At 35.3% G+C, this 253,192-nt stretch overlaps 3 protein-coding genes across 6 annotated transcripts; 2 read left to right on the plus strand and 1 right to left on the minus strand.

Moving 5' to 3' along the window:
- The first annotated feature begins 13,013 nt into the window (after positions 1–13,013).
- Positions 13,014–122,378, plus strand: LOC128858914 (uncharacterized). Its single transcript, XM_054095491.1, has 10 exons — positions 13,014–13,694; positions 60,091–60,177; positions 68,833–68,848; positions 97,714–97,774; positions 116,656–117,793; positions 118,187–118,362; positions 119,259–119,532; positions 119,626–119,923; positions 120,009–120,127; positions 120,246–122,378. Exons 5-10 carry the CDS (start codon positions 116,656–116,658, stop codon positions 120,395–120,397), a joined length of 2,157 nt encoding a protein of 718 aa, XP_053951466.1. The 5' UTR covers positions 13,014–13,694; positions 60,091–60,177; positions 68,833–68,848; positions 97,714–97,774; the 3' UTR covers positions 120,398–122,378.
- A 31,525-nt stretch (positions 122,379–153,903) lies between these two features.
- LOC128858916 (serine-rich adhesin for platelets) lies at positions 153,904–177,490 on the minus strand. Of its 4 annotated transcripts, none has more exons than XM_054095495.1 (13): positions 177,387–177,490; positions 174,272–176,258; positions 162,835–163,560; positions 161,138–162,763; positions 160,818–161,047; positions 160,416–160,756; positions 160,106–160,344; positions 159,787–159,977; positions 157,817–157,978; positions 157,249–157,722; positions 157,047–157,185; positions 155,228–155,601; positions 153,904–155,148 (listed from the first exon to the last, which is right to left on the minus strand). In XM_054095495.1, exons 2-13 carry the CDS (start codon positions 175,484–175,486, stop codon positions 154,920–154,922), a joined length of 5,946 nt encoding a protein of 1,981 aa, XP_053951470.1. In that variant the 5' UTR covers positions 175,487–176,258; positions 177,387–177,490; the 3' UTR covers positions 153,904–154,919. The 4 variants fall into 4 exon arrangements, with proteins under 4 accessions (XP_053951470.1, XP_053951469.1, XP_053951468.1 ...); XM_054095494.1 differs by having other exon boundaries at positions 177,318–177,481; XM_054095493.1 differs by having other exon boundaries at positions 176,380–177,481.
- A 1,879-nt stretch (positions 177,491–179,369) lies between these two features.
- LOC128858917 (fasciculation and elongation protein zeta-2) lies at positions 179,370–252,465 on the plus strand. Its single transcript, XM_054095497.1, has 5 exons — positions 179,370–180,398; positions 242,218–242,615; positions 242,709–242,924; positions 246,008–246,097; positions 246,171–252,465. The coding sequence occupies exons 1-5, from the start codon at positions 179,866–179,868 to the stop codon at positions 246,251–246,253; spliced, it is 1,320 nt and encodes a 439-aa protein (XP_053951472.1). The 5' UTR covers positions 179,370–179,865; the 3' UTR covers positions 246,254–252,465.
- Positions 252,466–253,192: the final 727 nt, after the last annotated feature.

The raw sequence follows: 253,192 nt of genomic DNA on the forward strand, positions 1-253,192 counted from the left end.
GAAAAGAACGTTGCTATCATTTGGTGTTTCATGCCCAAAGTGGATTTCGAGACCGAGTCCTCGTCGCGGCTGCCTATTTTTTTTTGTGTTTTTAATTATCCTGCTAAATTTAATCAGAATATAAAAATTATCACACAATATGCATGACTTGTTGACAATTTGTCTTGCAGTATGGCAGCAATACTACTTTGAGGACTAACTGGTTTAGCCTAAAATAAAAGGAAAAACTCTTTTTGATAATATTTTTTCTATTACTTTCTTTAAGTCCTGAGGCTTAGTGTTCTTGGCCTAGTACTTTACTCTCGAGCTCGGTTCTGAGTCTCAAATCAAATTTTACTCGCTTTACGGTGTACAGAAACTTTTTCCAGGCATGAGGTGAGATTTGCACTTTCTGCTTTAAAATCTATTTGAAAATGAACTCTAAGATACTATACTTGTTTTTAATACCTACTTAAACACCGCTTTGTGGCTGACAATAGTTCTGACGCTTTAAATAAAAAAATTATTTTAATTGAAAAAAAAATTGAAAATTCTATGCGAGAGAGTACAACTTTCTGTTTCCCTAAAATTAAAAAGCCCAGTCAACTTTTTGATACCTAAGTTTTCTTTTGCAAAATATATCCAACATACCAACATGACTGCCAATTTCTCAAATCACGATTTTTCTTTTCCCCACTGGGCAGTTCGAACGTTTCTAATTTTTTCTTCCTCTCGCTTTTTTTTTAGCCAAATCACCGTCATACTTTATATAAACAAAAGCATGCAACAGCAGCAGCAGCAGGCACAGAGTCCACCACATCTCCCATGGCTGATCGAAATATAAATACCATCCTCTTCCACCTGACTACATTTCTTGCACCACCTGCCGCCAGTCATTTGCTCCCTTTCGGCAGCAACCAATACCAGTGTCGTTGCATTACTCCACGACACTCTGTCATTTCTCATCGAATCGGCGATTTGTGGCGCCACAGCAAGCCACTGCCTTCTTGCCAATGCCGTCGCTACCATTTCCACCAGCTTCTTCAGTAGATGATGCTACTCGTACAAACATTTGGATTCACATACTTACAGATGTGCATTTCTTGTAGCTGGCAATGGCTTCGGCCACAAATGTCATACCACATTTGGTTTGGTGTCAGTTGCCTTGAGTGTTGGTGGAAAATTAATCGTGAGGATTACAGCGTTTGGCAGCTACTTAAATGCCAGATAATTGCATGAAACTATGCAAAATTTTGTAGATATTGGCAGTGCTAATGCTATTGTAAGAGATAGCAGGCGGATTTCAGCCACTATCTAGAGGAAATTCATTTAGATACGGAAGTGTGTTGAATTTGCAGAAGGCGGTTGGTTTGATGAAGTTTCTTAAGCATAGTTGGAATGAAACTATGAAAGAAGGAAAATATGAAGGAGAGAAAAAATGAAAATATTAAGGGAGATGGTGCCCTTTTTCGTGGTCCACAAAGCAAGTTTTTCATGTTGCTTAGAAGCAGAAAAAGTAAAATAGCAGAATCAGTTAGCTAAGTATTTTTGCCATAGGCTACCTTTTGCCATATACTACCCCTCTTTGCTGCTACTTTTCCTAAAGAACAAGCATATAGTGTGACATGTCGAAGCACCCTGAATTAGCGGGCATGAATTAGGTATTTTATGCCATCTTTCTTAAATTAGTTTGAAAGTAAACTAAATTTCTCTATGTGGGAAACAAAAGAAAGGTAAATTTAAAGGTGTAATCCACAAATATTTTTGAATACAGTTTCCTCCAAATTTTGTAAATTATTATTTTTTTTATTAATTACCTAAAGATTTTTTTTTTAATTTAGTTAATTACTTAAGGATATTTAATTAATTATTTAAAGATCTTAAACGAACTTTTTTTTAAATAAGTTTGGCATCTTTTTTTAATTATTTTATTTAAAATTCAAATCAAATATAAATCGTTTCAGGGGACCGTCCAGATCATGCGCTAAAAAAAAAGCTATTTTTGAGAATTATTTTTGAGTATGTAATAAAAGATACAGATATAGATATTATTAGATATAATAAATAAAGTCTTAAATTGTGTAAAAGAAAATTTTTTTACTCATTTTATTGCATTTTAATGTACAAAATGGTGGCCGCGCGTAAACGCCTTAAAATCGAAGTGCAAAACGGTACCAAGCAGATCTCGGGAACGGCTAGTCTGAAACAAAAAAATCAAAATGGATTAGATTCAGTATAACAAATACTAGTTAATCCACCTATAAAAATCAATATTTATCGAAAAATATCAAAATGGCGGACAAAAATTGAAAAAAATGCACTTTTTTTTGCTGTTTTTTGTAAATAAACTATTAGTAAAAATGCAAAATTTTAATATTTTATAGGTGGACTACCTCGTTTAGTATGTGTAGATTATGTGGTTTAAATTTCAAAAGAATCGGTCTAACAGTTTTTGTAAACTCCTTGGTACCGTTTGTAAAACGTTGTTTTGAGGAAAACGCGTTTAAAGTTTTTTTAATATAAAAAGCGCTTCTAGGTAGTGATGTTCAGGTAAGAAAAAAATATATTTACACTGCCCCGAACTCTCTGAAATTTAAACACAATATTTCTACATACATATACTTTCGAAAAATGTGCTAAACTAGACGGTCTCCTTAAAGATAATAAGATGAGAAAAATAACAAAATGAGAGGTAAGAGGCTGTTTTTATTCATCACTACTTTTGTTAATATTAAAAAGCAAGGGAAATATCGCATACTAAATATGAGGTCTGTTACTGAAAAGATAGACTATGAGCCCACTCAATAAGTTATGGACAAGTGAACTAACTTGGAAGACCAGCAAGAAGCGATTAACACAGACGTACCTGATTACCATTCGATGAATTCACTCTAACAGTACCTAATAGTGCTTTCTTTTTTCGGCCTCTTTCCCTCCAATGAACAAATTCACGCTTCTAGTCGAAGTAAACAGGCTTATTCAGCATGAAGTCAAATGTATCTAAGACATAATTGAAAAACAAAGTAAAATATTATATATAAAATACAAAAGAACATTTTTAATAGAGTTGACACCTAATTTGAAGTATGAATTTTTCATTTCATTAATTATGCAAAATTGTAGGATAAAAGATGGTAGAAAACCTTAGTTTTGATAGAGATTGTCCCTGAAAATATTCGTTTGAGGTTGCCACTTATAATTTAATTATTCAAAATTACAATATTTTAAACTTTAATCCATAAAATCAGCAAGAATAGGGTTGCCACCTTATTTTAGTGCTTAAGTGAATAACATTTTCTTTAATTTAAAATCGAAGTAAAATATTCTAAATGATATATTTAAATTATTTTTCATACGAGTTGCCGCCTAACTGAAAATTTTAATTTTTGATTGAATTATTAATTTAAAAAGGTACCAACGAAAAATGTTAAAAAGCTTATTCTTCATTGGAATTATCCCTGAGAATATTCGCGTGAGGTTGCCACCTATTATTTAATTATTGAAAATTATTTAAAAATTAAATGAAATATTACGAGAGGCATTTTAAATAGCTTTAATCCATAAAAAAATGAGAATAGGGTTGCCACCTTATTTAAAACAGCTTTAGTGAATAACATTTTCTTTAAATTAAAAACGAAATATAATATTATAAACGAAATATAAAAGAACATTTTTATATAATTATTATTGCCACCTAATTTGCGTTATAAATTTTTAATTGAATTAATTATTTCAAAAAGTAACAGCGATAGATGTCAAAAAATCTGAATCTTGGTACAGATTAGCTGTGAGAATATTCATATGAGGTTGCCACCTATTACGTAACTCTTAAAAATTATTTAAAAACTGAATAAAATATTACGAGAGGTATTTTAGATAATTTTAACCCATAAAAATGTTAAAATAGGGTTGCCATCTAATTGAACTGTATATTTCACTAGTGCGAAATATGATTGACGTACTTTGCCATTTGCAAAAATTATGAACCTTCCAATGGGATGATTATTTTTGCTCCACTTTATACAGTACACCAGCCACCATAAAAAAATTGATACTGCTTTTTCAACGGAGTTATTATATTTTAAAACTTCATCCAAAATATTTCGGAAAAATATTGACTTTAAAATGAGCAGGAAAATAGCGACCTTTCTCCTAAAACTCAGCAGAAAGGACCTGAGAGTACTGGTGAGTGTAATCACAGGGCACAACGCCTGGGATCAGCATATGGTCGCCATGGGAGTCATCGACAGCCCGATATGCCTATCCTGTCCTGAGGATGACCATAGTGCAGAGTATTTTCTTTGTAGCTGTCCGGCGTTTTCCATAATCAGACTTAGGATATACTGAGTATGGATAAAGGTCATACGAATCCAAGAGATTTGTGTAAGAGTGACCTCAAACTTATTTATCCGTCTTACCATCCTTATTTTATCTTTCCTATCTCTATTCTTTCTACTGAAATCTATCAAGGTATAGTACAATGGCCTCCTGACTGAACGCTTGGGCTTGTTTAACTCCCCACAAATCTAATCTAATCGAATCTCCAAAAATCTGGTTATTCTGATTCCGTCGACAAAATTTGTAAACAGTTTTATGCACACGTTTTAAGCTTAAACACTTCTAACACTGAGGTAATCTTTTTGAAATTTTTTTTAACTAATTTCTTTTTTATAAAAAATTAAATTTTTCGAGAGACATACCTTCAAATCTATCCGGCTTATGTTAATTTTAATATTTTTCCAAAACACTTGACAGTTGTCTTAAATTATAATATATTTTGTAATTCCAGTGGAAAAGATGAAACTTTTTTAGGTAGCACACCCAAGTATGCATACTGAGACCCACTGGCTACTCAAAAACGGTTCTAACGATTTAGGTAAAATTTTTAATATAATTTTTTTATTGCAATATTTATAGTCAACCTGATACTATTCCTTAAATAAAAAAATAAATTACATTACTTTTCAAACGAAATAGCAGCGAGAACATAATCCATCTAGTCAACGAACAAAAGAAGAAAAGAACTAAAAGATTTCATTTGGTTCGAAAGATTGAATTAGTAACAAACAAAATTGTGCCCGATAAGTGGCCAAACAATAAATATCAATAAAATATTTATTTAGCAAAATGAGCGAGAACTTTTATCTGCTACGATATACATACATACATGTATACAATAGTTATAACGGCACTGCGACACAGAAGCGCAAAAGAGCTTTTCTTTGCTGCTCAAGTAGTGAAAATTACTCATTAGCTACAGTAAAAGCTGAAATGATGCTTAGCTCTTTAAATATTTAGGTAAACAACATATTCGGCGAACACAAAGAGCGTGAATGGCAATAGCAGCGACAACAAAAACACCAGCTGTAATAACAATAAAAGCGACAAACTATTGAACACTGAATGCCGCAAACTTGTTTGCAATGATGATGACTAAAATTATTTGCATAAATTTATGTGCAAAAGTCAGTGAAAATGCGGAGAGAGAACGAAAAAAAGAAATGGAATAAAAAAATCATCACCGGTGCTGGTGGGTGTTGAAGCAGAAAAAGTTGAAAAGAAAGTCGTCATAGACGAAGAATTTTAGTTTGCCACTAGTTGCAGAATTGGTACAAGTCAAATAAATAAATAAAAGGCTATTAAAATTCATTAGAAGTCGAATGATAATAAAGTAAGTGTTGCTGAAAACGATGCATGCGTGAATGGTGATGGTGCACTCGTACTCGTACATACATACACACATACATATATGGAGTGTAGTTGAGGAAAGGAGTTCTGTGGCTGCTCTAATGTAGTTTTAATGTATGTTAATGTAAACACAAAGTGACAGACAGACAGACAGACAGTCGAATTCCAAAGGAAAGGGTGGCAATGTATGCGAAATAAAGTTGACAGACAATTTTGTAAGGAGATACTTGGGCGCTTGTGTGGAAAGAAATTGAAAAATAGCGGAATGACGCCAAATGCTATACAGTCTAAGTGCGGCCAAGGAAGTTGAACAGTTTCAGTAATGGGTGGGAGAGTGAAATTTTAACTTAACGGAAACATTAAAATGAGCCCTAGCGCAGTACAATTTAACAGAAAATAGTATAAGTTTAAAATAACTTCAGCAGCGCAGCGTCAATACATTCAAGGCCACTGAAAATAATGAAGTACTGGGAAATAAAAAAAATACCCCAGAGTAAATTCAGCGTTAAATTGCCAATATCTTAGGCATCTCTTTTTAATGAGTACCCGATATTTTCTATGCCGAATTATTGAATTTTTATTGACGAACGTGGCATTTCGTGTTGGAAAGCTGTTCGGAAAGAATCGGAAAAAATCTTCTTGAAAATCATTGCAGCGGAAGTACAAAACTATTGAAAGAATATTGAAATAAAACGCTATTTCATACTAAACGAGCAGGAATAAAGTGATGCTCTGGAATTTGTTCATATTTTGAGTAATTGCATTTCCACTAAGCTTGAAAATGTGCACAAAATTTTTTCCTTTTTGTAATTATTAGCTATCGGCTTCTAAATAATATTTTTTTTAAATTGTATTTTTAATGTTTATTTAAACACTTTTCTCTAAATAACAAGTCTAGGCATATATGTATGTGGTACGTGGTAATATACGAGGTACGTCCAAAAATAAAATGAACGTTCATTTTTCTCCAAAAATATTTATTTATTCATCAATTTCTATTTTATCTCCTTCAAAGAAGTCCCCCTCAGATATAATACACTTCTGCCAGTGTTTTTTGCAATCCTCCAAGCAGTACTGATATTAACTTTTTGGTATGTTCCTGAGCTCTTTCAACAATTCGGTGCTTTCAAGAGTCTCTTCATTCTTGGGAGCAAGAAAAAGTCGCAGGGACTAAATCTGAATACGGTGGCTGAGGCATGATAACGGTTTTTTTTTGCCAAATAATCTCTCACAAGCACATCATTATCATGATGTAAAAGCCATGAATTTTTTTCCACAATTCCGGGCGTTTTCTTGGTTTTGCTTCTCGCAAACGGCGCATAACTCTTTATTTACTGCACGACCTTTTGGTAAGAACTTCGGATGCCCCACACAATGGTAATCGAAGAAAACAGTGAACAACATTTGAACATTTGATCGAGCTTGGCGTGTTTTTTTTTTTGTTTGTCTTGGCTTTCCTGGATTCTTCCATTGGAACGATTGGGCTTTGACTTCGATGTCATAACCATATACCCATGATTCGACACCAATTATAACCCTTTTTAAGCAAATCTGAATCAACGTTGACGTCATTCAATAATTCCTGAGCGATGGTCATGCGACGTTGTTAGCTAGTCAGCTCACAATCACGATAAATATAATGAACAAATACTCGATGTTACCAACCTGCGCAGGACTGGCTGCAATGTGATTACATTATTCAAACAGTAGTTAAAAGATTTTCTAATATTTGTCTACGTTTTTGTGGTTTTTCCCCTCACTTGGCATTCTCCAGTGATTTACTGACGCCTCTCTCTTATATACTTACCGAAAATGTGCCAATTCACTAATGACTACTTTCAGTGACAATTTTTTGCATGAATTGCTAAAATGTGGCAGTATCAACAATGCATATTTTTCCACTGCTTTTTTCTAGCATAACAATTTTTTTTCCAAAACTTTTGTATTCCGGTTTTTCATTCAACTTTTTTCTTTAAGTTTCTTAACCCAACTACCACTTTGTCACCTGCTCTCTCCTTCATTTGTCTGCCATGTGTGCAGATATATGACTTGGAATAGGAATTTTGTGCAAACGATTAGAAGAGCGTGTGAATTGTTGTAGTGGCAAAGAAATGAGATTTTTAGCACGCGCTTACTATGGAAAGTGGTCACCGAAAAGAAAACAGCTTAAATATAATATGTGAAAAAATTTAAAAAATAATAGAAAATTAATAAAATGCCAGGAAAAAAAAAATTATATTAAATATAAGAAGAGCGAAAAAGTGTTATAGCACGGGATTTTAGTATTAGCGTAGGCGAAATAGGTGCACATAAAGAGGCACATGTTATTATAAGGCAGGTCAAGTAGAATTTTCAGGCAAGATGGTCACAATCAGTCGCCAGATTCATTAAAGAACATTCATATAATACAATAATTCCACAATTTATCCATAGCTTAATCTGCCAGAAGGGCATAAATAATATTGTAGAACAGATTGGGTTCCTTAGGTTCAAGCTGTTACGACCTTAGCCAACCGACATATATTTCGTCTTTGTTTTTTCATATATGTATGTTAAATAAATCAATTTTTTTTTGTATGATAGAATATTTCTTTTGACTTTTAAGCGCTCTATTACTTGTCTGTTTGTATACTGCAGCTGTCTAGTTCACAAGTGTCAAATATGACTGAGGTTCGATGCTATTTGCAAAAGTTATAAATCTTCCGATAGGGTGATGAATTTTGCGCCACTTTATGTAAATGTATGTATGTTCATAAGAAAGGCCCAAAAAAGAAATTGTTTTCTTGTGTTAAGCTGTAAATTTGATCTATGTTCAGAAAAATTAGACACTTATTGATTTTTGCTTTCTTTGTTTTTTATATTTACTCGCGTCCCCAGCGCTTCCAAAATTATCACTGAGGTTTTGTGGCAAAATTCACTTTTCCGCACATTTGATATAAAATGCTTACAGATCGATTTATTTTAATTTCTGCCTTTAATTTCACTTCATAAATATCTGGAAAATTATTCCCAATGGTTTATATTCAAAAGAAAAGAGTTTAACTATTTTTATAGGGTCTCTAAAAACCACCTAAAACTCAAAAATGACATTTGTAAGTATTTTACCGGCTCAAGCTCACAGGCTTTTGAGGCAGCATTCTTTAATATTTGAGGCCCTTTGCTCCAGTGGAAAATAAAGGCAACGATGATGATGATGATACTTTATCAATTCCAGTTAAAATGGCAAAATATACAGTGAATTTCATAAATGTAGCACTGGGACTTATTGGCAAGTCTCGATAATTTATTTGTATCAGATTGAATTTTTAAATTTTTATATGAAAATAACGTTGATTTTTCTTCAAAAACCGTATAAATTCTAGTTTCAAACTTTTGCAAATTAAGAAAAAAATTCAATAAATTTTTATCAAAACTTCAAATTTTTATCATAATTTTAAATTTTTTATCAAAACTTAAAATTTTTATCAAAATTTATAATTTTTTATCATAATTTCAAATTTTTATCATAATTTCAAATTTTTATCATAATTTCCATTTTTTATCATAATTTCAAATTTTTATCAAAGTTTCAATTTTTTATCATAATTTCAAATTTTTATCATAATTTCAAATTTTTATCCTAATTCTAATTTTTTATCATAATTTAAAATTTTTATCAAAATTTTTAAATTTTTGTCAAAATTTCATATATGTATCAAAATTTCAAATTTTTATCAAAATTTCAAATTTTTAATATAATTTTAATTTTTTATCATAATTTAAAATTTTTATCAAAATTTAAAATTTTTATCAAAATTCAAATTTTTGTAAAATTTTTATCATAATTTAAAATTTTTATCAAAATTTCAAGTTTATATCATACTTTCAAATTCTTATCATAATTTTTTTAATCAGATTTTTTTTTTTCAATTTCTAGTATACAGGGGTATATTTAATTGAATTTTGTTATAATAAAGAGCAACCTTGAAGTGATTAAAAAATCGCATTCATTTTTAATAATTTTCCTCTAAATTTTTTCCTACATATGAAAAAATGTCAACCATTCGTGATATGAAAAAAAAGCATTAGACTTTCAGCAATTTGGCAAAAATTAACACTTCAAACCTACTTTTTACACAAAAATTCAATGAATTAAAACTCTGCATACTTAATTTTTTTTTTAATTCTGATTGAAATGCTTGGTTTTTTAGGAAAATTTTTGAAATTTTTTTATAAGTATACAAGTGGCACCAAAATTGTAGCAAGAAAACCTTAAAAAGTATAAAACTACGAGGGCGGGTCAATAAGTCCGTGACTTTTTGTATTTCTGACCTCTTTACTGAAAAAGAAATACTTCTCCTGTCAACAGGCATCTGTCAGTTGACTCCTGTCAAAATTTGAACGTGCTGCGTCGGTTAGTTTGTGTTTTACAGCTACCTTTATCAGACTACCCAGTAATTCACAGTCGACCACAAACGCAATCGTATAACAACTTCACAGGAAGGTTTGGCGTTGTTTAATCGCAATATAGAGGAGTTTTTGCGCCGTTTTGCAACCGTGGACGAAACATTGATCCATCACCACACACCAGAGGCCAAACAACAGTCGAAACAGTTGGTTTCTAAGGGTGAATCGGCTTAATAAGCACACGGAATTCAGATTTTTCCATTTTCTCCTCAAATTACTGGGTAGTCTGATAAAGGTAGCTGTAAAATACAAACTAACTGACGCAGCACGTTCAAATTTTGACAGGAGTCAACTGACAGATGCCTGGTTTTCAGTAAAGAGGTCAGAAATACAAAAAGTCACGGACTTATTGACCTTATTGCTTCCCCTAACATTTATAGTAAATATTTCCCACGAGAGGAACTGGCAAAAAAAGGCGTTCTCAAAAATTACAATAATTGCAGCGGGATCTGCATTTTACCCACAATTTCAAAAACAGTAACCAGAAGCATACTGAACCGTCTTAAAAATCACCTTGAACGAACTAGACAAGTTTTCATGTCGATTTTTCATGTGTATGACTGCGCATCATTATTGAGCATGCACTGAATTTTAAGTGAAAACTACACCTCTTGTTCAGAGACTTCGAAAAAGCCTTTGATGCGTCAAGCATGAATGCATATGGGCAGCTTTGCGGAGAAAAAGTGTCTCAGTAAAACTAGTAGCTCTTACTAAAGAAAACTACCACAGAGCAAACTGCCGAGTGCTCCACAAAGGTGAGAGTGGATTGCGTCACGGATGTATCCTATCACTAATTCTTTTTCTTCGGGTTATCTGTTGGAGATCCTCGTGGCACTCAAATGGAAGATTGGCAACACCCTGCTGAGATACCTGGCCTATGTCGATGACATCTGCTTATTGTTACCAAAACTTTCTGATCTTAAGACTATTACAACGACCGTGCATCAACAATTTCATTCAAACCGAATCCAAAATGGTGGCTCTCGGCTTATCATGGAGCGAATTAAGGGTTATAGCGCAAAACTGTATCTGATTGAGGTCTGACGCCCTATGCTTCACAAGGACTGTTGTTATAACAGCAACGGCCCTTAATTAATAACCCTCAAAAATAAAAGCCTATACAGCCATGTGTATGTATGTTAGGAATGAGGAGGTATAACAGACCACGTGTTGATCAGTGTAGTTATAATGGCCTAGTGTTAAAAATATTAATAATAATTTTAATTCTTAATAATAGTAATGGACAGAGTCGATGTAGTCGGAAAAGGACTTGAGTGCGACCAGTTTGGAAATGAATAAGCGGGCTCATATTAGTTTGCTCTTTTATTTCGCATAATAATTTACAAATAATTTTGCAAGAACTCACAAGAAATAAAATCTTTACACGCCCCTCACCTTGTTCAAAGAAGTTCGCCCCTTAAGTCGTTCGTTTGGGTGAACGACAATTGCACAGACGCGACCTTAGAAAATTGGCAGGCAGTTTAAGAAATAAATATTTATTAAAATAGAAATATAACACATACACACACCCATGTATGCGTGTATGTTTGCTTATGCGTTAACTGAGGCGAACCGCCAAATGCATGTGTTGCCAACAATAATCCCCAGCAACAAATGCCATCTGCAATGCCGCTGCCACAACATTTATAACTACCTGCATGCCATTACTATGAAAATTATTCGGCTCACAACAGCTAAAAATGCTGTTAACTCGCAACCGGTTCGCTTAGCAGTACTCTCCACTCGTTAGCTTTGCGCGCTGTTAAACCAATCGCAGCTATGCGGCATGCAACATTTTACGATTTAGTGGAGGACACATTGGAGTAACCTTGATCTTGTCAGCATAGCACATTGAAGGCTTTTGCATGCGAAGGTGAGACCAGTTGAGAAAAGTTCAGTGCTGCTCCTGGTTCAAGTTCAATGCTGTGAGTGCAACGGTGAGTTGTTGTGTGGAGAATTGGAGTAGAGTGAGCTTAGTTGAGCGCGAGAGAAGCAGCGCGAGTGTGCAAGTACTAGTTTTTGCGCTACTCATCGTGCTCAGCAGCGCCATACTCCAAGTCTACAAATCGTTAGGTGGCTTGTTTTTTCAACTGAGTAGCGCGCCTTTCTAATGCTGACAAGCATTTGCTGTGCAGTTGCGGTGGCGCATGCGTTTGAATTGCACGCGCTCAATGTGACTCTCTTACCGCTACTCTACTCTCATACGCTCCACTAACAGTTTCTACTCTATACAAACACGCTCTGCTCAAGCAGATCACGCGCGCTCTACTCTGCTTTTCTAACTTTTCATTGTAGGCACAAGCGCTGCTATTCTCGTCTGCTCAGCTTGCGCTAAACGCTTATTTCTTCCCATGGCTATGTGTAGATGCCTGCAAGTGGCTACAGCAGCGTCCGCAATTTCTTCAGCCTCAATCGTCTGCTAACTTTCTTGTGGCAATCAAATTGTTTCTCTCATCGTTGCCATTGGAGAGTTGGGCGCTCTGTTTGGGGCGGTATTGAGCGCTTTGTGTTTGGCTGCTTGCGGTTAGCCATTCTTAAGCTACCGCTTTTGCCAACTTCTCAACTGCTTTCTCCTTACTAAGCAAGAAGCGGCGTTACAAAAACAACATATCTTCTTCTTTGTTATCTTCAGCGTTGCTCTCTACTTGGCTTTTTTCGATTTGTGTATTTTTTGTTTTTGTTTTTTTGTTTCCTTGGCTACTTGGCTCAGTTACTATTTTGGGGCAACTCACTTGCTGCTGGCTGACTGGCTTCGTGTCGTCGTTGGAGACCTTTGAAGAAAGCATAAAAGAGGCAAATTTACAGGTTCAAAGTCATTGCCCATGATGCAATTGATGTGGTAACAACGCTCGAAACGTTCGCTGCAAGTCCACACATAGTTTTTTTTTGTATAAGAAAAACTCTTTAAAAAAAGTGTAAATTAAAAAATTTCAATATTTAACGCATATTTCAAAGAGCCGCCGCCGTTGTTTTGCTTTTGAAATAAAAAAAAAAAAAGTAATTACTAACTATTTCTTTTGTGTTGTGCATGCGCGCTTATGTGGCAAATCGTAACCAAATGCGAAATCTGGCGTGAAACATAAAATACTCTGGTACTCGTAGCTGTGTCTGCAATCCTTTGACGTGTTTTCGAAACTTATACATACCGATCCATATATATACGTGCTATGCAATAATATTTGCTTTGCAAATATAAATCTGTGCAATATAAAACGTGTCGAAAGCAAGTAAAAACAAAAAACAAATAAAAAACGGGCAGTCCCTACCATTTGGGAAAGAAATAAATAACTGAAAATAAGTGCTGCATCCTTGCAAAAGAAGCCATTACGAAGCAAATATTTAGCCAGAAAAATAACTAACTAAAATTCCTTGAATATTGTATTCAAACAACTAACAGTGCTTAAAAATATCAGAAAAAAGTGATTTGAAATTTTTTGAAAAAAATTTTCAACTTACTTCAAATTTGTGGAAGCTGTATAATTTCGAAAAATTTTGAATATTAAAAACCCCCATATTGCTGGATATTTATTATATTTGGATACAACTAGCGGTCGTGCATTTTGACAAAAAAGTGCGAAAAGGTATGTTAAGAATTTATAAAAATATAAATAAGCATTTGAGGAAATATGCAAGAAGGATATGGCGGAGCACATAGAGCGCGAGATTCTGTTAATAAGCCACAGGTGAAAAAACCTTAGTAAAAAAATTTCAAATTTTTGTTCTTAATACCAGCTTATCCCTCAGTGACTAAGTAGCGACTGTGTGCTATAAAAAAACATCCATTCGAGGTAGCTCCTTGCATCCAGTACAAAAAAATTACTAAGAAGCAGACTGGGATATTTGCAAGCCAGCAGATTTCTTTCTCAGAGCAATATCATAAATGGAAAAAGAACAAAAAAAAAAAACACATAAAATTAAAGGAAAAGCGAAATCCTATTGAAATTTTTTTTTAAACCAAACTAATGTCAAATTTAAAATGAATATTTTTTTTGGATTAACCAATTACTCAACTTTGAAACACAGACGGGAAAATCCACATAAAATATTTATAAAAAAATTTCAAATAACAAATTTTTTTTTTAAATAAAGACAAATTAAAAAAAACCATTTTAATGGAAATGTTTGTTAAACTGATGCCCAATTACAAAAATAAAAAAATTTTAAGATGAATGAAATATTGAACTTTTAACATAGATGAAGGAAAATCAAATATTTTATGAATAAAACGAAAATTTTCAATTTTTTTAATGAAAAATTTTTTTTTTAAACATGAATAATTTTTCTAATAAAAACTGAGTAAATAAAACATTGAGTTTTAAATCTTTATTAAAATAAAGTTGCATTTTAAACAAATAAAGTTCTGGTAAAACTGAATGAGTTACTCTGTTTTACAAAATGGAAAAAGTACCTACCAAATAGTATGGAAACTATAAATAAAAAAAATATATAAAATAAAGTCAAATTAAAAAAGTAAAGTATTATTATTAAAATGAATAACTGTTGAAAATAATATAAATTGGGAAATAATGAAAAAAAAATCAAATTCAAAGAAAAGAAAACTATGATATCAAAAATTTTAAAAATCAAAATAAAAACTTGAAAATAAAGATATATAAAGGTATTTGGTATATAAAGTTTGTTGCAATAAAAAAAAAGAAAAAAAAAATTTTTTATGAATTTTGTTTAGATAAAGCCACATTTTAAAGAAATAAAATGTTTTAAAAGCTTAATAAGCCATTCAGCTTTAAAATGGAAGAAAAACTCCATAACCTAGATTTTTAAAATAAAAATAAAAAACAACAAAAATATATTTAAAATAAAGACAACTTAAATATTTATTAAACTTAGTAAAATTAACAAATTTGAAACTTTTATTTGCTATTAAATGCTTCAAGAGCTCAGTGGTATTATTCTGTAGAAAGGAAGTTGAAATCAAATGTTTAGAATAAAAATAAAGATTTGAAAATAAAATATTACAATAAATACAGTATTTGTTAAAATGCTTCGAATTAAAATAAGAGCTTCTTTTAATTTTGCAAAATTTTTATTTTTTTATTTATTTATTTTTTGTTTTTGAATTAAAATAGAAACTTTCTTTAATTTCGTTAAAATTTTAATTTATTTTTTATTAACGATTCTTATTCATTTTATAGAAGCGTTGTCAAATTGCGCCTAGTATATATAAAATGATACTTATTAGTATAAGAAGCAACTTTCTCATGAAGCTACATTTTAAACAAATAAAATGGAAATAAAAAAAATCTATTTCAATTAAAACGAAATTAAATATTGTGTTTGTTACTATAAATAAAATTAAAAAATGTTCTTTAAATCTCAATACTGTTTGAACTTGTGACACTTTATATAAAAGTTTTATAGATCACTCAGCTTTAAAAAAAAAGTAAAAAATCACATCGAATATCAAGAAAATCATCAATCAGATAAATAAATATTATACAATATAATAATATAAAACCTAACAAAACATAAAATAAAATAAAACCATAAATAATAACAAGCAAGGGAAAGTTAATAATAAATATATAAATAATATCCAAATTTTATAAAATGTAATAAAGAAACGATATCAAATATTTTGAAAATCAAAAAATAAATAAATAAGCGAGAACTAAAAAACTTTAAAACAATAAATTTAATATATTCTGGAATCATAGCACCACTAGATTGGCCAGGGGTGTCCGATTTGCGAACTCGCCTGCTATATTATTATTTTTTTTTTTAATACTTTTGCTCCATAATTAAGCCCCACGAGTAGGAAGGGAAAGAGATATGCTATGCCAGAGCCCTCAGCAGCACAGTAAGTCTAACTGAAGAGGACAGATATCAGTGAGGTCCACTAGATTTAGCTACTCGAAGTACATGTGCTATCCCGCATTGGGTAATGGATATTAAGGGATGGCATCATGTACTCATATTAGTCTGTTATTTTCAGGCTGACTTCTTCAACATGAGTAGCTTTGATGTCATGCTTAAGCATACCGATGGTACAGCTCAGCCCTTCTTAGATGCACGCAAGACTAACCACCAATTGGCAAGGTTTAGGTATGAAGTAAGGGATATATTCTTTAAACTACAATAAAATCTGAAACAATTAAAATGCATATTGAAAAGTTAGGAAACCAAAAGATTCGAAAAAAATAAAATACCGACTCTTTTAACGCAAAACAAGTTGTTAAAAATTTCATATCTTTTCATTTTTATAAGTTTGTATGTGCAGACATTACGTCTAATTACAATAATATAGTACATGGTGCGAATTGCAATAAATAAATACATGGAGCATATAATCCCATCAAAATGAATAATTTTATTTGAAATACAATTTTTAATAAATTATAAAAAAATTAATAAATACAAATAATAAGAAAGTTGTAAGTTGTAAGTTACGAAAATATATTTCAATTAAATAAATAATACAATAACAAAAACAATATTTTCAATTAAAAAAAAATTTTTTGAATTTTATTTTAATGTATTGATAATAATTCTTCAAAAACATATTTAAAAATCAAAATTTTAAAAGTATATTTCGAAAATATCTTTTTAATTTTTTTTACATATGAAAATAACAGCAGATAATCGCATCAAAGTTAAAATTTTTGTTTGAAATATTAATTTAAAAAAAACGTGAGAATATTAAAAATACACTTAAGTTAAATAAAAATAATAAATATTTTTGAAAAATATTTTAAAATATATGCAACGAAAATTTTTTCAAAATGGGTTAATTCCAGCACATAATGTTATCAAAATTTAAAAATTTATGGAAAATATAGTTTAAAAAAAAAATTGTTAAAATTAAACACAAACATTTAAATTGAGTAAAGAATAATTACTAAAAAAGAAAAAATATTTGCCAAAAATATATTTAAAAAATACTTTTATTTTTGAGTATTTTCATTCACGTAATATTTCCAACAAAAGTTCCTTGAAATTAAATAAATAAAAAAACAATTTTTATTTAAAAAAAAATAGCACCAAATGGCAATGTGTATTTTAACGCATTCTAGCACATTCATAAAATAAATAATGTCCTTAAACCTATAGCCAAGTATATTGCCCATTAGGGCCAAACCGAAGTAGTTAACCGCATTCTTCCTATGCAAAATAGTGTGTTTGTGAGCTGTCTTATAACTGCCCTTTCCCCAGATTAAGCCTAAAAATCAGCCTTAGAACAGCTCTTTCGTGGACAACTGTGAACCAGTAAATCACAAATTATGAATAAATTAAAATATGTTAGATCTCTTCTTTCCCTAATTGCATTACAGTTCCGTTGAAGTTCTTCAGAAAAACTGTTGTAAATACTTTTGATTTTATACAAACCGTATCATGCCTGCTGTCAGCAATTATCTGCCAGTTTATCCAGCGCTTCCCCCATTTATGCGCATATTTTCATTTTTATATTTCTTTGGAAGCGCATGCACACTCATTGAGCTGGCTAATTTAATTATAATGCCTTCATTTAATTATATGTATGTGTATGTGTATGTAGATATAGATGTGTATGTATGTAAGTATGTAAGTACTAAAAACTTCATACAGGCAATTCGCTAGCGCAATGGGCAACAATTAGAAACGCTAGGCGCATAATTCCCTGGAAACTGCCACCAGAGGGCAAATGAAAAGAAAGAAAATCATTTGTAGTTGTAATTGATATTTGAACCAGAGGAAAATTAAATAAGAATAATTTAGAAACTTATATGTATATGCTTATATGACTCAACATGAAGATAGAAGAAATTGCATAGCTGTTGCCTATCTACCTTTTTTATGCTTCGTATGCTCCATAGTATGGAAAATGTAGCAAAAGTGATTTGAGGAGCCCAGCACTTTGATGACTTATATATAATTTTTTACTTGTTGGGGCCCTTTGCTCCTTAAAGAAACGAACCGATATGAACTTATACATATATATTAACAATTTTTTCTAATTTTTTATATTCGAAGCCTTAAGCACATTTATTATTCATTTTTAATTTACTGTTTATTTATTTTCAAATTCAAAACCCGAGATTTTTAATCAAAATTTGAGTACGAATTATATTCAAGTTTAAGAAATACCAAAACAAAAAAAAATAATTTTGATTCTAACTTATTTCTCTGTTTTCTAATGCTTAAATTTGAATTTTGTGATGCGTTTGGTTTCTTATTTTTTGCAAAGAATGCGTGTTAAGCACAATATTTAAAAGAAATTTAATTCTAGATATAAAAAAAAAATACTTCAAAATTTTTACCTAAAAATTTATTTTTTTTAATATTTTTTAGCTGCGTGTTAAGCACAATATTTAAAAGAAATTTAATTCTAGATATAAAAAAAAATACTTCAAAATTTTTACCTAAAAATTTATTTTTTTTAATATTTTTTAGCTGTCGAAAATGTGATCAAATATAGGTAGTTTAATTTGTTCTCTGAGTGAAATTTTGATGACTATAAAAGTTAAAAAACAAAAATATTTTAAACAAATTTTATTTTTATTATATGAAGTTTTCTCTTTCAGAAAATGTTTGGCTTTAGTTTTTGAAAATATTTTAACTTTTAGAAAAATGTTTAGTCTTTTAAAATATTTTTCTCATTTAGAAAATTTTTGATTTTAGGTTTAGAAAATATTTGAGCGTCATTTGAAAGGTCTGTGCAAAAATAAAAACCATTTAATTTTTTTGTGGTAAACCTTTTTTATTTATCGATACAGTCTTCTCTTACGCTTAACATTTCATCCAACACTGTTCTAGTCCGCTGATCCCTTCCAAATAGTAGGATTTGTCCAAATCTAAAAAGTAGCCATTCGTCACTGCAATCATCTCGTCGTTTGCATAAAATCTTTTTCCCGCCAGCCATTTCTTCAAATTTGGGAACAACTAATAGTCCGAGGGATCCAAAGAATCCAAGTCTGCTGAATAGTGGGGATGTGAGACGAGTTGTAGTCCTTGTTTCATTAATTTTTCGACCACAACTGCTGAGACGTGAGCTGGTTAAGGGAAAATCACTCGACTTCCTCGATTCAAATGAATGCCAATACAAATAAATCGACCGATCTGGCCGAAACTTGCTGTGTGTTATCGCAGGAGCTGCTACTAAACAAGCATAACTTTGCACGGACTTTTCAAACGTCTCGCGTATGAATACATAATACATTTTTTAAGATAAAGTTTTATCACCAAATAAATTAGAGAAATTTTCTTTGACATATATAAAAGGTTGGACTAGGGATTACTCCATTCTCATATGTAAACAAAAAGTGTATAGGCCAGGCTCCGTACTTCACTGAATTTCAGAGTGAATTTCATTGAAATTTTGTCGCAAATGCATTGAAATTCACTCAAAAGTGGATGGCGTAATCTGCCCGAATAATTAACTTCCTGCAAATATTTTGATTTTGGCTTGCAGAAAATATATAATATAAGAATTTAATTTATTGAGTAAAATTTTCCGCGACTCGAGGTCTTACATGTGGCGTGTTATTGTTTTTTCTTTTGTTTTATATTTTATACAATGAACATATTTTAATTAATATTTAATAAAATTAAATTAATTAATTAAAATAAAATTTTATAAATAATTTAATAAAATTTTTATTATCTTAAATACTTTAAAATTTTTCACAAATCAAATGGCAAGTACAAAACTGATCATTCGAAATTTTCTATTCGCTATATCTTCCAAATAGCTTCCTATTTCAGTTGTTATTATTTTTTTGCTGCCACTTCCCCTTTATTAAGACATTCATTGCCTTGCAGCAGTTATACTCCAGAAAAAAGGCGCATAATCGTCCATTAATAAACCCTTTTCATGCAACCGTCACAATTAACTCGATTTATTGTGCGTCACCTGAGAGGCAGCGGCCTCGCACTAGCAATCATAATATATGTGTACTACAAATAATGTTATAAGTAAATTATAAAGACAACAACAACAATGGTAACAATACTTTTTCTGTGTGCCACGCTACCCCTATTACGTGCTGCTGCACTTGCATGTATGTATTTACATGTAACAATTTGCCACGCATGCGGACAAGTTCGCTTCCGAAGTCGTTTGTTCTGCTTAGTTAATTTGTTGTTGCTACTTTGTTTGCGGTAATACTTATGCGCAGTTTGATTTTTTAAGTGCTTGCACAATTAATCGATGCAATGCAATGTGTCTGCGTGTGTGTGTGTGCGTGCATATGCGCGCGCTTTTATAGCTTGTAACTAAATTAGTGAAAGGTGAACGCTTACCCAATTTACTTCTACACTATTCTTGGATGTATAGTGCACTAATATTTTATACATACATTTGCACGTGTATACATACCCTTACAAGCGTATATAAGCTTATAAGCCTATACATATATATACACCTTCCCATTTATATGTACCACCAAATTCGTGTTTCTCATATCGATTACGTCAACCCCAAACACAGCTACAAAATGTCTGGCTTCTCAAATTATTGTCACTTAGTTAATTATGAAATTTAACAATAACTGGCCACTGTTAAGCTCCATAGAGTTTGTAGTTACAGCACAACGAAAAAACAAAACGGCGAGTGAAGTATAGAGGACGCACAGTGCATTGACTGGCAGTAAATGAAAAGTGACAGAAGTAGTAATATTTTTACGTACATACGTCTGTGTATATGGGTATATGTGTGTGTGCGACCATTTACCGCACATGCTTACGAAATGATAACTGTCTCACTGTTGCCGCACCAAACTGTTCATGGCAGCATTTTTTTTTTCTTGTTAATAACTATTACATGCACACACACGCACACACTTTTCCTCAACTACGAGTAATTTAATTAGTAGAAAGGAAAAAACGAAAACTGTTCATAAGAAAGAGTATAAAACTGGAAATCACTTGTTGCAGCACCGCAGTGCCAACGGTGCTTCAATGGCATTTTTATGACATTTTTTTGTGGCACTGGTTCTCTCTGAATTTTTCAGAGCTCAGCTGACAATGTGTAAGAGACAGCGCTGCATACTTTGAAACGCTTTGATTAGTGAATGAATTTTTCATGCCATTTTTAGGTTGGGGAATAACTGAACCTAACTTCTTAAAATTTTCAAATTGTATGATTTTCTTATTTGGAAATTAAATTTCTAGACTTTTAATGGAACTTTAAAAGTGTTTGCCTGTAATGCTTAAGATTATTTCCATCGCAAGCAATGTTTTCATTTAATTTTTTTTATTCTAAAGTTCAAACTTTTAAGTGTTTGCTTGAATTTCTTAATATTGATTATATTTCAAGCTAGGTTTAAATTATTTCTTGAACCTCAGGTAATTAAAAAAAACATTTCAGTAATAGTCACACTATTATATTTTCAAATTTCAATTTTATTTTAATTTTTTTAGCCCTATATTGGCAACAAACAATTTCACACCTTTTTCCGTTCTGTAATTTTTTCTTTATATTGCCAAAGTTCATATTGTCTTAAAAATTGCCTGCCATTGCCTGCCAAGGAGCAGCCGGTAGTAGAGAAAACTTTTAAACCATCTGGTAGCTTTAATAAACGAGGAGAGCTTCGTTAGTTTTAGATGCGCTATGTCCGCTACATCGGTTAAAAATGCCGTATCAAGAGTGCGCAGCCTCCTCATAGCTAAGTTTTCACACTAAAAGGTGTCTGACTGTTTCCTCTTCTTCTCTATTTAGACAGCTTCTACAGAAATCGAAGTACGGGAGTCCTAATCTTCTAGCGTGGGTGCCTACATTTTCTTATAGTTTCTCTGTTAAAACTTACCAAGCTTTTTGATCGACCGCTGTTCCATTTCGGCCATGTGTGCTTGCTTAGTTCGCATGTTGAGAGGTTTTGCCAACTTGCATTTACCTTATTGGTGGCTTCTCTATCTATCAGGCGCTTACAAGTGGCTAAAGGCATGGATATCAGCGTCTTATCCACTTGGAGGTCGAGCGTTTTACAGTAGACATAAATTTGAATAAATATTTTTGCAAAATTCAAATATTCGTACTAACAATTTTAATTTGAAAAATAAGGGAACTTCTTTAACAATTCGATTTTTCATTCTCTTTGTGCTTTGACTTTCGTATTTTATTAAAATTGCAGAATCTCATTAGATGAATTTTTAAATCGAGCTGAAGGAGTTGGCAGTTGTTGTTGTGTTGTTTCATTAATTCAAAAAATATTAAGAAAAAAAAAATTACAAAAAAAATGATTACTTATTTTATTACTTCAAAAAAATATTAAGAAATATGAAAAAAATATTATTTGTTTGTTTTTCAATTTGAAAAATGTAAGTCTTTTAGAAAAGTTCCTATAACATATTTTTTAATAAAATAATTTATATCGTTTTTTAGAAACATTATTTGTGTATTACAGCTTAACATTTTTGAATTACCTTGAAGTTTGTTTCAACTCGCAAATTGATAGGCATGTTTGAGGGGGGTCAAATTAAAACGGAAATACAATTTTTTGTATATATTAGTTTGAATAAGTTGAGCTCAAGGCCAATTTGACGGCGAAAAATAGATTAAATAATTCTTTAATACTATTATTTCTCAAATTTTCGAAAATATTTTTGTTTATTTTTGTAAAGAATGTAGTCGTCTTTGTTGATTTAACAGCTTTTTTCGGACTTTCTTAAAAGTAAAGTTTTTTTTTATTTCTGTAATCTCCGAAATAATCTTTGGAAATGTACAATATTTTCAATACAATTTGTTTTTTTTTTAACTATTCTTAGACATTCTTTAAGACCGTTGCATGATTGCAACTAAGAGTCTAGTATTAAGCAATTTTCATTTGTTCAAATTAATAAAATCTTCAATTATCTTCGAAAAAAGTGTTCCAGCCATTTCGCTTTATTTCTTACATTTCTCTACTTAAATGAAAATCTCAAAAAAAAAAAAATAAATCTGCCCTTTTATTTTCATATTAAACCGTAAGAAGTTTTCGATGCCCTCATTTTGACTTCAATCTGCCCGCAGCCTTCAGTAAGCAATAATCCCATTTTCTAAAATTTAATTGACTAATTTAATCTCAGCATAAGACTAATCACACATTTTATATAACGCTAGTTTTAAGTAAAGAACAAGACAACACAGAAATTTCTTAAATGAAAGCCATGCAACAGCTGCAAGCAACAACAATTTAAAGCCCCCTATTTCTTTTTCACTTCCAACTTTTTTGGAAATGTCACTCAGCGATCGCCGGTGTGGAGCAAATCAGCTACCAAGGCAACTAGCGAGCCAGCCAAACCGGCCAACTTCGCGAGCTCTTCAACCAGCTGGTCGACCGACCTGCTAAACGTAGCAACCCACCATTTCATTTGCGCATTTTCCAGCAGCATATCGTTCTAACCGTTGAGACAGTGCAGTTGATAGTCCAGTTTCTGTTAGCTTTGCTCAGCTTGTGGGCTTGTTAGCTGTTGTTTAATTTTGTATTTAAGATAGTAAAATTTTTTTTCTCACTTTGTGTCTGCTTTATAGTTGCTGCTGCCACATGAGCAGTTCACCAACAGCCGCAGCAGTAGCCGCGCCAGCAGCGCGCGCTCGCCTTAATCGCTTAATGAATTAGGTGACCATTTAGTGCTGCTAACGGTTGATTGCTTTAATGACTTTTGGGAAATGACAAAGTCAAGCCAACAGCCGGTAGCCAACGCGCCGCTCATTCGTTCGACAGCATTGTATGTGATGATAGCACCAACACATATTCAGTCAAAAAGCAAACAAAGCCACGCATATGCCATATATGCATACATATGCAGTTGTGTGCGTAGTGGAATGTAAGCCGGCACTAATTTTTTACTGCACCACGATTGGCTTTCTTGCCCGAACTGCAAGTTCTTATTCTACTACTTTTCCAACTCAATTTTTGTTTTTTTCGTCGGCTCTCTGGTTTATTGCAGCTCTTCGTAGTTTAAATTGTAGCAGTTTGCAGCTCATTTGTTTAGTGCCAGCTATGCAAAAAAAGAGGTAATCAATGTATGCAGATACGTATGTATATACGTTTGTGTGTTTATATGATTCTGTGCCAAAATTGTTAAAACTTTTAACGATTTTTCATTTTTTACGACTATGCAAATGTTTTTAAGTAGTTTAATAAAAATTTCAATAACTTCAAAAATCCCGCAAAATTTAACTGTTGTTTGATGGTGACAAAAGAAAGGCGTGCAAAAATGTTACAACTAATTCGAGTGCTTAAAATGTGTTGGCCGATGTTTGTAAATGCAAATTTTCGGGAAATAAGTCTCAAAAAGGATTTTAATGAATTTTTTCAAAACATTAAAAAAAATTGATTTAAAAATATTATAACAGACAGTTACTAGCAGCTATGCGTTTATTTGTTCACAATTACGACACGTTTAAAAAAAAAATAAACAACTAAGTTAAATTTGTGTTGTTTTACTAATTTAGAATAAAATAAATTTTACCTGAATTAAAAAACCGGATGCGTTTTTTAAGCAAGAAACGAAAAAAAGTTTTTTAATTAAAAATAATTGTTTAAACAGCCATTCCTTATTTTCATTCTTCAGACGAGTTTGAAGATTTTAGAAAAAAAAAAATTTTCTATGTAGTCTGATTATAAACATATTTAACAAAATTTTTTTTTCATAATAATAAAAAGTTTTTAGTTTATATCACACAAATGTAAAATAAAAAATAAAATGTGAACGAATAGGAAATCATAAAAAATTAATTATTTTATATGAAATTAGGAAATAAGCTGTTAAAGTAATAGGACTATGAATAAGTTCGTTACGTTTTTACAACAGATGGCGTAACTTGATTATTATTCCATCGATCCACATTTCCAAACATTCATTGGAGAGCTACTGTCGTAAGGCACAAACGTCAGTATAAGTTTTTTATTTGAAGCGTAAACAACAATATTTTTACCACACTTGAAAATGTCGAATTTCGTGCCAAATAATGTGTTTTTGCGGGGAATTCTTCTTCATTATTTTAATATGAAGAAAAAAGCAGCCGAAAGTCATCGTATCTTGGTGGAAGTTTATGGTGAGCATGCTCTATCTGAGCGAACGTGCCAGAAGTGGTTTGCACGCTTTAAAAGTGGTGATTTTGGCTTGGAAGACGAAGAACGCGAGGGTGCGCCGCCAAAGTTCATGGATACCGAATTGGAGGAATTGCTCGATCAAGATCCGGCTCAAACGCAAGAAGAGGTTGCAAAAACTTTGGGAGTTGATCAATCAACCATTTCCAAACGTTTAAAAGCCATGGGAATGATCCGAAAGGTAGGCCATTGGGTGCCGTATGAATTGAAGCCAAGAGACGTTGAACGCCGTTTTATGGCATGCGAACAACTGCTTCAACGGCACAAAAGAAAGGGTTTTTTGCATCGAATTGTGACTGGCGATGAAAAGTGGGTCCATTACGACAATCCAAAACGTCGGGCAACGTATGGATACCCTGGCCATGCTTCAACATCGACGTCGGCGCAGAATATTCATGGCCTGAAGGTTATGCTGTGTATCTGGTGGGACCAGCTGGGTGTTGTGTATTATGAGCTACTGAAACCGAATGAAACGATTACGGGGGATGTCTACCGACGACAATTGATGCGTTTGAGCCGAGCACTGCGAGAAAAACGGCCGCAATACGCCGATAGACACGACAAAGTTATTTTGCAACATGACAATGCTCGGCCACATGTTGCACAAGTGGTCAAAACATACTTAGAAACGCTCAAATGGGATGTCCTACCCCACCCGCCGTATAGTCCAGACCTTGCGCCATCCGATTACTATCTCTTCCGATCGATGCAACATGGCCTGGCTGACCAGCACTTCCGTAATTACGATGAAGTCAAAAAATGGATCGATTCGTGGATTGCGGCAAAACCGACCGAATTTTTCACAAAGGGAATCCGTGAATTGCCAGAAAGATGGGAAAAAGTAGTAGTAAGCGATGGACAATATTTTGAATATTAAATTTGTAACCATTTTACGTCAATAAAGTTTCAAATTTCGAAAAAAACCGCACGAACTTATTCATAGTCCTATATAACAAACTAAACAGTTTTTACTAAAAAACAATATACCTATATTTAATTAAAGACAATTTAATTAAAATTTTCCGAAAAAACAGTTTTCTATTGAAATGAGTTTCTCAGAATTTTGCAATAAATTTTCTTGGTTTAAAAAAGAAAATTGTTTTATTTTTTTAAGTTTAACAAAACAAACATTTTTTTTTTTTTAATATTTTTGTTCGGGAATTTTATATTTTATGAAAAAAAAGTTAAATAAATTCTGAACGTTGCAGGTTTTACATTAGAAAGTATATTATTTTTTCATTTCCTCAAATAATTGAACAAAAGTATGAAAAGATGTACACAAAGAATGGATAATTTTCGTTTTTAAGTCAAGAAATTTTATTGAAAAATTCTGAGAAACTCATGACCAAAAAAAATAATTTTTTCGGTAAATTTGGGGTTAACTAAAAAAATTTTAAATAAATTTTGAAGATTGTAAGTCTGATTTTAAAAATATACTATTTTTTCGTAAAAAAATGTTTGTTTGTTAAACTTAAAGAAATAAAACAATTTTCTTTTTTAAACCCAGAAAATTTATTGCAAAATTCTGAGAAAGTCATTTCAATAGAAAACTGTTTTTTTTCGGGAAATTTAAATTAAATTGTCTTTAATTAAATATAGGCATATTGTTTTTTAGTAAAAAACTTAAAATAAGTTTTCATGATTTTTTCAATAAAATATTTTTTATATAAATTTTTTTAATTTATTCTTGCTTCGAATCAAATGAAAAAGAATATATTTCAAGTATATTTGTTTAAGCAGTTATTTAAAATTTATTTAGGTGGTCGTAAAAATTCCGAAAATTTTTTAATTTAATGTTTTTTATATAAAAACATTTTTTATGTGATTTTCTTAATATGAAAAAAACATTTTTTAATATAAGACTGTAATCAAATAATTTATAAATATTCTTTTACATTTCTTTATTTTTACTTCAAGCTGGGCATCTAGCTTGTAAAGCAATTGTTTTATTTCTGCTTTCTTACATATTACGTACAAGCGTTTTTATAGGAATTTTAGTCAATGCAAATCAATAATAATTTTTCGGTGTTTACTTATGTAAAATTCCTGAAAAAAACTATTTATTAAACGAGCCTCACAGAATTTTTGCTTAAAATACTTTTTTAAATATTCTTTTATACTACCTAAAAAAACGAATATATTTTTTATCATAAAATTTGCAATGCTCAAACTTTATTTAGGAAATGTTTAGATGAGCATAAAAGCCCCCGAAAAGAGATATATTTGAGAAAATGTATTTTTCAGATTTTTCACTAAATTTTCTTTTAGAAATTTATCTTTTAACTTTTTTACATTTTTTACTTTTTTTATGACCAATGGAAAAATAAAATATATTTTCTAATATAATAATTACAAAGTTCAACATTTATTTATTTGTTTTTGTAAAATATATAATTCCCAAAAAAAATAATAGGACTATGAATAAGTTCGTGCGGTTTTTTTTCGAAATTTGAAACTTTATTGACGTAAAATGGTTACAAATTTAATATTCAAAATATTGTCCATCGCTTACTACTACTTTTTCCCATCTTTCTGGCAATTCACGGATTCCCTTTGTGAAAAATTCGGTCGGTTTTGCCGCAATCCACGAATCGATCCATTTTTTGACTTCATCGTAATTACGGAAGTGCTGGTCAGCCAGGCCATGTTGCATCGATCGGAAGAGATAGTAATCGGATGGCGCAAGGTCTGGACTATACGGCGGGTGGGGTAGGACATCCCATTTGAGCGTTTCTAAGTATGTTTTGACCACTTGTGCAACATGTGGCCGAGCATTGTCATGTTGCAAAATAACTTTGTCGTGTCTATCGGCGTATTGCGGCCGTTTTTCTCGCAGTGCTCGGCTCAAACGCATCAATTGTCGTCGGTAGACATCCCCCGTAATCGTTTCATTCGGTTTCAGTAGCTCATAATACACAACACCCAGCTGGTCCCACCAGATACACAGCATAACCTTCAGGCCATGAATATTCTGCGCCGACGTCGATGTTGAAGCATGGCCAGGGTATCCATACGTTGCCCGACGTTTTGGATTGTCGTAATGGACCCACTTTTCATCGCCAGTCACAATTCGATGCAAAAAACCCTTTCTTTTGTGCCGTTGAAGCAGTTGTTCGCATGCCATAAAACGGCGTTCAACGTCTCTTGGCTTCAATTCATACGGCACCCAATGGCCTACCTTTCGGATCATTCCCATGGCTTTTAAACGTTTGGAAATGGTTGATTGATCAACTCCCAAAGTTTTTGCAACCTCTTCTTGCGTTTGAGCCGGATCTTGATCGAGCAATTCCTCCAATTCGGTATCCATGAACTTTGGCGGCGCACCCTCGCGTTCTTCGTCTTCCAAGCCAAAATCACCACTTTTAAAGCGTGCAAACCACTTCTGGCACGTTCGCTCAGATAGAGCATGCTCACCATAAACTTCCACCAAGATACGATGACTTTCGGCTGCTTTTTTCTTCATATTAAAATAATGAAGAAGAATTCCCCGCAAAAACACATTATTTGGCACGAAATTCGACATTTTCAAGTGTGGTAAAAATATTGTTGTTTACGCTTCAAATAAAAAACTTATACTGACGTTTGTGCCTTACGACAGTAGCTCTCCAATGAATGTTTGGAAATGTGGATCGATGGAATAATAATCAAGTTACGCCATCTGTTGTAAAACCGCACGAACTTATAAATAGACCTATTATTTGTGGAATAAGCTTTCAGATTTTTGCAATAAAATATTTTTATTTATTATTATTAATAATTTATATTACTATTAATAAATACAGATAAATATTAAGCGAAATATTGAAAAATAGAAGAGTGAATATAAGAAGACTGTGATTCTCATATTTGGCTCACATATTTTTATTTTTAAGTAAACATAATTTAAGATTGAAAACTTTTCTGCTTTTTGTAAAAACGTTCCAACCTTCCTTATACTAAATTAGCAACTAACTCCTGCGCTATAAAAAGTTTTCTTAGCAAAAAAAATGTGTATTTCATTGTTGCAAATTTCTGCAAGTTTGCAAAATTGTCGTTCACTTAATAAAAAGCTTTTAGTGGCAATTAAAATATGAAAGTTTTCCAAACAAAGACAAGAGTTTTCCCATCTTTATTTTTCTGCCTTTGCAGTTTACACCTGTTGAACTCTTTTGCAGCTCATTTACGCTAACCACTGCCTACTGTCTTTGGCAAGAAACACCGATAAGCAGAATGCAATAAATCCTAAAATTGATACCAAAGACCTCATAAATCATAGCGTTGCAGAGGGAACAATAAGCATAAAAAACAAACAATATTTGCTGCACTTTTACTGAAATGAAATTTTAGAAATCATAAAAATGCAAGCATTAAAAATATAAACTTACGAAAGAAACAGCCAAAGAAGGCAAGAAAAAACGAAAACACAAAAAGATTCCTAAGTGAAAGAGAAGAGAAAATTCTGATAATCAAAAGCACAGCAACTAACAAAGGCAAATGACCATACTCGGACAGAGTAACACACATACACATGTGTGCATGTAGATGTATTCATACACAAAAAAATAAAATAAATAAATGCATACATAAGTACCAACATTCACCTGAAAGGAATTTCAAATAAAAAAGTGGAGAAAATTTTTTGAAAGACCAAAAATGTGGTTTGAAAGTGCAGTTGAAAAGTTGAAAGTGAAGGCAGTCTTACACTTCCACCAGCTTATTTACAACAAGTGTGCATTTGGATGTGTTTCTGTTCCACTCACATATGTTTACATATGCACGTACGTATGTATGTACTATATGCATGCATTTATATATCATTGTTGGCCACTCTGTGTTGTATATCACTGGCGGCACTACTGCATGCACTCGCCTCGATGACCTTAATTTGTTGATGTTGACGAAGCGATGAGCTGATGAGGCTGATAATGCGCTGCCTATACTTCAGCGCATGCCTGATTGTTGCTGCTTTTAGCTTTGGCTTACTTTAGTTAGTTGAAAAGCCATGACTTGTAATTTTGGTTATTTGGTGAAAATGGGTAATTTTGGTGCACTTTGGAGTGACAGCGAGAGAGCGAAGTAAAGAGGGCGTGGGTATGTAGAGTGCAGAGTCGTTGAAAATATCTACATCTCTGTGCTTGAGAAAATAAATTAGTTGTATTGTTTGTGAAAAGCCAATAAATGCAACTTTGTCAGTAAAAGAAAAAAAAACGAGAAAATAACTTTTATTGGGATTGATAGGTGAGGAGGGAAATGTTAAGTAAAATCGATAGAGATGAAATTAGTTTTATCACGCTAATGAACTGTAGGAAATTCATTATTTTATTGTTATTTTTATTATTTTTATTTATTATATTATATGATTGGGCGCTAAAATAAATTTTGATTCTGTATTTCCATACCCAAGAAACATCCCCATACAAATTTTATGCTTATAAAAATAGGAAACGTAAAACGTAGATTTCATTCTACTTTCTCATTGATGTTTTCGAAATTTTTTAGATAGTCAATTCTATACTGAATGATAGAGTACGAAGTTCGATGAAACTAAAATGTGGTGCAGGCTGTTAGACCCGCTGGGTATGATTAACTGCGTTGTAAGTGGTTAGTTCTATTAGTCACTCGACAGTCAATGAAAAATTAGCTAGTGAATTTTCTGGCAAAAAAAAATTCTGCAATTATTTCTCTAAAATAAGAAATAGATTCCTGGACCTTCTGAGAGTCTTATGTAAGTGTACCGCAAAGAAGCTATCCAATCTTCTGCGCCAAACAACGAAACCACAATCAGACTGATGGAACTGTTTCCATTATAAACACCAATTTCGGGATCCCACGATTTCGGTATCGCAGTGTGTTTCAAATATCGAAAATTCCCGGACTAACTGACATACATCCCGGGATAATTTAGTTTCCCTCAAAAATTAGGTTAAAAGATATTCTTTAACTTCTTGAAAGTGCCAGAATATATACAATAATGCCTCAGTGGTTTATCTAAAAACAAATTGTAATAATAATGAGACCAAAGTAGGCAGTTGTAGGCTTCCGATATATTATATATATATACAAGGTGGCGCAAAATGAATCAAACTATCCTTAAATATATTATATTTGACACTTGTAAAATAGAGTGCTGCAGTCTTCGAGCAGCTAATCAATAGAGCGCGTAAAAGTCGAAATAAATATTTCCGCTACACAAAATAATTTTTTTTTAACTATTGTAAATAAAATAATTTTTTTTACTACACAAAATATTTTTTTTTTATTTAGTAAAAAAGTGCATCAATGTTGATTATTTAACTTGAAAATGATTATAGTTTGACTGTTGCTAATATTTATTAAGTCAGTTGGTTGGCTTTGAAAGCTCATTAGTCCTTAACCTCTCTTAACTTTCTTAACCTTTCGCCAAACATTATTTTAACCCTTTGCCTTATGAATCGAGCGACGATTGTGTGTGTCACTTTCGATGAAAGCTTTTCTCTTGTGCAAAAACAATCTCGTAGTTGATACGAATTTCTCACTTTGGGCCAGAAAAAGTCATCATTCAGATACGAGATTATCATTTTACATAGGCATGGAAGTAGGATCACATCTCCCACACGTTGTTTTAAGACAAAGATTTAAGTACTTAAAAAATTGGTCGGCAATAACTGATAGTACCTACCGCCTTCCGTAATAAATTTGATCAAAAAATCACCACTTTCGTTTTCGAAGACTTCTGCTATAAAATTAAGCAAAAGTAGAATACTTTTTATCCTCAACCTTCTTCATCTATAGTAGAATATTTTCTAACCACAGTTTTCTTTTTTAATTTTTCTTCAAAAATACATACACAACATCTTGAATGTGTTTCTTCATTAAAATAAAGCAAACAGCGGCTAAAACCCTTTGCCTTCAATGAGATTTTGACACTCCATTTGCAGTTTCTCAGTTCCACAACTGCATCTTCCATATTTGAAGCTCTCACCAATATCAGGCTCCTTTACCTCTACAGCACAGACAGCTCACTTTGTGTGAAATTAATCTGCAATAATTCACATTGACAGTAAAAAAGCATACACGTTTCACTCAGCATTTCATTAACAAAAACCATAACTGAAAACAAGCAACACTGCTAAGACTGCCATGCTCACATAGCCACACTCACAAGCCATGCAATTCAGCTTTTTTAGCTTTTTTGCTTTTTTATACAAATTTATTTTATAGTTTTTATTTTCATAATGGCTTTCCTCTTCTGCGCTCATTTAATTACTGTTTTCGTTTCTGTAATACACACACTGCACATTCATTTATATGTAGTCACCATACAATTTTTTTTTTTTGTTTTCTAAATTTGGTTTTGGGCAATTTTGCCATTGAACTTCGGTCGTTTGCAGCGAAAGTGTTTGCCAAATTGGTTGGCAGTGATTTTGCGAATTTCAATGCTTTTTTACTGCGTTTGTTTTTATTTTTGTGCGGATAACGCTGCTTTACGAGTATTTTTTACTTTGCTTTGATGATTGGCGATTTTCTTGCTATTAATTTTACTTTTAATTTAGGCGGATTTGGACGGATTACTTATTTTAATTTCATAATAATTTCTTCAATTATCGGAAGCAAATTGAATTATTTTTTGCATATAAGGCTGAAATAGTGAAAGGATAGAAAGCAATAAGCTATGTATGTTGTGAGAATATAAATTTTAAAGGAAAATAAGAATACAGACTCCACTGTAACAAATTCCGTAGCAAAGACTTCTTGAAAGGTGGGGCAAAAATAATCACCCTATCTGTGGATTTTATTCATTTTACAAATGGCATCGCATGGCAATCGTATTTGATACTTGCGAACTAGACGTAAATATATATTTCCAAAATAACTTTTGAAAAAAATTTAAAAATATAATAAATTAAATGTAAAATAAAAAAGAATATGTTTTTCTAAAAAGGTATTTTAAATTTAATCTATAACGTAGAGCGTAATTTTGTTCAACGACCGCCCTAGCCAAATTGGTTAGTGGGTTCAGAATTCGGAGAGCACGTAGGTTCGAATCTCCATGAAAAATGTGAAAATGAAGAAAATGTTTTTCTAATAGCCGTCGCCCCTCGGCAGGTAATGGCAAAGCTCCGAGTGTATTTTTGGCATTAAAAAGCTCCTCATAAAAAATATCTGCCGCTCGAAATCGGTTTGAAACTGAGGGACCTGCACTTGTGGAACAACAACAAATAGGAGGAGGAGCTCGCGGAAATACCCAATAAGGGTATAAACGCCAACTATATATAAACATATATATACAATAATATTGTTCGATAAATAAAATTTAGAAATTTTTTCAAGCAACACAATTTTTAAATTTATCAAAGAAGTAAAATTTTTAAATTTTTTCAAAAAATACCATTATTAAATTTTTTAAATTGAACAAAATATATAAATTTAATAACGCAAATATAAAATTTTCAATAAATTAAAAAAACAATGTTTTCCGAAAATACATTTTTAATTAAATTTATAGAGCAAAAAACAAACATTTTTAATTGAATTGAAAAAATTAAAAATAAGTTATATATAAAATGTTCATCAAATTTTAAAAATAAAATTTTTTTCTAAATTAAATTTATAATGTTAAATACAATTTTTTTGATAAATAAAATTTAGAAAAGTCTAAAAATTCTTAAAATTGAACAAAATATAAAATGTTCATTAAGTTTAAGCAAATGAAATTTTTTTCTAAAAATGTTTTTTTTTAATTAAATTTGTAATGTACATAGAGTGTAACTTTTTTTTGATAAATAAAATTTTCAAACTTTTTTCAAAAAATAAAATTTTTTAATATTTAAAAACGGACAAAAAATATATTTCTAAAAAATTAAATACAAGTTTTGCATAATGAAGTTGTTTTCCAATTTTTGGTCAAAATTATATTAATTTAATTTTGAAATTAAATTTTTTAATTTTTTCAATCGAGCAAAATCGAACAAATATGTATATAAATCTAATAAGTTAAATATAATGTTTACATCAAGTTTTAATTAATGATTTTTTTTTTGCAAAAAACTTATGTTAAATTATATTTTTAATGTAAAATGTGACTTTTTTCGATAAATAAAATTTTAACATTTTTTTTCAAAATACATAATTTTTCCATAAATTGAACAAAAATTAATCAAATATAAAAGCTTTATTATATTTAAGCAAAATAATTTTTTTTAAAAACGCATTTTTAATTAAATTTATAATGTAAGGTAATTTTTTCGATAAATAAAATTCTAAATTTTTTTCAAAAAATGATGCTTTATTAAATTAAACAAAACAAGTTTGCGAGAATGCATTTTTAATTAAATTTTTACTGTAACATGTAATATATATGATATATAAAATAATTTTTTTTTTTCAATTATAATTTTTAATAAACTAAACACAAATGTGAATCTGAGAAGTTAAATATAAAATTTTCAATAAATTAAACAAAAAAACTTGTTTTCCTAAAATAAATAAAATTTTTTTCAAAAAATACAATTTTCAAATTTTTTCAAAATAACAAATTTTCAAATTTTTTTCAAAAAATACAATTTTCAAATTTTTTCAAAATAACAAATTTTAAAATTTTTTAAATACAAAATCTTCATAAAATAAAAAAAGTTAGTTTTGTTCCGAAAATTTACTTTTTATAAAAATTGTTTCCTAAAGTTTGTTCTTTCGATAAATAAAAGTTTTAATTTTTATCGAAAAATAAAATTTTTAAATTAAACAAAAAATATTCAAATGCAGCAAAACTTAACCCGAAATAGTATAGGAAAAATATGTTACATCTTGCATTCACTTATTTTCTGTATTAATAGGACTATGAATAAGTATAATAAATAAACAGATGGCGTAACTTGATTATTCTTCCATCGATCCACATTTCCAAACATTCATTGGAGAGCTACTGTCGTAAGGCACAAACGTCAGTATAAGTTTTTTATTTGAAGCGTAAACAACAATATTTTTACCACACTTGAAAATGTCGAATTTCGTGCCAAATAATGTGTTTTTGCGGGGAATTCTTCTTCATTATTTTAATATGAAGAAAAAAGCAGCCGAAAGTCATCGTATCTTGGTGGAAGTTTATGGTGAGCATGCTCTATCTGAGCGAACGTGCCAGAAGTGGTTTGCACGCTTTAAAAGTGGTGATTTTGACTTGGAAGACGAAGAACGCGAGGGTGCGCCGCCAAAGTTCATGGATACCGAATTGGAGGAATTGCTCGATCAAGATCCGGCTCAAACGCAAGAAGAGGTTGCAAAAACTTTGGGAGTTGATCAATCAACCATTTCCAAACGTTTAAAAGCCATGGGAATGATCCGAAAGGTACGCCATTGGGTGCCGTATGAATTGAAGCCAAGAGACGTTGAACGCCGTTTTATGGCATGCGAACAACTGCTTCAACGGCACAAAAGAAAGGGTTTTTTGCATCGAATTGTGACTGGCGATGAAAAGTGGGTCCATTACGACAATCCAAAACGTCGGGCAACGTATGGATACCCTGGCCATGCTTCAACATCGACGTCGGCGCAGAATATTCATGGCCTGAAGGTTATGCTGTGTATCTGGGGGGACCAGCTGGGTGTTGTGTATTATGAGCTACTGAAACCGAATGAAACGATTACGGGGGATGTCTACCGACGACAATTGATGCGTTTGAGCCGAGCACTGCGAGAAAAACGGCCGCAATACGCCGATAGACACGACAAAGTTATTTTGCAACATGACAATGCTCGGCCACATGTTGCACAAGTGGTCAAAACATACTTAGAAACGCTCAAATGGGATGTCCTACCCCACCCGCCGTATAGTCCAGACCTTGCGCCTTCCGATTACTATCTCTTCCGATCGATGCAACATGGCCTGGCTGACCAGCACTTCCGTAATTACGATGAAGTCAAAAAATGGATCGATTCGTGGATTGCGGCAAAACCGACCGAATTTTTCACAAAGGGAATCCGTGAATTGCCAGAAAGATGGGAAAAAGTATATTAGTAGTAAGCGATGGACAATATTTTGAATATTAAATTTGTAACCATTTTACGTCAATAAAGTTTCAAATTTCGAAAAAAAACCGCACGAACTTATTCATAGTCCTATTATTTTATCATAATTTTTTTTTTCATTTTTTTTAAATATTTTTTTAATTCCTTTTCCATCGTCCCCACAAATGCACAGTCCGTAGAAGCACTTAAATCACATAAATCGCTTTTGAAAACCACTTCACTCAAGCGGCTGCTTGAGTATCATATCTCAGCTCATCTGAATCTGGAGCAACACTTTGAAGTGTTGTTGATGATGCTTGGGAACTGAAACTATGTATGCATAAGCGCATATAAGTAAACATACATACATATACATATTTTTAAGTACCTAGAGTGCTTCATTTCCTGACGAATATTTTAATTTTTATCATTTTTATTTTTCGCATTCAGTTTTTTACGAATTTCTTAATTATTTGTAACAGAACAGACTGACCGCGAAATTTGCCAAATTTTTTCATTGCCACTTTTCTCTTGTTTTCTGTTGTACGAAATTGTTTACACTTTAAGATGTTTTACTTTTTTCATTATCTTCAATCAGCCGCCAGTCAATGCTTTCCGCCTGGGCTGTTTCCGCTGTTGATGCTTTTCAGTTTACGCTTTGTGTGTGCGTGTGTGCGCAATACATACTTTCACACTTCTTATGGTCTCTTCCGTTGTTGGGAAGTTTTTTTAATTTTTAATTTGCGTTTTTCTACATTTATCTGCTTGTCAAATTCTTGCGTGCGCAGACTTTTTTAGAATAAATTGATTGTAAATTGTTTTTTTTTTGTTCTTTTTGAAGAACGTTTGTTTTGCTAGTTTTTTTGGATCTTTTTGACAGATTTGGCTATTTTGAGAATTCTTTTTTCAATATTTTTTTTTTTTGTTTTTATTTTTTTATGCCTTGTGCTTACGTGCTTTTATGAGCTTCTAGAGCAATCATCAAAATATTTTCGTTAGGATAAAGAGTGGAATGCTTTGTTGTAGAATAAACAAAATTCTACACTTAGTTTTGATAGAAATATTTTTTGTAATTTGCTTTCACATAGTTCCACACCAATGTTTATGGCACCACAATTCTTTTCTGATTCTATTTATCAACTCCAACTTCATGCCGTGGATTCACTTGCCTCACGCCTTACTGCTTTTATTCACTAACACACGTACATACCCCTCCTTTCTCCTCTCAATGCCCTTTAGCACTACTCAACACTTGTCTGATTCACGCAGCTCAGCAATACATTTTTATTTCTATGTCAATCAGTATTGTTGTTCTATTAGTTGAATCCGCTTAGCCGCATTTATTACACTATGGAAGAATCCGATTACCCGCCAACTTCATAAAACATGGTATTTTTTTTTCTTGCCGCCGCTGTTTTCATTTCCATTTTTATTGAGTGCTGTGAAATTTTTTTTTATGAAATGTTTCTAAAATCACAAAAATCCGCATGAAATCAATTTTTGATGCTCGAAATTCATATCACACTTTACCGTTAATTTGCTTTATCCCCTCACTATCGTGCCTTACCATTCAATCATTGTTTGCTTGGCCATTATTGTGGTTGGCTTGTCTTTGTGGTGGCGCGTATTGATGGCATTGGAGCAGGCCAGTTGGCTAGTAAGCGACTGCGGCGGTAGCAGCAGCAACAGCAACAACACATTTGTGATGCGTCAAAATGTGTCAGCAATTGTTGGTTTATTTGCCAATGCTACCTGTCAGTAAGTCGTCTTCTTCAGTCAACCTTCTAACCCACTTTTTTCTATCAATTTTATTTAATTTTCCCATATTCGTGCGCCATTATTTGGCGCTTTTTATATTCATTCTAATTTGCACGGTGATTTTCTCGAAGCATTTTTTTCCACTGTAGCCTGAAATTATTGTTGTCATTTAACAAATTCACGCTTTTTTTTTTGTGGCGTCATTTAATTTAATTATATAGCTTTCGGTGAGAGTTGTGACTTGATCACAGTTTTCTAAATATTTAACTTTATTTATAGTTCTTGCTGAGGTGTAAAAGAAATGGTCTGACCAAATGAAATTTTTTCATTCATTTGTCAGACAAGAGAAATTGTCTGAAGTGCCACCCAAGTCGAAAATTTTCTGGGTAGCTATTTGAGTTACGGCCTCTGCAGATCTTTTTTTAAATTTGCTCAAGAAAGTCGACGTACAAAATAGGGTCGCCAGAGCCCGAACTACTTCCCAAGGATTCCAGATGCTATATGTTTCAGCGCTTTAGCCTGCTGAGTTAGCATATGTTTTAAGACTTTTTAAAACTTTTAGCACATTCTGGCGTTCATTCTTCCATATTTAATATGGAGGCACCACAACATCACCAATGTAGTCTCGCCGTTTTCTTCCTATTGCAGGGTATTTACAAGGAATGTGTTCTGACTTTTCAGTGTCCCTTTCACAGAATCGGCAGATGATGGCCTCGGGGTGCCGATTTTGTTTAAGTGGTAGCGCAGATTACAGGCTGCAGTGGCCTGTAAAGTAAGCAGTTACTATAAAAGTCTTAAGTCTACTCCGAATTCTGAGTGAAAGTATGATAGCTTATCAGAAATTCCTCTCTCCGCACAGTGGTCAAGTAGCCCAACGTTTTGGTCAGAAAACAATAAGTCAAAGAGAAATAGTACGATTTTGATGAAATTTTTACATATAGGGTTTTTTGTGTCGCTGATTCTGAAAATGAAATCAGAATTTCAAAATTCAAAATGGCGGACCCAAAATGGCGGACATTTTTCGCGAAAAGTGTTCAGATTTTACTAAAATGCACATTACCAAGGTTTTTGGGGTCGCTGATTGTGAATATGAGATCAGAATTTCAAAATTCAAAATGGCAGACCCAAAATGGCGGACAGTTTTTGCGAAAAGTTTTCAGTTTTTACTGAAGTTCACATTACCAAGGTTTTTGGAGTCTTTGATTTCGACAGTAGACGTACGATTTTCAAAAGAATATGCCACATTAAAAGGGGGGGAAATATGTCGTGAAAAATAATACACTTACACTGAAAGTGACGTATCATACATTTATTTATGAAATAAACTTAAATTTTAATAGGAAGAACATACATTTATTTATATCTCCTCGTCATTGTTCACATCAAGGATGCTGTCTGAAAACTTCATTAATGTATATAAATTAATATAAATATATATTATAAATATATTTATATTAATGTAAATTTATGTAAACTATTCACCGTTACGCTCGTTGAATCGTCCAACCAGCTTTTATTATTCTCCAGGAAACGATTTTTCGTACTGCGAGCATTTTTCCATTTCTTTTTCAAAACAGAAATAATTTTTATTAAGGCCATTTTTGATTTTTCTTCGATAACATATGAAGGTGTTGCGTCGTCCATTAGTTTATTACAGATAATTTGTATTAAATTATCAAATTTTTCTGACAAAAAAACATAATGGATGGCATCGAATATTTTCCTCCTTGTCCATGAAAAAATGTTTCTCTTGAATCCTATTAAAAAAAAAAAATTGCTTTAAAATAATAATTTAATTACCATTTAAAAATACTTATTATATTAATGTGGGAATGGTTGACAACAACCCTGGTTGACAACAACGGCGAACGAGGCACTTGTGTTTCAACTGGCGTAGAAGGCGGTTCCTCAATAAAATTTATGAATTCCTCAAATCAAATTTATAAACTCACATTGTAAAATTTCAATATATGGGCTCCAGACTTGGAGCTGAAGTGCTTTATAAAAGTTTTAAAGGAAAAAAATGCTTTATAGAAGTTTAGAGCCCATCCCACGCTTCCCATGTGGAGAGCAATATTGAAATATTCCAGTCAATTTGAGAACTGCAATTCAGATTTCTGGGAAACCATTCTTTTTGTAGCATCTGGGTAGTTTAGGCACAGTTTGTCTCGCTGAAAGGGCTACCAATTCACCAAAGGCATTAGAGGCATCTGTGGGAATTCTGTACATGAGAATAGACTGCTATGGCCGCCAAGTGAACTTATGTTGAGAGCAGCTCATCTAACCTAACCTAACCTCGTTTTTTTTTTTGCTATATATTTTCCTACTTCCATGCCCCCCTATTACTTTGGCGCCTACTTCTGACCTAGCAGAAGGCACTTTAAGCTCGGCTGTAATAAGTAGCAGACTCTTTAAGGTTTTAGAACAAAATTTATTTTCATAGATGCTTTGCTAACTCAATTGCGCTGAGCTCCACTAACCTAAATTGCAGTCAACACTTTACTACTTAGTGCAGCAAATAGCATGCGGTGAGCAAATTAGGCCATCAGCATGCAATCGTGTCTACACGCATACATATTTACACCCACAACATGCGAAAGAATGCAATTTGCAAATGTTGCAAGCACTTTGAAACATGTTGCATAGCATATTTATTGCAAAATATTTACAAGAGCAATGCCAGCTTTGAAAGCGCTACGTCTCTAGACTGCAGTAAGGCAAAAGAGAGTCTCAGCGAATGCGCGCACGCTTGACAGTCACGTCAATCACGGCGCCATCATTTGCATACAAAATACCAAAAACAGACATAAATTTAGATCTGCGTACATATACATACCTATAAATTGCAATAGAAACCGCAAATAGCATTCTTTAGCAAAAAAGCGATTAAAATAATTTGATTCGTTTTTTTCCACTTCTTTCTTACGTTTCTTCTTCAATAATAAATTAGTTTTACCGAAAGGTGAGTAAACAACAAAAAGTGAGCAGCAAAAAAAAATAAAAATAAAAATAAATATTGTCAATGAAAGTTGACAAGCGGCATTCAACCGCTACGGATCAGCAGTAATCGGTAGTCAGCAACCGTTGCTTTTATACACAGGCGAGAAAGTGTTCTCATTTCGCCAGCCAGCCAACGAGACTAGTTTCTATAATTTTCTGTAAAAACGGTGATTATAAGATATATTTTTCCTCCTTTACATGCCTGCTAGTAAGTGAAATGTCAACTACAGCTCTGGCATATTTTATGCGGCAATTAAATGTGTTTAAGACAATTTCATTTAATTGAAAAATTGACAAAAAGTATTAAACAAACGCAATGGCAGTCAACCTGAAAAGTATCAATTGTACACTCTTCTGCTCGCTTATTGCTGCTGCTTATTTTATTTTTGTATTTTGTGTGTATGTACGAGTATTAGTTAGTTTCCAGGTCAAATTTCGTCTCACTTTTGTGCGCATACGTCATTGTCTTTTCGTAGTTACTGGGTGTTTCATGCAGCCTAAGAAAATAAAGCAAAAGAAAATACACAAAAAGCATTATTCTTTAACAAATTTAGTGAGTTGAGAAGTGAAAAGGAGAAAAATCTAACAAAAAAGCAAGCGGAAACTTAAGCACACGAAATTACATTTGTAATGAGTGATAGCTGAGTAATTTGAGTACGTACTTATGTCTGCATTACTTATTTTAATTGGCTTGTAAAGTGTGTTTTTGGGCTATGAGAAAGTGATTTGAATGCGAGGTGCAAGATTTCGGGTGAGATTTGGTGCCAATTGATGATAGTTGTTCTCGTAAAGGTGCAAATACTACAATGGATGCCACGCTTGAAGAGAAACAAAATGAAAGAAAAATTTCCAAAATTACTAAGATAAGTCATATTAAACAAAAAAATTCAAAATGCAAAAATCAAATTTAAAAAATCTGATTAACTGATACAAAAAATAGAAAATTTAATTTCTAATTAAAAAAAAAGTGAACTAAAAAAAATTAAATTTAAATAAAATTTAGATAAGGTATTAAAATATATTTTGAAACTTATATTACTATTTACAAACAATACAAGGTGGCGCGAAATTAATCACCCTATCGGAAGATATATCATTTTTTGCGAACTAGACAGCTGACGCCCTCGCCTCCAATAGGAGCTAAAGTAGAAAAATAATAAAAAAATAAGACAGTTGCCGCATACAAACAGACAAGTAATGGAGTGCGCGAAGGTCAAAGTAAAGATTTCTATCACACAAAATAATTTTTGTTTTTATTTAGTAGAAAGGTTATTTAAAATATATTAAATTGGTTGAATAATTGGGAGCGCACAATTTTCTTGTAGCTTCTATTTAAGAAATTTATATCAAAGAAAATCTTTAATAAAATAAATAATAAAAAATAATAAATAAAAACTTCTTAAAAAATGTTAGGTGAAAATTAAAATTATATTTAAAAAATTAAATAAAATCAGATAAATAAATAAATATTTTTCAATACAAAAAATCAAATGATGTAAATTAAAGACCTCGCCTCGCCTTGAAAAAGTGTGTTTCTTTAAAGGCGTGTAAAATGAAAACGAAAAAAGATTTTTTACCAAAAATTTTTTTTTGGTCATACGGGGTTTGTTTAAAAAGTTGTCAGCATTCAAAACATGGTCTTCCAAAAACAGGCGTGTCCCTGGCAACACGGATTCCGGGACTCACAGGTGTCTGAAAATCAAAAAGCAAAAAGCTTCTTGTTCAGTATGAATGTCGTTATCTTGTGAACTACCATCTTAAAACAAAAAAAAAACAAAAAAAATATATATATAATTTAAAGTTTGAAGATTATTTCATGCAAATGTTGACCGCGGCTGCGCTTCAAATGGTCCATCCGCTTAGTCCAATTTTGGCATACTCTTTCCAATGTTTCGGCCGGTATCTCACATATAAATGCTTTAATGTTGTCTTCCAATGCGTTAATTGAAGCAGGCTTGTCTGAATAGACATGAGCTTTAACATAGTCCCACAAAAAATAATCTAAAGGCGTTATATCGCACGATCTGGGTGGTCAATTGACAGGTCCCGAACGTGAAATAAAATGTTTACCGAACTCGCCTCTCAACAAGTCCATTGTTATGCGTGCTGTGTGGCATGTGGCACCGTCTTGCTGAAACCGCATGTCATGCAAGTCAAGCTCTTACATTTTGGGCAAAAAAATGTCGGATATCATTTCACGGTAGCGCTCACCATTCACAGTTACGTTACGATTCGCAGCATCTTTGAAGAAGTACGGTCCTATGATACCTCCAGCCCATAAACCGCACCAAACTGTGAGCCTTTCTGGATACATTGGTTGCTCCCTCAATTCTTCTGGCTGATCTTCACCCCAAAATTGACAATTCTGCTTATTTACGTACCAATTGATCCAAAAATGAGCTTCGTCGCTGAACACAATTTTTCGATAAAAAAGTGGATCTTCGGCCAACTTTCCAAGAGCCCATTCACCAAAACCTCTGCGTTGCGGTAGGTCGTTCAGCTTCGATTCTTGCACCAGCTGTATTTTGAAAGGCTTCATACCTAAATCCTTTCGCAAAATTTTCCACGTTGTTGAGTAACAGAGGCCCAACCGCTGCGAACGGCGACGAATCGATAATTGATGGTCATCATTAACACTGGCCGACACAGCTGCGATATTTTCTTCAGTTCGCACTCTACGTAAGCGTGTTGATGGTTTGATGCTAATAATGTAAATTTGGTTCTAAATTTAGTCACAATAGCTCGAATAGCCGTTTCAGTGGGTCGATTAATCTGACTATAAAATGGAAGAAGCGCACGATAAACTTTCTTAACAGAACACGCATTTTTATAATAAAATTCAATGATTTGCAAGCGTTGTTCGTTTGTAAGACGATTCATGGTTAAATTATAGACGAAACGTGCGTCAGCTGTTTAAACCAACTGTTTAAAAAGATAATAGCTATACCCGTTATATAAAATAAATAAAATTAAAAAAAACCTTACCAAAGCATAACCAAACATAGCATAACATAGAAAAACATAACACAATCATATGTGCAACTAAATAAAATAAATAAAATTAAAAAAAACTTAACAAATCATAACAAAACAGAACATCGCATAAAAAGACATTACGAAATATAACAAAACATAGCACAGCATAACATAACGAAATCATATCTGTTCTTATATGAAACAAAAACTAAAATATAATCGGTTCCATATTTTTAAACAAAAACGATAAATAAAATCAAAAATAATATACTGGAAAATAAAATAAAACAAAGTAAGAGAATTCAACAAAGGATAACTAAACATAGCGCATAACAATCATATTCATATTTATTTATATAAACAAATAATTTCAAGTAAAATAAATCAAAATAAAATAAAATAAGCAAAGTAAAGTAAAATAAAATGAAAAAACTTAACAAAGCATAACAAAACATAGCATAGCATAGAAAGGCATAGCATAACATAACATAGCATAGCATAACATAACAAATTAATAAAAACAATTATGTAAAAACAAATTGAAATAAAATAGAATGCATGTTTTTAAGCGAAATAAATTAAAATAAAACCAAATAAAACAAAATAAAATAAGATAACAAAATATTAGTTTGGGATGGCTGTAGTAAGCGATATCTCGTTAAGTATCGATCAAATAATTAAAAGTCTATGCTCGTTGTGAAGGTGACATTTCACAGTAAAAAAATTCATTTGCTGTTCGTTTGTTCTATTCAGTTGCGGCTGCCGTAGCCGAATGACTTGGTGCGTGACTATCATTCGGAATTTAGAGAGAACGTGGGTTCAAATCTCCGGGAAACACCAAAATTAGAAAAAAGTTGTTTCTAGTAACCCCTCGGCAGGCAATGGCAAATTTTACGCAAAAATAATAGATTTCTTTTGCCCAAACTAACTTAGAAATTTACTAAAATTAAAGTTAAAAAAATTAAATTAATATAAAATTAAATTAAATTCAATTAATTAAATCAAAATAAAGAATATTTTTTTTTTGCTGTTAGTGAGCTTAAATTGTCTCAAGTGGCATTAATGTCCAAGGCCGCGGTTGCAGCAGTGGTACCTTTTGCCTGCTTAGACTAAAAAACCGTTCGGAACCATCGCCCACTTTGGAGCATCCTTCGATTGACTTCATGCTGGCATTTCATATTACTCATTGCATTTCTATCTTTACTTCTCCATCCAAATGCCATCTTTTTGTTCGCCTTCTGCAAATCTGCTGATGCTTTCCAACTGTAGAGCCAACTGCGTCCTCTAGTCTTTGTCTCCTGCAGGCAATATGCATTGTATGTATTAGGTTTTCATTATTCTGAAGAGGTATTTCTGGGCATACCATACTCAACCAGAAAGCATTTAAATTGTGTAATAATTTTTAATACTCTGTCAAAATTTCTGCTGCACTATACACCAATATTTTTTAAAAGCCTCACTGCCCATCTGCGATGAATTTTGCTTCTCGAGGGATCGCGTCGAAGTCTTAGCGCCTTTTTATTATAACTTGATCTGCTATTTTACTCTGTCCCAGAACTTTCTTTGACTTGAACCAGCTCCTTGCCTAAGCTCATCCTCCTATTTGTGGTGAGCGTCTTGGTGTTTTTCTACAAATGGAGGGACCTGCCGACTCCGAACTGCAGATTTTCTTTTATGAGAAGCTTCTTCATGGCAGAAATACACTCGGAGGTTTGTCATTGCATGCCGGAGGGTGACCGCTATTTTTTTTATAATTTGTTATGCCAGTTGGAGTCTCTTGCCTCGGTTTTGAACTCTTTAGAAAACTAATTAATAGATACAGCAGGGCCTGATATGGAGCCATAGGAGCTCTCGTTCTCTGTACGGTTACTAGGAGGTTTTCTTTAGTTATCATGATTAATATGCCACAGTAAAAATTTAAATAAATCGTTAAATTGTTTCATCAATCCTTGACTTGAGCTGAGCATTTCTTCATAAATTACAAAATGATGAAGCAAAATAATAATCATTGCAATTCATCTATTCTCACAGTTCCTTTAAAAATCATTCTCATTGCCTTGCCCTCTACCCAATTTACTCTTATCTGCAACATATTTATGTATGTGGCAAACAAAATTTATCAACACTTTTCATAGCTTTCTCATGTCATTTACCTTAATTCGCCGTGTTTAGACAATTTTATTGTTATTATTTCTTTTTATTCGCATTTCGCTTTAAATTTACATCACGTTATTTGTGGAAAAAAAGCAATTTTATGTTGCACGCCATGTAGCAAGAAAATCGTGCCTGCAATGACTGTGTGGCATGAATGTGAAAAGTAAACTCTTTGTTTGCGCTAAGCAACGTTTGACTTATATTTTATATATGTATATGTAAACATATGCATACATACAAATGTACATGTGGATGCATGTATTGGGTTATGTATTTTTTTGTTGCACATGCAACATACTCACATACATGCGCCAGCGGCGTTGACCTACTTCCAATTGCGCTTACACATCCAAGCATATGAGCTCCAAATAGCGTTGGTTGCGGTGAATGCATTTTAAGCGCGCAAAACTAAAGACATAAGCGAGCAACTTGTTTACAAGTTTCGAAGATTTTAGTTTCTTTTATTTTATTTATTTATTTTTGTGTGGTGCAATTTTTGGCTACACACAATTTCTGCACATACCTTTTTAGGATTTTAATAATACTGTGCAAAGCAGAAAAGCGACAATATTGTACCAAAAGAACACCTTAGGTGAACCACTTTTGTACAACAAAATTGCAGTCCAGCACGTCTCAGATTTTTTACAGTTTTGTTTTAAGTTTCCACGTTTGCGTCACAGAAATCTTAGTTTTACGTGCGAAAAGTGTTAGAAATTTAGATATTATTGTCAATATTGCATGATAGAATTTCAAGTGAGTCACTTTTGGAGACCATTTAAGCCCTCTAACGACCCTTTTTATAAGTCAATTTGACCATCTTTTTCAGAAAAGTGCAAAAACTTCCTTTAAATAGTACATTTTAATACTGAATTGCTCTGTGAAAATACTGGTTAGAAAATTTCGACACACCACAAAAGCCGTTGATATAAGGTTTTACATGTAATTGACAGAAATAATCAGCTACACATGAGAAATTCTATGTTAAGAAAAATGATGGTTATTATTTTTGTTTGTTTGTTTTTTCCTTGTTCACTCCTCTCGGGAGCATAGGGCTTCGACAAGACTTGTCTTGTGTGGTTTCATTAATCTAGTATTTCATTTCTGACAGAGTAGGTGAGTAGCCTGTCGCTATCAAGTAAAATCATACGGAAAGGAAATTATTGTAGAATTTAATTTTAGAGTTTTATGTTTATGTGTCTAATATGCCCAATAAAGCATCGAACTAAATATGCAAACTAAGGTGGAGTGAATTCTGCAACAGTCTAGGCAGTCTACTTATTTGTTGGCTTTCAATGCCAGAATTAGAGGTACAAAATATTAATTGCCTTATTTTAAAAACGAAACATCATTCCACTTGCCAAAATTATCGAACCATTTATGCAAAATGGCGCAAAATTAGTCACCCTTTCGGGAAAATTTATATAGTTCATACAAATGGCGTCCTACGTCAAGCATATTTTACACTTAATTTGACTTAATACAGTACAGTTAAAAAAAGATTAGAAACAACTTATAATCTTAATACATAAAAAATTTTCATCTATGAAAATTATCAATAGCTGTGTAAAACCTCGTTTATGTTCCAAAATTGATTAGGCTAGGGCACCTCAAAATGTAATCCGAAAAGGTAATATTTTTTGATTTTGCGCAACATTTGTTATGCCATGGCAAAAAAAGTTTAATTCCCATATGATAATGATGATCTATACCATACGGCCCAGTGGGTCGTGGAAAATAATACATAATGCGGTAAAGCAAGCCTGTCGTAAGAGACGATTAAAATCCAGCAGAAGAGGAAGGGACTCGGCTTAAAACGCCTCACATACCCCAAAAACCTCCAGCAGCAGGGCTGGTGAGCTCATCAGGATCGAGATCAGAAGATCCTGATTATGGTATACTGAAAAAATTATTCCTATTAAACAATCAAAGCGCTGATGAAAGCAGTATTCTATCACCTTAATACAGCAGAGTGACACCTCACCAAAATGCTGATAAGGTAATGCTACAATCGTCTTCGTCTCGTTAAAATTCTGACAGATCTTCAAGTACGTTCGATACAAAGTAACCATTAAATTGGTAGTCTGCTTCTGCCTCTGAACACAAGCTCCCTTAAGGCCTCGTGTCAATACTCGCGTGACCTCCGTGCACTTGCATAGACAACCACAGGAATCTTTTTTACGTTAACCGTACATCGTGCAAAGATACCGTCTTGAAGCGGAGGCCGAAGAAATAAAAGAGTCAATCTAAATAACAACAACAACTAAATGTTAACAAATAAAACTTAGACGAGAGAAACTTCTTCAAAGGGAGCCGCAGTGTACTGCGATACCCGATGCTGAACATGCCTCAATCGTCAAAAAAGGCAAAGGAGCAAACAACAGTAAAGACTTTAATCGATGCATCGGAACAGCCAACTCAATGCGTCACTCCTACACAAACCGGATTACTGTTGTACTCTTACAGTTCTCCAAAATAGGAGTTCATAGAAAAAATGAGAGTGTTCCAAACGAGGGAGAGCTTTTAGTCTCCGGTCGTACCATTGCTGCGGCGGCAAATTTGATGATGTATTAGGCATTTTAAGCCCATTACTCGCAAAAAAATTATGTATTATGATCTGAAAGTACCGGGAATGTTTAACTAAAACAAAACAGAGTTAAATTTCAGGCAAATTTATTTTATCTCCTTCAAAATATGACCCGTCTGAAGCAACACATATTTGCCAACGTTTAACCCAGTCCTCAATGCACCCCTGGTAGGCCGTCGAAGGGATGGCGCCTTCAGATCCTTCGCCGCATCCTCTTTGATCTCCTCTATCGACTGAAATCTCCTTCCACGAAGTGGTAACTTCAACTTGGGAAACAAAAAGAAGTCGCTCGGGGCCATATCAGGTGAATACGGTGCTTGCACGATGGTATTTACTTGGGGTTAGGTCAAATAATCCAGCACAATTTGAGCTAGGTGCGATGGCGCGCTATCATCATGAAAAATCCAAGAATTGTTTGCTCACATTTCCGGCCGGCCAAGCAGATATTTATGATCCCATGGCGCTAAAAAGTGACAGATGTGTGTCTTACAGTCCTATCAACATAACAAAAAAATATGGGCCGGCTCCCATGTGCGCGGTTTGTTGACATTAAACATTCCCTGTACTTTCTTATCATGCCCTATATATTTATTCAGATAATAAATATTTAAATAATTTTAGGTAGTATTTCATTTAAAATTATATTTTCTTTCATAATTTGATATTTGTGAATTGCATAATATTTTCTTTTATTATTATTACTGTTTTTTTTTTGTGGTTTTATCCTCTATTCTGTTTTTAATATTTTGGTGGTACAGATCTAATTTTTCTTAATTTTTCTAATTTTTTAGTTTTTTTGTTTTTAATTTCTCTAGCGAAAGATAAGCTTTATTCTTTATTCCTTATTTATTAAATTCATTTTTAACAGTCCCTCAACGGCTATTGAAAAGTTGCTCCACTTGCATAATTTGGTAAAATTACTAAATCTAATAATAATTTATTTATTTAACACTTTAATTTATACTATCAGTAAACTATTAAATTTTGATTTTTCAACATTTTTTCTTCAATTATTGTGCAGAACTTTATTTTTTTCTATGTTTTAGTTATCAATTTTTTGTAAAAATTTAATATTTTCCGCGCATAAGTCCATAATTTCATTTAAACTATTTTTCCTTATATTTCTTATTTTCTTTGTGTTTACTTTTTATTACTTTTTGGCTTAAATTTCCCTTTATTCCTTCTAACTTAACTATAAAGCAGCCAAAAAAAGCCAAGAATTCCGCATTGAAGCAATTATGCAAGAGAAACAAGGGCCGAGTTTACCCTAAACTATTAAGAGCGTAACTAAGTTCCCGTTGTATTTTTGATAAAAATACAATTGTATTCTGAAAAAATGGTTACAAGTGAATCATTGAAAGTATTGCCCATCGCTGGCTACTACTTTTCCCATTTTTCTGGTAGATCTCATATACCGTCGCCGTAAAAGTGTTCATCTTTTGAGGATATCCATGGATCAAGCCATTTTTTGATGTCTTCATATGAATGGAACTGTTGGTCAGCTAGACCATGTGCCATCGATGGGACCAGGTGATAATCGGACGGTATAATATCTGTAGAAAACGGAAGGTGGGGTGGGATTTCCCACTTCAGTGTTTCCAGGTAGGTTTTAACGGGCTTGGCAACGTGAGGCCAAGCGTTCTCTTGCTGTAGAATCACTTTTTTATGCCTCTCCGGGTATTGCGGCCGCTACTCGCGCAGTGCTCGCCTCATTCGCATCAATTGAAGTCGATACCGATCCCCAGTGATGGTTTCGCTTGGTTTTAACAGTTCATAATAAATAACACCAACTTGGTCCCACCAAAAACATAGCATAACTTTTGCAGCGTGAATATTCGGCCGAGGTGACGACGTAGAAGCATGACCGGGCAGTCCCCATGACTTTCTTTTCTTTGGATTGCTATAATGAATCCATTTTTCATCACCCGTCACGATGTGATCAAGAAAGCCCTTCCTTTTTTGCCGCTGAAGCAGTTGTTCACAGGCGAAAAAAACGACGTTCAACATCCCTTGGTTTTAACTCATAAGGAACCCAAGTCTCCTGTTTCTGAAACATTCCCAAAGCATGCAATCGCTTGGAAATGGATTGGCGGGTAACTCCTAATACTGAAGCAAGCTCTTCTTGCGTTTGACACGGACCCTCATTGAGCAATGCCTCTAATTCAACGTCTTCGAAGGTTTTTAGCCTTCCCTCACGCGGACGGTCGTCAGCATTAAAATCAGCGTCTATGAAGCGATGTAACCAATCTCGCCAAGTTGTTTCACTTAAAGCAGCATCTCCATAAACTTTTTGTAGCTCTCGATGCGCTTCAGTCGCCGTTGTTTTTTTTTTTGTTTTTTTGAATGAACGAGGAAAATCAACACTTCCCGCAAATGACGATTATTCGTCACAAAATCAGACATTTTCACAAAACCAAAAGTATGCTCGTATGATACCAAACCAAAATCTCTAATGAGTCGAAGCAGTTTGTTTACCATATGTCTAACCTTGGTTTATGACGTTTAGGTTATGTTAGCATTGACTAGCACACACTGCTGGCCACATCTATTGACAAACAGCGGGAACTTAGTTGCGCACCTAATAAGTTACATTGTTTTTTTTTCCTTTTGTGGAGTCCTTTTTGCATTTATCTGCCGTTTCAGTGCATTTTGCATTATTTTTTCTTTAATATCTATTCAATTTTCCTTTTTCTCCACTGGCATCAGAAATAGTTTCAAATCTAAATTTTTATTTACATATTAAAAAATAATATATAAACAGTTATAGCATGCTAGTGAGTATTAGGGTGAGCATATAAAAACTCCAGCGCTCTCCAACGAGCACCAGGCACCTCGCACAGGCGTTACTATTTCAAGCGTGCTGGCATTCTTGGGTCAAGTTCGTTACTTCACTCTTCCGTTTGCGTATTGACTTTGTCTCTTAGTTTATCGCTTTTCGTTTTTGTTCTTTTACTATGTTCTCCTCTCCACCGCCAATTGCATGTTGCATGCAGGAAGTGCATGCATCACAATAATTACCCATGTAAGCACTGCAGCTTTGCTACGCCTCGCACAGGTTGCTGCCCATAATTCGTTATGGTTTTTGTGTTTTGCTGCATGTTCTACTGGAAGAATATCTATCAGTTTGCTATTAAATATAATTGCTGTAAATTTTTCCGTGCTTTTCCAATGCGATTTGCCTGCTGCGATATGCAGTGTGCCATTATAACTACGAGAAAGGAAATAAAGACACACAGTTGTTTGTGTGTGTGTGTTCACCTGCCATAATATTTTTACTTTGATCACAAAGTGTCCCAGTGTCGTTGGAGTTTGCGCTACATACAAAGTAGACGTGGTGAACGCGCAGCGCGAGCGCTTTTAATGCTTTTTAATTAAGCGCTATTCTACTGATCAAGTGTGTGTGTCTGTGTGTGATTGCACGCTACCCGCTTTCTTTATGTGAGTGTGACTTTAATGAAAGAGTTGCTGCTGAAGCGGGGCGCAGACAAAAGCAAACAGGTCGAAAGCTGCCGGCAATTGCTGGAAATTCATGGCATCAACAGCTCATTACGGCTAACTTTGTGACGCGCATTCGGTATGTGTGTATTTGTGTGTGCGCTAGTGCCAAGAAAGTAGTGCCGTTATGTTCTGATTTTAATTCTCGATCAAGGCTTGCAACTTTCTTGAAATCAACAGCCGCAAGAACGAGTCGCGAGTCGCAAGTTGCCTGTGGCAAGTCACAGTAGCTGGCAGTGACGGCATAACCATCGCCACTGAGGCTATCATTACGCAGCAGGTTTTCACAACAATAACAAACACAACGGCAACGTGAAAAGTAGCCATTGATTGTTATGCACTTTTGTGGAAGTTGTTGTGCTGGTTGTGGTTGTTGTTGGTGTTGCATTTTCATTAAAGTGGCAACATGTGTCAGTTGCTTGCTGCCTCAATGCCAAATTAAGATGCAGCATCTCCAACGAAACGACGGCGAAGTGAATGGCTGCATTGCTGCTGCAACACAAGCCAGTTTCCAGCACAAGCCTCGTTCGTTGCGCCGCTCTTCACGCCAGTGGATTTTTCTATTAACCTCAGTTTGGTGCGCTGACATTGATTGCCTATAATTTTTTTTTTTATTTTTATTAAATTTTGTTCGTTTTTTTTTTTTTTGTTTGTTCCAAATAAGCCAGTTGGTTTCCTTTGAAAGTCATTGAAAGAATGAAAGACTTAAGCTACGAACTTGTCTGCATGAATTGGTGTGACTGGTGGGGATGCCTTTACTCTATGATTGGAGAACTCTTCATTTGATTTGAATAGTAGGGACAGATAAAGAATTAATAAATTTAATTAAAAACATAAAATAAAAAATTCAAAAGATTTCATGGACACAAAACGTAATAAAACCTTTGAAATTAAACGAAACTATTAAAAATATACTGAATTATTTAATTAAACGAAAATAATAAAAAACATTAAAAATAAATGAAAAATTAAAAATATATTTTGAAAAAAAAAAACATTATGAACGAAGTAAAAAAAATACGTATGAAAGTTAACCACTTAAATCTTTTCCCCCTTCTTCACTCCTCTCAGGAGCATAGGGCCTCGACAAGACTCAGTCTTGCGTTGGTTTTATTAACCTATTTTGATTTCTGACATGGTGGGTGATTAGCCTGCCACTATAAACTTTACTTTAATACAACTACGTAAGCATCTTCTTAATAAAATAAAAAAAAAGTAATTAAATTTTCTTATATTGATGCCTTAAAAGGGACTGTGTTTGAAAATAGTATTTTTCAGTATTTAATGATTTATTTGATTTTGAATTTAATTTTGTTTTAAGTAAAATGCTACTTTCATCTGTAGGAGAAGAAAGAAAGGAAAATTTCTTCATTCCAAAAAATGTTAAACCTTAAAAGTTGGCATTTATTTTTGAATTTTTACTTAAAATTATTTATTCTTTTTTTTCATAAAAAAAATATATTTCTTATTTTTATTTTTATATGTTTAAAAATTTTTTATTTTTATTTTTATATTCTTCAAATTTTTCAAAAAAAAACTTAATTGAAAAATTAAAAAAAAAAAAAATTTCACGTTGAAAAATTTGAAAATTTGGCACACCTGCAATTTACTAAATTTAAGACATTGTAAATTTTTCAAAAAAAAATTATTCACGTTGAAAAATTTGGCACACCTGCAGTTTACTAAATCTAAAACATTGTAAACCTTAAAAGTTGGTATAAATTTTTTGATGTTTTTCTCAAATTATTTCTTTTTATATTTTTCATAAAAAGATTTCAAAAAAATATTTTCTATCGTTATTACTTAAGCCAACTGTTGTTTTCAAAAATCGACACATTTTTTAAAATCTCGAATTGCTCCTTGTTTTTAAACTGTTTCACAAAAATTGTTTATTCTTATATTTTTCATAAAAAAATTAAAAAAAAAATATTTTTTCTATTGTTATTAATATTTTCTTTTTGTCCTTGTTCAATCCTCTCATGAGCATAGGGCCTCGACAAGACTCAGACTTGCGTTGGTTTTTTTAATCTGTTTTCTTTTTTTTATGTTTTTTTCTTGTTACCGGTTTTATTATTTTAAGCCACCTGTTTTTGTTTTTTAATCGAAGATTTTCTTTTAAATCTCGCATTGCTCCCTGATTTTAAAATATCTCATTTTTATATTTTTCACAAAAAAAATTTCCAAAAATATTTACTTTAAATTGTTCAAGCCATCAACCATTTTGCCATTTTTAGAAACCGTAAAACTTCAAACCTATTGAATTATTGTTCATTCAGAATTTTCCATAAATTTTTTTAGCTATTACCTCGAAAGAATTAAAATAAACATCTTTAAACTTAAAATTAAAAAACAAACAACTAAACATTTTTTTTTATTTCTTGATATTGTTTTTTTAACTCTTTTTTGTTTTATGTTATTAAAAAAAATTATTGTCTTTTTCATTACATGTACCTCAAAATTTTTTCATTAAGAAATAAATATTGGCCGTTTTAACAGATTCCCCGAAAATTTTCTCAAGCACATTTTTAAGCAAAATAATAGCAAATGAGCAACTTTAATGCTTTTATGCTTAAAATTGCAAACAAGTTTTTAATTTTAACATTTTTTTAGAGAAAGCGAGAAGAACAATTCCGATTTAATCCTCTGTAAATACAAAGTATTACAAATACATGAACAGAAGCAAATTTTACCATCATAAAAAACTCAAATAAGTTTCTGTTCTTGTATTTTTTTAACTCTCATTTGCATAATCATGTATTTCCTCTTTAATTTCTACCTCACACCATCATTAACTCATCAACCTTGCAACGCTCGAAACATTACAGAATGCAATGCAATAAAATTAAAAGCTCCCAGTTCCACATTCTACGGCATCGACTGTATGCAGAAGGTGCCAAGTGGCCAATGGAACTGCAGTTGGTGCCACAAGTATGCAACAGCATTGTGCAGCACAACATTCAGCATTGTCCAACATCGCGTGCAACAAGCATTTACTTAACAGTTTCGACGCGTGTAAACTTAATGGTGCAAAATTGCTGGCAATTTAGGTGTTCCAGCTAATGGAGTTGAAGAATAAGCTAACTTTTGTAGCAGAGCACAATAAATTGAGGCAAAAAGTGTATGTGAGCCATGCATATGAGAACCTATAAAAGACGTTCGTCATAAATATTTCCAGAACTTTAGGAAATCATAATTTTATATACTTTAATTTAAATTTGAAGGAAAGGGAATAGAAAGAGGCCACAACTTTAATTCCAACAGCAAGTTTGTTGCTTGAATCTCTTGTAATTAGGCGTACGTAGGTATAAGACGGGAAGTAAATTTTATTTGCTAAATTTTTATGAGTGCCGTTTAAAAATGATAGTCGTGTTGGCAACAATGTACGAAATTTTTAGTAGACAAGTCTACTATTTTTTATGAAAATTTGAAAATTCTTTTAAAAACTGGAAATTCTTGTGAGCAAAATTTTAATTAATATTAGTGGGTGTGGATGAGATGCTGGGATGAGTGAATGCACAAAAGAGCATAAGGACGAAGTGCAAACCTCCAATAAATCTCAAAAGTAAGGCGAGCATCAAACGAAAACTTGGAAAAAGTTTTGAGAAAAGTTGCCACTTAAAAGAGTTTTTAATTTTTTTAATAATTTTTTTTAAATAATTTTTTTAATTTAATGTTCTCTCAAAAATAATTTATTATCTTTTTAATTTTATTAATATGTTGTATAATTCCTTGTTTTTATTTTTTTAATTATTGTTCACATAAAAATAATGATAGAAAAATAAAAACAAAAAATAATAAAATATAATAATATACTTTTGGATTTCATAATATAAAATTTTTTTTTAATTGTTTTTTAAATTCATTATTCTCTTAAAAATAATTTTTTTTATGAATATTTCTTTATACTTTATTTTTCTTTATTATTTTTTAATTCCTTTTTCTCCTAAAAATAATGTGTTTTCTTCTTAATTTTATAATTCTTTTTATAGTTTTTTAAATTATTTTTTTAATAATTTTTTTATTTTAATCTTCTCTCGATTTTTTTAATATTTTTTAAACCCTTTTTAAATATTTTTTTTAGTTCAATGTTCTTTTAAAAATAATTTATTACCTTATTGATTGTATTAATATTTTTTATAAATTTTTTTACTTGAATATTCCTTTAAAAATAATTTACTTTTGTAGTCGATGGCCATTGTAGCTTGCACTCTTATATGCAATTAGGTTTAATATCTGTATATTTTTCCTAATATATAATAATTATAATAATTTATTACGTTTTTTAATTTCATTAATATTTTTTATATATTTTTTAAATTACGTTTTTACTTTAATGTTCTCTTATAAATTTATTACCTTTCTGGTTTTAATATTTTTATAGACTTTTTTTTTAATTAACCTTTACTTTGATGTTCCTGTGAAAATAATTTATTCCCTTTCCGATTTCATTAATATTTTTTTAATAATTTTTTTATTTAAATCTTCTCTTAAAAATAATTTATTTTAATAATAATAATAATTAATTTTTCTGGTTTCATTAATATTTTTTATAGTCTTTTTTCAAATAAATTTTTGCTTTGATGTTCTTGTGAAAATAATATATTCCCTTCCAATTTCACTAATATTTTTTTATAAAATGTTTTAATTACTTTTTTACTTAAATCTTCTCTTAAAAATAATTTATTATCTCTTTGATTTTATTAATATTTTTTATAAATTATTTTAATTATCTTTTCTTACTCTAATATTCTCTTAAAAATAATTTATTACTTTTCTGGTTTCATTAATATTTTTTATAGTTTTTTTTTTAAATACATTTCTAATTTGATGTTCTTGAGCAAGTAATTGCCCTCCGATTTCGTTAATATTTATTTTATAAAAAAATTAATTTTAAATCAATTTTAATTATTTTTTTACTTAAACCTTCTCTTAAAAATAATTTATTATCTCTTTGATTTTATTAATATTTTTTATAAATTATTTTAATTATCTTTTTTTACTCTAATATTCTCTTAAAAATAATTTATTACATTTCTGGTTTCATTAATAGTTTTTATAATTTTGTTTTTAATACATTTTTAATTTGATGGTCTTGTGAAAATAATTTATACTCTTCCGATTTCATTATTATTTTTTTATAAAATGTTTTAATTATTTTTTTACTTAAATTTTCTCTTAAAAAGAAATTTATTATCTCCTTGATTTTATTAATATTTTTTATTAATTATTTGAATAAGTTTTTTTTATTTTAATATTCTCTTAATAATAATTTATTGTCTTTCTGATTTGATTACAATTTTTTTTACTTTAACATTTTTTTATAAAATAATTTATTATCTCTTTGATTTTAGTAAAAAATTTTATAAATTATTTTAACTATTTTTTTACTTTAATATTCTCTTAAAAATAATTTATTATAGGACTATGAATAAGTTCGTGCGGTTTTTTTTCGAAATTTGAAACTTTATTGACGTAAAATGGTTACAAATTTAATATTCAAAATATTGTCCATCGCTTACTACTACTTTTTCCCATCTTTCTGGCAATTCACGGATTCCCTTTGTGAAAAATTCGGTCGGTTTTGCCGCAATCCACGAATCGATCCATTTTTTGACTTCATCGTAATTACGGAAGTGCTGGTCAGCCAGGCCATGTTGCATCGATCGGAAGAGATAGTAATCGGATGGCGCAAGGTCTGGACTATACGGCGGGTGGGGTAGGACATCCCATTTGAGCGTTTCTAAGTATGTTTTGACCACTTGTGCAACATGTGGCCGAGCATTGTCATGTTGCAAAATAACTTTGTCGTGTCTATCGGCGTATTGCGGCCGTTTTTCTCGCAGTGCTCGGCTCAAACGCATCAATTGTCGTCGGTAGACATCCCCCGTAATCGTTTCATTCGGTTTCAGTAGCTCATAATACACAACACCCAGCTGGTCCCACCAGATACACAGCATAACCTTCAGGCCATGAATATTCTGCGCCGACGTCGATGTTGAAGCATGGCCAGGGTATCCATACGTTGCCCGACGTTTTGGATTGTCGTAATGGACCCACTTTTCATCGCCAGTCACAATTCGATGCAAAAAACCCTTTCTTTTGTGCCGTTGAAGCAGTTGTTCGCATGCCATAAAACGGCGTTCAACGTCTCTTGGCTTCAATTCATACGGCACCCAATGGCCTACCTTTCGGATCATTCCCATGGCTTTTAAACGTTTGGAAATGGTTGATTGATCAACTCCCAAAGTTTTTGCAACCTCTTCTTGCATTTGAGCCGGATCTTGATCGAGCAATTCCTCCAATTCGGTATCCATGAACTTTGGCGGCGCACCCTCGCGTTCTTCGTCTTCCAAGCCAAAATCACCACTTTTAAAGCGTGCAAACCACTTCTGGCACGTTCGCTCAGATAGAGCATGCTCACCATAAACTTCCACCAAGATACGATGACTTTCGGCTGCTTTTTTCTTCATATTAAAATAATGAAGAAGAATTCCCCGCAAAAACACATTATTTGGCACGAAATTCGACATTTTCAAGTGTGGTAAAAATATTGTTGTTTACGCTTCAAATAAAAAACTTATACTGACGTTTGTGCCTTACGACAGTAGCTCTCCAATGAATGTTTGGAAATGTGGATCGATGGAATAATAATCAAGTTAAGCCATCTGTTGTAAAACCGCACGAACTTATAAATAGACCTATTACTTTTTTGGTTTATTAAACTTCTTTTTACTTTAACGTTCTTTTATAAAATAATTTATTGATATTTTTTTTAGTTTTTTTATTATTTTTGTACTTCAATATTCTCTCAAAAACAATTCCTACTTTTTGATTTTACTCATATATAAATTTTTTTAAATAATTTTTGCTAAAATATTTTGCAAAAAATAATTTATTACCGTTTTGATATTATTAATATTTAAATTTGTTTTTTTTTTATTTTATTTTAAATATTTTTTTTTACTTTAATGTTCTCTTAAAAATATTTATTACCTGTCTAATTTTATTAATATTTTTTATTAATTTGCTTTTTAAATAAATAAAAAAATGATTAAAGAAAAATTACAGAGTTGTGGCAACTTGACATTATTTTTAAAACCCCAAACTATCGTTTAAAACAAAAAATCGATTTCTTCAAAATACAAGAGTGGCGCTGCCCATTAAAAGCAATAAGAAAAACAATGAGTGGAGAACTTAAGCAGTTTTGTAAAGAAAATCTAATTATGCCATCAAAGTTGAGTTCTTCATGAACACTTTTTTACTTCCGTACCCGCCCACATTTATGTTCAAACAAAAAACCAAACACAAAAAACACTAAAAGAAGAGTATCTAAACGTATTGTATATAAGTATATATAGCTGTCACACATTCAAAGTGCCGCACGTAGCAACGATTATGACTTGCCACACATGCCTGGCCGGTGTGTTTATGCAACACGCACATTGATTGCAATTTGATTTGAGTGTTGGCAGCAAACAAGTTGTAAAATTTTAAAATGCAACAGAGCATATTTTGCTTTTATGACTTTAATGGGCACTTAAAGGCATGGAAGGAGTAGAAAAGGTGGAAGCAGAAAATGCCCTGCATAGATACAAGAGACCATAAATGAAAAATGTACAACATGTACAAATGTACGCACAACACAAATGAAAATAATAAAAATTTAAAAAATGTTAAAACATGCAAACAAATTAAAACGTCGCTTTGTCGCATGGCAGGCGCTTATTATGAAAGCCGCAAGTGGCGCCACAGTAGGCAATTAATAATTTTCTATTTTTAGTTGTTGTTAATATAATAGGTCTGTGATTTTTACTATTATTATAGCTTTTTCCCCTGTCGGAATTCTTTCAAACATTTCTCTGTCGCTACTTAGGTTTTAACTTGCTTTTAAATTATTTTTATACAATTTTTTCTTCAATTTGCAATTTTTTCAGTTATAAAAAATTAACTACACGCAATGTGAATTTATACAATTCTCTCATGACACCTCTTTCACACACCTCTGTTTTTCTTCTATTTCAGAGCTTTTACGTTGCAAGAGGACTGGATTAAAGTACTACCATCGTCGCTGATCAGCTGCACCAAATAAGGCTCATTGGCCGCACAAAGGTGAGTAGCATAGAATGAGGGGAAAAAATTAAAAATAATTAAACACAAATACAAACAAAGCAGGTATTGTGTAATTACGCGTATGCGTTCTTCCTGCTGCCTCAAGTGCATGCGAGCTAGCCAAGCAATGAGCCCGCATAAAAGGAGGAAAATCATAGAGAAGAATTATGCTGCAGCCTCCAGTGCCGCGCACAGCAGGTGTTGATGCCTCACACGTTCGATTGATAGAAATCTAATTATTTATTTTGTACAATCAATACCACTACAAATGTGAATACGTGCTTATGTGTGACGGGTGGGTAACTGCGTGCAAGCTAAGCTAAATGCTTGCATGTGTGTATGCTGCAATACACATTAAAGCATTGCAGCTGGCACACAATGGCCTAGCGTTGGGCAGGGCTGAGCTTGCAACAAAAAGCGTCTGGCATTGTGCTCACTACCACCAACCAGCCTCTACAGCCAACCTCCAAAATACATATGCACACATAAGCTTCTAAGCATACATGTATGTATGTATGTACAGCAACTGTCCAACGAATTGAGAGCGATAATAAAATATTTCAAGCCTTACATCAGCAATAAAAGCGAAAGTAATGGGAGCCTTAGGGCCACCAAGAGAAAATCAGTACCCGTTGACAAAAAAGTGTGTGCCAATTTCCAGAAGATCTTTATAATATTTTTTTATTTTATTTTATTCTATTTTTTTCGTCAAACCAATTTTTCACAATGTTAAGCATTGTTTCGATTATCGCCAGTACAAGTATCTCTTCCACGATCTCGGCAGAAGTTCCTCTGTTACATGAAGGATTAGGTCAGAGTTATTTAAATATCTGCATCCCTTAGGTTGATGCACAATAATATCTGTCGACCATTGCCTTTTAGAGGTCAGGTCCTTCACATTGAGATATGCTGATTTGAAGTTTTTAGATAGCGTTTACGAGCTGCCTGGTCAGTGAGTCAATTGTTATTGGCAGTTGTTGCTGTTTTATTTTTTGTTTTTTGTAGGGAGAGGTAGGGTCCAAACTGCATTCGCGGTTATAGCGACCGTCGTCTACTGCGTTGAGGGATGTGGCCACCAAAACAATCCGTCCTCCTCCTCTGAGGAGCTACTTTTCCCGGGAGGAGCTACCTTTCTGCATTACTTCGGGAAGACCCAGAGCGGTATCCATAAGGGATCAATTCTATTCACACATATAGGTTAGGGACTCGTCGTTTTGGATCTCTGTACTGTCTGCACTGTGTCGAGGTCTATCTTTTTTCCATAGTATGCCCTCGAAGTGTCTCTTTCCGCGAGCCATCTGTCACAACTAAAAAACGTGTGTTCAGCGTCGCTCGACACTTCGCAGTATATGCACTTGGATCGCTTACCTCAGTATAGGAATTTCTGGTAGTATCCGTTGGCCGAGAGAAACTGAGTTCAGAAGTAATTCACTTCCGCATAGTTTCTTTGGACCCATTTGCCAGTGTTCCATCGACTTTGCCACCGCAGCTTGATTTGGTATCTTCGTTCCAATGCTAGTGATGACGTGTTTCTGCTTGAAGTACCACGCGTGCATCCATGGGCTGCCACCCCACTGGCATATAGAAATTGAAATAGAATAAAAGAAGAACCGCACTTCAACCTTCCTATCCACTTCCCTCAGTAAGCCTAGTACTGAGCTGGGCTGAGCGGTGCATATATGGCTATTGGCGCTTTCTTTCTTTATCTAGTTTGTAGCGCCATACAGTCTGCAAATTGGCATTAAATTTAAAAAAAGGGATAAGTTCTTTCTTTTCTAAGCAAGGGTACATAAAAATATTTCCCAGCAATCTGATCTTGCTCCAGTAGCTTGGGCCCTGCTCCTTAAGTGATTTAGCTTACATGCTAGCCTTCAAAGATCTTCTCATAATCACTACCCCATTTTCTAAGCCACTCTTCGTGTTCTTAATTCATTGCACATACACTGTGCATACTAGTTGCCAGCTGTGCTTGCCACAACCGCGGCTCAAACTATTCTACTCTGCCTTGTATCACAACCAGCGTTCTTCTGCGCCCAGCGCGAGGCGGTCACTTTTCTTCTGATCTTGGCAGGTGGCAGTTGTTTGAGTTACTTGCAACAAAAGGCGGAAGTTGCACATTGCTTAGATGATTATTGCTGTAGCATGCAGCATGCAGCAGCAGCATGCGTGGTAGGCAACACACACGCACATAGAAGAAGCAAGAAATTCACAAGCGAATACTCTCAAGCGCTACAAAAAGCCACTTGCTTTGGCAGTCCATTTATTCAGCAACAGCTTTTAATTACAATTATTAAACTCACAGCAGTAATCCTACAAATACACATACACGAGGATCATTACATAAGCCAGCATTCTTCACTTATCGCCTTTCTATTGTGTAGCTTCTTTTGCTCAAATAACACTTAATTGCCGTTGTTTGTAATCTTGAAATCATTTTCATTTTTTTATTTTAGTTTTGTTAACATTTTCTTACATTCAATTAATTTATCTACACAAATACGTAAACATTTTCTCAAACACGCTCTCACTCACATGCACTACTACTACAGCCTTTTCGTTCATCAATCAGGGAAGTGTTCTGCTTAAGTGGCAATACAATTTTGTTATGTATATTCTAATTGATGGGAGCAGAAAAGAGGAAAATGGAACCAGATTGTGATAATTTGTCAAAAGAGAAGAATTGCGTGCATCGCCAAGGCCATAGCAAAGCATATTTTATATAAGTGGGTATACTTGGGTGTATTTATACATACATATATAATATAACAAAGTTCCAAAAGGCGGTGCTTCTGCAGAGGAGAAATTCATTCAAAAGAAATAGAATAGAATTTTTCGATGCAACTTTTAAAAGTTAAACTCTCGCTCAGTCCAAGCAACTTTCTCATATTTAAAATAGTTTTCTTTATTCATATAATTTCATAACTTCATTTGTTTTTAATTTGAGTGGAAAGCGAGATCGTTAATGAATAGCCAAGCACTCAGGATTGGGCGCGAAAGAGTTACAATATTACTAGCAATGTCAGGAAAATTTGCACTGCCAATCGATTTTCAGAGCAGAGTAAATACTGGCGTGCTTTGAGACACCTCATTCTTATTAACCTGTGAATATACTCTCCCTCCGATGGAACTTGCAGGTTCTGCTGGGGGGTATATGAAACCGCCAAACGTGGGCATCGTGCTCCGCACTGATATATAAGCGGGGCAAACACAGAGGAGCAAATACAACTCAATAAAATAGAACAAATACTACTATTTATGGTAGAAGTTGGATTCGGAGAAATACTGTGAATCCATGAAGGGGGCACAAAACGGCTATCAGTTCTCAAAACTAAGTGCCGTCGTAATAATAATAGAAAGAAACTTTAAGATTGCTCATTGTTTGACTAAACGCTCATAATCGACCGAGCACCCAACTACACTGGATAAGTCTGCATATTGAGGCAAAAGGCCGACTAGTAGTGTTTCTGGAGACAGATCACAAAATGGGCAGGAGTCGTTAGACCATATCCCAAGCCTGTGCAGATGGTTGCTCAGTCTACAATTACCAGTGGGAACGCCAGTAAGCACTCTCAGTTTATTGCTAAAGGGGCTTATGAGATGTTTAAGTCTCTTCTAATTATATTCTCCCAGTAAGGACTTTGCTTGTCACAGTTTGGGGCGCGTTTGCTTTTCGTAGCTTTAGCTCTTCACCTCTGAACTGTTCGTTAATGGTATGTTGTTTTGTGACTAAGAATTACGTATACCCTATTGGTTTCTAGGCCGCAGCCTCTATGGCCAGTGTATCCGCTATGTACCTTGTTCCGCGATGTGCCCTTATGCGCCGGAAGCCACATAGTCGATGCGGTTGTACATCCTTAAACAGTTTAATGTAATATATTTATGCAGTGAAACATAACTGGCGATTTAAACTCACAAGATGATAAGAGTGCAACTTGACTGTAATTCAATTTGATATTACGCTATATTGGGACTTTCTTTTTAGACTGATCTCTGCGCACAGATAGATGGCACACATTTCTGTCTGGGATATACTTGAAAAACTACCTGGCGTAAAGCCCTCGGTTATTTCGCTCCTTCTCTCAAATTGTGTGACCTTAGCGATACCATCTCTCGGGAGTTGGGCAAGTAGGAGTTGCAAGCTCAAATATTATATTATCTTTTTTAGATGCCACACATTTTCCTTTGCCGAAGTCTTCCCTAGCCTATGTCTTCGGGATACTCTTGGCTGAACGCTAAATAACTCTTTGTGGCGGCACCAACTCAGGCATCCTCTCCACTGAATCCATAATTCACACGCACGACTAAGATTTAGCGAGATATTTTGATATTGAATTGAGTCTTCATAAAGTTCTCGGTCAATGAATTATAATAGATGACGCCAGTCGACATAATTGACTATAAATCTCTATTGCTTCATTAGCAACTGAAAGCCGTCATTCGAAGTACCATACTAAAAGAATTCGGTATAAAAGAATCAAGAGCTGGCCAAGGCGCTAATCAAGGATGCCAAAAAAAGTACTAAAAGAAAATGCAAAAAATAATATTTGCGACATGAAACTATATATGTATTTATTTATATTTATACCAGCATATCGATCTAAAGGTGCTGCAGGGTAGTTATATGTAAAATACAGGGAAAGAAATACAAATAAAACGCAAACCAACTCAAAGCTATTAAAAAACAGATAATAGTCGTTATGAATGCAAAAAAAAGCAAGCAGTGAGCGCTCACTCCCTGTTAAACCACTGTTGTGCCATCAAAGCGACAGCTCCTCGAGCGAATAATAAATTTGCGCACATTTATTACAACATCTAACCTAAGCATTTGCAGTAAGGACATATTGGTCGTTATTTTATTTATTTTTTTTTTGGCAGGAGAACCGCTTATTACATGACCTGCCTATAAAGGGCGGTTAAGTTTCAAGGGCCGGTATCGATTTAGAATAATAATGTAAAATTTTTTTAAGAAATTATTGGCATTTCTCTTTATTATGATAATATTGGTATGGCTCAATTAGGTATGGAACAAAATATTGACCAAATGGCCGCCGCGGCCTCGGCGGCACACCCCCATCCAATGGTCCAAATTTTTCATAACGCTGAGGCATACTTGAGGTTCTATGCCGTTAATGTGCCGAATTATCTCATCCTTTAGCTCTTTAATTGTTGCTGGCTTATCGGCGTATACCTTTTCTTTCAAATAACCCCAAAGAAAGAAGTCCAACGGTGCCGTTGACGTTGGTTCACATTCAACATCGGCCCTTAAAATTTAACCACCCTTTATATACGCATGTATGTACGTGTTACAGAATTCGCAACTTTTTTTTGGAAAAATGTCATAACTCAAAAAAAACAGAAAACCAAAGGACTTGAAGAAAAAACAATAAGGAAATTTGTATGCCGTTTTAACTAAAAATGAAAATATTTTTTCTGCCATTGAAAAAGTGTTCATAAACACCAGTATGAATTGTTTGAATCACATAAAACGAGTTATCCGCATACTTAAATAAATATATTAAAAAAAATTTTTTTTGGCTTATGACGTTCTTTCAAATAAAAGCAGAAATATGCCTTGCGTCCCTTTTTATTATTTTTTTGTTTCTTGTTTGCATTTATTTATTGCTATTTTTAAATTACCAATGCCGCTTGCGACTTCTAGCTCTACCTTGAGCATCTTCATCTTCTTTTTCAAATAGTTATACTTCTTTTTAGTTTCACTGAGCCTAGCTGCCGCTACCATCAAAGTCAATTTGATTTAGTATTTCACCAAAGCCACTTTACTAAGCTACAGGCGGTCATAGCGTCAATGACAAGACGACAGCGGCTGCGGCTGCGACTGGGGCTAAGACTGCTGCGTTGCTTCGCAGGATAATTAAAGTGACAGAAGAATTGTATTGGCAGCGTGCGCAGTAGCTTTGACATTGCATGAAGACTTGGCTGCATAATACATCGACTGGAATGAGGCAGAATCAGATATAAATAGTTTTGTGTTGGTACTCAAAGCAATTTGGCATGGTCTGGGTTAAATTTATAGAAGACAAATTCGAAAGAGATAGTCGAGATATGCTTTGCTGACGAATTTTTCCACTTCAGTGCAATTGTTTTTTTTTTTGCATTAATTCCGGGTTTTAATTGTTATCCTTGTAATTTTTTTGTATTTTTTACTTTTCATAATTAAAAAAAACATTTTTAATTTTGTTTAAAAAATTTTTTATTGTTTTTTTCAATGGTTTTTAATTTTTTTTTCTTAGAATTAAATTTTTAAATTTTCTTATTATTTTACTACTTCGGGGCAATTAATATTTTCTTTTTTAATTTTTTTCTTGCATTTTTTAGTTTTCTTTTTTTTTGTGTAATTTTTCATGCTTTAAAATGCTTTTTTTTCAATTTTAAAAGAGTTAAGGAATTTACTGCTTCAGTGAAATTATTTCTGTATTTTTGGAACGCGTATTTAATTTTCTTAAAATTTATTTTACAATTTCCTAAACAAATTGACAGATTTTACTGCTTTGAGCAATGAAATTCTTTTTTTATTTTTTTTTTTTTAATTTTCTTAAAATTTTATTTTACAATTTTCTAAACAAGTTTACAGATCTTATTACTTCGGTGCAATTAAATTTTCTTATTGTAACCTTAAAATTTTTTTAACTTTTTTTGTTATATTTTTTTAAATTTTTACCTTTTTCATTTTTGTTATATTTTTTAATTTTCGTAAATTATCTTTTTTTGATTTTCTGAAAAATATATACATTTAAATTTTTTAAAAACGGTTACGGATTTTACTACTTTGGTGGAATTAAATATTTAAATTTTTTTAAACTAGATTTTGTAATTAAAAAATCTATTTTTTAAATTTTTTTAAATTTTTTTTAATTTTCGTAAAACTTTATTTAACAATACGCTTCTACAATATTTACGGATTTTACTACTTTGATTCAATTAAATGTGTGTACTTTTTGTATAGGTTTTAACGTTCTTAATATTTTATTTTACAATTTTCTTAAAAAATTAACAGATTTTACTACTTTGGTGCATTGACTTTTTTTTTTCTTTGCAAGTTGAATTTGTTTGAAGTTTCTGTAATGTTTTTTAATTTTTGCTTTAATTTTCTTAAAATTTTATTTTACAATTTTCCAAAAAAAAAATGACGGATTCTACTAATTCAGTGCAATTAAATTTTGTTTGTAATTCTTTCTAATTGTATTAAATATTTTTTTTACTTTTTTTTAGTAATTTTTCTAATAATTTTTTTACTTTAAATTTTACATAATTTTTATTATTTTTATTTTGGCGGCCGCCGTAATCGAATGGGTTGGTGCGTGACTACCATTCACAGAGAGAACGTCGGTTCGAATCTCGGTGAAACATCAAAATTAAGAAAAACATTTTTCTAATAGCGGTCGCTCCTCGGCAGGCAGTGGTAAGCCTCCGAGTGTATTTCTGCCATGGAAAAGCTCCTCATAAGAAATATCTGCCGCTCGGAATCGGCTTGAAACTGTAGGTCCCTCCATTTGTGGAACAACATCAAGACGCACACCAGAAAAAGGAGGAGGAGCTCGGCCAAACACTATACTATACATACAATATATAAACTTTTATTTTAAAATTTTCGGAAAAAATTGATGGATTTTACTTCTTCGGTGCAATTAAATTTTTTGTAATTGTTTTATTTTTTTAACTTTTTTCCTTCTAATTTTTTAAATGTTTTTTACTTTTGCGTTTTACATAAAATTGAATTTCTTTTAATTTCCTTAAATTTTATTTTTCAATTTTCGTAAAAAATTACGGATTTTACTATTTCGGTGCAACCAAATTTTTTTGTAATTTTTTAATTTAAATAACAATATAACTTTTTTTTTAGCATTTTCTTCTTGTGATTTTCTTTTACTTTTTGAAATTTTTTTAATTTAAAAAGTTTGTTTTTTTAATTTCTTAAAATTTTATTTCTCAATTTTTTAAAAACAATTTTTTTTAATTTTTTTCTACGTTCCTAATTAAATATTATTTGCACTCATCTGTTACTTCCTCAAAAGGTGTTAAATTCTGCTAATTAGATGCGATTTGACCTTAAGTTGCATAAATGCCGCCTTTGTTAAGATGAATCTAAAGCTTTTATTGTTTTTAAACATAAATGCAACAAATTTGTGTAAACATCACAGCATTGGAAGTAATTATAGTCTAATGCGAAGAGTTAACATAACTTAACCTATCGACGGCTGCTTTTTATGAGACGAATTTACTTTAGTAATAGGAAAGTCAGAAAATTTGTGTAAACAGCGCAGTTGTGGCTGTAAGTAGTGAACTAAACTCAAACTGAACAGATCAGCAATGATCGCACACATGAGTTTTGCTACATTTTTTATTTAATTTTTTTTTTTCAATTTCTTATAAGAAATTATGGATTATTTTACTACTCCTAATATTGTAAGAGGTCACCCTAAAACTAACAAAAAACATTTCGAATAGATTTCTGGGGATTTAATTCATTTTGTGCTTCTTTTTGTGTTCCGAATGATATACTATCTGTTTAAAGAAAATTCTGTTTGGAAAACAAAACCGTATTTTTTTTCAATTTGTTCGAAACTTTTTTTGACTTTTTTATGTTCTATTTTTATTCAAAATTATTTAATTTATATTTTTCCTTTTTCTTTTCAGGTGTTTTTTAAACAAAGTAAGTAATTTTCTTCCAAAACATTTATTAGCACCGGTCGTACTAAGGCAAATAAGGAGCAAATAATTTTGGTTTGCTTTCTCAGCATATTCACTTTTTTTTACAACCGAAGCGGAAAAAATTTACATCTTTCAACTCAACATGCTGCTAGTCACTTCCGTAGCTGGCACTCACGTTCGTGACTTATTTACAAGCTTCTCCAAAAGAATTGAATTCTGACACTCAGATCTATTGCTTCTGCTGTACTTGGCCACCAATCAAATGTCATTCGTGCACATTGCGACTACTTCACAATGAGTGCCACGAAGCCAGCGAAAAAGTCATACATATACACTCAAATCTACATGTGTATGTATACGAACACACACACACTTGTCATTTATTTATGTATGCTTGCCTGCCAGTAGTGACTGCCACTGATTGAATACAACTTCCGCGGTCATACATTAATCAGCATAGCCATCGACATACCAAACGATTGATAACTCAGGCGCACAATACTGTCCTTGTTGTTGTTGTTATTTTTGTAGTCTGCCACTGTTGGGTATGTAACGAACTACTGCAACTTCTAGCCGGGCTGCTTGTCCAGCCAGCTTTTTGCTCCAACAATTTTTCATGCCGCTTTGCACTCGCTTTGCATTGACTGACTGACAATCAGTTTGGCAAGCAACATGCCAAGCACATCAGTGCAGTAACAATTGATGATAGGCATGTTGCACGTTTTTTTGTTAGCTAATGTCAGTTTGCTGGTCTTTTGGAGTTCGTGGTTGTGCTTGCATTGGGACACACACTTCTTTGGATCCACTCATTTTGCTCACTTGAAGCGCTGAAGTATGTTGTAGTTGTGCACCGAGGGATTTCTTGAGGATCTGCATCTTCAAAACAGTTGTATGGTGGCTAACCGCGAACTTGCAACACTTGGCATGGCTTGCGAGTACTTTACAATCTTATGATTCTGCTATATTTAGGAATGGCGTTGTGTGCCAAAGGCTTTTGTGTGTCATTTTAACAATTTTCTTTTTTTGTTCGTCTCTCATGCCATTAAATCCTTAAAAAAATTATTACAAAACTTTCCAATGCTGCACTTCTAATGCAGACACATTGAAGTCCGAAATTTATGTCCTTCTTAAAACTTTATGAATAATATTTTATGAAACACTTTTGCCATTTTTATATACCTTTGGTATTTTCCTCGCGGTAAGCATTTACTCAGCAGGGGTTCGTCTGCATATTTTGCGTTTTTTGCTTTTTTTCAAATTTCTTTTTTAATGTTTTTCCAACTTCTTTTGAAATATATTAAATACTTCACCAGTTGACAATAGATGCGCATAAATTTTGAATTTTCTCCAGTCAATATCGCAGATTGATTTGCCTGCCTAGGGAATGCTCATTTAAGTGGCAGCACAACGGTAGCACAGCTAATGGTGCCTCAAACAACAACAATGCAGCCCAACAAAAGCAATGATTACAATAAACTGACGCACTGCTATATGCCAAAGCGGCAGCTACAACAGCAAGTGCAGCAATAATCTGCTCAGCTCCATTAAGCCTTAAGCAAATATGCTGTCTATGCAACGAAAGACTTAAGGAACGAACTTTTATGGAGAGCAGTGTTCAGTTAATGTTAAATGCGCTTGCAAAGTTTTAAATCAAGCAATAGTAAACTTTGTTGTCATATGATTTTTTATCATCGTATGATATTCACATTACTTATAACAATTCTCATGTTACACCACTAACACTATTAAAAATGCTTACTAATTCAACATCATATGACAATCATGAACATCACATGATGCTAGTAAATTTGAAATATTTTTTGAAATTAGCGTATGACATTAAGACACATCACACGATGCATTTGCATGATACTCATTATTACACTCGAATGCTTGAAAGCATTATGCAAACAAGAGAAATATCGATTTTTTCTTTCATTGACTTTTCAGCGCGTGATAATCACATGATTTGCGCTCAACTAAGTCATTTGATAAGAGTAGAGTAGAATGGGGTAAGATAGGTCATTTTTTTTTTGGAGAGCTCTTGCTACGGTGTTTTTGCATTGATTTTGAAAAATAAGCAAGATTTTGAAAGGTTATTTATCTGCTAACATTTTGGTTATACTGACTTATGTTTGGCTAAATATTTTTTGGAAGCTGCATTCAATAAGACAAAGGTACTTTTTTTCGATATTTTCAAAGTCGGGGGGCACGATAGGTCACTATGTGTGAGAGGAAAAGAACAATGTACATGGCTTGGAAATTAACGTTTTAACTTTTATTTATAGAGTATGAACACTGCACATGTTATAAAAGTTAGGAATTTTTCTTTAATTCATCACGCGAGCACGTTTGTTTAGAGGCTGATCGAACACTAGCGCCATCTCGGACTGCCGAAATTGCGTTTTTTACATCCTCTTCATTTCGTTTCGGCGTTTTTCGCACATAATTACGCACCATTTTGCTGCAAAAACAATTAAAATTTATTTTATTCAATTAAAAGTAGTGACCTATAATGCCCCCAGACGGCTGACCTATAGTGCCCCCAAGCACATGTTTTATGTTAGTGTCGATATTTTTTTTTAAAACAATAATATCAAAAAACTAACACATTATTCGTGTTCAGCATTATTTTCTACGTAAAATAAAACTCACCTGACAAATATTTGCATACATTAAATGCACTGCACCGTAGAATAAAAAAAATGCTATGTCGGAGAAAAGTTCACAAAAAACTAAACGACGCCAGAACTAGGATAACTAATGAATGGTGACAGCCGAAATGACAGTCGCAAACGTTGTTCCCCACCACGTATTCAATTCACATAAGACGAGTGACCTCTGCAAAAACAGTGCGACGAAAACCGCACCTACCTATTGTGCCCCCATACCTATCTTACCCCATTCTACTCTACATATATTTATAAAACTTTTAATTTCCCCTTTATACAACCGGAAAATGCGTTGCAAATGCTTATTACGCTTATTCTGCTTATCAGGTATTAGGTATATAACATAGGGGCACGATAATCACATGATTAGGGGTCCACTAAGTCATATGAAATCAGAGCATAAATTTATTTAGCTTTTAAATTTCCCCATTGTACAATCGCAAACTGCATTACAAATGCTTTTTATGCTTATTAGGTATTAGGTCTACATCATGTGACTTCTAGAAATGTCACATGATGCCAATAAACTTGGTTTGGTTTTGTGAAAATGTGATATTTTTTGTTTGCCATTTGATAAGTTTGAATGGTAATCATAAATTAGTTCGATTGTTTTTTTTTTCTTTTCATCATATAATAATCACATTACTTAGTTTCAACTACGTCACATGACTTCTTATAATTAAAATTATGATAAATCACATGAAGTATAATAATAGAATTGGCTAATTTTTTTTGGAAATGGTTATATTTTTTTGCACTTCGCCTGTAAGTTGCATAGCACTTTTTATTATGCTAAATCTGTTTTCATTTTTTAATTGACTTTTGATCGCATGATAGTCACATCACTTGCTCTTAACTATGTCACGTCACTTTTTATAACTTGCAGATTTATCTCTTGGTATATAAAATCAATATTTGGTATTTTTTTTGCGCATCTGGCGTCATCATTGTGTTAAGTCTACACTATAATGACGTCAAGAAAAATAACATAATGCTATAGCTTTGATTTTTGTAACTGTCATATGACATTTTAGCTTGTCATCGACTAACTGCATGTTTTCATATTTTTAATATTATCTAAGTACTTCACTGTTAACGAACGCTTATTCGGCTTGTTTTGCTCAAGTGACATTTTGTTTCATATTTTAATACTTCAACACCTTTAAAAGCATGGAAAATCAGAGCATTCGGGCATGAAAAAAATCATGCCTAAAATTTCATATAGCGCAGTTAGCTTATCAACTTCAACCATATCAGTTCTATAACATATCAACACCATATTATATCAATCACATCAATCACAGCATATCAGTAGCATTTGGCTTGAATTTAAAAATCACATGGTTCACTTTCTTTGACTTGTTAATATTTTATAGCCCTATTAAATTAATTTTCAAGATACTCATTTCTATTGCGTTGTCGTTGTGGTGACATGACATCACGCACATCATATGACTGCAGAGGCTCGCATTCACAACACATCTCATCATTTGCCCAAATGATGGTCAAACATTTTTGTAGTATATATATATACTTATTTCTGAATTTCAACACCTTTCTAACTATCCCAAATCACATCATACAAATTTTACGCGTAATTTTTTGTGCAGTAATCTCATCTACTCGCGCCACATCATACGATAATATATCACAGAACAATTTGGGCACCATTTAATAGTTCCATAGCACCTGTTTGCATCACAGAGTAGCTTATTTGAAGTGTTGCTACTCCTACTTCACATCAGAGTAGTGATAATTATGATTTAATGATTATTCTCCAAGCACATCATATGATCACTCTCATTGACTTTTAGGCGCTTAACATCAAGTGATGCTCGTACTACATCATATCTCAATTCATGGACTCATTTAATCTTTTTTTTGCTAGGTTTAAAGGATAACAAGCCTCAAGCGCAGATCTACTTAAACATATAATTCGGATTTGAGGTGCACTATACAATAACTCTATTTGACCCTATGCTATGGAATTATCTAAATTTTCACGCGATATAATAATTTGTTTCATATCGGTTGTTTCTTTTAAGAGCTTCAGAACTTAAAATGATACTAAAAACCAGTAATATTATATTCTTGGAATGATTTTTTTTATTATATTCTGGTAGATAATTTCATGGCATTTTTTTTTATTGAATATGATATCCGGCATATGTCCGCCGCGGCTATGTATTACATGGTCCTTTCGATCAGTTCAAATTTTTGACTACTTTTTCCAATAAATCTGGCCGTATGGCGTCGTTGGTGGCAATAAATCGATTGTTAAGCGCGCTGTATGGCAAGTTGCGCCCTCTTGTTGGAACTAAATGTCGTCCAGGTTTGACTTATGATTAATTTTTGAAAACAAAAATCCAGTCAGCATGTCTTCATAGCGATCGCCAATCACCGTAACGTTAGCTCCTTTCCCATTTCGAAAGAAATAAGGGCCGATGAAGCCGCCTGTGCCCTATGAACTTCGCGAACAGACTTATTTATTAATATTTTTTTTTTAATAAATTTCCACAATTTAGAAGCATTGTTCGTTTCTTGCCAAACTTTAAAAAAAAATAAATAAATAATTGGAACGTACACTTCCGTTAGGTGCTTGGCCGAGCTGCTCCTCCTATTTGTGGCGTGCATCTCGATGTTATACCACAAATGTTTTTGCCTTAACTTTGACCGATATTAACTTCTACATAGTCTTGTCACCTATTAATATCAGCTCTTCTTCCCAAAAAATGAGCTCTTTTACCACACTGTACCACAAATCAATGCCTGCGCAAAGTTGTGCGACGTAAACAAATTACTGACTATGCTGCGAGCTGCTATTGTTGTAGTTGGCAGCAATTTTTTTACTGTCAAGTTGATGCTACACTAAGCTTTTGTTGTTGCTGTTTGCTGTTTTGCTGTCTTACTGCCAGCTTGTTAATTTAGTAGAGGTTTTTTAGTTGTTGTTGGCGTTGATTTTTGTTGGTAATCATGTTTGAGTGTTTTTTTTTTTTGGTTTCGATTTTTATGTGTTGCACCAACACGCACAATTGCTGCTTTAACACCTCAATTTGCTACTAATGACAATGGTGCAGCAGCACACAGACCAAACCAGCAGACAAGAGACGCAGAAGACAGAAGACAGCAAAAGAAGAATTGGAAAATTAAAATAAACAGCAAATTGAAAAGTGAAAAAGGTGGAGGGAATACAGAAAATTTGCAGAAAAAATCACTACAAGCAGCACAGCTGCGCAAACAACGCCTTTACATATTTTGCCTCAAACACATGCATAGGTGCATATAGTGAGCATGACAACATCATGCATTTTGCTGTGGCATTTGCTGCACGCATGCTGCGGCAGGTAGCAAATATTTAAATAAGTACTGTTGCAAGGTAATGAATCATCTCTGTGGTAACAATATGTAGGAGTATGTTTGTATGTATGTATGTACATATATGTGGCAGTTGACATGTGTAGGCATGTTGCAGTTGCAGATAGCTACAACAGCAACATGCAGCAGCAGCTACTTAAAATTCAACAGCTAAATTGTAGTTGCAACTGTGCAGCATTCAAGGAGAGCCATGCACTCAGCAATCGTTGGAGGCACAGCTTATCGGAAACAGTGACAAGCAACCAGCAGCAATGTAATACATATGACAACAGCAGCAACAACAGCACGCTACATTAATGTTGCTTAGGCAGCTAGAACAATAATAGCAAAAACAATGCAAGTAGTCAGCAGCAGCAGACATCAGCAGAAGAATGTAAAATGTAAATGCGAATGCAAATGTAAATGTTCGTAAGCAAATATTTGCTGCCCAAGCCATTGGAATGTTGACGTTTGCTTAGTTGGCTGGGTTTGATTGGGTTGTACGAGTAGATGCGAGCGCTGATTTTTGTGATGCAGTCAGCGCGGTGAAATATTTTTCTATATTCCTAAGCAACACGTTTTGGTCGTCGGTGATCAGATGGGTCAGGTCCTGTAATTGCTTGAAGTCACCTGACCTTACTTGCTGCTTCTCTGAAATATCATATTCTGGGAATCGAAACAAACTAGCTGCTGTAGTGCGACATGAACAGCAAAACACGGAAGCCAATACGAAAGCGCAACTTAGAAAGTAATTGATAGAAAACACTTTAGAGGAGTCTCAGCCGAATATGCCGGGCAGGCGGAAATCAAGTTTTAACGATGAAGAAAGTGTGTGCGATTTTTGCCAGATTCCAATATTTTTCAATTTTCATAGTTATGCTTGGAAGGACCCAAGCAAAGTTTAGTAGGTAGGTAGGTGAAATGGTTGAAATACCAGTCTGGCACTCCTCAAGTAGCACTGAATCGCCGTTTTGATATAATTGTGAGACCACCAACAGGCCAAAGCTGTTGATATAATGGAGAAGATTGTTGGTATTTATTTGGGCGCACTGTCCCAGACTGTCGAAGAAAGGAGCACCCAGTGGCCTTAGTCGTCTACCTGTCAAACGCGGACATTTACAGAGAAACTGCTCAACAGTCTTCTTCTCTGAAAGGTCCCCACTACTTCTGCAATGGGGGTTAAATGGTAACCCTAGCTTTTCCGCGTGTATGCCGATCGTCCAGTAACGGGTAAACACAGCCCGAAGTTTGGAAATTGAATGGCGAGGCGCTCAAAGCACTTTCTGAGTCCTTCATATGTTATACTGCAACCAAAGGGTTTTCAAAATAGCACATGAAGAAATGGAGCTCCATCTTTTCTGCGCTTTCTTGAGAAATAATTTGTTTAGTTAAAAAAGTTTAGTTTAATTTGATAAAAAAAAATCGTAGAATTCAAGAAAACCATGATGATAACGCCATTAAAATATTAACGGATGATCAAAAAACCGAACGGAAGTATTTATAGACATTATAAATATTGGCTGAGCACCAAATATAGAATTATCTCCTTCCGAAATGGAGCACCTAAAGAAGTAAGCTGACAATAAGACAAAGTGGGATATATTTCGGTGATCGAAAGTCGGTGATATTTCGAGACCAAACATCTAAACAGACGAAAATAAAGCAAGGTGTACCGCAGGGCGGTGCCCTTTCAGCCTTGCTTTTCAACTTCTATATCTCGAAACTGTCCCAGCCACCAGAGGGAGTCTCCCTGGTTTCATACGCCGACGACTGCACGATAACGGCGTCGAGCAATGACATTAATGGCCTATGCTCCAAGGTAAACGACTACCTCGCCAGCCTTTCGCGAAGCGATTCTTCACTGCAAGGAATTTAAAACTCTCCCCCACTAAATCCACTGCGACCCTTTTCACGACCTGGACAAAGGAGGTCAAGCTACAACTCAAGGTAAAAGTCGATGATACACAAATTCCGACGGTTAACAACCCAAAATATTGGGAGTTACCTTTGACAGCTTGCTCTCCTTCTCAGCGCATACAACCGCTATTGCAACAAAAGTACAGAATCGCAACAAGGTTCTCAAGTCGCTCACCGGCAGCACTTGGGGCAAAGACAAGGAAATGTTGCTGTCGACTTTTAAAGCAATAGGCCGACCGGTTATCAACTATGCTGCACCTGTCTGGTCGCCTGGAACCAGTGATTCGCAGTGAACGAAGCGGCAGACCTGCCAAAACACTGCTTTAAGGGCCGTGATAGGATGTCTTCTGATTTCACCTATACAATACCTACATGACGAGGCCCTAATGCTGCCTATTAAGGAGCATAAGAAATTGCTCAGTAAGCAGTTTCTGCTAGGGTGTTACCGCAGGCCTCACCCATACAGACACCTGCTCGAGCCTGAGCCACCTCCCAGGCACATCAGGAGGCATTTCCTCAAGTACGCGGACGAGATCTCAGACAAAACAAACAGACAGCTACTGGATCGGACAGTGTACAGACGGCCATAAACGACATTCATCGGGAGACTCTCACCACCTTCTTAAGCTCTCGACCCCCGAATGCCGTTATCGGAGTCCAACCACCACCAATCGTAGACGAAGAGCTCCAACTTCCGCGAGAGTCCCGCGTAACGTTGGCACAATTACGTTCTGGATATTGTAGCAGGTTAAACTCCTACTTATCCAGAATCGGCCCCGACATACTAAACATATGTCCAGCATGTGAAGGCACCCGCACGACACTAACCACCTGGGCCTACCGTTAGATGAGCTAGACGAAGATGCCCGGTGATTAGGCTATACTGACAGGGCAAAGGTACTGCTACAACAACAACAAAGTGGGATTTTACCCATCAACCTTCGATCAGCAATGCGCTAGAACGCTCTCTCCTTTCGATATTGAGAGCCCTATTATAGTACTTCCTTATGCCGTAATTGAGTATCAAATGAGCTTTGCTGATGATAAGACAATGTGAGCTTGGCCGGGTTTATTTGCTCCGCAGGCAAATATATAGTACATTATAGTAGTGGCTCTCTCTGAAGTAAGTCACTTTTTGCTTTTCATTTATCATAGGACAAAGAGATTCTCGAATTGGTATTCCCATGGCCTTCCATTTACAACCCATCGTCAAGGATTTAATGAAGTTCTGTGACTAAACAGCAGAATATGGAATAAGTAATGGTTAGTATTATGCGGGGTACCTTTACATGCCGAACATATGTTGACTATTTATGGGTCAATTCTGGACAGGAAAGAGTTTAATTTAAAGCAATATCCTTAACGCAAATAGATAATAGGATTTCAAGAAACAGCTGATGTTCTTCGTTTGCGATGGGTGGGAACTGGACTCCAACGATGGCGTTTGAGAGGCCGTAGTTTAAGAAGGTGATAAGTGCCTCCCGATAAGTGCTGTTCATTGTTTGCCTATATACCGTCTAGTCAAATAGATGTATCCGGTCCTGTATCTCGTCAGTGTAATTAAAGAGATGCTTCCTAACTCGCCTGGAAGGTGATTCATGTATAGAATCCTCTAATCCATCCTGGCTGTTGGAAGCGGTACCATCACAGCGCTTGTTTGGCGATGTTATCTAAGCTCTTGCTCAGGGTGTGGCCAATCTAATGCCATATACTTCTGCGGATATCAGTTGCCATATCGTAAAGCAAAGTAGGTTCCTTTGGGAAGCACACACTCTCGGGCATAAAACCCACTAACAACGAATCTCACCATCAGAGTATTTTCTTACCGAAAATTACCCTTTATGTTGATCTACTACTACCTTTCTTCTAGCAGCAGCTACTCCTACCCACCAAACCATTTCGCTTGGTTGTAATTTTTTAGTTTCTTTATCTTTGCAATATCTCAGCTAGGTACTCCTTCATGGCTGTTTGCAGTGTCGATGCTATTCAGTGAGCCTTTAGCCTATAACTCATCTTCATTTCTGCATTTATATCTGCTGACTTTGGCGCTCACTGCATTTGTATTTATATCTGTCAGAAATTATATTTTGTTTTGGCTTGGCTGCAGCAACTCAAACGCCATAACCGATCGATTAGCTACACCATCGAATTGGCATGACAGATTTTGTCACGCATAACAACCGACAGTGATTGATACAGCAGTTTAAGTAACAAAAAAAATTAAATTTAAAAAATTGTAGGCAAGACTTTAAGAAGCTAAGAAAAAGCAAAAATATGCTGCAAAATGGCGAAAAAATTAATGAAGCGCAGAAGCGATGGCAAAAGTGAATGAGTTGCTACAAAAATAGTATGAAGGCATTTAAAAGCGAAACAGCGACGTAAATTGCATTATTTCCGCTGCAACTCACATTCAGCGCTTTGCAAAAGAGAAAAATTTTAAATAAATAAATAAATACACACACATTTTGCATAACATTCACTAATTACCAACAGCAACGCACCTTTACTGCCTGCCACAATCATTTAGCTTAATGACGCATTAGCCAACATTTATGGCACATTCAGCAAACGTTTGCTGTAGCCACACATACCTCAATAAAATGAGTACTTAAATAGCCTAATAGGAGCTTTCGAATTCACAAATGCATGTGCGGCTAGACTTAGATGCAAACACTCGCACACATACACATACACACACTGTGAACGCGGACACTCTACTTAGCGATAATAAAAAGGCGCCAGTGCACGATTACCCAGCACTTGGTGCGCCACTCTCAACTCATACACTCATATGGGTTTACCGCCCTTCACCACACATTTGCTTGCCAACACTGTTGCCCTTTACAATACTACACCTATGCTCATACAAATGTACACATCCAGCAACCAGTTGCTTGATATTTATGCGTTCAACGAGCGCGCTCGTTAAGAAACCCTTTTATTGTCCTAAACAACGCGAAACCTCCAGCCGTGGACCACAAGTTACGAGTACAAATAGTGGCAGCCTATTTGTTCGTGTTTAGCTGGCAGCAGTAGCAGCACCAACAACGAAGACTAACACCATAATTCAAAGAAGATGCAGCGCAACATTTTCTCGCAACACTTGTTTGGGTGCCTATGTAGAGCCATGTTTGTTGTTGTTGTTTTGTTCTTTGTACTTTGTGCTATGGCTTTTGTGACTGCTGATGTTGCCGCGGCTGTTGCTGTTGCTGCTGCTGCATTGTTGCTAATATGTCCAAATAGTTAATGTCCCACGAAAATAGGTATAATTAAATGCTGTGCGCTTATTTGATAAAAGTTGCCATATAAAAGTCACGAATTCGCTATAAAATTCATGCAGCGAGTCGCCATGTAGGTATTTGTAAATATAGCTGTACGTATAGGCGTGCAAGCTCTTCAGTGTAGGTGTATGTGTATGTATTGCTGATGCTCTGTTGGAGAAGACAATTAAGTTGGGCATTTGGTGGCGTACACTTTCAGACACTTTTATGGTGGTTAGGAGCGCGAGCACTGCCAAGAAATAAACTTGAAAAAAAAAAAATTATGAATAGAAATATTCGAAAGAAAAAAAAATTTGAATGCAATTGTAAAAAAAAATTTAATACACAAAACGCATGTAAAGCTAGAAATGCAAAAGGTAAAATATTAAACAAAAAAATAATGGAATGAAAGTTTCCGAAAAAAAGGAAATTTAAATAAAAATTAGAAAATATAAATAAAAAAAAAAAAAAAATTAAATTAAAATTTTAAGGAAAAAATGCAATATGTAAAAACAAAAAATTTCGAGCAATAAAGAAACTTTATGAAGATTAATAACAACAACAAAAACTAATAGGACTATGAATAAGTTCGTGCGGTTTTACAACAGATGGCGTAACTTGATTATTATTCCATCGATCCACATTTCCAAACATTCATTGGAGAGCTACTGTCGTAAGGCACAAACGTCAGTATAAGTTTTTTATTTGAAGCGTAAACAACAATATTTTTACCACACTTGAAAATGTCGAATTTCGTGCCAAATAATGTGTTTTTGCGGGGAATTCTTCTTCATTATTTTAATATGAAGAAAAAAGCAGCCGAAAGTCATCGTATCTTGGTGGAAGTTTATGGTGAGCATGCTCTATCTGAGCGAACGTGCCAGAAGTGGTTTGCACGCTTTAAAAGTGGTGATTTTGGCTTGGAAGACGAAGAACGCGAGGGTGCGCCGCCAAAGTTCATGGATACCGAATTGGAGGAATTGCTCGATCAAGATCCGGCTCAAACGCAAGAAGAGGTTGCAAAAACTTTGGGAGATGATCAATCAACCATTTCCAAACGTTTAAAAGCCATGGGAATGATCCGAAAGGTAGGCCATTGGGTGCCGTATGAATTGAAGCCAAGAGACGTTGAACGCCGTTTTATGGCATGCGAACAACTGCTTCAACGGCACAAAAGAAAGGGTTTTTTGCATCGAATTGTGACTGGCGATGAAAAGTGGGTCCATTACGACAATCCAAAACGTCGGGCAACGTATGGATACCCTGGCCATGCTTCAACATCGACGTCGGCGCAGAATATTCATGGCCTGAAGGTTATGATGTGTATCTGGTGGGACCAGCTGGGTGTTGTGTATTATGAGCTACTGAAACCGAATGAAACGATTACGGGGGATGTCTACCGACGACAATTGATGCGTTTGAGCCGAGCACTGCGAGAAAAACGGCCGCAATACGCCGATAGACACGACAAAGTTATTTTGCAACATGACAATGCTCGGCCACATGTTGCACAAGTGGTCAAAACATACTTAGAAACGCTCAAATGGGATGTCCTACCCCACCCGCCGTATAGTCCAGACCTTGCGCCATCCGATTACTATCTCTTCCGATCGATGCAACATGGCCTGGCTGACCAGCACTTCCGTAATTACGATGAAGTCAAAAAATGGATCGATTCGTGGATTGCGGCAAAACCGACCGAATTTTTCACAAAGGGAATCCGTGAATTGCCAGAAAGATGGGAAAAAGTAGTAGTAAGCGATGGACAATATTTTGAATATTAAATAAAATGTATATTTTCGGAAAAAAAGGAATTTTAAATAAAAGTTAGAAAATATAAATAAAGCAAACAAATAAAAACCAAATAATTTAATCAAAATTCAATGAAAAAATTGCAATATGTAAAAAACAAAAAATTATCGAAAATAAGTTTTCGAGAATTTTATAAAAATTAGAAACGAAAAGGCAATAGTCTAGGTACAGCCAGCAAAATGAATAAATTCATGTAATGAAAAAACAAAAAAAAACAAAAAACAGAAACTATAAATTTTTTAAATATATAAAAATTAAAAAGAATAAAAAAAATTTAAATATAAATTTTATAAAATCAAGAAATTTTACATAAACATTATAAAATATAAATGTTCGAAAGAAATATTAATATTTTTAATAAAAATTTAAAGAACTGCAATAATTTAAAAACAAAAAAGTTTTAAAACTAAAGAATTTTTAGATTAAATTTTCGAAAACAATGGATTTTTTTCATAAAAATTAGAATATACAAAATTTCGAAAGTAAGGAAAGAATTTTAACAAAAAACCACTAGTCTCATTTATAGCCAGTAGCATTAATAAAAACATAAAATGAAAATAAATAGCCACACCCTTTTCAAACACTTTCTAAAGAAGAACTCTCTCGTAGTCATTCCAGAAGAACTTCCTTGAAAGTAATTCCACACGATTTTGCCTTAAAATCGTTCCAGAAGCCAACCTTTCAGACACTTCACAGCTTCCTGGAATGTCATTTCAGAGGAAATTCTTTAGAAAATATTTCAGAATACTTAATTAAATGTTGGTAAGTCCTCCCTCGCGTTACTTGCTTATCAAGTCGCGTTGCCTCTTCTTTCTTGAATTGTGGCCATTCAATAATCTTCGTGATTTGGTCGACTTCAAAATTTCTTCTTTTCTCAGGTACACTGATATCAATAGAAGCCACCAAAAGAGGCTCTACTCTCTGCCATAGGGTTTCATTTCAAATACTTCCAGAGCCGTCAGAGAAGAGATTTTACTTGGTATAGACTCACTTAGCCTATTTGCACGGGGGGTTATCTTTTGGGTTTAGCTACTTAAAGCAGGTACTCAGGTAGATAAATTCTTCCACTAAATTCAAATCATAACTACCAACAATAGCATGCGAGCCATGATGCTGATACGTTGACTGGTATTGATTTGTTGTTGTACCATAAATTACATACCTGTAGATCTTCTTTGCTTCGCGCACTCATCGCACTTATTCATACTCCTCAGTAATTATAATAAGCGAAGGCGATTGAATTCTACAGTTGACATTAGATTGAAGAAAGCAAGCACTCGAGAGTCACCAGGTTTGAAACTTCAATTAAGAATTCAGCCTCCGCTCAATTGTGATGGCGTCAGAAAGTGAAAGGCTTTAATTCGAGTTGATCTTGGGCGTACATCAAAAACTGGTTTTTATTTTTTTTTTATTTTTAGTTTATATATATATATATTAATTTTTGTTTTTGTTTAATGAACCGCATTTCGGCTCGCCATACATGAATTGTGTGGACTCAATTACACCAAAACTTCATTTCGAACTGGTTAAATTAACATGCATATGCCTGCTTTGCTGTTTTGTGTCCTTTTTGCGAAATAAAGCAATTTTAAAAATAATAAGCTGATTTTAATTCTGATAATTATTTTTCTATTTTTTTATTTATTAATTTATTGAGAATAACCAAACAGCCGCTTTCACATCAACACTTTCTCATAATGCGTTAATCGGCTTTAGCACTTACATACCTTTGCGTGCCACAAAAACTATAGCAAATGACAATTGAAAGTAAAAGTTTTTCTATGGGTCTGCATATGCGTGTATGTAGTTCACTTGGTTGGCGGTACGTAACTGATCTTATTAGCTTCTCGAGAAAAAAATACCAAAAATCATTAGCAATGAAAAAAATTAAACCAAATCCGGTGAAAATTTGAAATACATTTATCAGCAAATAAATTGAGCAACGGTAAGGTCAGGTACCTATATAATACATATAAATAAAAGACGTCAACAGTAAAACGAAGCGCAAAATAATAAAAAGAAATTCAAATTGGAAGAAAGCAAGTAATAAGCAGTTATACAACAGCACTGCTTCTTTAGTGATGGTTAGCGATGGGTTGAGTTGATGAGTGACTGATTGTGTGATTGCATATGGCACGTAATAAAGTAATTAACGGTTCCACAGTACCATTAACTGTCATCCGACGCTTCCTCGTTTGTACTTATAAGTAGTAGAAGAAAGTTGAAAGTGCATAAGCGCTCTCGTTTATTATGATAACTTAAAAAAGCATACCTATAACAGTAATAAGTTTGCAGTTTCTTGTTAATAAAGATTTCCAAGATTTCACTCAAAATCATATATTTGTTCCTGTTTCGTTAAAAAGTCATTCAAAAATCACATTGGGTGATCAATTTTGCACTTGAAATATGGATATGGAACTTCAATTTGAACTATCAACTTCAATGCTAAAATAAAATATGTCAGAAATTCAGTTAGGTATCGTTTTTTGCTTGAACAAAGTAGCGAAATATATATTAAAATCGAATACGGAAAGCCAAAAATCCATAAAGCAGCCAAAATCGCCAAATGTGCCAAACAATCGGGCCACCTACAATCTGCGTTTGGATTCCATTTATATATTTGTGTAAGACGCCGTTAAAAATAAATGTCAAGTTAACCCTCCAGAGACGATTCAAGAGTTGAAGCATGAAATCGAAGTTGCTACTGATGAGATAAGTGCCGAAATTCGTAAAACTGTACTAAAATCCTACAATCCTATATGACGATTAGGAGTGGAAAGGAGTTTTGTTGAAAAATAGAAGCACAACAAATGGTAGAGTGTAATAAAATCTAAAAACTTAAAAAAATTGGCGTGGTGTCATGGGCTACTGTAAAATTTTGAACTTTTAAAATTTTCTAAAATTTTGAGAATTTTGAATAAGTTGGAATTTCAAAGCCGAAACGTTGTCAGTTTTTAAAGAAATATCGACCGAAATACCAACTAAACTTTTAAACATTTTTAAACCGAAACGATGCTAATTTTTAAAATAAATTTCGGTTTATTTATGATCTGAAGTTTAAAAATTTCGAAAATTATACAACTTGGAAACCAAAACAACCAAAATTTTTAAAAAGATGTTTTGAAAACTTTGAAGAATTTAGAATGTCGAAACCGAAGCTTTGCAAGTTTTTAACAGAAACTTCATCTGAAGTTATAAACAGTTAGCATTTTTAGAAAAATTTTAAAAGAGATTTCGATTGAAAGATCATCTAAGCTTTCAAAAATTTTTAACTTTTGAAAAATTTGGAGTTTTGAAACCTGAACGATGTTCATTTCAAAGAAATTACGCTCGGTGTGTGCTCTGAAGTTTTTCAAAATTTGGAAATTTAAAAAATTCTAAAACCTTGAAACTGCAACAGTGTAAAGTTTTTAAACGAATTTCGGTGATTTGACGTTAGAAATTAAAAAATTTGTAAAAATTTGTAGTTTCGAAAACGAAGCAGTGTGAGGTTTTAACAGAAACGTTGGTCTTTATGTCATCTGAAGTTTGAAAAAGTTGGAAAACTTTAAAAAACTTGGACTTCGAAATCATAACAACGACAATTTTTAAAAGAAATTTCGGACCATTCACCCCAATTGAAGTTTTAACATTTTTGAAAATTTACAAAATTGTTGAAGTTTTGAAACCGAAACGATGCTGATTAAACAAAGAAGCTCGGTCGATGCATAATCAAAAGTTTTAAAAAGTAATGGAGTCTCAAAAATTATAAAATTTCGAAACTGAGAAATGTAAATTTGTAAAAGAAGTTTCAGTGACTTTTCGTCAAAAGTTTTAAAAAATTGGAGTTTTGAAACCAAATCATTATGAGCTTTTAACATAAATGTTGGCCAATATGTATATCATCTAAAGTTTTAAAAATCTGAACTTTTTTGTAGAATTTGGACTTTAAAATCGGAGCGATGCTAATTTTTAGAAGAAGCTTCAAACTCAATGACCTCTGAAGTTATAATTTTTTTTATTTAACAAATGAAGAGTTTTGAAACGGAAGCGGCATCTTAATTTGTAATAATTTAAAAAAGTTTCAAATTAATTAAAAAATTTGTTTCTCTTTTTAATTAAAAAAAAAACTTTATTTAATATTTGAACTCAAATAATAATTTAAAAAACTTAATTAAACATTTTTTTTTTAATTTTGAAAACTTTTGAGTTTTAAAACCGCAATAGCGTAAATTTTTTAAACACACTTCGTCGGTATTTCACTCAAAGTTTTAAAAGATTGGAATGGCAGAAAATTATGTAGGTTTAAAACCGAAACGTGTAATTTTGGAAAGAAATTTTAGTGATGTAAATTCTGAAGCTTTGAAAATTTTAAATTGCCCAAAAATTTTAGCTTTTGAGGCGAAATTTCAGTCAAGATACCAGTTGTGTGATCTATTTAATTAAAACTTCTAATCTGGATTTTTTTAAGAATAAATTGCTATACTACGGTGATTTATATTGAAAGCAAAATTCCCGAGCTGAACTTTTTTTCTGGTATATCAAATTAATTTTACTCTTTTCGGAAAGAAAATATTACAATCGTTCATGTGGATTCCCGCTAAATCAGTCGGTTGATGTGTAGATACCAAGTGGTTCTGTTTCTAAGACACCATAGGTTGAAGCAGCGAGATGTAGTACAAAGTCTTTAACTATTTATTCTTGAAGCAATACGAAAGGCTTGAGAGTTCAAGCCAAATTATTATTTGTTCTCCTCAAGATCCATCCAGTACGTAACAATAACAGAACAGCGTTAAAGCTTGACTAATTAAGGTACACCAACTTTGCTATATGGGTCCAGTTGTCTTAGTAGGATTAAGAAGTCCGGCATTGTAAGTTTTGCATTAAGTTTTACACGATGAGAGAAGCTCTCCTCTTCGCTGCAAAAACGAAGTGGACACAAATTTAGTTACTTTTGGTATCCACTGGCGTTAGTTGTTCCATGGAAGAAGAAAAAATTAAAGATCCATTCAAGAATCCAGTATTCAAACTTATTATCAGTTTTTTGAATAAATCGGCATGTCACTATATATTTGGTCGTGCTACCCTTTTGTGATTGTGTGTACAAAAACTCATGAGCTCATTCGAGTTTCTAGATACCTGGGACTGTTCGTCAGCGCCAAATAAAATATTTATGTCGCCTACAAACAAATATTCAAATATTTGCAACATGCACTGCTTCTTGTAATTGATACACATTCTAATATGCATATTGCAACCCAATTCCAACATTTCTTTCAAGCATACCCGCCCCCATCACCCTCAATGTTGCCTGCCATACACCAACTCGTTTACATTAAACTTGCAACTTTCCAACATTTGCGGCATGCAGTCAGTAGCATAAACAAAGGAAATGTAGTCGAAGCTGAAATAGAAGTAGTTGGCTGTTCAAAGTGCTGTTGGTCAAAGCATTAGTATTGTTGTTACACTTTTTTGTTGGCTATCGACGTCCACTGTAACCAGTGAAGCGGCAAAGTGGTAAAACTAGTGGCCAACACCAACTCAACTAACCGCTTAGCTATTTTAGTTAGTAACCTCCTCAGTGCCAAATATGTATGAATGTTATTTTTTTTTTTTTTTTTTTTTGTTTTTGCTTCTCTTGCAGTTAACTCGTTTTTTATGTGATTGGCGGAGTAGATAAGTTGATGCCTGTGTTGCATTTCTATATATTTGAATATATGAGTGTAGGTGTATGTGATTGTTAGCGCAACGAGTTGTACTTCAAAAGAATGAGGAACCAAGCTTTAGTAATTTTTGAGTTCTTTACTGTGATGAAATATTTAGTTCTAGTACTAAATTATTTTTGATTTATAATAACGCAGACCTTCATGACTCTCTCACAATAAGCGAACGTTGAAGATGAATCTGGGCTCAAAAACAACCCATCATCCATCAGGTTAGATTTTTTATAATTTTTTAAACATTATTTTTTGAAATAAGAGGGCATAAAATCTAACCAATAAGCATTTTAGGAATCTTAAAATGGTATTTGAAACCCAAAAACTAGCGTTTTTATATTTTCTGAAGAAAAATAAATTTTTGAGAAACAACTAACTTTTTGGAGAAACAGGTTTTGGAAGAAATTCGCTTTTTGAACAAAAAAATAGTTATATGAAACGAGTAAATTTCTTGAAAGGAAACAATTAATTTCAGGAAATAAAATGCTTTATGAAAAGACATTTATGAAAAAAATTGGTTCTTAAACAAATATTTTTTATGAAAAAAAAGATTTTGGAAAAAAAAAGATTTTGGGAGAAAATTATTTTTTTGAAAAAAAAAAATTTTGTATGAAAAAACTTTAGTTTTCGAAAAAGTTTATATTTTTATAACTTAAAAAAAATTGGGAATTTTACAATGGTTTTTGAAACCCAAAAACTGGAGTTTTTATATTGAATATTGAAAAAACGTTGTTGAAGAAAAATAAGTTTAAACATAGATTTTGAAATAAAATGTTTTTAAAGAAAATTGTTTGAAAATAATAAGTTTATGGAAAAAATAGTTTTTCAAAACAAAACACAAATGTTTTATGAAAAAAAACTTAAAAAACAAAAAAGAACAAAAGGTTTTATGATAAAAAATGAGTTTTCTGAAGCAAATGAGTTTTTGAAAAAAAAATATTTTTGATAAAAAAAATTTTTTTAACTACTTTAAATAAAATTTTTAAGAAAAACAAGTATTTTGACATAACATACCATATGCAATTTTTCCAACAACACAATTACAATAAATACAATTAAAAAGAAAACATTACCAAAAAAACCCTTTTTGTGTAGCATCTTCGACCGCATTTATTTAAAAAAAAATATTATATTTATTTGAAAAATTATCAAAAATACACTTTTTCACTATTTCACCGCCTTTTTCGAGAATTCAAAAATATTTTTTGCAAAATGTTCAAATTTTTAATAAAACATTCCTTCTTATACAAAATTTTTAAGAATTTACACCGTCGAAGAACGAAGAAAGTCGATGCATGCATAAAAGAATCAAACGAAGTAAAATCAAAGGGAAAGTAAAAAAAACTAAGCTAAGTTCAATACAGTTGTTGTTGGTGCCATTGCTGCTCAGAACTTTCTTGAGCCTCTTTTGCTGCTACATTTTGCCCATTAATCTTCAACAATTCAACTTGTCATCCAATTTTGTATTTATTTCTTCCTCTTTCACTTTTTTGGTTGACTGATTTTTGTAACCCCATATGTTGGTTGCTTGTCGCCTTGTTGCTGGCTTGTCTTACTTGTTTATAATTTTCTTCGTTTTTTTGTGGCCCACCTGTTTCTTGCTGCTCATGTACCACTTGTCACTAGCCATCACTGAACCGGTCAGAATTAACCCACTTTTTGTAGCCGTTCTACTGGATTAGCAAAACTTTGGCGTCAAGTGCAAGAATAATTGCAGGAAAGTTTGAGGGGCTAATATTTTTGCAAGCTGCAAATGTTTTGTACTAGATACGGGATACGCTAGTGGTGGCCGAAGAAAGAGAGTCCATCCAGGGAGAAAAATCTGGCCTTAATAGCTGTTCCTAATTGCAAGCCGGTTTTTCTGCGGAAAAAATTGCTGGTCTGTACATTTTGAGAACAAACGACATCACCTAGGTCGCTTAAGCGTCATTTAAGAAGACTTAGAGTTATTTTCAGCCATCATATGCTAGTCTTATAAGCGTTCTTTCCAACCTTCAAATCAGGTCCTCCAGTGAGAGTGTGTCTAAACTTTCCAGATTCTGGATAAAGGGGTTCACTCGATACCTGAAATCATGGACGGGGCATTCGCATGGAAAGTTTCGAAAAATTTTACCTCCTACTCCTCTTTTGAGCTCCAAGAAACTTGGCGATCATAGGCACAACCAATAATTCAGTACCTTCTTAGTATTCCTATTAGAAATCGTGTTTTGAGTGAGTGAGTTGGGAGTTTGAAAGTTTTTAAGCTTCTTTTAACGAGAAGTGCTGAGAGATAAGACCGTATCTTCTTCATTTATCCATTTTTTCAAACAGGAAATCAAGAAAACCTTAGCTCACTAAAAGATGCTTTTAATTGAAGTAAAAATTTTAATTCTTCGTAAACCAAAACCTTTCTTGCTTTCATATTTAGTAGGCCAATATTATTTAGCAACAGACAAGCTTCACTTTCTCTGCCTCCTGGTTAAAATTAAAAACTATATAGTATATATTTATCCAAAAATACTACAAACACAAATACACTTTTAGTTTTTCTAGCTACAGCTTTCCCAGCTTCTGTGACTTTTTCTTTTCCACATATAAGCAAAAAAACAAAAACTTACCAAAACACAATCAATAGTGTGCGCTAAATTTACATTTCACGCCCGCGCACGTTAGTAACAGCACCACCAGAAACACCACAAAACAACAGCTAAAACAACAACAAATAATGTTGCTGGTATCTGCCCGACACAAGTGCTGTTGAACAATTTTTTTTTTTTTTTTCAAATAAATAAAAACAAAAAACGGAGCATTTTTAAAACAGCTCTTGGTAGCATTGTTGTTGTCTCACTACTAGCTATTCTTGTTATTGTTGTTCTCGCTTGCCCTTTTTTCGTGCAAGGCATGTTTTAACTCTTAGCGCTTTATTTGCATTTATTACCACTAGAAGGAGCTCAGCAGTACAGCTCTAGTGCTTACCATGTAATTTACATGGCGGCACACAGATATGAAAGACTTAAGCGACAAACTTCATAGGGTTTACTTGTTCGCATGAATATTTAAGCAGTGTCACAGTGTTGCGCAGCAGAAGTAGCGAAAAAGTAAGACGGGTAAAAGTGTTATAGTGCACGATGTGGTTGGGTGGTGGTGACAATTAGCAAGTGAAACATGGGGCCAGCCAAAACACAAAACACAACTTTAAGTGATAAGCAGCAGATATAATAGAAAAAAAATTAAACTCCAGCAGTGAAGTAAATCGAGTTACTTGTCCTGGCTACGAGTCTTGGATGTCTGGAAAACCTGGCAAGCATGTGGTGGAGAAAGAAATGGTACTCAAATAAAAACAAATAAGTAAACAAATGAAAGAAAAAATTAAAAATGAAAGGAAAAAAGGTATTAGAGAAAATATTACTAAAAATTGTATATTATATTAAATGAAATATTTTAAACTTAGGACAATAGTCCATTCGATGTCCATGGAATACAAATTCTAAGGATTTGAAAAAAGCCGAATCGAAAACATAAAAGCTAAAATAAGATTTTTGCGGATTTTTTTTCAGTAAAATTACAGTTATTATAAAAACTAATATTTTTTTGTTTTTAAATAAAGAGAAAAAAATTAAAATAAAATTGAAGATTAGAAAACAAAAAATTCTAAAAACAATTAAATAAAATTTGAACTACAAAGCGGTAAAATAAAAATGTTCAAAAAATATTTTAATTCAAACCAAAGGAAATATGAGGAAAGATTAAAAAATAACGAAATAGCTTCGAAGAGCTTTTAAGTGAAAAATATAGTACTTTTCAGAAGTTTATCGAATACAAACTCCAAAAAAATTTCAAAAGAATCTTCATATTAAATAATATTAAAAAAATTAAAACCAAAATTCAAATACTTTTATACAAATTAAAAAATATTACCAGACCGATATAAAATTTCAAATATACAATTAAAAATTAACAACATTTTTTTTAAATTTAAATTCAAAACTCATAAAAAAAATGTTTAGTTCAAAATAAGGTAAATAATAAATATAAAATGAATTAAGAGCTTTGTAGAAGTTTTTAGTCAAACACATAGAAATTTTCCAAAAGTACATCACTTCGAAATCCGAAAACGACTAATAAAATATATTTTTACATATACAAAAAAAAATTTAAAAGAGTCAAATTAAAAATGAATAAAAATATATAAATAAAATTTTAAAATATAAATAGGCAAAACCAAATAAAACAAAATTGTAATACAAAATATTATAGCTCAAAACATATAAAATATTGATTAACAAATTAAATAAAAGCTTTTTACAACTTTTTAGTGAGAAATATAGTAATTTTTCAAAACTTTCTCAATGAAATCAAAACAAATCGATATTTAAATCAAAGCCCTTTTACATAAATTTGACAGAGTCAAATTAAAAATTAGTAAAAACATATAAATAAAATTTTAAATTATACTACAAAACAAAATGAACATAACATAAAAATCGTCAATTAAATCCATAATAAAGTCAATAAAAAGCACAAGTAACAAAATGAATAATATTTTGCGTTATATTTAATTTTTTTTTCTTTTTAATATTATTTTTTATTTTCACTATTTATTTTTTTACAAACAATCAAAACCCACAAAATTCAATCAAATGAACTTGAATTGTTCTTATATACGCCGTTCTTAAAAATTCCAAACATTTCCATTTAAATTGTTTACTGCACCTTTCTTCCCAAAGCGGCTTTTCGTGAATGCCTTCACCTAAAGGGTAAAAAAGGAAAACAAATACAACACTGCTGCATCGCCATTAGCGCGCAAGTGCTAGAAATTTTGTTGCAAGTCTCTTCCTTAGTCCTATTGTTTTAAAAGTACGTACAAACTTGCAAATGCAACACCAGCAGCATGTGGCAGCATGCATTCAACCGAAAACAAAAAGCTAAAAAGAAACGAAAAGATAACCCCATCACAAAAATACGTGCACACACAGGAGAAACTGCAGAAAAAGAGAGTGAAAAAAAAGGAAACTCGCATTAGAGACAATGAACAATGGTCAACAACAGGGTTTTGCGCTATTCTATGGCAGCAATAACTAACCAACGAACCAACCAGCGCACCGCATGTGGTGTTGCAAAACGATAAATGAAGCCAACTTAATATGTATATCCCGGTAGATATACTTATATGTATGTATATGTGTGTCTGTATGCCGCCCGCAAGGAAATTCATGGCATAGAAGTAGAGAGACACCTATGAAAATGTGGAATGGGTAGATTTTATACACCGATGTGCTGGGACGTGTTAAAGGTCCAACTTTACAATTTTAATAATTTGAAACTAGTACTAAATGCGACAAAAGAAATCTAAAATGATTTTCAACCATTTTCGATTGTTCAGAATTAGTACTAAATTTGTACTAAATTCAATAGATGAGGTCTAATACGCTCTACATTGGTACGTTGACAGATTAGATCTAATACATTTCACATCCACAGATGCTATCAAAACTAAGCTAAGCTTTGCATCCGTTTCCAATTATTCCCAACTAGTACTAAATTTCTATGCTCTGCGCCCGCTTTTGATAGTTCACAGTTAGTACTAAATTTACGAAATGCAATCTTATACGCCTTGCACTCATTTTAGACAGTACGGAATTAGTACTAAATTCTACAGATGACCCCAAAAATTCTCTTCGTCATTTTTTCATAACTTATAATTAGTACAAAATTCAACATATCAGGTCTGGTAAACTTTGTATCCGTTTCCGATGATTTCCAAGTGGTACTAAACTCTACATAATGCTCTGCGCCCATTTTTCGATAATTCATAGTAGGTACTACATTTGACAAGTGAGGTGTAATACGCATTGCATTCATTTTAGGCAGTTCGGACCATGTACTAAATTCAACAAATTACGCCAACATTTTTTTAATAAACTTTCCACAATTTAGTACAGAATTCAACAGATGGGATCCAGTAAGCCCTGCATTCATTTCCAACGATTTCCAGCTAGTATTTATTTCCATTTATTTCCAATGATTCCCAGATAGTACTAAATTCAAAAGAGTGCTCTGCACCCGTTTTCGAATGTTCTCAGTTAGTACTAAATTCATCAAATGAGGTCTAGTAGACTTTGCATTTCTTTCCGCCGATTCCCAACAAGTACTAAATTCAACAAATAAAATCTATTATTTTCACAATCAGTGAAATGTTACTGAGCCTAAACCAAAAATTGTTTTCCCTACTTCAGATAATCCCTACAGGGAAAGCAGCTAATCTGACAGCCCAGCGCCTAGCGCATTTATGCAACGAATTTCTGTTGCATTCGCTATTGAGGTAAACATTTCACTGCGCATTGCTGATGTTATTGTTCCTGTTCGTATTGTCGTTGTTCTTGTTTCCGTTGTTGTTAGAAATATTTTAACAAGCCACAGCGTTGTTTATGACACCAATGAAGCATAAAGTAGTCAGGTCGACGAGCGCATAAATAAAAGTTATGGCTATTGCAATTGTAGCAGAAGTTGAACGACTGGAAGAATGCTGGCGGATGGGCGCAACTATTCAATTTTCTTTCGCTTTTTTACAGAGATAAAAATTTACGCAAAAAAATAGTTCGCCATGAATGTTCATTGGCAATTTTTATGTTATTTCGTATGGTTTTTCGGTTGTTTTTTTTTTTTTTTTTTTTTTTTTTTTTTTTTGAAAAAGGTAAAAAAAATACCAATCGAATTCTTAATAAAAGCATCAACTGTAGACCAGTAATAATGGAGCTAGCGTAGAAATATTTTTAAAATATACTATTCATCTCTTATTAATACTTTGTAAACAAACTGTCCAGTAGATGACGCTCGAATCGAGATATTTTGAAGAATCGTATTCCTAGTCAATTTTAGATCAAATTCCAAAAATATATTACTTAAATGAAAATTCGTATTCTTGCTAAAAAAAATTTCCCGTTAGAAAGTGCAAAAAGGTATATGAAAACGGCGGAAAAATAGTCGAGGTGAATGTGCCCTGAATCAAATTTTGTAACCCGTTTATTAACCCGCTAGGTAGCTCTGGTGCTGAGCTATTTTGATACTTTATTAGAAAAACATTGTTTATCATACAAGCAATATTTCAGAATGCATATGAACCAAATCGAACCACATAAGCGATTTTTTTAATATCTTGACCGCAGCGCCGCCTACAGAATCAGCTTGTAGCCTATAACGAGTGCTGATGTCTAAGGAATATAATTCAAATATTTCAGTGAAACTCACTTAGTAGTTTTTGAGCCATTTAAATACCGAAAAAGGAATTTATTTAAAAAAGTTTGAGGAATAAATTAAGTACAATAAACAATTTAATACATTTAAAAAAAGTGTAGTAGCGGCCGCCGTAGCCGAATGGGTTGGTGCGTGACTACGATTCGGAATTCACAGAGAGAATGTTGGTTCGAATCTCGGAGAAACATGCAATGGCAAGCCTCCGAGTGTATTTCTGCCATGAAAAAACTCCTCATAAAAATATCTGCCATTCGGAGTCGGCTTGAAACTGTAGGTCCCTCCGTTTGTGGAACAACATCAAGACGCAAGAGAAACCAACAGCAAAAACAGCCAAGAGCTCTCTTCATTTTGAAGCTCTTTAAATTCAAACGCCAGCTCTCTGATGCACAGCTGTCAGATACCTGTTGGACGAGGTTTACTATGCGGGCAAAACGAAATCAAATCCTTCATTCTCCAGATTTTTGGCGAGTAACCTTAGACTAGGTTTGGTTAGTTAGACAGGCTGTCCTTCAATCCAGAGCTCAATCACCAACTATGGAGGACAGATTTTGATGTCCAGAACCAAATTTCAATGATGTGTAAAATATTTGTCTTTATATTGCAAAGTAGCCAGTAACTACAGGCTGGTCCAGGCTGGTGTTTGGAATCTAATTTACCTGTATGTTTTAGAGCTAACGCTTACCAGCTGTCGCATATTTCAAAAATATTTAACGCAAAGAGATTTCTTTTATAATACTTTTAAAATTTACTCCGTTTCTTGCTGCTATTTACTGTTTTTTATTGCCTAAAAAAATCATACATAAAAAGGAACAACTGAAATGTTGCTAAAAAAGTGTTTCCGCTAACCCCAGGCTGATCTCTTAACAACTAAAGCAGCACAGCTACCATTTTAACCCCCAACTATACACATATACACACTCACACATATATATGCACGCAACTATGTTGGTTTTTGCGCCTTGCACATTTGCGTTGATTTGTGAGATTATTGGCAAAAACATTGCACCTATTTCGCCTGTGTGTGTGTGTGCTTACGCTGAAGTTTTTTTGCAGTTCATTGAACCACTGCTACTAAAAGGCACTAAATGTTGAAGGTGCCACTCGTATATACTTACATAAATATGTATGCATATATATAGAGTAGTTGCTTAGCCTGGTAGTTACTTGGTTACAAGAATCAAAAAACGAGAAGAAAAACAAAAATTACAGCAAAACAGCAGTCAAATGTATTTTACTCACTTTGCTTCTTCTACTTGCCTTGCAATTTTCTATACCTTTTTTCCAAGGAATTTCGTGCGCTTTTACTACATTAACAGCACACTTGGGTATGCGTATATATGTATATGTGTGTAAGTAGCATCAAGCGTGCCTCACCCACCAACACCACCACAAATGCAATCACAACTATCCAACAGCCACAGTCAGCATTGTTTTTGCATTCACTCCTCACCGGCTACTATTCACTACTTCACTCAGCTAGGCCACTAGCCGATTGTGAGGGTATTTGAATTGCAGCATTCTCCAGCCATCTGCCAACACTCCATCCCATCCACTACGTTGGGCCTTTGCCCGGCATTAGATGAAAATCTCGTAGTTGTGAAAGAAAAGCGTTAAGAATGGCAAAAACACGCCCTAACACTGCGAGGCACTGCACAAAAGGCATGTGCGCATGTGCGGGGGGCGTAAGCGAGCTGAAGAGGTAGCCTGAAAGAGGGAGAGTGTGATAGATAGAAAATGTGCTTATACCTAAATTGTAAAGTTGATGATGGTGGTTGTGGTGTTCTAGCTGGTGGCAGTAGATAAGATTGGCGCGCACAGGCCACGGGCAGTTTTAATGTGAAAATTTTCCACGGAAAAATAGCTAACAAAAGGCGCATTGAAACTATGTTATTTAGCTATGTACGAATATATACATTTGCAAGTATGTACGCACTCGAGTTGAGCAGTGCGATTTAGAACAGGTGAGTTTGAAAGTTTGCTGCTTAAGTTGTTGTTTTGTTGAAGTCGCAATATTTTGATCTACCGCATGCGGGAAAGAGTCATATCGGTAAACAATACTCAAGCCGATGGGCAACACCAGAATTGGTATTGTGTAAACAAATAGGATTTCTATAGCAGCAGACACTTTCTTTGTTTATTGCGCACGTCAATGGCGGCAATCCTAACCGGACGCTGTCCAATAGGAATCAATGCATTGAGACTTAATAGCAATGCAAGTCGCTATTGTGATTGCTGTATGGCGGAATTAACTCAGCACATTAATTTATTCTTCTCAGCTGCTGTGCAAACGTGGCGTAAAGATTCTAATCTCTTAGTTTGAACTCCATAAACACTACTGAGTTCCTCTTTAATAGCGTTGGTTATTATCCGTCTAAGGTATTTACTTTCAAGCAAGCAGTGCTACTTTAGTTGGACTTCTAATTCATGGCCATTCACATTCGCATTCACTTTCTCTTTGTTTTTATGTTTTTCCGCTTAGCTGTGTTTTCTAATAGGGATTAATATGGCGGCCATATTATTTTGGCGGCGTCTATCAAATGTATTGTTGCAGTTCTATGCAAATTAGCGTCATTCTACAGATGCCCTCAAACTTAACATAACCCAACTTAGTACTCAAATTCAGCCGGTTTTATGCAGTGGAGCTATTGAAAGTTGGCTGCCCCTGTCATTTTCCGTAGTGACACTAATGCGGATATCAAATAGAAAAGCAGAACTTTGTGAGACCTCACACACAGTTTATTGTATGCCCTTTCCACAATGAGCCGCTTTTACTGGAAACTCCTAAACTTCACACTTGCAATTTAGTTTCTATTTATTTAATCCAATTATTATTTTTTTAAATTTGAATTTAACAAAATTTATTAAGAATATAGGCTTGCTGACAAAACTATACTAAATTCGCTTTCTTCTCTTCCATTGCAGTTCCCCTACCAAAAGTCACAGCAGCATTGTGACAGTTTTCTTTTCAACAAATACAACAAAGGTAAGTCACAAAATTTATCAGCAACTATATCGGAAGGGCTAAAAGTAGGCTCCCATATTTGGTAACATTATTTTTAAGCACATAATAGCGGTTATCTGGAGGCAGTCTCTGGTGACCATTAGAAATTAAAGCGACTAACCGTTGTTGGCTGAGTGAATGCATCAATAATTTTCGTAGAAAAATAAGAATCGTTATTACAAAAAAACGAGCGGAATTTTCCACTGATTCGCTGCACGTATTTGAATATAACTCCCACTATGAAACTTGCAGTTATTACTGGACATAGACTAAGCTCTTATTAAGAGCAATAAGAAAAAAATATGAGTAGGCGTGTCTTTCCAAAAATGATAAAGAACTATTTTTTCATCAACAATTTTTAATAAAAAATAACTTTTTTTTTTAATTTTTTGTTTTAATTATTCCAAAAATGTTTTCCAAGAATGAAAAAAGGGTTTGCCCCAAAAATTTAGCAAGACATTTTTTTAATATTTTCCTTTTAAGTATATTTTATATTTTAATATAGCTCGAAAAGTTATGTGCATCCCATAAGGAAACTTGCAGGGACTACTGAGCATAGTCTGAGCTATTGTTGAAAAATAATAAGAAGGAAATCTGAGAAAACGCGTTTTTCCAAAAATTGTCAAAAATTATTTTTCCACTAAAAGTTTCTAACAAAAACAAATTTTTTTTAATGTTTTTTTTTAATAGTTAAAAAGTTCTCGTCTGAAAAATGTTTCACATAAATGAATTTTTTTTATATTTGTCTTTTAAGTATACATACTTTGTATTTGAATATAACATGCAAAGTTATCTATATCCCATTAAGAAATTTGCAGGGATTACAAGGCAAAATGTAAGCTATTATTAAGAGCAATAAGAAAAAAATGTGAGTAGGCGTGTCTCTCCAAAAATGATGAAGAATTATTTTTTCATCAACAATTTGTAATAAAAAATTTTTTTTTTTTTAATTTTTTGTTTTAAATAATCAAAAAGGGTTTTCCCAAAATTTAAACAAAAAAATGTTTGTTTTAATATTTTTCTTTTAAGTAAATTATGTTTTAATATAACTCGAAAAGTTATGTGCATCCCATTAGGAAGCTTGCAGGGACTACTAAGCATAGTCTAAGCTATTATTAAAAACAAACTAAGAAGAAAATCTGAGGAAACGCGTTTTTACAAAAATTATTAAAAATTATTTTTTCACTAAGAATTTCTAACAAAGAAATTTTTTTTTTTTAATTTTAATAATCAAAAAGTGTTAAAAAGAAATTATAGAAAATTAGATTTTCACCAAAACTTGTTAACAAAAAAGATTTTTTTTTTGTATATTTTTTTTAATACTCAGAAACGTTTTCTCCCAAAAATCGTTTAATCAAGACAGTAAATATGTTTTTTTTATTTTAAATATATTTTATTCTAAAAAATTAAAAAAAAAAATACATAAAAAAATTGAAAATAAAGGAAGATATTTCACTTCGAAAAACTGTATCCTATAATTTTTAATATAAAAAATGCGTGCAGTTAACTTCTTTTTGTACTCACGCCCACAAATGGACCATTTTTAAGATGAATTTCTAAAATACTTGGATCACTTGGCATGATCTTCTATGCATTTCTAGTAATTGGCGTTTTTTCGATAATAGAAAGTCAGTTTTTATGTTAGTAACTATTGAAATGATTTAACAACACTTAACAACAAAGTCATGCCCCTCAGTCTAACAATCTTTTCCTACCAGCCCTCTCAGAACTCCTAGTGAAAAATTGTAAATTACCTGACCGCATTACTTCAACAGCAACTCGCTTGTATTTCATTTAAAGAAGTACATCAAAAACACATGAACGAATGCGACAAAAATGCTTGGCTAACTCAGCGAAGCGCGTAAGTTAGTAGAAAATTGTTGTTGTCTGCACTACAAAGGCTGGTCTTAGAAAAATGGTATGGCAGGCAGAAGCACAACCGAAGCCAGAAGCAACGCAGCGACGCACCAAAAATGCGCACTAGGTCACTTGTACGCCTCAGGTTGCAGCTGGAGTTTGTTGTTGTGTAAAACCAACATATCAAGCGTCCATAGTTTGCAATTTAAGCCGAACTATTGCTGTCAGCATTGAGTGATAGCAGTGAGCTAAGACAATCAGGCGCAAACTGGCGATGGCAGTGGCAAAAGCAGTATTCGATTATGCACGGTGCACCATATTTACTGGCTGGCTTACTTGTCGCCTTGCTTGCTTGCTAGCTTTACTGTTCCAAAGCGCCCGTTGAGGCAATCAACTAATGTGGCCATATGTCAGTGGCGGCAAATCTGTGCAAGTTTGCTTACAATTTATTTACCCACTTATGATGCCGTACGTTTCTTTGTTATTTTTCATTTAGCTTAGAATACTAAAAGATTTGTTGTAGTTGTTGTTGCCATGCACGGTAATTGTGTTGCACACAAATGTCACAGGTGTCTGCTACGTCACTCGGCCACTACGGCCGGCACGCGCGTGTGCAGTTAAATATTGTGCGTACACCAAGGAGTTTATGCAAATGTATACAAGTATTTGTGCGTGTGTGCACGTGAGACGATGACCAACAGGTGGCTGCCACACAAAGCTGGCGACAGGCCATCAGAAACCAACCAAGCAAATAAGTGGGTCAAGAGGATGTAAAATGTGCAAAACAAATGGCATTGTTGCTATTGTGACGGCTTGTTGTGGCAAGTGAGTGGTCTATGGAGAAATTGTGATTACAATGTCAGTGTTTTTAACTAAAATTGCATGTAGTCCGTTGAAAATGTTTGTATTTGTTGAAAGTGCTTTCTTACTAAAGAATTGTGCTTGGTGGCAAAAAGATGGGGTGGAGGAGCGGTAGAGAGCTTAGAAGTAAATTCAGGGAATGGTAACGCAAAATAGTTGCTTTCGACATACTTAAACTGCATAAAAGCACCATTAACAGCTGGTGAAAATGTATGGCTTCTTGCAAGTTCGCTGCTTAAGTCTTTTATATTTTAGAACTTGAACAGGTCGATAAGACTTTTGAAAATGTAGTGAAGTACAAACGTTAGTAAGTGGCTATATTAGCAGGATGTGTATGAACGTGACTTATAAACGGCTAAAACGAGGACGGTGCTTCGAAATGCATTTCGATGCTGCAGCAAAATCAGATGAGAGAGTTTTTTTAATAGCGATTCAAACTTTGATGTTATTTTTTTTTTTTTTTTTTATTAGTAAACTAATAAATATGAATTCTAAATTTATTTCAAAGTATTGTGAAATATGATACGCAAATGTTTTCACATATTAGTCACGCATTGAATCTCTCAATTTCATCTATCAGTTGTTTTGCTCAGCCTTTTCAATTACATCAAAATATTCAAAATTGTTAGGCGAGTGACAAATAGTGAGAAATTTATGCTATTAATGGAAAATATTGGGCATCTATAATAGATTGAAATGTCTCGAAAAGCAACCAATTCCACCGTTTTACATAAAATCGATTTAGTTGCCTTTAAAGCCGGATATTTATATTTCTTTGTATAAAAAAAGTAGGCGCCTTCAAAGCCGATAAATGGTATCTCTTTACATAAAAAAGCACCACAAATCGATGAGTTAGGATGCCATCCATCGTCGGTGAGAAAACCCATCTGCCCAGGTGTGACTGATGTGTCTATGGCAAAAGGTAGGCAAGACAAGCTAAGGTGTTCAGAAAATCGTATAGCATTTTGGCCGACAAACAGGTATACTGTCTGTAGATTACCAATTATGTTTTCAAGCAAATTAGAGGAAAACTTATGTAGATATAGAACTTTGACTGAAATAATTTAGTAACTGCAACTTAGAACCAGTAAGACTTTAGAGCCCGCTTTGCCACTCCCCTCTGCGGCCATCACGGCCACGGTTAGCAAATGGGTAACTACTACCCACAAGCGAGCTTGGCAGGCTGAGAGAGGCTGCAGATGGACAAAACTGATGTTACCTGTCATGTCCGATCGACTGTCGCAAACCCTTCTGTCATTAAGCAGAGGGGAGTGCAGACGGCTGGTAGGACTGATGACGGGCCACTTTCTGTGGGCAAAGCACATGGAAAGGTTGAGCATCTCAGACAGTGTACTCTGCCCAGCTTGTGAAGAGGAGGATGAGACGGCGGACCACTTCCTGTGAGTCTGCCCCGCCTTCGCTCGAATCAGGTTTGAGGTCTTTGGCACTGATGTGTTAAGAAGCGACCATCTTGGCTCCTTGGCACCACAAGATCTACTCAGATTTCTTCGGAGATCGGGTAGATTTAAAGAAAATTAAAAGGGAATCCAAGTGTAGTACCATGGACTCAACTAATGTCTGAGTGCTGCACTTGCTAGTTGTCCCGACAAAAAAAAAAAAAAAAAAAAGACTTTAGAATCATTTGATTAGGTTTTTCGAAAAACCAATTTTTTTTTAATTTTTTATCATTGGTATAGCTGAGTGGTACCCAAACAAGTGCCAATTATATATAGTGCCAATAATATATTTTAGAGTGACACGAGATTGTTGTTCCATGTTCATAAAAAATTCAGTTATAATAAAATAAAATTAAAAAATTATAAAAATAAATGCAAGACTATCTTCGACATTAGTACGAAGCAAACTTTTTCGCTGAGCTGAGCTATTCACTTTGTTTTTATACAACAACACAATCAGGCGTCTCGAAGTAACCTCCCATTTTTGCTTGAATGGAAATGTCCCAAAAAATTAATCATTATATACTTTAAAGCGCTCGAAAAAACGAATTTTGTGTGATCAAATGTGATCTGTATATATTCTCTATTACCAGGCATTTATAATGTCACATATATGCACATAATAACAAAAAAAAAATAATTATCTAAAGCGTATCAGGATCGTACTTCAGTTACATTACTTGGAAGACTCTTTTTCTAAGCGCAATAGTGCACTCTGGCTTAACTCAATAGCCTAATTATGTAGCCCGAGTTGACTCACATTTTCGCGTGAACTTAAAAGTTCATCGAAATTAAGCAATGCATACTTTAAGGCACTTAGTAAATTTTAGAAAATTGTTGGAAAATGGTGCTAATAGGATTTACTGCTATTATCACTTCTTGAGTATGCAAAGTATAACGAAACTATTTGCAATATTTAAAAGTGACTATAATAAATTCTAAATAAAAAAAAAACAAAGCTAAAAAAATAAAAAGTAAAATAATTTTATTTTAGGCTACTTTAAGATAGCCGCTTCAGTTAAATGGGGTTTGTTCTTGATTAGTTTTTAGTGTGTCCGCGTTCATAGCCCACTGTTGGCATGAAACCTCAAATTATAGGGAACTGTTTTTAAGAGCAGTCGCCACAGGGCCAACAAAGGCTTCTGAGTGTATTTCTGAAGTAAAATAGCACTCATGAAGACCATCTGGCTTTTGGAGGAGGAAAAATATGTTCTATAATTTTTTACATTTTTTCAGATAACACAAAAGACACATTACAAATTCTGGTAAAAGCGTGGCCAAACATCTAATACAGGTTGTATGTGACTGTTAATTCCCTTTTCACTAATTTTAAGAGATTAAGAACTTAAACTTATGCTAAAACAAAACAAATATTGTTGGAATGATTTTTAATGTAATTTTATTAAAATCTGGTAGATACTTTCATTGCATTTATTTTTCGAATATGATATCCGGCTTATGTCCCCCCGGCTACGACGAACATGATCCATTCGGTCAGACCAATTTTTGCCTACTCTTTCCAAAAATTTGAATATAAAATCTGAATGATCCCTTTTGCGACGCAAAAGATGGTCATTTGACGTCAATTCTTGCGCGAGCTATATTTTATAGGCAAATAAGCTAAGATTCTTAGGTAAAATTTTCCACGTAGTCGGAGGACAAAGACTAACAAGTTAAGAACAACGACAAATGAACATTTACGCGTCTTCTTCAACAATTCGCTCTATGAAATTCGAGCAGATGTAGTTTTTTTTCAGAATAAACTCCTTAAACGCTCAGACTGAGCCTCGAAATGCATGATTATTCAGTAAAGCGGTTACTTATTCCAATCCAGCACCCGAAAGTATGCAATAAGTTACTAAAAAAATTAGATTAAATTTAACACTTCTTCTACCTTCTCGCGCTAAACTTTTTACAGTTTCTAATTTCATATAAGACAGAAATCTCAATAAAAAAATAGCAGTATTCGCAACACTCTTCTTAAATTACATTAAAGGCAAATCAATTTCCTCGAAAAGTAGCCAAGCTATTACATCTCCTCAGCATTCGAAACTCGCCAACTATGTTGCCGCAAACAGTAAAGATCAACACTTCAGCAGACTGACTATCGCTGGCATTCACAAAGCCATTTACGCATAATAAGGCCATATAACGGCTTGCAAATGCAGTTACATAGCGTATACCTACTTATACCGTGTACACGCATACCACTACAAACAATGTATGAGTGAGAGACGCTAAAAAGTTGCATCGCATCTCGGCGGCTAGGCGTAGTTGGAGAATGGCAGCTGTAGGCGAGTGGCAAAAAACGAAGCAACAAACACGTAAGTGGCTGCAGCAGCTTCTGCGCCCAGAGGTGCTACTTTTCGTTTCCTCACTGCTACTAAATCTATTTAATAGTTGTGCTAAAAGCTTTTCAATGCTAAAGTGTGACTGAACTGACTTTTGATAGATTGAAGCGAGTAGTGGGTAATAGCTGAGTGTAGGTAATTAATATGATTTGAGATGAAAAAAGGTAGGTACCAAAAACCTTTTCAAACACGTAGAAGGTCCAAAAAAGTAGAAAAAAAATTTTAAAGAAAAAAATTCTAAACTTTCCCACTCAGCTGCTAGTCTCAACCCATTACTCAAACTCCACCAACACACTATTAAAATTTAGACAAGCAATTAGATTGTATTTTGTCTAATATAAATAAATCATTTCATTTGCTCTACACCAACAATTAAACTTCAACTATTTTCTAATAACTCAAACAAATCTTCAAACAACGCAAATCTCAAACACTAAAAGCATCAATTAAGTAAATTTAGCCAAGTCGTTAAGCGCATCAGACCAAAGTTCCTTCCACATCATTTTGTATGTCACAATTAATCACTTTTGTTGCAAAGACTGAACAACTCCCAGTTGCTGCGCCGATGTATGTAGCTGCTCTGGGAGCCACTTGTACACTGTTGGTGGCATTCCAAAATGGCTTCCATGTTGCACTCAGTGCATCAACAGTTGGCTGATGTGATCAATCGATCATTATAGTTCTTCGATTTTGATTAATGAAGGCAGTAATATTTGAGAAAATTTTGAATGAAGTTCTCTAAATGAGCTTTTACGTAAATCAGAAATAAATTAAGCTGATTAAGATTTTTTTTTTGGGAATATTTCTTGAAAAATTTTCAAAATTAGTAAAACTAATTTGTGTGTACGGAAAAAAGAATAAATTATAATCGAAATTTACAAAAAAGAATTTAATTTTGATAAAATATACAAAAATTTAGAAACCACAAAAATTATGATATAATTAAATTAAAGCAAATTCCAAAATTTTTACTAAAGCTAAAAAATTTTTAAAAATATTCGCAATATATTCAATAGAAAACTTAAATTAAAATAAAGCAAATCTGAAGATTTCTACCAAGCCGGTGGTATGAAATAGAAAACAATAAAATTAAAATAAAAGCAAATTTTAAAATTTTTGCTGGACCGATGGTAAGGCAAATGTTTTCTAAAACTATTCAAAATATATTAAATAGAAAAATTAAAACTAAAATAAAGCAAATTTCAAGATGTTTGCTTTGCAAATTGTATAAAAAATTTTTATTTTAGAAATTTTTAATTCTTTTCTGAATTTTTAAAACTAAATTTTGTTTTGTATGAAAACTTTTCAAATGAATTTTTTTATTTATTTTTTTTTTTAATTTTTAGACCAATTTCAGTTTCGAATCAAAACTTTTCATATGAACTTTTCAATTTTTTGGGACATTTTACTAGATAATAATTGAAATATTTTTTTATTTCGAAAAAAAAAAATTTCAATAATTAAAATGTTGGAGAAAGTAAAAGCCAAGTAAAAATTTTGGATAGGATTGTTAATTTCAGAAATATATTTTAAAAATTGTCAAATAATTTTAGTTTTAATAAAAGTAAAAAAAACTCCACCTCCCCGAGATTTTTTTAAATTATTAATATCTTTGAAAATTCAAAAAATGTTCACAAATAGTCAAAATTACAAAAACAATATTCTGAATTCTAAAAAAATTATTGAAACAAGTCAACTTCGGTTTTTTTCAATAAATAAAAAGTTAGAGAAAGTAAAGGAAAGTCATTTTTTTCAAAAATTCAAAAGAAATTACCCTGAATTCTAAAAATGAATAAAATCAAATGTTTTTTTCTTAATCGCGAAATAGTTTGAATAATTTTAAGAGCATTTAAAAAAATTTGAGAAAATATTGTACAAATCGCCTAATAGTTTTAGTTTTATAGAATAAAATTCGATTTTTTTAAATACCAATATTTTAGAAATACCAAAGATTTTTCAAAAATACCTCAAAACTTTGAAAAAAATATTTTTCAGAGTTCTAAAAGTTGATTGTAGTTTTGAATCAAATTAAAAGTTTTTTTGTTTTTTTTTTATTCAAATATTTCAGATTTTTTCGAAACACCAATATTTTTAATATTCAAAAACTTCTTCAAAAATATTCAAGAATTTTCAAAAACAAATTTATTCTGAATTCTAAGAATTTATATTATTTTGATTTTGAAACAAATCGAAATTGTTTTAGGTTAGAAATTTTTTTTAATAAATAGAATCTTGGAGAAAGTAAATGCTTAGTCAAAATTTCTGATAGACTTCATTTAAAGACTTTCGAAAATATTCAAAAATGTTTTGATATTGAGTCAAATCAAATGTTCCTTTTTAATTGCCAAATATTTGAAGAAAAATTTATTCTAAATCCTAAAAATTTATTTTGCTTTTAAATCAAATCAAATGTTTTTTAATTCAGAAAAATATTTTTAGCAATAAATAAAATGTTTGAGAAAGTAAAGGCTAAGCAAAAATTTCTAATGAACTTATTTCAGAATCTTTTCAAATTTTTTATTGGAAATTTTCTAAAAAAATGTATCCTAAATTCTAAAAATTTATTTTACTTTTGAATAAAATCAATTTTCTTTTAATTGCGAAGAAGGTTGAATAATTTTAAGAGCATTTAAAAAAATTGTGCGGAAATATTGTACAAATCGCTAAATATTTTAGTTTTATAGAGTAAAATTCACATCTGCGATATTTTTTTATATACAGTGCTACATTTTCGTTTAAACGCATTGCATTTTTTTCGTTTACTTTAGAACTGTTTTAAGATTACAACAATAACAAGAACAAATATTCTTCCAAACTATTCGTTAAGGTAACAGTAAACCATCGTTGCATTTGTTTCTTATCTATTGCTTTTTGTTGTTTGTCTCTATTTAAAATTGTGCTTAAAAATGCTACATATTCATATAAACGCATAGTTTGTTAAAGAGTGCAGTAGTGAAGTTAAAAGTGATTAACTTGTGAATATTGTTTGTAACTGAATATTTTGGTAAATTCTTACAATTTTTTTACACATTCATTCAAATTTCTTAGTTAAATTAAATTTTTTAACCTAATTTCTTTAGATTTTCTAAAATGCTTAAGGCAAAATACTTAAATGATGAGGAACGGGTATTGGTCAGTGTTTACCATGAGGAGGGCTATTCCAATCGTGAAATTGGACGAAAAATTGGAAGATCGGGAGGAGTTGTGCGTGCTTTCCTAAAGAATAAAGAAAGCAACAAAAGGCAACAGTTGAGCCTTGCCAGCTGACGAAAATGCTGCCCACACCATAACACTGCCACCACCAAAGATACGCTTCGACATGCGTACATTATTTTTTTGTAGATCATGCCAATAACATGAGTATGAGTCAGGGCCATCTAAATTGAACTTCTTCTCGTCCGAAAACACAACTTGCCTCCATTCCGTAGTCCAATGAATGTGTTTACGGGCAAATTCCAAACGAGTTTTTGTATGATGTTCCTTTAACATTGGCTTAGACTTTGGTTTTTTCCATTTTATATTTTCATCACTTCGTAAAATGTGCGAAATGTGTTTTGCCGTTACAGGAAGACCCAATTTATTTTTTATTTGTGTGCAATTCAAAAAATTTTTCGTAGCCTCATACTTTATTTTGTTTTTGTCACGCTGTGACAATTTTGTGTTGCCTTTTGTTGCTTTCTTTATTCCATAATTGTCTGCTTTCTTTAAGAAAGCACGCCCAACTCCTTCCGATCTTCCAATTTTTCGTCCAATTTCACGATTGGAATAGCCCTCCTCATGGTAAACACTGACCAATACCCGTTCCTCATCATTTAAGTATTTTGCCTTAAGCATTTTAGAAAATCTAAAGAAATTAGGTTAAAAAATTTAATTTAACTAAGAAATTTGAATGAATGTGTAAAAAAATTGTAAGAATTTACCAAAATATTCAGTTACAAACAATATTCACAAGTTAATCACTTTTAACTTCACTACTGCACTCTTTAACAAACTATGCGTTTATATGAATATGTAGCATTTTTAAGCACAATTTTAAATAGAGACAAACAACAAAAAGCAATAGATAAGAAACAAATGCAACGATGGTTTACTGTTACCTTAACGAATAGTTTGGAAGAATATTTGTTCTTGTTATTGTTGTAATCTTAAAACAGTTCTAAAGTAAACGAAAAAAATGCAATGCGTTTAAACGAAAATGTAGCACTGTACAAACATTTTTAAAATTCCAGACAATCTTCAAAAATACTCAAAAATTTTCAAAAAAATGTATTCTGAATTCTAAAAATTTATTTTGTTTTTAAATTTCCGAAATGATTTTCCTTTTGTAGAATAAAACTCACTTTATTGAGAAATTTTTTTTAAACTCTAAACCTTTAGAATTTCAACAATGAATTCTTGTTTTAACACAAAATCTTTCTTAAAAATATTGCGATAAAATTTAATCATTCCTCCGAAAGGCTTCAAAAAAATTTACAAAATCTTAAAAACAACTTAGTTTTTACATTCCATTCCTCTTCCTACCTATCACTACCTACTTTGCTTCATCTCCACCAAAGAATGCCACCTCTCAGCCATATTAAACTGCATACTACTCTTAGCTCTTTTTAATGCTGGACGAACGATTTACTGTGCCTACAATGGCTTTAAGTTCTATTTTTATGGTATGCAATTATTTCTGCCTTACCAACTGGTCTTGCAACACTGCCAATTATAAGCGCCGCCATTGAAAAGAGAAATAAGTAAGAAGACAGTGCAAATCACACAAATGCCGCTAGTAAAGCAATAATGTAATTTGAAGCACAAGCAAAACCAACAAATTTTTGTAATAATGATGCAATGCATAGTTGTTGCAATGTTCAGAAAGAAAAAAACATATTAATGAAGATTACAATTCAATGCAAATTGACGGTAGAAAATCGCTGTGGCAGAAATGATTGCAACACAGGCAGGTTTAACGCAGCAATCAGTAGCAGCTACGAAGAATTGTGAGGATGAGTGAGTGGCAAGCATTTGACAATACTGCAGGAAGAAGAAAGAGTAGAGAATTTCCACGGTGCAATGATAATTTGTAGTTGTTTTACTGCGCTTTGTATTTGTCCTTGGCTTTGTGACTATACGGCTGGGTGTAAAAGCTGCAATTTATCAACAAGAAGCTCTGACAAAGAAATGCTGAATAGAAAGTCAGCATTTCTGGATCCAGAAAAATGGCTACTTTCTTATTGTTGTAGCAATGGCCTTCAGTTGACATTGCAGCTGTTGGGAGTAGCAGCAGTGGAAAAAGAATTGGTGGCTAACAAGCAGTGGAGGGTAAAATTGTGCTAAAACCACAGTGAAGTAGCAAATTCAAGAAATGGAAGAGTGCAAGATTTATCAATTAATTGAATGGAATTTTAAAATATATATTTTTTATTGTGAGATTTCGGAAAAAAATTATTTATAAAATTAAAATAGTAATTTATGCCAAAGAAATTGGTTAAGCATGAAAGTTGTTTTTCAGACCATGGAAGATAGCCCGCTTTACTTATTTTGAGCATAAAACACCGCTGAAGTAGCAGACCCTGGCCGAATATACATTCACGTTGTTCTGGTAACTGAAAACTGGCTGTCGTGTGAACGTGAAGGAAAGGACTCTACTTTTCTAGAAGTATCGCTGACAGTCTACTGCCTGATTACAACACATGTCTTTCAAATGGATATCACAAACGAAAAATAATTGCATGAAATTCGTTTGAAAAGTTTAGACCGAGGAACGCTTATATGTTGATCTCCAGCACTTAGAAAGTACCACTCAGGCTGCTGAGAGAAGAGCAGCTACAGAGTTTGAAATAATAGCATAAAAATTGGCAACAAGACGGTGGCGCTCATCTGAATAATGAGTCTACAACTTTGAGAATAGTAACGCAATGTGAGTGCACGGCCGAGGTTCAACTGGCTTAGGTAATTGCAGCGGTTCAGCAGTAAATCATCTAACCTTTCATACCTTTCATATCCATAGAGGGCTCCTTTGTAAAAGACATTCTTGACGGCAAAAGTCAGACGTGGATGGGACTCTTACTTAAAATTTTAGGGAAAGTATTTAGTTTAGAATTTTGATGCCAAACCTGGTGGCTCTCCAATTTCTTAATGTATCAGTTGTACAACTTGTTTTCCGAGGTCTACAGAGACAGAATTCGTACCGGATTAAATAAGCCCACTTTTGCACCAGTCAGTTTAATTTAATCTTCTTATAGACAGCATGCGATTCAAAAGATTTTCGGTAGATGTTCTTCCACAGATTTCCCTCTTCTCTTCTGTTTTATGATTTCTTTTAAAGTGGGAAAAAAGGAGGGTATCGGTGAACAGCTATAGGAGCGTGCAGATTGTGTAGGTGACGAGGTAAAGTTCGATATTAGAATTGAGGTTTGAGGGTTCAGGACTTCGGAGAAGTACTTTACCTCATCATCTACACATCGGAGAAGTGCCTGAATCATCTAGCCATTTGCTCACATTCCGATGTAATAAGGAGACCATTTTTGGTTTTAGTGGGACGATTTGAGCTTCCGTATTTGCCAATGAGCTCCCCTCTCAGCCTAAACAGTTCACAAAGGTTTTTCTTTCGAGTGGCATTCTCCATTTGGCATGGTAGATTAGAGCTGAAAATTTGCTTGTCCGTACAGCAAGACGTAAAACGCTTTATGAAGAGATCTGTATTGGCTATCAAACATTGTTTTTTGTTATTTCAAAGCAAGAGTTGCTTAATTTGAACAACAAGTACCCAATCGAGCTCAGCATCAAACGCGGAGGATTCGGCTGGAAGGGCCACACTTTGCGCAAAGATGCCAGCGAAGTATGCAGGACTGCACTATGATGGAATCCGCAATGTGTTGGGGGCCATGGAAGACCAAAAACCTGCCGGCGCTGCATTGTGGACTCGAACTTATAGAATTCAAATACAACCTGGACTTCTTTAAACAACTTTCTCACAATCGACAGGATTTCAATACTTTTGTGCTGACCCTACACTTTGAGAATGAACAACCAATGAAAGGCAAATGAACTCCAGCGCACTGACTACGACTCCTACAAACACTGAGTGATCCATCTAAAATAGGAAGTATCTATATTACGCTGTCAAGCACACTTTCTGCACCAGCACTTCACATCCGCAGAAATGAGCTGCTAACAAATAATTTAGCAAAAAAAAAAGCTGAGTGGTTTTATCTTTCCAAGCAAGGCTATATACTTTTCCTTAACATAAATAGTATTTCACTCCTAGCAATGCATACATTTTTAATAATTTTATAATAACTTTTCTGTATCGCTGCCCATCTAAACCAACAACATTTTACTACTGTATCTATGCCAGATTTCTGAGGCTCACTACTACATGCATTTTGCCCGTTAATGTAAGAATTTACGATGCCAATGGATGCGTCGATGTTTGGCAGAGATATACAATTTTTCAGTCCTGCCTGAGATTACTATTTCAACCCGCTTGTTATTGTTGTAGATCGCCTTGCGCTTATTGTAGCTGTCTTGCAAAGGTTTTATGTGTTGTTGGTTTATGGCTGTAGCTGGTTTATGGCATGAGTGGGCGTTGTAACTGCCCATTCTAACGGTGGAATTTGGTTAGCAGCATTTTAGCTGGAAAATGGCATTGGATAGATGATAGAAGAGGATTTGTGGAATTTTTACACATAAAACGAAATTAATAAATACATAAACAGACAGGAGTTGCATTCAGAAAGGAAGTGGAATGAGTGCAATTTAATGACTTTTATTTTAATAAATATTTCTTGAACTATAAAATATAAAATTTATGGACCTTTTGGGGAAAATAAATAATAAATATATAAAATATTAAAGCGAGGAAGTGCAAATTTACTCAAATGATGCTTTTAATTTTTGAATGAAAATAATAACCTCTAAGGTAGTTCCACACTAGCAGCCAGGGTTGCTATCTAATTCTGAAACAAAATATTAAAAAAGTAAAAAAACCGAAGCACAACTTAGAGACTTAAATCTTTGGCAGCGCAAAATGTTTTACCATTTAAAATTTTCAATAGCTATTGTAATATTTTTCAAATAAAAATCATTCCTGATGAAAGAGTAAGAATTCACTAATTTTTTTACCAAAAATAGAAAAATACTTCTTGATATATTCTTAATATTGTAGTATTGGTAATATAGTCGGACACCAGTATCAACATGTAACATGAAAATTATAAAAATTGTTTTCTCTATTTAATTACACTCGCCTCTCAAGGAGCTAGAACTCCGGGTGTATTTCTGCCATGAACATTTTTTCATAAAACTCCTCTCACGCTCGGAGGCGATTAAGTAACTCCATTCATAAGTCGCATAATAATAATAATAATGATAAACATAATAATTATGTAGGTGAAAGGTAGAAAGTACTACTATGGCACTCCCCACTCGCCGTTTCGATACCATTATGAGACCTCCAACAGACAGATATCTACAGCCAGCCAAAGCTGTTGATGTAATGGAAAAGATTGATGGGATTTAGGTTGGCCCACTGTCCCAGGCTGTCGAAGAAAGGAGCACCCAGTGACTTTAATCGTCTAGCTGACAAACCCGGACATTTACAGAGAAAGTGCTCCACGGTTTCCTTCTCTGAAAGGTCCCCACAGCTTTTTCAATGGGGGTTAAATGGTAAACTTAGCTTTTACGCGTGTGTGCCAATCGTCCAATGAGCGGTAAACACACAGCTACGAATTTCAAAATGGAATGACATGGAATCCCTAGGACTTTCTGAGTATTTTGTCTATTGTACTGAAACCACAGGACAAGAACCACCAAGGTTTTTTATATTCTCTCAAAATTACCCGGTAAGCTTGAAAGTATCTGATTTGATAGCAATTATTGAAAATTCTCCTAAGCTTCTCTTTCAAGTCGGTAAGCGTCTTGCTCCACCAGGAAGAAAAGTCTTTCTGGGCTAAAGGTTAGTCGAAAGACCACTTTGAAGGCAGTCTGATAGTACCTATTTAAGTGCTCAACTTGCATGTCCAGTTGCTCCGAAGCGGAAATGGAAAAATTACTCCTGTTCAACTTCTTGTTGAAACTCCTGAGAAAAAGAGCCCGGAAAGTTATTTTAGGCTTCCTAGGGGAGATAAGAAACGTTTTGAGAAACCGTCCAATTATCAACCCTGATGGCGAAGGAAGTATTTGACGAGTGAGTAATGTCAAGAACTTCCTCCCTGCCGCTTAATGTTTCCGATTCTGGGAAAACAAACGTTGGGGTCTTGCCCTTGATCCAAATGAATACATTACGGCTAATTGTAAAATCAAAAAGGGAGCCACCTCGTTCGTTAGTCTTACTGCTGCCCCAAATAGTGTGGCTGGAGTTCGCGTCGCAGTCGATCAGGATTTTCTCTTTCTTCAGCAAGCGAGTATCCCCAGATGCAGCATTTTCTGAGGAAGCGCTGAATCGTCATGGCTCGTATATGCAGACACCAAAGAAAACCAACTGCCGCTGGATGATTCCACCCTGACCATCGTCACACCCGGTGAACTGAAATTAAAAAGCAAGAAGCCGTTAGTTGTATTCCTAACTAGGATACAAACCTTAAGCTTACCATCAGTTTGGATATGAAAAAGATCGTAAAATCTGTTTTTGAATCACATGATTTTACGCTACCAGATCCAAGTCTCTTAAATTAAGCAGATATCGATGTCTTCCTCACGGAGGATGACAAGTAGGCTATCGGTGGCTGGTTAAGAATGAAGAAGGTTAATTTAGATTACTCTTAACATACTGATTAAAGGGTTACCTATCTTCAACCCTACTTCATTGGTTCGAATTCTGGGTTCATCCCAGACAACGGCAGATCGTCGAGCAGCTTTTTCGTGTCATCTCCTATTTGCTCAAAATCTTCGAGGTAAGGAAGACCTTCACTTTGGCGAACCTGAGGCCGAAGCAGAGTTTAAATTGCTGCTTTTCGCGCGCCTCCAGCACGTTACTGATCAGCAGCACAACGACAGAGCTGTGTTGCTGAGATTCCTGTACCTTGATCACTAACCAGTCGGAACCCAAAAATTTTGCTATTTAAGACACTGGACAATTCCCGAACTGTCCAGCTTCATTTTCGGCCACCACATTCGGGTTTTTAACAAAACTTTGTCTTTTTGTCTAGACTACTACCTTTCTAGTTTATTGTGGGATATTCTGAATGTCAAAAATAATGCGACTATCTTAAGCGCAATGTTTCTAACTACAGTGGCGCACAACCTTACATCTTCCTGCTTGCTCTTTCCACTTCTCGTATATCGCCGAACTCGCTGTGATTGTAATTTTCTGTGTACTACACAAGCTGCGTACCGAACAAGTTGAGCTCAGCTGCCACCATCGATGCAACATTTCGACTCATGTTTCTCTCGCTACTCGTTTCAGTTGCAAAGCAAATTGTTACAATATACCACATAATGTTGCAAGCTCTCCAATACACATATACATACACATACACATATCCGTCCATACATTGAGCTACTTAATCAACAGTTGCTTACAGACTGTGTATGTACTTTTCTATGGCTAAGCTCAGACTCAGTCTCAGCCTCAGCCATCAGCCATAGGGAACCAACTGGAGTTGTGGCCTCAGTTGTTGCCGTTTCTTTTGCGGTTACTTGTGCCGTTATTTGGTATGACTTCACCGCAACATTGTCATTGAATGCGGGAAGTGTATGGCGCCGCGAGAGGGCGCGGTTGAAAGACGAAAAATCCAAATCAAGTCGACAATCAAACAGACCTGAAATGTAATAAAACCGTAAAGAAAAAGAGAAGACCGACCACCAGTGATAGTTTCTGAGCGGTTAATTTGTGTTTTGTTGTTACTCTTGTAGCTCTGTCTAAAACAATGTGATGTGTTGAGTGATGTGAAATAACAAACAACAAAAAAATAGAGGCAAGTAAATTAATTTTGCTCGTGTAAATACAGTGGATCACAGCTTATTGGGCCCAATATTTGTTTTGTATTCTAAGTTGCTATTATTTTACAACAAAATTATAATGCTGTTGGCGTACAAAGGCGCTAATAAGATTGTTGATCTCTCTAATAGAAATGTATTATATATATCCAGCGGTAAATGGGGCTTCTCCACATATTGAGGAGTCCTGCGTATGGAGAAATAAACCACTAGTCATTATCTGGAAGTTGCAAAAGTCTTTGAGTACTTAAGAACCAGATTAAATAGCTCCAGACATGGGATCAAGCAAGGAAAAACTCTTGCCTGGAGGTGTTGCTTTTGGGATCTTCGGATTACTGAAAAGCTGAGTGCGCTCTCCATAAATAAAACCATCCGCCACAAATCCTTCGTCATATCTCTATTTTCATAGTTATGGCACAAATATAAGGAGCTACTCGGAACACAACCCTAGAGAGCTTCAAAACGAGAGAGTAAAGTATGCAGATGGCCGTTAGAATTCAATTCTGTCTAAGTCAGTCTGCCTGCTGAAGGTGCGCCCAACTTAGCGCTTATTGAGGTCGCAGAAGCGAAAAGGTTATCTCATAATATTAAAAAACCATCAGGCTCCAAAGAGCAGACAATAGGAGAATGTGGCAGGACTTCTTTCTTCCAGCTCACATGGTATTAAGTATTGTAGTAATCTGCGAGAGTTGGATCGAAGGTCTAGTTCTAAATCTCTCTGGGTCTAGTTCTGGCTGTCTGTAACGATTACAGAATTCCAGCGAAAATTTTAATTTTTGTTGCTAGATGTATTTTTTTGCTGCACAGAGACCTTTGCGGATCTTGTTTCCTAGAATCGTACATGCATCCAAGACACTGAAAGCATGTTGAAGTTTTTGATCAAGAGACAACCAGTAGGCTGACGGATCTTTTTGAGCGGAAGACCGCTGCACACACCCAGTGTTTTCAACTCTTAGAAGTCGACCAGCCTCAGAACGTTGGTTAAAGTTTCATCATAAAGGCTAAATTTTCCGTCTCTATCCCCAAAGATCTTTTACTTGCCCACAATTCTTCAAATTCGGCCTGCCACTTCTTGGAGTCGGTGGCGTATGAGGCAGCTGTTAAAGAATCTCATTTAGATACGAATTGTGGCGATGTGACTGTTGAATGATTTCCTTCTTTTTGTATGATTTCTAGTACTTTCGGGCACTTAGAAAATTGTTGTTTGTGTCACTGAGACGAATATTTTTTTCTGCTCTGCCCAGATCAAAGCCTCGAAATTGTTGGTTGTGTTAATGTTACCAATTTAACTTTTTTTACTTTATATTAATTGTAACTAAGTCAACAAATATCTTTTTCTTGTTGTCCTATCTCCTTGCGAACGCCTTGTATACACCCACATTCACTCTTTCCCATTTATTTCTCTTTACAGATGCGATTGCTACACCGTCAAAATCATCCCATTATGTCCGGCTGGACGGCGTCGTCGACGACCGCCAACATTCGCTTTGCACTTTTTCTCTGCCTAGCCGTCGCCTTGCTGCCCAGCCCTGGCGCGGCGCGCATGGCATTCGAAAAGCTTACAGACTATGATTTCGCCGGCACCACATACTACAGCGTCAAGAATCTGTCGCTGTACGAGTGTCAGGGCTGGTGTCGCGAGGAGGCCGATTGTCAGGCGGCTGCTTTCAGTTTTGTCGTCAATCCTTTATCACCATCACAGGAGACACACTGTCAGCTGCAGAACGATTCGTCGGCACACAATCCATCTGCGGCGCCGCAACGCTCCGCCAATATGTACTACATGGTGAAATTGCAATTGCGCAGCGAGAATGTCTGTCATCGGCCGTGGGCGTTCGAACGTGTACCAAACAAGATTATACGCGGTTTAGATAATGCGCTCATTTATACTAGCACAAAGGAGGCCTGCTTATCGGCGTGTCTGAATGAGAAACGTTTCGTGTGTCGTTCGGTCGAATATGATTACAATAATATGAAATGTGTGTTGAGCGATTCTGATCGACGCAGCTCCGGACAATTTGTGCAGCTGGTCGATGCACAAGGCACCGATTACTTTGAGAATTTGTGTTTGAAACCAGCGCAAGCGTGTAAGAATAATCGTTCATTTGCCGTCGCGCGTGTGGGTGTGTCCGAAGAGAAGGTGGCTCAATATGTTGGTTTGCATTACTACACCGACAAAGAATTGCAAGTGACTTCGGAGTCGGCATGTCGTTTGGCTTGTGAAATCGAAACGGAATTCTTGTGTCGCTCTTTCTTGTATCTTGGTCAGCCACAGGGTTCACAATACAACTGCCGTTTGTTCCACTTAGATCACAAGACACTGCCTGATGGTCCCTCAACTTATTTAAATCATGAGCGCCCACTGATCGACCATGGCGAACCCATTGGACAGTACTTTGAGAATGCTTGCGAAAAGACGACCTCGCCACCGGGCGCTTTGGATAAATTGGATACACTGCCTGTAAGCCTGGATACCACCGAAGATCCCAACTTGACTAATATTACAAGGAATGACGTGAATTGCGACAAGACTGGCACCTGCTATGATGGTGAGTTCACAGGAGGGATGAAAAATAAGTCATTGAAGTTAGTATAGATTTGTAAAGGAATAAAATGGCTTCGAATTTTTGATTATATTCGTTTGGTTAGCCAACTTTAATACTATTCATGCTAACAAATTTCGGGTATGGGCTTCCACTTGAATCTCCTTTAATTCTATGGAATTTTGGGTTATATCCATTACGAAAAGACATTCGTTTTATTATCAAACTTTAATATTATTCATCCTAACAAGTTTGGGGTATGGTCTTCCACTTCAACCTTCTTTAGTTCTATGAATTATTGTCTGAGTAATAAAAGCAAAAGGCGCCTATCAGAGTAGATGGAATTCCAGCTCGTTTACTTTTTCTTTTTTCAATAAACTCACCTTCTTTACTCCACAGTTTCCGTTCACTGCAAAGACACCCGCATCGCCGTTCAAGTGCGCACCAACAAACCATTCAATGGCCGCATCTATGCCTTGGGACGTTCCGAGACATGCAACATTGATGTCATCAACTCGGATGCATTCCGATTGGATCTAACCATGGCTGGACAAGATTGTAATACGCAAAGTGTAGTGAGTATATTGCGAAGAAAGTTTTACTTGACACCTCCTATAGTATTTTGTGGTAGCGTCCCTGTCGAAAATAAGTTTGAAAGAGTAAAGTAACTCAGTTGCTTGTCCGCGATTTATATCGTTTTTTTACGAACATATTTCAGCCTCGGTACTAAAAAATTAGCCCCAGACGCGCTTTAACTGTTGGACTACCAACTTGTGAAACATGTCTACTTTCCATTTGGTATTACTTTTTAAATCATCTTGGGTTTCTAATGAGTTATCTTCTTTAAAACAAATTTTTTGCACTTCCACTTTCGAAGATGTGCGCTTCCATGGGGCCGACTTCGAAGCCACGATTTTTCAGCTTAAGAATAACTTCGTGTGCCCAATGGCCGACACTTCGACCTAAAAGATCTTTCAGCTATCTTCTTCTGCCTTTATTTACATGAGAGGAACTCTAATAGTTTCAAAAACGTGATGGCTTTAGTAATCGATTTTCTCCATGTCTTTTTTAAACTCTGACTGGTTCCCACACACATCTTCTAATAACACATGATTTGCGATGACTTCTGCAGATCAGAGATTTTCGAAAATACTTGGAGGCATATTTCCTTGGATGGGTATTTATATGCTGTCATATTTCTTAAGCTAATCTTATTAAAAGTAGTCCAATAGGCATGTAGAAGAAGATAAATTTTTTCAAACGATCTAGCATTTGGGCATCATGATTTTTCTTGCGCATCAATATTCCTAAAATACATGTATATTTGAAAGCCCATTCTTCTACAAGCAAAGCTTTGAGGTAACTATTATCTTTCTGAGTTGCATGTCGGGAATCAGTACACAAATTGTTCTTATTCTTCTTTACACAATCTTCTTTCTAAAACATTCTTTCTCACTCCATTCCTCTGCAGACTGGTGTCTATTCCAACACAGTCGTTCTCCAGCATCACAGCGTTGTTATGACCAAAGCCGATAAAATTTACAAAGTTAAGTGCACATACGATATGAGCTCGAAGAACATCACATTCGGCATGATGCCAATACGTGATCCCGAAATGATACACATCAACTCATCGCCTGAAGCTCCACCACCAAGAATTCGCATACTCGATACGCGCCAACGTGAAGTGGAGACTGTACGCATCGGTGATCGTCTCAACTTCCGCATCGAAATACCAGAAGACAGTAAGCGAAAACTTAATCATTCAGCACGTCTGGACAAATGTCAACTAATGATTGCATATTTTTTTCTTTTTACTCCATTTGATGTTGCTCAAGCTCCCTATGGTATCTTTGCACGTTCCTGCGTCGCCATGGCTAAGGATGCGCGCACCAGCTTCAAGATCATCGATGACGATGGCTGTCCCACCGATCCGACAATCTTCCCCGGCTTCACCGCTGACGGCAATGCACTGCAATCGACCTATGAGGCTTTCCGTTTCACCGAAAGTTACGGTGTCATCTTCCAGTGTAATGTCAAATACTGTCTGGGACCATGCGAGCCAGCTGTGTGCGAATGGAATATGGAGTCATTTGAATCGCTGGGCAGGAGACGTCGTCGTAGCGCTGTGGAGAGGTGAGTGAATGCATTTGTTTTTTTTTTTTTGTTTCGAAGCTTCTAATTCTTCACGTGCATTTGTTTACTTTTTCACGAACTATAGCAATGAAACTAAGGAAGCCGATGATGATATGAACATTTCGCAAGAGATTCTAGTCTTGGACTTTGGCGATGAGAAACGTGAATTCTTCAAGGCTGATCCGAGCGCAGACTTTGCCAAAGGTAAGTGTCGGTTGAGTAATGTTTTATGGTGCTTAAGAGCTTTCGAAGCTTTATATAATTCTGAGAACATACTTCTAACGCATATTACTTCCCTCTTCAACTCTGTTCCACTCTACAGATAAGACTGTGACCATCATTGAGCCCTGCCCCACGAAGACCTCCGTGTTGGCGCTGGCCGTCACTTGTGCGCTTATGATTTTACTCTATATTTCGACGTTGTTCTGTTATTATATGAAAAAATGGATGCAACCTCATAAAATTGTAGCATAAAAATAAGTATCACACGTACATACACACTCACACACATTCTTATACTAAATCCATACACGTAAAAAATCTAAAGTAAACAAGAAAAATCGCGTGGAACAAAGGGGTAATTGGACTAAAACAGAAAACTCATTTAATTTATGGAGTTTAACAAAAAAAAACTAACTAGAAATGGATATTTGAAAAAACTCTTGCGAAAATAGTTTTGCAAAGACATTTTAAAGCAAAAACAAATAATATTTTAAAAGCAGGAAAACTAGTAATTTAAGTATAAATTTAAAAATAATAAGAAAGAATAATGCATTTCATAATATTAAGCTTAGAAGAGTCTAAAAAAATGCTGAAAAGCTGATTCCCCCAATCGGTGGTAGAGAGAGTTTAAAAGTTGAAAAAAAACATTGCATTTTTCTGTTGGGGTAGAACCAGTCTATTGGCGTGCAAGGAATTATGCAATAATAAGTAATGAAATACTACCAATTTAGTTTTAGTTTAATCATATGAAAGTTCATACGCAATGAAAGCTCAGTGGAATAGAGCTTTTACTTGAAATGTTAGTCTTAAATTTAAAATGTATTTTCTACGAGTATTCAACTACGCACACCACTTGTTCTAAAAAATATGTATTAACTACTAAAATTGTGGAGCCAAGCTTATGTGTGCTTTTGAAGCTTTCAGAAGTTGTATAAAAAATTATATCTATTGCAAAAATTTTATTTTTTAACTATTAAGAGCTTAAGTATTTGCCACATTAAAGAGCTGTTTGAGAAATTTTAAAACTTGAAGAAGCTTCTGAAAACGGTAATGAGAGTTTTCGGCAATTGAAGTTGCTCAACTGAATTAGTGTTAAACAAAACTTTCTATTAGCCAAGGAAACAGCTGAAGACAGCAGTGTGGCATGCAAGTGTCGAAAAAGCGCATTTAAAAGCTACTTTCAGGGCTTTTTAAGGCATTTAGAACGCAGCAAGTCATTACAAAGCCAGCAATCGCACAGTGACAATGAATCAGGAGCAGAAGAGCGCAAAAGGCACAGCACAAGTAACCTTTGAAAGTTAGAAGAAAGCGAGCTTTAGTCAGCCTATATCACATAAACGATAGAAGTATTTAGAAGTAGAAAAATTTTAGGATTTCTTACGGTAAGAGCACAAAAAACTTTTCATAAAAGTGCTTACGAAGAAATCAATTTTTACCAATTTCCGCAAATACCGCTAAACTGCCATTTTTCCTTAGCTTAAACGCAAATGCGTGTAAAAGCTTTTAGCGAATGAAAGAAAAATCTGCAGGCAAAAATCCTTAAATTAGATGCAGTTCAAATATGTCGAGGCAGAAATATACATAAGGAACTGAAGGAACTCATATGTATTTATTGGTAAATTACAAGCTCATGCTTGATAGGTGCACCTTTTCTTACAACCAACTCGCTTATGGAAAATCGTGTTTTGCAGTTAATATAAAAACTTTTTAAATCACAATTGTTTGCTGTGAATGCTACTTTAAAAGCTGTTAGCAGAAGCCACATACTCTATTGAAGTGAAAGTTCTAGTGAAAGCTCCGATGAAAGCTCTTATTTCATTATCACATATTCGGTTTTAGTAAAATCTCTGCCAAATTCTGTTGATCCGTTATAGTGAAAGCTCTGACGAAAGCTCTGGTGAAAGCTTTCATGCACTTTCTTTAATTTCGCGCTTTTTATTACAAAGGCATGCATCTCAGCTCTTGGCTCTTTCACACACATTTTAGCAATATTTTTTTTTATTTATTTATTACTAACACACACTCTTCTTTACTTTTAAAAAATTTAAGTATTTATCTTAAACTCGACTATTTAGCAAACCAGGCACACTTTCTATGAGGTTCCGAAATACGCACATTGTTTGCGGCTTATATTGTCTCGGACATGAATTTCGGAATCTACTTATAGAGATTGAGCTTCAACTAAAACAAAAAAAAAATGTTTAAATATTTAATTTTAAATATTTATGCAGGCTTTACACTTATACTTTTTACTATTTATTTAATTGTATTTAATATTTGATTAATTTATATTTAAAGACTAAAATAAAATACACGAAAATACTTAAAAATGAAAACTGTGCTTATTTATATTGCATTTATCAAGCGAAGAGCAATGAAAAAAAACTTATTTAAGAAATTTAGCAAATTTTATAACTTAAAAAAATAAAATTTGAAATACAAGACAAAACCGAGGGCACTCACACCTTAAAAATATCACCATTACTTTAAAACTATCTATGCATAATCGCCAATTTTTCTTATAATATTGTAAATAAGTTCGTTAAACAAATCAAGGCAACAACAAAACTAAAAACACAAAGTAAAAGGAAATTTGGTGTGTGCAAAAACACAGGCAATATAAATTTTAAAATAAGATGAATACTCAAGCGACATTAAACAGAGAAAAAGAACCTTTACGCATAAAAGCGCATACAGATTTATTCATTCGCACACAAACACAAACTGGCACAAAGCTGCCTTGTAGACATAAAGAAATAAAATAGTAGTTATTATTTAACTTTTATAAAGCGAAAATGAAGATAAAACTGTAATAGGTGAAGCTAATTTTTAAAAATAATTTTGAAAAATAAATAAAGTGAACCTTTATATAAAATTTATGTGAAATGAGTTTTATTGAAAATAAATGAGAATTGGCTGACAGAGAGAGAACCAACAGCACGCTACGCACTTTAAAAGCTTCTGCTCTTTTTTTATTTTTGGCAGGTTTAAAAGCAAACGAAGTTTGTGAACGATTCTTGAAAGTGTAAAGGACTTTTCGCACTTAGCTAGACAAAACTCCGATGGACAAAACTGTTGTTACCTGTCACGTCCGACCGAGTGTCGCAGTTCCTGCTGTCACTAAGCAGAGGGGACTGTAGGAGGCTAGTTGGACTGATGACGGGCCACTTTCTATGGACAAAGAACATGGAAAAGGTGGGCACTTTGTAGAACATGTGGAGAGGAGGATGAGACGGCGGACCACTTACTGTGCGTCTGCCCAACCTTCGCTCGAATCAGGCTCTTTGGCACTGATGTGTTGGCATCACAAGATCTACTCAGATTTCTTCGGAGGTCAAGTCGATTTAAGAAAAATTAAAAAGGGAACCCGAGTGCAGTACAAGGGACTTAATTGTGTCTGAGTGCTGTACTTGCTAGTCTGTCACGACAAAAAAAAAAATAGTACAGTAGAAAGATGGGTTACTGAATTTAGATCGGGTTACTAAATTAAGACGATCCACGTCAAGGGCGTTAGGAACAGCAACGACATCACAAATAGTAGAAAAAATACGGGAAATCGTATTGGAAATTCATAGAGGAAATGAAAGAGTTTTAGTAAAAGCCCCAGTCATCTCATTGGGCAGTGTAAGCAATATTTTGACTGCAGTATTGTGCTTCAGAAAGATGAACCAGTCACTAATAATGGTACTAAAACATATTCGAATGCGACTTCCTCAGTAACATTTGGAGCGTTTTTGAAAGGAGGAAATGGATTTTGTGCATCGACTCTTCACTGTGAATGAGGTTTGGGTTCATCACCGTGATCCTAAATCAAAACAAGAGGCTAAAGAGTGGTGTGTACCTGGTTCTTCGGCTCGGAAACGAGTTCGTGTCCAAAACTCAGCCAAAAAGGTGGTTGGCATCAGTTTTTTGGGTTGCAAAGGGAATTTTCTTTGAGAATTATATATAAAGTGGTAAAACAATAAATTCTGAAAATTATTGTCACTTTTCAGAGCAGCTGAAGGAAAAAATTCGAGAAAAAGACTCAGTTTTCAAAAGAAAAAAAATATTTTTCATCAGGACAATACAATGTAATCGCTAAAATCCATGAATTAAAGTTCGAATTGTTCGAGCTTCCTCCGTATTCACCAGATTTAGCCTCTAGCGACTTCTATCTTTTTTCACACCTAAAAAACTTCATACATGGAAAGCATTTATCAGAGTCATAACAGCTGTGAAAGCTTAATTTGCAGATTCTCACTTCAGAGATGGAATGCATAAATTGGAAACTCATTGGAACAAATGTATTGAGTGCATTAGTAAATGGTGGCCGACAGCTAGTTGTGGTTTCCTATATGAGTTACACTCCCAACATAATTCAAGATTACTAGGTAATTAAATGCGCAGATAAGACTTGTTTCACCAAAGAAATTAAGCTTGAAACTAGGATCGAGTTTGACAAAAGAAATGTCTAACAAGGCATGTACAACTCGTAGAGCTCACCCTCGCTCCGCAGAGTCCAATAATTGACTCTAGCACTAATAATTCTCCGCCTCAATTCTGCGTCATATAAAGTTACGGTTTTGATGGCTGACAGAGCCTCTGGTCAACCAACAATCAGTAACTATCAACTCAAATAGTCAAGCTTCCATTAAGTAAAGTTGCCTCAACACTATACACCGCATGGATACAAGGTCACATAAAACTACGCAAAGCAGAGAAAAGGAGCCTGTCGGATATCAAGACTTCTCACAATGGAGGGACACCAATCATTTTGCAAACTCTGTCTTGTACAGGCAAACAAAAGATGATCAACAGAAGCCAAATGTGGACAGCCCGCAAATCTGGTCTAAATTCGATAAGAGATGGTCTGGCTCTCTAATTAATTTGGAAGGTCGCAGCGCCGTGGCCACAAAGACTGCTACTACTGCCCTTCTTTAGTGAGGCCGAAAAGCCACTCTTTTCATCAATATCTTTTTGGTCTTCGAGCAGACCTGATTTTAGCAGAATTAAGTTATAAACTGTTATTTCCTATTGGACTTAAATGGATGCAGTCACAATTAACTCAATCAACAGTCAATCGCCATAAGCGTATAGAGGGAGCCAACTTAGGCCTGTAGGCCCACTGTGATAGCCCTACTTTGGGCTCAAGTATCCTGTCTAATTACCAGTGTGGTGAAATCTATCGCAGAAAATCTTTCTAGCCACGAATCGGAAGTGCTGGAGGGATCTTCTGATGTTAACAAAATCTTAGCACTCGAATTTCGTCGGGGTCCTATACACTCTGTGAGGTTGATGTGAAATCTCAGCACCTTCTTCCCTTCCGCATGGCTAAAATTTAAGTATCTTTGCTCTCATCTCTTTGCAGAAATGGCAGGCATTGATATTAAAAACCTGATGAGCTTCATGAGTAGTACGAAGCGGCTAACACCACCGTAAATCAGTCATCGTTTGATCGACTTCAACAAATACACATCTCCAACCCCCCACGCCCCTTTTCCTAGCCTTTTTATTTCATTTACTATGGTATCACAAAGAAGGAATTTCCGATTTTCGTCCAAGTGTGCCCTCTCTATGGGCAACTATTTCAACTTAGCCTAACCAAATTCTTCCACAGGTATTAAGATTTTTTGATTGCCTTAAAACGGCATTGATTCTGAATTAGGTGAAACGCTATGAGCACTCATTATAGTTTAAAAACTCTTTCCAATTCCAATTTCAAAAAAAAAATGTAACAACGTTCTGACTCTTTTGAAAGAAATTGTTTATGTAAGCAGAAAAAAAAATTCAAGATCGCAAAATTACTTTCATTTGTTTCTCTATAAAGAGGTAAGTTAATTTGACCAAGGAACTCATTACTAAAAAAAATCTGTTTGCCACACCGATCCACGCCACAGAATAATATAATTTGTGTCAATTAAGAAAGCTGAATTCCAGAACCACAAAACAGATTAGAAAAAAATGAGGCAAACTGAGCGTAAGTGAATGTTGTGCGAAAAGTACAAAGTTAAAAATTTATTTATAAAATATTTGCGGTTTGGCCAACTTTTATGTTAATTAAATTTCTTAACCGTGCGTATATTACCACACACACACACATACATATGTATGCCAAATACTTCCGGAACTAATGAGCGCAATTTCACACTTTCCATGCATGGGAAGCAAATGAGCAAATAAATGAAAGCAAATGTGCATTTATGCGAATTATTCAATATTTGATTGCTTTGTCAGAAACGAAAATTGAAAAACAATTGGAACTAAATCATTTGAATTGAGCCATAAACTTTCTGTTAGCAATGCAGCCAATTACACGCTTTACCGGCAAGCAAAACTAATGCAATTAATAGGAGAAGATGAGAGCGAAAAATTATATGTGCACACACACACATGTGTATGCAATGGAATACATACATACATATGTGTGTACTTGAACACACAGAGAAGAATGCAAAGACAAAGTGGAAGCTTCACAGAAGTTAGGAAAAGGGATAGTGAAATACGTAGAAGAAGCACCAGCAGCAAAATCTAATGGCACCCTCAATTGCAAATTACTTTAGATATAAAGGATTTTGTGAATTTAGTTCGGAATGATCTTTGCGGAGCAACCACGGAGTGGAGAAGAGACTCAAGCAACAAACGTGCTAAGTTAAAATATTTTAAAAGGCCTGACAAAGCGAAATTGTGCGGGGGTAGCCATTTGACATTTAAAAAAAATTGTATTCTCCACTGCCATTGACAGTATGATTATAATTACCAGTATCATTACCATTACAATTAAAATTAACATTACAAGTACCATTACCATTACTCTTGTTATTACTACTAACATTACAGATGCCATTACCATTACCATTACTTTTATCATTATAACTAACATTACAAATACCATTACTATTCCTATTGATATTCCCAAAACTATTACTATTACCACCTCCGCTACCATTCGATTGCCTTTACTACTGCTATTATAATTACCATTACCATTATTTGCACCTTTAAATAGGCATGACAAAGCGAATTGTTGTGGGGGTAGCATTAAGGGTTTAAAAAAAGTCGTTCTCGTTTACCATTGATATTACGATTAAAATTAGCATTACACTTACCATTACCGTTACCATTACGCCTACTACAACTATTAACATTACAAATACCATTACTATTCCCATTAATATTCTCATAACCATTATGATTGTCTTTACTATTTCCATTACCATTAAGATTACCATCACCCCTACTATCACCCCCACAAGTATCTTCACCATTACTATTACCATCATCAATTCGTTTAATATTGTCATTACTATTACGATTACATTGTCATTACTACTACCATTATCATAACTATTCACACAACATTTACCATTGCTAATACAGTTATCATACTTGCCATTACATTATTACCATTCCATTACAAATAGTAGCACCATTACCATTTAAATTACTTTCACCATTATCATTACCATTACTAGGAGCACTGCCACCACCTTGTTACTGGTCACGCCCAAATACTATCAAAGGCTATTCACATACATACATATGTACACATTTAACGACTAATTACTTCTCTAATTAGGCTCACTCACCAACACCTCGGTTTTCAATGTCATTCGAAGGCGAATATAATCTCCATAAAACAAAGCGAAACAAAACGTACTTCCTTCATTAAGACTTTAAGCCACTCACTTCAAATAATTACAATCATTAGTTGTTAATCTTAGCATAAAATAAAAACTGATCCTCACTTATTAGCTGTGGCCGTTGCGCTCATTTACACATACACGGGCACATGCACGTTGCACTCGACCATGCGCTTATCCCTACCAATCTATACATACAAACATTGAAATGCTTTTTTAGACTCCTTCCGCTCTATACTAAGCCAATTATCTGGTCATTTACTGACACATTGACTCAATACCTCAATCAAGCCGTTGATCTCTTCATAGAGTTCTCCTTTCTGTGAGTACTCGTATGTATTTTATGAATGATAGCAACGTCACGCGCCTTTTTTATTGTTGTTCGTGTGCTTTCAATGCTAGCGTAGTTTAGATCGAAGATTTCCGCTGTGGGTGTGTCCGTGGCTTTTATGTTTTTCTGGCTTTTTCTGCTGGAATAAGAGTGCGTTACAATCGCAATGTGGTTTTGTTATATTATATTTCTCTCTTTGCTTGTGTGAATGTCCATTTCAACTTTCAACTTTTGTTTTTAACTGTAATTGCTGGGCAATTCATAGGCCTCGGCGAGCAAGCCACTCCTTTGCATTGCAATGGTCTTTCGGTTTTTGTATGATTTTATTCTATGTATGTGAGTAGGTTTTTTTAAAACAATTGCCAGGCATTGCTTGTGACATAGGTGCGTTTGCTAGGCGCAGAGATGATTTTGATATACAAATTCAAAGATACCGAGGAAAAGTAACAAATAGAGTGAAATGCTATATATGATTTTAAATTAGAATACCAGTACAGAACCTAAATATACAATACATAGCTTTGGAATTTTATATTTTTTGTAGTTTGCGTTCAAGCTTCACTTTAATTAAATATTTTAAAATGAAAAAGTTGAATTGAATTTTTTGTTATCCGTAAAACATGTTTTGCTTAGGAAAAAAATCTGTTAAAAAATTAAATAAATAATTTTCTTTTCTGATAAAAAAGAAACGGTGTTTCTTGAAGAAGTCTAAGTTAAAAAAAAAACATATTTTAATATATTTAAAATAATGAAATGAAAATGTGAAATAATGAAAATTTTTTTTCGAATGTAGGGAAGTATTTTAAATGGAAACACGGAAATATAAATTTTCAAAAACAAAGTGTTACTGACTAAATGTACTTCAAAAATTTTAAATTATTTATCATATACTTGTTTTGTTATATTATTAAATTTACAAAAATTTGTTTATTTCAGTTTTTTTAATTCTGTTCTAAATACTTTCGATTTTTGATTTTCGTTTATCTTTCTTTTTTTCTTACAAAGAGAAGCTTTTCAATCTCAAGCTTACCTTTTCATGGTAAAAAAATATTAAGTTAAAATAAAAAAATAAAAAAAGGGTATTTAAAGTTTCTTTTTAATTTTTTCGTTAAGTCTCTTTGGATTTAGTTAAATATTTTTAATGAAAAAATATATGCACATCAATTTTCAGTTTATAAAAATGTTCGTGTAAAATATTATAATAAATAAAAAAAATTATAATAAATAATTACAGGAACCTACTGGCAAAATTCGACAAAATTGTTGGGCTTTCCCCTACTTCTAAACAGTTAATTCTCTCTTTATTAGAATATACAATATATAAGTCACAAGTTGTCTGTAGTGGACCGCTGTCATCTTTTGTTTTAGAAATACACAGGGCAGTTCCGCAAGGATTTTTTTTTGATCCTCTTCTCTTTTCTTTGTACATCAACGATCTAAAGAGTGGTCAGCTAAATAAATAAATTTATATAAGAAAATGTAATATAAATAAATATATTAAATTTTTCCGTTAAATTTTTTAGTAAAAAGTTTTCATTTCGTAAACATTTTCTTTTTGAAAACATCAAAAACAGTCCATAAAAAAATTACAATAAATGAGAAAAAAAATTAAATAAATAAATGTGCATACAAATAAATGTAAATAAACGAATTTATTTATTAAAAAAAAAATGTAAATAAACAAATTTATTTATTTTTATTAAACTAAAAATTATAGTTAAATAAATGTTTTAGTCTTGAAAACTTTTCATTTAATAAAACAAAATTTTTTTAAATATTTTAAAAAAATTTAAGACGGTATTAAGTTTGCGTCTTGTTTTACTCAAGTAAAATATTTTAAATATAAAAAAATTTAATAAATAAATTTGTCTCGAAAAATGTATTATAAATAAAAGAATACATTTTTTCATTAGAATGAAAATTAAAATCAAAATAATAAATTTTCATTTCGTTAAAATTTAATTTTTGAAAATCTTAATTCAGTCAAAAAATGCGTGTGAAGAAGTTATAATAAATTAAAAAAAAATTTAATAAAAACATTTGTCTTAAATAATGTAAATAAATTAAGAACTATTTAGTTGTGTTTTTTTTGTTTGTTTTTATTAAACTCATTTTTTTTTTAGTTTTCGTTTTACTTAATAAAAAAATCTCTTAAATAAATTGAATATGGTTTTCTTTATGATTATTTCTTTATTTATGGTTTTTGCTTATAAAATGAAACTTTTTTTTGACTTAATAAAAAATTATCTGAAAAAATTAAATTTGATTTTTTTTCTTTGTTTTTGGGTTTTTCTTATAAAAAGAAGTTTTTAGTTTTATTTTTTGACTTAATACAAAATTAAAAAAAATATAGAATTTGTTTTTTTTTTTCTTCATTTTTGTTTTTTGTTTATAAAAAGAATTTTTTTAAATCCCATTTTTTGTTGTCAAAAAAAATCAAGTTTAAGTAAAAATATGTTTGTAGCTTTTGAAATTTTAAAATTTTTGTCATTAGCGCTGAAGTTTTAATCAAGTGAAATATTCTAAAACAGAAAATGCAATCAAAAATTTTTATTTAATAAAATAAAATTTAATAAAAATTTTCGTTTTCTTTCAAAATTTTGTTACTCAATCAAAAAATGTATCACAAATTATAATGAATAAAAAAAATGTATATTATTAAAAATTATAAATAAATACAAAATCATAATAAATAAAAAAGTTAATATATAATAGCTAAAACAATTATAATAAATAAAACAAATTATAATAAATAAAAGAAATTAATAAATAAAAAATTAAATAACTAAATTTATATAGAAATATGTAAATAAAAGTTCTTATTTATTTTTATTAGACTAAAAATTAAGCTGAAATAAATTTTTATTTCGTAAAAATTTTGCTTTTGCAAAGCTTTTGAACAACTCAAAAAATGCATCAGGAAAAGTTGTTATAATAAAAAAATTAAACAAGTAAATTTGTTTAGAGTAAAAAGAATTTGATATAAAGAAAAAGAATTTATTTATTTTGTATTCCCTGGTATTGCCTGGGGCAGTGCGCCAACCTATATCTTCTTCATTAATCAACAGCTCTGACTGGCTGTAAATATCTGACTGTTGCAGGTCTCACAATGGTATCGCAACGGCGCTTTAGTGCTACTTGAGGAGTGTCAGACTGGCACTTTAACTATTTCACCTACCTACCCACCTATTCCCTTTTTCTGTCAAAAATTATAATTAGAAAAAAATATACAATATTTGCAAGTTTTGAAAGTTTAAAATTTCTGTCATTAGCGCTCAAGTTTTAATCAATTGAAGTACTTTAAATAAACAAATAAAAATATTTTCTTTCAAACTTTTTGTGCAATAAAAAAATCCATTTAAAAGGCTTAAATATATTTAAAAAAAAGTTTGTTTAAATTTCAATAAAAGAAAATGCGTTTAAAAAATTAATTATTTTGTCCTTTTTATTTATTTTAATTTTTTTCTTTAATAGAGAAGTTTTTGACCCCCAAACTTGGCTTTTTTGACCAAAAAATCTGTTTTACCTTTCCGGAATAAGGCAGATATATTGTATCTGTAGTCAGAAGCGATAATCGTTTAAATTGACTTAAGAAGGACTGAGTCATATTTTTTTGAAACTCTTGTCGCCCTAGCCAGGTTTTTTAAAGGTTATTAACAAAAATATGCTTTTTAACGCAGGCAATGATTGTGTGGGGCCACAGTTACGTGATCGATTGTCGCTTCAGTAGCATGCGAAAAACTATATGGAATATATTTTATTATGTACAATAACAACAACGGACAAAAGGCCCTATTGGGATTCTCCTACAATAACTCACCTTGCCTTAAGCCCCACTTGACAGCTTCCCAGTGATTTTGTTTTTAATACTGGGTCGATTCAGAAGAGACTTCCATACTTAATAAAATTTTCATTTTTATAATAATCAAATTTTCAAACTTAAAAAAATTTTCATTTAGTTTTTTTAAATTTCTGCACAGTGAAAAAAAAAATTTGGTGCAGTGAGCCAGTTTTCGATGGTACTTTTCAGCTCACATTTTTCTATTTCCATGCTTGTCTATTTATTTAATAGTATTTTTTTTAATAGATACTAAGCATACCCAACTTAGTTATTCTTGTTGCATGCCAAGGTCAAATGAGAGTCAGTGCTACAATAACAAGCCATGAAGCTAAGTATGAATCTACAAACTCAGCCTTAATATTCGCAAAAATCCTGTGTCAGAAAGTTTTGTTGGTGCGGCCTTGCAATCACAAGCTTAAAGACAATGACAAATAAAGCAAAGCTACTCAAAACACCTACAAATTGCCGTTGTACAGCGAAAATGACACACTCCAGCAACTTACCACACTCTTGCCAAGTGCAAACTACTCACTCATTCCTCACAATTCTTCATCACAGCTTCTGATTGCTGCTTTTTTTCTTTTTGTCACCGCCTCCTTAGTCTTCTTTGCTTCTGGCCTTAACATCCTCGTCTACTTTAACGTAGTGGTAGCACCTCTAAATCTCACATCTTATACGTTCTGCGCCGCAATCATTCATGCCACAGCAATTTTCTGCCATTGATTTGCATTGAATTGTAATTTTCATTAATAATTTTCTTTTTTCGAACAGAGCAACAAGAATGTGCCTTGCCACTACTATTAAACATCGATTGTTGTTTTGCTTCACTTAAGGCAATCGGTGGTTCACTTTGTCTTCTTACTTATTTTTATTTTTTGCTTTTTTCTTTTACTGCTGGCGCTCATAATTGGCAGTGTTCCAAGACTAGTTGGCAAGGCAGAAATAATTGCATACCACAAAAATAGAATTCAAAACCAAAGCTCGGCATGGAAAATTGTAGGTTGAGCAAAATTTTTTAGTAAATAGGCAGTGTGCAGCACAGTTGGTGAAGCAGAAGCATAGAAGATGATGAATAATGGAAAGTGGTGCTTAAAGGAAGTAAGGAGTCCCATGAAAGGAAGTGATGGAGGGCATGACAGGAAGTAGGGGAGTAAGAAAAAGAGGTAAGGAAGTAATGGAGTAAGGAAGAGCATGAAAGGAGGTATGGAAAGAAGGAAGCGCAAGTGCCCCTGCTTTTGCTTATAAGAGTCATGAAATAAAAAAACTAGTTCTAGTTCATATCCGAAGGTATGGTAAAGTCATCTTTCGAAGGTCTTCGAATTAGTCAAGCTTAGGCAGTCAAACGCTTTTCTTTCTAGGGACTCCTTTTTATACAAATCCGGGTTTCGAAAAGGACATAATTCTATAACTGCGCTGATTGACGTTATCAAAGATATTCCTTCGTCCATTGACGAGGAAAAAGTTAATTTTCTTACCCTATTTGAGCACTCAAAGGCGTTCGATTCAATTAACTATAGTATCTTATTGGCAAAACTCGACAAATTTGTACAGTTAATGGCCTCTTTTTTTAGAAAATATGTAGATCACAAGTTGTCTGGAGTGGACCACTGACATCATCTGTCTTAGAGTTTCACAGGGGAGCCCAGCAGGATCTTCTTTTGGTACTCTTCTCTTTTCTTTGTACTTCAACGATCTGAAGGGTGACCAGATTTGAGGTACTTTTTTCCATAGGTTTGTTTGAACAGACGTGACTGTCAAACTAATGCGTGACTGTCAAACTAAAAACATAATTTTATTTAGTATTCAGCGGTGAGGCCCACTATTGGCTTAATGTCTACGTCAATAAGTAAAATTTGCCGGATTTGGGCTGAAGAGCTACCCGAAGCTATTAAAGAACAGCCAATACATCCATTGAAAACAACCGTTTGGTGTGACCTAGGAGCTGGGGGAATAGAAAGCATAGGCCGATATTTCTTCAAATACGAGGCTGCTCCCAATGTAACAGTGAATGACGAACACTATTGTGCCATGATAAACGACTTTTTGATACTGGAATTGAAGCCCGTGATCTTTACAACAATTGGCTCCTACAAGATGACAATACTTGTCATACAGCCCGTGAAACAATAGATTTACTGAGTCGTCATTTCGGTGAGCAATATATCTCTCGTCTCGGACCAGTGGATTGGCCACCAAGATCATGTGATATCCCACCTTTGGGCTTTTATGTGTGGAGGTATGTAAACCCTAAAAGCTTTGTAGATAAACCAGCTTGGATTGAGACATTGGAAGCCAAAACTACTAAAGTTTTTAACGAGATACCGACCGAAGTCCCCCAACGAGTCATTCAAAATCGCAGGAAGCTCCTCGATACCTCAACTTTCCCAAAAATCTCGACTACGGGACTGAATTCAATTGAAAGTGATTAGGGAAGGGATATTACAAATTTCTAAATTAAATTAAATGTAAGCAACTGACCGAGGACAAAACAGAGTACCTTCTGTATCGACATTATTGACAGTTATGATTTCGGAGTTGTAAAAGGCTTTGTTTATTTAGGAACCAGCATTGACATCGATAGCAAAGGCAGCCTTGAAATGCAGCGTAGAATCGCTCTTGCAAACAAGTGCTACTTTGGGCTAAGTAGGCAATTGAGTATTGAAGTTCTCTCTCGACGAAAAAAACTAATACTTTATAAGGCGCTCATCATGCCCCCCGCCCTAACGTTAGCGCAGAAGCTTGGAAGATGGTATTATCCGATAAGGCGTCCTTTGGAGTGTCAGAGAGAAAGATTCTGCGGAAGAGTTTTGGACCTTTGCACCTTGGTGACGGAGAGCCAGCAGCTTCGTTGACAGGATCATGTCGTCCGAATGGATTCAAATGCTTGCTCTGAAAGTATTCGATGCGGTACCATCTGGTGGTAGCAGAGGAAGAGGTAGGCCTTCTATGCGTTGGAAAAATCAAGTGGAGAAGGAGTGGGGTTTTCTTGGTGTTTCTAGGTATGTAGGTGAAATGGTTGAAGTGTCGGTCTGATACTCCTCAAGTAGCACTAAAGCGCCATTTCGATACCATTATGAGACCTCCAACAGGCAGATATCTACAGCCAGCGAGAGCTGTTGATATATTGGAGGAGATTGATTGGATTTAGGTTGGCGCACTGCCCCAAGCTATCGAAGAAAGGTGACCTTGACCCAGTGACCTTAGTCGTCTAGCTGCCACTTGGACATTCACAATGAAAATGCTCTACAGTCTCTTTCTCTGAAAGGTCCCCACAGCTTCTGCAATGGGGGTTAAATGGTAATCCTAGCTTTTCCGCGTGTGTGCCTATTGTCCAGTGACCGGTAAACACAGCTACGAGTGGTGTATGCAGTAAGCGAGGGTTATAAGTAACTCATGCAACAACAACTTCATGAACTTATGCACCTGACCACAAATATGGGTAAATTGAGAGATGAGCTCCAAAAACCAGTGACGCCGCTGTCCGAGTCGTGTCTTAGGAATGTGCAACACCCAATTTCGAGTCGACTTCATGGTAAGCCCATGGGTCCAACAACAAAAACAACCGCCCAGTCGGTGCTAATAAGCTAAATTTTAATAAAACCCTCCGCCCCTTCGATATATAGCATTAAAAAGCTAGCAAATTTTATTGAAACAGGTGTTCAAGTAAAGCACCAACATTTTTTCAAATATCTACATATATACATATGCATGTAGGTATGTATATTTGTAGGAGTAACTTGCCACATGTTTATAAGCATGCAACTTACATCCAAGAAACAGCTCAGTTGGAAAGTAATCAAATGTCACTGAAATGAAAAAATAGGTCAAGCCTTCGTTATGCTTTGTGCACAATAACAAAAAGAACAAAACGCTTGGCTGATTAAAGAATGGCGTTTAGAATGAGGTAGCTCAAAGTGTTAAGAACATTGTAATGCAAAGCAACAAAAACAAAAAGCGAAGTAATCCAAAGCTGAGTAAATCTTAACTAGTAGAACAAAGCAGAAAAGTATTTGCTCTAGACCACAGCGGCTACCACTAGTAACCACAGCTATTAGTTGGCGGCAAGATTGTCAGCTTGATGAACAACAACGGCAGCTGATTAGCATCAGCAGAGCAAAGCAATTTCATCCAAACAAATAAGAGCTTAAGTGTGTGTGCGTGTGCGTGTGGATGTAAGGCTGTATGAGTGGTTCAAATGTAATTCCTCCGTCACTTGGCTGCGTTCAACGTGAGCGGAAGCTGTTAATCCGCAGCGTAGTGTGCGCAAATTCTTCCATAAACTATGCCGCACTTGCCACACAATAAAGAACGAAATCATTGCACAACAACAATTAAGACTTGATGACAGCGAACGGGTTAAATGTATGTAGGTCACCATACTCTTTCGAGCTGTTGGTAATGGGGACTAGTAAAAAATTAACTCAGCATAGATTAATGAACTCAATCAATTTATGAGTATCTTAAAAACGAAAAAAATATAATCCATAATTGAAACATTTTTATATTTATAGGTAATTATAAATTTGACATTTTTTTAAGTTCGCTTGTGTTATAAAAAATTTCAAAAATGAAGTGCTTTAAAAATATTATAACTCGCCATGACAACGTTTAATAACTGAAAACGTGGCGCATTTGTAAAAACTGACTACTAAATTGATTTCCAATTAAAAACCGCAAAACTGTATCTTGCTATAAAATTATAGCAACTCAGATTTGTTAAAATCTGCTAAGGGCTGTCAGCGAAATTGATTTACAATGAAAAATCGTAAAACTCTATCTTGCTATAAAATTATAGCAACTCAGATTTGTAAAAATCTGGTAAGGGATGCCTGCTAAATTGATTTAAAATGAACAACAGCAAAACTTTGTCTTGCTTTAAAATTATAGCAACTCAGATTTGTAAAAATCAGGTAAGGACTGACAGCTAAATTGATTGGAACGGAAAAATCGCAAAACTAAATCTTGCTATAAAATTATAGCAAATCAGATTTGTAAAAATCTGGTAAGTGCTGCCTGCTAAATTGATTTAAAATGAGCAACAGTAAAACTGTGTCTTGCTATAAAATTATAGCAACTCAGATTTGTAAAAATATGTTATAATACGTGTTAATGTGCTTTTTAGATAAATAAAACAAATTATACGAAATAAGATATGTGCCGTAAATACAAAAAGGGTAGTTAAAATTTCATTAAAACTAATTTTGTAAAAACTTCTTCTAAAACAACAATCAGAAATTGTACTAAAAATTAAAACAGTTTAAGTAACTAAAATTTCAGTAACACTGATTGAAAGTGCTATGAGAAGAATAACCATCAAAATTCCCTGTAAGCCCTTAAACTCGCCATCAGGCTGCTAATTTCTTAAATAAAAACGTGCACTTGCGTTGCTACAGGGTGGGCCATATAGCGTTTGCTTTTTGAACCACCTATTTTTTTGAGAATGGTAATACAAATGACATGTCAAATATGTTCATAATTTACTTAAAGTTCTGACATTTACGAAATGGGACGCTATACGCTTGAACAAAACTCGGAAATATTGAAAACCTATTTCCAAAGTGGTGAGTCTTCTTCTTCTTTCCTGATTTTCACATCGGTGGCTACGTCAATAAGCAAAATTGTCGGATTTGGGGCTCAGAAAATCCACACGTTACTGTACACAACGAGTCACTGTTTGGTGCGGTTTTTGATCTGGCGGCATCATCGGGCCATTTTTTTTCGAAAATGAGCGAGGAGCCGCGGTTACAGTAAATGGCGAGCGTTAGCGTGACATGCTCAACGATTTGTTTCCAAAAATTGAAGAGGATGACATGGACGACATTTGGTTTCAACAGGACCGTTTTTGAAAACCGAATATTGGAGCCCAAACAATCGAAAATGTGCTTAAAAATTGGGTTGATCGAATGGCCTACTGTAAAGCCAATCGTGGCAGTCATTTGAACGATATTATTTGTCATTCATTAATGACAATATTCAATCTTCAAAATAAAAAAAAAGGTGAAAAAATATGGATTCGATTTTTTTTGTATAGCCGATTCAAAAAGCAAATTTTGCATGGCCCACCCTATATAATTTTTATAGTAATACAATACAATATTTAAAATTTTCCGCAATTATACAATAACGCTAGCTTGTGTTTCTACAAATACTTAAAATCAAGAAAATAGAAGTTGCTATAAAAATTATAGGAAAATTATTACAAAATAAGTCAGAAAAGCTTATGTGGTATAAAAATAATTGTTTGGCTGCTCATTTCTTAAATAAAAACGTGCACTTGTTTTCCTATAATTTTTATAGTACTAAAATTTTTTAAATTGCCTGCAATTATATAATGCCACAGCTTGTGTTTTGATAAATACTTTCAAATCGAGTGTGTAGAAGTTGCTATAAAAATTATAGGAAGTCGCGTGTGCGGGAAACCATTAAAAAATATGTCTTCCAAACTCATTTGCTAAATAAAAACGTGCACTTGAGTTCCTATAATTTTTATAGTTTTAAATTTTTTTAATTTTTATTTCCATTATAAATTACAATCTGTTAATATTAACAATGTAATATTGATATTAATAATTTTATTATCAATAAAACATTATAAATTTTGCCGCTTAAACGGCAATCATTATAATTTTTTTTGTAATTAAAATTTTTTCTTTAACTTTAATTTTTTTTGAAAATTTAATTCTGATTTTTTTTTTTTTTGTTTTTTTTGTGAAAATTTAATTTCAACTTTTTGCAAAGATATTAAAAAAATAGTTTTCCTATTCTTTCCCATATCAGAAATTTCACTTTCCGCTATAATGAGTTTGCTGAAATTTACTGCCCTCTCACAAAAGTGTGCTATATTTTGCACACAATCAAATAACGGTAGCACGCGCGGCCTGATAACGACAATATATTGTATTTACTTACATGTCATACAAATACATATGCATACGGGCGTACAAGAGCAAGCCAGCGGTTCATAATATCCTACCTTTTTTTTATTTCTGTTTTTCCATTTTTATTTATCACTTAGACGGCACACTTTTCGTTGCGGTTGACTGCAAAGCGCTTGAACGAAGTATAAGCAGTTGTATTGGGAAGAATGTAAAGGGTGGCTAAGTTTCAAAGGCCGGTATTGATTTGAAATAAAATACAATTTTTTAGGAAATTATTATCATTTCTCTTTATTATGATAATATTAGTATGGCTCAATTACGTATGGAACAAAATATCGGCCAAATAGCCACCGCGGCCTCGGCGGCACACCTCCAATGGTGCAAATTTTCGATGACGCTGAGGCATAATTGAGGTTCTATGCCGTTAATGAACCAAATTATCTCATCCTTTAGCTCTTGAATTGTTGCTGGGTTATCGACGTACACCTTTTCTTTCAAATAACCCCAAATAAAGAAGTCCAACGGTGTCAAATCACATGATCTTGGCGGCCAATTGACATCGCCGCGACGTGAGATTATTCGGCCATCAAATTTTTCGCGGAAAAGAGCCATTGTTTCGTAAACTGTGTGACAAGTGGCACCGTCCTGTTGAAACGACATATCGTCCACATCCATATCTTCCAATTCGGGCCATAAAAAGTTCGTTACCATCTCACGATAGCGAACACTATTCACAGTAACTGCCTGACCGGCCTCATTTTGGAAAAAATACGGCCCAATGATGCCGGCGGCCTATAAACCGCACCAAACAGTCACTCTTTGTGGGTGCATTGGTTTTTCGGCAATCACTCTTGGATTATCTTTCGCCCAAATGCGGCAATTCTGCTTATTGACGAATCCACTGAGGTGAAAATTTGCCTCATCACTGGAGATGATTTTCTTCGAAAATTGGTCATTCACTGTTGCCATTTCCTGCCACCATTCTGACGCGTTGCTCAATTGTGTATCTTTCCATGGTTCAAATTGAGTTAGTCTGAAATTGAAAAATGGCAAATGAAATGCAGAAAAACACTTGACGTTTACGTGTGGTTCTCATTCAACATCGGCCCTTCAAATTTAACCACCCTTTATAATTACACATATGTATGCATATACACATGTACTTATATATGTATGTATGGTACATATCTAAGTTCAAACACAGCTAACAGCTAGCAGTCACTTTAGAAGAAAAGTATTAAGGAAGTCGCAACCAGTTCCGCTATTGCTAACAAACTACACAGAGTCGAGCTATCAAACTGTGTGGCGAAAGTTGTGGCAGCACTGGGTGAAAAAAGCGTTTGAAAGCTTAAATTTCACACAGTGTAAATACAGTGTATACCTTTCACGAAAAGCTTTGGGAAATTAAAATTATCGGCGATCTATAATTTATTAGATCAATAATGGACACAAAAAGCATTTGATTACTTGATAGTGGATTTAAATCCATCATCAGAGTAGTAAATCTGCCTTGAAGTTTGGCTTGAGCGCACTTGTGGAACAAATTCGCTATAAATCCGTTAGAAAGCATAGTTTTTATGAAGAAAAACAGAAAAATTATTCAAACTGCTATCAGTCACTGATCGCCGCTTTGAAAAAGCTCTCATTCCCTTAGTAACATAGTTAATTGCAAGCTTTCGACTCAACTGATCGCACACGCATAAGTCAAATATTTTCATGTGAAGAATGCCAAATTTAGTTGAATTACCAGTATGCAGTCAGTCTCCGTTGAGTACGAAAGTGAAGGTTTTCGAAAATTCACACTTCAATACAAATCTGATTAATTCTAGCGGGTGAAAGAATTTTTTAAATTAAATATATCTGCAAAGGCCATAGTAGCCAGTGCTTTAGCTCTTTAAGTGGAATAGTTATTTATAATTGTTACTCTTTTAATAAATAAATAAAAAAAATATCACATTTATATATGTATGTGTGTGGTAAGTAGGTATGTTACATTTAACTAATGTTGAGTAACTGAGACTTGGCTAGAAACTTAGCTGGTCCATCGCTGGCAGAATAAGCTTTATGGGGATTTACAAAACGGATATGATTCATCGCACTGCTGGTTGCTGAACTCAAACACGCGAGATATTTAAACCACGAAAATCTTAAATATATAAATTAAATTTTATAATATTCCCATAAATGATGAGCTCTCCAAAGTAGATTTTTTATTTATTTTTTTTTTTGCAGTGAGGTTGGGTTAAAAATGCCTTCGCATCATATAGTAACCGCCGCTACTGTGTGGTGATTCCTCTAAACATATCGCTCCTCTTCTTATGGATTTCCCCTCCACCCAGGGACTGCTTCCGCAATGCTTCGAGGTAGAGGGCCAAAACGGCGTCCTAAGAAGGACACTTACTTATTCACCCTGCGTCCAGAGTCGCCTGTTTGCCTATGCTCAATGCTCCTCACATAACTTTCCATTTCACGCTTCTTTTTTTGGATAATATCCTCCAAGAAATATGCGACGGCATCCCATTTTTCTTCGTCTATTATCATTTTCTCGAAAATTTCTTCAGGAGTAAATACTCCAATAGCTCGTTCCAGATGTGTTCACTCTATGTTCCACCTATCGCATTTAAAGAAGGTGTGCTTCGCATCATCATTCGTCACAAATACTTACGAAAGGACCCATGTCCGGACAAAAATAGTGTGAGGTAATACATAGTTAACCTCACCGTGCTTTTTTTCTACCCACTTTCATAGATCGGGTATTAGTCTCGCTGTCCATCTACCGTACCGTTCAGAGTTCCATCTTGCCTGCCTGTGAGCGTTTGAACACTAGTATCGGAGAAGCGTGGTACTGAGATACTTGTGATTTTTGCCTCCCATCTCTTGTGCTAGAATACATATAGGGATGATTCCGCTGATAACTAAAACCGCTGCTTCAGATACTGTTATGTATGACAAAGCCCTCTGGGAGCGCAGATGCGTTGCACAGATTGCAGAGTTTTCCGCCGGCATTGCACCCTTAGCCAATCTGCCCATGTTTTGCGTCCGTATAAAAGAATCGAGATCGTCGTATCCATTAAAAGTTTTCGCTTGTTCTGCGCTGGATCTTCAAAGTTTGTCTTGAGCTTACTTAACATGCTACTTACTTTAGCAACTCTTGTGGCAGCATGATTTATGTGCGCCCAGTAAGTTAGCCCTGTGTCTAATTGTTCTCATAGGTATTTGACCACTTTTTTTGTCGATAAATTGGCATCGAGTACTTATATATCTACTTCTAATGGGATACGTCTGTTGGTTAGAAGGATTAGCCCTGTTTTCTCTGTGGCCAACTTTAAACCATGGTCTTCTAGCCATGTCTGAACTCGGGTCATCACCTGATTTAACTTCCTTTTGGCTTTGTCTGTGTTTCGACCGATTATTACAGTTGCAATGCCCTCTGCGTATCCCACTAAATGCATATCCTCAGGCATCTCTATTCGAAGGATTTCATCGTAGCTTATATTCCAAAGTTCCGGTCGGAGTATTGATAGTAAATACGAAAGAACCATAACGCTTAAGGTGATGGGAAGCCCCCACCATTCAATTTCCAAACTCATTGTGGTGTTCACTGGCAATTGAGTGATCGGTACTCATGCGGAGAAGCTTAGAATTCCGTACAACCCCTATTGCAGAAGCTGTGCGGATCCTGCAGAGAAAGAGGCTGTGGAACACTTTCTCTGCAAATGTCCGGCTCTGGCGGCTAGGCGCTTGAGATTCCTTAGCGTACCCTTTGGGGATGACTTGAAGAAATTCCCCAGCCTAGATCCCTCTTCTATCCTCCGCTACATCAACAGCACTGGATGGCTGTAGACGGTTTTTCTCTTCCCTAAATCCTTTCACAGGTAGCGGTCCACATTATGGTATCAAAACGGCACGTAAGTGCTACTTGTAGTGTACCTGGAGTACTCTTGCCATCTTACCTACCTACCTACCATTGATAGTAATAGATGGAATACATCGTTAACCAACTACGCAAAAAGGTGTGATGTAGAATTTCGAACGACTAAAGAATAGTTCACAGCGAATATACCATTAACAGTGGAATTCTCTGCAGCAGCAGAGCTCTAAGCTAATTCGCCCTCCTACTACCACTTATATATAGTAGGCTCTCTCTTTGTGCATTCGAGCCGCGAGCAAAAGAGTTTATACTGCGCTTATTTATCTGACAGCTTTTTTCAACTTGGTTCTTCCATCGTATTCATGGATGAGTCCGGATTTGTTGTCCACCCATGCGCGCCAAATCGAAGGAATATTTTCATCACACAGCTACTGCTATTTAGCTTACGATCCTCTTCTTCACTCAGAGTAAACGCCTGAGTAGCCTTAGTTCGGACGTTGAAATGCTCTAGAATCCCGTTCAGCTGTGAATTCCATAGGACTGTAGAAGTACTCCATCAGTGGATATTTAAATCTTCGTGGCTATCGTGAAGAACAAAGCCTTCGTTATTCTAAACAACGAAATCAGCTGCTACAGAATTTAAGAACAAGAACTTTCTTGTACATAAATTTGTTTATTCTTTCCTAGCGTGTCAACCTCGCTTTTTCCTCTCACAACCTTTGAAATGCTTCAAACTATGCTGCATGTATTGAGCCCTTTACAATATTGAAACTCTCGATCAATGATCTTCAAAAGTGAATCCGATCAGTACTCTATGCATTTTTCAGCTATTTTTTTATTCTTAGAGCATAAAAATCCTGCTCATCATGCCATTTTTCAGTCCTTGAAGTCAAATAAAGTTGAATTACTTGTTACTCACTATCGGACTTCATTGCCCAGCACAGAAAGCTTTGTCCATCCAACGGTATGCGAAGGAATGTGTGCATAAATTCGAGTATTCCAAAAAAATAAAATAAAAAAGAATGAGTTTCCAAACTTAATCAGAGTTATCTATTCCATTTATATCCTAAGGAATGATATAAGAATGAAGAGAAGTAGGCAAAATGTTGTTTTATTTAATTACGCCTCTTCAAAGTTGCTTGAGTATCCGCTGACGAATGAAGAATGTCACACATCCATTCTCAGCACGTCTAACCCAAAGCAGCAAAATGGCGGACAAATAGAGAGAAAGAGTTGAGTGTTTCTTTCTTCTCGCGGAGACCCTTATCGAGTTTTCGATAGCACCTATGGTAGCCTAAAATGTGGGGTCATAGACTCCATTACTCGTATGAATTAAGTTCTATCTTTCTTTTCAGTTTATTTAGGGATTTTATTATACCATTTTCAAGTATTTCGGCTGCACCAGCGACCCTTGCAAATTTTGTCGACAATCTGTTGAGTGAAACGCCCCGATAAGGCTCCAGGACAATTACGAATTTTTAGTCCCCGCAATTTATTATATCTAGTAATTCCGAGCAGGTATTCCGATTGCACGGAGTCACCCGATTCAAAGTATAGTATCTCAAGACTGTTGAGCTCGTCGATGTATTTTCCTATGAGGTGCACACAATATCATTACGGGCCTGTTAGTCTCCTAGGGTACAGGCATTTTCTATATACGAAAGATTTTGTCTATTAAACTTACCAGTTATTTGATAACTGTTCGAGCATGCCAAAAACTTAAGTCTTGGTAGTGGCAAGAGTGCCTCCAAACATTCGTCGGTGAATCCCCATAGTTCCGCCTCTTCAATTTCTGGATGTTTTTCTCGTAGTATTCGCAAGAAGCTCCTGTCACATTTCCTTAAATGGATCTTTCTGATCGTTTTCATGGGAAATTGTGGAGTGCCAATTAGATGTACGAAGCGTTTGACTATATTATCATCCAAGCAATTTCGCTCGTGTAAATTTTTCATTGATTTATGACTTTCATATAAATTCAGTATATAGCGAAATCTCACACAGACTTCTGGCCAATTGAGCATGCTCGTATCACTATCCAAATATTTGAGAATGCCTAACAAGCATTCATCATTAAGAGCGAGTATTGTTGTTGTAGCTGATATTTCCATCATTTGGCTAAAGAAATAAGAACAGAAATACACATAGGGTTAATAGATCATTCGATCCTTAGAGCCTAAACTCTTGTGGGCTGTCAACTTGTGCCCTGCTTATTTGAGACATCTCCTAGAGAACAATGCAACAAGGAGCATTAGCGAGATCCGAAAATTGCTTTATTGACGCTTAAAAGATGAGAAATAGAACTGGTGCTGGCTGGCATGTCGGGATAATCTTCAGATACTCTTAGTTTTTCCAGTAGTCGAAAGTAGCGGATACCTGAATAGAGTCGCAGTGACAGTCGAACTTCCTTCAAGCTTTCGGAAAACACCCATACTCGTAGCTTCTCAAAAGGAATATGAAGGAAACGAATTGGCTGGCGATTTGGCAAGCTCTGGGTCTGCGGCTCAGAGCATGTGACAACAGCCTTTTATAGGACCAAATCTTGCTGGGGCTGATAGATGGATTTGAGAGCGCGTGAGCAAAACTTGCAAAGGTCGTTGGTGCAGCCGGAACACCTGACAGTGCTTCAGTCTTGCTGGGGCTAATAGATGGTTGTAGCGAAAAACGAATTGACTGGCGGTTTGGCGAGCTCTGGGTCTGTGGCTCAGAGCATGTGACAACAGCCTTTTATAGGACCAAATCTTGCTGGGGCGGATATATGGATTTGAGAGCGCGAGAGCAAAATTTGCAAGGGTCGCTGGTGCAGCCGAAATACTTGAAAATGGTATAATAAAATCCCTAAATAAACTGAAAAGAAAGATAGAACTTAATTCATACGAGTAATGGAGTCTATGACCCCACATTTTAGGCTACCATAGGTGCTATCGAAAACTCGATAAGGGTCTCTCAACTCTTTCTCTCTATTTGTCCGCCATTTTGCTGCTTTGGGTTAGACGTGCTGAGAATGGATGTGTGACATTCTTCATTCGTCAGCGGATACTCAAGCAACTTTGAAGAGGCGTAATTAAATAAAACAACATTTTGCCTACTTCTCTTCATTCTTATATCATTCCTTAGGATATAAATGGAATAGATAACTCTGATTAAGTTTGGAAACTCATTCTTTTTTATTTTATTTTTTTGGAATACTCGAATTTATGCACACATTCCTTCGCATACCGTTGGATGGACAAAGCTTTCTGTGCTGGGCAATGAAGTCCGATAGTGAGTAACAAGTAATTCAACTTTATTTGACTTCAAGGACTGAAAAATGGCATGACGAGCAGGATTTTTATGCTCTAAGAATAAAAAAATAGCTGAAAAATGCATTGAGTACTGATCGGATTCACTTTTGAAGATGATTGATCGAGAGTTTCAATATTGTAAAGGGCTCAATACATTCAGCATAGTTTGAAGCATTTCAAAGCTTGTGAGAGGAAAAAGCGAGGTTGACACGCTAGGAAAGAATAAACAAATTTATGTACAAGAAAGTTCTTGTTCTTAAATTCTGTAGCAGCTGATTTCGTTGTTTAGAATAACGAAGGCTTTGTTCTTCACGATAGCCACGAAGATTTAAATATCCACTGATGGAGTACTTCTACAGTCCTATGGAATTCACAGCTGAACGGGATTTTAGAGCTGAGCAGGATTCTAGAGCATTTCAACGTACGAACTATGGCTACTCAGGCGTTTACTCTGAGTGAAGAAGAGGATCGTAAGTTAAATGGCAGTAGCTGTGTGATGAAAATATTCCTTCGATTTGACGCGCATGGGTGGACAACAAATCCGGACTCATCCATGAATACGATGGAAGAACCAAGTTGAAAAAAGCTGTCAGATAAATAAGCGCAGTATAAACTCTTTTGCTCGCATGCATCTCGAAGTACTCGTATTAATGGTAGAATGGGATACTGATACTACTTGGCAACTATTGGGCACATTACCGCAACTGAGATCCCTCGATATAAGTGGCTTCATAACCCGTCAATGTGACGCTTGTAAAAACATTATTAATGGGAGGTATTATATTGAGCACACCGCGGACACCAGCGGCTGGGCTGTGTGCAAATGTGGTAGCTATCAAGCGCGTCTACTCTTTGCGGAGTTGCGTCGGAGGCAGCAGTTGGTACAACTTTTTGTGAGAAGAAGCTGGTTGACGGAGCGCGATCTTAAGCACATCTCACAATTGACAAGTCTGAGATGCTTACACTTATCAAGTGTAGTATATTTTAGGAAGACGGTTTGCCTCGCCACATTTGGCAACCTCGTCAACTTAGAGGATTTTTACATTGGCTCCGAAGTTTGTGTGAAGGAAGCACTCACTTTTGTGGAAAAGTGTCAACGATTGAAAATCGTACACTTTTACTATATTACGTCAAAGGTTTCGAGAAGGACTTCATCACGAGGGCTATCGAGATTATACGACAAAGGCCGATGCGTCCAATTGAACCAGTCGAGTTTTTTTTAACCGGTGTATCGCGCGATTACCGAGTTGTCGAAGTAAGTATAAGGATATATTTTAATACAGATTTTAAGAAATAACACGCAAAAGGATCGGACATAATTTACGGAAAACAGAAAATAAGCTTTTACCGCACAGAACCTAGGTCGCATTTTTGATTTATGTACTCCTTATTTCAAACTTAAATTTTTCTCTCTTTGAAGCTTATTAAGACTAATTTTTTATTCCTTCGCAACATCATTGTCCGTTGAGCGTGAGGAGGTAGTGGTGTTCCCGTAAAAATGTTAGGCTTCTGAGTACTTAAGTTTACTCTTTACTTTCTGTTCTAGTGAGCCTTAGTTGCATTATTGGCTTACCTACTTTTAATTTAAGCATTTCTTTTTTCGTTTTGAGCAGCTTTGGCGCAGCTTTTCCACTAAGATGCTTCATAACACTTCACCAAATATAGTAGCAATGTGCCTAATACAATCGTGAGTCTAATTCTTAGTCGTCATCTAATAGAATCATATCTATATACTCTCCAATTCAATCACAATCATTGGTCTCTCTAATAGTTTAAAGTTTTCCACGCCAACTCTCGGCAAATGGGATCCATGTAAGTTCACCGGGGCACACATACAGCCTATCCCACCCAACTATCAACCTCACCGTCACGCAGTACCAATTATCTGAGCAAACGAGACTCTGACGACCGAGCGCAGGCGGTACAGTCTTAATACCTTACACTACTCGGAGCAAATGCTGTCCCTATCCAGATAACAGGATACCTGTCTGGAGGAGCAGCTGGCAGCCTAAGTATCAGAATCGGGTGCGGTAGACCATTCACCTATTCGACTTAAGCTCTTTAGATTACGGAAACAAAAGTGACCATTTGTTTCACACCGAAACTCTTGGAATTTATGATTATGATGAATAGAGAAGCGTCGGAGACTGAAAGATAGAGCTTACGAGTGTCTTCATTGGGGATAACAAGAAACTGTTTCCGTCTGACAGACTATCAAACTGTATTATAAGTAGAACTAACGGGGATACAGAAGGAAGAGATTTCCTTACAATCAAGTACAGTCAGGAAAGGGAGTATTCTCATATCTTTAGATAGTCAAACAGCTCCAAAAACACTTGACTTAGTCACAGGTAACTCCAAAACTGTAGCGAAACTTAACGGTACGGCTTAGTTTTTCACTTATCACTTGGTATGGATACTGGAGTACAACAACACACAATGCAAGGTGAAGCAGACGAGTTCGCAAGAAAATACACTTCCATGCCAAGAATTAGGCATGGCATTGGCCACTGGCAAATCCAATTTACGATATATTTTTCCCAAAGTAGCAGATACTGGATAGTAACATCTCAGTGTTTGCGACACAAATAAGCGATTTTAGTTAGAATGGGTCTTACGACGATCGCAACAGCTTCTCTATGAATATTCGCTCTTTGGAAGTAGGACAAAAGATGTATTGCTTCAGAATTTTCAAATGATATGTGTTATATCGTAAATACTGGGAACGAAGTAGCGGATGCATTTGTTAAAGACGCTGCGGCCTCATTGTCAAGAGAACCCCCCCCTTCCTTGATATAGGAAAACGCACCATCATGACCATCAAGGAGAAGCTGAGGAGTAAAGAGCTAAGCCTAAGAGATATTAACTGGACCAAAACTTGAGGCTACGTCAAGCGAAATCCTTATAATCAAGAGAGGTTTCATCATCATCGTTGTTGGCTGGACAACCCTGGTCGGGTCTTCGCCTGTTGTTGCATATGCCGCCATCCCGAAATCCCAATAAGCCTGCATCTTCTTCTACACTGTCAATTCATCTAAGCGGCGGGCAGCCACTTCTTTTCTGTCTGTGGCATTAACCGAAGAGTATTTGTTGAGGTGGGTTGAGAGGTTTAGGAAACTCATAACCTTCCCTAAGAATAAACTGAGAATGATCACGGGCATTCTCACAGACCATTGCAGATTGCGCAGTCATCTGCATAGGATTCGAATAAGATCCACTGACTCCTGTCGTTTCCGTTATCAATCCCCGGAGATTCTAATACACCTTCTATTTGAATGTGGCGGAGAAGATTAAGTCCAGAAGAAAAGCATATACGCTCAGGCCAACTCAGCTATATTTTAAATTAAATAAAGAGACTGGACTTGGAAGAAGTAGTGTGAGGAATAGAGAGCACAAAAGACTATGAGAACGAAATGGAAACCTTAAATTTATTTTATTTATTCTAATATAGCAGAGCTCGAAATCGTCGATCCCACTTATGGGTTTGGATAAAGGTTTGCGCTCTGACCTACCTCTGGGTATTTTGTACATTTCGAATTTTTGATTTATGTACTTCTTATTTTAAACTTAAATTTGTCTCTCTTTAAAGCTTGTCAAGACTAATTTTCTATTCCTTCCCAACATCATTGTCGGCTAACGTAAGGAGTTAATAATGTTTCCGTACAGATGTTAGGCTTCTGAGCTCCTAAGTTACTCCTTACTTTCTGTTCTAGGCAGCCTCGGTTGCATAATATGACTTCTGGTCGAGATCACAGGTGTTTTAAGCTTCAGAACGAGCTCGTATTTGTGAATTTGGAAATAAGAAAATCTGTCATCCAATTCCACTACACATTATTTGAACTCGAAAAGTAGTCGGACATCAACAGGAGAAACTAAGAATACAGAAATAATACAAAAACTCTATGAGAGTAGAGGCCCCCCCGCCCCCCCTTGCAATTCTTTACAGAAAAGTTTGAAGTATTTCTCGAAAGCTGAAGGACCATATAAAATTAAGAACAAACAGACACAACAAATTGGGTAGGTTTCAAAACTGCATACCCTTAGTTTTTCTAAAAATTCTAACTAAAAAGTAATAACTTTTGATGAATTTTTTTTTTTAATTTTTAAAATTTGAAACTTTTAACTATGAACTATATTTTGATAAAAAAAAATGAAAAAATAATAATAAAAATAAATAAATATTCAAAACTTTGCCATTTGTTGCATGCTATTATTGTAAACACAAGTGTATATTCCTACATATTTTCCAGGACGAACGCGTAAAAGCTGCCAAAAGATTGGTGAAAATAACATTTAATGATGTATGAAAATGGACTAAAGGAAAGAGAGTGGAAGCGAGGGCTGAAATGACAAAACAAAAAGGAGCAGAAAAATAAGGCACAGCAAAAAACGGAAGAGGTTTGGAATGAGGCATCCAAAAAAAAAACGAAGAAGGGCAGATAGGTTTAGAATAGTAAAAAGACAAAGAATTTATTGAAAAATTAACCTAGAAAATATGAAAAAAAAATTTTCATTTTCCCTTTCTTCTTACAAAAAGCCAAGACGAATCTATTAAAGGTGTTATCGGCAAATCAGCTGAATTGTTTCTTTTTTTTTCTTTCGCCGTGTCCATGTGGCTGTCAGCCCACAATGAATCAAGGCGAATTAATTTTTTGTTTTCTACTTTTCCAATAGTTTGCTTTGACAATCCAATGTACAAAATATTGTTGTTGGTCTAGTGCTACCACCTTTAATGAATGCGCCTTGCAAAAAGCTATTCCCGAAAATTGTAATCTTTTGCCTTTTTTAATTCTTCAATTTTAGATTTTTTTCAATTATTTGTAAAAAAAATAGAAAATTAAAATAACCACATTTTTAGTTAATTTTGATCATTTCTACACTTAGTGGAAGTACGCGGGGTGTAAAATTAATCCCCCTATTGGAAGATTTACTTGGTTGGGGAATAAGCTCGTAGCGCTTTTACAGAAGACTTCTATTTAAACAAAAAACAATAATTATATCAATAAGTTAATCAATTATGTATTCGTCGTTGCTGTTTATAAACTCTTCCCACCTCTAGACCAATTTGTTGATACCGTTCGCCAAAAACCGCCTAGTCTGACGTCGAATAAGTCCTTGAACCAGTGTTTAAGGACCTCTTTGTTACCGAAGGTAACGCCTCTCATATGGTTTGGCAGGGAGCGGAAAAGATGGTAATCGATCTGTGCAAGGTCCGGAGAATACGACGGATACTGAAGTACCTCCCATTCAAGCTCTTGGAGTGCGGCTTTGACGACTTGGAGCCTGCCGTTGTCGTGAAGAAGTATGATTTGATTATTTCGATCAGTCTTTTCAGTTGAATAGCTTCAGCGGTATTGCTGGGCAATGGAGAGCTCCTTGTTGACCGTGGCATTCTTTGCATCTAGCCATCCCAGTCCCACCAATGATCTTCTTGCTTTCTTTGCTTCATATTGATGTATAGGCACCATTTCTCGTCTCCCGCGGCGGTTCAGCACAAAAAGCGCTGTTTATGACCACGTGTGACACGATGGCGAGCGAGATGCTGAGAAGCAATTTGAAGGTGACTTTCTTTGTGTTTTTTTTTTTGTTGAGCTCGGGAGGCGCCCAGAATCCCAATTTTTCGGTAAATCCCATGGAATGAAGGTGATTGAGAATACTATTGTATATGTAATCGTTTATTATCGCAGCTTATTTGCAAAACATTTCCGTGCGGTAGACTCGCCTATGACACCTTCTCCATACACGTCGCAAAGGTCCCGGGCTGCTTCGGCAGCTTTTTGACCACGACTCGATGAAAAGCAAAGAAGAGCAGGTGTCGCAAATGTTGTTTTTGCCTCCTGGGCATTCCATTTCTACGCCTCAAAACTAATAAAAAATTATGTAACTCAAAAATACAATTAACATAGTTTTATAGAGCAGAAAGAGTTCTATCGAATGAGAACTTGCCCTTTGCCAAACAGCAAGCAAATCGTTGGAAAATAAAAGAAAATATAAAAATGCTATGAACTTACTCCCCGAGCCAATAGTTTTTTGATAAGATTGATAAAATAAGATAAAAAATGTTAATTTTTGTTTTTAATAGATAATTTTAATTTTAACTTTTTTTTATTTTAATTTAAATTTTTGTTTAATTTTAATTTCAATTTTGTTCTTAATTTTTTTTAATTTTAATATTAATTTTTTTTTACTTTTAATTTTCTTTTAACAAAAAATTTTAAGTTTTTTTTTATGGAAAACGTTAAAAAAAGAGAATATAAAAACGCTATGAACTTACTCCCCAATCCAATAGTTTTTTGATAATATAAGTTACAAAATTTAAATTTTTGTTTTTAATAAGTAATTTTAATTTTTATTTTTATTTACACTTTTTTTAATTTTAATTTTTTTTTTTAATTTTAATTTTTTTTTTAATTTTAATGTATTTTTTAATTCCAATTTTTCATTTTAATATTATTTTTTGTTTTAATTTTAATTTCTTTTTAATTTTAATTTAAATTTTTTTTTTATATTATTTAAATTTTTTTTAATTTTCACTTTTTCAACAAAAAATTTAAAGTTTAATATAAGTTAATTACAAAATTTAAATTTTTGTTTTTAATAAGTAATTTTAATTTTTATTTTAATTTACACTTTTTTTAATTTTAATTTTTTTTTAATTTTAATGTATTTTTTAATTCCAATTTTTCATTTTAATATTATTTTTTGTTTTAATTTTAATTTCTTTTTAATTTTAATTTTAATTAATTTTTTTTTTTTTAATGTTAATGTTAATTTTAATTTTTTTTTTTTATTTAAATTTTTTTAAATTTTCACTTTTTTAACAAAAAATTTAAAGTTTTTTTTATAGAAAACGTTGCTCCCCAATCCAATAGTTTTTTGATAAGATAAAATAAAATATGTAAATTTTTGTTTTTAGTAAATAATTTTAACTTTTATTTTAATTTCAACTTTTTTTTTAATTTTAATTTAATTTTTTTTTTTTTTTTTTAATTTTTTTTTTAATTTTAATGTATTTTTTAATTTTAATTTTATTTTTGGTTTTAATTTTAATTTTATTTTTGGTTTTAATTTTAATTTCAATTTTTGTAATTTAAATTTTTTTTAACAAAAAGAGAAAAGTTTTTTTTATGGAAAAAGGTTTAAAGAAAAACGCTATGAACGTACTCCCCAATCCAATAGTTTTTTGATAAGATGAGATAAAAATGTAAATTTTTGTTTTTTATAAATAATAATTTATTTTTTTATTTGAATTTTTTTTATTTTAAAGTTTGTTTTGATTTAAATTTTAATTTTAATGTACTTTTTAGTTTCAATTGTTTTTTTAATTTTAATTTTAAGTTTTTTTTATAGAAAACGTTTCTCCCCAAACCAGTAGTTTTTTGATAAGATAATATAAAAAATGTAAATTTTTATTTTTAATAAATAATTTTAACGTTGATTTTACTTTCAACATTTTTTAATTTTAATTTAATTTTTTTTTTATTTAATTTTTTTTTAATTTTAATTTTTTTTTTAATTTTAATATTTTTTTTTTAATTTCAATTTTTCTTTGTAATTTTAATTTTCTTTTTAATTTTAACTTTTTTTAATTTAAAATTTTCTTTGTAATTTTAATTTTCTTTTTAATTTAATTTTAATTTATTCTTTAATTTTACTTTTTTTTAATTTCAGTTTTAATTTTAATTTAAAGTTTTTTTTGATAAATTTTTTTTTATGTGTTTTTTTTTAATTTTAACTTTTTTTTTTAACAAACAGTAGACTCGCCCATAAAATTTTTAATTTTTTTATTACCAAAAAATTTTAAGTTTTTTTTATTAACAAAAAATTTTAAGTTTTTTTTTATAAAGAACGTTAACTTTTTTCGTATTCCAAGTTCTCTCTATCCAAATAATACCAAACTTGCCAGCTGATACAATTTAAATTTATTTTTATTTTTATAATATTTTATTACATTTTAATATGGTTTACATTTTAGTTTGTCATTAAATAAGTTGCATGCTTATAAATATGTTTTAGGTTATGTTTATATTTGTCTGTTGATTTTATTAAATATTTCTACTCTATGTTTTTATTTGTATTACTTTTTTTTTAACAATTTCATGTATTCAAGGTGGTAAGTTTATATTTCAAATAAAGTTGTTTTTTTATCATTTATTATTTTATTTTTTATTCCTTCTTTAAATTCCTATTTGACTAAAATTTGTTATAATTATTTAGGAAAAACGAAATATAGTATTAGACATTACGTGGAATGCCCACAACGGCGCACAGTTCTTAGCATAAATTTTAGTGATTCGCAAAAGTTCCATAGCGTTTTTCACACGTCTCATCATTTTAGAAATTCTATTTTTATAAGAAATGTGTTTGTATTGCATGCATATTTTCTGAATACTTCATTTCAACAAAGTTTCCGCATACATGTCGACACCCACAGTCTATCTCAAGCTTGCTTTACGGCTACTCTTTACTTATTCAAGGCACTTTTGGCAAACATTTACAAAATGTAAATCCCGAAAGTGTTGCACCTACGCGAAACGTTGTTGAAAGAACAGTGTGCAGAGTGTGTTTAAATTACTATGATTATGTATAAGTATATATTTCTTACATTTGTATATGATATTTAGAAGGACATTTTTTTTAATCATTTGATTACAATAAAACTTAAATTAAAATTAACAAACGCATTCAACTAAAAATAAAAGCAAAACATACAGCGGCAGCACATAGTGTAAACAACGAAATATGCTACGATTTTATAAAAACAAAAAGAAAAACCATTTACTTTGCTGTTTGTTACATTTTGCTTGGACATTTTCATATATTTAATTATTTGTAATATTAAAAACTAAATGCTTAAATTACTTTACAAACATAAATTCCACACTTAAAACCATACTTTTTGCAAAAACAAAAAAAAAATACAAAAAAAATATAAATTAACTATATTACTTATTTAGGCAGCGTGACCATTTCTTAAATTGCTACTACTTGCCGCTGCATGAGCGCTGACTACAACTATCTCAGGCGCTTGCTGTGGCACGCTGAATGAAACCGGTGCGTTTGCTGGCGCAGCATCAGCGCCCCCACTTGGCTTGGCCGCCGCATAACGACAAGCGGCTGTTAGACATTTGCACGAGAGATGACGATTTTTGAATAGCCAAAATGTGTCGCCATAATCGAAGCTGTTGGTGGGAGAAGCAGAGATCATAAAAATACAAAGGAATAAATAAAAGTTAGATTTTTAAATTTATTTGTACGCACCATAGCTCTTCGGCCGCTTCAATATCGCGACAGGCGAAAAATGCAATTTTCGGAAAGCGATAATCCTGATGTTCGAAAAATACACGCACCGACACAATATTCGGCTCGCACGAATGATTATAGAAACGACTGACATTGCCAAAGTAATTCGCATCGATGCAATGGCCATTTTCCAAATCAAAGCAATAACTATCGTCAGTGCGTCGATCGGCTTCGGTATTACTGAGTATTTCGCCGATATATTCGGAGACGAAGGCGCCCTTGGGAATATGTACCAGAGTGCGTACACCCCAACCTTTAGTCGGATCATTACATTCGAACACTTGCAGTGGTATGCGTATGCCATTTTGTACAATACGATTTCGACAAGAGAGCTAAAGGGGTAATGGTAAAAAGTTGTATAGTTGAGGGTAGAAACAAAGATGAAAAATAATTTGTATGTATGAATTACATATAATAAATATAATAAATTAGAATAATTGGTTTTACGGAGCCTACCGTTTTTGATAATGAACTTATGGAACAGTTACTCTTCTTCGGTTAACTTCTTTGATCGATCGTTTACAATGGCTTACGCGACAGTTTAATAGGACAAGGTTTTGAAACTGAATTTGAACTTTGACCGGGTCGGCATCGGTCACTATAATTTTTCTTCTTCACCCGTACTTTTTTTTCTGACAACTCTCCCTAAGAGACACGACGATGGATTATTTTATGTCGTTGTTGTTGTTGTAGCAGCTTACTAAACCCTGTGAGTTCAATCTAGTTACCGGTCGTTTTCGTCTAGCTCATCTAATGGTATACCCAGGAAACTTGCTATTTGGACAATTTGGATCCCGAGGAAAAGTGGTGTTGGCTGAGTGAGTTTGGTGGGGCATGTGAAAAGGTGGTTAGTATCGTGCGGGATACCTTCACATGCTGGACAGATGTTTAGTATGTCGGGGTCAGTTCTGGATGGGTAGGAATTTAACCTGCTATAATATCCAGTACGTAATTGTGGCAAGGTTACGCGGATCTCTCGGGGTAGCTGGAGCTCTTCATCTGCTATGGGTGGTGGTTGGACTACGATAACGGCATTCGGGGGTCGGGAGCTTAAGAAGGTGGTGTCTTCCAATAAATGTCGTGTATGGTCTGTCTAAATACTGTCCAGTCCAATAGTTGTCGATTTGTTTTGTCCTGAATCTCATCGGTCTGGAAGGCGGATCAGGTTCTAGCAGGTGTCTATAGGAGTGAAAGCTAGGGTAGCACCCGAGTAGAAACTGTTTGCTGAGCAGTTTGTGAGTCGCCTTGACTGGCAACATTTGTGCCTCATTCTGTAGATGTTGTAGGGGGGGGCATCAAAAGCCATCCTGCGGCTGCCCTGGTTGCAGTATTACTTTCAATTGGCGACCACAATAGCCGAATGGGTTTTGTGCGTAACTACCATTCGGGAGTGTGTAGGTTCGAATCTCCGAACATAAAACAATAGCGGTCGCCCTCTGCCAGGCAATGAGAAACCTCTGGGGTATTTCTGCCATGAAAAAGCTCCCCATAAAAAACCACTTGCCGTTCGGAGTCAGCTTAAAACTGTTGGCTCCTCCATTTGTGACCAGATTTATATCAGACCAAGGACTGTCACTCCAACAGCATTCCCCGTAATTGTATGGCGAATTTTTATGCTGCTACAACAAGAACAACAACTATTATTTTACTTCGCAGACAAATTCTAGGTTTCGAATTCGCAGAGACGTGAAGGGCTGTCTGTTAAGCCACATCCACGAGGGGGAGAATGCCTTAAAAATGCAATTGAAATATTTACTTTCTATATTTGTCGGCTCACCTTATTGCAACCGCAGACATCGTTGCATTCGAATATGGGTACTGGATCTTCGAAATTGAAATCGGCACACAAACGACCTTCAGCGGTATACCAATTCTGTCCAGATGCCTCCGTGCACTGACACTGCGATGAAATACAGCTACAAAATAACATAACAAGTAATTGATAAACAATTCAAACAATTTTCACTAATTTCGTTTACCCATCTAAACACGAGCAGATGCGCATCTGCGCCACCCGGTAATCGATTGGTGTACAATTTTGTAATATTATCGATTTTTTTATATATTTCAAATCGGGCAACATAATCTCATCGGATTCATCATGACTAATAGAGGCAGCCGATGTTGACGATGGACCCGCCATTTCCTCATTGCCACCATTCTGCTCAGCGCCAGCTGCATTGCCGCACAATTTCTGCTCATTGCGCACCACCTGAATAGGACGCCTTTCACGCCCATTTGATATGTCATCGCAAACAATGCGGCTGCGTAACCCCGAAGGACGGAATGTACGCATCTGCATATTGAAACCGACCGTACGCGCACACTCGGAATCTTCGTGTGGTATACAATCGTAGGGTAGTTCGCCTGCTTTGTTCTTCACCATTAGATCGGCGCCGTTAGCAATAAGTGCAATACACAGGCGGGTAATGGAATGACGACAGGCGATGTGACTGATGGAAAAAAGAGAGAGGGGGAGAGAAAGAAAAGTATTAAAATATTTTGCTTGAAAAGATTTACTAGCGGATGCTAGTGAGGTCCACTTACAGCGGTGTATCACCATCCACATTTTGCACATTACAGTCGGTGCTGGCCTGCAACAACATTGTAACCGTCTCTAAGCCATTGTTATGCAGCGTGGCCCAATGTAGAACGGTGTTATTGTCATTATCGCAAATATTCGGATCGGCGCCATGATTTAGCAAGAGGCTGGAAGAAGAATATACGGAAAAGGAAATATCAGAAAATGTTGTTTTATTGTTTTTTTTTAATTTTTTCTTTTTTTTTTTTTTATTTGTTTTTTTTAATTTTTATTTTTTTATATTTTTTGTTTGTATATATATTTTTTTTATTTTTTTCTTTTTATTTTGTTTTTTTTTTGTATGTCCGAATACTAAAAACACTCCCCCCTCGTTTGTTTTACTGTTAGATATCATATATATATTTTTAATAAATCAAAACAAATTTCTTTACTTATTATTTCTTTTTCGTTTATGGGTTGGTTTTATTTTTCGAATTTTTATTTTATTATTTTTTCGTCTCAGTACCTCATTCAGACTCAGTTCCCTTACTAAACTCAGGATAGATCTGGATTGGATTGAGCTTATGTGCCTTTCTTCTGGCTGCAGCTGGCCGAGATATCTCAACCTTCTGCCCGCTATAGCGCCATATTCAAGGAGAAGGTGCATTGGAGTCTACTGGGATTGGTTGTAGAATCGAGAAGGGTCAGTGGACCATATTCCGATCATGTGCAGATGACTACGCAGTCTGCAATGGCCTATGGCAATGCCCATGACCAATTTCGGTTTATCCTTAGCATGGTTATGAGTCTCTTAAGACTCTCTTGGTTGTAACCTACAAATAGAGATTTCCCCTGGCGTAGCCCGATAGTTTGGTGCCGGTAAACCTCTCTTAGGCTTAGCTAAAACACACCTAAGCTTCTCCTTGATGGTGTATTGACCCATAGCAAGGAAGGGCTCGGGTGCTATTATTGACGAGACCGCAACCGCAACCTCTCTCGCCAATGCGTCTGCAACTTTGTTCCCAGTTATACCGTTTTCTTCTGGGACCTAAATTAGACGCATACGAACATTTATCTCTACACAGATAGACAGATGACGTACATCTCCACTAGGAAGAACTTGGAAAACCACCCATCGGCACAGATGGCTTGCTTCCGGGGCCATATATTCCAGAGCCTATGTCTTCTGGTGTATTCAAGCCATCTGTGCAGCAATGCAGGTGTAGTGGAGTACACCCCTGGAGTTTCCTTTCAAATCCAGTTTAACTTATCGTCCAGTTCACTTCTGAATTCGAATTTGTTGACTGTAGTGATATCATCTCTGGGTAGCTGGGTAAGTGGGAGCTGCAGCCTCAGCAATTCCATGCTTTTAGATGGCATCACTTTTCCTCTCCCGAAGCCTTCCCGGGTAATATTCAATAGAGTACGCTTGGCTGATTTCTGAATAACTACATATATGAAGTGGTGTCAGCTCAAGCATCACCTTCATCGCCGCTATATGGCAGGTCCGCATCGCCCGCGTCATGCACACGCATGCTAAGCGCTGAAGCTTTGTTAGCGCTGTCCGCACTGTCGAGAGAGTGGCTATCGGGGTCTAAGCGACCGCTCCATATGTTATCATTGGGCTTATTAGCATGATGCGCATACATCTCAGGATTTTTGGGCTACAGGCTCAGAATTTTCCTGATAGACGTTTGCAGATCATGAGAGCCTTTGTTGGTTTGGACAAGGTTGCTTCAGCATGCTTTTCCAGTTAAGCTTGGCCTCCAGGACAAGGCCAATATACTTAACTTCGCTGATCAAACCAATAGCAACCCCGTCAATGCTGATTTTTTTATTATTTTTTTTATTTTTTTTTTTTTTTTTTTTATAATTTTTTTTATAATTAAAAAAAATGTATTATTTTTTGATTACTTTTTTCATTTTTTTTTATTTTTGAAAGTTTTCACCTTTTTTAAATCCTTTTACTTTTCTCTTATCTTATCTCACCGCTTACCTCACAATTTCCATGTGGCCCAATTCCGCTGCCCACACCATAGCCGTCCAGCCGCCATCGTCCTGGGCATTAATAAAATCCATAAAACTTAAAATACTGCGACATGACCTGTAACTGTCGATAATCAATTGCGTCGCCTCAAGGTTACCCAATTTGGCGGCAATGTGCAGACACGTTATGCCATCCAGACCCTAGGAAGAATAGACAAAAATATATAATAACAATAATTTTTAAACTCGGCGCTTTCCCATGGGAAAAAATATTTTCGTTTCAGAATACTTCATAAGGGTTCAAAATTTAAATTCAGTACCACTTTTACCTTTATTGCCAAATCGGCGCCGCATTGTATGAACAAATTGAGTATATCACATTTATCGCCCAACACGGCGCACATCGCCGCTGTGCGCAGCTCACGGTCCAACATATTGACAAATTCCTTAGCATAGCCTTTACAAAGGAGCAGAAAAGCCATCGGCAAAGTGCCAGACAGTGCGACCAAATGCAAGCAAGTGCCATTGAGAAATTCGCGCATTCGCGTTTTCACATCAAAATCGGAGGCTGTACAGAAAAAATCAAAAAATATGAAAGCATAAGTCAAATATAAGAAATTATTTTACTGAAGCACCCACCGAGTATTTCAGCAACGCGCTCGAGATCATCATTTTTCACCGCATAGTACATGTCACGTGTCGAGAATTCCGGAATGGAGCTGCGTGTGCTGCCAACGGTGCCACGTCGTCCATCTCTGCTGCTCGGCGCCCGGCCGCGCAGCACTACATTCATCACGGACTCGGGTATGAGTTGTTCGAAATTAATTTGAAGCGGTTTCGTGTGCTTAGGCGCTGCACTGGTGGCAGCGGCGTCACTGCTAGTTGAAGAATTATTTACAGCGACACTCAGCGACGCAATGGAATGGCCATTCGGTTGGTGAGCACCGCTCAATGTAGGTAACGATATTTTCAAAGTTTTACTGTAAATAAAATTACAAAAAACGCTGTTATACTAAGAAAAGCAATTAGCATGACTTTTACCTTTTGGGCGCTCGCTGACTAGGCAAGAATACAGGCAATGTTTGGCATTTCATCGATACGATGGAGGTACGTTCTGGCGTATCGATGCCGCAATGCGGACACTTCAGCACCAAAGTGCGACTATTGTAGGTACTCGCCGGCTGTTGTGGATCGATGGGACTGCTGAGTATGAATTTCTCAGCGCATTCGTTGTGGAAAAAATGTTGACGCTTGCAAAGCACAAATTTACCCTAATAAAAAAATAAAGCAAAAACCAAGTATTAATTTTTATGAAAATTCGAAAAAAAATATTTTCAAAGTATATCCGACCATCTTCTCACCTGAGTACAAAACATGCCACAACCAGCACAGCAGTTGTGCGTACGCAAGCGCTTCTGGTGATCTTCGCACAGCACCATGTAGCTGACACGCTGACTTGGACGCAACAAATTGAACACCTCGCCACTTAGCTGATTGCTGCAGCCCACTTTTTGCTCTTCAATATTGTCAATGGCCCAACAGTATGTCGTTTCGGGCGTATTGCGTGTGTAAAATTGTGTCTTCTGCTCACAGTAGCAGATCAAGCCGCGTTGCAGCTGTGGATGCTTGGCAGGCGGTGATGGCATTGGCATGGGCACCACGGTGCCAATAGCGTTGAGCGCGCTTGCTGAGACAGCTGCACCTGTTGACCGGCTTCTGGGCGATTGCAGCTCTTGTGACGACTCATTAATTTCGATTACCTCCAGCGCTGGCGCTTGCAACGATTGCTGCTTGCTACCACTCGCGCTCGCACCCGCACTCGCTGTTTGTTTGTGTGTTGTTACGTTTGTTTGCTTTTCTGCAACATTTCTTTGACGCGCATGCGGTTTACGTCCAGCTTTTACGCTAATCGGAGATACAGTGACCGCGCGTGCAGGCGCCGCCGCCACCACCACTGATTGTTGCGTTGCCGCTGTTAACATGGGTGTGGTCTCCTTGGCCGCGCCACGTTGCCGCAATGTGTGACTGCGCCGCTCCACCTGCACACGCGTGGTCGGCACAAACTCCTCATTGTCACTCAAGCTATCAACATCGCTCGCTTCTTCACTGGTATTGCGTCGCAAACCCAGCTTCCGCAAATTATTTTCCTTCTGTTTGGCCAACTTGCGTAACTGCTTCTTGGTTAGCTTACGTTCCTCCGTCAAACGGTTCGCATGCCATTTGGACGCCTTGATTTCACTAAGGAATTTCTGCACATCCGGACAGCGCGGGCGCGTCAATTGAGCTTGTTTCTTCGCCAACAAAGCGGCGCGCGAGGCCTCAATGTCGCGCAGCAGTTTGGCACACAATTTCTTCTTCACAGAATTCGTGCCGTAAGCGACTACTTTCTCTTCGACCACCTCTGCGCGCTCAACCTTCTCGGGCTTTGGCTGCTTGTTGCCTGCCGATTGTTGCGTTTTCTCCGCTTCCGCTAGGCTGCTACTAACTGCAGCTGCTGCCTCAGGGACGCTTGCGTTTTGCAAACCGCCACCGCCATCCTCCCAATTATGCGCCTGCGTCAAACGCACAATATTGTTCGTTTCGAATTCGTAGCGCAGTTGACTGTTCTCAAGTATTTTCGTGGTTGGTTTAATGCGGCGCTGTGAGCGTTTCGGTATGACCGCATAGGTGTTGTGGGCGCCGCGCTTCGTCGCCGAGCCAGGCGGTGTTTGATCGCTGCTTTCGCTATTCGCGCCGCTTGCACTAGACTGCGGCTTTTCGAGCTGCTGCTGTTGCTGCTGCTGCTGGAGTAGCTGTTGTTGTAAGTGATGCAGTTTCGACTTGCGTCCCCGTTTCTTCGGCGGTGTGCGCTCCTCCGCCGTAGAAATGGGCGATTTCTCTGCATTACTAGATGATTCTGTTAAACTGAGCGGATCAATGAGTGTCAATGGGGGATTTGTCGCACTGGGTACTGGTTCGATTTTGATTTCCTCAAGGGGTGGGCCCTCCTAAACGGCGCATGCAAAAATATATAAATCAATACAAGCTTTAAAATAAATATAAAAATACTGAAACCTACCAGCTGCTTGTTATTCCCGGCAGGCGTTGCACTGACATCCGAACGATTGCCGAGCCGCACGCTGCGTCGCATTCGCTTGCTGCCATCGCTATTGCTAGCCGTTGCGCTAGCATCAGAACTGAGCGACAAGTCCTTGCCGCCATTACTATCGCCGGCATCCGTCTCGATTTTAATCGCTGGCACAGTAACAACTACAGTACCTTCAGTGCCGTTAGTGTTGCTGTCTTCGACTTGTTTGCGCCTACGTCCTACCGGTTTGCGCTCTTGCGCCATCGTAAGCAACGCCGGCGTTGTTGCTGGCAATTGTTGCTGTGGCTTCAATTGTTGTTTGCCCTCCTCCTTTGCCAATACATCCAAACTTTGTTCGAATCCTTCCATTGTGACAGTAATTTTTCTGCCGCGACCACGTCCACGTTTCACTGGTTGCAGCTGAAGTTGTGCTTGTGCTGCAGCAGCTGCTGTTGCGGCCGCGGCTTCAAGCGCACCAGCTGCCACTGTAGTTGTAATAGGCAGTGCAACATCGTTACTTGCAGCAACAGGAACTGAATTTGGTACCGTCTCCTCCTTTGCCGGAAGTTGTATTATTGTTTCATCAATTTCCACCTTCGTCAATGCTTTTGTAGTGGTCTGTGGCAGTGCTTCGCTAAAAACGGCAACCTCGGAAAATCGACGTGCTCGTCGTAGGCGACGTAGCGGACTGACGCTGGCCGCGCGCACATCGGATGTCTACAAATGAAAAGGAAAGGAAATCAATTTTGTGTTTGTGTATTTGCGGCGTTAAAAAAATCTAGAAAACCACTCTACTCAAATTGAGTGCAAATCAATTCTTATTACATTTCAGATTATATTTTAAACCTCATTTAAATGTGGCACAAAAGCCTAAACGTTAGAGCCCGAACAAATACATCAAATCAAACAATCACAAAAATTATACCATTACTGCTTTACTCAGGTGTTTCAAAACTCAAAGCTCGCGCTGCTTGCGCTCTTGATTTGTATGTACATACACTAGCGTTGGAAAAAATTGCACCGAAAAAGCAATACCTACCTAAGGCCACTCAATAAACATTGTGAGGAACGTTCGAAAATTACCTGCGATATTCTCTACGAATACCAAACTGAGAGCGAATTTGCAATCAGCCTTCGTAGTATACTGAAAATACTTTCGAAATGGGTAAAAAAAAATGAGACTCATAGCAACAAGAGTGAAAGTGACTTATTTCAATGTTTTGGTGGTTTTGCGTATTTTATCAACTTTTTTTTGAAGGCTGACAACTTTTTGAACGAACCCCGTATGGCCAAAAACAAACTGTGCGTGTAGCGTAGTACACATAACAGAAGTGAAACTTTCAAGGCAGACAAAGAAAGAGGGAGACATGAGAGAGAATGAGAGAGAGAGCGAGAGAAAGAATGTGTATCTAAATAAATTCACAACATTTGCAGAGAATACAAATAGACAAAATTTACAAAGAAACGGAGAAGGGTGGTCGACCGGTGTAGGTAAACGCCGGACACAAACCGCGCACTACTCCGAGCGTATATCACCCGCCCAAACGCAGCGATTCCAGGACCGCAGCAACGGCACAAATTACCGCAAGGCCAGGAAACGGAAACAAGCGCCAAAAAGTAGGCAGTGTTATTTCTCACTAGAAATTAGCAACCACAAGGAAAAACTCAGGAAAAATAGCTTAAAGTGTATCTAACATATATATAAGGTATAGCTCTCTCTCTCCTTTTCCTCCGCGTTATATCTTTTTTCTCTCTCGCGGAACGTTGCATGGCCTTGAAATTTTACTCCATTCTCGCTCATCCATCGACGCCTAAGAAGTTTCACTTCAAAAATTTCCTTTTTTAACAATGGGTCAAAAAATAAAATACTGAAAAGAAAAAAGTCTTTTTTCGTTTCCGTTTTACACGCTTTTTAAAAACACCCAAAATACACGATTTCAAATGAGGCGAGGTCCCTAAAATAAAATATATTAATATTAAATATTTTAAAACCAATGCGGATGATGAGTTTGTTTGAAAATTGCCTAAAAAATATTTTTTTCCTTGTTCACTCCACTCGGGAGCATAGGGCATCGACAAGACTCAGTCTTGCGTTGGTTTCGTTAATTTTTTTTGGTTTTTGGCAGGGTAGGTGATTAGCCTGCCGCTAAAAAAAAATAATTATACCTAAACATTAATAAAATATATTTTTCTTCCATCAATAAAAAAAAATTATAGAAATTAGAAAAAAAAAGATACATTTAGGTGGCGCTAGAGCCGCGTCTGTTTTGGTCGAATCCGAAAAAGCGCGCCAGCAGTTTCTTTCCTGCGCTCGCTGGTGCCAGTTAGAAATCCCGAGCGCTCACAGGTCTTGCAGCACTTCATCCTTCCAATGAAAATGTGGCATTTCCCTTCTTCGTCTTTCTTTTTGGGGTACCGTGTCGTAAATAAAAATGTATAACCAATAAAAATTAAGCTTAATTCGAAAATTGATTAAGAAAAAATCTCCTTTTTTCACGTTGCTAAGATTGTGTGCGAATTTTTGCTTTCGTTTCTTGTGTTGTTTTTTGTATAATTGAACTTGGAGCCTTCTAAATTCAATTTGTCAGATTAGCTACAGTTTTGAGATAACTGAATTAGAAAATTGGCCTCGGGCCACTTCAAGCTCATATATAACTTCAAGCCCTAAGCTTCTTCTAAAAAATATAAAAAAAATTATCTGCATTTTAAAAATATTTTCATTCCCTCGACTTCCTTTTATGAATTCGTTGCCAGGCACATCATGAACCGATTAAAGCTTCTCGCTGCAACAGCGCCACTTGCTTTGTTTGTAAACGCAACAAGGAGAAGGAGTACGCACGCAGAGAAGGTTGAAACATCCAGCCGGAAGAAAGGCACATACGCTCAGTCCAACCCAGCTCTATCTTAAGTTTAATAAGGGAACTGGAGCTGGATGAGGAACTGTAATGAGTAGAGAGCACAAAAAACCATGAGGTCGAAGTGCAGACCTCCAATTAATCTAAACGCAAACCAGGCACATTTTTTTCATTGTTCTTATTACAAAACAGTGAATTATTGATGTTGAGGGAGCTCTTTGGTTTTGCTCACATAAACTCACTAGAAGGAAAGAAATAAACTGTTCGAGAGGACAGACGCTTTCGCTCCGCAAAGAAATTTTAATCTTTACGGTCTTTTCTGAAAATAAACTCGAATTGTTTTCAGAATTAAATCAAGTTTATCAAAGTCCCTTTGAACGGTGTCGTGCCAGAACAAGCGCCGTCTTTGGCGCTGAAGCTTTTGACAACTCAATTTTCTCCACCCACTCAAGCACTCTACACTTTACGAAAAATCGGATTGATTCCTCTAAACATTTTTCTCCGTTATAATCTTCCAAGTCTCTGTTTCCCACAGAAATTATGGTGAAAATATATAAAATGAACAAATAGGCATTTATCTTCGCATTATTGAAACATTTGTAAAGTAGTTACGGCGATCTACAGCCGAGAAGGCACACGCTAAGTCAGCGACTGCAGGTCAATCTAAAGCCCTTGCTGTCTGGCAGGTTTAAAGAATATTGTTAGCTTCAAAGCGTTGCGGGATTAGTATTCAATATTTTTTAGTCCAGCAAAACCAAGTCTCACGTGAGTATCTATGCTGTCACCACTGTCTCTTTTCGTCTCTGCGATCAATCTCCGGAGATATTCAATACAAAAAAGCCCTTTGACGAAGTAGCCCTTTGGGATTCTAGAACTTAGAACTTCGATGTTTCGCAGCAATGAACAAAAGGTGGGAAGCCCCATAATTTTTCAGTGTCGCTGGCAGTTATCAATCTTCTTCAAGCTTTATAAAATGTTTGGGAAAGAAATATCCAGGGTAACTGCTATTTTCACAAGTTAATAACCAGCTTCTCAGGTTCTCTATGTACGAGACCAGCATAAGAAACACCTCTCTGACTGAAAAGGTCCAAAGAATTCGTGTTAGTAATTAACACGCCGACATTTTTGACCTTTTCCCTAGGCCGCCAGAAAGTGGTCGCTCTCCAAGTATGCGATAATGCAATCTTATCAGCGATCAATTCCCTGTTCCTCTTTCAAGAAGTAACTGGACAAAAAATAGCAGTTACGGAATTTCGGAGGCAGTTGGTAAACGGGTTGGCACAGCGAGTAGATGAGCAATTTCCACTTCGGTAAGGAATAGTTGTTCATAAATTACAGAAAAGAAAGAAAAGAGACGTCCATAAAGTTCGGAAATAGTGTTCTGGTTGTTATGATGCAAATTCAAGAATGTTTGGGTCTAAGAAAGACAAAAATTTCACAAAAAAGTTGTCACAGGTGTAAATCCCAGCCACACTTTTGCCTGGAATGCTTCAATAAAGCTCATTAAAAGTATATTCGACTACATTCATTCAGATTACATTGAACTTTTAACCACATGCCGCGCCATTTAGCTCGACGAAACTCGGGCCCAAGTTTTACGCGTCACCGCATGGTAAACAGATCAGACTGATGCGCGAGATGGTGATGTACAGATAGAAACTAACATTCAATACAGGCTCGTGATGTTTATATTTGATCCATCTATCTGTACACGACCTCGGCTCATGATATTTACCTGTGGCCCGACGATCTATTCACGAGCCTGGCTCGTCATATTCATGTTTGAGCCAAAATTTTCATCACGAGCCAGACTCGTTAAAGCACAGCAAGGGGTTAACTTTAATACTGTCGGCCGCACGAAAAATGTAACGACACACCCACACGGACCGAAGCCGGACACAGGAAAGTTTCAAGATAATTTTCGTTCTATACTCAATTTTCATTACAGGTGAAATGGAACTCACGATAAAACAAAAACAAATTTTCCCAGACTTCTGCGCATTTTCAACATTAAAATTGAATAAATTTCATGGCACTTCCATGAAACAATAAAAACTTTCAAAATTATAACAGTTACAAAGCTTCAGCGATTACCATACACCATTTGTTGCTATTTCCCCAACCGCAACTGTACAAAAGTATGTTAATACATATCTATGATGTGTGTGAGTATGAAGTGAATGCATGAATGTATGTATGTATGTATGGATGTATATGTGAATGCGAATGAATATACCGCAGATTGTAGAGATAATAGACGGCAAATTAAACATTGCAAGCTTACGACATGAGGCAAAAAGTATCGAATAAGGGAATTTCCTGAACTAACTGCATACTGATCTTTATGTTTATAATATACAATATATAAATATATATATGTATGTATGTATGTATGCACATACGTAGGCAATACTTTAAACAATTCACTTAAAAAGCATTAAAATCGTTTAGATACCAATAAAGCCAAGAGCGCAAGCAATAGAAAAAGCGATTTGATACTACAAGTTGTCACAACAATAACAACAACAGTAACATGAAAAATTTGTGAAAATTCACATTATTAGACAAATAACTGATAATTTTCGAGGTAACAGCAGCTACTCAAGCTTTTGAGAGCGCCAAAACATGGGGAAATTGTCGCATGTGGTTGTATGTTACTGTATTTCTCTTTGTTTTCAAACAAATTTGTAAAGCAAAAATATTGAAAAAATACACGGTAAGTAATGTGCCGAACAAAGGCAAACGGGAATGTGGCAGTCAAAATCAAAAGCAAATCTAAATTTGCAAAAGCACAACACAAAAAGTCAAGCAAAATAGAAAACTTTAAGAATTACATATACGAGTATAAGGAGAATAAAAGCAACAACAAAAAATGTTAATTTATATATTAAAAAATAGTGTGTGTGTATATGTATGTATACGTGTATGCATGTGAGTAATTTTTTATATAAATCTTGAAGTGGTTTGCCTTTTTTCGGGGATGGCTTGGCGAAAGTTGACATTTTTAGATTTTTTGTTCTTGTAGTTGTTGTTACAACAGCATTATTAATGATGAAACTGACAAAAAGCTAGCAGGTATGACCAGGATAATCAGCCTTTTTGAGTATTGATGCTACAACAACAACAACAACATCAACAACCAGGATAGTCAATTTTGGCCACTTGAATGAGTCCGAACCCTAGCCGACCTGGCACTTTTATATAAAGGGTGGTTAAGTTTCAAGGGTCGGTGTTGATTTTGAATAAAATACAATTTTTTTAGGAAATTATTGTCATTTCTCTTTATTATGATAATATTGGTATGGCCCAATTACGTATGGAACAAAATATCGGCCAAATGGCCGCCGCGGCACACCTCCATCCGATGGTCCAAATTTTCGATGACGCTGAGGCATAATTGAGGTTCTATGCCGTTAATGTGCCGAATTATCTCATCCTTTAGCTCTTGAATTGTTACTAGCTTATCGACGTACACCTTTTCTTTCAAATAACTCCATGGTTCACATTCAACATCGGCCCTTGAAATTTAACCACCCTTTACTTTGTCAAACAAAAAAGCCAGTTCCTATTCTTGCACTGTGTGTAATTTTAACTATTTTCTTAAAAACAAAACTTTATTGCGTATTTTATTAAATAAATATTTCCAAAAAAATTGTTTAATAAAAACATCCAGCCAGCATGGCGCAATAGCGCTCGCCCATCAGCGTAATGTCCGCTTCTTTCCCATTTCGAAAGAAATAAAAACCGATGGTGCCGCCAGTGCTGGTTTGAAAAAATATTGATTAGTTTTTTTTATAGCCGATTCAAAAAGCAAATTTTACATGGGCCACCCTATATCAAATTGTCCATTAGAAATGACTGAACTACGCAAATACGCAAGAAGCTTTTCTATTCTTGAAATCTAAAATCTGAAATCGAGCCTACGATTTGGGATATACTGGCACTATTAAAATTTCTCATCATAAAAATTCCTCATTACGTACAGTCCTTACAACCGGAGAGCTTCAAAGGCCGCACAAATGTGAACGCAATGTTTCATAAATTTTTCATTTTATTTATTTTCATACATTTATTTATTTTCATTCATTTATCTCTATACAAATATCATCCCAATAACCGGAGGCTATACTGTTCAAACACTTTCATAACAGTTAAAAAGTCCTAAACAAGTTTTTGTTGCTTTGTTCTAAATATGTAGGCCGTATACGGTTTGCCCAAGGCGAATCTATTAAAGGTGGTGTTGGTAAATTAGCTGAGTTGTTTCTTCTTTCGCCGTGGCCATGTGGCTGTCAACTCAGAATGAATGAATGAGGCGAATGCATTATTTGTTTTCTAGTTCCTCAATACTTTGCTTTGACAATCAAACGTACAGAACATTGATGTTGGTCTAGTGCCACCCCCTTCAATGAATGCGCCTTGCGTTTGCCATATGTCGTTTGTCGTATGTGTCAACAGTTGGTAGTTTTATGTGGTTCCCCGTTTTACAAATGCCATTCATATTTGTTTTGATAAACATGAAATTTGATATTCGATGAGGCAATAAAATTTGTTGCGAGTTTTAATCAACTTGTCAAAAAATACTGAGAAGCTTTTCCAAACATCAAAAAAACGAGAGGCATTTTGAAAATTACTCCCCCGCATTAAGCAGGTAGCAGCAGAAAGGCAAAGACCACCAGGGAAAATTAATGCATTTTGTTTTTGCTTTTTGCCCCAAGAATCTATGGTATAAACAAACGCTATAAACAAAAATTGAGAGTTTAATAACTTACAGAAAATGTCACAAATTTTGACCGTTTAGTTGGTCTCGAAAATAAATAGAAAAAAATGGATATTGCAATCCTGTTGCTGCTATTTGTTTAATGTGCCTTTTAGTTAAGAAATTAAATATTAGAATTGTACTTCATCTAGTTATACTCGGGTATGCAGATCAAAAGTGCTTCAATATAAGACCCACAAGGATACAAAGGAAAACAAGGTTACTGGTGGTGTTCACTAGGGTTCAATACTAGGACCCCTGCTTTGGAATATGATATACGATAAGATATTGCGGCTCAACGTCCCGAAGAAAGCCAGCATAGTAGACTTTATTGATAGACGATATTGCAATTGTGATCGTAGCTAAGCATCTATGCCAGATATCTGCACTAGCCGATGTGACCGTATATTTATGGGTGGATGGCTGAATTCAATGGGGCTTGCCTTAGCTGAAAACAAGATTGTAGCTATTCTTGTTAAAGGCAAAAAATAGTGAATATGTAACCTTTAATACAATATTAAAAAAGGCGTTGTTAAAACAAGAGCCGCCACCAAGTATCTGGGTATCATATGAGATGAGAAATCCTACATCTGTATTTATGCATTTCGCGCAGTATCTGAAAATGCAACTCTGGTTGTTACAGGCCTACACCCTATAGACCCAGCTAAGGAATTTCGAATTTCCTAGTGAATTGACGCTACTTGAGAATTTCCGTAAAATCAAGTTGGCCACTGGGCACACTTGACATCTGCGCTGGAAGTGTTATCAAAAGGACTTTAGACTCATAAAAGTGTATAAGAACTTAGTATAACAACAACAACAATAATAACAACAACAACAACGTTGGAAACGTTTCCACGACAGTCGGTTTCCTTTACCTTATTAACACGGATTTATATCCGGGCAGGGACTGCTACTCTGGCAGGATTACCCGTACATGCATGGGGAATATTTATGCTAGGTTAGGTAGGCTGACCTGCCTGGCTGAAAGCCATCACATACCAAAGTGATACCAGATGGAGCTTGACCCTTACGTTTCCTTGTACAGGGTGGGCCATATAGCGTTTGCTTTTGGAACCACCTATTTTTTTGAGAATGGTAACACAAATGGCATGTCAAATGTGTTCATAATTTACTTAAAGGTTTGACATTTACGAAATAGGAAGATATATGCTTGAACAAAATTGGGAAATATTGAAAACCTATTTCCAAAGTGGTGAGTCTTCTTCTTCTTCCGTAAATAAATAAATTCCGTAAGTAAATGGCGAGCGTTACTGTGACATGCTCAACGAGTTTTTGTTTCCAAGAATTGAAGAGGATGACATGGACGTCATTTGGTTTCAACAGGACGGTGCAACTTGTCACACTGCTAAAGTTACACTCGAACTTTTGGCTACCGTTTTTGAATTCCGATATCAATTGGCCGCCTCGGAGATGTGATTTAAGCTCGTTGGACTATTTTTTGTGGGGAGCCGTTAAGGACAAATGCTATGCGAACCATCCAGAGACGATTGATGCTTTAAAACACGAAATCGAAGTTGCCATTCATGAAATTGGAGCCCAAACAATCGAAAATCAAATTTTACATGGCCCACCCTATAGTAGGCTTCTTGTATTAAGCCTGCGTCTTTTGCATATCTAAGTAAGCTCTGAAGCTCTAACCCCGAGAGACATTCTAACCTCTCATATTGTAGAGCTCCTAAACATTTAATTCGGGTTCTAGCTAATGCAGGGCAAAAGGTGTTCAAAAGTTTTCCTCTCTTCTAGTTCATTGCAAAATCTTCAAATTTATGCTATTTATGCGTATTCTTCTACTGCAATAAGTGCGCCAGAAAACGAAATCATTTTCGAAATCCCTTTAACCCTCCGTTAGACACCTTTTTTAAAACCTTCGGTTGAGTACCCGGGTCTTACCTTTTTTCATCCTGTTCGAGGATCTTTTTTAAAAGGTTACATCCATAAATTGATAGAAAATCAAATTTTAGGAAGCTACCTAGAAAATAATTTTCTTAGCTATAATGTAAATATATTGAATTCACGTCCAAAGTTGAAAAAGTCTAATCAGAAAAGTGTGGCCAGACCCGGGTGTCCAACGGAGGCTTAAAGCAGATCCAAAACCAGAAAATATTGTTCAAAATAGTCTTTGGTTGCCAGAAAACTGGAATGCAGTTTCCAATATTGCAGCATGTTTTTTGATCAAACTCAGATGAGCTAAACAAGACAGAAAAGGAACCTTGGTAAGTTCAACTTTGGTCTTGGCCAGTGTGGTCGAAGGGGTGGGGATAATACATATGTATGTGCGAGTATATAAAGGGTTTTCCAATAACAGGTGAATGGATTGCGATATCGAGAGATGATTAACGATTTTTTATGACCGGAATTGGTCGCTATTGATCTGGATAACGTTTATTTTCAACAAGACGACGCTACGTGCCACACAAGCAACGAAACCATTGATGTTTTACGGGAAAAGTTGCCGAACCGTGCTGTCTCTCGAAGAGGTGATTACAATTGGCCACCGAGATCTTGTGATTTAACACCTTGTGACTTTTTTCTTTGGGGCTACGTGAAAGAGAAGGTCTACGTCAACAGCCCAGGGTAGATTCAATCCTGAAAGATGGAATTCGTGAGGTTATCGAGGACATAGGGCAGCCACTTTGCAATTCGGTTATGGAAAATTTCATGAAAAGGATATTGTCCTGTAAGCGTGGTCGTGGTGGTCATTTGCCTGATGTTATTTTCCACTATTAACGGCATACCTACCTCTATATAATGAAATAAACATCCGATCATTTACATTAAAAAATAACATTTTTCTTTGAATATTTAAATAACACCTCTTATTGGAAAACCCTTTAGTATAAAATGGTTTTTGCTATTTTTCATACAGCCCGTGTAGTCCGGGAGCCAGGAGTCGATTTTGGACTGCGTTTTTATACCGTTAAATTCTTGACTATACTTGGAATTTGGCTTTCATGAATAACGAAAGTGAACGTCAGCTGGCGCACCCGCGGTGGGTGTGATTGTGGGAGGGTACGAAACGTGTATGTTATGTATTGTTGACATTTAGTAGTAAAAAAAAAAATAGTCAACTGCGCCGTAGAGGGGGAAAATACGTCAGCACGTACCCACCGCTATTGGACCAGGTAACGGTTGGTTTCGTCAATCATTGGATGGCGTCTGCCTTCAGTATTAAAATCAGTCGGCATGAAATGATGAGGTAAAAATGACCCCTGGCTCCCGGACTAGTGAAACAAAGGTCAGCCTTTTATCTCTCATCTCGGACCAGTGGATTGGCCACCAAGATCATGTGATATCACACCTCCGGACTTTTATTTGTGGGGTATGTAAAGTCTAAATGTGCTTTGTGGATAAACCAGCTTCGATTGAGATATTGGAAGCCAACATTACTAAAGCTACTCACGAGATACCGACCGAAGTCCTCCAGCGCGTGATTCAAAATTGGTGTTTAGACAGTAGGCGAATTACGGCGTAGTTGCGGCTAACATTTGAAAGGGATTATCTTTAAAAAATAAATATCATGAATGATTCTACACTAAAATACTATAGATTGCCCAATAAATTTGTATTTTCGCTGTTTTATTTGAATTTAAAATCCGATACATCTAAATTGACCAACCTTTAAATCCTTAAGTATATCTCTATCCTCCTTACTTATGCTAATTTGCTTGCTCACTCTTTGATTCTTTTAACCAGTATTTAAATTGCTCTTATACTTCTTATGTATTTTCGCTCATGTCTCCTTTTCCAATATTACAAATAGCTTTGCAAAAAGAACGCCATTGCATGTACTTACATTTTTATCAGCAGCAGCATCACTGCTGTCGCCAGTGCTATCGCTTGTTTTTTCACTCTCATTCCTTTTTGCCGCTCCCTGATCGTCATTGGTCGGTGCACTGCCGTTACTGCTGCAGAGGGCGGATATTTTGTGCTCACCAAGCGGTAACTGTATTTCAGCCGTAGTTGGCACATTGGCTGCTGTTGTTATTATTGTAGTTAAAGAGTCATCAATCGCCAATTCACACATTGCACTATTTGCTGCTGAAGCCACCAATTCCTCATCGATATCCTGCTTTATTGCATCCAATTCAACCAAAACTAGATCTGCTGCATCTGCCGTGATAGTAGCAGCAACCAATGTAGCTTCTGTAATGGCATTAGCTGGCAGCTGCTCCGCTTGCATAGGTACAATATGTTCCAGTTGGGCATCGGCGGCCACCGGGACAACCTGATTGCATGCACGTTTTGTGTCCGAGACGTCATCATGACAGTTATCTTCACACTGACCTTGAGCCAGAGTGCCAATGCTCGCATTGCTGCTGCTGTTGTAGTTGCTGCAGTTGCTATTGCTTGTGCTTGTATTGCTGCGTCTCTTTCTGCTTGGCGTGTCATCACTTGTGCCAGCAACAGCTGAGGATTCGCTTTCATGCAACGAAGTTTTATCATCGCCAGCAATAGTTTCCTCTTTGCCGACAGTTGACCCACAATTTGTTGGCTCATTTACAGCGGACTCATTGAGCTGCTGCTGCTGCACGTCTTCATCATCTGCCAGCAATGCCTTCATTTGCTCCTCCATGAAGTCGGCGGTAGATGTGCATTCTTCCTGATCGAGTGTTCGTTTATCAAGTGCAAGTGCAGCTTTTTCGCCGGCCTTGTTTTGCACCGCTAACTTTTTGTCACCCTCCTTTAGCAACTGCTCTTCTTTAATATGTTTGCTGTTGTTGCTACTGCTGCTGCTGCTTGTTGTACTGCTGTTTTGACTTTGTTTACCCTCCTGTTGAGTGGTGCTGTTAGCCGTAGATGTAGCCTGCTGCTTGAGTGGTTGTATTTTTCTGTCCTTATCTTTGCATGCGAATTGATTATTCACCAAAGTACGCCATTTCAACGTTTTGTCTTCGGCCAAATCGTGATTGAGCAGCGAACCACCTTCAGCGGTGCTCGTAGCGCATTCAGCATCAAATGTGCTTGACATAGAGCTGAGTAGCGATTCCATGCAATCGGCGGTAGTCATGTTTTTAATGGTATTGGTGTGAAAAGTCAATCTAAAAATTATTGACTTTGATCTTAAAAAGTCGCTTTAATCTTTTTTTTTTTTAATATTTTCTTATTATTCACCGTGCCAATTTGTGATCAAATGTCTTTAATGTGTGGAATTATATTGTATTATTTTGTTCAAAGATCAATCATAAACTCCCAATTACGGAGAGAGCACTGTCTTTACCAAAGTATTCACATTTTTCAATAAGACACAATGAAATAGTCATCCTGGTTTTGTAACAAGCCACTTGCCTATCAACTGGTTGACCATTTATCTAGTTAACCTGAACTAATGAATTTGATTATCACCTTTGTGATCGACAAATTTACTAACATCCAACCGCAGAAAAAAACTATGACCACAGCTGTTTACGCCCAACGCCCCCTCGAACACGTCGCCAATCTTTTTCTACACCAGCATTTGTCGTCTTACTTCACCACAGCAGACACGTTGCGTTAGCTCACTTATAACGTTCTTCTTTTTATCTCATAGATTTTCTAGATTAAAAACACTTTTCTGCAAATATTTCTGATATTTTTTCCGTTTTCACGCTCAATCAATTTTTTACGTGCACTACTTCACAAATCTCTGTGTTCGGCATACATTTTTTCTGCTCTTGAACGAAATAATGCTTTGCTTCTTAGCTCTGCTGTTTTTTCTTGTTTTACTTATCTACACTTTTGCTTATTCTGCTTCTTCTTCGGCTATTAGTGTTTAATATTGCTTTTCTGCGCTCACATGCTTGCTGTTTTTGTAAAAATTAAAAATGTTTGTACTTTTAATTACAAGTTACGTACATTTATTCGAATATTTTGACCTAACAATTAGTATTTTTTCAACTTCTTTTAAATTTCCTATTCACATACGCGTACGTTCAATTTGCATGCGCCAGCGCTACTGCTTTGCTGCTTGCCTTTGTCTTCGTCTTCACCCCACTTCTCTGCACATTTCCTAGACCATACATCATCACTACACATTCGCCCGTCTCAATTTCAGTATAGTAATTTTTTTTAATTATTCATTCCATATTGTTTTTACTTAATTTGTTTAATTTCAGAAATGTCTTTTGCACTTAAATTTCAATAATTTTTTTTGGTTTTTAAATTGCATCATTCAAAGTTTTTCTTCACATAAATCCTTATTGAAATTCTTCAGCTGCTTTTCACACGTCTTGTTGGAACGAACTCTTCTGTTGGCATACTCAATGCCGTCGTATTGCCTCACATAGGCAACGTAACCGTCGCTGCCTTCGTGTCTGCCCGCGACCCATTCGTTGAAAAACCGCTGTTGTATGCTGCCTTCAGCTCTGCAAACAGCGCAGCTCGGCCGCTGTGCTGTGCCTCAATTTGACGCCTCTAAATTTTTATTGACATTATTAAAAGTTCGCTCTTTGCTCATTTCTTTCAGTTGACCACAACTTCTCTTCAATTTTCACGGAACTCCAAATTTTGTTTACCCCCTATCCAACAAACCCCACAAGCTCCCTCCAACAAATATAACACATATCCAACCCAACACAATTAGCCCCTTAACGATTGTTTTGCCGTTCTTGTTTCCGTAGCGTGTGTCGTTTGCAGGGTGTCTTTTGGTTTGTTGTTATTGTTCAAAGTTTCTTGTGCTTGTACAATTAGCGGTTTTATTTGCGCTCTCACATGTACCCACGCTCTTTTGCACTTCCCTAAACTAGTTTGTCCTCGCTCTTTGTTCGCCGCCGCCGTCGCTCTAGCTTTTCTTTTGTTTCTACTGCTCAGCTGCTGCTGCACCCCTTTTTAAAGTTTTGCTTTTATGATATTGTATATTTTACTTTTTTAATGAGAATTTCATATTTTTTATTTTCAAAAACAAGCAGGATTTTCCGGTTTGTTATGCTTACACTTTCATTGGTAAAATTTCACTTTTCACGAACTATTTCCCATCTTTTCCTCCAGCAACTGTTTTTCAGTTCTCACGTTTGCTTTTCCTTTGCTTCTGTGCTTTCGGAACGCAACCTATTTCACGAAAATTAATTACAGGGTTGCCTGCTAGTAAACGAGTAGAGGTCGTTATATATTTAAGCAAATTTTCAAATAAGTAATATCTACAGGTAAAATTCAAATGATATATTTTCTTCAGGTAAAAGTCCAAACTAGAAAGATGTAGAAACAATTTGGCGTCGTTTTACTGCAATATCAACAATCATAAAAAAAATCACACTTATCAAAGGCAGTTCGTGCTAATTACGCAAAAATCACTAACATATGTCAAGACTCAAATTTCGAATTTAACGAATATGAAACTTGACACTGAAAAATAGCAAAAGCTATAAAAATATTCGTAAAGTAAAACAAGCTAGAGACTGAGTCTACTGATTCCTCTTTGAATTGTACCATCATGGAATTGACCAAAGATGCACCACTCGCGATAACTTCAAATAAATAATGTTTTTTGTTTACAAATAATTCGCCTGCATTATACCAATGATGGGAGCATTAAATTCCGAGCGCATTGTCTGACGACTTCATAGTCTCCCACCATATTGTCAATTCTCACAGTCCGTCTCGACAATCTGCTCATCACATGATATTTTAGCCGAATAAAGTTTCCAGCATCACAAAGTCTAAATATGTGCGCTTTCGACTTGTTTTGAATGGATCAAGAGAATACTCAACAGACGTTACCACGGCAGCCGTTTCTACGTTACCTGAACCAGCCAGATTTCCCTCCCGAGGACGAAAGCAAAGGAGGAAAGACAACGCGAATCTATAAATGGTTGGTGCGTGACTACCATTCGGGAGTCCGTAGGATCGAATCTCCGTGTATGAAATCGAAAATTAAGCAGTTTTTTTCTAGCGGTCGCAACTCGGCAGATAATGTCAAACCTCCGAGTACGTTTCTGTTATGGAAGAACTCCTCATAAAAAACCATTTGCCGTTCGGAGTCAGCTTAAAACTGTAGGTTACTTCGTTTGTGGAACAATACCAAGACGCACACCACAAATAGGAGGAGGCCAAACACCTGACAGAAGTGCACGCGTCAATTATTTATTTATTTTATTTCAGCGGTAGACTAGCTGCCGTGCCATTCGCACTTTGGTCGTAAACTTCTAGCTTCAACTTCATTTTGGCTGTGCAATTCGTCCTTTTCTATAACTTTTCTAGTTTCTTTTGTCGTGAAATTTCTATGTGCAAAAGGTTGTTGTTGGCCCAGCGCCAATGCGAATTGAGTACTAAAGTACAGGTCCCTTACCAATACCAAGACTCTAGTCATCCTCTTCACAAACAAGTAATTAATTTCCATTCTTTTTGTTCATTTATTCAAAGGCGCGGACGACACAGCGAATTCGGAAGACGCAACCTTATATTTTATCATCCCTGGTCTAGCGCCACCAATTTTAATGAATGCGCCTTGAGAAAACATATGCCAGTTTGATGTGCTCTCCACATTATCATAACCCTTCTCATCAGCTGTTACCATCAAGCATTTTTAATAATTCTGGTCAATCATGTTTTTGCTTTCGAGACGCACCCTAAAAAATGTATAATACAGGGTAATTTTGCGTTACTAAAGAATAGTCATAAGATAATTCAAAGGTTTGTTGAAATTGTATTTTTATATATACAAATTTATATGACTTAAAAATCAATTCAGTTTTTGATTGTAATTCCTTTATTCAAGGTGTCCATATATTATATAAATATTTATTTGCAAAGTATAATACCTTTACGTGTCATTGCACATACGGTTCCCATTTTAATGTGGCAGCAAAGTCCCTCTGTACCGCGCTGCACGACACACTGTCGGAATGGAGGTGAATTACGCCAAATGTGGTGAACAAAAGTATGGTATCATTTGATGTTTTCATCACTTGATGGACTTGATAGTTTGTTTTTGTTGCTTTGCAGAGCTGAGAAGAATTGGTTGTCGTGTTTCTGCGCTACGCTGCGGTTCAATAAAATTGTGAATTTTCCAAAGGAAAAATTATAATAAAAGTGTGTGTAAAGCACTAAAAAATCGCGAGAAATAAAGCTTAATCAGCTTTGCTCAAATCTATGGCGTGTGCGTCTAAATTTTGTGGCCACAAATAAGAAATATAAATAAGCAAGTGAAAATTTACCACCCCCAGTGAAAAATTGTGAAAAACAGTGCAATACACAAACGAGCATTACGCATAGTGAAAAATCTTTAATAGCATTACGTAGTGAAAAAAGTAAAGTCGTAAAAACAAAACGAAATTTACTGAGACACACACACAAAAATCAACAGCATTAATTTTGCACCTTAATTTGTCTACAAATTTATTGGGTACCAGCAGTAAAAGCGTCAAGACGCCGCCAACAGCGCCAGCCTCACCCCCAGCGGAGCATAAGTGCGTGATGCGTGACCTCGGCACAAAAATGGCCGAGCTGAAATTTGAGGCTCCTTTAGCTAAATTCGAGGAGACAGACGAATGGGGCGGTTGTGACTTCATTACTCATCAGAATACGATCAACGATACATTGAATTTGAATCTGAAAGATCCGGCTATGAAGCAAGAGGCCAAGATGCGCCTACTCGAGGAGGCTGTACGCGATGCGCATGTAAGCAAGAATGGTGTACTGATGACAAACGGCACTGCTACTGGCGACAGAGCTGGCAGCGGTGCAGCAAGTCCCAATTGCAATTCCATGCAGACCGCTGAACTGGGATTGGATGTGGGATTGGCGCCTGGCGATGATGGTTGCGATAAGCGTTCCACCACTGGCGATACAGTGGATAATTTTGCTGAGACTTTTGGCGGAAGTCTCGAGGATTTAGTGAATACATTTGACGAAAAGATTACCAAATGTTTTGGGAATTTCGAAGAGAACGTCGAAGACTTGGCACCGGTGCAGGTGCGCAGTCAAGAGGAAATAATGAATGAATGCCAGTGAGTAAAGAAACTACAAATATTTTTTGAAAAGTATCAAATCATACAATACAACTATTGTGTCCAATTAAATCTATTAGAAAGGTATCAGATATTTTGCGACTTGGTTTGACAGGCTGTCGAATAAGGCGCGTTTTCATCTATTCGTGCAAGAATATAAATGGCAATTTACAAAACTATTAGCCGGTCTAAGCAAGGGGGGGAAAGCAAAGGAGCACAACCAACCAGCACATTGCTAACCCCGTTTTTATTTGCCAGAAAGCTTAGCTTAGAACTAATTAGTTAGTTTTGTTGAGCGCGTTGAAGACACTTTGCTTTCTTTTATAATTAAACGCATACTTTTTATATATTGTATTTACTTCGCAGCAATTCAATGTATACTTTACTCTTGACATCTTTGTCAGCGCCTGCGCATTAAATCCGCCACTACCCGCACGCAGTAAACTGGTATTGCTTGTAGAACCTTTGAGTATGTCTCCAAACAAACAACATTGCACACACACACACCCATCAATTAATTGTTGCCGCTCTGACAAGCCGATCCAAAAATGTACACACACATACACACATACGAGTACTTATTTATTTGCTTTGTTTTAACTAACAAATTCATGTGCTGCCATACATTACAAGACGATCTTTTAACCAACGCAAATTCTTGACTTGACTTGCGAAAAATTTACTTTTGAATATCCAGTTGGCCGATGGGGATGTGCGGAGCAAGTGTCACAAGCAATACTTTGACTTAGCTGCAGTCTAGTTTCATGGTTAGGTGGTGGATTTTTATTTTACTACCAGCTATATACATACATATGTATGCATGTATGTTTGTATACTGGATCGATACCCATAAAATCAGAGTAGGGTGGGTAGTGCAAAGTAATGATTTTATAGCCGCTACAGTTGGTGATTTGAATTTCATGTGTGCAAATTGTGTGCCCGTTTGTATTGTATGTACAATTTTTCATACATACATACAATACAAACGTACAATTTTTCATACATTTGTACATACATACGTACATATGTACACATATCACAATGGGGTGGCTGACATAATAACATTCTTCCATATAGCATATTTATAAACATACAAGCGCGTAGTTTGCGAAGTTCGTGTAAAATGCGCAAATTCTTCTCATGGCGTGAAGCATGAAACAGGTGTGTTCATTCATAGTGGCGGAATTTCGAACATACATACATTCATTAACTTTTAAAATATGCGCCACAAAATACATATATTTAAATGTAGTTTATTGTTCGTTAAAAAACAGAATTGGAAAAGGCACAATTATTCGCATAGGCTTTCGAATTTCCAGCATTTCTATTCGATAGTAAACTTTTCATATAATCGATAAAAATGCTAACATTTCATAGAGTAAATTGCAAGCCCATTACTACATTGTTGTTACGTTGTAGAGAAAATTTTGTTGCTATTTATGATACATAAATTATTTTCATGATTATTATTTTGTAATATGAATATAAAAGTATTTGCTAACAGTTATTACCACTTGAGACGCTAGCTCACAGTGCCAGAACAACTCTTCAGCTAGACATACATACACGTGTATGTACGAGTATATTGACTGCATAAGTAGAGAGAGATATACGAACAAGAGGGGCAAATTAAATTCAATTCGCGAATGATGGTTCGCAGTGAAGTACTGCGGGGAAGTTACGTCCGTATGTGCATGCATTTATGCATGTATGCATGTGTGGTACAACAATGTTACAAAGTGCATTCTCAGCTGTTGTAGAGCTGGGTTGTTTATAACAATTCAAGCCGTGTGCCAGCGTTTAATAATATAGATTCCTACTACTTTTGTAGGTTGCTACAAAAACAACAACAACATAAATTCATTCTGCATACTATGCAGCGGACCGCTGTGCCTTTGACAGTTGCTAGTGGTAACTTATCATGATTTGAGTAAACAAATAAACAAATACATATGTTGGCTGTTTCTCCTGAGTATATCTACATATGTATGCACTTGAATACACACCAATCAGACTTCGGCTCTTCTTAACGTAGGACTCGCATAATAGAAAAAAAGGTTTCGGAGAAGATAAGAAAGGATTAAAAGAGTTTTACACATACAAGAGAAGAGGTCAGCATTAGGCTAAAAAAAATGTTGGAGTATGTTATCGGAGAGGAAGTAACTTTAGTAACACACATACATACATATGTTGTCGTACATTCTCATAGGTCGCTGCAAAATCTCTATTGAGTAAGTCGATTTAATGACTTTTGATCACCAACTGCGTCGATTAAGACGTGTCGCATTGTTGGATTACTCTATTGGCCTCTGGTGACGGTCAAGCATTGTTTGACAAGAACTTTATATGTGTGCGTGTCGGCTGATTGACGCTAATATCTAAAATTTTTGATTTTCATCATTCAAAAGCCGACAACAAGTATGTGTGACACGACGACACCCGACTGCACTAACACACACAAAGCTCAGTCAAGCATGCTGTATCGTCTCCAGAGGCCATATGAAGACTCAAAAAATAAAATTTATTTATTTGTTTTCTAATACCAAAAATCGATATAACTATAGTTGAATTTGTGATATAAATATGTTTTGGTACTGGTCTGTTCAAAATATTATTAAATTTGGTTTATTTTCATTTATTTCTAATATTTTGAGTCTCCGTAGAAAAATCTGAAAGTTTGCCCCCGGTGCGACACGATCTAATCGATACAAAATTTTATATGAATGTGATATAATATATTCGGCATTGGTTGTAGCTTTGTAGTGGAATGTTGCATTCGCAATAATTTGCAGTAATCATATATGTAATAAAAATTGTATTTATTAATATTTTTTTAATTAATTAATTTTTTAATTTTATTTATTTCATATACAGTAGATTCTGTTTTTATGCGGTATATACGTTCCGCAAGAAACAGCATAAAAAAAGCTACCAGTTCTATAGTAAAACTATAGATACGTTTCAAAAGTGCTAAGAACCGCATAAATCTGAGATAAAGTAATAAAATCGCATAAAAAAAGGGTACTAGTCCCATATTATAACTATAGATACGTTCCTTAGACCGTATGAATCTGAAATAATTAAATAAAATCGCATAAGCAAAAAATTGTATTTTTGAAAATTATATCTTTATTTAAGAAACGTCAGAATCGAAAAATAAATTTATATCGTCAGAAATAGAATCAGACAATACCCACATGTTGCGCATTCGTTTAGGATTTGGCGTAAAATCACTTCCGTCACTTCAGGAAATGTAGGTACACGTCTGATCTGGATGGTGATGCAGGCGGTTCCATACTTGTACTACCATTTTCGATATAATCTGTGATGAGTTTTTTCTTAGCTGGTTTAGAATCTTGTTTATAAGTACAATTCCCGATAGGTCGACATGCATTATTTAATTTAAAAAAACCGCACTATTTCAAAACCGCATAAAAACAGAATCTACTGTATTTATTATTATTATTTTTTTTAACAATTTTTGTTCTTTAAGTAATTTTTGAAATTTGCAGCTTTCATATAATCAAAATTGTATTGATTATTGTTTTTTTTATTAATCAATTTATTTGGTTTAATAAATTTATTTATTTAATTTATTTTTTATTTATTAATATTTTAATTGATGCAACAAATACTTAGTTGCCATTTGTTTTTTATGTTCTTTAATTAATTTTTACTATTTTTTATTTTATTTTTATTTTTTTATTTAAATTTTTGCTATTTTTTATTTTATTATATTTTTTTATTTATTTTTAATATTTTTTTTGTTTTGTTTTTTTGGTAAATACAACAAAACTTTTTTTATCACTCATAATTATTTCCAAAAAAAAAATTCTACGAAAAAAATCGAACAATTTGCAAAGCTAATATAAAAAAAATAATATTTAGCAATTAATAAAACAATAAATAAGCAATTTCAACAGAAACACTTCCTCTAGTTGGCATTATTAACCACAAGCCGCAAGCTAAAATAATATTTCCATATGCATATGCAAAATATCACGACTTGCTTGCATACGTATGTGTATGCACATTCCCACACGCCTACAAGCAGATATAAGTTGATATTATTTGTTGTTGTTGTTTTATTTATGTTGTTCACATCCTCATTGTTCGTATAAACAATTTAATCTATGTAATACATGCAGTTACTATTGCATTCACATTGTGACCATACAAAAACAAATGCAAGCAAAAAGAAAAATAACAAAATGAGATCAATTCAATTACGAGCAATGCGCACTGATAAGGAAGCCAATACTGACAGTCAGGCAAAGCAACAAAGGTTACCATATGCAAGTCACTTATGGAATGATTTCTCTCTTTTAAAAGCATACACATTCATACACATGTTTGAGAGGGCGTTGTTACAATGTATTCGCATCGCTTGTTTCAAAGAAAACAAAAACAATGGACTGGAAGCAGTAGTAGTAGCAAAACCATTCTGTTATTGGCAATCAGCAGTACGTAATTGATTATATTTTATCAACTTTCATTTCTACTCTTCGTAACAACCAATCTGAAGTGTACATAAATGAAATAAAAATCAACATCCGAACTTATTTTTTCGCTCTGCAACGTGAAACGATTACGACAGCAGTTCAACAAAACTCGTATGTTTCAGATATGGTCATATTGTTATTGCAATGGCATAAAACACGATTCCAAAGTTTCAGGAGAATCGGAAGAAATGCTGGAGTGAGAATTCTAGGGAAGTAAATGAATGCATGGTGAAAAGGTTTTTAAAGGAGTTCTACGTAGCAGACCGTTATTCGGCTCTGAGCGAATTTGAGAGGTGAGCTGATGTCACTTGGGATGTGTTTCACAAAATTTCGCTTATGGTAGTGATAAAAATCAACTACAACAGGCCAAATGACATGGTGAAAATATTTTTAGAGGTGTTCTACCTAACATACCGTTATTCGGTTCTGAGCGATTTGTCAGAAATGCCGATGTCATTCGTTTTGTGTTTCACTAAGCTAAAGTTAAATTTTGTGAAACACAAAACGAATGAAGAAGAAGTTCCCTCAAACATTGTTTTTTCACCATAGCTAACGAGCAAACCTGGTAATCTATCATCCTTGGGCCGAATAACGTCGAATCCAAAGATCCCCTTCAAATTTTTTTTCACCATAGCTAACGAGCAAACCTGGTGCATTGAATGTCTAACTGAACTAGGCAGTTCCACCACCACTTCTTGTTCTTTTTTTCCTATTTATACTGTTTATAGATGGTATTTTTAACATATACGATTCACCACAGCAAATTCTTTTTTCTAATAATTTTTGCACAGCTAAAATCGTGCAACACTCAAAAGTATAATTCATAAAAATACTGAAATGCCAGATTGCGTTAAAATTTGGCTTGGTAACTCTGCTCAATACCACCAACTTACAGTGAAAAATAGTGCCGCTAAATTTTTTTTTTTTTTTTTTACATGTCTTATAAGGTTTCACCGAACGTATGTGGATGACTAGCCAAGCGCTCTCTAAATATTGTGGAAAATTCTAACCAAAAAAGTGCAGAGTTTTTCTTTCATTGTTGTCCCTTTAAACTACACACATCTTATCGCTAATGACAAACGAATTTCATTTAATTAGAAACAAAACAAATACTGCTTATCACCAACTTCCAAGAACTCATCACATAAAAAATATATGTGTGTTTGCACTATACTTATCTCGGGCATTGTTTACTAAATTTTATATATTATTATTATATATAAATATTTATATTTATACATATATATTTTGAAAGCCATAATTGAGGGCGGCTATCACTTACTAAGTAATTTAGAAGCTCCTCTCTTTGATTTCCCCTTATCTCAGCGTGCTTTTAATACTTACTATGTCTCAATCGGGCAAGCATTCTTATCAATTAAAGTTTACTTATATGACTCCTTGAGTAGCTAATACGTACAATTAATTTCTCCATACGCCCGTCATAAATAACAAACAACACTTGACTTCAGACAGACGCTCAGCGTATAAGTAGATGTATTTTAATTTAATCTTACTAGAATTCTCTTTAGTTCAACTGAGTTTGGTTTAATCATTACACAAAAAAAAATCCGATTCGTGACACACAATAATTGCGCAAACGGTAGTATATATAATTGGACATATAAGTAGTGCTATACCATTCGGAATAAGCGAGAGTGCTTTTGGTGGCCGATGCGTTGAAAATATTTTGAAGTTGAAGCAGTAAATGACGTTTTTGAATTCTCCACATGCCGGGCAGATATTTGACATTGCATGATGAGATTTTCAGCGGTTAGGGCCTACTTCATCATACAGAATGTAGTTTAGAGGGGTTATTTGGAGTTGTTGTTGTTGTAGGAGTAACTTTGCCCTGTCAGTGTAGTGTAATCACCGGTCGTCTTCGTCTAGCTCATCTAACGGTAGGCCCAGGAAACTAGCTGTTTCGACAGGTTGGGTCCAGAGGGGTCGATTCTGGATAAGTAGGAGTTTAACCTGCTTCAGTATTCAGAACGTAATTGTGCCAAGGTTAAGCGGGACTCTCAGGGAAGTTGGAGCTCTTCGTCTGCGATGGGTGAGGGTGGGACTCCGATATCGGTATTCGGGGGTCGAGAGCTTAAGAAAGTGGTAAGGGTCTCGCGATGAGTGTCGTTGATGGTATGTCTGTACGCTGTCCGATTCAGTAGCTGTCTGTCTCTTTTGTCTTGAATCTCGTCTGCGTAATTGAGGAAGGGCCTCCTTACATGCCTGGGAGGTGGCTCAGGCTCAAGCAGATGTCTGCATGGGTGAGGCCTGCGTTAACACCCTAGCAGGAACCGCTTGCTGAACAGTTTGTTATGCTCCTTCACAGGCAGCATATTGGCCTCGTCGTGTAGGTGTTGTATCGGGGACTTCATGAGACATCCTGTCGCTGTCCTTATGGCAGTGTTTTGGCAGGTCTATAGCTTCGTCCACTGCGAATCAATGGTTCCAGGCGAGTCATCATGTGTGGATATCTTAAATATCTAAAGCTTGAACTACACAAACTCGTTCAATCCTTATCAGTCCTATCACTACAAAGTCTGGTCTGTGTGTGATAGTGTGGCTAAGGAATTGTTTCGGAGGAATTTTCCGCTCGGATATTTGGCGCTTCAGTTTTCCACAAGTAATTATAGTGACAAAGAATCTCGCCTGCTTGGCACCTAACATTCATTCACTTCCTGTAAACCCTAAACATTCGTCGATTCGACGCACATTTTTAGGTTAGTTTATTTTTCTGTGTTAATAGGCCTCTTCTTTTCGCCAAGAGTTTGCAAGTGGCGAATAGATGAAGAAACTGTTACAAATGAATATATGTCGGCAACGCGGGAAGAGAGCTGCCTTAAATTACATGTGTTGGTAAGGCAGTGCGTTATACCAGAGTAATGAGCTGTAGCCGCCATACTCGCTAGCGGCGAATCTTACTCGATAATTTTTTGCTGCTTTCGCATGCAAATTTTTCGTCAAGTTAATCGAGCATAGAGATAGCGAGCGGGGAAAAGGCGATTAGAAGAGGCCTAATATAACTTTTCGTTATGTTTATTGGTCATATATGTATGTATCCGCTGTTATTATTTGAAAACAATTTATGCTTCCTTTATAAAGCTTTTAGTAAGGTACTAGACCGAATAGAGACAGCGAATTTGCTGACGCGTTCCCGTCGAAGCGATGATTAGCGGTTAGGTGTCTAGGGTTAATCATCGAAAACGGATAAGTGTTGAAGTGCGAAGCACACATTTTTTTATACATTAACTACGATACCTTCTTATCGCTTCTTTTTTTTTTTTTTTTTTGTTTTTTGATTATTTCGGTATCTAATTACATATTTAGACCCCGGAAATTACCTTTTGAACCTTAACAGTGTTGCCACGCCCCTGAGATAGACATGCACGCGCATTTGTTACTCTTCTTAATGTGTGTTCCCCTATTGTCTATTTTTTTATGTTGCTTTTACTTAAATACTTACGTTTTGCTTCTTCACCATCTTTTCCTATAACAAAATCTTTTTGCCGCACTCACAAACTACAATTTCGACTCCGTACATTATTTATCACCTACCTGACTACTTGTTTGCTATTCAACTCCGAGCTACGTCGTTTATTTGTTTCCACAAATGTTTATCTATTTACTTTTTTAATTCAACAATTTCATGCTTTTTCTAATTGAAAGATTCAACTGGTATTTATTTAACGCATGGGTATGAAAATCTCCAAGCAAACGACAGCATGTGAATATACTAATTTCTTCAAGTTGTAGGCCGTTATAGCCGAGTCTGCCCATGCGTGTCAAATCGATTGTTTTTTATAGCTCGCGTTTAACTTGTGTGCATGGGACGAGTTTTTTTTTTTCTTTTAACAGTCGCCTCTAGTCAGGTAATGAGAAAAATTCTTAGGCCGTGCGTTTCGAGCCTTTTATTAGGTAAGTTTTACCAAATTGAAATGTTGTACTGCGAATTTTCGAAAAAGATATTAACCTCAATATTTAGATGCCTCTATTTTCCTCACTTAGCTCTCTCTATTTTCCCCACTTAGATCTATTCAATGTCACCAAGAACATTCACCTCTCATTAAACGCTCACTTGGGTACTTAGTTTTGCCACTGCATTAATATTCTAAGTAACTTTTGTCTGCTCTTAATTGACATCCGAAATCTGAAAAGCTTTTGATCTACCGTTCTATAATCCGTTATATGAGATACATTTTAAAACTTCTTCGTACTAAGAAAATCTTCTTCTGACATAAAAAGGTAGATAAACCTTAAGTAATTTCGCATCATTTAGTTCCAGCAAGTCATGGCAAAGAAGTAACCGGTAAAAAAGGGAAGAGAATCGCAAAAATATGTACTTACAATACAACTGTGAAAAAAAAAACAATACAAACCAGAAATACAGCAAAAAGCCGTCACGCTTGGACTTTCTTCGTGCTGCACGCCAACAATAACAAGTTTATTTCAGCTGCGCCTTTTTGTCCGCAATCTTCTTTTTTCCTTGGTCGACCACTCCTTGCAGTTGACCTGTGCGATGCTGCGCTATTTAAATGGCGTACGTGAAAACTTTGCAATGCCGCAAACTTCTGGGCGATAAAGCGGTTTGCAGCAAGTATAAAAGGCTGAGAGAGCATCAAACTATTTTATGTACTGCTTATGCATATTAAAAGTTTGTAAGTTTAGTTCCTGACTTGAGTTTTGTGATACTACGGATTTTAATTGGAGCACAAGAAAAGTTATGCTTTCAATGTGATGCCATTACTTTGTAATTAAATCACTAAATCTTACAATTCAAAACGGTTTACGAATCTAATGTCATAATATAGAACTGTAAGTGAATGAACACTGATTGCTCGCTAATTTGCTTGATAATCGTTTATATTCTTAACCAATACATACTTGTGCCTCTATCAATCTCACGTGCTTGTCATGCAAGCACCTTTGTATGCACGACAACAGCACAACTGTCAAATGCGTTAACATTTCTCATGCAAATGACAATCTCAAGCGCGTTGAATCACTTAGAATGATAATAAAAATGAAAGTGCATCACCGTACACTACTTGCAAATGCTATAAATAATATAAAAAGTAAAATGAAATAAAATACAAAACAAAAAGAAAAGTAAGTATCAACACTTGGAATGCAACAAAGGCGTAAGTATGCATGGCGGTGGTTTGGCACGCCGGAAAAAAACTCCTACTCAATTATGTCAACTGAAAAATGTACTTATACCTAGTCACGATTAATATGGGCGATTCAACCTGGTAGTTGGCTACTGGTATTTGCATTCTGCATACCAATAAGGTAAGTTTTTGGATTTTAGTTGCGACACTGGCAATCAGTGTATGTAAGTATGCAGACAGCTCGGCGGCCTAACGACAGACACGTTGATAGTAATGTTATACCTTTGGTGTGAAATAAAATGAAATAGAAAAATAATATATATGCTGGAATGGGAAAAATAAAATGAAATGAAAAGAAAAAATGTATGCCGAAATAGAAAAAAAAGTAAATGAAATAAAAAGAAAAAATTTATGCTGGAATGGGAAAAATAATATGAAATGAAAAGAAAAAATGTATGCTGGAAGAAATAAAATGAAATGAAATGAAGAGAAAAAACGTGATCAGGGTGTATTTTGCACGCTAGATAAGGTGACTAGAAATAAATACTATGCCTAGATACTAAATACTAGCGATACACAATGAAGCAGGAGACGAAAATTAAGTTTTGTATAGATGCTTGTTTTTTCAACAAGAATCAGTGCACAGATTTTTAACCTCCTAGCTTAAGCGTAAGCCGCTAGATGCCTAATTTTATGCCATTCTGTTCCACTATGCGATGTGTAAACGTAGAAATTAACAAGAGACCTGCAGCAATTTTTAGAACTAAATTTGCAATTTTGTAAGTAAGTTTTTAGTTTAAGTTGACGTACAACTAAGGCAGTTCAACTTTTTCAAGACACACAACGAGGCAGTTATTCTACCTGCTTATCAAAACCATTCTTAGGCCCAAACGAGCAATTTCTGCTAGATTCGACCAGACAAAAGTGAAATAGGTGTTAGTTGAGATGGTTCAAGACGTTAGGTAACTGCATATACATATCTCAAAAACTCGATCTTTTGCCCAGATGATCCCGTAGTATTTTACAAACTAAGTACTTAAAAGATTAAGGTGGGCAGACAGAGAAGAAGTGGTTGTTGTTGTTGTAGCAGCATAAATATTCCCCATATAAATACGGGAATGCTGCTGAAGTGACAGTCCTTGTCCGGTGGCGTAGAACCGACTGTCATGGGTACGATAGACGAGTTGTGAATTGGAGGCGAGTCCAAACAAATGATGCTGTCCTTCACAGTTCGATGTTTAGCGCACCGACAACTTTAAAATCATTTTTCTCGAAACTTCACTTTTCTAGTCGCCAAGATTCACAACTCGAAAAATATTTGCTAATCGACTTGAAATTTTGATTTAAAAAATCACAATTAGGTATATTCTGCATGGAAGTAAGTTCCCCCGCCATGCGGCTCTACGTTACTGGAACGACCGCAACAGCAGTATTCCCCATACATTAATGAGGAATGATTTATGCTTTTAGAACAACAACAATAGCACTGGATGAATTTTTGATAATTACATGGTTTCTCTTATTAAAAATTTTTGCGATTAGTTTTGAACTTTTTTCTAAAAATACGCCATTGTTTGCAAAAATGGATTATTAAAAAATAGACAGTTCTTTTATAGCTTATAACAAATATATTGTATAGCTTAAAAAAAATTGAAAATAGTTAGTAATATGGCTTCAATGATCTCTTCAGGGACCAAAAATTATGAATATCCATTCTATTAGGTTGGCAACTAAGTAATTGCGGATTTTTTTTTTAGAAAATCAGAGACAATTTTTTCATGGAACTAAATAACTTTATTCTGTAATTTAATGCCCATTTTGATCAAAGACCTTTTGCCATCTTTCACGTAGAATCATAATCCCACGTCCATAAAACTTCTGGTTTTTATAGCAAAAAACTGAATCAGCTACGATTTGACATCATAATCATTATTAAAATTTTTACCATTCAAGGAGTTTTGTAAAGATCGAAACAAAAAGTAATCAGATCGTGCAAGGTCAGGACTATATGGTGGATGTGGCAAAACATCCCAACCAAGCTCCAATAATTTTTGCCGAGTGGCCAAAGATGTGTGTGGCCTTGCATTGCAATGATGGAATACAATACCTTTTCAATTTGTCAATTCGGGCTCTTTTCTTCAACTGCATTGTTTAATTTCGTTAGTTGTTCACTGTAGGCATAAGAATTCATCGTTGGGTGGGAAGAGTTCAAAGTAGACAATTCCTTTGTAATCTCACCAAACTGATAACATGATAACGAAACCTTCTTTTAATGAATATCAGCTTTTAATGTTGTTTGAGTTGATTCCACGATCTTTTCCGCTTGATATTGTTGTAAACAACCCATTTTTCATCGCCAGTTATCAGTCGTTTTAAAATTGATCATTTTCAGTACGTTTCTTTCTTTAGCAAATCGCAGCTTTGAATGCGAATTGCGGTAAATGCGTTTCTTTCAGTTCGTGAGGAGGCCATGTATCGAGTTTTTGAACATAGCCGAATTGTTTTAAATGATTTTCAATGCATGTATGTGATACATGAAGCTTCTCTGCAATCTCACGTGTTGTACTGTGACGAACCGAATCGATTATTGCTTTGATTAGGGCGTCATCAACTTCAACTGGAGAACCAGAGCGTTTCTCAGTTTTGAGTGAAAAATCACCAGAACGAAATTTCGGAAAACAATTTTGACACTGCCGTTCTTTTAAGGCTTCGTCACCATAAACAGCACATAACTTTTTATGAGCTTGCGATGCGATTTTCCCTTTGCGGAAATAAAAAAACAAAATATGACGAAAATGTTCCTTTTGATTTTCCATTTTTCAACGAACGCCAAACGAAAACTACGCATCCGATTTACTGATTGACAGCTGAATTGCCAACTATCATATAACAAAATGTATTTTACATTTGTACTATGTCTGCAAGCCTAAAAATTCATCTGAAACCATCTATGAGTGAAATCCGCAATTACTTAGTTGCCAACCCAATACTAAGAGAGGCCACGCCTTCATGGCCTGTTGCACATAGGAAACAAAAAGCAGGGTTCTAGCAAATCACATAGTCCATATCAATTTTCACCTAAACTATCCATAAATTCAGCAGAATCAAAAAATTTTTCTGCAACAAATCTAAACCAGCAGTGACGCCTCCACACTACCTTGGAGAACTCGTTTTCCGTTGAAAGCATTGTGGCAATTTTTTACTGCACCCCACATCATTCATTCCAATGTGCTCCTTCAGCAATACTTTGTGCACGTATTTGTCAATGATCGCGCTACTCAACACCTACGCACGGTATTCATTATCAACCGCAAAACCATCTACGCCTGCGTAAAAGTGAAAAGTGTCAAACAGTATGTCAATGTCAACGACGAAAATGAGCGCACATTTGTACACATATTCACACACTTCTTACCTATACGCTTTCTTAGGTGCACGCTTGTGGCACGAACCTCAGTTACTATTTTGCATACGTAATGCCAAAGGCAGCATACGCGATGCCAAAAGATAACTTACCTCCTCTACTCATGTGCCATGTTTTATTGACTTTTTACTGTGTGAATTGACGTTTCAAGAGACGTCGTCATTAGCAAGTTGTCAGTGTGTGCCGTTTGCGTGTGCCGTGCATGTGGAGCCACTACAGCCAAGGTGACTTCATCGTCGCCAACGGTACTGCTGTCCGCTGTCACACGTTGTGTGTTGTTTGTATTTTTCTGGTACTTTATTGTTATTTTGCCAACAGTTTATTGGTTTTTCTCGACAGCTCCACCTTTTCAGAGTATACAAAATGAAAAACGAAAGTTAAATGTTAGATAAACAAAATTAAGCAAACAAATACATAATATGCAAAGTATCCAATATTCATTGGGCTTGCAGTTATCTCCGCGGGAGTTGTGAGGTAAAACTTCCAATAGACTAGTGAGCTACTTGCCTCATTCCAATTGAAGGTATAAACAGAAATTACGTAACATTTTAGTAGATATTTTGTCTGTATAGCACAACCACGAAATAAATGAGCTGAAATAGTACACGCAAGCATTGGATGGAGAATTAAGAAGGAATTTTTCGTAACAGCAACCGAACGGTATGCTATCACTGCTCGCCGTCGATAAAATAAGAATTAATATTATTTTTTCATTACTTTTGCTTTTTGGAATTTATGAATTCATTTACATCGATTAGGGATTAAGTTAGGTAGAGAAAGGTGTTTAAAATAGTTTTCGCCATTTCACTCAGTTTAAATGTAGTGGAATAAGAAGTGCTTGATCGAAGTAAGGTGGAACTTCCAAAGCATTTTTTGCTACAACGTTCATGACAACTTGTCTTTGAGCTAGTGGAAGAGGTAAGATGATAAGATGTGAAAATATTTCCTGGTACATACGCAGTTTGTCCTGTTTAGTTTAGTGGCGTTGCTATGTCCTAAAACCCAACTCAGAGTGTTATGTGTAATGCTACTCATCAAAAGGATGTCTTTTTTTTTTTTTTTTTTTGGTGGGTGAGCTAGGGTTCAGCGACCGTTGTCAACTGCGTCGAATGGTGTAGCCACTAAAACAATCCCTCCTCCTCTTCAGGGGAGACTCCCTTCCCGGAACTACTTTGCATTACTTCGGCGTTCTTCGTTGAAACGATCACAGTGAAAGAACACGTGCTCCGCGCTTTCTATTGCATTGTTGCAGCTTGGAGAGAACGAAGTATCCTCCATGTGAAAACGATGGAGGTACTCCAAGAAACATTCGTGACCGCTCAATATTTGGGTTAAATAGTGGTCTACGTCTTCGTGCCTTCTGATCACCCATTGGCTAATTTTGGGGTTAAGTGTATAGGTCCAATGTCCGTTAACAGACGAGTCCCATCTGCTTTGCCGCTTTTCTAACGAATGCAGACGTTCTGCAGCTTTCAAAAGGCTGTTGGCTCACTTAGGCCATTGTGATAGACTTAAGTTGTGATAAAATATTGTGAATGGTTGATGATTCGAAAGTCGGAAAAGTCTGCTAGACATCAAAAAAAAAAAAAAATTAAAGTTTAGACAACGATGTCGCGTTCTGGCAAAAGCCGGGCAGAGACAGATAAAGTGTTCACCACTCGCCATTCCCTCCTGGTTTCTGAAGCCGTGACAGAAGATTTTAAAGAAAACCCCCACGCGCTTCCCACGTGTTTCATCGTTTCCATTAGGCAATGACCGGTGGTTATACAAACTACTCTACTGAATGAAGCAAGTGCTCATCATTTGTTCACACGTGAGCTCCGTAGCCCATCTATTGTTGGCCTGTGCAATGTAGAATTACCTGATCCGAAGCTTGCTTGAGAATAAAGAGCTGCCCACATACAGGGCAGAGTTGACTGCTTTAAGAAAGTCTCTGCGTCCTATATGTGGCGCACCGTTTAGTCTGTTTTTTTGGAAGAGTTCTACATTAAAAAGAGGAAGTATTGTTGCAGTGCAGAGATTTAGTCGCAGCTTCACGGTCAGAGTAGATAGTGGAGTAGTAGATAGATCTGTTGTGTTTGACTATTGGTAACGAATTATGGATCTCATAGAGGATGGTCAACCTATACATCGCTATAGTTGTTCGCTGGCCTCTAAAAAGTATGTTTAAGTCTAGAACTTTGGAAACTTACTTCATTTGTATTCAGAATACTACTTTAAAAACATCAAATATAAAAATAAAACTTTCAAACTAAACTAAAACAATTGTACAACAAACTTTATACGGTCTGACACAGTTCATAATTTCATATTGTGATAGAGTTATCTGCTTCAAAGGACCATGACGTTCCAAGATTGATCTCTCTCAATCAAAAATACTTCTTTGAGATTGATCGTATCTCGAATGGAACCGGACTGTTACGGACTATTACGAATGGTACGAAAGCACACATTGCATATACATATTTCACCTTTCCGAGTAGGAACCGTCATTGGTAATATAATGTAGATCGGCCCTTATTGTTCAAAGTCTCTCTTAATCTTATTTTCCTTTCCTTCAACGGTTCGTAAGCTTTCACATTAAGATCACTTACTATAGGTACTATTGTTGTTTTATTTTAGAATCCGTAAAAGAGGGATTAACGAAAAAATTTATATTATCCACATATGATTCAGTCCAAAACCTGATCAGGTACACCTCCCTTTTATGAGATTTTTCTGTTTAAGTAACTCATCCTTTTGTACTTCAATTGTTATTCAAATAGATTATTCAACAGTAGGTGTTCGTTTTTTTGTGTTTTTTGACAATTTGACTGTGTAGTTTTGGAATTAGTGAGTGAATTTTATTTGTCTACGCTTCGGGCTGCCTCGTTTAATGTTTTATTTGCTGTGGTCAATGGGCTCAACCTTAATTAGACCTTTATTGTCCATGCATTCGATAAATCTATAAATTATTTCACAAGTCGGTTGAGAATTCCAACGATAATGTTAGGTGATTGAGAAAACTAAGTAAATCAAGGATGACGGATTACCAGGTTTGTGTGAAAATAGATTACCGTTATAGTAAAAACAAAATAGTGAGAGTAACTTCGGCTGCCACGTCTCCAGGTATTCGGCAGCAGAATCCGCTTGGCAACGAAGCAAAATGAACGAGCACTGTGTTGAGTTTTTTGGTATATCACCAACACAATCTCTCATTTTTTCGCAAACAAACCGCTGTCGCGATGCCGGTGATTCTTTCAAATTCGCTGAGAGCCGATTGAAGATCCGATCTTGACGACACCTTCTCAATTCTTTTCACCATTAAGCAAATTACTCCTATCGCTGAAATTGTGAAAAAAATACACAAAAATGCACCCTAATCGACAAGTTTTTGTATTAGCTTTAGACTCTGAAAGCAAATCACTATGCCATGAACCCTTTCTAAGTGTCAATTCTGCAGCAATTCAACTATGGATTGACGAATTTATTAGGTGTACCCATAGAAGGCGTTGGTCTGGTCTGGACTCCTGCAGAGTAGCCAAGTGCTTTGTGAGAGAACCAAACGGGAGATTAGCGACCTTTCCCTTAAAACTTAGTAGAAAGATCCTGAGAGTACTGGTGGGTGTAATCACAGAGGACAATGCCTTTGGTTAGCATATGACTACCATAGATATCATTGCCGACCCAATATGCCTATCCTGTCTTGAGAACAAGAATAAGCTTGGGCTTGTCCAACCCCCACAAATCTAATTTATCTAAAGCTTTATGGAAGCTTTATAGTTTTTGCAAATGGCGTCGTACGTCAATCATATATGACACTTGGGGACTAGAAAGCTGAAATATACAAACAGACAAGCACTGGAGCACACAAAGATCAAAATAAAGATTTCCATCACCCAAAATCATTGAGAAGGAGGAATTGTACGTCTTCCTCCTCTAGTAGGTATGAGCCCAAGATTCTGTTCCTCCTGTGGCCTAATGTCTCACAGTTGCTGATTAAATGTTTCATATACTCCTCTTCATCACAGCAGAACCTGGATAATTTTGTACTAAAGGGTTTTTCAATTGGCGCGGGTCGATTTTGGCGCCCTGTGGCAGCCATTTTGTTTTGGTGACATCTGTCAAATCTTTTGTTTATTATTCAGTTGTTTATGCCAAATCATCATGGCAAGTTACACAATTGAACAGCACGTTCAAATGACAAAACTTTATTATCAAAATGAGTGTTCATTAACGCAAGCGTTGCGCGCATTGCGCCCATTTTTCGGTAGACGTGGTGGCCCTTCCAATATCTTATGGCCCATATTGAACCATAAGGACCTAGACGACATGTGGTTCCAGCAGGATGGCGCTACGTGCCACACCGCAAACGCCATTTTATTCCATTTCAATATCTACCCGCCCTTATTGAAAAACCCTTTAGATAGTCCTATTGTGTTAAAGTGTTTATTACAGGCAAAGTGACCTGTAAGTGCTCCACAGAGTAATCTGAGGCCCTTTTTATCTAGGGTTAGAGCAGATTTTGCTCTGTTGGCATTGAAGTTCAAATACTTTTTAAGAGTGATTAAGGCCCTTGTGCCGTTCCAGTGTACCATGATTTTTGGATCCATTTTTTGGTTTCCTGTTTTATATTATTTTTGTTCAAGCCGAAAAATGGAATTGGCCCAATAAATAGCCCTTCTGCCCCTTTTTTGGCATAAAAGTCTGCCTTCTCGTTTCCTTCGTGTACCTCATGTCCTGGTACTCATATCAGTGAGTCCTGATTATGAGTGGCCAGTTTGTTGAGTGCATTGTTACACTCTATTAGGACTTTTGACTTGAAGCTATTCAAGGCTTTGAGAACCGATTGCCTGCCCGAAAGTATCTTAATTTTTACTTTCTCGAACCCCCTTTTGGATATGATTTCTACTGTTTCCATTATGGCGAAGAGCTCTGCATGGAAAATCGTGGTATCTGTACTAGGGATTTGTTAGTTAGGGATTTGTGTGCTCTAGGCCCCATTATTCCTGCTCCTACTCCTTGGAGCGTTTTGTGAGTCATTATTTATCCATGTTGGGTTAGTGTTCCACTCTTCCCTAGACGGGAAGATAACCTTCTATCTTTTTATAAAATTGAGTACGGGTTCCGTGGAGTCATTCGCCTAGGTTATGCATTCTGCATGTTGAACGCTGTTCAAGATATTGAGGTGTCCAGTAAGATCTCATGGTTTAAGTTTTACTTTCATATGAAAAGAGAGTGCTTTCATAGTAGCTTCCTCTTGTATTGCTAAATGTAGCGGTGGTAAATTTAAAAGCGCTTCCATGCCAGCAGTTGAAGTAGTTCTCGCCACCTCTATATATGCACATATATTTTTTTGTATGCAAAATTTAAATTAAATTCAGATTTCCGCAATTCTATAGCGTCAATTTTATCGTATTTTCTAATAAAACTCGCTTTCTTATTCTCTTTTCAGGTAAGTGCTTTATTGTCGAATAATTGAAAGTTTAATTGCTCACTTGGGTGGTAAGTTTATCGACATCGCTTTCCCTTTAGAACTTCCGCCATTTCAGTTTTAATGCCATATGTCATCATAATTTTCTATATTACGGTATTTTCACACTTACATATATGTGCGTGTATGTATCTACATACGAGTATGTATGTTTGTCTGCGCGTAAATGATGTATAAAAATAAATCTTACCAGTGTATAACGCCACAGGCTTTAACCTATATTTCACTTCCTCGGTTCACTACTCGTTTCACTACTTGCAACTTTTCAGTTTCCTCTATGACTGATGTGGATAGCCTGGACATGAATGCAACGCTGCTCATGACACTACACAGCAAGCGAAAATAATTTTATATACACTCACTTGTTTGCCTTTTTTCTAGCTATTCCTTTGGATTCCTTTTCACCTTCGACTTCTCCACTGAATGGATGTCTGGATATGCTGGGCAAATATTTGTCATAGCTGACATTAGACTTCCTGCTTTTCATTCAACCATTCTTGGCTTAGAATATAGTAGTTGATTGGCAAAACAAGTAAAAACAAAAAATGCAAAGCTGACGAAAGGACGGAAAAGGACGCACATTTTGTCGTTCGTTATTGCCTTTGAAAATACTTCCGTTCATTTAAAAGCCATTCAAAGTGACACCGCTGCTAGTTGTCTTTGAAGCTGTGACAGCATGAAAAGATGTGGGGCCATTTCCTCTTAAGTTAAATTTAAATGAACTTTACTTGCGCAGCATCTTTTATTTTATTTTCTTACACTTTTCGCCATGAAATCGTTACATTCACATTTTTCTTCTAACATTCGCGCTGTCATTCTAAAGCTGTCCTTGACCGCGTGATTACGTACGTATTTATTACAGTAAAAGAATTTCGTTTCACTCTTTGACAAACTCTGAATCCTCGGATGATGTAATTTCTTTGATTCATCAGCGGTCATTCGGTTCAGCGAATTTTTCGGCCACCACTTAATAATTTGTTGCTAGGCTGCATTTGAATTCTCTTGTAACCAGTCAATTTGATTCGCTGCTATCTTAATAGCCATATTATATCATAGCATAAATAGTTTTCGAATAGAAGTCACTTACATATCTGTTTTGTCTCGCTTATACCGCCATCATTCTGCCTCCACATTATCTGTTATGTCATCCATATTGAGTTTGTAAATTGGCGCGCATTCAATTTATATGGCATCAAAAATGTCTTTAAATTGGTATAATCTCTTCTCCTTCTGAGTCATTCATTTTAATTTATTAGTAATTTGTCTGACGGCTGTTGGCAATGAGTTTGTGGTCGAGTCATTTTTTGAAGTAGACAAACATTAGGTCAACCAATAGTGTTGTACAAAGTCCTCGTTCGATGGAATTCGCTATGGAAGGCAGCATTGGTTAAATAACTGGAAAGAGAGAGCAAAGAGTTGCTTTCTTTGACATCAATAAGGCACTACAGACCACCTCTACTCTAGCGCTTCACGTAATGCTGAATATTGTGTAATTTAAAATTGAGCGTTTAAACTGGGTTTAGCTGAAAATTCGAGTTAAAAATGCGCTCGTTAACATGGCGATTAAAACTGCCGAGGCGGAGACTGCACGCTTTAAATTCCTGATACATGAAACTACGGGACGCCTAGAGACTCACGGTAGGCCTAACCACCTTTTGGTCTGTCGGGGAACAAGCAGCCAAAATAGGCAGCCCTCACAACACACACTGTCATAATTGTAAACAACCAGAGAGAAAAAAGAAACGATTTTCCATTTCCTCTGTGAAGGTCCTGCCCAATAGAAGGAGAGAATGGCAACACTGTGCAAAGTATTGCTTGAAAGTCTCCAACAACTGTCTGGTCTAGATGTCAACAACCTAACAAGGTTTTTCAACCGCGCATACTGGATATAGTCATGCTGTAAATAACCGCTAAACAAACTGATAGTGAGGATGTGACAATAAAATGCTGCGGAAGCGCTAGTTGGATTCCGAATGAATCACCACTTCAACCAACCGAGATTCTTGAGAAACTTCTATGTAATACATCCTCGCTGCTATTGGTCAGTGTATTACCGCACCTACGTTGTATCCCAGCTGATTACTCTGCTACAAAACCCGATCAAGGAAGGATGGGAAAGTTGAACGGAATGGTTGATCGAGTGATCAACTTCAACGAACTCCCTTTCAGCTTGATTACTTCGCTTTATAGCTTATTAGGGCTCCGGGTTACAAGCAAATTACAGGAAACTGTAGGGCTAGTAAGCTGGTCAGGTAGTGCACACTGGAATGGTTTCTACTCGCAAAGAGGGTTCCCTTGATGCCCTCGGATAGGGATATCCAGTCAGCTGAATGGAAGCTTAGCGAGAGTATCAGCATGAAAGTACCTGGCGTACTTCTGAATTTGGTTGGATCGCTTACATTTACTGAAGTTTCTAAGACTAATGTGGCCTCGACTCGATAGTAGTCCTATAGAAATCTATGCGATTTGACTCAGCATGTCCTTGAGGCTCCTCTGTGTTAGCTGTCGGTGGTACGATGGGCAGCATCTGCTTCTCAGTTGCACGGTTTACGCTGAGCTAGAATTCAAATATGTTGGCTTTCTCGAAGCCTGAAGAGCTATCAAGCCTGGGTATTAATGGTCTAAATCAGTCTAAGAGAAAAGGTTATCGCTGGAAAACCAGTGTGCTTTGAAAGTTTTGAGAATTGTTTTTCATTTAAATCGATCACGTAAAAGTCTACAGCTAAAAATCCCTAATAAATTTTTGGCCAGCGAACAGAACAGAGGTTCAATAGTGGATTGAGTTCGTTTTTCAGGATCGAGGTGACCACAACTCTAACATGCATTCCAAAAACTACTTGGCGGCCAGTACAGTGCTAATCCGTGATGAGAAGCTGATGTTATTTTTGTTTTTTTTAACACCCTAACAAACTCCGCATACAATTTTAGGGGACTGGGAACCTCTGGAACCGTTTGTGGTAGGATTGACGATAATTTCTTCTAAAGAACAGATTACAAAATGAATATTGAATCAATGCGCTTCTGAGCAGAAAGTTATGTAACTGAAATTTATGAGGCTTCTTCCTTCAAAACTTGCAGGCGATGTTCATAACTGAAACAGTTGCGAGTTCGTGCAATCCAAAAGGTCCGACTAGCAATAGGTAGACCAAACTTGACTACGCAAAGTAATGAAAAAGTTTGATTCGTCCAACTGGCGTCGGTTAGCACGAGGAAGAAACGACTGGTGCGCTTTGTTCAACTCGGCAGAAATCGTTTACGCGGTTATCGCGTCAATAAGGAAGCAGAAGAGAGCTAAAGAGGCTTTGAATCATTTGTCACATATCTCCTCACTGCAATCGGACACGTGGACAATTTTTGTAGGAAGATTTTCTAGAAAAATGAAGAATGTCCAGAACTGCTAAGAATGATCTCCAAATATTCCATAAGCCACTTCTGCGGTGTCCCTTAAGTAAATACATCTTTTAATTGAAAACGTTGACTCGATGCGCAGAAAAAGAGTGAAGCTTCTTTCGTCCAGGAGATGACAAGGGTGGAGCACCCTAACAATTGCGAAGCGCTTTGAATAAATATAAAATGCTTTAAACTGCATTCCCAAAATTCTACACTTATTTGTCGGCCCTCATGTCAGCTTTTTGCGCTTTCAACTGTTACCACTTTGGAGATTACGAAACAAAACCTAAATGCTATAATGCCCCTTTAACAAATGTCCTTCGCAAACAGCGCAAGTATGCATTCATGCATTGCGCTGCTTCTTACATTGCACACACACACACACACGAACAAACATATTGAAGGGGCAATTAAAAAAAGAAGATTTTTCTCAGTCACACTCCCATATTTACATACGGCATACGGGATAATTAGTTGGTTATGTATATATGTATTTTCCCTCTCTCCCTCCATACATTTTTTAATTCACAGATCCATTCTTTTCAAAACGTTATAATAAACGTACCTGGCGGCGTATTGACGATTCTCTTCTTTTCAGCCTTTTTTTAGCGAATGTATACCTCATAGGCATTTGTACATACACACACACACACATACCCACAGGTGTATTCTTATTTGCTCGTCTTTTGTTCTGTCATTGTCCCTTGAGCTAATTTGCTATTCTGTGTAAAATGAATGGTAATTTGCTGTTGGAAAAAATGTCATATTACCCTTCCAAGCGTCTCTGCCCTGCAACAAAAATGTGTTATTATAACTACTTAAATATGAATGCTAAGTAAATGCTACTGACTGTTGTCATATACATGCATACATATGCACGAACATACGTGAGTATGTATGTACATTGAGGCGTGTTGGGGAAAAAGAGTTATCAATATAGCTTATTTTATATAAAACTTTGCAAAGTTCGCGGGCCGATACAGGAAACTAAATTATAAGGCTTGAGTTTTTGACTACCCTAAACTTCTATGAAAATAGTCGCTGAAATATTTATTTGCTGGGTATTTAATACCTAGAGGATAGTTTGATAGGAGGACGGGTAAACTCCCCTTCCAGAATTGCAGTAACATTTGAACATTTGAAAAATTGTTTGAATTCCACTAATAGCTTTCATGGGGGAATAGTTAAGGGGAAATTTTGGATCATATACAGTTTGACCGCAGATAACTGCAGATACTGAGCAATATTATGAAGGCTCAGGTATGTATTTTCAATATTTTTAAAATATGCGAGTCAACATTTTCCTCGATGCTTCATTACGTAGCTATTCTCTCTGTCCACAGAGTGATCCTAATACGAGTCAAGAGTAATGGAATACATACAATTTTTTTTCGTGACGTAATTTTAGGAGAGCTACGAGCGAGCATTGTGGGAATGTGTCAACATTTGCAACCTTTGTAAATAAAAATGAAAAGTTAGATTAAGTTGTTGATGTAGGCATTGGAAGAGAATAGAGTAAGAAAAGGTTTCTTTTAAACAAAAGAAGAAAAAATAATAATAATAAACAACTACAGCAACGCAGAAACTAAGTCTGTCAATTTTATTTAGAGCGAGATACGCAACCTTCCGTGTTCTGTCGACCGTGAATATAAGGATGTACATACATATGTATATTTTCACAAATTAAAAAGAATAAAATAAAATGAACAAAACTCAGTGTCTTCAGATATATCCAAGGTGAATCCGGACAAAGAGTAAAAAAACAAAATTTACGTGCATTAATTGTTTTTTTTTTTTGTTATATTTATTGTATTTATACAGGGTTTGATTGAAAAGTAATGAGCCTTATTTTTTTTTAAGCAGTTTTACTAAACCTTTTGGCTTATACAACTAATATTTTTCAAAATAGGACCCTTGAGCGTCAATACACCGCTGGTAGCGGTCCTTCCACTGCAGGAAACATGTTTTAAACTCGTCCGCCGGAATCGCGTTCAATTCGGCTGTCACAGTTTTTTGGATCGCCTCGTTGGAGTCGAAACGCCTCCCCTTCAGCTTTCTTTTCATTCGCGTGAACAAGAAGAAGTGCGGAGGGGACAGGTATGGGCTGTATGGAGGGTGGGGAGGCGGTGTGCAGAGGAAGGCGGTGTGCGCCGGCGCATTGTCGTGATGAAGGGTCCAATTGTTGACGAGGTCGGGCCGAAGGAGCACTTCTTTGTAAAATACCGCGTTTACAGTGCTTCCTGGAGGTACAAACTGTTTAGCTTTACGCAAAATTTGATCGAGTAACGTTGCTCCAACGATCGCTGCATTTGCGTCACTGCAAAATCCTAACACACTTTTAAAACAGCTTTCACGCGCGGAGTGATGTTGACTGCACCGCTGTTGCCAGCGAACTGGGACCGGTTTCTAGTGGAAGGGAAGGTCCAACGACCATTTTACCCCACCAGCCGATTCGGTTGATCGCTTGGCAGACGCTCCGCGCGGGAAGGCTCATTACTTTTCAATCAAACCCTTTATGCATTTGTTCCATTTGTGGGAAAACATCAAAGCGCACACCACAAATAGGAGGAGGATCTGGGCCAAACGCCTAACAGAAGAGTACTCGCCAATTGTTTCTTTATTTTATTTTATATGTATTTGTTGGTGCAATTTGATGCTTTGAATTTCAAAACTTCAATCAGGATGTAAACAAACAAGCATATCAGCAACAGGGAAACAGATCAGTTTGGCGTTTAAACCATTAAATCTCAAGAAAAAATAAAAACAAATCAGCTTCTCTAGTAATTTAACCCTACCTACGAATATAAATCCGTCTTGGATATTTTATAGCTTTATTAAATAAAAAGAGTAAATTTTCCAATAGCTTATGGAACGCATATTCATTTAGCTGGCTCGTCTAGCTTAGCAGTTATTCGTATATCATCGATCTTTAACGGCACACCTAAAAATCACATCACGAAAACAGAACTACCGATATTGGCGCCGGAAAGTTCGATTGTTCGGTAAGCTGTGTGGAAAGGTGCACCATCAGGCAATAAACGAAAGCTCGAACAATTTCATATATATTCATCCTCGTGCTATAACAGCAATGCTGTTTCTGGTAGCACTTTCTCCAAAAAAGAGGGGTAATTTTGTGCTCTTTTGGGGTCAGGAAGGCATCTAATTGGCGTTGTAATGTGTTCACTACAAACGCTATTGATAGTTATACCGTTTTTTGCTAGCATTTGTTATTTGTTTTTTGTTTGGCGACGAGATAAAATTTTAGTATTGTTGACTCACTCTGCAGTAGATCTGTGTTTCTAGTACTACAGCTTATAGTCTACAAGGCTTCACTATATCACACTGCCTCAAAAAAGATATTCAGAGCATTTATTTCTTTTTTAAAGCTCACGCTTTTAAAATAATTACAGCATGATTTCAATATATTGTAAAAACATTGAATTTGTAGTATGTACATACATATGTATAAAAAACTATTAAATTTCTTGTACTCAAAAACATTGCCGGGATGAGTGGGGGTACAAGCAACTATCCAAGTATTGCGAAGGTTAACGTCCTCTTCCTGTTTGTGTAGTGCCCGCATGACAACACAATGACACACTGCAATGATATAAGCAAACGGCAAAATGTATAGAGTCATGTGTGTATGTATGGTTACGTATGTGTGTAACATTTATGCACTCGTATTATGTCATCCAAAGCACAACCCTGTGACCGGCAACCGCCTACGAGAAGGGTAACAACAGTGCAAGAAATAAATTATAGGCTAAAGGATAAGACATAAAATATGCAAAAGTACATACAAATGCTACAAAATATTATATTTATGTATAGGTATATAAAAATATTATTGTATATAATAGATATTTATAAATGTATATATTTTTGCATGTCCTCCTTTTATTTTATTTCTTTTTTTTTATTATTTTTTATTTATTTTGATTTTGATTATTGCGTAAAGGCAATGCTTTCGGTAGTACCGTAACGCGCATGCGTCGTCAAAATTTATCGAAAGGACTTGTTATTGCGTGCTAATATAATACTACAAATACATTTATACAAATGCATACATACATACATATGTACATATGTCTTACTGTTATTGAATGGCATGGTACTAATAGTATTTAAATTGAAAATCAATGTGATTTAATAATTTCACTCATTCTTTGTGGAAAGCAAGGTGACTCCAGGCGCTTGCATTTTGTTAGATAAATAATACATCACCTCTTTCGAAATTTATATGGATATCTTTGACAAGATTTTTTCTTTTTTAACAAAAATGTCAATACAAATACAGCTGGTGAATTTCACATATCCTAAAAAGTGTCCATTGGCCTCTACTGCATCTCTTTTTCAATATTTCGGGACTAGGCTAAATTTCCATCCTGATGACGGTCTAGTATGCCTTGCATCTTTTTTTCGATAGTCACGGACTAGTACTCTGCATCCGTTTCCGATAATTCAGAAGTAGTACTAAATGCGGCAGATGATTTAGTACGCGTTGGACCCCTTCTTGACTGTTCGAAATTAGTACTAAACGTTTTTTCGATATTTAGAATTTAGTAGGAATGGTTGGAAACTAGAACTTTGCATCCGTCTTCGATAAATCAAAAGTAGTACTAAATTCGACAGTTGAGATCTAGTAAGCTCTGAACTTGTTTTTGGCAGTTCTGAATTAGTACAAAATTTTTTTTTCGATATTTAGAAACTAGTCCTAAGTAGGAATAGTTGAAGATCTAGAACTCTGCATCCGTTTTCGACAGTTCAGAAGTAGTACTAAATTCGACGGATGACATCTGGTAAGTTCTGCATTTATTTTTCGTTAGTTCGGAATTAGTACTAAGTGGGGATAGTTGGCAACTATCCCGTTTCGATAATTTAGATGTAGCGGCAGATAATCTAGTACACTCTGAACGTCTTTTTTTGGCACTGAGGAATTAGTACTAAAAATTTTTTTCCGTAGTTACAAACTAGTACTAAGTAGGTATAGTTGAGAACTAGTATTCTGAATCCATTTTCAATAATTCAGAAGCTGTACTAAATGCAGCAGATGATCTAAAACGCTCTGATCCTCTTTTTTACCGCACGGAATCAGTACTATACTTTTTTCGATATTTAGAAATTAGTACTAAGTAGGAATGGTTAGGAACTAGCACTCAGCTTTCGTTTTCGATAATTTCGTTTTCGAAATAGGACTAAGTTCAACAGATGAGAGTTATAACGAAATTTCACAGACAAAACCTCGCACGCTTTGTATCTTTCTGCGTTAGTTCAGAATTAGTGCTGAATTCGACTGAAGACCCTTTTTCCTCGATAATTCGGTACTAGTACTAAATTGAACAGATATGAAATAATACTCTGTGCGACTTTTGCGATAGTTTAGAACTAGTACTAAATTCGGCAAACGAGAATTAGTAACCTGTGCATCCATTTTTGATAGCTCTGAATTAGTACTAAACTCCACAGATGTCACACGGTACGCTCTGCGTCCTTTTCGTTAGTTCAGAATTGGTACTAAATATGGCAGATTAAATCTGGTAAGATTTGCATTCATTATCTATGTTTTGGTACTAAATTAGACAGAAGGGATATACATAAATTAGTAGTATTATGAGGAAATTTAGCACTGCGACCTGAAAGTTCTATTGCGCCCATTTCATGGTTTCAGCGTATTTCTCTGAGCGTAACTTCGTAAATAAATTTTAGTATTTGTCCTATTTTATTCAGTTTAATTTCCTCCTTCCTTTGCCCTAAGTAGTCTTGCTGCTCTCCGTTTCGGAGTTAGTACCTGGAGATTCTGGAGATGTAGTTGCACTACAGCGGCCAGTTGAGATGCGGTTTGCGAACCTGCCTGCTTTCAATTCTGCTTTTTCAATTTTGTTTTGGTCCATAATTGGATCCCAAGAGTGTGGGGCAAATGTGGTTCACTGTACCATAATTCACTGTGTAAGCCCACAGTTACTCACTGAGGTGGCAGTTATAATTGAGGAGCAAGCATGTTGAGGGGCAATCTATGCTGATAGGTTTGCTCGTTAGGTACGGTGAAAAAAAATTTTTGAGGGGATCTTAGGATTCTACGACATTCGTTTTGTGTTTCACTAAGCTAAAGCCAAATTTTGTGAAACACAAAGCGAATGACGTCGGCATATCTGTCAAATTCGCCCAGAGGTGAATAACGGTCTGCTAGGCAGTGCACCTCTAAAAATCTTTTCAACATGATTGAGGAGCAATACTAAACACTATACCGTCTGTTACCCACGTTTTCAAAGGGGAAGGAGTTCGATGGGCCCAGACTGACGGACTTTGATGGGAGATTTAAATACACTGGCGGACGAATTAATAGTCACGATATTTTGAGCAATTTTGACTACTTTTTTTATTTTCGTCCGTTTTTTGTAAAGATATAATTAAAAGTTTGAAACTTTGTATTGTACATAATTTATAAAAATTCGACAAATTTTCATCAGAATTTTAAACTTTTAATCAGATTGAAAAAAAATTAGGTATGCAGTTTTATAGCCCATTAAATTTTTGTGTAATAAAGTGCAAGTTGGGAAGGCTAAAAATTCTCGTTGATTTTTGATAATTTCTGCCCTGACGGTGTTGCGCATTTTCCTCGTATAAGGAATGTACGAAATCTTTTTCCTGAATTTTCAACTTTGACTTTGACGCTGTTTGACACAAAAATCGCTAGTCGCTAAATTAGTGGCGAAGTGCTTCGCGATTTTCTAAAATAGTATTCGTACAGAACCTGCAAACTGATTCACTAGTTCCGATTTTCCTGCAGGGTATATACTTACATACATACACATACACATTCATGTATGTACTTTAACTGATTCTGCACAAACTCACATCCCAAACTGAATATGTAAAAAAAGTTGGGTAAAACGGTTATTGTGTGCTTGGTTAGTGCGCATCATCAATTGCTGCCAGAAATTTCGGTCATCCCAAAAATAAAAGTTTCGATTTCTAACAACCTAATATACCAACACAAAGCCATAAACACCACAACCTTATGCACATAATCGTATTATAAATTATAGCAAACTCATAAAGTCAAAGCAGAAAACGAAAAAAAAAAAATTAAAAAAGGAAAGGAAAAAAACAAATAAATAAGTTTTCAGGGCGTTTGAAGGATATGAAATTTGCCAGCCAAAGTTACACATAACTAAAACTTTGTGCTGCTTCCGGGCACTGACTGATTCGCTGCTTGTCTGTCTGTCCGACTAACTGTGTATGAGCTAAGCGTTCATGCTGGTATGACTCATCGCTTGGTTGTTGGTTTGTTCGCTTTACCATCTCATTCTACAATTTCCATGCACGTCGTCCTTGTTGTGCTGAAAAAAGGCTCCGTCGAACTGAAACAACCTACCATATTTACGAGGACAACAACTACAATGCATTTGGGGCACAAAACATCAAAACAGAGGAAACCTTATTAAATGTTATTGCCGCCGCGCAAAAAAAAAAAATTATAATAACAACGTAAATGCAAGTTGGTTACATGGAAATCGTCTCCGGCGTGTCGCTTGCGTGGTCCAAAACAAATTTACACACACAGTAGCGGTTTGGCAATTGGGACGCCTTCATAAATAATATTTTAGAGTTTTTTCTAATTCAGTGCATGGAAAAAAAAACTGTTTTTGAGGAAAGCGGAGCGAGGTTTTTATAGAGAAGATGCCTCTTGCTTTTGTTTATGATAATTTTCAAACAAATCCATCGATAATATCCGTTTCAGTTAAAATGTAAAAGGAAGGACTAGTTAGTAACTACTTAAACAATTAAACTCAATTTCCAAAAATTTTAGCAGGAAAAAGTATTACAAATCGTACAGATTCGGCCTCCTTGAAAGAATACTTTGACGTTTTTTGCAATGATTTTGAATGGCAGATGCTATTCGTGTTGTTGCAGAAGCTTAAAGTATCAGGTCAGTCCATAAGTTCGAGCGTATTTTACCCATAATTTCACCATACAAAAAATTATTCGCGGAATATAACGGAACTATTTATATTTTCTTTGATATAGTGTGCATTCAACAAGTGATTTTTATCGCGGATAGAAGCACATGTTGTTAAAAAATAAAATGAAATCTTCGGACGCGTATAAGAGGCATATTTTGTATTTTTTTTATAAAAGTGGTAAAAATGCAACAAATGAACAAATAAACACTGTTCACGGAGAGGATACCGTGAGTGTAAGAATTGGGCAAAAGTGGTTTTCAAAATTCCGAAGTGGCAACTGCGACGTGGAGGATGCCCCGCGCGCTGGTCGTCCTGAAGCCTTTAACTCCGACGCCTTGCTCGAACTCGTTGAAGCTGAGCCAAATTTGTAGTCGATATGATAGCTCAGAGGTTAAATTCATCGCATGGAACAGTTCACAGACACCTGGTTCAGTTGGGAAAGGTTTCAAAGCTGGGTAAATGGGTTCCGCATATACTTTCTGTCGCCAACCTCCAGCAGAGAGTGAATGTGTGTTCTCAGCTGCTGCAACGGCTTGAAAATGAAAGTTTTTTGAACCGTATCGTTACTGGTAATGAAAAATGAGTCCTTTACAATAATCTTGTTCGCAAACGCCAATGGTTAGATAAAGATGAAACACCAGAACCGACCCCTAGAGATGGCCTTCACCACCAGACGATAACTGCTGATTATTATTCCCATCAGCTATCAAACATGAATTAGGCTCTTAAAAACAATCGACCATCTTTAGTGAATAGACGCAAAGTTTTGTTTCACCACAACAAAAATTTGCCTAAACGTTGGGAAGACATCGTAAATAATGAAGGAATATATATTATTGATTAATAAATACCTTAAACATCTTTTTTATTAATTTTAAAACCAACTTTAAAAAACGCACGAACTTATGGACTGACCTGATAGTTCATGAAAATCACGCACCCCTCTCGAGGATCATCCACGGGCTAAAAATGATCTTAGATATGCAGAGTGAGTGCACTCTTATTCTTCTTGATTGGCTCTCATGATTTGGGCACTCTTGATTGACACTCTTCTTCTTCTTGATTGGCGTGGTAAGCACTTAAGCAGTCGTTTCTTTCTTGTGCTAAACAACACCTGTGGGACACACTAAGCTAAAGCTTAAAAGGATCCACGAAAATTTAATTCATCTCGAGGGCTATCCAAAGTTAAAAAGAAATCCGTAGTTCGCAAATTTAGGCATCTCTTTTTATTATCGTCCTCAATTGACTGTTTTAACTCTAAACCCCAATAGAACACCGTTTACGTATCTCAGTTTTATTCGAAATAGAGTATTTGGATGAATCCCACAGTTCTAAACATGGTGAAAAGATTTTTAGAGGTGTACTACCTAGCAGACCATTATTCGACTATGAGCGAATTTGTTCATTCGTTTTGTGTTTCACTAAGCTAAAGTTAAATTTTGTGAAACTCAAAACGAATGACGTAGAATCTAAAGTCCCCCTCAATTTTTTTTTTTCACCATACCTAACGAGCAAACCTAGTATCTATCATCCTCGGATCTCACTATAGCGACGTAATTCATTTTAAACCAGTCGTTCACTTTGTGCCTGTACTGTCAACGAACAATTTGCCCGCTGCTTGCAAAACCTAGTAAGCTCAGGGGAAAGTTGAAAAGTTTGTCTCTTTAGGGTTTCCTAGACTTTTCGAACTTGGACTGTATACCATAGCAGTTGTCTAACTAATGACCTGCAAAGCCTGGAAATTCTGGAGCGTGTGAACATTTGGGTCAGGTGTTTGGTTTGATCGCACGACTGTCAATACCCTAGAATATTCTCGCTAAATCCGACCAAGGGCCACCACTGAATTCAGATATTTTGAGTTCAGCATAAAACAAATTGAACACTAAATATTTCTACAATACGGGGTAAAGTTTAAAACAAAGTGCACACATGCACACATGCACACATACTCCATGCCAATTTAGCATTTCCCCATAATTGGTAATGACAACTATGCAAAGGAGCAAAAACAATATATGTATATGCATGTATAGAATAGCACACTTACATAGCTAAAAACAGTGATCGCCAATTGCAGATAGTGGTTATTGCTGCTTTTGCTCCATTTGCTCGTGCTTTTGATTGGCTGCCTTTGCACCACACGGCGTTGCTTTTGTAGATAGTTGGAGAGTTAATGACGTCGTTCGCATGTCCATAATTGCATGGTTGCTATTGCGCCCATTTATGATACAATTTTCAAGTTTTTTTTTTTTTTTTTTTTTGTCATTCTACTACGAGTACCATTTGTGGTGAGTATGCGGCTACGTGTGCTGTATAACAGATTATTGAATGCTATGTTGATACCGTAAGTAAGAAAAGTATATCTGAAATAAAAGAGCTTAGAATATGAAATAAAATTAAATAGTATGAAGCAAATAAAATTATACAATATAATAAAAGATAAATAACTGAAAATGACTAAAATAGAATATGATTCGCATTACGATAGCGCTACTCTGCGCGTAATGCTAAGCTTTTTGAATTTATAACCTTTTCCTATTTTCCCCCATTTTCCCATTATTTATACGGCCTGTCTAACAATTGCTCACGCAAAGCAATTGCGTCAAATAGCTGCCACCTTATTAGTTTCTCGTTTGTCAGTCTCTAAATAAATTAGCCGACTTTTGTGTGCGAACAAATAAATATGTGCACATGCTTATGACACTTTGATTGATGACTCGGTGAGCTTCTGCCTAGTAAATAGTTTTTTTTTCGTAAAACAGGTTTTCAGGTTTATAGCACAAATATCTGCGTTTAAAATTTTTAGAACGAATTTTTTTTTTTTTTAATTTTTTTTTAACATTTTCATACACTCTTGACACGGTTAAATGTAGTTTTGGCACAGATAATAAAAAAGATGTGGGATATCAATAGAAATATTTTCATACGAAAATACCAGCTAACACTTGATAAGATGGGTATAGAGTATAGTATCGTTGAAAAAAAGTAATAAAGATTTATTTTTACTATTTTTTTATTTCGTATTTATTTTTTTTAGGTATGTGAAGCGATAACAATAAAAAAAAAATAATTAAAAAAAAACTAATAATAACAATAATAATAATAAAATAAAAAAAATAAAAGCAAACTCAAACCCCAAACAAACCCCAAAAAATTGAACTAAAGGGTCTTTCAAACTCGCCCCTGGATTTTTAAGATCTCTCTCTCTCTCTCTTTCTCCTTTAGCTTCACAGTCTGTGGTGGACCTTAACTTCATCAACAATTCTTCTCCAATTCAGTCTCTCTCTAGCCTCATTTCAAGCCATCTCTTTCTTGGTCGGCCTCTCTTTCTTCCTCTCCAATTAGGCGCAAAGTAAACACCCTTTTTTTGAAATAAAACAAGTAAACATTTATATTCTTTCAAGCTTCACTTCGTATTGTTAATACGTGAAAAATTACAATACATTATTTATAATTCCACCCTGAGCACTTTTAAAGGCAAAATATGCCAAACAGTCAGATTCAGATTCATGAATGTCGAATTGTTGAGAATGTCGAGTTATCGATGTTTAAGGTTCTTCAGCAGCACTTTGCACTACAACAGCATTATTTTCAACAGAAAATCCAGTTTTTCGTCTTGGCAGAACAAGTTTCTTGAAATTTTCAACCAACCTTTGAATTGTCGACTCATTCGGACGATTATTTCCATCAAAAAAATCACGAATTTCGCGATATGTTGTTCTTATTTATCGAATAATAATAAGTTTCAATAATTTTAACGCTGAACGAGGTCTTGGAAAAAAAATATGATTTTTCTACCAAACGATAACGAACTCGGTCATCGTTTGCTTACAATAGTGAAAGATACGGTTCGATACAAAAGATTGCCTACGAAAATCTCATGAACTAATGAAACTGAAAAACTCTCCTACCTCGATGGAGAGAAAGAAAACATCTGCCCCAGCTTCGTTTTACAATTTTGAGCCGTCGGTTTATAAATCTCAATGAGAGATGAAATCCGCTGGAGCGGACATATTCGGCTCTGAGCGAATTTGACAGAATCAGCTGAGGGGCTGGCAAAACTGGGGTAACGAAGTGGTTTGTTTACGAAAAAACTGAGATTGTGTTACTGACATTTGAAAAAATCAACCAATGGCACATCGTTGCTGTCTGAACAACGACTGATTGGACGAGTGTGTTAATACATGGGAAGTGATCGTGGCAGCCAAAGTTCGCCTCACAATTTTTTTGTTCACCATAGCTAAATAGCAAACCTGATAATCATTATGCTTGCTGCAGTGCAAAATTAATCATCCAATTTTGCATAATAAGTTTTTGAATAACTTTTTTACTAAAAAAACAAAAATTAGTTTGAGTGCTGGAAATCTTTTTTTTTGTGACCTTTACGCAGTGGCCAAATTCACAAGTTGTGAAATATGGTTGACGCAAGACGCCATTTGAAAAAAATGATAAATCTTCCGATAGGGAGATTAATTTTGCGCTACCTTGTATAAGTATGTACATATACAACGTCTCTCTTGCTCAGAGTCGAACGTTTGCTAGGGTGCGCAAACATTTATTTATTTATTTATTTATTGTCTTTGAATGGATACATTCTTACAGACTATATTAAGCTAATGTACAATAGTTTAGTAGTATACTAAGAAAAGAACGATTTAAGATGATTGACTAAGACGCCATACGGCCATGTAAAATCAGCACCAGAAGAATTGAAAAACATATTTAAATCTGCACATGCCCTAGGAATCGGAGCATTCACCCCATAGTTGGTTCTCGAGAAGCCAATTTTAAAGGTTTCATACTGTCGGAGCCTCATATTGGGTATATTAAATTGAATTTTACTTAAAAGGGAAGGACAATCAATAGATCAAGAAATGATACGAATAATAAATGAGAACGATAGAATAGATCGTCTGCTATCAAGTGGTTTTAAGTCAATTAATAAACATCGAGAGCGGTACGATGGTACAGGTTCAGAAAAGTTTAAAGATCGGAGCGCAAAACGAAGAAAGACTTTCTGAACTCTCTCAATCCGATTAGACAGACCTATTTGGTACGGTCTCCAAATAATAGCGGCATACTCTAATCTTGATCTAGCAAGAGCACAATACAATGTTTTGAGAGTGTGTGGGTTGGTAAATGCAAAACAATTTCGGCGAACGAATGCTAGCATCGCATATGATCGTCTTATAACATGGCTGGTGAAATTCAGCTTAGAGTCGAAAATAACGCCTAAGTCTTTAATTTCCTCAACGGATTGCAAAGGTAAGCCAGCAATATTATACGAAGTACGCAAAGTATTGTTTGATTTAGCATATTTTACGTGAAAGCATTTGCTAATATTTAGTGACAGATGGTTTAAATAGCACCAGTTCCGGACATTGTGCAAGTCGGTTTGCAACTTTTCAGAGTCCCTAACACTGTTAATCACCGCAAATATTTTAAGATCATCAGCATACAACAAGTGGTCTGCAAACGAAGAGCAAGAACCAATATCGTTAATAAAGAGTATAAAGAGGAGGGGTCCTAGAATACTTCCCTGTGGGACACCAGAGGATGCAATAAATGCACGGCATGTCGTATTATCAATGGCTACAACGCAGTGCCTGTTGGACAAATATGATTTGATCCACGACAAGAACGAGGAGTGTATACCCAATGATGCAAGCTTCGACAAGAATATTCGGAGCGATACTTTGTCAAACGCTTTAGAGAAGTCTGTATAAATTGCATCAACTTGAGATCTGTTCTGGAAGGCTGAAATGCAGTAATCATTGAAAATAGACAAGTTAGTGACAGTGGAGCGACTTGCAACTAAACCATGTTGGTTGGTAGATATTAGGCCTTTGACAGCAAAATATAATAGGACTATGAATAAGTTCGTGCGGTTTTTTCGAAATTTGAAACTTTATTGACGTAAAATGGTTACAAATTTAATATTCAAAATATTGTCCATCGCTTACTACTACTTTTTCCCATCTTTCTGGCAATTCACGGATTCCCTTTGTGAAAAATTCGGTCGGTTTTGCCGCAATCCACGAATCGATCCATTTTTTGACTTCATCGTAATTACGGAAGTGCTGGTCAGCCAGGCCATGTTGCATCGATCGGAAGAGATAGTAATCGGATGGCGCAAGGTCTGGACTATACGGCGGGTGGGGTAGGACATCCCATTTGAGCGTTTCTAAGTATGTTTTGACCACTTGTGCAACATGTGGCCGAGCATTGTCATGTTGCAAAATAACTTTGTCGTGTCTATCGGCGTATTGCGGCCGTTTTTCTCGCAGTGCTCGGCTCAAACGCATCAATTGTCGTCGGTAGACATCCCCCGTAATCGTTTCATTCGGTTTCAGTAGCTCATAATACACAACACCCAGCTGGTCCCACCAGATACACAGCATAACCTTCAGGCCATGAATATTCTGCGCCGACGTCGATGTTGAAGCATGGCCAGGGTATCCATACGTTGCCCGACGTTTTGGATTGTCGTAATGGACCCACTTTTCATCGCCAGTCACAATTCGATGCAAAAAACCCTTTCTTTTGTGCCGTTGAAGCAGTTGTTCGCATGCCATAAAACGGCGTTCAACGTCTCTTGGCTTCAATTCATACGGCACCCAATGGCCTACCTTTCGGATCATTCCCATGGCTTTTAAACGTTTGGAAATGGTTGATTGATCAACTCCCAAAGTTTTTGCAACCTCTTCTTGCGTTTGAGCCGGATCTTGATCGAGCAATTCCTCCAATTCGGTATCCATGAACTTTGGCGGCGCACCCTCGCGTTCTTCGTCTTCCAAGCCAAAATCACCACTTTTAAAGCGTGCAAACCACTTCTGGCACGTTCGCTCAGATAGAGCATGCTCACCATAAACTTCCACCAAGATACGATGACTTTCGGCTGCTTTTTTCTTCATATTAAAATAATGAAGAAGAATTCCCCGCAAAAACACATTATTTGGCACGAAATTCGACATTTTCAAGTGTGGTAAAAATATTGTTGTTTACGCTTCAAATAAAAAACTTATACTGACGTTTGTGCCTTACGACAGTAGCTCTCCAATGAATGTTTGGAAATGTGGATCGATGGAATAATAATCAAGTTACGCCATCTGTTGTAAAACCGCACGAACTTATTCATAGTCCTATTAACTTTTCATTCACTGTTATCTCAAAAAGTTTTGAGACAGACGAAAGCTTCGAAATCGGTCTGTAGTTGCTAAATCGTTTTTATTTCCACTCTTAAATATAGGCGTAACGGAAGTAAATTTCCAGTCGTCAACAAAGATACCAGAGGACAACGATTTATTGAATATAATTGTAAGAGGCTCAGCGAGACACCAGCAATTCTTCAGCAAAATGCCCCAAAGGCCATCCGAGTCAGTTTTCGTTGTAGACTTAAGCTTCATAATACCCTTGACGACATCAGTAACAGATAGGCACAAAGTCCCAACATAGATGAGAGTCGCAATCGAGAATACTTACACAACAAAAAAAAAGAGTATTACTATGTACTGTACTAGTAGAAATAAATTTGTGTTGAATGAAATAAATTCATTGCAAAATTTTTAGCACGAACTTTCGGGTTACTAAGCGAACTGTCGAAGTTCCCATTAAACGAGTCATCTGACACGACAAAACGACATTTTTATTTAGCTCCTCATCGAATTGAAATTCCAGTGGTCTCAAAAATTCAAGTTATATATTTTCTCCCTTCATTTAGCCCGAAATCAAACGACAACAAACAAAAAAAGTAATCTTTGCACAAAAAAATGTATTCTGCTTTACGATTTATGTCACTTCCCTTCACATATGTACATAGTTTATATTTAGTTCCCCTACTACATTTTCATTCTCATCTTTACGCTTGATAGGGAAATGACTTTGTGGGTGTCGTGTTGCTGTACGAGTATATCTAAATGGTGATTGTTGTGGCATTGGCATACACTTAGCTCAACACCCTCATCATATTGGTGCCCCTATTTGCTGCATTCATAAAAGGACTGATAGCAATAGTGGAGAGCGCTGGTGGGTGACAGCAATGGATAATATTGTGGATATGTATCGTATCAAAGCATAGTTGTTGGCGCCCACGTCAGCATCTTTTGCTTGATTCTACACCTCACTTATTTATTTTTAGTTAAAGCGGACAAAAAAAAAAATAGAAATAAAAATAAAATATTTACATAGTTGACTTATTAATGTTTCACACCATGCACGCAAAAATAGCAAATGGAAAATGCAACGAAAAACGTGAAATTAAAATTTTTCAGGAAAATCAAAATCAAAACTTTTAGGTATATTAAGTGGATCTTATTTAGGATTGCAGAGGAACTGAAAAGGAATTTAGACAGACAGTGGGGGAAATGTTTTATGCAGTTAATACATTTTTTTTTTCTACTTAGGGGGTTTTTTCGTTTTACCAACAGAGTACACGCTTTAATAACCGTGAAACAAAAATTTGTCAATTACAAAACTGAAATAATGCTCGCGTCCATGTCTTTATACAACTGTTTTCGAGACTGGCGATACCTCTTACTGATTTGATCAGAAAACTGACCCTGCTTTATTTATACCTTTTATAAATATTCAGATTCATATGCATTGACAGCATTTCACTTTAAACCAAGCTGTCAAATTTTAAAAGCAATGCCAACTGGTCGTTAGATTTATCGGCCCGAATTTAATAAGCACTTGAGATAATGAAAATGCCTTCACCGCCACAATTCAAACCTGCTCTCAGCGATTTTGAAGGAATCCGCTGATTGGGCTGCCGTAAACGGGTCATGATAGGGGTTTGCGTACGAAAAAAACTGAGATTGTGTTGATAATATACAAAAAAACAAAAATAACACATCCATCGCTTCGTTGCAGTCTGCTGCCGAGACCTATGACATGAGTCTCCTTTCCCCACGGAGAAAATATTTTTAATTGTGTGGCCAATTTCAGACCGTTAGTCGGCTCTCAGCGTATTTGAAAGAATCAGCGGATGGGCTGACGTAACTGGGGTAATGAATCGGCTTGTTTACGGAAAATTAAGAATGTGTTAGTGATATAGGAAAAAAATTACCACAATATCAATTCGTTGCCGTCTGAACGACTGATTGGCCGAATGTGTGAATGAATATGTGTGAATATCGTGCAGATTTCGACTGGAGATTGTCGGCTGGAGATTGTGTTAGTGGGATACGAAAAGACATCACAGACTCGCTCATATTGCTTCGTTACTATTTGAACAGCGACTGATTGCACGAGTGTGTGAAAACGTGTGAAGCGAGCGGGCAGAATTCTGTTGTGGAGTCCCCCATCACATGACACCCGAATTTCCTCTCACAATTTTGGTTTTGACCATAGCGAATGGCCAAACTTGATAAGCTTTCATCCTTGTTATAAACTGGTCTGTAAAGTTAGAGGTTAGTTGAGAAAAGGGCTTTTAGTACTGTTATTATTATTTTTTATTTAAAAATTTCGTTTAATCTGAAAACAAATGAAAGCAATTTCAAAATAGCAATAAATAAATAATGAAAGAATATTTGCTTTGCGTTCAACTCTAATTGGTCCTTTCTGGTCGCTCGCGAACTAGTTGGTTGGGCTGGTTGGAACTAGTACTTGTATGACTCTTTCATCAATTGCCAGTTCATGAACTACTTAGCATATTTGCTGAGTATGCAATTTAGCTTTTCACTGCCGTGAAGTTGTACATTATGGCGTTTTTGTTGGACGCTGTGTACAAAAAAAAAATCATAAACCTTATATTTTCTCTTCTTTTTATTTGCATTAATTTTTCCATCACACGATTACAGCCAATTTCTCGTGCGTCACTTTGATGTATGCATGTAGTTACTTTTTAATTGCGTTTTTTCCATGAAAGCTTCTTCAAGCAAATAAAAAAACTAAAACAAAAACAAACAACAAATACAATTTTTTGCCTGTAAGCGTTAAATGTATGCAACGTTTCATATTTTTATAAGCCCTTTTCATGAATATTTTGATTTACTTTCCATTTTTCTGCAACAGCATCTGCCTTTGTGCCAGTACACGTGCACTTGACACGTTCAATCTGGGCAGTAGTAATGCTTTTCAAGCAAAAATACTCCGCCAATGAAATAAATAAATAAATGACCGAGTGTGAGTGTGTATGTATATGTGTATGCATGTAAGCATGCAAATAAATCTTCACTACTCTTTTGATGATGACTTACAGTGGCGTGAATTTTATGAATTTCACACACACACACAAGCATAATATAATATGTGCATGGACTTGTAAATAAACACATACATACTGGTCTGCATGCATTTATAGTATACTTATACATACATACACATATATGAGCAGGGAGGTGCTGGTGTGAATTTTTTATGACACAATGCAGCGATTGAAAAATATTTCTGAGAATTTCAAAAATTTCTTTGGCATGCAGCCAAGCAAACACTCAGTCATCAAGCGCGCGAATCCACATTTATTCATTACATTTATTACTTATTCGCTTGTTTTATGTTTTTTCTTTTTTGCACTTTTTTCCGCCGGCCTTTCTTTAATGCATTCCCGTCTTTGATACAGTAAAATTGTGTGATTTATGTTGTCTCGTCTCTTTTTGATGTGGCCAAAGCGCCAAGTGAGCATAATATTATGAGACACGCTATACTTTGCGGATTAATGCATACATGAAAATGTAAGTATATATTTATTTATTTATTTAATTCAATTAATAGTCAAAAAATACAGTATTTCTTACAGACTATGAAAACAGATTAATGCTAAATTAATTAATCAAAGTAAACTAAACTTATAATTAACCAGCTTCAATTGTAATGAGTAAAAGAAAAAGATAAAATTTCTTATAACTTACAAAGAGGATTAATTCATTTTAGTAAGTCAAGAAATACAGAGTTTCTTACTAACTACATAGAACTAAGAGTATTTATATAGAAGTAGTTGACAAAATTAAAGCTTATTAAACTAAATTAACAGAATATATTAGATAATTATTTAGAATTCTTACAAAGGAAGAAATTTTTTAATTGGGTATTAAATACCTGTTTCGCTCTGGAAAAGTCTAGGTCCAAAAGGGAGGCGAGATAGTTAATGTCAGACAGCGTTCTAACAAGAGGTGCTTTGGAACTATATAATGTCCTCCTAACGCCAACATGAAAAATTTTGACACGACGAAAGTTCCTGCAAGGAACATTAAACTGTATTCTTTCAAGAAGAATCGGGCAGTCAATTAGTCCATTAACAATATCGAAAATAAAAGAAACTGCCTGAAACGTACCTCTGTCACTTAATGGACAGAGACTAATCAAACGACAGCGTGAGACGTATGATGGTTTGGGGTCTGAGAAATTTAGTGAATGTAGCGTGAAACGCACAAAAATTTTTTGAACCCTCTCCACTCGATTTATATGAACTGCATGATAAGGCCTCCAAATAAAAGAGGCACAATCTAATTTGGACCGCACAAACGCGGAGTATAAAATCTTAAGAGTATATGGATCAGTGAAATGCGATGAGTGCCGTCTAACAAAAGCGAGCATAGCAAGAGAATTGGAAACGGCATAATTTAGGTGCGTGATAAAATTAAGCTTTGAATCAAAGAAAACCCCTAAATCTTTTATCACATCAGACGAGCCAAGATATGTATAATTGATATGATAAGAGGTGTTGAGGGGGTTTTGAAGCTTAGAAAAAGTGATTTTATGACATATATATGTTATTATATATATGTATATATGTATTTGTGGAGGTCCAATTTTAAATTGCTTTGCCTTTTTTCATTTTCCAAACATTCTTGCCTGACAAGAAATCAATTATTCTCATAATTTGGTCATGGAAAGCGCTCACAAGCTCTTATATGTATGTATGTACATATATAGATTCTAAAGGCGTACTAACTTACACACGATTAAAAATAGCGAAGTAGAATAAAAAGAAATTCGAAAATATTTTTATACTTGGTAAAAGTAGCACAACGACCGCTTAATTTCCATTCAATTTACTTTATTAAATTTACAGGTACGTAAATGCACACATACTACATGCTTACATACATACATACAAATGCACATAGAATTAAACTTCGCATATTAAATTGGCCTCAATGCTTCAGTCATTTTTGAGGCTGAAATTTTGCTTGAAGGCCGCCATGGGAAGGGGGTGAGAGCAGAAAGTGACTTTTAAGATCATTTAATTGATTGATTGATCGATTAATCGACTAATTATTCGGTATAACACTAACCATAAAGAATGGTCCAAGTAGCAGTTTCCTGAAAGAATAAAATAGGAGTCTTCACACCGCGTTCTTGGTAAAGCGACGGTCTTATTTTTCTCACTTTCGCAGTAACACGACAAATTAATTATTTGAATGAATTTCTTAAAGGACAACAATAACCAGCAAATCGCGTAGGGAGCTTTTCCTTATCTTTCCTAAAACCAATCTGAACCGTACGGAAACTTTAGAAAGTCCTTGATTCCTATCAAACTGAGATCGTACAACTCATTGAAAAATTGTCTACCTAAAATGATAAATCTGCGCCTGGATACAGCAGAACAGTGGGGCAGAAGGTACAAAATCGTCTCTTTTTGATTTGGGCAGAAATCATGTGTCTGCACGCCCATCCTCTGGGCGTGCCTGCCTATTAGGCAGTATTCCGTTATAAAAGAAATCAGTGTACAAAGGCTATGCTTATTTCGGTCACAATTTTCGGACGACTCTACCCAAAAATATATAGCTTGTGTTTTGCTTTACTGCCAAAAGCTAGAGCTCCTTGAGAGGCTTGAATGTAAACCTCCTTGAATGTAATATCCTCTTCGCTATCTAAAAAAATTACTATTAATGCCTATGCCATTGTTTCGTCAGTCAGCTTGGTACCAAGTCTCGCTAGTTAATTGGCCCTGCAGTTCCCCTTGATGTCGCCATAGCCCGGAACACTTACTACTTTTGGGTGAAATGTGTCAGCCATCTCGTTAAGAGATGTGCAACATTTCATGGCTATCTTAGAGGTGGGCGACTGCCTTGTGAGGGAGTTTAACGCCGCTTGGCTATCAGTGAAAATGTAGATATCATCTCCAGATATCGCATCACACTGTACCGGTGACACGGCTCTTATTATTGACATCAGTTTCGTCTGGAAAACACTGCAGTAGACGAAAAGCCGAATCCTGAAGGAAGGAGATCCCCAAATGTTCAGAATATACAGCTCCGTCCACCCTACCTTCGAGCTTTGAGCATCTGTGACATGTATGGACTCAGCTTGTCTTGCATTGTCACGTTCCCACTCTTCCCTTGAGGGTAGGAGGGTCGCGATTGCTGCGATGGCAGTTTTAGGCGGCAGTGAATAGTCCACCAGTACGGAAAGCTCCGAAATACCAGTAAGAATCTTATCGGATCTTACGCTTTTAGGGATACTTACTAGATTTTCCACATAACATAGATCTTTCGAAGCACCTGGGTTCGCCTCAAACCGAGCTCGGTCCGAATTTGATGTTCCTAAACTAATTTTTCTAAGAGCAAGACCTAAAATGATTTACAATTTATCGCGGATAAGATTATTAAAGAAATTACACTCTTTTTTTTTCTACCAAACGCATAACCAAACAATGTCGTCTGTCTGCTGCTTCCTACTGTACACCAGTACGTCCTGAAATATGACCAGCTAAGACTACAGAAAGGCGTTTATCTATCTTCTTTATACCAGTTTTTCGACGACCGCATAGCTTTTGATCACACACTTGGACAAGTAAGCAGCAAATCATAATTGCATTTGGCTTAACTGCCAGAAGCTCGAGCTCCTTGAAAAGCTTGAATGTAAACCTCCGATTAGAGGGAGCCCTAATGGCCTCTTAACTATCAGAAAAAATAACTATAAATGTCCACTTCAGACTTTTAACGAGGTTTATGCTGCCGAAAGTCGGCATTGCCAGCACTTCAGTGTGCTAATTGGGTCATTCCGATAAAGAGTTTTGCGTCAGTTTCAAACAAAATATGCTTGGATCCTTTCCTTCATCTTTGCTTCATCCATCTGGGTACCACTAACTTCGCTTATTCTATTATTTACTTGTTGCCTTCTTCTAATTCGCTCTGTGTCATCTTTTTTATCTCATAAACTACAATAAGTTCGCAATTTTTCAACACTTACGAACATACACATCTATGCCAACAAACATTAGTGTTGTACAAAAAAGTGTTTCGCACTTCATTTGATATTCGATTACAATTCATTATCATTGCCATCAACATATACACCACACCACACATGCAAGCAATTTCATACATAGTTAAATTCCATAATTACTGCTAATGACTGCCGCAGTCTAGCAAAAATTGAAACAACAATAAAAACCAGCATCAAGAGGCGACCACAGCAAATGTGCCGCAAAGTAACAACAATTATATCTACATATCGCTACTCTATACGAGTATATGACTACATATAAGTGTAAGGCATTCGAACAGATGTGCCAGACGAGCAACGATGCTCACATACACACGGAGATGCGAATGTCACTGAATACCCGACGCAAATACTCTGTACTTTGTATCTGTTTTTTCTATATTTATTGTATTTGTTGTATGCTAAGCTGTTGCTTTGCAGAATGCGCTAAAAACAACAAACAAATACGCGAATGACAGATCTCCTATACAAACATTTCAGTGCGAACCCACGCGTCGTATGAGTAATCTCTTCCCATACAGAAATTTGTGTACGCGTTAAATAAATGAAATCATCGACTTCCTCTGTGTTTACAGGGGCTCAATTGAAAGATAAAATAATATTAGTTAGTTGGGCATAAAAATGACCTTGAGGTGGGAAAGTTTTAGATAGCATTTACTCTCGGAATTGGTTAAAGGAGCGTCTCATCTTCTATGAAAGAACGTTTCAAATTCATCGAATGACTTTAGGCATCAACTGAAGCGACAAAGGGAACTCTTTTGTCGGTTATGTTAAAATACATACATTCTTAAACACCAAGGCTTTAACTTACAAGTATCTTTTGATGTAAACCAAGCTATTCAAGTGCCATTTACTCGAATAAGAAATTTATGCTTCACCGAACCTCCTTTGGGTTGATGTGACGAATGTGAAGAATGCCTCAAGAGTGCTGCGACGGGAATATCTGATGGGAGACTTCCACAAAGTAAACGGCAAATAAGAGTTTTAGAAAAAGTATCTGGCTTTGAAAGTTGTGGTACACAAATTGGTCAAATGGGCAAGGGAACGGGCCAAAGTGATGCTAATTTCTGCGTTGCCAAATGCGTGCGGCGGAAGCTCTAGCAAAAGTTTAAAAGACGCATTTTTAGTAATTTTCAAAAGTAGTCCAATCTTTATTAATGTTTTATATAATCCGATTTTCTCTTATAAGCGACTAAAGGAATTAGCTTCTGAAAAAATATGTTGAGTCGAAAGAACCGAGGATTGAATGAGTATTAGTAGAGCTTCTGGGAAAAGTGGAAAAGGCGTATTTTTAGTAATTTTTAAAGATAGCCGAATGTTGATTAATGTATTATGTAATTCGATTTTCTCATCTAAGCCACTAAAGGGATTGTATAACATCAGTCAGCTTCTGGAGAGATAAGTTTAGCTTCAGGGAAGTGGAGGAATCGTGGATTGAGTGAGTATTACTGGAGCTTCTGCGGGTGAGCTCCTTTATGGGACTATTTATCGAACTTGTTACCTGGTAAGGTTTCTTAGCGGGCATCTGGGTGATACGGCTAAACAGCTTTGGATAAAATTATTGAGACTGTGGATTCATGAGCCGCGGAGTCGCTTTTGTGGAAAGAGTTTGGTGATGCGATGTGTCATGCACAGTCGTCATGCATGTATGCACGCACAAAAGCGGATGCATACTTACAGGCGGGAATGAGTTTAAACGAAGGTTGCTTAAACAAATGTGTTGTGGCACCCTATCAAAAGGAGGTTATACCGCGGGTCGCCTGTTTTTTTATGAAGGTGGTAAAAAGCATTGAAAGCCGAAAAGTGTGAGACTTGTTTGTCAACTCACCCACTAACCCACCTCAACTCCGTCTCCCTCCCGCGCGATAACCGTTAAGTATTACGTCACGAGATGTGGAGTGGCTTATTGCCTCTTCACGCAAATCTGCTCCGTTGTTCAGCGCGACGCAGTTTAGTAATTACTATTTTTGCTATACTACTATTCTTCTGAGTCAAGCGGATCTCCTGTGACCTGAGGTGTTTGGTATGTTTGCTGGTACGTATGTATTTATAAATGAATGGATACACTCAGAGCTGGGGAACGCATTTAGATGGGGTACGCCTGAAATAAGCAAGACTTTTTGGACATCACTTTAGTGACGTCCACCGGTTGGGTAGTATTGTTCTTGGGTTACATCTTCCTTTATAATCAATTGCGTTCATATCTGCGCTACCTGTGGAGACAGAATACCAACTTTACCTAGATGAGATGATGAGACGCTTGAGCATATTTTATTTTAGTGATCGCGGTCTTGGCTGGTTCTAAATTAATATTTTTTTAACAAGACTGACATTAACTAACTCCGTCAGATTATCAAAATGATGTTTATCCGAAGACCTCAATTTAGTCCCGCACACAATGCTGAGCAACGGCTTCGGAGATGTTCCTCTGTTTCTTACGCTACGTTGTTAATGTTGTGATTCAGACTTAGTCTGACTTCGTGAACATTTAGCGTCCAGTTTGCTGTAGAAGCAGCTGCTAGTCTGACTATATGTTTCGTGCTTTGAAGAACGCTTAATGTTGTAGCAAGGCCAGTAACACCTTGCGTCTGAAATTATTCAGTGTTGCGAGACTCAAACTTCCGATGACACTCAAAGGCAAAATAACCTTTCCAGTCTCTGAGGTACCTAGGCTTCAGGCACTCCGAGCCCTTTCGTTGCTACTACTTTGCGTCGGCGTCCAATTTAGTACAATGTTGTGCCGGCAAGTTGAGCCCGTGACCTATTCCCCGCGGTGTCATACAACTCCAGAGCTTTTATTGCATCCTAACTGTCCGAAAAGGTATTAAAATTAGTTCCGAATCGTTCCGAGACTACAACTATTTTACAGGCCTGCCAGATCGTGAAGATTTCTGACTGACGCTTGTGGAGTCTAGTAATTGAGAAGAGCTCTTGATGTGAAAGCCTGCTAAGGAAGATTCCTGCACGTACTTCACAGTTAATTTTGGCACCATCCGTGAAGATAGACGCTCCGAATCACTCGTTTACCACGCTTTCCCTCTGCTCCCACCCTGTCGAGATAGCTTGTTTCCTGTGATTATCTTTATATGAGATGGAGGACTATGATCGATGAATTCATTGCGTTTGGCAGAGTTTTGTGAACTGCTAAAACAACAACAACAATAGCTGCTCCGATGGATGGGATGGGCGACGATGACCAAGGATTTCACTGCGCTTGGCAGGGTTTTGTAAACTGCCAAATCAACAATATACACTTCGAATTGTTGAGTAAATATTTTATCCTGCTCTGCTTTCTAATAGAATACAAAGTCTTTGAATGGTTATTAAAGAAGTCCGATTTACTGGGAAAGAGTATAGCATACGACGATGCCCGTAGGCTCGCTGTTTCGTTTCCCTGGGTAGCAGTTTCTTTAATAAAAAGATCCTTTTTTACTTCGAAATTTTTCAAATTGAAATTTTTTAAATAAATTTTTAGACAATCCAGACAAATTAGAGAATTTAAATATCACACAATTCCATTCAATCAGTGTTAGTACTAAACGCGCGATTTATAATTGAAGTTTAATTGCATTTCCATCAACAGTAAAAGCGTTTTATAATCAATCATTTGCAGCATTGCTATGATGCAACTGACTGCTAACTGTCAACACCTCAACTCAACACAAACTCATGCCACTTTTATAAGATTGCCTCATTCACTATTTTATTATGCGCTATCAATACCCAATGAGGCTGCACATTTCTTTCGTTTACGAACTGCTTAATTACTTGCAGCATTTTTTTTTTTTAATTTCCCCTCTCGCACATAAATACTCTTATATGCTTTAATTCGAATTACGCATGGCAATTACTCAATCAAATCAAAAGTGTTGACGTAATGTTTGATAAATGTATGTGGCTCCGAGTGAAAGAAGAATGAAAAACACATATGCATGAGCTACGAAAACAAAAACAAAGCATAAACTCCATGCTCAAACCACAGCGCAATCTAACTCCACAGACTCGGCGGCGCATTTGTGTAGCTAATTGTTTGATTTGTTATCTTTCGTTGGATACGAGAAAGAAAAAATGCAAAAAAGTAGCTGGAATTCAATGAAATATCAATTTTCCATTACAGCAGTTGAGAAGCTCTGTAAGGAAACCAGCTGTAAAAGATATATTCTTATATTATTCTCTGATAGAGTAGACAAGGTGTAAGAATTTGTCGATAATAGAGACAAGGAGTTCTTCGCTAATACTCGTAAATGTGAAAGTAGATGTTGGATAGGGATTTGGTATAACTTTTACAGTGCTCTATCGGCGAAGTTTCGGTGCTTCAAGTAAATAAGAGGCTTCAGTGCTGGAGTTAATTGCCCTTCTAAGATATTCAGCCAAGAAAGAGTGTCTCATCGTTCTCACTCTAATTTTTAAAAGTGGTAAAACTTGCGTAACTACAGAGCATTTCCAAGCTGCCCGCGATTTCCAACATATTCTAAGCTACGAGTATTTTTAAAGAAAAATTATATGGGGTATTCTTTAAAAAGCTTGAAAACAGAAACATTTTTGGAATGGACTTTCTTTTATTATAATTTGACTACTTTTCCCACTAAATCTAGTCGGGTGGCGTCAATGGTGGCTTGAATAGTGCAATAAATCGATTGTTTGGCAAATTGTATTTCTTAAATTTTTTTCTTAATTGAATTTATAATAAAAATCAAATCTGAAGTTTCTTTATTGATCAGTTTTTTGCCAATTTTTTTTCTAACGTTGTTGGATGTTTTCTTCCATAAAAAAAAAATGTTGAGTATCCGTTTTCTGCTTTTTCATATTATTTGATAGCATTTCTGGGATTACGACACGTCGATTTGCTCGCGAATGTTGGCCTTCAGAGCGTCGAGTGTTTAAGGTTTATTAGTGTACACCTTTTCCCTTTGAGAAGCCCCGCGGAAGAAAGTCCACCACTGTCAAATCGGACGAGTGAAGGGCTAAGAAATCGTCGGTTTTGGCGATGAGTCGCTAAAAAAACATTGTCTTGAGTAAAATCATTGGCTGCACTGAAGGCCCTGGAGAACGCGAAGCAAACCTCAAAGATTGTTCAATAATGTAAGAAAAAGCTTAATTCTGTCGCAAGACAGAAGCGGCTTGTACTTATATGGGTTCCAGAATACTCCTTTGTTCAAGGAAACGAAATTGCCGATGAATTGGTCAACCGTGGATCAGAACAGAAAACTGTCAAACTTTCTACTAAAACTTGGAAGGAAAGACGTTCGGTTGATGGTCGGTATTATTACAGGACACAATTCATGGGAATCATTGAGGACCCAATGTGCCTGTCGTGCTTGGAGGAGGCGGATAGCACTGAGCACTTTCTCTGTGAGCGTCCTGCCTTTGCTAGAGCACAGCTACGAGTTTTGGGTTCCGATGTCGTGAGTATGAGTAATATTCGTTCTCTAAAACTGGAGGATATTTACAGATTTGCCAAGCTTTGTAGTCTGAGTGTTGTAGGAGCCACCAAATCTCCTGGTGCTCCTTGGCTCGACCTTTTTAAATTTCAAAAAAACAAAAGGTCATCGGCTGCCTCGCCATGTGGCATAGTTGCGCCAACCTGTTGGAAGTAATAAGTTTCCAACTGGGTTTCTTCGACGAATGGCTGGGTTTTTTCGTCGAAATGGTCCATTGACAATTACCCTACGTTCTGTGGCATCCTCGAAAAAGTATGGCCCGATAATGTTCGTAGAACACACACCACACCAAACAGTGACTTTAACATTATGTAAAAGGATTTGAGGATCTTCAATGTTTCAGAATCGACAATTTTGTTTATTTAACCTATCGCTGAGAGTGAAATGAACCACGCCGGTATGCAAGCTGAACTAAGATATTCCAAGAGTTATTTTCAAAATAAGATTTCATGATTTGTAGGGAGTTTCTGTAACGCTATAGGATAATCGATGCAAAAGTTCTCATTGGTCAAGTATAGATGGGAGCCCGTAATACAATCGGCTCAAAGTTGGGATCACTGCCACTTTGGTGGTGATTTCAATAATTTCGCAAAGTTGCTCGCTGTTCAACTTAACTAAGATAAAACTGTAAATCTTACGTGACGTTTTGACATTACGACATAACGAAAATAATGTAAGGGTATGCATGATTTTGAATACAGTATTGTGATGCACCTATTTTAAACACGTTTCATATGAAAACAATAAATTAGGGCAAAATGAATTTTTAATATCTCCATTTCTAATATCGCACTCCTTGAAAAAATTCACACGACTAACTTCCGACTACGCCAGTCTTCCAATTCGGTCACGGTCATTTAAATAATGAGGTTAGAGTGAATCACCGCAACTATTCGCACAATTATAAGAATGCTGGCGAAACTTTCACGTATGAATGCTGCATAGTTTGGTAGCGACATCATTTACTATTATCTGGCACTCATCTTCCCTCCGCCCGCACACTCTCTTCACACACTCATCGTCCACGTGAACTGGCGTTGGTCCAAGCCAAAACGCATAGGTATATGAACACAGCACTCACACTGAACCCCCACAAAAGTTTTGTGTTAAACGGATGTGTGGGGTGGCATTCAAGAGCCGATATGAAGTGCCTGACATAAGTGCAAGAGTAAATGTTCAGCTAACGGTACACGCACATCTCTACAATTGCTTAGTCATCATGCCATTGTTGAATGCTTCTCACACGTCGAGGAAGGCGAAAAGAAGTATCCAAACAAAACAAACGAATGCAACGCAACTCAACCCATTCAGTTAACCAAACCAAACAGCAAACAAACTACTCCTCAACACGAGCACTAAGTTCGGGGCAAGGTTGCACAGCGCACTCAATTGAGCTGATAGCTTTTAGCAATTCCACATTCTCAGATATTCAATTAATGTTTTCCACCGATTGGTTGTGCCGTTTGTGTGTTTTTTGTAAGTAGAAAAAAGAAAAACGAAAAAACAATTAAAAAATATACTAAAAAGGGCGAGATAAAACAAAGTACAAAACCAAATGCTTAATTGAGTGGCACTTCGACGCCGCACCGCTTGCGGCCTACTATGTTTTTGTTTTTATAATAATTATTTTTTTTTTTTTTTGTTTGTTTTGTGTTTGATTTTTTTCTGAAGAAAATTTAAATAGACAGCAAACCAAAAATTTTTCAATTTGTAAATTGAGTTCAATTTGTGCACATCGCCGTAATTATAGGAGGTGTTGATGCGTGAAATAGACGTAAAAAATATTCTTTATTGTTTTCCAAATATGCTTCACAGATGTGCAAAGCTACAAAACAATCATAATGTATTTTAGGATGCTGATAAATTTATTGAAATGGGGAAAAAAGAAACGCGTACAAGGGCAATGCAAATTACTTTGTTAGTGAACTGAAATAAGACCAGGGTTGGATGGGGAAATGCGCACAATATTCTCCGGCAGAATGTGGAAAATAAATTATTTTTTATTCAAACCGACTTCAAAAAAATGTGTATATTTAATTTGTACAGAAATTAAATTAAATTAAAATAAATAAATTAAATTTAATAAATTAGATTAAATTAAAATTAATAAATCACAAAACAATTTGTCGCAGTAAAAATATATAAAAAATTTAAATGTTTCGTTTATACAGAAATCACAAAATTTTCAACAAAAATGAAAAATAATATCGTTCAAATGACTGCCACGACTGGCTTTACAGTAGGCCATTCGATCAACCCAATTTGTAAGCACATTTTCGATTGTTTGGGCTCCAATTTCATGAATGGCAACTTCGATTTCGTGTTTTAAAGCATCAATCGTCTCCGGATGGTTCGCATAGCATTTGTCCTTAACGGCTCTCCACAAAAAATAGTCCAACGGGCTTAAACCACAGCTCCGAGGCGGCCAATTGATATCGGAATTTCGGCTGATTATTCGGTTTTCACAAACGGTAGCCAAGAGTTCGAGTGTATCTTTGGCAGTGTGACAAGTTGGACCGTCCTGTTGAAATCAAATATCGTCCATGTCATCCTCTTGAATTTTTGGAAACAAAAACTCGTTGAGCATGTCACGGTAACGCTCGCCATTTACTGTAACAGCGGCCCCTCGCTCATTTTCGATGATGCCGCCAGACCAAAAACCACACCAAACAGTAACTCGTTGTGAATGCATTTGCTTCTCTACAGTAACGTGTGGATTTTTTGAGCCCCAAATTCGACAATTTTGCTTATTGACGCAGCCGCCACCGATGTGAAAATGAGCTTCATCAGAAAAGATGATTTTTCGGTAAAAATGCTCATCTTCGGTCAAACGATTTTCTGACCATTGAGCGAACCGAAAACGCATTGGATGGTCATTAAGCTTCAGTTCTTGCACCATTTGAACTTTGTAAGCCTTCATACCGAGGTCTTTATGCAAAATTCTCCTCAAAGAAGTGCGTGTAATGTTCAATTCTTGAGAACGATGACGAGTTGAGGTTGTTGGATGTTCACGCACATTTTCGGCTACAGCAGCAATATTGTCGGGTGTACGCACTGTAGGAGCACGTTCACGTGTTGTTTTATCCATTAACGATCCACTTTCACGAACACGATTAACAAATTGATCCCCAATCTGTCTTGTTGGCAAATCTTTTTTTTGGAATTTCTTTTTCAAATTTCTCACTGTTTGAGTAGAAGACTCACCACTTTGGAAATAGGTTTTCAATATTTCCCAATTTTGTTCAAACGTATAGCGCCCCATTTCGTAAATGTCAAACCTTTAAGTAAATTATGAACACATTTGACATGTCATTTGTGTATCCATTCTCAAAAAAATAGGTGGTTCAAAAAGCAAACGCTATATGGCCCATCCTGTATAAGTTCCTAATAATCCAAACTTATAATAAGTTCGGACTAAACGGAAAAAAACTAAATTAATAGTTGTAAGAGCGAGTTTTCAATTTGTTGCATATAAGCAACAACGCGTATTTAAGGGTTAACGGTGGCACAACCCTAAAAAAATGAGTTCTGTCCCAGTTTTATGTCTGTTGAAGCCAGCTGTACATTCATCATCAATTAATAGAGTTCCAAGTTTGAGCATAAGGTCCTCCAGCTGTACATTACAGCATTCCAAAATGGAGGTAAAATGGCGCCACTAATAAGTTTCAAACAGACAGTGTGAAAAGTTGGATCAGGAGGTATACGAAATTTGTGCTGTTTATAGACCCAAGAATACCACAGCAAAGCGGTGGTTCCAAACGATTCCGTTCGTTCTGGTAATATGAACGTCGAGGATGAGACACACTCTGTTGAATGAATGAATGGAAATGTGGTTTGCACTTTGACCTCATGGCCTTTTTTCTTGGTCACGGGGTATATCCCAGTAGCAGCGCATGTTTATAAGGAAATAGGAATCTCTGACAGCGAGGAATGCAGTAAATGTAGAGAGGGAAACTGTAGAGCATCTCCTTTGCGGATGTTCTGTGTTATTCAAAACAGGCTTGAAATATCTGGAAGCACAACAGTTTGATGGATTGAAAGATTACTCTGCAGTAAGATGCAAATGTTTCCTTAAATTCGCAATAGAATCAGGCATCATGCGGGTGGACCAGTCTATGCGTGACTGCCTAACCTATGCTAGAGTTTCCGTGGACTAGTCGCAGAAATGACGGGAGGCAGTGAAGCATATCCCTGCCGTGACTGTGAAAATGCCCGTGAGCATTCTCAGTTTATTCGTAGGGAGGATGGTCTTATTCTAGACCAGCTCGGTAATCGAATCCACAGGAAGCACGGTCCACTTACTTTTTCAAATTTACCTATTTCCCTCTTTCTAATAATTTTCTATCCCAAAAATGTTTTCAAATTCACTCCTCAAACCCAAACTTATCCTTTCCCCCTTACTCCCGCACAATAGTTAGCGCATTATTTGCATTGTGGCTGGTAAAATAAACAAAAACAAAGAAAAACACACAGTTATGCTGAAAGCAGTGAACGACGTAAACGCAGTCCCCTGTCAACTGTTACGATCAAACTAATGAGAACCCCATTTAAATGAAAAATTCCTTCCTTCCGTATCGTAGTATCGTAGATTTTATTTCACGATTTTTGAAAAATCCCGTAGAACCCTGCCAGCTGATTGCTCTCTCACCACACAGTGTTGCCAAGCAGTACATTTCGAAATCATTTACAAAAGAAGCTTAGAAAAATTATAAATTGATTATAAAAATGTAAAACACAGATGGCACTCCAAGCAGTAAGAAGGCGTTGTTCCTAAGTTTAGGACTGGTAGCGACAGGTTAATTACCTCCACTGTCAGAAATTAAATAGATTAGCGTAACCAACACAAGGCAAATGTCTTGTCGAGACCCTATGCTCCCGAAAGGAATGACCAAGAAAACAAAAAAAAGGTCTTATTCCATGGACCATAAATAGAAGTTTGGTCGACCAAAAAAAAAATTATAATAGAGTCAGTCAACAGTTGAAATGACAGAACCTGACATTTTTTCTCACTTATCGAAAATTTACTGCATGGCGTTTTTTCTTTTACTAAGCCGCCAATCAGTTTCGTGAATACCCTTATAAGGGTACATATGAATCTTCTTACGCCCGCAAACAAAAGGCATTCGCCAGAAAACTCTTCAATCAATTTCAATTGAGCCATTCAAGTATTCCACTTAATTGTAGAAATAAATATGAATCATGGGCAGTCAAAGCAAACAGCGAACAACAAAAAGCCCGCGAATGACATCAAATTCAATTAAAACAATTTATAATAAAATAATGAGCTGAGCACACCAAACACACAAGAGTCATTTATGTAAAACTTAACTCGCCTCCACGCGTTAAAATTTTCATTTAATAATTTTTTTTCCATTCGACCAATAAAGCATGAAGAAAACTAAACAATCTTCATTGTTTTGCACGTTTCATCAAATCACCGCAAAAGAAGTACAGCAATAATGCAAATTCCGTCACAGTGTAATTACGTTTGTGGTTTTGCGCATGCGTAGCTGAGTTGCCCTCGAAAAATGCGCGCCGCCGCTTGTTTGTCGTCGTCATTGTCATTGTTTGGCGTTTGGGGCTGTGTGTGCAATTTTGTTGCCGCCAATCCAACAAGTGGCGCCGTCACACAACGCTATAAGGTTAACAGTGATTCCCATAAGTACGTGGCTACCGCATACTTTCTAATATTTTTTTGCTACTTTCATGCGTACAAAATGCGCACAAACATACTCACAAAACTTGCAGTCTCACTGGTTGGGCGCATTAATTTCACCAGAGTGTTGTTTTTTTTTGTATGTTTGTTCATTTGTTTGTTTTTCGTGTCTGCTTACAATGCGTCGCGCTTTCAAATGCTTAAAAATTATATACTTTGTTGTACAGTTACACAGGCATATGCGTACACATGTCTACAGTACTTAACTGTTTTTTTGCAGCCAAACTATTCACTATTAAATTTCAAATCAATTTACCACATTTGCAATGGCAAAATAATTTTTCCCAGCAGCAAAAAATGCAACTGGCAGCCGCAATTCAAATTGGCTTTTATATTCGTGTTTCATGTTTGTTATTTTTTTATAAATTAGCAAGTATTAATTTTTTATTATTTAACTCATTTTTGCCACGCTGTAGCCAAGTGTGGTTGTGTGTGGCATATCGATGGTCGGTTCTGGATTCAAAGTGATAAAAATGGTTGCGTAACACCAGACCAATCAATTTGTAACTTTCGAGGGCATTTCTGCCACAAAAAAATGCTTCTAATAGAGCTCCATCCACAGCCGCCCATTCTGTCGAATCAAATTTTCCAGTACATTTTTGCGAGTTGCGGCACTTGTCTCAAAAATAGGAACTTCTATTTCATATTTCAAATTCCGAATCTTCGTTTGCTGGTTAACGTAACATTTATACTAAACGGCGCCTCAAACAAAAATCAATCTGATGGCGTTAAATCGTAGCTTCTAGGTGGTTATTTTTTTTTTGTCCGTGTTCACTTCACTCGAGAGCATAGGGCCCTTGACAAAACTCTTCCATCGTACACGGTTCTTTGCTGTTGTTTTTGCACCGTCCCATGAGATGTCGGCATCTTCTAATTCGCGCAGCATCGACTTTCTCCAAGTGTTTTTTGGTCGACCGCGACCTCTGCTCCTTTGGGGGTTCCAGTCCAGTGCCATTCTCTTAATGCTTTCTGGTGGTTTTCTCAATGTCTGACCTTTCCATCGCCATTTTATGCGTTTGATTTGCCTAAGGATAAGTTTCTCGTTCGTTAATCTCCACAGTGCCTCGTTACTGATGGTGTTTGGCCAGAATATTCTAGGTGGATATATCGTCTATGTAATTTTCTTCAATTTGGGGACATTTTGGAAAAAATTGGTTAACAAAAGTGGTAAATTATGCCGCCCATCTAAAGTCCGCACCCAACTGTTACTAGGTATGGATGCATCGATTTTTTCATGGCTACGCATGGATTTTATGGCCGCTAAATGCGTATTTTATTCTATTTTGATATTAAGAATTTTGAAGCAATTTTTTTTGTCATATTTGAAAAACATCGAAAACTGATAAGACCATCAATAAGGTGAAAGAAATTTGGCAAAGAACTTGAACATTGCTTATACATCCATTTATGACATTGTAGCTGGTGATTTGTATTTTGCCGTGTTGCTGCAAAGTTAGTCCCAAAGAGCCTGAACTTCATGTAAAAAAGGAACCGCGTTGATATTGCCAAAGGCATAATTTCCAAGCGCGAATTCGACCCAACACTCATCAAATGCATCATTACTGGAGACGAGATGTAGATTTATAAGTACGCCACACAATCCAGACATCAGGCGAGTGAGTGGAGAGCTCCGAATGAACCAAGACCAAAAGAACCACGTCGTTTTCAGCGACACTCACGATTTTTGTGAATTTTTCCCAGAAGGTCAGACAGTTAATAAATACTATTGTTTGGGCGTTATGAAACGTTTACGTGAAGCAATTCGCCAAAAAACAAACTAATTCATGGATTTTGCACCATGACATTGCACCGTCGCGCAGTGATTTCATTATATGTGAATTTTTGACCAAGAACGAAACGAATACCATCCAACAGCCATCGAATCCATCTACTATGGCTCCCTGCAATTTTTTTCTGTTTGATCGAATCAAAAAACCATTACGGCGACCGCCGAATTATGGAAAAATTGGAAACGGCTCTGCTGGCTATACCGAAAATAAAGTTCCAGAAATGTTTCAGGAGCTTAATCAATGGCTGGCATAAGTGTGTGGCAGTTAATGACAGTACTTTGAAGACGATAATAACATTTTGGAGGAATCTACTTGTATTTTGAAATTTCTGAATATATTGCGAAAACCTTTTCATCAAGGTGATGTTCAAATACACACAGCGAACCAGTGAAGAGTCAGTGCAAAATACTGCTCTAGTGAATCGCTAACATAGCAATCGATCGAAGCCTCTTTACGTAAAGAATTGAACATTTTCATGACACTTTTTTGAAATTTATTCAATTTTTGTGCATATAGCACAAAGTTTGTACCTTGGAGTTATATAATTTTTGTTGTAGAATGCAAAAAACCAACACTACATAAAAATTGAATATTTTCATGACAATATTTAGCAGTTTATTCAATTTTTGGTAAAATCGTTCAAGGTTTGGAGCTTCGAGTCATATTTTTTTACCGTAAAATGCACTATACTTTTGAAAAAACATAAAAACAAAATAAATCCAAAAATAAATAGAGCCGAAATTTGGTAATACATTGCGCTACTATTTTATTGAGCACTAGTGTAAGTTTTTCGGGCAAAACTTCTGATGTGTTTGAAAATTCAAGGGGCCTTGGTGGAATTATTCTAATATATTTTATTTCACATTTTTATTCTGTTCTAAACAAGATTTTTTTAATTTTAATTAATTAATTATAAATTATTTAAATTTTAAATTTAAGAATATATAAATATTATATTAAATATTTTGTAATAATGAATTTATAATTTTCAGTCTCTTAAAAATGTTTTCAATAAAAAAAAAAATATATATTTAAATAATTTTAATTATTCTTAAAATATAGATTTATTTTTTAATAGTTAAATTTTAATAATAATTAGAAATATTTAAATTTTTTTTTATTTGAAAATCGCGAAGAGTGAAACAAAGCAAGCAATGAGCAATTAAAAGCAGTACTTAGCGCATTGCAGCAGAAAAAGCCGCAATTTTAATTGGATGTGAGAGTGTGTGCAGTTTTATTTCATTTTACCCTAAGAAATTTGCTTTTATTTCACTCATTACTTTTTGCAGCGCAAATATTAAATATGTGTGTATGCCATTTCGTCATTATTTTACATATTTTTTCATCTTCGATGCGAGTAAAAGCATTTCTACTAACTTCTGAAAGCGAGAAGGAAATTTCAATTAACGCTCGCAAATTTACTTTTTTTTTTGTTACTTTTTTCCAAACTATTTATAGTGCAAGTTAAATGCGTTTAAATGTAATATTTTATTTTCAATTCTCACACATTCACTCCCTCAACATTCCACGTGCTTAGCACTTATAAAAACACAAAGTAATCATTAATCCAATTAACCTACCGCAACCTCGTTTTCATTTAATCAATTCCAGTTGAGCGATAAAAAACAAAACTTTTGCACACACACACATACATATACAGACAAATATTTGCGTAAACATACATATTTGCTTTAACACCTTTTTAATTGCACGCCCTCAACTCTAACAACCCCCACAACAACAACTAGCAATACAAATTCAAGTATTGCGCGACGTTCTTGCGCCCATTTGTGACCCACATTTCTATCTAAGCAAGTGCATAACCATTTGCGTTTGAATGGGTGCCACTGTTTTGCCGTTATCTGTCGCCTGCCCTGCGAGTGATCTAGTTGCCTTGCTTGAACTTTTATAACTTGCGCATGAATGTTGCTAACTGTTGTTGCTAAAGTTGGTTGGAAACCGTGAGAAGGATTTTTGTGAGCAGGAATTTCAATATGAAGAGGGTCTGCAGTGCAAATTCGCAGCAGTTTGGAATTTGCTGAGTCGGTATTTAAAGTAATCAATAAAAGCTGGAGCTGTTGAAATATTTTTTATATCCACGTTGTGTAAAGACTTCTCTGAGAAGATCGATTCTCTAGCTTATTATTTCTTTAGGCTGATATTTCAGTTGATAACGCGAGCCACAGAGCTGCATCAGCTACAGCAAAGAAGCAGAGCATTTTGACAATCACACCACGAAATCACAAGAAGAAAGCAAATCAGTTGGTATACCGAAATGTGAAATCGCCTTGGGTGAAGTGCACGAACGAACGACGATTAAAAATGACTATCAAAATTCTAAGTTGATGCGATGGTCAAACCTTTAATTTGATCATTTTAATCGCCCCACTAGACAAGAAAACAAATCAGCTGTTATACCGAAGTATGGATTAAAAATTATTAAAAATTACTACCGAAATTCTGAGTCGATGCGTTGATCGTTTTAATCGCCCCACTAGACAAGCTGTGGGTGCTAACGAGGATAATTTCGAATCCACATATTCAGTATTGATTGTTGCTGTGCCAGTGTGACAATACACAGGTTTCACTATTGAAAACGTCACAGCTTAAATTTGAAAGGAGCTAAATCAGTATATTTTCCGCCGTATTACAAAAATTCTACACACAAAAATCATCAAAATAATGTTTCCATGCATACATCATAAAAATAGCATTTATCATTTTCGCTGGAAAGTAAATTATATCCTTTCAATTTCTGTTCCCCTTTCTTTACTATAAAAAGTGTTCGGCTAACAGTTTCATTTTTATTTTTAAATTTTGTTTCATTATTTCGCTTTACAGCACTCACCACTTCCCTGCATTTAGGTTTATGATTCTGCACTTGACAACATATTTTTTTATTGCTTTAGCCCAAATCTAGCTGAGCCTTAACAGCAAACAAAAAGACAAAAGAAAAGTGTTTGCTCGTTTTAATTCATATTTAGTATGTGTATATGTATGTGTATGTATATGTGTATGTATGTGCATGTTGGTAGCCGTATATGGCTTGCTAAATTCATATACTTCTAGTGAGAGTACATACGAGGAGAGCAACAACACGAACGCACCACACGGCCATTGTCTGTAAGTTTCTAACCTACATTTTATGTGCTTTACTGTATACTTGACAAGTCTTAAAAACATTTATATTTTTACTTTGTTGTTTTTGTTGTCTTTTTTGTTTGTTTTTGTTTCCAAAACCACTTTTGTGCGTTTTTGTCATTATTATTTTTCGTTTTGGTTTTACAACTCATACATGGCTGGCATATTTGCTGTAAATGAGTTGCTATAAGTTTTGCTTAACATGACTGTTACTGGCAGTTGAAGTGGTGCTCTAAATGCGTTCTAGAAAAGGCCCATTGAGATTTTTAAGTCTTGCATGCATATTTATTTATTGTACATTTGAGAATGTTTAGGTTGTTTTAGATTGCTTATAGCTTTTTAGAAAAAACCTATCGTATTTTCTTAATGTTTATTTGTACACCTATGTATGTAAAGCGTATCTCTGTTACGTAACAGTAAATGAAATGTTAGAATGATTTGTGGTGGCTGCAATTTCGTGTTTAGCCAAGTAGCTATCCAAAATGTCTTTTGTTGCGTAGATGACGCTGCTGAATTGACTAAAAACTTCACTTAATAATACAGGCCGAAAAGATATTTTTTCAGAACCCGACTATATTTTTACAAAGGATTTCGATTGTTGCTGTTCAATAGTTTCTCTGGTTCCTGAGAGATTTTAATCTAAAAGAGCGCGAAATGCGATTTTGGCCCATATTTGAGGTTATGTAGCAGAGCAATTTATTTTTGAAAAACATAATTGCTCTGGTTCCTCAGTTTTTTTAACCTAAAACTGAAAGAAATGCGATTTTGGCCCATATTTGACGTTTGTAGCAGCATTTTATTTTTTCTGAAAAACAAAATTGCTTTGGTCCCCCAAATATTTTAAACTAGAATTGCAAAAAAAAGTCATTTTCTGCCATATTTAAGGTTATGTAGCAAAGGAATTTATTTTTCCTAAAAACCAAAATTGCTTTGGTTCTCAAGATATTTTAACCTAAAGGTGCAAGAAATGTAATTTCGGCCCATATTTGAGGTTATGTACCAAACCAAAAGCAATTTGTTTTTCCTAAAAAGCATAATTGTTTTGGTTCTCAAGATATTTTAACCTAAAGGTGTAAGAAATGCAATTTCGGCCCATATTTGAGGTTATGTAGCAAAACAAAAGCAATTTATTTTTTCTAAAAAGCATAATTGCTCTGGTTCCCAAAATATTTTCACCTAAAAGTGAAAGAAATGCGATTTTGGCTCATATTTGAGGTTATTCGAATGTTTTTTTCTAAAAAAAACCCTACACACGGCTTCTTTCGAATACCGTTCAATTTGCTTCTTTTTTTTCGTCGAAATGTTGAATTTTCAAAAAAAAATTAGAGAATTTGTACAAAATCGTGCAAAATTAATGATCCAATTTTGTTTTTTAATAACTTTTGTACTAAATAAAAAATGGTTTTGAGTGATGGAAATCTTTGCTTTGACCTTTTGACCATTGCTTGTCTGTTTGTTTGTATACTTTAGCTGTCTAGCTCACAAGTGTCACGACGTCATTTGCAAAAATTATAAATCTTCCGATACTTTTCTGGGTAAAAATGCACGTGCGCCAATTTTTGATAGTTTCATTTCAACTTTCGATAGCTTCAGCCCTCTACTCTTTGTGTGTTATTCTAAACTAATAAATTTTGAATCAACCTCCGCATAATTACTTTTAAATTAACTCTTCTCTCTCTCTCCCTCTTTCCCTTTCAGAATGTGGTGGACCATCACTGGCAATTTTGGCAACATTCTTCCCATCGATTGGTCGAAATCATTTACACGCCAAATGCATATGCCCACATTGAATTTGGGCCAAAATCAGTTGGGTGCTGGTAATGGCAGTATTGGCAATTCACTTGATGCCACCACACCCGGTGATGAGTTGACTAGCGAAGATGAGGCAGTGGCCAATGATCTCGACATGCATGCACTGATATTAAATGGGCTCAATGCCGAACAGGAGGAACCCATCAAATCGGTTGAGGAGGTAATCAAGGAGATTGATGATATTATGGATGAGGCTGAGAGTCCATTAGATGAAGCAGAAACATGCGAATCGGAAGTGATAGAGAAGGCTAGAGAGGTGTTGGGCGCGCCATTGTATGCGGAGAGTGAGTAGAAAGAGAACAAAATCTTAAAGTATAACCTTCTAACTGTTTTGATTTAATATTTTTGTTTATTTGTTTTTTTTTCACTTACTACAGAATTACAGTATTTGTCGATATCACAATTGAATGAGCTCTACATGGAAATGGAAATGCTCATACAAGAACTCAGCGAGACCCTGATCAATGAGTTGGCGCTACGCGATGAGCTCGAATACGAGAAAGAGCTGAAAAATTCCTTCATCTCGCTGCTATTAGCGGTACAGAACAAGCGCAGACAGTATCATGTGGAGAAGAAGCGTGGAAAATTGCAAGGTAAGCGAAGCAGAAGCAATATAGTTAGCAAGAAAACGAATCGCTTTAATTTCGAGCATATGGTGAATTTTAAGGTTAGGTTAAAGTAGCGATACACATGCGCGAGTTAGTAAAGTAGAGGAAAATATTGAATTGTACGCGTTAGGAAAACAATGCAAGACTTTTTACATAAAAAATAGAGCTCGGAAGCTGTTCGCGAGTCAAAAAGCCAAAATGTTTGTCAGCCCATAAAAACTCTTAAAAATAGTGGGTATGCTACGTTTGTGACCTGTTTCGTCACAACCACAAAAACTGAGTTGCTCCCGGGAGCTTTGAATTCGTACATGAGAATTATATTTTTTGATCACTTCGCGCTATGGGAAAGAAAACACGATTTTGGCTCGCAAGCTTTTTAACAAAAGTTAGAGAAATATTTTGAAATTACTCCTGCGCTATCCACTTCAATACAACTTAAGCATGGCAGGCATTACAGCATGAAAGATTCTTTTTGTTGTTTTTTGTCGGGACAACTAGCAAGTACAGCACTCAGACACAATTAAGCCCCTTGTATTACACTCGGATTCCCTATTAATTTTCTTTAAATCTACCTAACATCCGAAGAAATGTGAGTAGATCTTGTGGTGTCAAGGAGCCAAGGTGGTCTCTTCTTAACACATCAGTGCCAAAGACCTCAAACCTTATTCGAGCGAAGGCAAGGTAGACGTACAAGAAGTGGTCCGCCGTCTCATCTTCCTCTTCACAAGCTGGTCAGAGTACTGTCTGAAAGACTTAAGAGAAGGCGGAACGTCGAAGCTCCAAGCCCGATTGAGAGGACCGATAGCATCGTACGTAATCCTCTCCATAACTTCTCTGCCCGAACTATCAGCCTTTCAAACTTGGTGTACTAAATGCCCTGTTATTCTTACTCGTTTACCCTTTTAACGAAACACTTTGCTGATCTCTTTCATATCTCTGCAAATTTAAGCAACTTCATCAGTTCTTTCGGAAATCTTTACCATTTCAATCGAAGTTAGAACCATGAAAATTAAGTAACTTCATGAGTAATTCAACGGCAGTCGGATCTAAGTTATCTTTTCTTTAAAACTATGAAAAACTCCAATTCCAGAGATTAGGATTGAACTTCAAGGTAACGAGAAAAGACTCATCGGTCCTCGATCTCATGCCTCGCTGTATTCTCAGCCCTCTAACGGATTTTCATTGGCATGAAAATTAGGTCCATTAGCATCGTTGTTACTGTTTTGCCATCCAAAAATTCTGTACGAATGGACAGCACAAAAGCTGAATAGTTTTGGCCATTTCTTTAATTCTCTATGTTTTATCAACTTTGACCGCTTTTCGTCGACTGGACTAGACTAGGTATATTCTGTAGCCCATCTATGTGCACTATTTGGCTCCGTGTTAAAAATCGCTCCAAGCTGCTGCTGCTATGAGAAGATAATGGGATACCTACTTTTGGGCAGAGTTTATCACGAATAATTCCGTATTTTTTTTATTAGTTCATCTACGACGCAATTTTCAGCTACTGCTGTGTTCAGCAACCCATACTACACTTATTGTATGGTGAACGAAGGGTGAAGTCCAGCGCACTAGACAGGGCTAGATTACCGGGGCGGTAGCCCTTGGTCGGGAAAACCCCGATTCATTCCGGAACGTAGAAAAGGCTGCATTGGGACTTCTACGTTTGGATCGAACCTGTCGAAACAGCAAGTTTCCTAGGCCTACCGTTGGATGAGTTAGACGATGACGATCGGTCACTGCATCGCACTGGTAAAGCCTAGTAAACTGCTACAACAATAAGAACACTGTCAGAGTAAATGGTACGAGGTTGCTCAGTAGCGGTGGACATTATGAGCCAAAGAGCGGCTTTCTTTATTGTTGTCAATTTTGCCTGAAACACTCTGTAGTGATCAGGTAGACGAAGACTTGGGTTTGTTGAATGAATGTACTTTAGCCATTTAAGCCATATGTAAAAAGAGAGATATGAAGCCAGATACTCGACGTTTTGCCATTCGTTCCTCTCATCGATCGTTAAGTACGGGTCGTGCACAATTAGAAACTACTTAATTTCCATTTTTTTTATTTTTCGACATAGTATCTTTTTAGGCTTCGACCAACGCTATTCTAGTTCGATGATCCTTTCCGAATAATAGGATTTACCCAAGCCCGAAAAATAGCCATGCGTGGCTGCAATCTCCTCCGCGTTGAATAAAATATTTTTCCTGCCAACCATTTCTTCAAGTTGTGAAACAAATAGTTGTCCGAGGGATCTAAGGAAGCCAAGTCTGGAGAATAGGGGGGATGTGAAACGAGTTGGAACCCTATTTTCATTAATTTTGCGACCAAAACTGCTAGACGTGAGCTGGTGAAGGGAAAATCACTCGACTCCCTAGATGTAAACGAGTGCCAAACACAAAGAAATAGTCCGATTTGGCTGAAACTTGCTGTGTGTTCTTCCAAGAGATTCTACTAACTAAACATAACCTCAATGGATACAAACGCTTCGGCTCTGAAAGTATTCGATACCAACAGGTGGTAGCAGAGGAAGAGAAAGACTTCCTCTGCGTTGGAAAGATCAGATGGAGAAGGGCTTGACTTCACTTGGTATGTCCAACTGGCGCCGGTTAGCACGAGAAAGAAAAGACTGACCCGTTTTGTTAAACTCGGCCAAAATCGCTTAAGCGGTTATCGCGCCAATCAAGAATCAGAAGAAGAAGAACGCGCCAGTAGCGCCATCTCTCTGAATTTGCACGGGCTTTTCAAACGACCCTCTTAAGTAGCTGTTCGGCTACACCATGTTGAGCCAAATTGCTTCTTGTGTCCGCTGTAGGTCGCTAGCGATATCTCACAGGGATGTTCTTACTGACACGCAGCGCAAGTCAATAAGCGCTTTAGTGATATATCCGCTTAAACCCATTTACATTTTCCTGCGATAGCTACAAATTTTAAGGAATAGAAATACAACTCATTTACATTTTTCCTATAAAGAAATATAAATAATTCATGCCGCCAATTATTTTTTGCTCTGACACTAATTTTATTTATATTACTAATTTTGAATTCTTTCATCAATTGTAACTCATCAGGTCCGGAGCCAAAGTATCTGACCACTGTCATACCTTACCACATGGAGAATGGCACACCAAACAACCAGTCATTGCAAGTGCTGATCAAAAGTGAGTACAATCGATTTATATTTACATTTAAATGAATTTAATTGCATTTTTCTCTTTCTCATTCAACTTGCAGTCCTAAAAGCAATCAATGAGGACAGCCCAACCGTTCCAGCGCTGCTCACAGACTATATTCTAAAAGTACTCTGCCCCACATAAACACGCACTGCGTTGGCTGGCGCAGTTGAGTTGTTAGGTGTTTTTAGTACATAATTGCAGTGAATACATTTAGAACAAAGAAACCAAAAAAACAAAAAAAAAAAAAAAACAAGAAACAAGAAAATACAAAAACAAAAACTCATTTTCGGTGAAAAAAAGAGAAGCTAATATAAATGAACAATTTAAGTTATATAAAATTATATTTCTTAATAATGTTTTTTTTTATTCTATTTTTAGTTACTACCTAAAGTAAAACAAAAGAAACGTATAATGCATAAAGTTAGAAGATTTTAATAAAAAAAAAGTAATAAAAAGTAAATGTGTGTATAGCATGTAGAAAAATTTGTTTGCTGACATTAACGAGCGGAGAAAATATCGAAGTGTATGGCGTGCTGTTGAAAGAGGAGTATTTTTAATGTCAACTTCTTTTTCTCGTGTTTTTTGTTAAATTATTTGAACAGACAGCACATTTTTAGTGATAAAATGTAAACAAATTCTTACAATTGAAAATTCCTCCTACACTGCAAAAACGTGTGCTTTAGAGCGTTGAAAAGAAAGAAAGTTTGATTTAACCTAAACTGCCCTACAAGAAATAAATAAAATGTTGTAAATTTGATAGAAAAAAATAATTGTTTGCTGGTAGAGCATAATTATGTATTGGAAAAACTTGTTTTAAACACTGATTGTTTGAAAAAAACTAAAAAGGAAAAATTAGATTGATTTGAAAAGCTCAAAAAAAGAAAATTTAATCAATTATTACGCACCATTAAAAAACTTCTAAATCTTAATACATACAAAAAAACAAAGTCTGTCGGAGAATATGTAGACGCTTGAGACGTGAAATATATTTTTTGATAGAAATTAACTAATACAAAATTCTTAACCCTCTGAGCTCCAAAATTTATTGTTTTCATTAAATGGGCAAAATAGTTTGATAAAAATAGTTTGAATTTTCTTACAAGATAATACTGGATTCATGGCGGATTGCTACATAATTTAATGCCGCAAAATTATAAAAGAATTGTAAACAAATTATAAAAAATGTATTAAAAACTTATAAAAACTTTATATCAATCTTATACTTAGTTTTCGAAGCATTGAAATTAAAAAAATAATTCTCATCCCTACCATGACTGCCGAGTAGAGCAGTTTTTCACTACCACTTTGTTGGTGTTGGACTCAATGCCCACTGTGGGTATGAGGCATCAAATGATATGGAGTTATTTTATATATTTATATTTTATAAATTTTTTATAATATTTAGCGGACCCTTCTTCTGTGTTTTTGTCCGGCATTATCAAAGACGCGCTCGAAAAGCCTGGGAACCCCACAGTCTGATCTCAAAAATAGATCCTCCTGCGCTAGGGGTCAAAAGGTCTATGCGTGGCTTCATGCCAGCTGGGGTTGCCTAACCTAACCTAGCTAACCCTCCGGGTACATTTCTGCCATAAAAAGCTTCTCATAAAAAACATTTGCCATTCGAAAGATTCTCCATTTGTAGGACAACACGAGCACACGCATCACCAATTGGATCTAAATATATCCTCAATCGTGTCATAATATATAAGCATGTATAGAATCCTCTAACTCCTAGTTGGAGCGTAAGGCGTCCAATTAGGTTTGCAGTGCACTGCCGGTCCTTTTTATGCTCAAAAAGCCTGTGTCCTAGTATATTTAGGCTGCTTGAGTTGCAGAAATCGACATGTCGCTCGCCGTTACCATTTCGAGTGCCCAAGCCATTTCTACCCTTAACTCGCTTGAGTCGTGCGTTGTCATGGCCGACTTTCGCATGCATGTCGCCTGCGACTAAGGTGATGTCACCTCGGGTCATAAATTATGCTAGAAATTCAAATTAGTGTAAAAGTTTATGGCACGAGTGTTTAATTTTCATTGTAATGGCGGAGTTAGTGCTGCCAGTAATTAAAAACAGGACGTTAGAAAAAATGTTTCTTAAATTAACATTAAAATTATACGCAAAACCACTGAGAACTCTGCTGATTTTCTATTATTTGGTAATTTTTTTTTTTAACCATTTTCTATAAAATAAAACTAAAATTATACGCAAAACCACTGAGAACTCTATCAGGTTTCTATTTGCTGAAACATTTTTTCGATCATCCATTTGCAGTGTCAGGCAACAACTTTTAAATTCCAATGTAATATAAAAGTACCTTTTTTTAAATATTTTTTTATCAAATTTTTCTTTAGAATTATTACATATGTATATGTATGCATACATTTCCCAACATTTGACATTACTATTCTTTAATCAAAGTTCAATTTGCAAAAACTATTTTTCTTTTTTTTTCATTTCATCATAAATTTTGAAATATAAGTGGAGGATTGAGAAAATGTATTCGCACATTTACATTTGTTTCACGATTTCTACTCTCTAAGAATGAAGAAAAGAAAGAGAAAAAAGACAGATTTAACTGTTATGAGACCATAGGCGAGTTCTGGTAAACTTGATTGTGACAATGTGCTGCAACCGCACCGTGTGCACTCGCTTGTATACCGGAGCTTCAGTATGTGGGGTGCGATAACGCAGCAGCAGAACCAAACTACCAACTAACTATCCCCTCAACAAGATAATTTAATAATTGCACCCTGGGAAAACCAAAACCCACCAATATACTTAATTTCCAGCTACAATCCTAAAAAACCTGGATTCCTAAAAGCAACAGATTACAGGCAACACACGCGTATGTCGTGTTGCTGCTCTGTAACCAGCCTACCCTTGGCTTGTGGATGTAAATAAATCAGGCTTTACCCATCTAAACTCTCTTCCAAAAAATTAACGCTTTTTTTTAATTTGGATGTCTCAAAATCTATACAAGTATCTTGAAAACAAATTTAAAATGGGAAAATTGCTTTTCTAAATTTTTTTTTGCCTCATTGAGTGCGTGATAAGTATTTTTATGAGCTGTTGAACCTTTTATAAACCTATAACTCAAAAACTAGGTTGATATCGGAGAAATATTTTAGTGGTTTTCCATTTTTTTCATTGAACGCTGTAAGAGAATGTTAAAAAAATTAAAATTGAAATATAAAAATTAAAAAAAAATTTTTTGTTTTAGGGCAGATGTCTCGAAAAATTTTGTTAAATTTAGTAGAGAAAAATTTTATAAAAACAATTCGCTTCGGTTCGTCAAATTCTATAAATATCCGTCATCAAATTCATTAAAGTCAGAAGTCTTGAAAATTTTTATGAAATTTTGTTGAAAATTTTTATCAAATTTGGTCGAAAAATTTTGTACGAAAAATTCGCTTTGTTTCGTCGAATTCTCTGAATATCCATCATGAAGTTCAGTTCATTAGTTTCATTGAATGCTGGAAGAGAATGTTAAAAAAACTAAAACTGAGATTTAAAAAAAATTTTTTTTTGAAGTCAGATGTTTTGAAAATTTTTATGAAATTTTGTCGAAATTTTTTATAAAACTTGGTCGAAAAATTTTATACAAAAAATTCGATTTGTTTCGTCAAATTCTGTAAATATCCGTCATGAAATTCAGTTACCGCTTCGACTCCTAATGCTTGTCTAAAACAATCTAAGACTCTTCAAGAATTGAATCTGCATAAGAATCTTACAAGAGCAAACGCAAATAAACCCAAAGTAAAAGTTGATAAGCTAAGAAAGAAAAAAAAAACATTAAAATTCCTCGACTATTTCACTGCAACAGGCGCACCTAAACAAACAACGCTTCGATATTAATTGCTGTGTGTATATAAAAAACATTTATGTAAGTCTATATACTCCATATAAACTGGGTGCACACAGTATATGTGTGTGGATTAGTAAGTTTATATGCATATTTATGCATTTTGTAAAGCTTAGTCTGTATGACTCTGGCCCCTTTTAGTGCCGCAAAAATTTACTTAGATGTATAATTTTGTAAAGCTAAATGTAATTAATTGTAATTTATTATTTTGTAATGCTTGTTAGCAGTGTTGCTTTACGTATAAGTCAAAATGCATTATAATAGCGGTAAAAAAACAGTTATGAATATAATATATACGGATATGTATAGAGAAACGTGGGCATTGCAGCAAAAAAATTGCCAAGGGAATACTAACAAAGTGCATTTCCGGCTCACTTTTTTACGTTATGTATTTTTAATTGAAAATAAAATGCTTTTTGCTGCTGTTTTTTTATCCAAATACTGCCTACTTTCAAGAAAAAACTGTGAAATTTATTTTCCATTTCGTGCTTGATTCCATATAAATGGCAGTCAAATGCATTCCCATTTTGCTTAGGTAAAAAATTATGCATTTTGGTCCAATGGAAATATTACTCGTACATTATTGTTATTTTTGTTGAAATATTAGCAATTGTTTTTGTTTTTTTTTGCTATTTGCCCAACTGATTTCACTTTTCTTTTTATTTTAAGTATAAAATTAAAAATTATCAAATTTATTAAACTAAAAATCAAATTTTAATAAATTTTTTTATTATCAAATTAAATATGCAAAAAAAATTTATTTAAAATTCAATAATTTTTTTTTTTTATTAAAATTTAATAAATTTTTTTACATATTTGGTTTGATACTTTATCCATGCAAGCAATTCGATTTTACTTTCTGAAAATATTTTCATATTTTTTAAACTAATTTAAATTTTTAGTTAGCTTATGAAAATAAGATTTTTAGTTGAAAAACATACAATAAAAAAAGAAAAAAAAAGCAAGAAACAAACAAGAAACATAAAATTAGCTTAAAACTATTTAAAGTGGCCATATTAATGCTTTCGTTACTGTTAACACCCAAGAAAATTATATTGCAGAACTATTTAAATATCCAAATATATTCTGTTTAAATAAAAATACGCATTTATTCTTTATTTTCTAGCACTTGGCACAGGTTCTTTGAAAAACTAATTTACATACATGCTTCAGAAAGTTTTTTCCAAATAACTAATAATATTTCTTTAAAAAGGCATTTTCGTGTTTCAAATAAATTTTCCAAGTAACTAAAAAAAAATTATAATACCAATAGTATTGTAATTATCAAATTTATTTTTTTACAAATTATTAAAATTTTTCAAAACCAATTACGAGAGTGGCAGCTGCAAGTGTCTGAAAATATTTAAAAAGTATACAAAAACAATATTTAAAATGCTTCAAAAAATGTATTAATTATATTTTAATAAAACTTGCCGCTTTTAAAACCATCTAATTTTTTTCAATTTTTATCAAGGCGTATTCATTAAAGGTGGTGGCACTAGACCAACAACAATATTTTGTTTGTTTGACAGACAAAGCAAAGTGTTGGCAAAGTAGAAAACGAAGAGTGAATTCGCCTTGTTTCATTCTGAGCTGACAGCTACATGAATACGGCGAAGGAAAAAAATAAATCAGCTGATTTACCGACACCACCTTTAATAGATTCATCTTGATTTTTGTCAAGCCCAAACGTATGCATCAGCATTCATTTTATAAATAAAAAAATGTAAAACGGAAGAAATTAATTTTCAAAAGCAACTATCAACTATTCAAAATTTTTACCGGGTTTTCTATTCCCCTATATTTTCTAATACACATCAAGATGAATTTATTAAAGATGATGATGGCACGAGACCAATAACAACGTTTGATTGTCAAGGCAAAGTATTGGCGAAGTAGAAAGCAAAGAATGAATTCGCCTTGTCTGAAGCTGTGATGTCAGCCACATGGGCACAGCTGATTTACCAACACCACCTTTAATACACATCTTATTGTTTACACATTCTTTTGTTTATACTAAAATTTCACCCAGATTTCTTGCACGCTCTCGCTGCAAATTTTTGCTCGAAATAATTTTACTTTAATGAATAATAATTTAAAAAAATATTTCTACTCGAAAACTTTGAACAGCCATTTTGGTATAAACAAATTTTTGCATTATTTACACCAACAAAATTATAGTAATAAATGAAATATTTATTTGTAAAGTTTTCCAAATCTATGTTATTATTTACACATTTTTTTATTAGATTTGCTATGATTTTGTGTGAAGGCTGTAATACGCCAACTAATTCTTCCAATGCACTGTGTTATTTTTATATCAACTATTTCATTGATTTTTATTTTTTAACTACAGCAATATTTTATGTTTGAAACTTATAAAAATAAACTGCATAGTTTAAATAAATTTCTTACTTATAACTTTTTGAAATGTATTTTTTCCTCTTGTAAATTTATATTTTCAATAAAGTCTATTTTCATGTAAAATAATAATTTCTTTTATTTTGCTTCTTACTTAATTTTTTTTCTGGAGGTCTTATAGTTTTCGTGCAATATTTATTTAAAAATTTCTAAATGTTTTATAAAACTTTTTTCTAATTTATTTCCTTCCAAACGCGTTATAAAAATAAATATTGGTTTTTATTTCTCTAGCACCAGGGAAAATTATTTATTTATTTATTAGAAATTTAATTATAAATAACTATATATTGTATATTACATTACGAAAGGCACTAGTAGCTAGGACTATAGGCCAGCGAAAATTATTTTTTATACACAAATAGTTTTTAAAAAACCTCTACGTGGCATAGCATTTTATTTTGTGTATTCGTTAAAGTAATTATATTAATAAAATTGTTTTATTAAATAAATAATTATATGAGCGACGCCAAAAGTTTACTTTTATAAAAAATCTTTAAACCCGGTGCTATTTGCTAAAAAAAATAGTCTAAAAGTGTCATAAGCATCTTCAGAAGTTTCAAGAGCAAATGCAATAAATCAGAATTAAAAGTTGATTAGCTGCGAAAATTGAAAAAAAACTTTAAAATTTTGTTAATTTTCATATTTAATTTTTATTTTTACGCTACTTATTTATTTTATTAATTTATTTCAAAAACATTAGCACAATATTATTTTCAGTACAACAAAAATATTATTTATTTCTTTATTTATTTAATTATTTTTTATTTATTTATTTACTTATTTATTTGCTTTAGCGAGC

This window comes from Anastrepha ludens, chromosome 3 (genome assembly GCF_028408465.1).
Source record: "Anastrepha ludens isolate Willacy chromosome 3, idAnaLude1.1, whole genome shotgun sequence".
NCBI classification, from domain to species: domain Eukaryota; kingdom Metazoa; phylum Arthropoda; class Insecta; order Diptera; family Tephritidae; genus Anastrepha; species Anastrepha ludens.

Bases quoted from the DNA above. Each gene is read 5' to 3' on its own strand.
- LOC128858914 (XM_054095491.1), top strand. From the start codon at position 116,656: ATGCGATTGCTACACCGTCAAAATCATCCCATTATGTCCGGCTGGACG. The intron at 117,794-118,186 runs GTGAGTTCACAG...TTTACTCCACAG, and splicing joins GACTGGCACCTGCTATGATG to TTTCCGTTCACTGCAAAGAC. The intron at 118,363-119,258 runs GTGAGTATATTG...ATTCCTCTGCAG, and splicing joins ATTGTAATACGCAAAGTGTA to ACTGGTGTCTATTCCAACAC.
- LOC128858916 (XM_054095495.1), bottom strand. From the start codon at position 175,486: ATGACTACCGCCGATTGCATGGAATCGCTACTCAGCTCTATGTCAAGC. The intron at 160,345-160,415 runs GTGGGTGCTTCA...TTTTCTGTACAG, and splicing joins GCGCGTTGCTGAAATACTCG to CCTCCGATTTTGATGTGAAA. The intron at 155,602-157,046 runs GTGAGCCGACAA...TTACCCCTTTAG, and splicing joins ATGTCTGCGGTTGCAATAAG to CTCTCTTGTCGAAATCGTAT.
- LOC128858917 (XM_054095497.1), top strand. From the start codon at position 179,866: ATGCGTGACCTCGGCACAAAAATGGCCGAGCTGAAATTTGAGGCTCCT. The intron at 180,399-242,217 runs GTGAGTAAAGAA...TTTCCCTTTCAG, and splicing joins GAAATAATGAATGAATGCCA to AATGTGGTGGACCATCACTG. The intron at 242,925-246,007 runs GTAAGCGAAGCA...GTAACTCATCAG, and splicing joins GAAGCGTGGAAAATTGCAAG to GTCCGGAGCCAAAGTATCTG.